This window comes from Rhamphochromis longiceps, linkage group LG22, assembly GCF_057381845.1.
Source record: "Rhamphochromis longiceps isolate RC_006_pf linkage group LG22, R_longiceps_female_GT1.1, whole genome shotgun sequence".
Taxonomy (NCBI): domain Eukaryota; kingdom Metazoa; phylum Chordata; class Actinopteri; order Cichliformes; family Cichlidae; genus Rhamphochromis; species Rhamphochromis longiceps.
In genome coordinates, this window is record NC_140577.1 from 35,196,456 (window position 1) to 35,459,719 (window position 263,264).

Genomic DNA, 263,264 nt, shown 5'->3' on the forward strand with positions numbered 1-263,264 from the left:
TGTTCAATCTGTGTCCAGAATAAAAGTAAGCCAGAGTGCCCATCTGGTCTGCTACAAACCTTGTCAACACTACATAGACTATGCTCACATATATCCCCAGACTTTGTTTTGCTGTTGGTAATGGGTAACATTCTTTCAGTAGTTGACAGGTTTTCCAAGTCCACTCACTTTATTCCCCGAGAGAAATTGTCCAATGCCGTGGAAAACGCTAAACTCTTAATCAATCATGTTTTCAAGCTGCCATTGCTACAGAAAGAGTGTCTGATTGGAGTCCCCAATTCATCTCTCAAGTATGGAAAACTTTCTGCACTTAGAGCCAAAGCATGTCTCAGCTCGAGTTTTCATTCACAAACCAATGGTCAAACAGAAAGGCTAGTGTGTATACAGCAACCGTGTGCGGAAGAAGAGTGTCAATAAAGTATGCTGAGAAGCATTCAAATGTGGACCGGTCTGCTGTGGATCTATTACAATCACGAACTGGAGATGGCTCTCCGTTGTGTCACCTCCCAGAACCCATCTTCCTGGTCTACACAGCTCTCCTGGATCAAACGCACACAAAACTCTCTCACCTTCTCCGCTAGTCTTGTCTTCCTTTGAGGCATCTATAGGGTACCTGCCTTCACGCTTCCCATCAAGACTAACCTCTCCGTGCCCTCCTACTCCAGAGCGTTCTCACTCCCGAGGCGTAACATGTCGACGTTTTGTCACGTCCCGCGGCGTTCCTGGGGAACGCGAAAGGAGACCTTCGGCGTTCTTATGGTACGCGGCGGGTTATGGCTGGAATCCAGTGAATGACACTCCCGCGGTAATAGACGTTCCAGCCCTGTATTCCAGCCCTAAACCTAACCTTATCCCTAGCCCTGACCATAACCTTATTCCTGACCTTAACCAGGTCTTTAATGATGTTAAATAGCGTGTTTCTAAGCGATTTGAAGAAAAAGAGCGAACATGTGTAGATTCAGTCCAGACGGTTCTCATATGTCCTCTTTTTTCCGCGGTCGTCATTTAGGAACGTGGTGGGTAGCCGAAAACGTAATATGGTGACGATTTGTCACCTAGCGTAAAATGTTACGCTTTGGGAGTGAGAACGGGTTGCCTACTCCCAACCGCCCGCCTGGCTCATCAACCTATGCATCTACCCTGCCCTTCTACATTGTTTCTTCTGGTGCATTGTTGAAGTGATACATTGTATGTGGCAAGGAAAAGCAGCAGTCCACTGGTTTTATCATGTTGCTGTTTGTAAAGTGAAATATGGGGCATGTTCTCATGGTCCTGGGTGTTTCCCAGTGTTTTCTTTTTAAGTTCAGCTCATTCTCCTGTGTTGCCAAGAACTGGCTGCTTTAAAGACAGTAACTCTCTCCAAGGATCTACTTCGCCTGAGTCACCGCCACTGCCTTCCACCCGGCCGGTCTCCAGATTTACTTCGCCTGTGTTGCCGCCACTGCCTTCGGCGTGGTCGGCCCCCTGAACTGTTTTCCCCTTGACTCCTGTGCTACCGACCTCCTGGTCGACCTGCAGAACCGTATAGACTTCTTTGCTGTCAGCCCCCAGGCTGACCCCCTGAACTGTGTTTGGACTGTATTTGTGAGCTCCAGTGTTTTCTGTAGACTTTGATTTTGTTTTCTGTGGACTTGTTCCTCCATGCTGTTCTCCCTGCTGCTCATTTTCCATGTTACCTCCGCTTTTCCTTCCCCTCAGTGCCTGCGTTTTGGGTCCTTATTAAACTCCACACGGCTTGCCCCGCTGGCTGTGACACATGTGCCTCTCCTTGTAAATACAGAGTCATCCACCCCACATCATCAGCACTCCATCAAAAGTGCCTTGAAGACTGTACAATTTGTACCACCAAAGGTTCCTGCAGATTTTAAAGATGCAGTGTTTGGCCAATTCGAAAAAAAATTCACATTGAAAACCAACAGATTCCTTCTGTTTCATGTGAACAGTTGCATTATTATACTGAAGAAATCTGACACTTGTAAAGATGGGGAAAAAATCCTAACATGATATCAAGTATAATACATACCTCAAGATCTCAGGCCACTGGTAGAGAAGCTGAGCTTGATTGATACAATACCTACCTATCCATCTATCTATCCATCTCTGTGTGTGAATCAGAAAAACAATACATTATTAATCTTGAAAGGAAATTATGTGGTTACAGTGAACAGCAACAGACTGAACTCAATTAAATAATATAGTATATTACGAACAGTGTTGGGAAGGTTACTTTTAAAATGTATTCCATTACAGAATACATGCCCCAAAATGTATTCTGTAACGTATTCTGTTACGTTACTCAATGACAGTAACGTATTCTGAATACTTTGGATTACTTAATATATTATCATGCTTTTTACAACAACGTGAATGTACTATTGCTGTGTGATTTATTACTGTTACTGAAGGTCCGCGACTCCGAACTGTAGTAAAGGCACCTCTGACTAATACGGCGGGGTCCCTGTCGGCTCGTAGCCGAAAAATAGCTCTACTTTGTTGTGTGGGTCAACTTTTCTTGCGAGAGACAGAGAGAGGCGTTGAAAGGCTGCTCTAACAGAACTTATTGTTTTCGGAGGAAAACACGAACACTGTGTACAGTCGAGTCTTAATAGCTTACTTACAACTGGGCTCGTCAGGCACTCTTCTTGGCTGCAGTGGTTATTATTATATTTACATGCTTCCAGCTCCCGTTTTTGCTCGATGACTGCTCATACCTTTCCACTCCCCTTTTCCTCCCTCCTCGCTCACAGACACATAACGTGTATGGCAGTCCATTCTCCCTGCAGCACGGACTACACTGCCCATGATGCTACATTCTTTAGAGCTATGCTTGTAGCATTCTGCCTGTTAGCTTAGCACAACAACAACAACAACAACGAAAAGGCGCTCTCTCACCCAGGAAACACGCAGTCGCAGAGAGAGAGAGCGTCGCCCTGTAACCATGGCAACCGTAACGCTGCCGCCTGGAACAACAGAACGTAGCTGTCAAACAAACCCAAACAGTCCTGACCCGCGACAATATGAAACAGGAAAGTACCGCAGTGTAATCTATTTATTTCAACAAAGTAACTGTATTCTGAATACCACCTTTTTAAACGGTAATACAGTTACTCATATTTTGTATTTTAAATACGTAACGGCGGTACATGTATTCCGTTACTCCCCAACACTGATTACGAAGCTACAAAATATAAGCAATAGCTCTAATATATGCAAATAACTCAATTATAAATATTCAGAATATTACAGAGATTAAATATATATGATTCAAATTTTAATGTAAACTGTAAAAACTTCAAACTTTGTTATTTGTTATTTTCACTATACCGGATGGACGAAAGAGTGTAACTGTTGCTTTCACACATGATTTTAAAAAAGAAGAATAATGCAATCTTATAATAAATCCACAAACAGATTTGAAAATTATGACCAGTGCATTCATTTAATATCAAAACCCTTCTATTGCCATCATTGATCATAAAACAATTATCTGGGTTACCTCTTATGCAAATTATAATTTAATCAGAATCATTAATTATTGTAGTGCTACCCACTACACTAATGTGGTTAATGTGGGTAGCACATTAATTAGTGGAAAGTCCACAAAGTCCAGCAAAGGTCACTTAGTCAGTTCTAGCTGGAGATACACATCACCTTTGGGGTTATGTCTGGAAGAGCATTGGAATAAAACTGCCAATCAAACATGCAGAGTTACCTGCTGTGGTGACAAGAGTGCAGCCAAAAGTAGCTACAGGCTAAACTACACCAAAGCCACTGATTCATGTCTTCTGTCTTTTCTGCTTTTGCTGAATCACAACACTGTCAAAAGTCAAAGAAGTAAAACCTTTATTTTGATTGATATAGCAAGAGAAGGAATGCACTATAGATGAACAGGTAATGTCAAAAACAATCTTGCCATTCCAAGTAATAGTTTTAAAAAGTAGCTAAGATTAAAAACAACACTGAAACAACCCGCCTTACTGCACTGACAGTATTGTTAGTTATTCTGATCTGGGTAGTTTGCAGGTCAGACCAACGCTCCAGTGCCATTCCACTGGGAAAAGCAAGGAAATTAAAACTACCAAAGTAAAGTGATCACTCTCCTTTCACCTCAGACAACACTGTCAAAAAGCTTCTGGCCTGTCAGTCAACATGTGCATCAATCCTTTACATTACTGCCATCTTGTGGCCGCAGTCAGATATTGTTGCTGAAAGCTGCACTTCTTTTAATCTCATAGAAAACTGCAGCTCTCTGCGTTTTGAGGACATGTCCGTCTCTTGTTTGGCTGGAGCTGGGCAACCTGAGATGCCTACTGCTTTCTCCTGGTGATCTGTGAAGAGGCTTTGCGTATAAACTAGCCTTTGACAATAAACTGATGAGAGAGTAGTGGGAGGCAACTCTTTTTATTAATTTAGCAATGAAAGCTGTAACCATGACGGGAGTGGACGGCAGCTCTGACGTCTAATAAAACAGACAGGCTCAGCAGCCCTTTCACATTAGTAATTAATACTAGTATTAGTATCAGCTTCATGTGGGTTGAGATGTGTTTTATTCCTTATTGTGTGCATATTATATGCAAGGAATAGTTTTCAACTAATAATAAATCATTTGTGTTAATACAGTAGATATTTACTTAACTATAGTTGTAATACTTTTTCACGACCTGCATGGACCCTGACAATGTGTTCCTCGAGACGCTCCTAGTTATTACTGAATAAATGGGTGCGTTGTCCTACTTGAGGAAGGTTGTATAGAAGAGGATTAGGGCCACAGTTAAAAAAGTGGGCAGGTCGTTTTTTTCTTCTTTTACAGAATCCTGAGGAAAAAGTCAGAATTCTGACTTTTTCCTCAGGATTAATTTCTCTCTGAATTCTGAGATTAAAGTCTGAATTCTGACTTTTGCCCACTTTTTTTTTCTTTCGGTGGCCCTAATCCTCTTCCGTTGCCATGGAGGATTACAACAGTGTTTAGTTGAGTGTTCATGTTAAGGCGATATCTACATGATGCTGAGACCTGAAGGTTTCCCAGGAAAAATGAGGAATGAGATTATCAGTGTTTTTCACTTTAACTGTTTAATGTTGTGGCTGATGTGTGTATTTACCGTTGTAGGTAGTTATGCACAAATGTACTGTACATGAAGATGTGACCAAAGTTATTTCCACTCAAAAAATGACATTTTTAAGCCATTGATATTGACAAAATCATCAGTAAAGGATGGTGAAATGATTTTCCTGATCTTGTCAGTGTGACATAGGCTAGTGCTGGATGCTTCAGAATTTTCAGAATATAGGTATGTGTAAAGTGCTTTGAGTAGTTGATAATACTAGATAAGTGCTATACAAAATCATTTTATTTAGCATGTATATTATTCCATGTTCTGCAAGTCCTAAAGGCATGCGGGCAGCGTCCCCTGACCAGCCTACCACTATAAACCTGCTACTACTGCCTACAAAGACCCGCTCTGCAGCGCAGTAGTTGGGATAGAAGTAATGACGTTTCCTATCATTGAACCATCCAATGCTGTCCGAGCTACATTTGTCCTCCCTTGGGTCTTTGTCATGCATGTAATGACAGAATACCCGTTAGGAAACGGGTGTAACAAGAAGTCACTAAAATTCTCCTCGGAAAATGTAGCTGTTGTTTTTGGTCGCTCAGACGTCGTTGGGTAAAAATTATTTGGAGCAGCATAAATGATCCGGTTTAGTTCAGTGAATACAACCAAACACTGTTTTTTTCGTCTCGTTTGAGGTAACATGGCTCTCCATATAGACACAGACAACAACACTACTACCATCCAATCAAGCCGCACTCTGTCTCCGCCGCGGAAATAAACGACCAATCAGCTGTCTGTCTGGGTCCTCTGTGGAAACGAACAGCCATTCATTGCGCTGTCTGGACTTCACGGAGAGAGCGTCTGACCAATTAGCTGGCTGTCTGGATGCACCGAAAGGGTGAGTGTCTATCGAGGCCCAATCAGCTTCTCAGTGCTGCCTGCCGGTGCCGGGGACTGGTGGTGAGGGGCTGCTGCAACGCGTCAGGACCGGACCGTGAACCCGGAGACGCTACACACTGAGGCGAAAGGAGATACAGGTGAGTCCGAGGATGTGTACGGGGCCTGGTTCTGGTCAGGGATGTTTTGAAACGGCAACTGTGGATTTGACGTCGCAGCCGGACGGTTATTGTGTCGTTTTCCTGTTAGCGGATACGCTGATACGCTGTCAGACAATGGAGCGCCTTTGCTTCGCTATTTATTGATGCATGCTGACATGTTGGCGACCAGCAATGCCGCCTGCAACTGTTACTTTACATTTAAAGGCCTCCAGTCGCAACACAAACACTATGGATCTTTTTTTGTCGTGTGTGGCTTTTTTGTTTTGATAAGCGCCGAGCTGCTAACGGACGTGTTGTAATTACATTCTGATGGAAACGTTGGTCGGAGTGCCTCCAATCCGTTTCATTGTTTCATCCAGAGTCTCTAGGGGTTAACTCAGACTCGATAAAGAAACACGGTCTTTCAGGTACTAGTACAAGCTTCTTGAGAGAACAGTGGAATGAGACGAGGTCGTGAGACGGTTTTATTGAAGCAAGGCTATATAAAGTGGCGGATTAAAAGGCGCTAGGAGGAGGCCGGGGGTGCTGATGGCTCTCAGCAATTAGGAAGAAAAATTCGAAATGCATCAGCCATTTACGTAGAGACTCAACTGACTCCATATGCACCTAAATGGCTGCCTGGCGCCTGTCAGCATAACCAACATTTTACTGTAAGGGCAAGGCTTTACTCGGGCCAGACGGCTGATTGTTTCCTGATCGGCGGATTAACGGAGGTGGATGTCGAGATGACGTTAGACACCAAACTGGAATCAATATTTAATGTGTGCTGCTATTATTCTTTGGTGCACACAAGCTCATTTCAGACAAATTGGTGCCTCTTCAGCCTCTCTGCTGCTGCTGCTGCTGCTGCTTGCTCGGGATTTCAGGCAGTCACATGCTGATATTTACATTGACTTCTTTCAGTCGCGCTACATAGGATAATACAGTACAGTTATCTTTGAGGTGAAATGGAGACGGATATCTGTGCCTTCCTCTCCTATAAGAGGTTTGTCAACAGGAGCTAGCCATTTTAACTTCATCTTCATACAGGATTGACTGTACAACTCAGATCTTTGCCACAGGAAGACTGTGGGAATAAAAGCTCTCATTGTTTTGTCACTTTTCTCTTCTTTATGGCAAATTTGTGACAGTGTGGCATTAAAGCAACGCCCGAGCCTTTGAATGTTAGGGTAAACGTTTCCAGACCTAAAACATTCAGCCTTCCACACACTTGGTGATTGTGGGGTTGTATGAATGAAAGGTCCCTGCTGTTGAGTAGTAGTGTAATCTCAGCTGTGGAGTTTTTTACTCGTCCTTTTTCTTGAATCTCCTGGCAGCCATAGCAGGATACACATCCTCGCTGCCACAGTGAAAGCTTTTTACATTTTTGTAGTAGTGTACCTCCTTGATTTTTAGAAAGGTGTGACAGTGTGGAAAAAGTAAACAAAAACAATGTCATGGTTTGTAAGTAATGTATTGTCTCGACTAAAAATGGAACAAAGAAAGCATTTGAAATGTCGAAACTAAGAAATGTTGCACATTTTAAATTTGATGCCAACCTTGCAGTAAAAGTCGAGGACGGTGGTTTAAAAAATAGTAGATGGAAAAGTGAGTGGTGCTTAAAAAAAACATGGTTATTGTGTCAGTAATGGTTAGTTATAAAGTGAGCATTTATCCAGCCTATAAAGGATTCTATATGAGACAGAAATCATTCAATTTCCATTTCATACCTCTTTAAGAAGTTATGATAAAAAAAAAACTTGAAACAATCCAATAAGATAGACTTGTTTTTTCCCAGGTAAGTAACTATTTTACAAATACCATCAGCGTTGGAGTCAGAAGGCTGCGCTGAAGACCAGCAGGTTTAAAGCTCCTTTGTTTCAGCTGAAAAGAAGGAAACATGAGCTCTGTAAGAATACATTAACATTGCTTAAATAACAGTTTGTCCAGACACTTAACTATACTTTGGTACTGATGAGTCTGGAAGTGGTACTAGTTTAATAAAAGGCTGTGGTACATGTCTCAGTAACAGTCCGTAGAGAGACATGGCTGTTCAGAATAATATCCTGACTTTGGACGCTTTTGTGTATTAGATACAGGTATGTTTCTGAACTTTCATATACATGCGGTTTTCCATGCTTCCCAGTGGCGTCTGTGGTGTGATGAGGTTAATAAATTTTTTGATCTGTTCTTGAAAACCTAAGACTGTAATATTAAAGAATGTCCAAGTATATTCTTGGAAATTTCTTATTATGATCTGTGACCAGGGGTGGAAATTAGCACCCGCCACTGGCCAAATGCGGGTAAGTTTATGAAGTCGTGGTAAATTTGAACAATGCAGAAGCCACCATGGCGGATTTAAGTTTGAACAGAAAAAACTATGTTTAATTTGCAGTCCTGACCTGTCGTGGGCGGATGTGTTGCTGCCAGTCTGCTCTAAATGCCGTTATGCGATCTGAGCAGGTACTAAAATGTGTCGTCGACAGATTGGCTGGTCAGTAGCGTCACTTGACGAGTCACGAGCACGTCTTGTTCACGAAAGTTAAAACTGCCATCTTTGAAACCAGGCAATGAGGGAAATGGCTCCAAACAAACAACGCTGTGGTTCACGAGTGATGAGAAGCCACAGACGGAGCAGCAAGTATATCGTCGCCTCGACGTCGCAGGATGCCCAAACACATTGCAATGGTGACAACCACGCGGGTTTGGTAGTACTGGTTTACAATGGAACACCAGTCGATCCGAGTCTTGGTGATCCGTGGCGAGTCGATCCGAGGAGGTACTAATGGAAAAGGGGCTTTTGAAAGAGGAGGGGAAAATTCGAGCAGTTTAGCAATGTGGTGTTACATTTGTGGAGCTAAGCAGGTGGCAGAAACAAAAACACTCCTCAAGAGGTGTTACGATGGGACGTTAAACGGCAGTTTTTTAACGAAAAATGGAAAAGAAGTGACAACGGCGAGTTACGCGACTGGCTCACTTTTGATGAGAGCAGCCAGTCAATGTTTTGTTCCAACTGTCGGCAGCACACGCCTTCCAGCAGCAAGACTGATAGCTTTATTGTTAGCACAAAATACTCGGAATTAGAGGCCACGAAGGACCTCGGATTGTCTAAAGGCCATAAGGAGGTGAAATGCATCATTCAAATGTTACACACAAAATAGAAAAATAATGGCTGGTGAAAAGTTTGAGTGGCCGATACAAAAAGTGAAGAAAATCTATAATTTCCACCCGTCTGTGACAACAGTCTGATATTTAAAAGATTTTTTTTTTTCATATTTTTCCATCTCTCTCTCTAATCAATTATGGATGTTGTATAAACACCTGTTCCCACACAGAAAGGATTTACCTTTTTATGGCCTGACTATGCACACGGCTGTCCATATAGTCAGTATACTCGATAGATGTGGAATATGCTCATGTGTTCTTCAGAGGGAATGGCTGATGGGGGGGAATCAGTCAGGCTCAAACTTAAAAACAAGAAGGTTTCCAAAGAACTTGTTGTGGCAAATCCACTTAGCCAAAAAAATGGATCGAAATCAGTTGTAGAAACAATAGTCTTTATATAAGGCTTCAAAAGGGGGAATGTACAACAAATAAACTGCTCGACATCAGAGCAACATATAATGGCTTCCCGAAAACTTTCTTCTTGCTAGCTAAAAAAAAAAACCCAGAGTAACTTTCGTCTACCACAAAGGATTCTGGGAAACGCAGTTTTCTAATGAAAATACCTGTTAAATGCTCCCCTTTAGCAGAAAATTAAATCTATAATTAACAGCTCTCACTAAACATGTGACTAACACTTAAATCACTTACAAAATAACCAAAATGCTGTTATCAAACAATAAACTGCAATAAAGTTACAACAGAACTGTTGCAGTGGTGGCCCTCTGTGCAGTCTGGGAATCCCTATGCTCCCACACTAATCTATCATTGACACGCCCATAGAGAAAGACCTGCTCGCAGATCTGTGCCTCCAGCTCATCTGCAGCGACTGCCCCGGGCTACACTGCAAAAAGTGAGAGCGGGATGTGACCAGATGAAACAAAACCTGAGCGGTTGTAAAGACACATTGGGAACGTATGGCTGTGCACAAGGAAGACAACAGCATAAACGTTTGGTTCGGTGATGTTTTTCATTCGTCATGTACATCACTGTACAAAGTTTGTGGATGCAGTCACTCGGGAATCTGTCATCGTATGATTTTTAATTTGGTACGAGATGTGCGTCTACTAGAAATTTCAGATGAGTTTCAGTGTCACAAGTCAAGTGTTCTGAGAATCTTGTGTGTGACTCTTATGAAGGAAATCACATTGGATATTCAAAGTCAGACCAAAGCGCATGTACTAAAAATCTTAGATCAATGGTCACAATCAAGCTTAGAGGTCAAGTTTTTCTAAAAATCTAAAAAAACAAAAACATGGCAACATAAGATTTTTTTTAAAAAAATCATACCATACGTTACACTACTAAAAATCTCAGACAAGTTTGAATCCCGATGACTTTGGCGTCAAGGTCAGAGGTCAATTTTCTGAAAATCACCTGGGATTTTCAGATTTATGCTATAGGTGCATCTACTTGGTGCCAGAGGGGTACTTGTATATAACCAAGCATGAAAGGTGCAACCATTTCCACTGTGTATGTCAGCATGGAAGAAACCAGCACTACCTCGGGTATCGTGTGTTTTAGGGCTGCATCGGTTATTCTAACAATCGAGTATTCTGTTGAATATTCCACTGATTAATCGAGTAATTTTAATTAAATTAAAAATTAAAGATAAAAAAATTCAAATGAAAAATCTAATAAATAAAGCTATGTATGTGATCTAAACTAAGGCATAAAAAAGTATCTTTGCTTTGTCTTCTTGGAGGCTTTCTGATGTTAATGGGGATAAAAAGAGTTCTGTTTTATTTCCTGAGGTAGATTCGGTGTGTGTTCATGTTTGGTTGGTTAATGCTTAACCCTAAACCAAGACATGATGGTGGAGATGGTAATTAACATTAATAATAATGTTAATATGAGTGATGGAAGAGATCCCTCGTCCTGCAGGCATTGTGTACTGTAACATGGTCCTGTTGAAAATCCCAGTCGTTACCAGTGAGTCATGAGGGATGCTCTCTGCAACATCTGGACGCCTCTGAACCTCAGCCGTCCCGCCTCAGCAGCGATGGCGTGCTGCTTATGCAGTTCAACAACCCGACCACATTCAAAAAGGAAAGTTTGTTTGCTTTTGCCATCAGAACGTCATGACAGTGTGACTACCTGACAGAAAATGAGAATGAATCCACATTTTTGCACAGATTTGGCCTTTCAATGTGGCTACAATGTAGCTGCCATCACCAGTGTGAATGGGTGGATGACAGGTTGTGTAAAGCGCTTTGGGGTCCTTAGGGACTAGAAAAGCGCTACACAAATACAGGCCATTTATTTTACCATTTCAAAGGCATGTGCTCCTAATGTTTAGATCAGCTGTAAGATAAGATAACTCTTTATTGTCATTGCACAGTCATACCTAGTACAATAATACAGCAACATTGGAAACTGTCCCGCATCAGCACTATGTACAACACAGCAGCTCAACGTAATAAAGAAAAAAGAAATAACTGAAACATCCTGTTTCAGTTTAAGTGCTGTCAGCCTTGAGCTGTCATTTAAACATCGTATCAGGCTAAGTTTAAAACAACCTCTGGATGCTTGCTGCAGATGTTTTGTTGTGTAAAGCAAACGGTGGTGGACGAGCACCTACAGTTTGTTGGTCAGGTGGTTTGATGAAGGACTCCCACTAGCCTTTTCCTGGCTCCATGTTCCAACTACGACAGCATCGTATTCGCTTTGTTATCATAGTTTATGTTTTAAAATGCTGGCGGCGTAGGCGTAACTTTGTCAAGTTACACACACATGCTGCTCCTCAATACGTTTCTATTCCAGGTCTGTTTTTAGTTATAAATGCAGGTGAAGCACTCGCGTGACAACCGTGCGCCACAGAGCCGTGGATTAAAAGAAATGTCGAAGCAAAGTTTGTGTCGAGGATTTTTTATAATCAGATTACTCGATGAATCAGCCTTATTATGTTTCAGTGTAATACATGGTGCGAAGTGCTGCACCTTTAAGCAATATTTAAAACTCGATTTGATTAACAAGGATAATAACTAACAGTCTCTTATAACTCTTAAAATACGTATAAAATTATAATATGCATTAAGAATTTGTCCATTTTCTCTATAGTCACAAAAACACGTACCAGGGTGGACAGAGGAGCAATAGGACAGGATGTACCACGGCTGAAAGCTCGCCCCACCCTGTAAATATATGAAACCCATCAGGATGCAGATTTAATATTATTTCACGGCTACACCTGTATTAACTTTTGGGTTTTGTGCCAAGAGCGAACTTTTAAATAAAATAGACATTTTTATGAGAAGTTAACGTTTTCCTGGTTTCACATTGGTTTTACCATTTCACTGATTTAATTTAATGTATCCTTTTTTCTTTTTGTTTTACTTAATAAAAGTCTCATGTCAACATCAATTTCTGTACAAAGTGCTTGCTCATTTTAATAAAGTCAACAGCTTGAGAACTCTTGGTATATAAAGCATACCATGATTTTTTTTTTTCTTTTCTTTTTTTAAATAAAACCATGGCAGTTTATTCTATTTCAAAATAATATCATTTAAATGTGATTTAAAAAAAAAAAAAAAAAAGCTTTTCTTTGCCACCTTCGTCATGGAAAGAGTCCCTGCATGGCATTTTTGGGACAAGTGTCCACAAAACCCTGACAGTAACAGGGATGATGTTTTCTCAGCCATTTCTACTCATGTGAAGCACAACCGGCTAACACATGCAGACGACAAAAATCTTTTTTAGTATTTTATTCAAGATTAAATATAAATAAATAAACGTAGCAGAGTGGACATGTTATGTTTTTCCACATTAATGAACCATGAAGAAAGAGGTTGATCAGTGTGTGATATTTACTGAACCTGGTCAATGATTTCACTCCTGAAAAAGTATAACTTACTGTAATTTATGTGACTAGAGGAGAAGTGAGAGGACTTGTTAGATTTCCTAAACAGTACTGGGGGTCGGGCAATTTGGGAACACAACTTATGTAAAAATGTAAATGTTTAAAAAAAGCTGTAGCACATCTGTGGGAACCCCAACACATGTACCATTAACACAGCGTTTCTTGGTCGCTGCAGATTTCTTTATTCACCACCAAATTTGCACTTTCCAATGATTTGCACTATGTTGTCCAGTCAGCTCGAGCTCACTGCTACACCTTCACAGGCTACACCTTCACAGCTGGCAGCACTAGACTCCTGCTGCACACACCTTGATCCCAGCGTGCTACTGTGTGAAATCAGAGAGACATAATTATATGTTTGCTGGCATATGTGCCAGCCAGTTTCCCCTGGCACTGCCCACCCCGTTCCCTGTAATTGAGCCATAAACCACAAACCACACCCTGCGACCACATACCTCCATTCTGTGGCCTAGCCTACTCCTCCCCCCATGAACAAGACAGGAAATTGGCCAAAGCCGTCTGCACCCCTGGCCTACAGATTCTTTTATTTAAATGGTCTTAAGGAGCGATACCAGTGATTGATCCAGGCATGGCCTCTTTTTTTTGTGATGGAAAGTGGGAAAGGATGAGCAGTCTGGTCGCACACTTTGATAGCTTTTGTCTCGAGTAACCCACTGGTGGGGTCGACCCCCTTTACCTGCAGGGACAAAACAGGCCTCATGCTTGAGGCATCAGTCTGCAGAACAAAAACAGTTCGGAGTGTGATGCAGGTGTTCCCCACAGAGAGCCTGTTTCAGTCAGACACTGCGAACACAGCTCTGAGCTAGTAAACCTGAGCTAGTAACCAACCACATGTAAAAGCCAGCTTACCTTTTGTTTGGTCTTGGAATGGTCTTAGTACCCTAGATACTGATAACGAGATAGCAGATACCTCCCTCCGTCCAAACACCCACTTCTCCGTGTTGGCCACGAGCTCTGCCGCCATCAGAGATTTCAGCCAGATGTCAGTGCAAATGCTGAAATCATGTAAAGGCATTGGAAAGTGATGGAGCTTTCAAGCTGACAGGAAGGGTGACTGTTACGGCCCTAGCAGGGCCTCTCTCTCTCCTGAGGGTGCCTGTGTGGGCGTGTCCCACTACCTCCTACCTGAGATGCCACCTTTCCCTCCGGCACAGCTGACTCCCATCAGCAATTAAGGGTATTTAAGCCCAGAGCAGGGTGAGCTCTGGGCCAGAGTGCCATTTGTGTGGGTACAGCTAGTGAGCTGAGTGTTTTTGCGGTGTTTCCAGCTGGTGAGCTGTGTTTTGTGGTTGTCAGCTAGTGAGCTGCGTTTTCCTTTTGACATTTTGCATTACTGACCAATGCCTGAGTTTTGTTTGTGTTACTTTTATGGTGATAGCGGCTTGTCCGTCTCTTTTAGTTGAATTACTTCAATAAAACTGTTTTATTTAACTGTTTCGCCTCCTTGACTCCTTTTTCTGACCCGGTCACTTTTGTTACTTCCCCCTCCCCGCCTAGACCCCCCAGGGGAACGTAACAGTGACGAATTGGTAAAACCATACAGAGTGGAAAGCACCATCTTTTCCTTCTGGAGACAACCATACTACCGGCAGATTCCCTTAAGTCCAGTGAAAAAGTGAGCTGTCAATGTGAGCAGCCAGTTACCTCTGAACCATTTGCCTTTTGTGTTCAGGTAACCTACAGAGCCGTGAACGCACCATCAGACATGGGCGAGTTTCAAAGTGGTGCAGTGTAAGTGTGGTGGGACTGGGCGGAGGGGAACACATCCTCAAAGTGATTTTGGAATGCAGCAAAATCAGATTTCTGGGCTTGTGTCAGATGTTTGGATTGTATACCAAAAGCTACTGACAGTCCAGTTCAAAACTTAATAGGAACATTTTTTCATACTGCCTTATCATCTCATCTAATCGACTGCGAGAAAGGAAAAAAACATATTTATCAATGTGTCAGAGCACTCCTTACATTGTGGTACATCTTATCACTCTACCATATCACAGCAGAGTGAGGTGGCAATGAATTTGGAATTTCAAGCCATAGCTAATGTCTTCTTCAGTCTTCTCACCAGAGAAATGGGTCCTGCCTCGCTGTGCTTTCAGCAGGTTGAGGTGGTGTATCTGTGTGGCTCCACCCCTGATCATTTCATAATCAGCATAGCTTACTCAGTAGCCCTCGCCACTAGGTGAGTAACTTTGAGCTGGATGAGTAACATCAGTGCTTTCTCTCTGTGTGTCTAGCACCTTATGGTCGTGGGCCTGTTCATCCCAGTCTGAGGTCCAGAGTGCTTTGAAGCAGGTTATCATCAAGGATGTCTCTACATTGCTGCATTCGTCTTTCTTTCAACTCTGAAATATGCCTGCAGCAGGATGCTGCCACAACCATGCTTCGCTGTAGGGATGGTACTGGCCAGGAGCCTGGTGTCAGCGCTACATTCAGACCAAAGAGTTAAACCTTTGTTTTAGCCGACTAGACAGGTTTGTTTCTCATGGTCTGAGAGCCTTTTAGGTGCCTTTTGGCAAACTCCCGGCAGGTGTTTACTGAGGAGTAGCTTCCGCCTGGCCTCTCTACCACACAGGCCTGATTGGTGAAGTGGTGCAGAAATGGTTGTCTTTCCTCTACAGAGCAATGCTGGAGCTCTGTCAGAGTGAACCTTGGGTTCTCCGTCACCTTCCTAATGCCGCCGTATTTGTTGTGCTTTGGTTGGTTGTGCACATCTTAAGTTTTAAAACCAGGTGCGTTGTCCCACAGCTAGGTTGAGGACACAAATGTATGATTGTGTTGGTTTTTACCACCATTTTGATGATATTCTAGTGCAGGCGATCAGAGATATACAGACACATGAAAACGTGAGACTTTGTGGAAGAAAAAACAAAAACCACTCAGCCAAGTCTTTGCTTCCAGTTTTGAGTTGTCTCTGTATCAGCGTGTATGCGGCTTTATTGTCCTTCAGGAGAATAATGTGATGATATGGTGGCGGCTATGGGGCCTTACATAAACAGGTATGTGTGTGCCTTTCCAAATCATGTCCAATCAACTGAATCTGTCACAGGATGACTTCAATCAAGTTGTTGAAACATGTGACAGAAGGTCAGTAGGATGCACCTGTACTTCAATTTTGAGTGTCATGGCAAAGCCGTATGTTATATTTTAGTTTATTATTTTGTAATATGTGGATTTCAAACACTATTTTCACTTTGCCACTGTGAGGCATTGTGTGTAGAATTTAAAGTGAAAAATGAATTTGATCCATTTTGGAATAAGGCTGTAGCATGACAAGTGGAGCAGTGTCCTGCTGTTAGGACGCACTGTGCTTTGAAGCAGTGTAGTGCATTTATTTTAGCCTGTGCAACAGAAAGATATGAGACCAACTATATGAGCGATTAACTGGTTTGGTGAAATTAACAAATCTGTTTGAGGCATAAAGAATCGTATATTCAGAAGAGAGTGAAGCAAATTGAAGAGAATTCTAAAGATGCTTGAAATCTATTGTGAAATCGACAATTTCACTACTATTAGAATATACTCTCATATCAACAATCAGAATTTTTCAAAAAATAATTATGGGAAAGTGAAGGTTACTACAAAATGCCAAATCATTCTAGAAATCTTTCTAATTATAAAATATTGATTCTTCCTGTTTCACTTATTTATGTTCTGGAATCGATTGTCATATTAATATATTAGTAATTTCTGTAGGTTATCATTAACAAGAACACTGTGTTACTGGGAGCGTGTAAATGATTGGTAGGATCTACTTGTTCTTCCGCCTGTCACAGTGATATGTGAAATACGGCTGCAGAAATGCATCACGGCTCGTGTCCTCGCTCTTTTTGTTGACAATAACAGCTGATCATAGACGGAGCCAGGACGCGGTTTGCGATGCATGTGGCAAGAACACAAACCTTGTCAAACACAAACAAAAGTAAATCATAACACTCAATATGATGATGAGGAGGAGAGGAACAGTTGCTGCTACGGCGACACAGTCCTTTGGTGCTGCAGGCACTGTCCAGGAACTGAGAGAAGATGTGGAGCTGTTTGCGACGTGTAGCACTGCTGCTTCGGAAAGCGACTAGGTTTACATTTTTGTGTCAATGTTTAAACAACTGGAATTCCCTGCATGCTTAAAACTGAAAATGAGTTTAACTTGGAGTAATATGTGTGTCAGTTCAGTTGGTAAGGCTGTTGAGTAGATCAGTTAAAGTGGATTATTTGAATGATTAGGCTTTAATGACACAGCGTCCTTGCAGTACACTGTGTAATATCTACGCATACATCACGAAGCTCGTTGAGAGAAGGTCAAGGTTTCACTGTCAGCAAAGCAAAGGGAGGATGTTTTGAAGAAATAAAAATATCAAACATGTTTTGAGTTTTTCACACAATTTTTTGTTTACCACGTAACTCCGTATGTGTTCGTTCATAGATTTGATGCCTTTAGTGAAAATGTACGATATAAATAGTCATGGAAATAAAGAAAAATGAGAAGATGGGTCCAAACTTTTAACAGGTAGTGCACGCTGCTTTAGATTTTCCAAGCGCATTAACTTTTTATACAAAGTATCAGATCAATGTCGTCAATAGTAGCCTGAATTTTTCTTTGTGTCAGGTCGGAATGGAAATCAGTGGTGTCGCACATCACTACTTTGTAACAACTTTAATTAGAACCTGTTACAAGATGTCTTTTTTTTTTTATATGTAGGAAGTTTTTTACAAAAAAAAAGTGAGTTAGCGCAGATCGCAGGGCTGCACGTGTCAATGCGTTAACGAGCTAACCGCGCTAACATGTTGACGCCGGGCAGCCCCGCGCACGGGGTGATCCGCAGTAACTCGCTAAGATTGGCTGAGATGTGCCACGTTAATGCGGTTATGGCGTTAACGTCATTTTAACGAGATTAACGCCGACAGCACAATTTCTTTCTTTTTTTCTTTTTATTATCTGTCATTTATCTTATTTCATGAAAAATAAAGGAACATACCGAACAGTGGATAATGGGATACAAGTGCAGATGTGAGTTGGTGTTTCTGTGCGACATAATGAAATCCCAAAAAGTTGATTCTGTTCGTCTGGACGTGGCGTTTTCAGAGAAATGTTTCGTCATCATCCAAGTGACTTCTTCAGAAACTTAGATTGTGATGCTTTATTAATACTTACCATAGCATGTAGTACAGAAGCCTCTTCTTTTGCCTTCTATATAACATTTGTTTTGTGGATAAAATAGCAAAATATTTTATAGGAAATATCGAAATTATCGAAATATAAAAATTTGAGAAAATGAAAATTCTGTCAAAGTAAAGCACGAGGTTACTAGGGCAGATTCAAATGAATGAAGTTTGAACTTTGGCCAAAAAAGTATTTTTGTGTGTTTTAGGAGCAGTCGTGTTTCCAAATAATTAATTTGGAAATTATTTTGCAGAGTTTAGCTAACCTGCACAGTCCTGTGGGGTGGTTAGAGTACTAGGTTTTCAAACCTGATGTCTGATACCTGATATGCTTAGAAAATGCTCAAAACTTTCAGTACCATGGGATGCAAAAAAACCCAGTACATAAGAATCTCTCAGGTGGTGCCAAAAAACGACGACACACTGTTCGGTTGTCTGAGGTGGGCTGTCTTGTGACTTGGTGTCATTGTTGATGAGGTACAGTTGCTTAAATACTGTTTCTGTCTAGTTGCAGGTGAACCTTTTGCAGCCTCATTGTAGGACTTTTTAAAAGAGTTTAAAGTTTTCAGAGCATGTGCAGAGCCTTCTTGTGCGAGTGCAGACATCACCAGGTTGGCTGGCTGGCTGCTACTAATAGACTTAACTTACTAACATCCATCAGCATGTCCGCAAGGCAACAAACCCTTTGTGTTACGCTCTCCTTCACTTTCATTTGGACTTTGCTTTTCCTCACTTTTAGTATGAACTAATCCACTCAGTGAGATAATGTGGGTAAACATAAAAATTTCCACAGCAGCTGCAAACAGAATTTCTAAACCAAAATAAGGTGATAAGGTTACCTGCTATCTCTTGATATCTCTTACTCAGAGACTCCTGTTGTTTTTGCTGGTCCCAGGCGCACGCTTCCTCTGCCGAAATAGTTTGATGAAAGTGCTCAACATAATTTGAAGGTAGACTATTCTAAACTCAGATACTGAATGCCACAAATTCATTTTTCAACATTAAACGGGGCAGACGTGTCTGTGTGCCAGTGCAGCCATGGACCTGATCTTCCTGTAACCGTTGTGTTGGCTTTAAACACTTTTTCAGCAAAGCCTGAATTTTCTAGTCTTGGAGGACATCCCAAAGCTCTTCTTTGGAAGTTTGCTCTTTTGTTCCTCCTAGCTGCCTTTTGAAGGTCACTCCATGACTGATAGGGAGACAATGTAACACTATGTCTTCTTTTACTGCATTGACAATATATTTGGTGTCATAGTTTTGCTGAAAAATGACACGGCTACCAGTCAGGTTCTTTCCACATGGTTTGCACGGTTGATCAAAATCTGATATTACTTTTCTGCATTAATATATCATTAATTTTGACAAGATCCCACCACAACTGGCTGAAATGACTCAAACCATGACCGCCTCCACTGATTTTTACAAATGGCTTTAGACGCCTTTTCTGTTGACCTCTTCTGTAATATTTGAACCAAAAATTAAAAATGTGGATTTGTCGCTTTAGAAAACCTGCTACCACTGATTTCTGGCTGAGTTTCTGTGTAATCTGGCATACCTCTGTCCTATTTGCTTTGCTTAAGAATGACTTCTTGAAAGCCACCCTTCACTGAAATGAAACTATTTTGGATTAAGTTTGGCGAACAGATGGATAAACTGAAGGGTCAGATACGTGTCTTTGGACCTGTGTCAAGTCTTTTCTTCCCTGTTTCTTGAGGACGTGACTTTCAGATACTGTTCATCTGTAGATAGGCCTGCCACTTCTTCTGACCTCCATGACAGATGGCCGCCCCTCCCTGGAGGTTCTGCTGGAGGTTTCTTCCTGTTTAGAGGGAGTTTTTCCTTCCCGCTGTCACCAAAGTGCTTGCTAATAGTGGGTCACTGAAATTATCCACTAATATGACATGTTATTTTATGCCTCTTAAAATTCCGCTGTCTTTGGATTGGCTCAAATGTTTTGCCAGGCACCACATATACTGTATTGCCAAAAGTATTCACTCATCTACCTTCACATGCACATCAACTTGAGTGACGTCCTATTCTTAATCCATAGGGTCTGATATTGTGTCGGCCCACCCTTTGCAGCTATAACAGCTTCGACTCTTCTGTGAATGTTTTCCACGAGGTTTAGGAGTGTGCTAGTCATTCTTCCAGAACTGAGGTCAAACGGTGATGTTGGATTAGAAGGCCTGCTCTAATTCATCGCAAAGCTGTGCTGTTGGGTTGAGCTCAGGTCATTGTGCAAAAAAGTTCTTCCACACCAGACTTGCTCATCATGTCTTTATGGACCTTGCTTTGTACACTGGTGCACAGCCATGCTGGAACAGGAAGTTGCATAAAATTGTCCAAACATTAAGAGTTTCTTTAAGTGGCGCTAAGGGGAGCAAAACTCCTGAAAAACAACCCCACAACATGATCCCTACTCCAGCAAACTTTACACCTGGCTCAATGGAGGCAGACGAGTACCGTCCTCCTGACAACCAGAACCAGAGTCCAGTGCTGGCGTGCTTTACACCACTGCATCTGATGCTTGCATTGCACTTGGAGTTGTAAGACTTGGATGTAGCTGCCCAGTCATGAAGCTCTCACTGTTCTTAAGCTAATTTGAAGACCACATGAAGCCTGCAGAAAGTTGGCGACCTCTGCACACTATGCACCTCAACATCTGCTGATCCCATTCTGTGATTTCTTTTTTGTAGCCTACCACTGTGTGTGCAAGTTGCTGTCGTTCCCAATCACTTCCACTTTGTGATACAGCTAACAGTTGACAGTGGGGTATTTAGTAGCAACTAGACGTGTTGCACAAGTGTGTGCTGCACCCTGAGCTGCAGAGAGTGACCCGCTCTTTCAGAAATGTGTTTGGAGAAGCAGACTTTGTGCCCACGTGCTGGATTTTATACACCTGTGTCCACGGATGGGATTGGAACACCTGAATTCAATGATTTTCATGGGTGAGCTGAATACACTCGGCAATATAGTGCACATAGTTAAAGTCCATGACTTCATGTAAATATGCTGACAATGAGCAGATTTTGAGCAAACAGGAATTTTCGTCTTTCTTTTTCTTTGTGAAAACAACTAAAGGCAACTATAGGCTGATAAGATATCGTTACATTTGAGATGCAGAAACCTTTTAGAGGGGAAAGCAGTGAAAGGATGCAGATTGCGTCATGGAAAGCAAGACTGCAGTAATTGCAATTCAAAAATCCTTGTTGCATTCAAATGTGTTTTAGCGTGTCAAACATAAGTTTCCTGGGCTGAGAAGTAATTTCATATAACATCTTTGTGACGTGGATGAATTTGAAAACGTTGACATCAGTGGTTACTAACTGTCACCTTTACAGTCTTCTTGGATATAATCGGTCTTCAGAATTAAAGATGCACCAAATGCAAATGCAAGTCTGACCTGCTGATTCTGATTCTAGTGTTTCTACTGAGACTATAATGGAAATCTGTAGATGTGCAGAAAGTTTCTAAAGCGTATATGAGTTTGGAGATGTGCACGCACATGTTGCTGGTGGTGTTTATGCTTTTCATTTAAATCTGGAATGATACATCTGCTGCAGATGTAATCAGTCACCAGCATCTAGCAATGGTTATGTCTGAAGCACACAAGTGTTACATGAAAGTGAAATGTGTGGAGGTTAGCATGTTGTGCAGATCTGCTGACTGTTCAGTGTGGGTGTGTTTGTGTTGATGCTCTGCTGGCTGCCACATTCAGCCTCATTTTAAGATGTCTGTACTTTGACTAAACGTCTCCTGTTCCTACAGTTTTCTTTCTGTTTCTTTGTTTTTTGTCCTCTGTGGAAGAGTGTATGCCCCACCCTTTGGTCTAAAGCAGTCAGTCTTTTCTTATCAAAGGGCCTCTCAAAGAGGAGCTTTTCTTCATTCAGCTCTCAAAATGCAGTGGCTGCCCTAACACTCCAACAACGCCCACACCCACCCGCCTGCTCCTCCTGCTCGCCTCCCACCGCGTTGTTTTTCTTTTTCTTTTTGGATGCATGCTCGCGTGTCATTCTGTCTGTAAATACAATAAGTCAAAAACTTGTGCTTGAATTCAGATAAAATGTCGTATGGGTGCAGAGCGGGTCATGGTAACCATGCAAGAGCATTTGCTATATCGAGGTCATCGAGGTCTTCAAAGCCAACGTAAAGAGTTATTGGTTGAAATGTACAAAAAGCCGTATATTTAGGAACCCTGATCCTTACAAGTGTGGTGTGTACTATCAACATACAGAGTACCTTATAAAGGTTTTAAATAAGCTATATTTAACTACCTTCACTGTCAGTAGATTAAGGTCAAAGGGATAATGTTATATAGAGCTATTTAAAACTGTTTGTTTGTTTGTTTTTAAATTGCCATTACTTGTCCTGACAACACATCAGTCTATACAGAATAGTATGTAGGGATTTTAAATAAGAAGTTCGCACTTCTGACCTCTCCTCCAAGGTCAAATAAGGTCAAACTTTCAGAAAAATGTTTTTATCTTTAAAACTATGATTAAAATTAGACTGCCTTTGTTTGTTTTGGCAACATTTAAGAAATAATAATGGTTGAAGGGGAATTCAAATGATTGTCTGGATCCAAATATCATGTCACCTTTGACCTCTGAGCTCACTATTACATATATATAATCATCATATCTGTCTTTCTTTGACTGCAAAAGTTGTGATATCCCATGCAAGATGGCGGCACGTAGGCACCCAGCAGCTAGGAGCTCACAGTTTCACAGAGCATGTTTCTGTGTGAATGATTGAGGGTAAACTTAGCTAAACTTTAGTGTCTCTGTGTGATTAGACTGGTGCATGAACGGTAGGATCACACTCGCACACTGGAAGCACTGACTGTGCTGTGCAGAGAGCTGACAGTAGTGATCATCGCTGCAGTGTACGTACCACCTGATGCTAATGTTAGCATGGCGGTCTCCCAGCTGTACACCGCAATAAACAAACAGTGCAGGTCTGTCCTGAGGGAATTTGTATTGTCGCTGGGGACGTCATCCAGGGTGGTGTTAAGTCTGTACAGGAGTATGTTGCCTCATCAGCGGAGGAGACGAGACTGTACAGCAAGGAGGTTAAAAAACTGGCAGCATGGTGGTGTGAACACAACCTGAACACAAGTCCAACAAAGACATCCTTAGGAAGAAACTGTTGGTGGCTTTTTACCACAGCACCATCGAGGGTGTCCTCAGCTACTGCATCATGGCTTGGTGGCAGACGGGAAAATGCTGCAGATCATCGGCTGTGCCCGACCATCTCTGAAGGACTAAACTGGCAAACAGTGTCTCAGAAAACTGCTGCCCACTTGTCTCACCTTGGACAGCACCTGTTCAGCCTCATGCCCCCTGACAGGAAGTACAGGTGTTTAATAAGTAGGACAGCCAGGCAGAGAAATGGCTGACCGCTAAGCCCAGTGAATCGACCTACTGAGCTCCCCACCTGCAGTCACAACGCTGCCAAATGTAATGTTACATGATGGTACAGAACACTACAATAACATGGTACAATGTTCAGTATGACTCACACTCTGTGGCTGCTGCTACCTACCAACAAGTGCATCATCCTTTTTAGTAAAGCAGTGTTTTTTGTCTATTTATACTTTTCTATTAGCTATTTTTGTTGTATTTGCTCATTTTTCTGTGAAATGAATCACGAGTGAACACATGTAAGGATGAATGTCCAGCTGGTCTGCTCACTGTACGAGGCCCAAGTACAGCGACATCTAAGCTGGTCTTTGTTTTTAAGATCAAGTTGTTCATGTCCAGGTATTTACAGAACAGCACTTATTATCCAGACCTGCTCCTTACTGTTCACAGACAAAATGCAAAGCTGTTCCCTTAAAAGTAAAAACGGCCCAGAGAGAGAACTTTGGGTTGTTTGTTGTTTGGGGTTTTTTGCCACCTTGCTGTGATATCGTTGCCACTAACTGCTACATAATAAAAGATCATTTTGAACCCTGAGCTTACAGCCCAGCTCAGCTGTGGTCGAACTCATTTCTCTTTCAGAGATTTTGACTTTTCAAAATAAATTTGGATTAATGGGCCTTTTTTCTTTCTTTTTTTTTTTTTTAAGATGCTAGTGTGTAAAATTGTATGCATATTTTCAAAAAGCACAGATAATGAGGGGTATTGTGTTGTAGGCTACTTCCATTGTAAACATGAATCATGAGGGTTAAGTACACAGTAAAGTCGAGCTGATGCCATCAAGTATGGTGCTGTCTCACTGAGCTGTGCTCATGTGCTCAGAGGTCTAGGCTGCTGAGTTTACTAAGTCAGAACTAACAAGTAATTACAGACTCGGCCTCAGAGGTTAGCGATACATGAACCCATCAAAGAATGACAGAAACAGTGCAGTGATGACCTGCTTTTCAAGATGTATTAAATCAATCATTTCAGTTTTAATTAAGTAATGGGCACGGTGGTTAGCACTGTTGCCGCACAGCAAGTGTGGAGTTTGCATGTTCTCCCCGTGTCTGCGTGGGTTCCCTCGGGTACTCCGGCTTCCTCCCACCGTCCAAAGACATGCAGCTTGTGGGGATAGGTTAACTGGATAATCCAAATTGCCACTAGGAGTGAATGTGCGAGTGAATGTGAGTGTGAATGGTTGTCTGTCTGTGTGTTGGCCCTGCGACAGACTGGCGACCTGTCCAGGGTGGACCCTGCCTCTCGCCCTATGACAGCTGGGATAGGCTCCAGCGCCCCCCGCGACCCTGAAAAGGAGAAGCGGAAGCAAATGGATGGATGGATTAATTAATGGCACATTAGTTAAAGTAAAAATCAATATAATCCAATATAAAAATGAGAAAAAGTACACAATAGCACAGCAGATTAGATGACAACATTTGGGTTAGCAAGACAGCAACCCTCTGGTTATTAAATCTTGTATAATTAATCTTTAATAATATGTTTGTCTGTCATTTTAAATATTTTCACAATATGTTTAGAATATGATATCTAACAAATTTGTCATTAAATTCAGTGTTGCTCTGGTAAATCTCCCAGTACATGGATCTTCCTTCATAGGGTTCTATAATATTGATTGTGCGGCTGGGATGATGTGTTGACATGATAAATGGACTTGTATGTAGTGGTCACTTTGTTCACAATACCACCAACAAACTGCTGTAACTAGGGCTGTTTGATATAACGATATAAGAACGTCTGTCGTTTCATTTTACGCTATCGTTTGTTTCATGGTGTCGCAAAATAAACAGTTTACGGCTGTTTTTCGTGGTTCTGATGGTCACTGTAGCAGCTATATTCATTTCTTAAAGTTCTCTCTCTTATATTTAAAATAACCACACCACGGACGGACAAGGGCCTGTTTTTACGAGTTGATGTTAGTAACAACGACAGTAAACCCAGCGTGTGGCTCCGCCGTCTGCTTGTTTGTTTTCCACATAAACCTTTCACAATAAAGCTGAAGTTCCTGTTGAAATTTTTCAAAATAAGCTAAAATGATGACAAACAGAAGGACCTGTCCAAACAAATCGAGGACCATGTTCCTAAACGCGGGGCTGCCTCTGTAGCATGGACATGGTTTGGTTATGAAAAGTCTGACACGGACCAGATAAAACTGTACTATGCAAATTATGGTGCAAACGGTCCGCGCCTCAGACTCAAACACAACAAACCTCTACAACCACCGACGCAAGAATCACGCCAAAGAGTGTGAAGAGAGTTTACGCATGAGAAGAAAAGAAGCTCCAAATAAACCTTAGACTCAGACGTTAGAACAGGCTTTTCCCCGCAGCACGCCGCGTAATAAATACTCACAAAGAAAATGGCGGCCATTACAACCTCTGTCTAAAAATATATCGTTTCACGTATCGGTCAAAACACTCGCCTCCAGGTACACAGCGCCCAGCTGAAAACACTTCATACAAGTCGAGCTGCCCGAGATTCACAGAATTTACAGAAAAGTAACATTTTTGTGATTGTATATGGTTGTCAGGACGATAAATGTCTTATATCAGGATATGAGATTTTGGTCATATCACACAGCCCCAGCTTTAACGTTTCATTATAGAGTGAAATGAAACGGGAACAAATTCTGTTTTTGCGACAGGCTGTGAGTAACAGTGTCTGAAGATGTCATTTAAGACTGAATCTTTGCAAAGTTTATCCCTGAATGATTCATAGGTTAGTGTTCAGTGGTTGGACAAACAAAACATTTCTCCGAAAACTGGTGAAAAAGCACCGGGGGTGTACGGGGGCACTTACACAGTAGATGCTTCTTCATTGTTAGCGAGCTGCACTGAAACAGGGGAATCCACCCGTAAGCTGTAGCATGTGGAGGAGATGGTGTTTGAGTCAAGTGCCAGAAGCTGAAGTCTGCCCTGTCCCCTCTGTCAGGTTTGTCCGGAGCTGGCAGAGGGTTTGTCCTCAAGTGACATGATATTCTGTACTAAGAGCGTATGAGTGGTGCTACATGCTCTAAGAACCTTTTTTAAATGTAGCCTCATGGCCAGTGTTAAATCTGTTAAGGTTTTTTGTACAGGGCTCCATGGTCTAAATGTCCTATTTAACCTCCTAGGACCTGGGTCCACAAATGTGGGCATCACATTTTGGGTTATTTAGACCAAAATACTAAATTTTGCTCTACAAGGGCCTGATATGCACTTACGAGGACGTTATGCTGCCACTGTTCTACTGAAATTTTAGACGAACATCCTCATATGTGGCTCTCAGAAACAAAGACCCGGTAAAAAACAATAAATCTGGTAATTCTTTGTTTTTACATTCATCGGGTCCCAATATGCACAAATATGAAAAATGAATGAATGAAGGGTTCGGGTCTTAGGACCTTTTATTTCAGTTATGAAAGGATCACTGCAGGTAATTACTGAGTTAATTACAGTGTAGTCATTTACTGTTTTGTGAGTAACGTGTATATTTGTGCAAATAACACAAAAAAAGGTCATAGATGCAGTTGTAATTTTTGAACGTGTGTCCCTGTTAGGAAAATGTATGAAATGTATTACCTATATTTAAGATGCTTTAACTTGTAAGTATTTGACATTTCATACTTGTTGACGTGATCGGGGCGTGGGCAGGATCTGCAGGTGATCTTGTGTGGGTACCTGGTTACTGGATGAGTGATTGCAGTAGTTTGACTTCCCCTGGACGGCGTCACGCGCTGGTATCAGATGGATCCTCAGTACTCATTCATTCTGCTCTGCTCTTTGTTTCCTACTGCACACTCCCCCCTGCTTAGTGTCTTGGTCGCTGTTGCCCCCCCCCACCAAAAAAAAAAAGAAACACCCCCGTAATACCACCCGCACACAAACAGGACATGGGGGTTGGGGTTTGCATGTTGTTGCATACCCCCACCCCTCAGGCAACAGTAGAACAGGAATTGATTAGTGGTATGTCTTAAAAATAGATGACTGGTTGTCATAGCAACCCCCACAATGAGCTGTTGTCTCATTTAATAAAGAGCAGTCTGTGCATAAGGTGTGTGAGTCGCCTTATGTGCTGTGCATCCACAGACAGCAGGTGAAGGTGTGTGTGATTGTTGTTGTATTTTACTTGTGATCGATTATTCAGGAACAAAGCATCAGCATTCTCCTCGCAAGTCCTGTTGGGTCTGAATCTTTATCCCACAACCATCAAGTCCTAAGCTGCTCCCCACTACCAATTGCAACTCTGTTGCTATGGGCGGTGTTCTGATCGGCCTCATTAGTATCAAAAACTAGCCACATGCAAATTTTGGTCATATTCCCAGCAACCCTGTCATCAGCATCTTCTACAGCCAACCAACCACTGTGTGTGCGTGTGTGTGTGTGTGTGTGCGTGTGCGTGTGTGTGTGTGCGTGTGCGTGTGTGTTAGTGTGTGTGTGTGTGTGTGTGCGTGTGCGTGTGCGTGTGTGTTAGTGTGTGTGTGTGTGCGTGTGCGTGTGTGTGTGTGCGTGTGCGTGTGTGTTAGTGTGTGTGTGTGTGTGTGTGTGTGCGTGTGTGTTAGTGTGTGTGTGTGTGCGTGTGTGTGTGCGTGTGTGTTAGTGTGTGTGCGTGTGCGTGTGTGTTAGTGTGTGTGTGTGCGTGTGTGTGTGTGCGTGTGTGTGTGCGTGTGCGTGTGTGTTAGTGTGCGTGTGTGTGTGTGTGTGTGTGCGTGTGTGTGTGCGCATTGCTGCTTTAGTGTGTCTGCTGGACCAATGAGCTAGGCTCCTTCTTCCTGAAATCACAAGGAAGGTTTTATTGTTTTCTGCACATCTCTGTCTTTTCTAGCACACGAGCTAAAGAAGCCAGATGGTAGCTGACTCTGGTACTTTCCTGAAGGATGGTTGATATGATTAGCAACAAGGCGTTTCCACCATACAGCAGGAATGACGTTACTGTGGATAGGACACAAGCCACTCGGGACATTTTGTTTTATTAAGGTCCAACAACATCAGTGGAAGAGAGGTGCTTGTGCTCCAGGTAGTTAGCATTGTCATGTTGTCAGTCAGCGTTCTATTTATGCACCAGTTTGTCAATGAGACGCAGTGACAAGAAGGAATAATATCTCATTTTTTAATGTTTTAGGAGAGAAACTTCAACAAGTTTTAATATTCTTGACAGTGTGTTTTGTCAAAATTGTCCTTATTCTGGTTGAGAATGATTAAGCTAAGCTCCTGTGGGACCAAAAATAAACAGACCAACTGGTGATGGCTAACCAAGCTGACAGACTAGTGGTGGGAAAGTATAGGAAGAAGGCTGCAGTGATACCAAGCTGTGTTTGCTATACCGAGTTACAGCACCACGAGGGAGGAACACGAGAAGCTAAGAGAGGAGATGGGTGTTGCCTTCACCTTCGATGCTTCTCTAGTCCAACCATGACAGGTTATTTGCTGCTTATTAATATTACATGGTCAACTATTAGTGCTATGATAACAACATGGAGGCAATTGGAAACAATTCAGCCACAAAGTAGCAGACTGTGAAATCACACGTAGTCACAGTAGTCAGGTTATTGATAGTCTTGTCTTTTAGTCAATAGGTGGAGCTGTAAGCAGTCTGGCTTTCATTGTGTGCGTTTGGATGGCAGCTGTCTGAAACACCTGTTTATTCTTCTGCTGATTTGTTGATAAAATGCATGACTAACAAACCAGCAGCAGAATATCGTGAGGGGAGTGGTTCCACTTTTTCTGCAGCTGAATTCAGTGCATATATCATCCCATCTGAGAAACAGATCAGAATAACAAAGGTCAAAATAAGAACAGGGGCCCGTTCTTCGTACGTCGCTTACTACATCCAAGATCAAATGACACATCCAAGATCAAATCATCGCGCTAACCGTGAGCTCGCTAATCCGGTTCCCCGAACACACCTGCTGTTGACGATTAGTACAGCTGGACGCAGTAATGTGACATCACTGGGTGTCGTAAAAGGGGCCACGCATCGATAGTAGAAACATTGATCGGCAACCCTCTGATTGGTCGGCGAAAATGTCAACGGAGCGCGCTCGGCTCGGTATTTTTCGGCAGCAGAGCAAGAACTCTTGAGTGAGGGATTTCAGGAGTTTCAGAGTTTAATCAGAACGCAAGGGAACACTGCAAAGGCTGCAAAAGCAAGGAGAGAGGGCTGGCAGGAAGTTGCTGACAAATTAAACTCGTAAGTAATTTAATAATAACAATAATAATGGAGTGGATTGATATAGCGCTTTTCAAGGCACCCAAAGCGCTTTACAATGCCACTATTCATTCACTCTCACATTCACACACTGGTGGAGGCAGCTACAGTTGTAGCCACAGCTGCCCTGGGGCAGACTGACAGAAGCCAGGCTGCCATATCGCGCCATCGGCCCCTCTGGCCAACACCAGTAGGCGGTAGGGTAGATTTATTATATTACACTATATTATCCAATATTATATTACATTATATTATAATATGTTATATTTTATCCTCTTTCACATTAGAGCCACGACAGGACCCACTAGAACATGGGAACAGGTAAAAGTGAAATATAAGAATATTCTACAGAATGGTAATATTTATCACTTATATTGCTTTTAGTCTCTTGGAAAGAGACCCTGGAATAATCTGTTTGTTTATAACAGCAACCAAGAAAAGGGCAGAGCAAAAAAAGACAGGTGGTGGTCCTGCACCCCCTCGTCAACAAGTTGGTTAAGTGAATAATACCCTCACGGGAAAATCGATATCTCTCTATGAGCACACTGTCGCGCTGAGCTAAAGGATCCTGTCTGTCCCGCAATATACGCTGAATTCTGAGGACTCTCCTTATCAATCTTGCACCTTCCGCAATGGGTGGCTCGCGTATACGGACAGGACATGGCTGCGACAGGCTTCCCAAATCCACCTTCGCTTTTATAGCCGTGGTCTCTCATCTTGATTACACGAAGTAATTTACAATTGCTACTCTGAAATATGAATTAAATCTGTAATAATCACATACATGTAATAGAATGTTAATAGTACATTTCCCTTTTTTAGGAAATGACCTGTGTGAAATCAATAAATGGATCAGGTGCTGCATTGTCTTTAGTTACATTGATGTTATTTATTTATGGTGAAACAGTGGTGGAATATCGCTGTTGCTTTCGTATGAATGACGCGGGCATACCTGCGTGGCCGCGATCTAATCCTGTTTACATAAAGTAAACCTGCTCCCCAGCAGGTTTACGCTTACGGCTCTGTTGCTATGACAGCAAGTCCCGGATGAGCTTCGGGGAACCGACTGATCCAGGATCACGCGAAATCGTCAACAATCTAATCCGGCTAACCTACTTAGCGAGGTACGAAGAACGGGCCCCAGGATGGTAGCTCCATCGTTAGCATTGAGTAACAGAAAGTGGAATAAGCCATAGCAGCAGAAGCACAATACACACAGCCAAAGTACATCATCACAAATGTTTACCTGACTTGTAAAGTCCAGAAAACTCCGAGTACATTCTGTGATTTTGTTGTACTGACATTATTATGTTTGTGTCATCAGCACATGTGCTGTGCATACTTAATGGTGTCCTGTAAGCTTCAGTGTCTGCAGATACGCTGTGGTCCGCTTGGCTCTAAGCAGCATAGATTTTGGGAGTGCGAGGCTCCGAGCAGACGTTTACATGCCTGAGTGTGACCACGTGAACCTGCCTGCAGACGGCATAAACTGCAGTGCACCTACTACGTATGAATACAGGCAGACTTTAACAGGCATGGCTGCTCGTCTGCAGCCACATCAGAGGTTGGATTTGGACTTGAGGTGCTAATAGTTTAGTATAACAACGTCCATATTTACAGTTGGATGAAAAGTACAAAATGGGCAAAAATCAAATCAGTAAGTGAAGCGATTGGATGTCGGGCCTGACGTATCAGACTCGCATCCACCGCCGAGTAGAACCATCAGTTTGAACATTAAACACTTTCCCACAGAAAAAGGACAGAGTGGACAAAAGACAGGAGGCGGTCAGGCAAATGGGTTTTCACGACTGTGCACTCGCTTTATTACCATTACACCCAGTTTGGCAAACACTGTTAATCTGGTGCCACATCGACAGGACAAGACATCAAGGTTATCTCTGCCATGGATTTCCAACAGCGCCGTCAGTGAGAGGAAGACTACGGATTTAATTGTGAGGAGAATGTTTTAGTAGCACCCTCCTGATTGACAGCTCTTTGAATAAACGTGTGTGTGTGTGTTTTGGGGGATGGGAGGTGGAATTACAAGTTGGCGTTATTTCAGGAGAGAGCTGCTGTCTCTGCCTCTTTTCTAGCCCTACACACACACACACACACACACACACACACACACACACACACACACACACACACACGCACACACACACACACGCTCACACACACGCTCACACACACACACACACAGACACACACACACACACACACACGCACACACACACACACACACACACACACACACGCACACACAGCAATAAAGAAAAACCCTCTCTGTGTCTCGGTGCTGCTACTCCGTTCCTGTCCCTGCAGCCTCAGAAACACTCACATGCACACACACTGTTGGCTGGTATAACGTGAACAAATGAAGCACTCGGCTTTGGCGGCATCGAAGGGGCCCCTGAAATTAAGCTTGTGTTTATTTTTGCAGTGAAAGAAGAGGGAGGAAAAGATGAGCGTTTGAGGAGTTGGGGGAGGGTAGAGGAGAAGGGAGGAGTGTTTCTTTGTGGTACTGTACTGCTGGAGTAGGAGGGAGGATTACAAAACTCTGCCCTCTATCGGAATGCTGAGCTGCATGTGTGTTGTCTGTGTGGACGCCGTCTATCTGCTGGTGCAAACTGGAAGCATTCCTTGGAGCGCCACAGTTTTTCAGTGTGACAGATGTTTAATGTTTTATCCTGCTGGGGTTAGGAGAGGTGTGATCGTAGGGCTGAGTCTGTGTTTCTCATCTATTCTTTTCTTCTCCATTATCGGCCTGGCAGTGTGTTGGAAGGGTGTGGTGGATGAAAAGCGAAGGGAGAAAGTGTGCGTTTGTTTATTTATTTATTTATTTATCTGGGGGGCACTGCTGACTGTAACAGTCATTATATTATGTAAAGCCTGGCAGCAGCGACAGTAACCAGGGGGAGGGGAAGTCTAAGTGAGAGAGCGTTGGGTGCCAGTTACTGACGTGCAGAGCAAGGCTAGCTGTGATTGGCTTCTCAGCGCAGATCTCTGGCTCATTAAACGTGGTGAGGTGGCTGGATCGGCGGAGGGGTTACACGAGCTGCTCGTGTTTGTACTCCCAGCAAATGGAGGCGACGACTCCACTGCTGCGTCACAAATTAATTAGAGGAAGAAGTGGCAGGGAGAGCCATGCTGTGGGACCATTAAGACTCCTCCCTGTGCTAAAGAGGCAGCTGTAGATGTGAGGTTAATAACTGACACGAGTGGAGGACAGGATGAACAGATTAGAGCGGTGAAAAGCCCGACACCATGAGGGGCACGCCAGAGTGACGCCAGCAGGTCGAATCTACCAATAGGAAGTGACAAAGTGAGGAGTAAAATGTGTTTGTCAAGCAGTGCTCGAGTGTGTGTGCGCACGTGTGCGTGCGTGTGTTGTAATCGGAGCAGTAACCTCCAGACTGGGCGAATGGCGTCCAGGAGAGCAAAGGCCAGCTCCCAGGCCCAGAGCTGGAAGGATTGTAGTTTTCATTCGTTTTGTATTCATGTAGACCAGATGACTCACTTCATACATGACACTTGCTCCAGAGTTCTCCACCACACTGGACGTTGCACACCCACTGGCTGCTGGGGAAAATGTGGTTCTTGGAGGTTGTCTAGTCTAAGGTCTCCGTCTGATTTTCTACGTACGTTTCTCTACAGTCACTATAGAGCTACTGTAAAAAGTGCAGCACAAACCAGACACGGAGCCCGATTACCTTCAAAGTCAAAGTTGTGCCTCAGCGCTGTCTGGCCTCCACTTTCCTCTCAGCTTTGCCAGAGGAGACGATCAATGAAATATATTGTTTAATCTGACTCGTCCATCTGAGTGAGTTTGCTGTCAGGTTCGCCCCCTGCTCTTCCTCATTACACACTGCTTTGTGTGTTTTGTCACGCTAACAGTGGAACTTAGCAGGGACAGGGTTTGCCTTTCCAACTGGTCTATGATCTGGTGGGGTTGTATCTTTGTTGCTCTTTGCTTTTTCTTATCGATCGATTTATTAATTTCTTTATTTTTTCCAGTCTACACAAAAATAGTATTCATCATCGAGCGCCATGCAAAGCTGTGTTCTCTGTATTTACATCTGCATTACATTATCTGGATTAGGAAAAGTGTAGAAATATACAAACGTAATCATGTTAATACCAGATTAAAAACTGATTCGAGCTCGGATCGCTGGGATAACTTGGAGTTGTTCCCCGTGGTTTCAGAGGAACGTGGGATTAACTTTGCTGACAAAGGGAGGAGAGAACATCTGGAATAAGGGTTGGGAAGGATTGGAGGTTCCAGAGTCGTTCAGCTATTGCACCCAATGTGGTGGATAACTGTACTCATGCTTTAAGTTACATAGAGGAGTGTGTTTGTTATCTGACCTGAACCTATTTGGGTTTAAGGTGGCTCTGCTGACCTGTCTGACCTCTCTTGTTTTTAGGATGGAGCAGATGTCTGAGGAGGCGCTGAGGCTGAACCTACTTAAGCGAGGCCTTGAGTCAACCAGTGAGCGAGAAGAGGCGTTGGCCAAGCGCCTCAAAATGGAAGGTCACGAGGCCATGGAGCGCCTGAAGATGCTGGCACTTCTTAAACGCAAGGACTTAGCTGACCTAGCAGCCCTAGATGTTGCAGGGAGCTTGGGAGATGGAAAAGGCCCTGGAGCCAGCAGCCTCCATCATCAGAGCCTAATGGGTGCTGCTTATGAGGAGAAGTTAAATGGGAGTCTGAGGCTGGGAAGCCACAGTAGCCCCGTTGGACCAAGTAAGAATGGAAAGGAGAACATCCTGGATGAGCCAGTCGACATGAGCGCTGGGAGGAGGTGGTGAGAATAAACATTTTAAACAGAAGGATTCTGTGTAAAGAGCAGGCATGTGCTTTATAGCATGTCTGTTTACCTGAATCCAGCCATCGTTTATCTGATTATTTGAAGGACAATACCAGTTCACCTTAGCAGCTAGTTTTACTCTGCAAAAGTAACTAGTGGGTGAAACCTTGGCTGTCAATGAAAATCTTCACTTTTGTCCTCGTTGGCACATTTTTGGCCACCGAACTGCAAGAAGTGTCCACGGCACACTGTCTCTGTGGCTTTTACATGACTACAGAGGGACCAACTTATTCCACAGGTTCAGTAAGAAATCTGTGGAATAGTCCACATACAGTATTTGGTGCCAGCTCGCCCCTACAGAGCAGGGCTTGTATGTACATTGTGTGCAAGGTGCATAGCAAAGGTTTAAACCACACGAAAAGTAACGAAAACCCTCAAGGGCCCAAATTACTAAACGGCACAAAGTAACACAGGTGTACCAAAGGTGTGGTTAGTTTTATGGCTGTTTTACAGTAATGAAAATGCACATGCAGCAGGGGCAGCTGTAAAAATCAGTCAGTTCTTCAGTAAATCGGCCCTCAAACTGTGGGGCTGATGAAATGTATAACATGGAACAATGACACAAGGGCACCACTAGCCTACATGTAATCTAGTGTTGCTATACAGTATGTTCAATCTTCTTTGATAAATGAAATGTGTGACAATGTACATTACTGTTTCTGTCCCCCAAACCTTTGTGTCTGGAGCTGGTGAAAGATTTGCTTTTAAGTTTAAGAATCAGCACATGGACGTTAGAAATGGGGCGCAGTTTCTTTGTTATTCTGCTTTTAACCAACGAGCATGACTAAAGATTCCCAACCTGTAAGCTGACTTCCATTGAACCTACCGGGAAAACCAGCAGAACAGATGTCAAGCGACCCCACGCAGTTTAGTAAAGCTGTCAGATCCTGTGATGATAAAGTACGACTTTAAATGCTGCAGAAACTGACTGCACTTTGTGTTTGATCTTTTTTTCTTACTAGTGATGCTGATCATGACAGACGAACTCCGTCACCGGATGTCATCATCCTGTCAGACAACGAGGCTTCCAGTCCCAGAACGACACCTCGGCCCGAGGAGCGTGTGCACAAGGCTAACCTGGACATGTTCAAGGTAAAAGGCATTCGCAGCACTCCTGCAAGGGGGCAGAAATAGACTGAATATGCTGTACAAGTCCTTTAACACTGGTGCATAAATCAAGTGTAGAGGTCGGTCGCTCAGATATTTCAGGATGCTACACTTAATGAGACCTGGCTTCACACCCTAAAAACCCTGCAGCTAGCTTAAGCCCTGCGGTCGGGGTGAGCGATGGTAGCAAAGCCACTGTTAGCTCACCCAGCAGATTGTCCTGAGCAGCAGGGAAAACAGGCCGGGTGGGTGACGGTCAGGAGGAAGCGTAGTCCTGAACTGAAGCTGCCGATGCACCACCAACCAAGAGTGATACCAGGAAGTCCTGATTGAAGCTTTTCCTTTTCACAGGAGCTATTAACACTGTTGTGTTTTTGTTTTCTTACTCCTGCACAGTTGGCGTGGAGCACCAATCATTTGTACATGTACAATGACAATAAAAGGCAATTCTGTTCTCTTAAGGAGGTGACTTGTGTGGGAGTAGAGCTTGGGTAGCTTCTCTGTACGGTGTTGTCACAAGGTTTTCAAGAAAGGAACAGTGGAGGAGTTGTGACCTTTTGAGTCACAGCACTTTCCAAAAGACATCTACTGTAATGAAATGAGTCTAATTTCATCCTGTATGTCAGAAGATCCAGAGTGTGATCAAAGTGGTGGATGGACTGTAATGTTTCCAGAGTCTGATTATAGATGCAGAGCAGAGGACGTCATTGTCAGCAGCTGTTTTAGCCGAGCAGAGTAATCAGGGAGAAGCTCTGAGTAAACGCAGGTGGACAATAAACAACAACAAATATAAGTAATAGTCAGTGTCACATGTGTGAAACCTGCATGTTTCCACAGGCTGTCATGGAAACAGGAATACAGATGTGTCTAAATACCAGCAATGACATTACTACAGATGCATGAAGAATCCTGTGAATGAATTGGTCAAAATCACTTTTTCTTGACGTAAACAGGTTTTAAATTGCTGCTTTTGACTTTGCACAAAAGAATATTTCAGCCAAACGTGTCCTGTTTACTTTCTGCAGTCACATCCTGTGTCGATGCAGAAACACGACGCGCTGTTCAAACTGCAGCTTCTGTGTAGGTTTAGTCTGGTTTATACAGACTGGCTGTTGAGTTCAACGAGCTCGAAGTTGCCTCTGGTCTTATGTCCGGATATAGTGTGCCTTTCTAATTTTGTGTGCTCGTTTGTACCAGGGGAAAACAGGAGAGGAGAGGCAGCAGATGATCAAAGCTCTAAGAGAAGAGCTTCGTCTGGAGGAGGCTCGTCTCGTGCTGCTGAAGAAGCTCAGGCAGAGTCAAATGCAGAAGGAGAATGTGGTCCAGAAGGTCAGTGCTGCTGATGCCACACATTCTCACAGTCACGGCCACTGTTGGAGCTCTGCAGCTCTTTGCATCTGTCCGTGGTGCCTCGCCGTGGTTATGTGGGTTCAGTTCAAGTCACTTTTATTTGGTGCCAAATCAGTGTTTGCTCAAGGAGGCTTCAGTGTCTTATGTCATCACGGCAGCAGTTTGTCATGTTAATATTTCAATAATTTAACTAGACAAATATATTGCATAGACTGATCCTAACATAATAATAATAATAGTCTAATAGTTTATATCTGGAGAGCATGACCTATATAGACAATGGATAGTGCAGGATATTGGAAATCAGTATTGAAACATGTGTGTACCCCTTAGCTGCAGACGGTACTGTAATATTGTTCTAAATCAGGGCTCCCAAAACCGTGGCTCGGGGACCACTCGCAGCCCCCGCTTGCTGCCATATATGGACCTGTAGAAATAAAATGCAGTTTGACTGTTGAAGTGACGATTTTGTTTGTTGTTGAGTGAAATGTTAAAATAAGTTCGTCAAATGATTGAATATGAAGGCGACGTGAGCAGAGACACAAACATGACGGGTGTGTTAGTTCACTGACAGACTCACAAACTAATGTGCACACCTATGTCTGCACTTCTGTTAAATACGAACAAAAATAGGAAAAAAAGATTTGTCTTGTTGTAGAAAATTTGAATTTTTTTTAAACAAAACTACATTTTAGGGGAGATTTGTGGGTGTTTTCTTGTTTGTTTTTGTTTGCCCTCGCATGAGACAACAGTGCCAGCAGTGTCTCGTTTAGTTTGAGAGCCCTGCTCTAAATCATATGCAGTAAACATTTATATATGAAGAAAGCACCAGAAAATCAATCTGAGATATTCCAGTCCTGGTTTATCGTTGCTCTCTTGCAGGTCCCAGTGGTCCAGAATGCTGCGTCATCTGTGCAGCCTCCTCCCATCCACAGCTCTCCTGTCCTGGGGAAGCTACCTGTGAGGCCAGGTCTACACAACCCTGAGCCCCAGAACCTCCGCACTGCACAGGTGTGTGAGTGAGTGTGAGGCGAAGGGTACATTTTCATTAGAGATCACACCAGTGAAGTTCCTGTTTTCCAGGAACTGTGTGATTGTTGGGGTTCTGTAGTGTTGTCTCGACCTTGCACCTTAAACCAGCCGTGCTGACTTTAAATGACGTCTTTGACTCACAAAGAAAGAACAAGAACTACAGAAGTCACTCAGTGTAACCAACAGCAAAGCTGCACCAGTGTCTATGATGTAAATGAACCTTAGACGTTTTGGCTGTAAGAAAGGGTCATGTGACCATGTAGGACAGTAATGGAATCTGAAATGTCTCCTTTTTATCTGTAGTCACATTTTAAACTTCACCAAATGTAGAGTACTTACAGAGACGGCTCCGCACGCTGAACTCCCGCCTTTTGTTGATGTCTTTAGCAAAATGTCAGTTTTCTTTGAGACTGGACCCACGTCTCTGCTGTGGGACAGCGTGGATATGCTATCAGTGACTCCAGGTTAGCCTATCTGATTTACTGAGATGATTCATCGCCTTGTTGGTGGTTGCACCACTCACTGTAGAGGAATGTTCTTACCAAGTACGGTCTTGTTTTCATCTTTTAGCCAATGATACGTGCCAGTTTTTAAAAACTGTGCAAGCTTTCAGTTTTGAGACTCAAAAGGGAAAAAAACTAAATCTTCTGGATTTTTAGCTCCAGATAAAATTTTGAGCTACGGTGGATAAAAAAGCACTTAAACATAGAAGAACGTGCTTGTGTGAATGAGCCATGGTGTGTATTATCCATTTACAGTAAACCAGGTGAGCAGGTGTCATTTGCAGACATCAGGGATTTTCTCTGATCTCTGCTGAACAATGAAACCCTTTGTTGCCCTTCTCCTTTCTGCAGGGTCACACAGTCATCCGGTCAGCAGCTAATGCAAACTTGCCCCCCATATTGATGTCTCAGCGAGTGATAGCACCCAACCCTGCCCAGCTGCAGGGCCAGAGGGTCGCGTCCAAACCTGGGATGTCTCGTTCCAGTTCCAACAGCATGGCTAATGCTGTCAGCTACCAGCAGGTATAGAGTCAAACCGACCTGGGGTAAAGCATTCTTTTGAGAAAGGTGTGAACTTGTATGGTGAATGGTAGGACTGCCTAGAGAGAGATCACTGATCAAATCCTTTACATATGTGGCTTTTCTCAGTAATAGAGGGTAGGGCTGGGCCATATTATACCGTTCACGGTAATACTGTTAGGCAACGATAGGAAAATGAAATATCGCGATAGAATATGGGTAAAACGCGCATGCGCAGTGCCTTTGTTTTCATACGCACATGGCCGCTTGTTGAGTGAAACAGATGAACCAGAATTGGTTTGTAAAAATGGTGCAACTTCAGTGATGTGGAACTGGTTTGGTGTTTGTCCGTCAGATACACAACAAAGCACATTTTTTTGCAGAACATGCAAGCGGCCGTTGTTATTGTCGTATTTGTCGGACTAAGATGCTCTTAAATCTGGGAGTAATCTGGGTCCTAAACTCTGTATTCTTCAGGTCAAACAACACTGCAGCATCACTTAGAGTTAAAAACTGTCTAAATTCTTTCATCTTTAATAAAACGATCAGCATTGCTGCTTTACCAGGTGTAACTATGAAGTTTAACTTCCAGGCATCCATGAAAACAAAAGTTATTACATTTAACGGAGTTAGAAGTTAGCAGGAAGCTAGCGGAAGTTAGCTCGCTAGTTTCGCTAGTTACCTAAGCATGATATAGCATGTTCTGACTGAGAGATTTCTGAAAAAAATCAAACGTACAGCTCTGCTATCACTTCCAACATAAATGAAGACAGGAAACTAAACAGCAGTGACGTTTGTAGGGTTACTGAAGTTGGGCTAGCTGGTATATAATGATGTGCTATGTGATCGCTAGCGACACAGCTATGTTAGCATAACATAAACAGTGAAGCTGGAGGACGAACACTAACACTTTTCCACTTATAAAAGTTAACGTGAAGGTTCCTGATGGTTAGAGACAAATGCAATCGCATGGCAGGATGCTGTAAACGGACCAAACTTCAGTCAGGAGAACAACTGAGAAAATCCATCCACAATACGAAGTTAGTCTTTAATATACTGCAACAACATGGGAATAGAGCAGCTGCCAGAGAATTCAACATTAATGAATCAATGGTACAGAAGTGGAGGAAGCAAGAAGAATGAGTTTAATAAAGTTTGATTTATCTGACTGCTTTGTTTCGCTTAATGTGCCTTATAATCCCGTGCACCTTATGGTCCGAAAAATGCGTACTGCACACTGCAGTTTAATGTTGCAAAGCACCTCTTTTTAACTTCAGTGGATATTATACATGGTTATGCTCAGGATATGTCAGCCCATTTCTACTGGAAATGCCTTTTGGTTAAACTTTCAGCAAGGAATTTGCATTTGCACTGTTACAGTTTTATAAAGCTTTAATGTACATAAAAACCAGCTTCTTGTTTAAGTGAAAATAAATAGAAGGTTGTCTTTTTGCACTAGTAATGTTGTGGAGTTGTATTTTGTCTCGCATCAATTATATCATCAGTTATATCGTTATCGCAAATTTTCAAATATATATCGTGATAAATATTTTTGGCCATATCGCCCTGCTCTAATAGAGGGTGTATATCTCTCTGCAGGCCAGTCAGGTGGCAGCTTCCCAGCGCTCAGGCTCCAGTGCCATGTACATGAACCTGGCCCACATGCAAGCAGCAGCAGCTGGGGCCGGCGGTCTGGGCGGAGCTTCGGCCGTCAGCCCGTCCACCATGTCTGGTTCAGCCAGCGGAGCGGTGAGCTCCATGGCAGACCAGGCGAGCAGTCAGGCAGCAGCCAAGCTGGCCCTAAGGAAGCAGCTGGAGAAAACCTTATTGGAGATCCCTCCACCCAAACCCCCAGCCCCTCTCCTGCACTTCCTGCCCTCTGCTGCCAACAGTGAGTTCATCTACATGGTGGGCCTCGAGGAGGTGGTGCAGAGTGTGCTCGACAGTCAGGGTAAGTAAATATCAGATATTGGGGGAGGAAACATCTGCAGCAAATCTTTGATTTATACCTAACCCGTCAAATTGAACTGACAGACAAACCATGAATACGGTATATTTAAATAAATACGTAAGCGTTTGTGTGTTTGCACCAAACTCCTTTGGTTGTGTGAGCATGACCCAGAGACCATTTTGATAATAATTATAAAAATTTGCCAAGACTTTGTGTGCTGACTAAATCTCCCCAGCAGGTGGTGCTATTGTTTCTTCTGTCCATAGTTTGTGCATCGCAATAACCAATCAAGGCTTAGCAGAGCCAGAAGCAGGAAGTTCTTCTCGTATGTGCGGTCATGGTTGAGAAATCATTGTCCCTGAATCCAGCTCCATCCTTGTAGCACTGCCTTTTTACCCTGTCAGCCTTTAAAGGTCTGAATACAGGAGGCTACACCTGGCACCTGTCTGCTCAGCTGTGCTTGAATCACTAAGAGCAGAACAAAGTGCCTTCAGTTTGTGTCAGGAGTGCTGTGATGACTTTAAGGTTTAAAGTAAATTCTGGGTGTGCGTCTGCTCGAGCACCGCCTGTCGCTGTAGCTCTGTCGTTGTTAACGGAGTCCTGTCTGTAGGTAAACTCAGAGGGACGCTGGCCCGTCTGGAGCCTTTCTTCTGCGCCCAGTGCAGAACTGACTTCACCCCCCACTGGAAGCAGGAGAAGAGTGGGAGAATCCTCTGCGAGCAGTGCATGACATCCAATCAGAAAAAGGCTTTGAAGGCAGAGCATACCAACAGGCTGAAGAATGCCTTTGTGAAGGCCTTACAACAGGAGCAGGTTAGCAGCTTATGTACCTGCATCATGCTGGCTGATTCTTACTCTCACTTAAGTTTGTTTATGTCACGAGATTGTGTGGCTATCACAATTTTACTGTCTAGCCACACAAAGTGTTGTCGTCTGGTGTTGGTAGCAAAGTGATAAATAAATAATAGGGACACAGTTGGGACTGCGTTTCATGTTTTTAAACATCCGAGTCACTAATGAGCACGTTGTCGTTCTGACTCAGCAGAGCCTCACCTGGCTTCACCCTAAAAAGCTGGTGTCAGCTAGCTAGGTTAACCCAGGGTTTTCACTGCATGGTCACATCACAGGGATGGCATTGGCAGCATCTGGATAAATAAGTCTGCTGTGAGCAGAGCAGCTGATTTTAAAAAGGAAGTTAAAAGTGCTCCAGAGCTTTTCAGTACTGAAAACCCTGAATTAGTGCTGAAGTTACTCAGATAAGATGTAATCCTGCTTTGCAGTCTCTTTGTTACCACACCTAAACTCCCAAACATAGCTGGGGTATTTGGTAGTGATTGTGGAGTCGTTGAATGTAAGTACATGGTGGCACCAATGCACAAGACTCCTGAATGTGGTTCTCTTGTTAGGAGATTGAACAGAGGCTGCAGCAGCAGGCTGCTCTCTCTCCCAGCTCAGTCCCTACCAACGCCTCCAAGTCTGACACCATGATCCGACATCATGCCCTCCGCCAGGTATGTTCCAGCAGAGAGTCCACTATTAATTTGGAAGGAATAAGGAGATGTATGGTGCTCGTGTGTATGTATTCCAAACCAAATGTGCTTCAAGCAATAACTAGCAAATCTCTGGTTCTTAGGCTCCCCAGCCTCAGGCCTCCCTGCAGCAAGGGCTGTCGAACTCGGCACGAGGGGTCCTGTCCAACTTTGCCCAGGCCTCCCAGCTCTCTGTGGCCAGCAGCCTCATGGGCATGACCAGTGCCAAGCATTGTGGCGGCAGCGGAGGCGGCAGCAACAGCAGCAGTAACAGACTGCAGCATGACAACCGTCGGCAGATCTACAACATCCCAGGTACCTACACCTTTGCCCTTTCTGCTTGATGGGTGAGGGTCCGTGTGTGTGTTTTGTTTCCTGCCGTGCATCTTAGTCAACATCAGCCATTCGTAGGTTTATTAGCTCCACCCAGGACGTTGTGTTTTGTCTTTCTGTCTGTAAACACGACAGCTCAGAAACTATGGAATGAATTCTGATAAAACTTTGCAGGGGTGTAGAGCGAAGGCGACAACCAGCCATTCAAATCAGCATCCACCAAGGTCTTTAACATTAGCTTAAGCAGAGACGTGGCTATCAGCAAGTCAGAAGGTCAGGACGAGTTACACTGTGGCTTTATAGAAAGCATATGATTGGGTGTTGGGGGGTGGAGGGGTGGGGTCGACTGATACTGCACGAAGACAGAGGAGTATGTGAGGGTGGTGCAGAATATGTGACAGTTGGATTATATAAGCCTGGGAACAACTCTGAGTGCAGTCTTGTTTACATGGATGTGAATGAGAGTGAGGCAGGTGTGACGGTAAATATGCCAGAGAAGGTTATCTGGGGTCAATCATTCAAACAAACGGGAGAAGGTGAGGACGCAGATGTTTCGCTGTGTCCACCTCTGTATCGATGTAGTTTTATTGCTGTTTCTTTACATTCAAAAAATTCTAGTAACCGTATAAAATAAGAAAATAAGGCTAGTTCATGTCAATAGCAACAAAACAAAAGGTCACTTACAAATGTTTGAGCCTTAAACTCTACAAAGTGCATCTTCTCTGAATGTTGTCCTTCTGCTTCCACAGGGTTAAACATTGCCTATCTGAACCCAGCGGCTGTCGGAGCCCATAAGAGCTCCAGCTTAGCAGACCGGCAGAGAGAGTACCTGTTGGACATGATCCCGCCTCGATCCATATCGCAGTCGATCACTGGACAGAAATGAGCCCTGTCCAGCTCTTGCCCCTTGAAGCCACCTTCATCTTCATACCTAAACCATACCGAAGCACTCCTAAATCAGTCGATACCCTCTCCTCTTCACCTCTCATCGCATGCAGTGCCTGTCCATGTGCCTACCTTAAACTGACCCATAAAAACCCCACCAAGTTGGACAAGGACTCTAAACGACCAGTGCATTTGACATGCTCTTAATATAGTAAAATCCTTCTTCTTCAGTCTATTTAAGAATTATAATTCCCCTTATTATAACTGGTGGTAGCATTATTATTCCCACAACTACCATATTTGCTTCTGTTACTATTACTCATTATGCTTTTTCCTTTTGATGGTTTGTTTTTCTGCTGTTTATCTTTGACTCTGGGTAGTGACGGCCTGTCGTTGTTGGTTTCTTTAGGCCAAGGTCATATAGGATTTTTTTTTTCTTTATAATTTGTCCTACAGCTTAGCTGCGATTGTTGCTAGTAACAGAAGATCAAGATGATGCGTTCTGGTTGCTATGCAACTTACAAGCTTTGTAAAATAGTCTCGACTTGGATGAAACAGTGGAAAATCCCGATGGGTACAAAAACAGACAGTTTGAGGCTCTGCATGCTCTTGAAAAGAGGATGAAGAACCCATTTTAAAAATGGAAAAGCTGGAGGGAGGGAAGGAGGGAGCAGCAGAGCACCCACACCTGTACAATCTCCCTAAAAGGGCCTGCTTCACAGCGACACACAGCCAAAATTCTGATATGCTAAAGTTAAGTTTCAGGACAGCGCCGGAGATTCTGCCACCAACAGAGTTAATGAACTGGAAGCGAGCGACAGACGAAAGCAAAAGAAAATCCTATGTGATCGGCGTTCGGATAATCTTTCCTTTGCTTCCACCGTCGTTCACGAAAAGCTTCTTATCAGGTTCTTCATTTCAGATTGAAACAGTAACACACTTTTTTATGCTGGATGATACTTAAGTTGTACTAATCACGATGGACAGTCACAGCAGTTTACCATCTGCCTCTTCAGGAGACCAGCAGTCAGTCGAAGCTCCAGCGAGACGGAAGCTGACAGGCCGAGTGTGTCGTCTGTGTACCTGCCAAGTATTGGGGCTGCTGATGCTCTTCATTCAGACAGAAACCTGTTGGTCCCATCCCATTTCACTATTTCCCAGTGACCTACTAAACCACCTCACCCATACTCCCCACCCCAAACCTTCGGCTGTTCAGTATGCACAGACTGAACCCTTTCACCCCGCTGTTCCTCGTGGCATCGCGTGTTCTTTGAGAGAGCGAAAAGACCTCAAAGCTAAAGGTGGAAGCATATTTTGTGCGTCCAAACCACAGACTCTGTAACTACAAATCTGGGTTCTTCTTCTTTTTATATTTTGGTTTTTAGATTATTTTCTAAATGTTGTGCAACACCCATTCCCAAACCCTAACTACTATTCCCATCCCTACCTCATCCCTTTTTGTTTGTTTGTTTAAACTTTATGCGGCGTCTCCTAATAAAATGGTTGCGTACCTGAGAGGTACAGCTGCCGGAGACGATAATAATCAACATAAAACAGAAACTATTAAAATGTCTGTATGGATTATGTATAGATACCTAGCTTCAGAGAAAAAGGACGTGGATTTTATCTTTTAAGGAGAGGCATGGCTCAATCATCGTGTGTCTGCTCTGCACACACGTTTCCTCTCCAGAGGAGCACTGTGCATATTTCAAATTAGATGTTTTTGTATGGAGAAGAGTTAAGAGTGGCTGCGGTCTGGATGCTGGCTGACGGCTAACCAGAGTCCGGTGAGACGCTCCGATTTCACCGAGGTGTGTTTTGTGTTTCTCGTTTTGCTTTATTTACAGGCTCATGTTCATAATCCCCAAAAGATGTTTACATGCTTTTAATGTTCAAAAACACTTTATGATCCTGCACTTCTACAAATGCTCCGTTTGAGTTTCTGTCGCTTTAAAGCCCTCCTTCCAAAATTCCAACTCCACTCTTATTGGTCAGCTGTGATGACACAAGCAAGGCAAAGTTGGTGACATAGCTGAACACTTTGTGGGCTTCTTAACAAAGGCCTTACCTGAAGCCACCACAGGATGACTACATGTTGCTTCTATCCCTGAGGGCGCTCACTGAAGTCACAGCAGAGCTGACGTTGGTCTTGATGGCGTTATTTGTCACTACTTGTTCTGTTGTTGACAACATGAACAGGAGGAAGTCGATGAAAACAGGTTTGTGTGGAACGTCTCTTTGTTGAAACAGCTCAGTTAGCATGTTAGCATGACCAGTGCTAAATGGACTGGTAGCGCTTTTCTGCTCTATCTGAGCGCTCAAAGCGCTTTACACAACTCGGTGATTCACCCAATCACACAAGCGCTGTCTGACTAACATTCACACACATTCACACTCCGATGGACGCATCGGAGAGCAACCTGGGGTTAGCATCTTGCCCAAGGATATTTGGCGAGCAGACGGGGATCGAACCACCAACCTTCCGATCAGTAGGCCACCTGCTCTGCTGCTGGTGTGTCACCTCCAGTCATGCTCCAGTTGTTACTCCTTTGAAACATGCACAAAGAAGTTATCGAACACACTGAATAAAGTTTGGAGAAAAGCTGAAAGAGACACTCAACTTGTTGATAAATGACTAAATCCTAATTTACTCTCTGCAAATGTTGGACCTCAGTCCCAGCTTTCATTTCACTGGTGCCCAGTTTGTACATGTATCTAGAAGATGGAGTTACTCCACTCATATTCTGACACATAACCCTTACAGAGCCCAGTGTCAGGCCTGCACCCCGCTCTCACTCATGTGACAGATCACTGCAGCAAGTGTGCCGTTGGTAATGGACCGGTTCTTACGCAGCCCTTTGCTACTGTACCTGAGCACTCTGTGCGCTTTATACAACGTAACCTCATCCACCCAAACACTTTTTCTCTTTTTGCTCAAGCGTTTTCTCTCTAACATTCGTACTGTGATGGATGCATCGGGCACAACTCGGGCTCAGTATCCTGCCCCAGGATGTTTGACCTGAGCAGCCAGGGATTGAACCACCGACTCTCTGGTTAGTAGTTGACCTCCTGCTCGAGCTCCCGAGCTACAGCTGCCCCTTTGTGTTTGTGTAAAATGATCCATTGTTGTTGTTCTTTGGTCGCACATCAGTTACAGAGTTCTTATTGCAAACTAAATTCCATCTCAGTCCCAGGATCGGTAATGTTTACCATTGGTTAAAGTGACAGCACTCGTCGTTCAGATGGAGAACTTTTGGCATGAGAGTGAAACTAGTGAGAAGAACCAATCGTTCAATGTTATTACGAACAGACTCTTCGCCTGTTCCAGGCCCATCTTCGCTGTGCTCTGGATAAGAAACGGTGAAAGTTGGTGACATAACTGTCACTGGGCTTTTACATGAGCAGCTCTCAACGCTGCAGCAGAGTAATGTGCAGTTTCCAAAGTGTCAGGAAATGTTATTCTTCCAACATAGTTGTGGAGTTGAGACGGGTTGAAAACTGCGGTGCTGTCAAATGAACAGAACTAAGCATCTGATGGTGTTAATCCACTTTTATCTATTTATCATGCAAGTGTGTGTTTTCACAAACCATTTGAAGTATTTTCATGACGACGTCGATGGTTTTGCTCCGGACTAAACCTCTAAACCTGCCCAAACCCAATCTGTCTTACACAGGTTGGACAGTTGCTTCATCACAGTTAGTTTGAGACCTAACAACAGCTGTCACAACCAGCAGTGTTAGATTGTGGTTGGCTGCCTACAGACAGCAGGCAGAAAGCTCGTTTTCCCATAAACGTAACTTTTTCTTCTTCTTTCTTTTTTGCTTATCTTGCCTTAGTGGACCATCACAGTGGATTTGAAATCAAGGTGTTATTGAAATGCAGACTTTGTTTTAATTCAAAGGGTTTAAACAAAAATATTGCATCACCTGTTGAATCTTTTTTACATCTTTCAGAGGCTCAAAAGTATTTGGACAGACTGCTGTAATTTTAAATGTACGGATTATTTTTAATACTTCACTGAAATCCTGTGCTGTCAAAGACTGCCCGAAGTCTCGAACCCACGGACATCACCAGCTGTTTCCTCCATCGTGATACTCTGCCAGGCCGTTATTCCATTCACTCCAGCTGCCTTCAGCTGCTTTTTGTGTGTGTTTGCCTTCAGATTTGCCTCAATACTCAATCAATGTCCCATTTCTTTGTCTCAGAAAAGCTCTAGGGTTGCTCATGCAGTATGTTTGGGACATTGTCCATGTGCACTGAGGTGTCATCCAGTCAGTTTTGGAGCATTTGGCTAAATCTGAGCAGAGAGATCCTGTACACTGCAGAATTCATCCTGATGCTTCTGTCACGTCACCAATAAGTTGTTTTCAGGCATACATACGTATGCCACAACACTGCCTCCACCTGCTCTTTTAGATATTCTTTGTAAATGTCTCATCTGTCCTGGTTGATGGAGCGTAACCACCTTCATGCTGAGAGTTCCCATGATCAGCTAAGTACAAGTTCAACATTCACCATTAATTCCACATCTGTTTTCTCCTTTGTCAGGGAACAATGAGGGAGTCTGACCACGAATCTGCTTGTCTGTCAGTTGTCCAGTTACTTTTGACCCTTGAAGAATCAGTCAGTCAACAGTCAATGCAACACTTCTGTCAATTAAACCAGAAAGTCTGGTTTTGTCACATGTTGATTTGGTTTCAAGTCCACTGTCGTTGTGTGAAAGGCAAAATTTCATGGTCCAAAAACCTCTGGAAATAACTGTATGATGGTGGTGTTGAAGGTTTGGGAGGGAACATGAGCAATCTTCATAACTGTAATGAGGCTGTGCAGACAGCAGGTTATATGACCAACACATCATTCAGACTGCAGTCGAACCCTCTCATAATCTACGCAAGGAGAACGTGTTCAGGTCAAGTCTTTGGTGTTGTTGGTGACAACACTCGGCTATTTCGAGCAGTGTTCAGTTAACGTGCAGTATTATTCACAGCACACTGGCCCTCCAGGAGTCTGACGCATGCAGATTACTGATGATGATCTGCGACAGCATCCCGGCAGATTCAGATTATTGATAGAGACCTTGGACTAACGTGTAGTGAAACATGGCTGACCTGTTGCAAAGGACTCCGCATGACCTGACACGACCTCTGGCCGCCATGTTGGATTTCTTCAGCTCTCGGGTACCAGCTGATGTTTCTCACAGAAACGTTTACCTCGGTTTGTGTACGGTGTTTGAATGTCACAGATTACAGTTGTTTCTCTGATCCTTTGGTTTATGACTGAGCAGCTGCACAACTACACTCAGTTCATTGAAAAGTGTTTGCTAATCCACATGAACTGCTCCTTTTTAAAAATGATTCACATATTGCAACTTGACATTGGCATTTAGCTTAAAGCACTGCTGTGTTCAAGTAAAAGGCACATGTGAATGTACGAGCCAGAGAAGTGATGGTAGCAGTTAAGACCAAAAATACAGTTTTAAGAAAATGGATAAAAGAGCTTCTCTCTAAAGTACGTCAGCACTTCATCAGCTAATCTTTGCAGGTCGGTCACAGTAGTCTTCTCCTGTTTAATGAGCCCACCAGCCAAGAAAATCACCTGTAAGCTGCACGCGGGACGATTTTTGATCCATAAAGAGAGCAGCACCAAATCATGACAGAGGAGTGTTGAACACAGTGGGAAGCAAAACTATCCAAAAACATGAGTTTTGCATCTGAAAGCACTTTGAATGGTCAGACGACAGTAGAGAAGGCAACACTGTCCTGAGCTTCTTCACAGCTCAGGACAGTGTTGGAGTTCACATGATGACCCATGGAAAGGTCAGTGTTTCCTCTTATGCCCAGTTTGAGAGCTGTTAGTTTCCCCTCTCCCTAATTCAGCTGTTTTCTCACATGTGCATCTTATAGCCTACTAACAATCAAAGTGTGTTATATTGTTATTGACACAGGGATAGAAGTTTCAGTGTTCAAATCCACAGATTGTGGCTGATACTCTCGTAAGTTTCTCAAATTTGCTTAAATATGAAGGTGGGTGCTGTAACAGTCTAAGGCCTGTCGCCCTGCAGTGAACGCGCTGCCTCATAAAGGCTGTACGATACAGTAATGTCAACTTTTATTACAGTGTTACTGAACGAATCCTAAGCAAGTATCGGTACTGAGTCGACTCTCATGAAGCTCCGTGTGAATCCATCTGTGGTTCAAAGCTCAGCTCCAATAAGCCCTGCATCGTCTACACGCGTATAGTGTTTGTGCGGTTTTTTTGTTTGTTTGTTTGTTTGTTTGTTTGTTTGTTTTGTTGTGCGTTCTGGTTGTGTCCAAGTAATCCAGACCTGCCTGTCACTACTACAGAATGATCCAGTGACAAACAGTCCACAGAGAGCGATCCAAGATCCCTGCTGTGAGCTGGCACTATGTGTATAAAGACTGAGCTGAATGGGAGACAACGTTTGAAATTGGATGTAGCGAAACGATACCTGAAATCTATTTTTGCTCCAACTCCTGGTCCGATCTGCTTTAGCTGCAAAGCTAAAGTTTAAATGACAAAATAAGCTCCCGTCTCTCTTTTTGCAGATGCATTTATACATCTTTGTATTTGAACTTTGTTCTTTTCAACATCACTTTTTAGATTTTCAAGTCATTCTTTATTCTAAGGATTTGTTTGTTTTCTTTCTGTCGCAGTTAAAAAAAATATTGACTATGAAATAAATGACACAATATTTGCTAGGTTTTAAGTGATAATGACTTATTGTACATATGCATTTTTTCCTCCGTTACTGAAAAAAGAAATTAAATGGTTGTACATTGTGTAGAAAAGCAAACAAAAAGCCATGAATATTGTGAAGCTTGTCATTTCGTTTTGTGATCACTGTGTATTATTGTGTAACAAATGTGCAAAATGTTTGGGATTCCTTTTCTTTCGCCCGTTCTGCTTCTTGAAGCAGCCTTGCTGGTTGCATTTGCTGTTATTTTGAACTAGTTAGCGTTTGCAGGGAAGTGCTCACTGGTTCAGATCAGAATGGTCTGAAACTCCCGTCTGAATACTTCGACGCATTAAACTTTAGATACCTTCAAATTACTTGTTGATGGAAACACTCTGATTGGTCGGACTCGGTGGGCCTAGCCCTCACTGTCAGAACGCCGTCACGTTGGCGAAACCACCTCTCGTAATTACGTTTCTGTGTTTTGATGGAAACGATTACTGCTCCCCGGTTTGTTACACGCAGGCAGACAGCGGATCGACACGAACCACTAAGACGCAGATTCTTACAACTGTTGAAACTTTTTGTTTGTTTAGCTTTTTCGTAAAGAAGCGCTCGCCCTGAATCAGTGACCACTTTTTCTGCCGACACCAGCATACAACACGTATGATACTGTACTGTTTGGCTTTATCTTCTATTAATTGTTGTTGCTAATGCAGGGAATGATTTAACTGCAAAATCATTGTTTCTTTTTGCATAGTGTTGACAATTTTAAATATCTGGGAAGTAGGAACGAATGATAAAACGGACCAGAGACTAATCAGACTAATTTTTGTTTTACTTGCATCAATCCTGACCTTTTGCACATACTTGATATTTAACGGTCTTCAAAAAAAACGTCAAGAAAATAATGCTGTTTGAATACTGCCAGTTGATTGACAATTATGCATTGATTGAAAAAAAATAAGCTAATTTTGGAGGAAATAACTTTGTAATATTTATCTCTTGCAAGCTATGTTTAATAAAGGTTGAAACAATTTGCTTCAAAGTGTCAACGTCATTCAGCTTTCTTCTTCTTCTTCAGCGACGCTCTGGGCAGCGTTTTCAGCCGATCTGTCCCGACCACTTTTCCTCTGGTCTTTTCATTAATTTTCAAGTTATCATTATCTCCTCAAAAACAGTCTCCATCTACCCCAACAACATACCCTGGATCACCAAGGAGCTCAAGGAAATCCTTAATTTAAAAAAAAGAGGATTTTCTTTTCCGGCTCTGCTCTGGATAAAAAGGAGGTCAACAGGGAGGTCAAGAGCCCCTTAAAAACTGCTAAACTGGAGTATAAAAACACTGTTGGAAAAAAATTCACCACAGGGGACCTCCACTCAGCCTGGCAGGGCCTCAAAACCATGGCCTCTGTGAATACTGTGGTCACCACCTCCAGAACCATCCAGGTTCTCATTCTTGGCCTGTTTATGCCATGCCCTTATCTTTAACGTCTGCTCCGTTGTACCTTAATTGGCCCTTGGGGATAAATAAATAAAGTCTCTCTGATTCTGATTCTTTAGCCGTTTAAATCAGCTGTGTTGGATCAAGCACACCGGCCCTCGAGGCCTGGAGATCCCCACCCCTGGATTAGCGTTTATATCATGTACACAACGCAGTACTCTCCACTAGGTGGCAGCCTGGAGCAACAAACCATTTCCCGGGTCAGCTGAAATTTGACCTGTGTCGAAACAGTTTCCATCTGGAGAGCTTGAAAGAGCCTCCAGGAAAAGTAGAATGAAGCAGACTGATCAGGACTCAATCTGAACCCAGCTCTCTCCATTTCAGCACCGACGAATGTGTTTTTACTGTAACTTGTTTCATGATGTCATTTCTTGATTTTTCAGTGTTGACTAAACAGCCATCCTCTGTGAGCTGCTTTGAATGAACCGGTACATGCAGGGATCAGGGCTGGTGGACACACACACACACACACACATTATTTGGAGCAGCTGTTACAGTATTGTTTCTGCGCTGTGTCATACCGTGACATGTTGACTGTCTGCCATACTGCATTTGAGATGCCATCTACTGGAACATGCAAAGTTACAAAGCAGAATAGAATAGAAATGGTTTTTGCCTGAATATTAAATATTATTGTAGCATTGATCCTAAAAAGCGCTCTGTGGGTTTTATGGCTCTTTAAGTCATAAGACCACTGCTAACAGAATCAGCTCCCAGCCCAGAGCAGATTTACTGAGCGCTCGCTAACAGCCTTATCTGACTCCTGCTCCTGCCTCCTTTGAGCGTATCAGAAGGTTCCTGTAACGGCGATGCATAGTTTGAATAGACTTTTCTAAAAATAAGGCTGTCAGACATGTATTTACTTAAGGATGTTTGCAGAAATGCCCGTGCTTACACGGAACCGTTGGACAGTTGGTAATAAACAAGTGTCACATATCTGTTTCTGCCATCATACTGAACTCGTACTGTTACCAGTTAAACGTGTTGATGAAGTCTTTCAGGCTTTGTGCACATGCAGGAAAACAACGAGCTGCATCTCACTCCCCTTTTGTCTAGAGCGCAAACAGTCATTACACAACACAACCACAATCATGTGACCTGTAAAAAAGGAGAACAGCTGCATTAATAGAGTACATGATGTGACGGTGGGCGGGGCCGGCTCTGTGTGGAACGTGTGGAACATGACGTTCTCTGAGTGTTTACATATAGATCTGCCTGAAGGACGGGAACACGGTAGGTGGACGACCTCGAGTGTGTAACTATAGTGCAGTGCGACCTTCCAAAGTGCTTCAAACCACACAGCCTCCCTTAAGTGAAACAGTAACATCGCTCATCTACATTTGCTCTGTGTTTGTCTGTTATCATCTATGTGCTGAATGGACTGAACTCTGTTGTCACACTTTAACAACCTTCAAACGTCAGAAAATCTCCCAGCGAGTCATTTCCTTATTGTCAGCCTCGTCGAGCCTGAGTGGCACACACACCTGGACGTTGATTTAATGTCTGCATGTGCACAAGTCAATACGCAGTTAGGCCTTCCTCCATCACTGTAATATACTCTAGAATAAAGAGTTAAGCCACATCTATCGTATGCAGCTGCTCACTACAATAATTCATTAGGATTCATGAATTAATCCTAATATTTGCCTCACTTTTTTAACGTAAACTGTCACGGACTCCTCACAAGGCAAACATCTCCATGTAAGATACACAGAGTGGACGAGACTGAACAAGCAGCAGGGCTGATAATGAACCACAGAGACCGTAGACAAACATTAACATTGATAATAACTCGGGGGGCATCCATCTGTTGCTGTCTGTTTCTCCTGTTCCAGCCAATGAAAGGGCTTACCTGCTCTACAGCTGTGTGCACGCTCTCAGTCACTCTGGAGCGAAACACATTCACCTTACTTTGGTCACTGCTAACGTCCTCTCTCCTGCCCGTCAGTAAATCTTTTCAAACTGCTCACAGTTGTTTGAATGTGCTTGAAGTCCAAACAAAGGTTCCCAGACCAAAGTCTGTTTATTCTGGAAAACATTGCTCAGCACAGAAATGATCAAATCTGTTCTTGCACACATAAAACGTGCTGATCGGTGCTGGTAAAGAGCGGAGCGTCTGCCGGGAACACAAGCCGGGAAGGTTAAGATCCTGCGGTCGGTTTGTTTCCACCGGCCTCAGAGTTTATGTCTTCCTCACTCTCCCCAAAAACACAAGTGTTCACGTCTGTGCGGTTTTATCTGTATTTTCAAAATATCTGCCGATTCATGTTCTGTCCTGCTTGTTGTTTTTCAGTGCGAGCATGCACGCAGGTGGCAGACGGCTGATTAAGGTGGATGTCAAGGTGACGAGTCTGTCTGTGCACATTGCTGTTCCCCACACAGTGAGTGAAATGCTGCAAACGCTATAGCTACTGATCAAAACGCTCAACAAGGAAAACTGTCATTGGTTCAGCTTCCAGGCTTTTATTCTTTCTCACTGTTTCTTTAGAATATGCATGAATAAAGTAACTGTTGTAATGGCGATGACCTTGTTCACTGTTATCACTGCTGACTTTGTTTTCTGAGTATCTCCTCCCAGGACAGACAGTGGGTGGGCCCTCTGTGTTGTCTTCCTTTGGGGACCCTGACTTCCTCCCACCACCCAAAAGCATGAATGCCAGTTTAACTGGTGACTCCAAACTGGTCACGGATATGAAGCAGAATACAGTACTGTAGGAATACATGGTTAACCATGTGACTTACAGTTACATACCTGTGCTTGCACCATATTAAAGACTCCGCTGACTAAACCCATGTGACTTTTTGACAGTCAGAGTTCCCTGAAAGGGAACAACCTGTAACATTTTCAACACTTATTCGCTTCCATTTAAAAGTAAGTTTGGCAAAAACCCACTAAAATATCAAAACTGAAAGCAGATCAAGCAGCAGGAAGCAGAAAGTCCCCCCCGTCCTGCCCAGGAGCCATGAGAAAAACAAAATTCCTCCCGAAGACGCCCACATGCCCTGTGTGCATGCCCCACGCATGAACAAGGACTCCAACCAATCACAGAACACTTAGCAACAGGCTTCAGCCAATCAGTCCTCAAGTTTTGGGGGAAACAGAGAGGACTTTTTTCTCCTGTGGTTGACACTGTGAAAAGAAAGAATGAAGGAAACTCGTCCAGTTCCTGAGGAGCAACTTTTGTGTCAGTTCAGCAGCAGCAAAGCAGCAAAGCAGCAAAGCAGCAAAGCACAACCACGGTCGCCTCCAGGCGGCTTTATACTGGAAGGCAGACGCTGCAATAATTGTTATGTGAAGAAATGTCTTTCAGCCACTTTTCTCCTTTAGTGGTCAGTTCTCTCTTTGTTTCTCTGCCTTTGCACAAGCACATTTCCCTTTCCTGAAACAGGCTTCACAAAGGCCGAGTTCTGTTCAGTTAAGAGCTTCTTCTGTTGTCACACTTCCAAATCGAAAACTGGGAAAAGATGAAGCTGCTTGAACATCATTCCTGTCTAAAACAATAAGAAGGCCTAATGACTTGTCCTGTTAACCTTTGTACTGTCGCCATCGTGCACCTGGTCACATTTTGAGAAATAATGTTTTTATGCCCCCTTAACTGGATTGAAGGCATCATAAATGGAGGCTTTAAAGAGGCCGGTTTTACAGTTCAATGCTTTTTTGGAAGAGCCTCAGCAATCAGTGTTTATTTGAGGCAACTGTATCATGATGTCCCACTCATGACTAGACTCGCTCAGTAAGCAAACTGAACTTCCTGTGGTGAATCACCGCCTCCGCTGAGAGAACAAATGGGCGGATGAGGAAATAGACAGCGATCTGCTGAAAACCGGCGGGTGTGTCTGTGTACTTGTGCTACTGGTATTTTGTGAGTGTCTTGGTGGGTGGGTGTGAACACGCAGCTCGTGAATGCTAGCCTTTATTCAGTCAGACAGGGGGCAAGTGCTCTGGCCTCTCAGCCAATCACAGCTGGCGTCTGGGGATGGCTCGAGGCGTGCGCCGAGTTATGACATGATGGTGTAGCTGCCCGCAAACACACATGCCTGGAACATGAGAACATTTCTCATCAGCCTTACTTCATCTCTCAGAGTGAAACTTAAGAATGAGCCACAATGCAAATGTCTGGAGATTTATCATCATTAGTTTTATTCATTTTTATGACTATGAAGGATCTCCTGAGGGTTCGGCGCTGCCAGCCCGAATCTTTGTTGTTGTTATTAAGTTGTTGCAAAGTCTCCGTCTGTGTCTCTCTGAGCTTCTGCACTGGAACGACAATGGAGGTGGAACAGGCCTGCAGGGTCGGCGTCTTCCTCTTCTTGCCTTAAAGACAAATGTTAGCCTCAGTGAGGCGAGATGGGAGGAGCCTGTTTTTGAAGAAGTCATTAGAAACCCCCCCCCAGCTCGCTGCCCTACTGCTCGGGAACGCCTTGATGGACCTCAGACGGTGAAAAGTGTGGATCCAAAGTCAGGCAGACCTTAATAGGAGGGAGTGAAGCCCCGATGAGTTTCCTGCTGTCCTCACCGTCTCTGCGTCTGAGGCACTGCAGGCTCCAGTTGGTTCAGATGAAATTTGTTTTTTAGCTGAACTGTTTAATCTGAATCTAACTCCAGAAGAGAATTCCTGTAGGGCTGGTCAGGGGTCAATAAATCAACTTCTTCCAATCTGCCACAGATTGGAAGAATGTTGGCTCATTTGAAATAATCTGTAACACTGAGGTGTTTATCCTACTAAACAAACTTCCAGTTAAAAACTCATCCAGGGACGAGTCCGGAATAAAGAGGTCAAATCTTTATATCATTTTATTATTAAGAGTTTGCAAAACAAGGCGTTATTAGAGCAAAAGGCCTTATCTGCACAACACCAAAGACCCACACAGTTCTTTTAATGGCACAGCCTGCCAGCAATGTAGCAATCACCTGATAACACCTCAGTGTCCCCAGCAGGAAACCTCCAACTCCAGATAAGTGTGATTCAGAGCTCATATCTCAGAATCAAGCTTAAAATAGTGCCTTCATCTAAAACCAACCAGGACAGAAGAAAGCACCTGCTGCCCTCACTTTGACCCCCTGGGTCCTAAAACCTTTCAGGGTTTCCCAAACTGCAGAATCAAAAGAGTTCCAAGTATGAAAAATCAGTCGGCCTGAGATGATACTCATGGGAAATCCAGTTAGTTTCCTGTGTTCATGGCCTTGATAAGTGGGGCCTTTTTTGTAACAACATAATGTCTGCCTTTAAAGACTGACCCACAGCCTGGACCCAGATAATTACTCATTTTCAGGGATTTAAAGGTGTCCCGTGTGGAAGCACTTAAGCATAGAAAAAAACAAGTGCTCGTACGAATGAATGTGAATGTTGAGGCATGTTGTATGTTTGAGTTCTCTGGGAAAGTAGAAAGGTGCTGTGTAAGAATCAGCCCATTTACCAGACTTTAGCCCCAGTGAGGTCACCTGAGGCAGGGGTGGAGATCTCAAGCCTGTAGGCGACTAAACGCTGGTGGTGTAAGTCCCCACCAGCTGGCAGCTATATGAGGCGAGTCGCCTACATTTGTGCTCGGGCTGCCCAATTAACTAATTAAAATAAAACATATTATATGTATATTTTGCTTAAAGGTAACAAATTGACAAAATAAAATGCATTTAAAAATTGGACTAAATTTCATTATAATTCTTTTTCAGTCTAAACCATATGAAGTTAAATATATCATGTGTTTCTCTAATAAAACATGTCTATTAACACCTGAATTAAAATACATTGGCAAAGACAGACTTAAATATACATATGAACGAGAATGTAACAGGAAGCATGTGTGGCCGGTGTAACGTGGAAAAAACTGTTGTAGCATAATAACTTTTTTTAAACCCTTCTTACTACGTTTAGATGAAACGGGATATTGGGAATGAGCCACCTGGCTGTGGAGACACGGATCACTGGTTAGACTGCATGTTTGGATTCGATGTTCCAAAACAGTCCTTTGTTTCGTGAAACTGCTCTGGGTTGTGTTTTGAGAAAAGGTGGAAAGTTTCAGCAAAGGCTCCAAAAGCTGGATACACGTCTAGTCCGAAAAAGGTTTTCCAATTTAAAAGAAAAAGAAATGTGTGTTTGATACGTTTCAGTGAAAAGTGTTTCCTGATGGTTTTCTTTCTGTTTTATTGTTTTTAATAATGATATTAGAATACTAATAAAGTCGTTCTTCTTGAGGCTTAAAAGCATTTTGCTGGTCACCCTTGTACACGAGGCTGGTTTGTTTCCCTGTTATGAAGTTTACATCCATAGTTTCATATTTCTAATATCAAACTGTGTTTATTAGTGTTTGCCAAATGTGTGAAGGTCACTTGGCTGAAAGTCAAGCTGTGAACTTTTAATAACAATTAGGCTCCAGTAGTCATTTCCCAGGGAGAGGAAAAGAGCAGAGGAAATGTCACTGCCTCTGAGAAGCTTAAACATGACTTTTCGTCGTTTGCCATTGGTTGGCTGTGAAGCAGCAGATGAGCTGAGCCTGTCAGAGGCACTGTTGGATAAACAAACTTTGCTTATCTGTTGCTCGCAATGGCTACTGACGCACGTAGTATAGAGTGGAGAACATCATTTAAAAGTGTAAGAAAAATATTTTCAATGCAATTCAGTTTTATTTATACAGCACCAAATCACAGCAACCGTCGCCCCAGACGCTTTATATTGTACGCTAGACCCTACAATAATACATACAGAAAACCCAACAATCATATGACCCCCTATGAGCAGCACTTTGGCAACAGTGGGAAGGAAAAACTCCCTTTTAACAGGAAGAAACCTCCGGCAGAACCAGGCTCAGGGAGGGGCGGGGCCATCTGCTGTGATTGGTTGGGGTGAGAGAAGGAAGACAGGATGAAGACATGCTGTGGAAGAGAAACCAAATAGATTCAGCCACACTGCTGCAAGTCACATAAACCACTGACTAATTTCCCCTGTCAGATTCCACAGTGTGTGGAATCTATTCCAGCATTTCTATGACAAAGGTCCATATTACATTTTAATACAAAGAAATATAAATTAGTACCATTCTTTGACCGAAACGCCTTTATTGTATTAATCTTTGTTTCTGTTGTCATCTACTCAGGGAAAACGCCCCGACTCACAGAAACGGGCAGATATAACGGCACACGCGATTAAAGACCTCTCCATCGGCTCGCTGCGCAAAGAGTTTGTGCAAGCGGAACAAAAACCTGCAGCGATTAAATTTTTTTAGCTGACAACCAGAAAAAAAAAAGAAAAAAGGAAGAGGTAGACAAGTGAGTGGATAGTTTTTAATAAAAAAAGAACCCATAGGGTTTCATACAAAAACATCTGCACGTATCAAGAGCGTATTACAAACATATTTTCTCACAAATGAGTCATTAACAGTGATTTCCCTGTGCCCTGAAAGAACAGAAGTTGTGAATTCACAGAAGTGGAACTCTTAAATGAAATGTTGTCTGGGACAACTGCAGATCAGATACAAGGACCCTCAGATAAAGTGCGTTCCATCGAGAGCGTGTGGTATGGACGGCACTCGCAGTAATTAGCACCAGTCACCAAGCTGTGGTGACTGGTGGAAGTTGGTGGAAGTTGCATATCTCCACATCAAAAACATTGTTCAGTTGAACAGTCTTCTGGGCAGTAGGAGAGTCAAAAGCGATCAAAAAGTGCAACAATATAGGAATAAAGGACTTTTTTCAAACACTGGTAACACTACTGACATTTAAGGAAGAAATTTACATGCTGTGATTCTGAAAAGCAACAGTGTTCCCAACAATTTCGTAACAGCGATGCAAACTGAGTGGACTGGTAAAAGGATGTTTCCTTTTGAGTAGTCCTGTAAAAATACAGGCTTGGAGTGCAATGAGAAAAAGCCACGGTGCCACAGCAGGCCAGTGCTCGGCCCAGTAACAAAGTCATAGTGGCTGTAAATGGAGAGTCTCTGGAAAGGGCAGCTTATTCAGAAATGCAGCATATCACTGTGCCATCGGGCCTCAACATCTCTGGTCTGAGGAGCACGAGCAGGAAGACTCATAAGCGATGAAGCAGGTTGAAGGCAGCTGACATAACAAACGACCAACATTTCAGTCCACCTCCACACTCGTGCCTTTACTTCTCCATCCAACCTCCTCTGGAGTTCAGACCTTCTGCCTGTTTTCAAGTTTGGTCCTTAACAGGTGGACCACAGTTCCACGGTTCCCACTGGTGGACTTCAGCAGACCGGCAGCATGCGAGCATTGCCGTTGAACTCCTCCTCCGCCTGAAAAAACACGTAATTCCTTTTAGTTATCTCAAGGAACGCAACTTCTTACTAACAGGACACTTTTAAGTTACCAGAGATGCTTACCTCACTGTAGGCTGGCGGCGCTGGGTACTGGAAGGCTGGTGCGTTCATAAAGATGGGACTGTCATCGCCGTCAAAGTCATCAAGGAGAGGTGTGAGAGGCTGGTCTAGGCGGCAGTCCCGGGTCACGTCGCAGTAGCTCGGAGGTTCAGAAGGCATCCTGAGAGACACCCAGCTCTGGGAGGCAGTGCTGGCTGAACTGTCCTGGCTGCTCACACTGTTGCTGCGGCTGCCCAGACCGGCAGTCCCAATGACCAAAGGCAACTCCAGGATCAGCTTGTCACTACCAGGAATGTGTACGTAAATCTATGATGTAGAAAAACACAGTTATTAACACCAATGTTTACGAGATAAACACCAAAACTTTCAGAAACTGAAGGCTCACCATCAGAGCGTACTCCACGCGGATGATGTTGCAGCCCAGCATGGATGGTTTGATCTTCGGTACCCTGATAGTTTTTCCCTGCCAGGCGTCGCACATCCCAGAGATGATGTGGTTACCACGCACCGAGGACAGCTTCTGGCGTAGGATCTTGGTGCGGCCGTTTGCCTGGTAGGTGTGTTTGGCTATGATGGCAGCCTTGGGCACAACAATGCGGGAGCAGGTGTTCTCAAACTTCGCATTGATGCAGATCTCTTCGCCTTCACAGAATCCACGCCGGTCAATTTTTGCATTCAATGACACCTGACCGTCAGGGATGAACATGCAGGTGACTTTCTTCTCCTTCATGCCACCTGCTGGAGACTGAAGAGCAGCAGAAAGGCTGTTCGGTTATGCAGTCCCAAGCTTCAATGACAAAAACACTGACTATGTTCTGGCATTAGTGAACTCACCAGCAGGTCTGGGGTGTTGACATCCAGTGGCTCCTCCACCTCGAAACATTTCTTGCACTCTAGCACGGGCTGCTGCGGCCTCTCCATCAGGGCTTTGACACAGTACTGGACGTAGCCGAACTTCCCCTTGTATGACGACACCAGTTGCCTGTAAGAACCGTTATTGCTCCATCACTTGTAAGTCGGTGGAGAGGTGCACACTGCATCTCTTTAGATAACGGAAAATCATGCGTCACATAGCGCATCCTCACCCTTGCTGAGGGAGCTCGAATCCAAACGTGTACTCGTACTTGTTGCCAGGTCTCAACACCACGGAGCCGTCAGAGTCTGGAAAAGAAAGTAAACCGTTTACAGCAATATTCATGCACAGCAGGTTTCACGGCTGCCCTGACAATTCTTACAACACCCACAAACATGTTTTAAGCCGGTAAATGTCGAACACACATTCCAGGATATCCAGCATAAAGGTAATTCCCGTACCTGTGGGCTGGTCTTGCAGCCGCAGGACCGTTTCATGTCTGAGGTACTCGGCCTCCTGTCGGCACCGCTGCTTGCCTTTAGCGTACTCCACCTTGGCGCAGCCCAGACCCAGAAGCTTCAGCGCGGACACCCGCATCATTTCGCTGACTTCCACTTCGACACGGCCGGACACCGTGTCTCCGCCGCAGTAAAAACTCTTACTGGGATCGGAAAAGATTATCTGAAAGATTTTAACTTTCTTCGTCATCGCCACCATGATTGACGACCTCGAAAATGGACAAAATGAGCTGAATCGTGAAACTTCACAAATAAATCCCTTGGAAACGACCGATAATCCAAACACGTCGAGCGACCGATTCACTTTGCTGTAAACAAAGGGAGGAGGCAGTTTTTATGAGCGGGGCACGAGGAGGCAGAATGAACAGCATGGCTCAGTGCGTGCACACCGCTCTGATTGGTGGAGAAAACTTTGTTTGTGTCAGCCCTGCCCAATCACCGCAACGAAACAACGCGTGTACACCGCGTGGCTGGGAGAATGTACAGCGTGCTCAGCAGATGCGCGCACAGGAAACTGGAAGTACACAGAGAGAACATTGCATTTATAGTAAACACGTTAAAACGTGTGAAATCTTGGCCTGACAATGAGTCAACCCAGTATCACATGTAGGGGAAACTTGAAAGCTCACAGTATCACAAACGACACCCTTTTAGCTCCTACCGCAAAGCACACTGTGCGCTGTCGATCTTACGTGCTGTTTAATATTTAGTATTTACTGTTATATTCACATAGATCATCGCGATGTTGTTTATTATGTTGCTCTTTTCTTTCTTCTGCCTGTTTTCTCTTTTTCTTTCTCAACAGGTGATTGATATTTGTATTTTTTTGTCTGCTTATTTTGTTGGTTTTTGTTTTTTGCCCTTTATCTCCGTCCCTCTTCCCCGCTGTTTTTCTTTCCCCTTTCTTTTCCCCAGTCAAGTCTGTCCCGTATTTAACAAGTAAAAATAAAATAAACAATAAAAGGTGAATCAATTATCAATCATTATGGCAAGGCTGGGATGGTCCATTTGGTAAAGTAAATCTGTTGGGCATCTTTCTTCGCCTTTAGACAAGAATTCTGATGGCGAAAGAGCCAAACGGGACAGGCAAAAAAAGAAAGCTCACAGTATCACCAAATACTTTGATAAAGTAGAATAAACGAAACAGATTATAATCACCCCCAAAAACAAAAATACATAAGGCACATGAAATTATAAACCTATTGAAATATTTAATTTTTGAACATCTTCAGTTTCACTGTAGCCTTTTTTGTCCAGTAGCTGTTTTAAAGAATGAATCGAACGCTCAAGGTTTCGAGGTCAACACTAAACAGAGGGCTAAAACTGGATGGATATCCTTTATATGAGCTTCAGGGAAATAAGGGAGTGTTTTGTACAATATAAGCATTTAAAAAGGGAAGTATAATACTGAGTCTTGGTCTAAAACAGGGATGTCAAGCTCATTTTATACTCTTACCTTACATGGATGAGTCAAACTAATTTCAGTCAGTGGCAAGAGTGCAACTATACGTGCAATCAATAAGATCTTTTAACATAAGACAAAGAGCAGCAGGTTCAACATTTCTCAGTTTTTCCTGTAGCAAAAGAAAGAAAGCGAATGACTCTGAGCTTAACCTGCAATTAGTCATGTGCAAAAATAATACATTGAAAATGTAGTTACCTTGGTGTACTGTTAGTGGACACATGGGAGGTTTTCATGAGAAAGAAAGTAAAACTAAAACCTGTGAAGACAAGTATAGACTAAAGAAAATGTATGGCCTCAGGAAAACCCCAACCTAGCAGGCTGGGTTGGGGTTTTCCTGGCCCCCAGGCCTCATGTTTGACAGCACTAGTCTAGAAGATGTTAAAATAGCCTGTCCCAACAGCTTCATGACAGCCCATGGAGAAATCTAGCCATTTCTAGGTTAAACCTAGTATTGGAGAACTCCCAGCAGCTTTCTTAGGAACGTCGATATGGTGTCTGGTTCCTGCACGAAGCCGTTCTGAGCTCTGTGAACGTCAACCTACTTTTTGTAGGTTGTACTTGTTAGGTTCAAGCTAATGGAGTACTGCTGCCTCCTAGTGGAGAAAGTAAGCTACTACAGTATACCAGCGCCCTCTGCATCAAGATCAAACACCCAGTATCAGTGAGTGCTAGTCTCAAGTTTAATAGGACAGTGCAGGAATTAAATCTATGACAAGGCAAGATTTTAAAAATAAAACCTTGATCTTTTCTTTAAAAATAGTCAGTGATAAAATAAAAATCCCCACGTCCCTCAGTAGGTTCTGGAACCATCAGACCTGAACACGTGTAAACATCAACCCTCAGACATCCATGTCCCAAAATCATCATGAAGTACGGAGCTTTAAAATGTATTACCACCAAGTATTCATTGACCTTGTTTCTGCAAGCCAAAGACTTAAACAAGGTCCAAACACAAGTGCCAAGTCAAGGTTTGCTGTAACACGACATCCTTTATTAAATCCTCATTTGCAAAGGTTACAACACGTTTCCTCCAAAGCCAGCGTCAACCTGGAGAACCGTCTCCTCTCAGGAATCACTGATCCACTCCTGAAAGGAAAAGAACAGATTTCAGACACAGAATGACTGCAGCACCGTCACTAAGTGAAGTCAGTGACATCAATTGTGTTGAATATGTCAGCTGCTTAGCTCGACTCTACAGTTTGTCACTACACTCAACTACTGCCCCAATGGGCTAGGCGTCGTTATAGCAACGACATCATGATCGTTTACCCTCACCCCAAACCAGTCACAGGAGACGACTGCCACCCCCTGAGCCTGGTTCTGCTGGAGCTTCTTTTACATTAAAAGCACCTTTACTGTGAACTGGCCTTATAGAAATACATTTTTATTGAATCAAAGTGACTGAGCGACACCTTCCTGAAAGTGAAGCCTCAACATGTCACTAATCCTGGAATTTTGCTTTTTCATATACCCCTCAGGAAATGTTCCCAACAGGTTCTTCTAAGCTGGTTGCTTGAGAAGCCCACTGGGATGGCTTGCTTTTTGGTCATGTCCACAGCTAAACAGGAACACAGAATCCTGACAGCCTTGGTTCATGACCACTTTGACACACAGACGCACAAACACTACTTACAGCGATCAGCTGCAGTCCTTTCCATGCAGGCAGGACAGCCTTCAGATTCTGAAACACATGGGTTTACAATACAATTTTATTTATATAGCACATTTAAAAACCCGAAGGCACACCAAAGTGCTTCACAGTAATATGGAGAGTTTATCAAATTATTGGAGCGTGTCCTGTCATGTTCTAATGAAGACCGTCTTTAGACCCAGGCCTGCTTGCTGCAGGCTTCAGTTAACTGTCAAGTCTAAAGTTAATTGTTCACCTGCACATTTCATTTTCACTGCTGTCACTTTGCATGCGAGCAGCTGGCTTTTCCTCATACTGGAGCTTGTTGAACAGGAAGTTTTAATGTTGATTACGGTAACAAGTGCTGCTGTTTTTGATGCTCGGAAAGAATTCCTCCATGCCACCTGAGCTCATCGTCGCGGTAACTGCTCTGCCTCTTTGCTCCAGATCTCTCCCTCTTTTTAAAATTTCCAAATGTTGCTGAAAACCTCATGTTGTGAGTTTTATAGAGTTCAGGGATTTTCAGAGATCATTCATTTAAAAAAATATTAAATTTAAAAAAAGAAACTCTGTTAAAGCCCTCTCGTGGTATGCACAGAACCTCACGGTACTCACACTATACCGATTACTCCTATCCATGTTTATCTGTGTGGTCCACCCTAACCAGTGATATGAAAACAGTCCACTGATAAGACTTGTAAACAATGACAGAATAGAAAATCTATGGAGCAGTTGGTAATATTTGACAGACACTTGTTCTGCATCAGTATCTCACAACGTTCATGGCAGTGAACATGTGGGTAAAGCGAAACAGATTTACTTTGTGAGGCATTTCCAACGACACGGCCCTACAGAGAAAGGTCTGTCGGGATAGACCTCAGCATACTACGGAGCATAAATGATATGCACGACTACATCAAGCACCAGTCAATTTCTTACTTGAACTTGATTTATTTCAGCGTCTTCAGTTGGACAGTCTGCTGCTTCCTCCTAACAATAGAGGGTTTGTCACTTGCACCTCGTGGGAAACATGTTGACACTTACAGGGGAATGAGGTGTGGCAGCAACATTTTGGCACAACCTGCTGATACAAAATTATTTTAGTTACACAAGATAAACAGCGTTAGAAACAAGAGAATCTGCATATGCACTTGTTCTTCCTCTGTGCAAAAACACATTTCCACAGACATTAGTAAGGAAGGACCAAGGCTCCAGCCCCTTTTGTCCTTTGGGCCAATCCTCACCTTCATTACTGCAGTTGAAACCTTGGATCAGGACATGATCAGTTGTGGCAGCAGAAACCTGGAAAAAGGTAAACAGTGAGCTCAGCAGTTGATGCAGGGTTACTGGGACAAACACCATGGCTGATTACAAAAGTAATTCATTTTCAGATCAGCAACAAAAATTAAGTTGCAGGAAAAAAACAAAAACAGCTTTATTTGATGAGTACGGATCCACGAGTAATGCAGTGTGTACCAACATGTTTACCAGGACTCCAAACACAAGCAGTCGGGAGACCAACGATGCCATTTGTTGAGTTCATCTTGCACTGACTTTTGAACAAACCAGCTAACGAAGCAGCTGGCTGCAGATACCACACAGTGCTGCCATTGTGGCTCCAATTCACTTCTCCTTGAGATTAACATTCATTCTAACAGATCTTGTTTTTCCTTTTGCACATCTTGATTCACTGATTTAATCATGTGTCAGTCTGGTTTTCACTGTGGTGGACATTTACATCGTGGGAGTGATTTGGATGCAGAAACGCGACGTACCGTTTACTGCTGCCTCAGTGCAGAAAGTCAGGTCAAGAGGAAAACCTGCCAGAAGGAGGTAGGATGGAGGTCAGCGGGACTTCAACAACACTCAGTTTGTGGTTACAGTGCAGCAGGTGTTCAGAGAGGCAGCTGTCACTCACACTTCAGAGCAGTTGAACATATTAAGCCAATCATCATTACTTGGTCTACAGCACATTAGTCCTCAAGCACGACTTACCGAGTTGGACTGAAGCGTCGTCTGCAACACCTGCAGGGAAACGGTACAGTTTCTCGTTTTAACAAGTTTTCAAACTGAAATTTCAGGTCAGTTTACAGAACACGCGAGGTCACCAACAGATGTTAGTCCTCATTAGTAACACTGCTGCGGAAAGTCTGCAGCAGTGGGTTGCAAGAGAATATATTGCTCTTTGCACTGCATAAGCTTTATGGCCCACTTGACAGAACCAGAGCTCATACTGTGCTAATCAACAGTCATGCGTGAAAGTAGTGTGTCATATTCATTTTGGTGCTTCACCACTGCTAAAGCAGGTTTTTGTTTTTTTAAAACACAGGAAGAAATGGATATTTAGCTGAGGCACCACAGCCAAGCAGATTATGGTTGGACTCTAAAGCCCATTTCTGTTGTTGAAGTGAAAACATCCACTGTTTATCTTCTGCTTTGTTGCTTGGATTAACAAATCTTTAATAGTGCTTTAGCTGAGGCTGACCCATGAGCGTTGCAACCAGACAAAAATCAGCCATTACAGTACAGTTTTGTTGAAACAAACATTAAATACAACTGACCACATGCACCATCGCAGCAGCAAGAACTGTAGAGCCACTGCTCCCCATCACATCCTGCAAAACGAGAAGTTTGTGTTAAATGGGAGGAGATGCAAACTTGTATGTCGAGTGTGTCAGGGCTCATTGTCACCACTAAGCAACCAATGATGCAGAGGTGAAAGCAAAACCTGATGTTCTATAGCCACTGTAGCCCAGGGATTAGTCCACAGTGCAGGAAAACCCCAGCAGGTGATTGCACTGTGGCATTGTGGGCAGATACCATATAAAAATATGCATACGATTCAGTTCATAACACCCAAGCTGCATTCTTTCAAACGGCAAGAGGTGCACTGCTCTTAATACTCTGGTTTCTTAATTAACAGCACCGTCTCCATGGTAATACAAGCTTAGATATATCAATAAGGCAGGCTTGCCTTGTTAACACTTGCTATGATAATAATGCATCGATGTACAATAGTTTTTGACTACTGGTTACCAGAAACAGTCTTGTCTCTACATTTATACGTTGCACTTCTGGAAACTTCTAAAGGACGGCTTTCACACTCATTTTACGTCGTGGGCCACATGCAGCCCACGTTGGTCTTCACAGGACTTTTAGAGGACTTAATACAGACATTCAATTATTTCCAAGACCCTGACTGCGCGTCGTTGGAAGCTGATGACGTTTGAGCCTGCCGAATTTTGATTGGTTGACAAGTGAGCCGGAACAGAGCACGGAGCGATAGCAGAGCTCAGAGTACGAAAGAACCACGAAAACACCCAGAGCGCAAAATATAAAGCAGGAAAAGCACAGACAGCGGCTGCAGCGACGCTTTTCATCATTTTAACTCTTTGTTTCACCTCAGCTTTTCTATTACAGCTTCGCTCTGTCGCGGCTGGCTCACAGACACGCTGTAACACATCCGGCACACTGCCTCCCTCCGACAACAGCGCGCACTGCAGGCTGACGGACAGGCCTCGGAGTGGAGCGGGCAGCAGAAGTGCCCTCTCTGCTCGGCCAGATATTCCTCGGGCACCCCACACTAACATACACGCCGGCCACGGCGCCTTCCACGTGCGTAGGTCGGGTCGTACTCCCCGCAGAAAGCTAACCAGGCCCTCCGGGAGTCCCGAAGTTAACACCCTGTGTTAACACCAGGTTCGAGCAAATCACAGAGTAAGGACTGTCCTGACTTTGTGATTCTGTGCGGTGAAACGCGATTCTAACCAGAGGAAAACCAGTCGACGGTTTATTTTTTTGTCGTTTTTAAAAATAAATTGGCGCATTGTTGGAAGCTTGTATACTAAAAAACGCGTACAGTTTTAGCGCCAAGCTAGATGTTCACAGAGGTTTAAGAGCATCGCATTTAAGTTTTAAATAATAAAACGTATGCAACCACATATCTATATACACACAGAGGACATAACTAACCAACACGCTCAGTTCGGCTTACCTCTCGTCCTCGCATGACGGACCGCAGAGAAAGGAACTCGAGACCCGGCGCAAAGCCCTTTATAGGAAGTGTTACGTCACTCGAAACCGGTTTTCGACACCTACTCACGCGACGCTGCAGATCCGATGCTAAGCAAATACAGTTCCAGCGTCGCTGATAGCAAGAGCCCATACTATTAATGTACAAAGCAGCTGTGTTTATCGCGAGTGTTCTTGTTTGTATAAATTGGTGTCACAATAGCAAATAGCCTTCCTGCAAAGTTTCTAGTGTTTGTGTCTCCACAGGATGCTCCTTTGTGTCTGCCATCACTCACTGCGTTCTACATACGTGACGCGTCTGCTCAGCCTCATTCATTTGAGGGCTTGGCAACAAAATATGCAAGACACGTGACAAGTGCTTTTAGCACAGAGACGTCCACTTTCGGATGAAACAGCAACAGTACTAAATGCAAATTTAAATACTGATCGCATTATGCAACCATCTGATACCAATGTGGTATCAGCATTATCAATCTTTGGATTGATCCGGTGTTCTGGTAATCCATCCTACCCGTTGTTTCTGCGCATGCGCACAACACGAAATTCAGTGGCAAATTGTCCTACCTTTATGAATATTAGCTAGAAAAATACTCTGACGGGTAAAATTAAGTGCCAAACCATGCTACCTTTGTGAATGTTACCTACAAGCATACTTTAACGGGTGAAATGACCATCTCTGTTTAACCTTTTGTGTTGACACACGAACGATTTCTAAACAAAACAGGAACTACATTAAAATTCATCGCAGAAAATTAACCAAACACAGCTGAACAATGAAGAAATAAGATTCTAAAATCCAATCAAGTCACAACAAACTATTCAGATCAAAGACTGCACCCAAGTACAAGCTGAGAGAAATGCTGAGCCTCCAAACTCCAGAAACTCACTGTAGTTTTCTTTTTACAAAAAAAAGTCAAAGAGGGCAAAGTGAAAGACTTGGGAATAATTCAGTTTCATTAAAAAAAAACAAAAAAACAAACAAGGTTTTTCCAAAAGTTGTTTATTTTTTGTGGCACTAAGTCCTCTGACTTCATTAGATACCCCACAGACTCATGAGAACTATTCTGTTGGTGCAACAAAGCCATCTTCGGCCCAAAATGAACATGGCATCCTCAAAGTTACTTTGTGAAAACAGCAGAAGTGAAAGCATCAACCCCCCCCTCCTACAAAAACACCATTCAAAGACAGCCAGCTCTTGGATGTGAATGCACATTTAAAACTCAGACATTTGACACAATTAAGGAAATAGTTTCCACTTTAATTCAAATTTCACCTAGAACATTTCACTGTAAGCAAACGGCAAACAAAGTGATGCTTAAAACTTCTGAATTCCCACGATTCGAGCAGGCAAATGTTTAAAAGAAAAGCACATTTAAAAACTGCTTTCAACAAATGTAAAATTTTGACAGTTTGTCCCTTTGGAGAAAAAAAAATAAATAAAAAAAATGACAACGGAAAAAACCCGTCTTGGACACAGAAGTCTAGAAACAGCAGGGTTTGTTAATGCATAAGAAGTCCCTCCAGGATTAAAAGGGCTCTGAACGAGCGGGTCGATGCACAACCGAGCAGTGACCCACACAATATTGTTTAGACCGCTACTGGGTGCCACCTAAAGTGTCATCACTTTCAGCTAAATTAACAATCATTTCTCAGCACATCAACACTACACTGTTCGTCCAACTTCAGCGCCTCTGTGTGCTCAGTCCACAGTCCTTTACTCCATAGAGTCGGGGTCTGCCTGGGCCATGTAGGCATCCAGTTCTGCGTCCAAATGTCCCTTAGTCTTTGACATGTAGGCATCCAGCTGGTTGTCCAGCTGCTCGCGAGTAACAGCCGGTCTACCGACACCTCGGCCACGTCCACGTCGCCCAGCAAAACCGCCACGTCCACGCAGCCCCCCGCGACCTGTCAAGCAACACAGAGCAGAAATCTTCAGGAGTTTGTTCAACTGAAGAGCAAATGTTTTGTTGGCTCTGAATTTAAAGTCCCCCTCACAAAGTCTTCAATAATCTTATCTTAGAGCCCTCAAAGAACCGCATCACCCCAACAGAGCACCTCGCTCCCAATCTGCTGCTTCACTTGTAGCTCATCAGATAATTGAAGTTTAAATGGGAGGCAGAGCCTTCAGCTTCTGTGGAAGAGCTCCCAGTCTGGATCCAGGAGACAGACACCCTCTGTCCTTTTTAAGATTAGGCTCAAACCTTTCCTTTTTAATAAAGCATATAGTTAAGGCTGGATCAGGTGACCCTGAATCCTTCCTTAGTTACTCTACAATAGGCCTAGGCTGCCAGGAGCTTCCCATGATGCACTTTATGCACCTTTATCCAGCTACAGCATTTACCCCACTCTACATTTAGTCATTAGTTATCACTTTTTGTTGTCCTGTGTCAGCGTCTCTACCGTAACATGAAGCACTTTGAGGCGAGCGCTGCTGTGACTTGCACTGTATGAATAAAACAGTTTTGAATAGATATTAAAAAATGACAGTTCACTGGTGCTACACAAATAAGCTGAATTAAATAACAATAAGCCCCTGACCTCTGGGCATTCCTCGAGCTGCTCCTCGGGACAGAGCTCCTCCTCTTCCAACACCTGCACCACGCTGGCGGCCTCCTCTACGCATTGCCATACGACCGGCAGAACCACGGCCTCGCATGGGCCCACCTGTAGAACCTCGCTTCCCTGTGTAATGCAAAGCCAACACTCAGTAGGAGCACGAAGCAAGACTTAAAAACGAAGCGACAGTCAAACCAACGTTTCTGAAAGCATTTCACTAGTCCCACATGGCATTAAGGTTGGCGGCCCGTCTCCTGCAGACATCCCAGGTACCAGTTGCCTAGGTAATTCTCTAATGCATTCAATGCTAGGCTACATGTCAATCAATGGCACCCTGCGCACTCATTGGTAGTCGCTTGCATGGACGTTGAGATGAGAGATAAGATCCTGGGTCCCACCTGCCAAATGTGTTTCACCATCTACAGTCTCCTGCAAATCACTTCCAGTATGTACACAGCTTAAAAGATGCCATTAGAATCCAGGCAGACACTGAAGTTTGTTGATACATACCTCTCAGGGACAGAGCTCCCCTCATTATGCCTCCTCTGCCTCGTCCCCGAAGACCTCTGTTCATCCCGCGCATTCCTCCTCTGCCTCCAGGAGGTCCTCCACGCATCAGAGCCCCAACAGGCCGACCCAGCCGGGCTTGGATGTTGCTCTTCCCCAGTCGCTGCTTTAGGCTCTGACACATGTTAATTACAAATGCTACATTACAAAAGCAATTACGACAAAATTAAAATCAGTAAGCTGAATCCTCAGGAAATATCATCTTGCACATGGCAGTAACAGGAGCCTCGTAATGACCTGCGGCTCAGACTCACAGCAAGTCTTTACTGAACGAGGCCAGCGTGACCTACAGGTGCTGGGCAGGCTGGATTTCACGTGCTGCCACAGAGCTGCGATGAAGGCTGCAATCATGCTGCTCTGTGTGCATGCACACGTTTCACCCAGGACTCTCACACTCTGCACAAACGCTGCAGTCGACTCCAATCACAAACGTTAACAAATAAGAAATCAAATCTAAAATGCTGTCGGTACCTTAGCTGGATTCTTCCTTTGATTTTAATTTTGAAAGAGCCAGGAACTTGTTATTATAGACTACATCATTTTAAAAGGTCTTATACTTGTACAGGAGTTGTTCCAAAATCAAAGGGCTTTGAACATTTCTGTCAAAAAGGACATTTTAACTTGGACTCTGCAGTCAGTTTAAGGTTGCCATGAAAACTGAAACAAGCCCAGGGGATGATCGTCTTCCGACCCATTTTTCAATCCCCGTTATTTGGAAAGAACATTTGGAAATCAGAGCAGCGTGTGGAGAATTAAGTCACCCGAAACGTAAAAGAAATGCCTAATTGTCAAACACTGATCAGAGCTGTGAGCAGCAGAAGCTTTTCACATTTCAAACTGGGCTGTGGCAGTCCAAGGTTTGGGGAATGGCTGGAATAATAAACCGTTTTGGCACGATCGCTTTTACGTCATTGTTAATATAAAAATGGAAAAATCCAGGTGTTTTCCTATCAAACCTGATACCATCCCTCAGCATCACTGCTGACACTGTGGTTTGATGTCTGCAGGCTCCAGGTAATCTTTTTTTTTTTAAATTTCACATCACACTTTGTCCACAGACTGACCAGGTCAGAGACCAGCTGGAGGACTGGATGGATCCAAAATATTCAAGATCACAGATTCTGACTGGACCATAGATGCAGTTCAGCTTCGGTTGTGCTCTTTATTTACCCACTGCTGTGGTGAACAGCAGCATCAGAGAACCACGGGTGACTGATTTCCTTCTCTACTCACACACTCAGGCCACGTCCACATGGACACAGGTGTTTTTGTAAACTGAGATTTTCCGTTTAAATAAAAAAATCCCGTCAACATTTATATGCAAAAAACAAATTGAATAGCTTTCAAAAACGACCCAAAGCAACAGGTGGCGATATAATCAGGGCTGCACAGAAGTGGTCCGCAGGTACGCATGCGCTGTCAAAATGAAAGACGCGCACCAGATAAGAAATGACAACGCGCGTTTGCGTCCATATAAAAGGCAGTGTTTTTGTCCACTAGAGTGGGAATTTCACGGCACATTCCGCACCACATCTCTGTGCGTTCATCATTTGTTTGAAGCCAGCTCACCTCCTGCAACCACTTACGAGAATACGTGTTTCTTCGTACTCCTTCTGCTATTTCTTTGGAGGTGGAGGAACATCACAGTAATTGCTTAAAGGAGCTTCTTCGACATCTTTAAGAGTTCTAAACAAATGTCTGTCCTCCTCCAGAAAATCTTATGTACGCAAACGCGCGTTGCAACTTCTTATCTGGTGCGCATCTTTTATTTTGACAGCGCATGCGCACCTGCAGACCACTTATGTGCAGCCCTGTCTATAATCCTAACTGTGTAGAAATGTTAGCCAATCAGAAGTCGAGCAGCCTGGGAGGGAAAGCGTAAACAAAGATGTCTTTCTAAACTGTATTTGTATATGAAAGCATGTAAAAGCTGCAGATTAACAGCAACAATATTTTGTCAATATTGTAGAAATTCATCGCATGGAAACAATAACGTGTGATGCAAAAAAAAAAGGTGCACACCCTTGGCGTTGAGTCCACGCATAAAGTTTTTAAAAATCTGTTTTCAGTGATGCAAAACGCCGTGCACGTGTGGATGAAAGGCCCAACGCACAGAAGAAGCTGCGTTCTCAAAAACACTCGTGTACGTGTGGACGTAGCCTTAATTCGGGTTAAACATATTCAGATGGAACCAACAGTGCCACGGACACCAATTTCACCTGAGCGTCGCGCTCACCTGCTTGTGATTCAGAGCGGCTTGCACCGAAGGCCGGTTCTCCATCTGCTGGGCCAGCCGACGATTGCGGGCGCTAGCCAAATGCTGCTGTTGCATGGTGGCTCGAATGCTTACCGCAGTGGGTTGCTTGTTCTTCAGCATGTTAGTGAAGCTTTAGAGGTGGGAGGGAAAAAGAAGGAGGAAGTAAAAGAAGGGGACAGGGGATATACAGAGGAGGAGGAAGCAGGGTTCCACATCATGTCATTTCTCATATGGACGATCGTGGCAGCTCTTTAGTCATGTTAGACTTTGTTCCACTTGTTGGCACTTATTTTCTCTCTCAATCATATGATATTCCAGAGTTACTTACACTTGACTTTAGCCTGTGTTGTAAAATTAACACAAGGAGAAAAAACAGTTGAAAGCAGACTTCAGGACAGAAGGAGAGAGAAAGTTTCAGAAGAAGAGCCACAATTGCCACTTACGAGCCTCCAGCTGACACTGCAGGGATGTCATCATGTCGCAGCAGCAGAGGCCAGGGCATGAGGTGTGCTTTGGCACCCAGCCACTTACAGGATGGACCGTGACTTTATTTAAACCACCAAGTGGTCAGGAACTAGGGAACTGGGGGGAAGGGGTAGTCCCTTGTCACGTCCAAGCTAGGACTGAGTACTCTGAGCAGGGAAAGGAGAAAGAAGAAGAAAGATGATAGAACACGAGGAGATAAAAAGCTTCACTTTTACTGGTCTGAGAGAGAAAAAGATGAGAGGCAGAAAAGACGAGATGCCCCATCTCACTGACTTAGCTTTAGCCCTCCTGTCCCATTTAATGGTGTATACATGACGTATACAGTGCTGTTTAAACAGGGAGCCAGCGTGCCGAGGCGTTTACAGGATGGTGGTCTGGTTCTGCGTATGCTTTACCAACCACGACCGCTACAGTCACCCCTCGTCTACATGTGCGTGCTGCTCACACAAAACATTTGGCCTGGGCAAGCCCCTCCTGCCCCACACTTCATTTACATGTAACACAAACAAGGACAGGGCCAAGAGAGTTGAATGAGCAGCGCACACACGGGAACAGCCAGAGCTGCATCCATATCAGGTTTGGTCCCAACAGTAGGTTCCGCAGAGAGTATCAGAACCTGCACAAGCCAAGGCTGGCAGCAGGTGACTAATTTCTGACAGGGTGCGTAGCCTCTCACCGCTCATTTAGGGACACTTTGGTGGTGCTTTTCAGGACAACTTTTTGGGAGGCAGCCGCACTCATTTTGAAAGACTTTGATTGTAGAGTCCTGGAAACAGAAAAGAGAATGTGTTTCACCTCCCTCTCTTTTACACATAATGTACGCACTACTACTAGAAGTTAAATTACCACTTTTAAGTCACTGTTGCAAGGAATTTGCTGTAATTAACATCAGCTGTTACACGCGTGTCTAACAGAGAGATTATTTTGAGGACTACACACAGTGTCACACAAATCCTCCCTGTAGGAGTAACCCACGACCCCCTCCCACCCAAGCTACACTTCAGACCACCGCCAGTTTGGTTGACTTAGCAAAGTTTTCAACTTCTTTAAACTCTTTTCTGTGTCACCAGCAACAAAAGGGATCGATTCTTTAAGAGAACGTTTTAATTTTAACCCAATTGTCGATCACGTCCGGTGGAAAAATTAAATGTTTAGCGAGCGTCCATCCGGTTATAACAAACTGCAGAGACAAGAACACGGAGTAACGATTCCGCCTCGTCTTCGCTAGCATGTCGTTTATCGACGAACAACAACTTCGTCTCATACTTACAGCGGATTCTGCGTTGGTAGAGAAATGCCTCAAAGCTAGCTAAGGTTAGCTTTAGCAGCACGGCGGCTTCGTATAGGTGTCCGTGTATCCTGTTTAAATACAACTGACCATATACTAGCTCCCCACGCACGCGCGGTTTGAAACAGCGCTTAGGTAAGCGACCCTATATCAAACTCTCCCAGGAATATTGTAATAACGCGGAAATCGAGACTCCTTCGCGATCCGAAAGCCTAAAATGGTGCTCCTGGCTACTGATGGGAAGAAAATGGAGAGGTTCTTGTGACGCTGACGTCACGAGGGCACGACTTCCTGTCCGCTCGCGCTGGTTCAGTAAAATGGCAGCTACAGCTTTAGTCGAAGGTTCTTCTGGTAACGATGCTGTTGCCGAGGGTTTGCTCGACCTCCTGAGACCAGCGATACAGCAGCTCGACCTGCATGTGAACTCGGTCAGGTAACTCGCGTCCTCGTTAGATTAGACCGCGCCAGCTTGTTGACAGTCAGCTGACTTTCCCCGTCAGACTGATTGTTTTGTTGTTCAGTTGTCTCTGGACTCACGTGACTCACGTTTCTTTACAGAAAAAGCCAAGTGGAATTAAGAGAACATATAGACGGTCTGGCCACAGGTAAGGTCCTGCTTCAAATATAGCATCAGCTATAAAAGATTCATAAATAACGTGCTGTGTGCGGTTTTTCAGAGTTATGCAGGATAAACGAACATCAGAAGGTGGCTCTGGACCTGGACCCATATGTAAAGAAGTTGCTGAATGCGAGGCGTAGAGTTGTGCTAGTAAACAACATCCTGCAGAACGCTCAGGTCAGTGACCAGTCTGTAGCTGATCTTCTTCTGTATCACGCTCTGCCCGTCAGCATGCCTACGATCAGCCTTCGTCACATCAGACATTAGGCAGGAAATTAGTATAATGTAATATTGGGCCCCTGTAAGGGAGGTATACTACAAATACTGTATGACGAGACTTGTAATTCCGATTTCCATGGCGACCACAGATATACTAACTATTCAAGTTACCTGAAAATGGTGTGAAAACGATATAGAAACATTACACAACCTGAGCTTTCTTTGTCCAGGAACGTCTGAGGCGGCTCAACCACAACGTGGCCAAAGAGACGGCGCGGAGGAAGACGATACTGGAGACATCGGGCGTCTTCGCTTCCCGCTCACCTAGTAAACCATGAACCTCACCTTGAACCTCCTGCTCCACACAGTAAATACTGTGAGCTATTTTGATCAGCAGGAACGGTTGATTGTGATTATAGGAAGCTAAAAACCAGGAGGGGCCGGTCTTCCTTTGACATTTGCTTGTCTTTTTGTTTAATACCTCGCTGATGTTCTGCTTTTGTCACAGTGAAAAAGCTGCTGTCTGCTTACCATTTGGCAACTTCAGAGTACGGGCTTGCACAGTGGAGATATTTATGTAATAATTCTAATGCACTCAATAAATAGATACACTATGTGGACAAAACTATAGGAGCCACAGCTCTTAATCTTTTGATGTTTTTATTGCCACAGGTGTGTGAAATCAATCACTGGCTTTGCAACCTGCCTCACAAACATTTGTGAAAGAATGGGTCATTCACTGTAAGGCAGTGTGGAAGTGTACAAGATGCCACTGTCAGTGAATCTTTACTCCACGATGATACACAATCAACTGGAAGTGGTATTCACTGGTGTCAAAAGTGGAAGTGTTGGAAACCCCAGTAACTCAGCAGCCCAGTGGCAGACCACAGAGTTAGGGCCTTATATATTTGGACACTGACACAAGTTGCTGTTGTTTTCTTTCTTTTTTTCTTTTACCCGTTTACTGAAACATATTCCAATTATACTTATATAATGGACACTGACATAATGTGCAGCTTTCATTTGAGACGATCTTCATCCAAATTGGATGAAGGGTTTAGGACACAGGTGTCGAACTCCAGGCCTCGAGGGCCGGTGTCCTGCAGGTTTTAGATGTGTCCTTGAACCAACACAGCTGATTGAAATGGCTAAATGACCTCCTCAACATGTCTTGAAGTTCTCCAGAGACTGGTAATGAAATAATCATTTGATTCAGGTGTGTTGACCCAGGGTGAGATCTAAAACTTGCAGGACACCGGCCCTCGAGGCCTGGAGTTCGACACCCCTGGTTTAGGAGTTTCAGCTCCTTAACATGTGCCACCTGCTTTTTAAACGAACCAAAAGTAATTGGACAAATGTGGGTGATTCCTTCGTTATGTCATTATCAATTAAGCAGATAAAAGGCCTGGAGTTGATTTGAGGTGTGGTGTTTGCATTTGGAAGACAACATGTGGTCAAAGGAGCTCTCCATGCAGGTGAAACAGGCCGTACTTAAACTGGAAACAGAAAAAACTCATCTGAGAAATTGCTGCAATATTAGGAGTGGCAAAATCTTCAGATTGTACATCCTGAGAAAGAAAGAAAGCACTGGTGAACTCAGCAACACAAAAAGACCTGGACGTCCACAGAAGACAGCAGTGGTGGATGATCACAGAATCATTTCCACGGTGAAGAGAAACCCCATCACAACCAGGTGAACAACACTCTCCAGGAGAGGTAGCTGTATCGATGTCCAAGTCTAAATGCAGAGGGTTCACTGCAAGGTGCAGGCCGACCATAAGCCTCAAGAATAGAAAGGTTAGACTGGACTTTGATTAAACAAAAAGAACTGAAAAAGCCAGCACAGTTGTGGAAAAACATCCTTTGGACAGATGAAACCAAGATCAACCAGAACGATGGCAAGAAAACAGTATGACGAAGGTGTGGAACGGCTCGTGATCAGAAACATATCACATCATCTGTAAAACACAGTGATGGCTCGGGTGTGCATGGCTGCCAGTGGCACTGGGACACTGGTGTCTATTAACGATGTGACACAGGACAGAGGCAGCAGTGTGAACTCTGAGGTGTTCAGAGACAGCCTGTCTGCTCACATCCAGCTAAATGCAGTCAAACTGAATGTTCCATAGTTCAGATGGACAATGACCCAAAACAACCCAGTTTATCAAAGAAAAACAGTGGGATATTCTTAAATGGCCAAGTCAGTCACCTGATCCTAGCCCAGCTGAGCATTTCACTTACTGAAGACTGAACCTGAGACAGAAAGGCCCACAAACAAACAGCAACTGAAAGCTGCTGCAGTGACGGCCTGGCAGCATTAAACAGAAGGAAACCATCATCTGGTGATGTCCACGAGTCCAGACTTCAGGCTGTCAGTGTCAGCAAAGAGCTTTCAACCAAGTATTACAAGTGAACATTTTACTTTCAGTTATTTAATTTGTCCTTTTGAGCCCCTGAAATGAAGGGATTGTGTTTTAAAAAAGATCCAGGTCGTTTCATTTTTCTGCAATCATTTTGTTCAACCCACTGAATTACAGCTGAAAGTCTGCACTTCAGCTGCATCCAAGTTAATTAAAATGCATTGTGGTGAATTACAGAACCAAAATCAGCAAGTGTAATATGTAGGTGGCTCAGAACGTTTCTCCATGTAATGTACAGTAAATACTTCTATCCATGACGGCAATGTTAGAAATGTTGCTCCTGTAACAACATGCAAGAGAGAAGATGTGATGGACAGTTTCTTGGGTTGCTGCTGGAGGCACATGGAGGTCATTGGCTTCAGGACCTTCTCCTATGCAACATGACTAATGTCCTTTAAAGGCTGTATTTTAATCCAAACATTTTCCTAAAATAAACCTGAACATGATGTAAATTATTAAGACTTTGTATCAGAAAAGCCCCAAATGTAAACTACTGGCTCTCTGTGCTGATGTGATCTGAGTTTGTTTCGCTGCCTCTTATTTGTCCTGCAGTTACACAAGCACAGTGTTTGTTCCCTTAATGTTGTGGCTGTTTGTCCTGGAGTAGTTTCAAAGCAGACGCGTATTGTTAAGTACTTGGAGGGACTGTTTTGTTTAAACCAGAGTAGAAACTTACTTGTGGAAGGTAAACTCTCTGTACACGTTGAATTGTATGTTCAGCTATAGACACATTAAATACTTAAAGACACTTAAATGCAAATGTACCTGTAGAGCGTAGTGTCTTTAGTTGTCTGTATTTTTACCAAATCGTCACCGTACTGGGAGAAATGCGTGGTGTTCACAGATCTGACATTTTGGAAACAAAATGTTCTGTTTGGACTGTGAATGTTTCACTGAGTCCATTCTTCTGCAACAATCTCAGCACTTCTGGCTTGTTATTGGGAGACAGGATCTAAAATTTTCATTAGAAGGGTCACAGCTGATTTAAAACGATCATGGCATAGCCCCCTCCCCCCACGGACGTTACCGCAGTCTTCGTGTAAGGATTCTCCGAGTGCCATTTTCCCTGTTTTTGCTGCTAGAAGGCCAAAGTTGTGCTGTTGCACATGTAAATGACGTGTCAGTGAACTAACATGCGTTGTTGATGTATTCAGTGTGAGCTGGAGTCGTGCTCAAATACCGAGCCGTGCCGTTCCAGTTGGTGGTGGTGACTCGGGGCTAATCCTCAGCGGCGCCACTTTAGAAAAACAGTCTCGCGGGCCAATCTAGGCGAACCAGACAGTTCGTGGCTAGCGGTCCTGCTGTGAGAACCGCGGCGCGATTGGCCGAGAGGTGCGTGCCCTGTGACACCTGACCGCCGATTGGCTGCGGCGTGTCGAGACACTGACGCGCACGTCGTCTCCCAGCTATTGTTATTGTGGCGTGCACGAGAGGAAGGGGCAAGATGCACGAGGAGACAGTGGGTCTGATAAAGGGATGAAACAACTGAGAAACATCAAGCTAGCGCAGTAGAGCCACTGAGAAACGCTGGCTTTCTCCACTACAGGAATTCACAGAGAAATCCCCCCGTGAACACAGCGAGACACTCAGATCTAACAAAAATCGCTATAAACACAAACGGCAGCTCTGGGCAGCAGACACAGCACGCAGAGCTGTCGGAGTGCAACACTTGAGGCAATTGTCGAATAGCTCAGCGATCGTTCTGTCCAAGTTCTTCTCTACTTTGGCTGATGTGTAAGTAGAAATAGTTTCTCTATCTTTGATTCTATTTTTCGTCATTGCTGTTACGAAAGCGTGAGGAAGAGTCAAGTTAGCTTGCTAAATTGTTGCTTTTAATCTGCAACAACTGCTCTTTCTACTGTCCCGTTTGGTACATACTGACCGGTGTTGTATCGTCCGTTTTCCGGTTCCAGCGTTCAAATATGTCCAATCTTATTGGTAAAGTTTAAGTGGAAAATGTAAATAACCTTCATATTTATATCTGTATTATATCAGCTGGGCATGTCGAGGCAGCAGGTTTCGGGATGTGCGGAATGTCACTGACTGGAATGAATGGCCTGGAAACAGTTCAGGTTTTGTTAAGCACATAGGACACGGTCAGTTTGGCGTGGCCGTGTCCATTCAACTGTGATTTTGCATTGCGAGTATTATATTGGTGCTCCTGTTTCATGAACAGCATGTTTAGGGAAGTGTGTGTGCGGTTAGGAAAGTATAGCAGTCACTAAAAGCAGCGGCTGCCTGTATTCTTTCCATGAGTTAGGCTATAGTAAAAGGCCGTATTGCATTACAATATCCTACCTTCTCCACACGCTTAGAAACTGTGCGCAGAACACACTGTGCATTTCATTTTAAAGCAAATAGCAGATATTTCAAAGTTCGCATATGTGTTTGCAAAAAAGGTGCAAAGAAACATTCACAAGACTGTGCTGTACAGTTTTAAAGTATGAACCTTGAGGTAATTCTATATGCGATCGTGGCTCAAGAGTTGGGAGTTCACCTTGTAATCGGAAGGTTGCCGGTTCGAGCCCCGGCTTGGACAGTCTTGGTCGTTGTGTCCTTGGGCAAGACACTTCACCCGTTGCCTACTGGTGGTGGTCAGAGGGCCCGGTGGCGCCAGTGTCCGGCAGCCTCGCCTCTGTCAGTGCGCCCCAGGGTGGCTACAATGTAGCTGCCATCACCAGTGTGTGAATGTGTGTGTGAATGGGTGGATGACTGGATATGTAAAGCGCTTTGGGGTCCTTAGGGACTAGAAAAGCGCTATATAAATACAGGCCATTTACCATTTACCATACTTTGCTTTGTTACAAAATGCTGCATGACATTTACTTCCCTATGTTGTTACACTTCAGTCTGTAAAGTTGTAGTTCTTTTTTACCTTTGGTATCTTGCTTGGTATCTCACTGTGGGAAGCGCCCTCTGGTGTGACCAGTCACGGTCTACCACGCCAGGCTAAGACAAACCAGTCGCTTCAAGGACAGGGGGTCCCCAACCCCCTTTTTTAGTGGCCACACCAGGCATTCCTTCTTCCCCATGAAGATCACTAGACCTCCTCAGTGGTCCCCGACCAAGTTTATCCAGTGCTTGTTGATGCAGGTCCATGAACGTGGGTTTTTCCGCTTTCACAAATGTTCCTACACTGGAATTATATTTTTTCGTCACAGTATATTGTTTTTAGTAAGCGGTTTTAAAGCTAGCACCTCAAGTGAGCTTGTGACTGTGTAGCTATTGTTAGCTGTCAAAGCTGAGCATTAGTGGGTATGGCTCACATTGGATCCTCTCAGGGGAACGCTGGTGGTGGGAAGGTTAAGGATGTCGCATCCTGCCCTCACCCAGCTGTTGTGGGTTGACTGTCTTGGGGAAACTACCCATCCCCTCTGCATCTGTATCGTGTCAGGCACACACTGGCATCACTCCCAGAATCCTGGTCCCGGAGGCTGAATTTCCTCCTCTCTTCAACCGGCTTCTTGACTGGAAAGAGGGATGCGGAGAAGACAAGGGGGATGATGTTGACATGGATATCCTTGGAGACAAAAATGATGCCCAGGTGTCTGTACGAAAGGAAAACATTGGCAGCTCATTAGACAACCACCGATGGAAGTTTTGGTGCATCCCACCCTCCACAGGGACTTAGGAACTGTGGTGCTGCGGCTCAGTGGGCAGCACTCACAGAGATCCAGGCCCTGAGCACTCTGGGGCCACGTTCTCTGTTCCCTCCTCCCCCCAAGAAGCAGAGAGAGGAAGATGTTTTGCTGAAGTCCACTCTAATCTGCAACAGAGCATTAGGAGCAGATCCCCCCCCCCCCCCCCCCCCCCCCCCCCAAAAAAAAAAAAAAAAAAAATCAAGATTAAACTCGAAATAGTATTTTGGAAAAAAGTGACATTACAGTTGAGTACCACATCAATAAATCGAGTCAAACCAAGTAGGCACCAGTGGAAAAGAGGCAAAGGAGTGCTGTCCTCTTTCCCCATGCCTGATTCACAATCACAATGCACACAGAGCCATGGTAAGTTTGTTCAGAGCTTTCTTTTAGTACATTAGCACTCTGATTAATGAGGACATCAGTGCAAACATCACAGTTCCTTCACTTCTAATTAGATGCAGCAGCAAAAAAAGCATGAATGAAGAAACAATGTTAGCTAGCTAGCTATATAGCATAAATGCACTGATCAGTATGCTGCTGTGACAGCTTGGATATGCCTCAGTTTGACCCAGCTTGGCAGTAAAAGAGGACCGTTACTTCACCTCTGAAACCAGAGTCTCCCTCAGTACCTCCATGTTTATTATGCTAAAAGGCGACTGTGCCAAGTTGGTGTCATGCAGCAGATTGATTTGATTTCTAATGAAATTTCATGCAGATGAAATCCATGAATCACATCAGGGAACTTTGCAATGATTTAAGTAAATGAATGTTGTTAAACGGCTTGTTAAAACTTTATTATTGTTGTTTAAAAGGAAAAAAGAATGAATGCCAAACCACATAAACATGAACAATCACATATGGTTTTGCATATTTCTGAGGTTCTATTGTAGTAATGATCACATACTTGATCATCATCTGTAGTAGATGGCTGATGAGGAAGCTGGGTGACACACAACAGACCCGTGGTTGGTACAGTAAAGATCAGACAGAACCAGTCAGACCACAAAGTTGGTTTCAAAATGTCTGTGGCTGTCATCCTGCTTTTTAACACAAAGTGTCTAAAATGATGTAAATATGTGAATTAATAATTAGTTGTTAATCACCTGAGCAGGTCCAATGATGGTGGAAGATGGTTTGCCTCCCAGTGCTGTCAGTGGGAGGCAAACCATCTTCCACCATCACAGAATCCTAAAAGGACGGAGACAGGAGCGTGGACACGTCTGTGCCTCCACCGTCTCTGCTGTTCTCTGTATGTTCTCCCTGATCACGGATTTCTGATGTCTGTGTGGATTTACTCAGTGCTAATGTGCTAACGTTTATTAAGATGAAGAAAATTTGAATTATTCAATTAAAGCCTCTGGCTTTGTGAAGATATCAGTCTGCACATTTGTGAATATTTTTCTGCAACTGCAAATTAAAAACACGCGTGTGAACAATGTCAAAATACAGTCCTCACATTTTATTTGACAAATGTTCACATTTTGCATCATATGTACCTTCATACCTCAGTGTGCCCTCACAGCTAGCTTTGCCTTTAGGAAGAGTAACCAGCTCTTTGTGGCCAGGCTGCCTCGTGGAGCCTTTTCAACCCTCGGGCAGAAAAAGCTGATTGGGTGTTATCGTCAGTCAAGTCTGTGACTCAAGCATGAGGTGACATAGGATTTCAACATTTCTACCATAGTTGCGTCCACTGAAAATCTCAGATCAGTTTGAATTTCAGTGACCTCGACCTCAAGATGAAGGTCAGAGGTCAAGTTTTCTGAAAATCTTGTGAATGGGATAATTTGAGGACGAGGCAGAGTAGCGGTGGCTTAGTGCTGAAGTGGTTAACAGTTCTTATTCACATTCATATCTGTAAACAATCACTATTCAGGACTGGGAGGAGACAAAAAGCCAGCCTGAGAAACACCTTCTTCATCTTTAGTGACTCTTGTGTACGTGGCCTCACTAGGATCCACTAAGTGTTGGTGTTCTTGCTCCACTAACAGGGAACGATTCAGAGCTGGGCCATCATGATGCCAGTGAACTTTCTGGTCACTCATTGGTGGACCAACTTAACACCAGGTAAGCAACACAGGAATGACGCCATGTTTTAGCTGCCATCAACTTTAGATGTCTCTGCTTTTTGTCACATGCCTAGTAAGTAGAACAAATGTCCATTTTTGGCCCTGTGACAGCACCATCATGTCAGTAAACCCACCAAGCAGCAACGATGCCTGCCTCAGCATCGTCCACAGCCTCATGTGCCACCGGCAGGGCGGGGAGAACGAGGGCTTTGCTAAGCGCGCCATCGAGAGTCTGGTGAAGAAGCTAAAGGAGAAGAAGGACGAGCTGGACTCTCTCATCACTGCCGTCACCACCAATGGTGTTCATCCCAGCAAGTGTGTCACCATCCAGAGGACTCTAGATGGACGGCTGCAGGTCAGTCCACCTGCAACATGAAGGGCGTCACTTTGATCACTGCTTTGATCTTTCTGTGCATGATTCGTATGTTTATCAATGATTTCACTTTTTTCATTTCATGTTTACGAATTTCCTCGGCGGGTTAGTGTTGCTGTGGTCAGTATTCAACTGAAGTGCGATTCTATACACAATTATTAGTGCTTTGAGGTTTATTGGTGCAGCAGTCGTTTTGTTTAGGGCTGACAGTGCGATTCAGGTTCACTGTTTATCACATACAGCATGTAGGCATAAAAAACGACAAAATGTTAGTGTTACAACGTCACAAACTTTCTGCCAAAATCCTGATGTCTTTGTGCAACAACACTCTTTGTATCCTATTGGCTTTGTCTTGCTCTGCTTTGGGGAATCGTCCCACATCACATTTCCTGCTTGGTTTGGTTTGTATTGACCTTGAAAGTTGTCAGTCTCTGGTTTGAATGAAGCATCCAGAGCAGGAGTCTCCAACTCAGAGGAGCTGGGGGCCGCTGCTGGCACTGTCGTCTCGTTGGACACTAAAGTGTTCAATTAGAACAAGAAAACAGCCACAATTATGTCCAAAAACAGTGTTTTTCTTTATTTTAACCTCCTAGGACCTGGGTCCACATATGTGGGTTATTTAGACCAAAATACTCAATTTTGCTCTACAAGGGCCTGATGTGCACTTACGAGGACATTATGCTGCCGCTGTTCTACTGAAATTTTAAACTAATATCCTCATATGTGGCTCTCATTCTTCTTGGAAACAAAAATCTGGTAATTCTTTGTTTTTACATTCATCGGGTCCCAGTCAGCCCAAATATCAAAGAGAAATTAAAATGCTGCTGTGGAAGAGCTCAGGTCCTAGGAGGTTAAATATTGTATAATAAGACAAAGCTTTTTTCAACTCACTCTTAACTAACCGAAGCCTTTCGTTGAACTGCCAAATAAACAAATTGGTCCTGTCTTTCTGCACAGACACGTGGCAGCACCTCTGCTATAACTTTGTTCGTATTTAACAAAGTGAAAATGCAGACATAGACCATCTTTGTTTTCTTTATGAATAACTCTCACTAACCTAACACAGTTTGTACTCTCTTGTTAGCTCAGCCTGGTCTGAACCGTAGTAAAGGGACCGCCGGCTAATACGTCGAGTTAAGGGGTCTCTTGACTAGCTTTACTGTCTGGGTCAACTTTGCTAGCAGAGACAGAGAGAGACGTTGAAAGGCTGCTCCAACGGAGCTTATTGTTTCAGAGGAAAACTCGAACACGCTGTACAGTCGAGTCTTAACAGCTTACTTACAGCTGGGCTCGTCAGGCTCTCTGTTTGGCTGCAGTGGTTTTATTATATTTACATGCTTCCATCTTTTTGATTCTGCTTCTCCTCCCTTCCTCGCGCTCACACACAATGGGAGAGGCGGTCCCGCAGGTTGTCCCTGCAGCACGGACCACACTGTGAATGAGGCTACGTTCTTAAAGGGCTCCGCCTGTAACACTCTGCCTGTTGCCTTCATATTAAATTCCGTATTAAATTGCGGGCCGCAAATAGGGGTGACGTGGGCTGCAAACGGGCCGCGGGCCGCGAGTTTGTCTCCGTCTACATGACTAATTACCTACCGATCTTTGCTGCAATTTAAAAGCTGACCTTTATGTGAAAACCTGAACTGTCAGAAAATTCTGTAGGTTTTTTTCATACAGTGTCATCAGCCACTTTATTAGGTACACCTATTCAGCTGTAAATCTACAGTGGGATGCAAACGTTTGGGCAGCCTTGTTAGTAGTCATTATTTGCCTGTATAAATCGTTGGTTGTTACAATAAAAAATGTCAGTTAAATACATCATATAGGAGACACACACAGTGATATTTGAGAAGTGAGATGAAGTTTATTGGATTTACAGAAAGTGTGCAAGGATTGTTTAATTTTCCCTGGAGAGCAGCAACACAGGGTCTCAAAACAACTGTCAAATGACCTGAAGACAAAGATTGTTCAGCATCATGGTTTAGGGGAAGGACACAGAAAGCTGTCTCAGAGAGTTAAGCCGTCTGTTTCCACAGTTAGGAACATATTGAGAAAAAGACCACAGGCTCAGTTCAAGTTAAGGCTCGAAGTGACAGACCGAGAAAAATCTCGGAGAGACAGAAGCAACGGTGAGAACAGTCAGAGTCGACCCACAGACCAGCACCAAAGACCTGCAACATCATCTTGCAGCAGATGGAGTCGCTGTGCATCGTTCAACCATTCGGCGCACTTTACACAAGGAGATGCTGCATGTGAGAGTGATGCAGAGGAAGCCTTTGCTCCGCCCACAGCACAAACAGAGCCGCTTGAGGTTTGCTGAAGCACATTTGGACAAACCAGCTTCATTCTGGAATAAGGTGCTGTGGACTGATGAAACTAACATTGAGTTATTTGGGCATAACAAGGGGTGTTATGCATGGAGGAAACAGAACACAGCAGTCCAAGAACAACACCTGCTGCCTCCAGGAAAATATGGTGGTGGATCCATCATGCTGTGGGGCTGTGTGGCCAGTGCAGGGACTGGGAATCCTGTCAAAGTTGAGGGACACATGGATTCCACTCAGTATCAGCAGATTCTGGAGAATCAGAGACAAAGCTGAAGCTGCGCCGGGGCTGGATCTTTCAACAAGACAACGACCGAAACACTGCTCAAAATCCACTAAAGCTTTCATGCAGAGGAACAAGAACAACGTTCTGGAACGTTCATCTCAGCCCAGACCTGAATATTATTGAACATCTGTGCTGTGAGTTAGAGAGAGCTGACCATGCTCGGAAGCCATCAAACCTGAATGAACGAGAGATGTTTTGTAGAGGAAATGGTCCAAAATACCTTCAGCCACAATCCAGACTCTCATCGGGACCTACAGGAAGCGTTTAGAGGCTGGAGTTTCTGCAGACGGCGGATCTACTAAATATTGATTTCATTTCTTTTTTTGTGGTGCCCAAATTTATGCACCTGCCTGATTTTGTTTAAACAATTCTTGCACACTTTCTGTAAATCCAATAAACTTCATCTCACTTCTCAAATATCACTGTGTGCATCTCCTATATGATGTATTTAACTGACATTTTTAATGTCACAACCAACGATTTTTACAGGCAAATAATGACTATTAACAAGGCTGCCCAAACGTTTGCATCCCACTGTATAATCAGCCAATCACATGACAGCAACTGCATTTAGGTATGTGGCTAAGATGACCTGCAAGTTCCAACCAAGCATCAGAACGAGGCTGAGCGGTGATTAAAGGGACGTAACGTAACATGGCCGATGGTGTCCGATAGTTGTAGTATTTTAAAAACTTCTGAGCTTCTGGACTTTTCCTGTACAAACTAAGGATTTGGCAGAAACAACATGAAAGCACAGGTCCATCCTGCCTTACATCGGTGGTGGTGCAGGTGTGGTCTTGTGGGGATATCTCACCCCTTAGTAACAATTGAGCCTTGTGTAAACGTTTGAAGAAGCATTTTTGCCGACCATGTCCGGCCCTCCACAACCACAGTGTACACATATCAATGCAAAGTGGCGGATGAGTGCGTATGCAGCACTGGCTTCCCATCATGGTAACCAAGGCAAGCAGGGCTTGTGTGGTGAAATCTAACTTCACCTTGAAGTCTGGTGGCCATTGTCGGTGTATTTTTATTTTGGGTGTTGTAGTGTTGAGGCCAAAATCTGAGACAATAGGACTAAGATGCGTGTTGAAGCTGCGCTCTGCTCTGCTAATCTGTACTGTTGTTGAACGCTGTCACTCAGACAGCAGTATACAGATCCACAAACAATTCTCTGCTGTACGCAGGAAGTCAACAAAGGTTTTCCTGTTACGCTTCACAGCTTCCCTGTCGTAGCTCTAAAACAGGCTTCCTGGTTTAGACTGTACTGGAACTGCTGTAATGTTGCTTTGCTGTCTCTTCAGGTGGCAGGCAGGAAAGGCTTCCCTCATGTGATTTACGCACGGCTGTGGCGCTGGCCTGACCTCCACAAGAATGAACTAAAGCATGTCAAATTCTGCCAGTATGCTTTTGACCTCAAGTATGACAGCGTGTGTGTCAACCCCTACCATTATGAGAGGGTGGTGTCACCAGGCATCGGTAGGTCAACGCTTTACCTCAGCAGCTCTTACGTGGACTCCACGGTCTCCTTAACTGCAATGACATTATGACATCATGAATGACAGATATTGTTGTGATGTCTTCAGTCAAAATGTTTCTCTTATTCTGTCCCTGTTCTCTAAAAGTTGGTCTCAGCCTTCAAAACACAGGTGAGTTCTGTTTCACAGAAACACAGCATGAACATTTCCAATCCACATGTAGTTGTGACAAAATACATTTAGTAAATGTTTATGTTGTAACTGGGGACCTCGAGATTTGTTTGTATTCATATGCAATGAGCAGTCTATAAGAAGTCTCTGTATTCCTCAGACGTGTGGTTGACACCACCTAACTAATGATACTGACAGAAAGCTGCGTGCGTGTTCTCATCATCCGAGTCACTCTGTGCTGTGCAGCCAACCACACACTTCGAACTCTCAAACATCTCTTTGTAACCAGGACAGAGAAGTCAAAAAACATTTACACAGCGACGACCGAAGCTGCCGAGAGGCTGGACTAAAATGACCCCGGGATCTGTGGGAAAGTCACACGTAGGGATGGAATCAGTAAGAACGTAGCAATTCAAATTCCACTTGATGATTCAATTCCTCATCGATTCTGATTGGCTCCCTCTGCCATCACTGCTTAATTCCTCCCAGGAGACAGTAATTTGTTCCAGCAGTCGTTACGTTACTTTGTTGCCTGAACGGTGTCGCGAGCATTAGTGGAACAGATACGCGGGATCGACAGGCAAGCGGACCAACAAGTCCAAGGAAATGAACTGCTGGGAGCTGCTGCTCCGTTCCAGTCATTTATGTTTTTACTTTAAGGTTTATGGTCGATTCTCATGACAGTGATCAGAAGTGTTACACATGAATGTGAAATCATGAATGTGGACGTTCTCCCTCAATCAGTTCTTATTACTAAACAAACATGTTTCATGACATAAATGCAAGTGTTAGTAAATGAAAGCAAAAAACAGCGTTAAAGATTTGTTCGTGTGCATTTGTCCCACATGAGCAGCGTCTCTGATAATTATGTCCCTTCGTGAAAAAAGAGCCTGGCAACACTCGACAGCATTGTTGTTTCTCTCATTTTATTCCTAATATCACAACTTTATTTTTAAATAATGAGGAAACGAGCAGAGGAATGTATGTGTGTGATTTACACGAACACTAAACAGCTAAATGAAAACACCAGTGGTCGGCTGTAGTGAACAGGCCCACGTCACACTGTGACTTCTGTTAGAATATTAAGTACATTCACATCATTGAAGGCCTTTGGCAGGTGACCCCTTACATGGTGTAGTCTGATATGAACTCTCCTTCGCACTCATACATCCATCAGCATTAAATACAAATCAGTGCTGTGCCTCTTTGTGTGACCTCACCTCCTCCTGCCTCTCACAGCTGCATCGAGCGGACTAATCAAAGAAGAATACATCCCTGATTGTATACAGATGGACCTTCCGCCTGGTATGCCTCTGTCCGACCACCAAGCAGCTCCAGACCACTATAGTCCCCTTCTGCCCCCTTCTGAACCCCACGGCCCCCCACCTGTTACCAGATACTCTAACCTGGCTGTGTCACCCAAAGGTCAGCAGATCATTATTCAGCGCAGTTTGATGAACCTGTCAATGTTCATATCTTGTCATGTGTACTTTTGTTTTACACTGGGACTGCTCAAACTTTATATTAAGGGACGACAAAGCTTCTTTCTATCTTTCCTCCGCAGATAGTTGATAACAGTCACAGCATGTAAACCAGGTCCGACGTGCTCCTCTGTTTGTCTTCCAGTGCCTGCCTCTGGCTCCATGCTGCCACTGCAGGGCAGTCATGGTGATGGCTGTCTCCAAACTCCATCTCCACAGGCTCAAGTCATTCAACAACGACCTCAAAGCCCACCCCAGGTTTCCTCTCAGCAGCAGGCTGCCCAGCATCCCTCGCAGCACACCCACTCACAGCAGCCCCCTCTACCTCCCTCTCATTTGAATAGACAGAATGGATACAGCAGCAATACGCAGTCTCAGACTCAGCCTTCATTCCACAGTGAGCTCACGTCCTTGTACTAACGCACTTCTTACAAATCAAAGCCTCTTGGTCCTGTTGCCAGTTCACCCAGTAATAAAAGAATCAAAAGCACTTGTTAGCATTCATATTTGTTTCCGTGGGTTAGTGCTGGACACGTTAGCTGGTTTGATTCATTCATTAACACCAATCTTTTCATGCATGTGCTCCTGAGCTCGACACTAAACAGTGTAAACATGATGCTGCTTAATTCAATTCAATTCAGTTTTATTTATATAGCACCAAATCACAACAAAAGTCGCCTCAAGGCGCCTCATAGATACAGAGAAAACCCAACAATCATATGACCCCCTATGAGCAAGCACTTTGGCGACAGTGGGAAAGAAAAACTCCCTTTTAACAGGAAGAAACCTCCGGCAGAACCAGGCTCAGGGAGGGGCGGGGCCATAGTCTTGACTTTTGTCAGCTTAGTCTGAAGTTTACAGCCACTACAGACTGGAGGATTGTTTAGTTTCAAACATGCACTTAAACAGTAAATGTTGGATAAATATCTGAGTTCTAATCATTTTTAATTGGAAATAATATTTGTTTTATTTACAAATGAATTCTTAGTGCTGATTATATGCAGGTTATAAATAAATATGCAGTGCAAAGAACAAACAAAGGTGCTTCTGATTTCTTCTGCACATTTAGCTAACGGATGTTTAGTAAGTTATTCACTGGTTAATTTGACTTTTGCATACATTCATTTCAGATTTGAGCGCGTTATTTCAAAAACACTGATCAGATTTTGCTTTCCTGTGACGCAGCTGTTTGGACAGGCAGTAGCACGGCCTCCTACACTCCCATTGGACCCCAGCAGGAAGGGCGCAGTCACCAACAGCCTCCTCTGCATCTTCCAAACCATCACTGTAAGAAATGCCTCACAATGTGTCCTGTTCTGATCACTGATACTCTGATATTTGAATGCACTGCTGCAGAACTTCCTCCCTTATGAAGCCTCACACAGAGCGTGTGCACGCTGTGATGCCTGACACTGTGCACAGTCACATGCACAGGTCAAAAACTCACATTTCAAATGTGCTGTGCTTGAATGTTTGGGGAGGGGAGGGGTTTGCTCACAATCAATAACTTACTTCATGTTACATCACATTATTTTTTGATTTAACTATTTTCTGCATGACTTTAGGAGTTTTTTTTTACTCTGTCCTTATATGTAAAATATTCAAATTGCAAGAAGGTGTCCTTCTTTTTACCATGATTGTATGTTCAGTTCACGTTCAGCACTTCTGTCATCATGTTTTTGTATGTTTGTTGTCATGCACACACCCCGGACAGCCACACGTCTCAGCGTAAGGTCGAGTGTGGAAACGTCACAGCCTGCCACAGCCTTACAAATGTTCTGCTTTTTTGCCACTCCAGACTAATGTACGCATCTTTTTGCTTTTTAGGGTCCCAGCATCACAGCTCAACCTCTTTCCCTCCTTCAGGGTCCAGTCATTCAGGTTAGACACCATTTGTCAATATGAACACGGCTGTTCACCAATAATATTCCCAGCGGTTACATACGGAGACTTCTTTGATGCTCGTCTTTTGTCAGTTTGACATCTTAGTTGTTGGTTTTTTGTCCACTGCAGTTTTTCAGTTTCTGTGGTTGTAATGGTCACTGTAAGATGGACACACACACACACACACACACACACACACACACACACACACACACACACACACACACACACACACACACACACACATACTGTTTGTGCTCCCAGTTCAACTTTCATATGCACAGCTCCACAGTCTCTGCTCAGAGCTGGTCTCTCGACTGTGATTAGTCCAAATGCACCGCCTGTGCCCCCCCCTGCGTCACTGAGCTGCCCCTCCCCTGCAGCTGAGCCAGTCGCACCCCCACAGTCACTTACTTTGTCCAAATGAAATTTTAACACAAAAATAAGGCTTTTTCCTAATTACTGAACTACATGGACGTCATAGAAATTCTAGATTCTGGTCCAGCCATCTGTCAGTGTGGACCAGTCCGCTCTACCTCATATTGTCACAATATAGTTTCAGAGCTCTCAGGGCTGTGGGCTTGTACGTTGAATATCTGTCTTTAGATTTTCTCACAGAGTAACAGAAGCTGATGATGTGTTTTACTTACATATGGCTGATTTTCACGCATATTAAATGTCTATTAACACATCTCTACTTCTTATTTGTCCAAATCATTTTTGAGTCGTGCACTTCACAAACAGATCGTCTGTTTTCTTGACTTTGTTGTAAACATGTTTCTCTCTTACTGCAGGACCAGAGTTTTGGTGCTCTGTCTCCTACTTTGAAATGGATGTTCAGGTGGGGGAGATGTTCAAGGTGCCTTCCAGCTGCCCGGTAGTGACTGTGGATGGTTATGTTGACCCGTCAGGAGGTGATCGCTTCTGCCTCGGCCAGCTGAGTAATGTCCATCGCACAGATGCAAGTGAGAGGGCCAGGTGTGTTGACGCAGACACACAAACTGTGCAATGACTTTTCGAATACTCAGCAAAGAACATCACCCTTCAGTTTTATTTATACAAATCACAGCAACAGTCGCCTCAAGGCGCTTTGTATTGTGCGGTCGACCCTACAATAATTCCTCTCCCAAAGTGAGACTGTACGATACAGCACTGATTAGTGAGGCTTTATGATAGCTCGTAAACATCACAGGTGAACTTTACATTCAATATCCACAATTAATCAGGATATGGATAATTCTTGGATATTTGGGACAGATACATTAAAAATGTCTGTATATTAAAATTCAAGCAGTCCCACATTTGAGTACACATTAAAAAAGAAGTTCAAATTCCAAAAGTGACCATTTCTGGATTACATGTGGTTGGATTTCACTGCAAAATAATCCGCTTACCCGTGTCAGGGTCGGGGGGGGGTGGAGCCTATCCCAGCTATCATAGGCCGAGAGGCAGGTTACATCCTGGACAGGTCGTCCGTGTGTCACAGGGCTTACACAGAGAGACAGACAACCATTTCCAACCTAACCCAGCTAACTGCATGTCTTTGGACTGTGGGACGAAGCCGGAGTACCCGGAGAGAACCCACACAAACACTGGGAGCAGACTCCACACAGAAGGACCCCGGCCGGGTGCTGGAATTGAACTCAGGACCTTGTTGCTGTGAGGCGACAGTGCTAACCGCTGTGCAAAATTTTAAAAATGTGAAATATTTTTTTATCATGAATTTATTTATCGCAGAAATGAAGAAAATCACAGCATCAGTTGCCTCGTGGCACTTTCTATTGTAAGACCTTACAGTAAAACAGAAAAACCAGAGAAAACGCCAACAATCGCATGACCCTACATGAACACGTGCTTTAGCAACAGCGGGAAGGAAAAACTCCCTTTTAAACCTCCAGAATCAGGCTCAGGGAGGGGCGGGGCCATCTGCTGCGACCACGTGATGGGAGAACGACAGGTAGATTAGAAAAGTGCTATAAGAACCAGTCCATTTACCAGTCCTTGGGACGGAGTTTTCCAGACTACTAAATTTAACCCAGTTTGTTACCAAGTGCACCGATTTAGAGGGGAGCTACAGGGATGTCTGTAAGATGCCGGGTTTTCTTAAATGAGGGAAGCAGAGGGATGTAGGAGCGGGCGAGTCCCCTCGGCCATTGGCTCCACCTGAACTCTGCACAGTACCCGTAGGATCAGAGATTCGGACTTTTAAACAGAAGCTGACCCTGACTTCCTGTTTTGGGGGGCTGCTTCCACAGATCCACACTTTTGAAAATTGGCCTCTGATGGGTAGTTAACCGCCCGTAGTGATGTGGCGTCGGCTTCAGCCAACACTGGTTGAATAAGCAGATAAAAATGTTTTCTCATGGTAGTATTTGGTGATAACAATGACACTAAGACATTTTTCAAAATAAGCACAAAAGGTTTTATTTTCATTGCATCATTTCCCTGCACACCGTCCCAAAGCAGAGCTACATGCTGGCTTCCTGACCTGTTTCCCTGTGTTCCAGGCTACACATAGGCAAAGGTGTGCAGCTGGAGTGTCGTGGTGAGGGGGATGTGTGGATGCGCTGTATGAGCGACCATGCTGTGTTTGTACAGAGCTACTACCTCGATCGGGAAGCGGGCCGGGCACCAGGTGATGCTGTGCACAAGATCTACCCTGGAGCCTACATCAAGGTATAAATCCAGCTCACTCGCATCATTCATATGTAGGCATGGGTACCGGTGTCCGGTGCCATGATGGCACCGGTTCTGACATAAACGGTAGTAACCAGACCGAAAAGCAGCGCACATTTCGGTGCTTTTTTTCCTGAGCTGTGATACACTTCTAGCCAATCATTTTACGTTTCCGAGGATAGTAGGCGGGGCCAGGTACGTACGTTCTTTTAGAGCAGAGCTACAGATTAAAAATGCCCAAGGCGAAGCGGTCAAAAGTCTGGCTGTACTTCACAGCAAAAGATGCAAACTCAGCAGCAACAAGTGCTTTAAGCTGATACTGTGATACTGTCAAAGGAGGTAACACCAAGAATCCGATGAAACACCTGGTGACGCATAGCGTTTTTTTTAAAAGTCGAAAAATGTGCCGTATTTGATAGCTTGCTGTGAGACCTCACACCGAGCACATCTACTGCGGGTGTGGTGCCTGTTATCGAGTTAGCAACATCCCCCAAAAACACGAAGAGGAGAGTCCTGGCCCCTAGCCCTGCCAGTGTAGCAGAAATGATGAGGATGATGATGCAGCAGCAGCCGTTCTTCTCTGCGTGAGTAGCTTCATGTTGTTCGTGTGTAATTTACGTTGAGTAGGCTAACCACGTTATTACATTAATGCATGTAAGGTGAACTAGCAAACATCATCATAGCTACATGCGGCTGTCCTCTTGTTTGATGGCAGATGCTCCCTTCACCCTGGCCAAAAAGGCTAAAATGACCAAAGAAAAAGTGGAAAACAGTTAAACATGAGAGGTTTTGGACAAAGTTTGTGGTTTTTCCATTGTTTAAGCACCGGTTTGAGCACCGGCACCGTTTCAAAAGTACCGATTTGGCACTGGTATCGGATAAAACCTAAACGATACCCATCCCTATTCATATGTTTTTAAAACTGTGAACACCTGTGAGCAGCACTGGGTTTATAGGTGGCACTGGGCACAAGAACACTGTACCAAACACTTAAAATGCTCAGTAATAAACTGCATATATTACATATATTTATTACCAAGGTGCTTTTTTAAGACCCTACAATAAAACAAGGAAAATGGCAACAATCAATGACACCCACTGAGCATGCACTTGGTGACAGTGGGAAAGAAAAACTCCCTTTTCACAGGAAGTAACCAGCCAGACTCAGGGAGGGGCGGGCATCTGCTGTGACTGGTTGGGGGCAATGGGCGGAAAGTAAAGCAGTATTCATGAGTTTCATGCCTCAGGTGGTTTGCTGTTACAGTGTACACCAGTTGTGTCTCGGTCAGGTATTCGACCTACGGCAGTGCCACAGACAGATGCAGCAGCAGGCAGCCACGGCTCAAGCTGCAGCTGCTGCACAGGCAGCCGCTGTCTCAGGAAACATTCCTGGTCCAGGCAGCGTCGGAGGGATTGCACCTGCAGTTAGTAAGTGCTGAGACACGCACAACACTCACAGTGGAGTTAAAGGTAGAAACTGTCATGATGGGGAAAAACAGCAACTTTTAAATATACTAAGAATCTACTAATTCCATTCACAGTGACTGAGTACAGCCAAACACCGACCAACAGCAGGTGGAAATGTCCTTATATGGTCTCTGATATTAACCCCTCCCCCTCCCTGTTCACTGGCAGGTCTCTCTGCAGCAGCAGGCATTGGCGTCGATGACCTGAGGCGACTCTGTATCTTGCGGCTCAGCTTCGTGAAAGGCTGGGGGCCGGACTACCCCCGTCAGAGCATCAAACACACTCCCTGCTGGGTGGAGGTCCACCTGCACCGTGCCCTGCAGCTTCTGGATGAGGTGTTGCACACTATGCCACTGACTGACCCAGGGCCTGCGAACTGAGAACCCTCAGCAGTCTGGAGTCTTTGAATGTGCACACACCAGACACACATGGTTGCTTCTTTGTTTCTTCTTCAAAAGGATTTCTCCAGCAAGTCAGTCAGAAACCATCAACAACCAATCATGCTTGTAGCAATCACTCATGCTTTTTGAAACGCACATACACACTGTAACCAAAAGGTCTGTCCAGACACATATATGCTGATGTCTTTGGGATTTTCCTAATGCTTTAGTCCTAAGAATCTAAAGTCAAGGCAGGCGACATTTGAACCCACCAGTAGAGAAATCCAGGGATTTGTTTCAGATATTCAATTCTCCGATATGCAAGTTGGATTTCTTCTTGCAGGAGTGTTCTGCACATTCACTCACGGAATATAAACAGATGTTTAAAAATCCAGTCTGGAGTCAAAAGCACCTCAGACAGGAAACTGCATACCTCTGGAAAATGCTGTCAGTGAATCTACGCTGAGCACATTACACTTCTCTTTATGTGTCATTGACGTCAGAGCTGATGTAGAGGTATGGATTAAGGAGACTGGTGTTATTCCATCTGCGTACTTGTACTCTGCTCTTCACTCTACGTTGGTTTATATTATTACTATATTATTTTTGTACCAAAAGACAAAAAAGCCCAAAACATTTAGCTTTAACGCCGTGTTGTTGTACTTTGTAATGAAACAGTGCTACTCTGTATGTAACCAAATGGTTGATATAACTCATGAAAGCCAGATTACCTCATAAGTACAGTGCAGAGTCACAGCGTCAGGCTGAAGTCAGTCTGTGACTCGGTACCAAAACTAACAGGTCGGCCGATCAGATCCTGACGCCAACATTTAGTTTCACAGCAGAGTGAACTCATAAGACAGCAACTAACTTCTCACACGCAGAGACAGAAACCCAGACAGTGTTTGCATGGTCAGACTCAGCATCTAGCACCAGTCTGTACCTTTGACACCAGTGCCTTTCTGTCCTCTGAGTGACCGCAGCAGTTTACTTGAACTCTGACTGGTTGTGTGCACGAGTTCTGGTTGGGAAGCTGATTTCAATCATCCTGCCCAGTCTGGGTCGTAGTCGAAGCCATGACTACAGGCTGCATTCGCCCATTTACACATATATTATTATCGCACTTTATCACACCAGTGGATCCGTCGGAGCAGTTTGGGGTTAAATGTCTCGCCGAGGACACTTTGGCTCGTAGATAAACCTGAAGCACTGACCCGACCCGTAGACAATCTGCTCGACCTCCTGAGCCATAAAGTGTAAAGATCTCATCAATCAGAAGATTGAATATTTAAATGAAATAATTGAGCTCAGTGCTTGTAGTTAACTATCAAAGAGATATAATAATAATAATATAATGGGCACATCTGGACATTGGCTGTCTCGTGTAAAACCCTGATGCATCATTTCTCTTGTAATCTTCAACATGACTGCATTTCATGCAGGTGTGATGGATTTTTCCCTGATTTCCCTTAAATGTATGGGAAACGTCACCTCGGTGAGGAGTGTCTGACTCGAGCACCCCAACAGTACAGCACACACCCAAATACACCCTGTGCCTTTGTTTTCTGTCCTCCAAAACACCTGTTACATAAAGAGTCTTGAAACCACACAGATGTGTCGTTTAAAGGCAAAGTCAGCTCCCCACGTGTACTGTCTGTACGAGTGTAGCTGGATCTGCCACAGAGTTCAAATACACTGCACACAACACGGCCTCACATACAAAGGCGCGTTTGTACCATGTAGAGATAAATCTGCTTTCTTGTGACTTGACAAAAAGAATTCTGGAGAAAACTGAACTATATTATACGGGAATGTTGTGTGTTGATCTAAATGTGAATACATGTACCAACCAGTCTGTGTAGAGATGCTTGGACACTGTGGAATCTGCCTGGTTCAGCTGCTTTACAGCCATTAACGTATGAATATTTGTGATGTGTGCCTTTTGTTGTAACAGTAGATGCACCGACACTGGATATAAGAAAACACTATAAAGATCGATGTTGCACATTGTGAGTTGGTTTTTCAGCTGTTCGAATCCTTCTGCGATATTCTGTGGCTCCCTCAGGTTTCAGCGATGTGGAGACGGTGTGCGAGAGAACAGAGGTCCTACTGACAGATGACTCTTTGTACCTGAGTAGTGTTATTTATTGCCTTAGTCTTTGGTGAGTTAAATATTTCAGAGTATGCTTAGCACTACTTCATTTTAGCAAGAACGATATAAGCATGTGATACACGCTGGTTTTCCTCTGTTCACACAGGGTTGTGCAAACCATCGCATTTTTATCATGTTATCCAGATCTTTCTACAACCAGTCACTTTCATGATGTGTCTACCAAAGCACCTGTAGATTGCTATTGTCTCTTTATTCATCACTATTAAACATGTACTTGTACTTTTCCATGTGAGCTGCAGGATTTACAGTTGGTATCGATTAAAAATAAAAAGATATTTCTAGGCTTTCTGGATTTTATTTCACCCATGGCGACCAGTCATCATTGTGGTTTATTAGAAACATGACTTTGCTCACATGTAGACAAAAGTCACTTAATGAACCAGCTCAGTGTTGCGTCCGTTTGCACACTGAGTGCTGAACTACACAGTTCTTTGCAGGAAACAATAATTAGTAGGAAACTGCAAACGTATGCGTTGCCCCTCAAATAATCCACGATGTTTTCTTCCAAAGTTCTAAAGCTTTGACGAACCTTGTGTTAAAGAAGGCCCGTCGTGGAGTATAACTCACCTACCACCATCTAGTGGTGATAGGTATTGGGATAGGATTACGCGATGGGTAAAATATACAGGGACGGGTGTCTGAGAACTTCCTTTCTGTCCGTGTGTTTGTAGAGTAACCGTAGCAACAGGCCTCGCTCATTACGACGAAAGGCTTCAACTGTAAACTGGATTCAATATGTAACGTTATTTGAGCTATTTTGGGGGGTTGGATACTATATCTCTGATAGTTCTGATTTCTGTGGGATTGTAAGAAGGATTTAAGGAGGACAAACTAGAGCTGTTGACTAAGCGAGAGTACATGTTGCAAGACAACGATCCTGCAGTCACTGAAGACCTGCCACTCCCTTAAGAAGAAGCCACAATGAGGACTGACTGCTTGTGCTTGTGCTGCATATTTCACTTTATTTGCACGATGACCCAAATCCGCACGCTGTCTTTCAGACTTCCTAGTCCAGCCAGCTGCGATGCCATCTCTCCAACGCCACTCTTCTTCCAGATCCCTGCGTGCTACTCAAATAAGGGAGGCATGATTAGACAACGAGCACCAGCCCTCTGAATCCACTGCCCCACCCTTCCCCTGTAGCCAAGCCTCAAACCACACACACCCCCAGAAATCTAACCAGGGAGCCATCCAGCCTAGCTTACCCCTCCCATCTGTGCTCCCGGCCTATGGACCAGCTTAGTGTTAAAAGGCTGGAGAGCCAGACTGCAGTAGGGCGTGACCTGAGCAGAGGGTGAATGGACATCCCAGAAGGTAATAGTGAAGGGAGTCGACCGCCCACTGGATTGTCCAGCATAGCAGCTAATTCCTAACCCTTAACAACTTATCTTTTATGTTTAAGCAATCTTTAGGTCACTTTTTGGAGGTCCTGAGGAGAGGTGCTGAGATGGAGCCTCCAACAGCAGCTGAGTGTAGCAGGCTAATTATTGTAAACTACTGACCTGGTGTTCTAGTCACTCACCCCACTGCCCCTGACTTCCTGCATTTCTTGGTGCTGTTGGTTTTGATCCCAACGAATATCCCCAGTTTGGTTTTGTCAGATTCAAATGCCACAATGTACAAAATGTTAATGACTGCAAATATGTGCATAGATAGAATCTGGTTCCCTTACTCCTAAAGAAGAGCAATTCATGTTCCTGGACAGTGCAACGACAACTGCTCATGCAGTGGCGTGACTTTGTGTGGGCACAGGAAGACTACTTTGTGCAAAGAACAAACACTGATACAGATGTGCGATCAGCACGATCAGAGGAAAAGTGTCTCAGATGCTTGGCTACATTCAGATAATCTGATTAAAATATTTGTTTCTATATTTCATCTGTAACGTTAAGATATTTCTTAAATACCAAAGCATGAACATGAAAAATACACTGGGTACATATTTATCAGAAGCTATATAATTGAACTGATGTGGACAGAGGTCGGAGCCAGATAACATAATCCCTGTTTATGCTTCCTTAAATCCTCGACCTCTTTGGACAGGTCTTCTTGAGATGATGCACACATGTCCAGTTCAGGGGGTGAGCTGTAGTTATGATCATTTATGCGACTCTGCTCTTCTTGCTCTGGTTCAGTGAGTCGCTTCATTCTCTCCAAAACACGATGATGAGTCATTTTGACCCGGAACACAAACTTGTTTAACCAGGAAATGAACACAACATGAGGATTAACAAGGGGTTTGTGGGTCTGCTACGAAAAAAATATGTTGCAGATACAGACTTTAATGAGCTGCAAGTAATAAAAGTGTATTTTTGTAAAAATGTTTCATTTGAGCAAAAAAAACAAACTATTTTATCTCTTTGTCTTTTTCTGGGTGTTGTTTGTTCAGGAAACTCCATTTGGAAATGTTGGTCAAAGTTGCTGATGATTGTTGGTTAGTTCACCTGTAAAGTCATTCTTGTTGTTCTGTGCAGCGTTTTGGGCCTCTGTTTGCCGCAGGTTGTGTCTCAGGTTCTTCCTCCAGTTGTTGTAGAGGAACCACAGCTATAAAAAATGCACTATATAAATATTTGGTAAAGAAAAAAAACTCAGTCTTTAATATATTAATAATTATTAAAAATAAAAACAATAAATCATTAATTAATTAAAATGTGTTCTTCTTACAAAATAATCCTTTCTTTCTTTAAGATAATCTAAATTTAAGAGCACATTAAACTTTGGTGCACTTTATTTATTGTAATCTGTTTTTTATGAGATTAACTACTTTAGATTTATCTAATAATAATGTAGAACATATTTCTGTTTTTTCACATATAAACACATTTGTTCTATGTAAGCTTTGTCTTTTATCTATTGCATATATGTAGCAACACAGTACAATAGTCTTTAAATTGTGCTACATTTGTATAGTATATGCTTCGTTGTTATTTTATCTACACAAATAATAACCCACTGCTCCGCCACTGTTGGAAGCCCCTAAGATAAGCACAGATAAGAACATGTAAAAAAAAAAGAAGATAATAATAATAATAATAATAATAATAATAATAATAATAATAAAATCAGCACGTGTTTCTGGAATGTGGGAAACATCCATGAAGATAAAACAAATGAAGTTTACCGAAAGGTCACTTATTTTTCGAAGAAAACAGGCTCTACAGCGCCGGTTTCAAACTCCGGTCCACAGGGGGCGCCAGCGGGTCAGCTGCTTTGCCGAGCAGCAGCTCAACCGAAGAAGAAGTAGTGATGGGATTTCCGGATCTTTTTAGAGAACCGGATCTTTCGGCTCGACTCACTAAAAAGAGCCGGGTCTTCAGGTTGTTTTGTTGCTTTAATTAATTTATTATTAATAATAATATAAAATTATGCACAAAAAGAATTACTATTTTTTTTAAAAAGTTGTTTTATTTATATATGTTTATATATAAATATATGCGGTGGCCCCTTGACACAAAGCACTCCAAAAAGCATGTACAAATTCCAAAGCACGTACAAACTTCATAACACATTTCTAGCATTAAGTGAACTTCCAAAACAGAGCTACCTAGATCACACCAAATCCGGTCGTTGGTACTTGCTGACTTGTGTAGCCACGAGGTAACAAAAGCTCAACACGCCTAGCGCCTAGCATTCTGGAGCACTGCCGTTGTGTTTTGTACATGTTTTGGAGTTTTTAGTGTTTTGGAGTTTGTACGTGCTTCGGGATTTGTACGTGCTTTGTCTCTAGGGTACCGTAAATATACTTTTATTTATTCACTGCACATAAAATGTAATAAATAAATCATATAATACAAAAACCAACTATTCACATTTCAACTTTTAAATATTTAAATGTTCAGCTTTTTCCTTTTAAACAAATTTAAAGTGAAACAACACAAAACTGCCGCACAGCAAGAAGATCCTGAGTTCAATTCCACCATCAGGCCGGGGTCTTTCTGTGTGGAGTTTGCATGTTCTCCCCGTGTTTGCGTGGGTTCTCTCCGGGTACTCCGGCTTCCTCCCACCGTCCAAAGACATACAGCTTGTGGGGATAGGTTAATTGGATAATTCAAATTGTCACTAGGTGTGAATGTGAGTGCGAATGGTTGTCTGTCCCTGTGTGTTAGCCCTGCGACAGACTGGCGACCTGTCCAGGTTGTACCCCACCTTTCGCCCTATGACAGCTGGGATAGGCTCCAGCGCCCCCCGCGACCCTGAAAAGGATAAGTGGAAGCAAATGGATGGATGGATGGACAACACAAAACACTGCAAACCACAACACAATTAAATATAAATTGAAACGTGAAAACAAAAAGAACATGCACATTCTCTGTCATATGGGCCTGCATGAATAAACTTTCTGAATCCTTTATCATCCGCAACTGAAAATAGTTGTGGATGATTACTATACCTTTCTAATGTGACGTTGTTGTCCCTGGCTCTCTTTCTTCCTCCCGCTCTGTTCCTGTGCTACTGTGAGTGTAACTACCGGCCCTCCCCCTCTGCTCAGCGCAAAGCAGAAAAAGTGCGAGAGAGAGAGAGGGTGAGAGAAAGAAAAGAAAAAACACGGCTCGCGATAATTAGTCGACTCGCGTCGTTCATGTCAAAGAATCGGCTCTAAGAGCCGTTTCGTTCGCCACCGACACATCACTAAGAAGAAGAATTAGAAGCGCTGGATTGACCCTCTTGTTTTCTACTCGGACAGTTAAGCGTAGAAAGCAGAGCTAAAAACGGAGGAGCTCTTCTGGCATTAAAACAAACAACCGCACTAAAGCATTTAAAGATAAGTTAGCAGTTTGACAGCTAGCCGAGCAGCGGATACGAGCCGCGAGCCAACATGGACTCTTGGGTTCGCTTTAATGCCCAGAGCCAAGCCAAGGAGAGAGTTTTCAGGTGACGTTACTGACGTTTGGCACGTTGCTGGTTGAGACGCGGGATTCGTCGAGCTTGTTCATTTCTGCTAATGTGATAAAACCGTCGGCTGGATGTTGCAGACTGAGTTCCGTGTTTGAAGCGGAACTTTTATCTGCTCAGTAGGAGCAGCTCTTCCTGCGCTGGTTTCAAATCAAGCGGCCTTAAGATGCCAGCTGCAGCTGCACAGAGTAGTTGAGTTTGTTAAGCGCACTGCTTTCCGTCCTGGAGACGTGTGTGTCTGTTGATAATGACTGTGCGTTGTGCGTTCACAGGGCTGCACAGTATGCTTGCGCGCTGCTCGGATCCACTCTGCAAAATGACGAAGCAGCTCAGATCCGCAGAACTGTCAGTCAGCTGGAGGCACACATGAGTCTGACAAGAAAGTGTGAGTAAAACAGCCAGAGCGAGTCTGAGTCGTTTCCACGTACCAAAGCTTAAGTGGGACTGGTGTTGGTTCTTCCACAGTGCTACGCCTGGGCAACTCCGTGGAGGCCCTGGAGGCCGCCAAAAGGGCCATACACCTTTCTGACAGCGTGCTGCGGCTGTGCCTGACCATCAGTCACCTTAACAGAGCCATGTACTTTGCCTGCGACAATGTGCTGTGGGCGGGAAAAACCGGTCTCATCTCCAAACTCGACCAGCACAAGTGGAGTCAGAGATCTTTCAGGTGTGTGAGGAAGAAATACATGCAGGACTGGTTGTGTAAACAGTGTCATGTTGCTCCACAGATCAAACTATATGTACATCTACTGATCGCATTGAGGGCCTAAAAATCCTCCATGTCGTTCATTAGCAACATTATGTTGTATTATTATAGGGTCTTTACACTATAAAGCACACTGGGGGAACTGTTGGTGTGATTTGGCGCTGTATAAATACAGCTGAACTGAGCTGCCTCCCCAGTGAGCCTCTGGTCCCTTACAGCTGTCCCTGTTCAGCTTTCTGGAAAACCTTTTTCAGAACTAATCAGAACTGTGTGGTGACGTGTGCAGTTATGGCAGCCTCACCGAGGTTACAGAGTAAGTCAAGCCATTGGACAGAGCGACTGCACAACCCTACAGCCGCAACATAGTGACCTGACAACCTGTCATGTAAGCAGACAACAGATACAAAGTAGCGCAGGATGAATCTGTTAATGAGAAGCAGTGGGCTTAATCCAGTTAATCGAGTGCTTCCAATTATGAAGGCTAAGTAACTTGTTGTTAGACTCAGGTTTCGGTTTGCAGCTCCTTCAGTCCACATGTCTAACATGGCACTCGAGTGTGTAAGAATACACCAGACATTCCTCTGTGAAAGTGTCACTGAGGCTTTTAATTTGAAAGTACTTTAAGCACTCATAATAAAAAGGTTCAAGTCTGTTTACTGATAGTGGTAACGAACCTGTTTCAGAGGACATGCGGAGCTTTAAACCAGAGCTGGTGTGATGCCTTTGTGTGGGAAATTAAGTCATGGTATTTAACTCACCTGTGTCCACTTCCAGCAGTTACCCACAGGGCTTTGAGTTTGCATCACATGCACTCAAAGCCTGATTTGAAGTGTGGTTGCAGTCATCTTCATATCAGGGTCACAAAGGAATCACAGTTATCTTCTAGTGATTGATTTCAGGTAACTGAAATTTAAAATTGAGTTAAACAAACTGTGTGGTTAAACCTGCAGGTACTACCTCTTTGCTTTGATCCTGAACCTGACCCGAGATGCCTACGAGCTCCATCTCCTCATGGAGCGCGAAGCACGTTCCACAACCAGCAAACAGCCATCCTCCCCCAGCATTCCTCTGCCACCTGACCACCTTCCCTCTTCCTCCTCACCTGCCACACAAGCCATGGGTTTTGGCTGGCTCTACAGTCAGCTTCATCTGGTGGGGACTGTGCTGTACAGCAACCCGCCACTGCTGTTGGACCTGGTGAAGAACAGTTGTGATGTCTTCATCCCACTGGACCGGTTGGGGATTTACCCTACAGGTCCAGGCTTTGTCGGGGCTTGTGGCCTGGCCTCGTCCGTCCTGTCCATCCTCACCATGGTTCACCCCTGGCTCAAGCTCAAGCCATAAATTGTAAGACTTGGAGGAGATATTCATTTGAGGACTAGTAAGGATTGAGAAAAATCTACTCGGGTTAACAAAATTTATTTCCCCCTGATTCTACACAAAGCAGTCCTGACTGCAGGAGCTGTAGTACTGCCACCATGCTGTGTGATCGAGTTCCTTCAAATCTCTTGCTACAGAAAAGCTGAGGAGTTTCTAAAATGCTAAACCAGTTTCACATATTACTTCAGACCTGCATGAACACGGTTGTTTGGCCTTAGATCACATTGCTGCTTTAAAGCCCTCGCTTCCCTCATGTGAAGTAAACCATGCTAGTTGCTGCCGTTCTGCACATAACCATCACATCTCCAGCTGTCTATGACCGTGTCTGTAACAGAGTGTAATCAAGGCAGTACTGTCTGTTGATATCACTCCAGAACGTGTGATTTCTGCCCTCTGTGTTTAAAGTTTTTACATCATGTGATTTTACCGCCTGCTCCCAGCAAGTTTGTGTTTTAGATATTCTGTTTTTGAACTACTAAGTGACTTAACTACTGGAGAAATAAATCCAAAGGAATTTGATTTGTCTGAATCACTACAGTAAAGTGTAACAACACTACATCCAGTTTCGTACAACATGGATCTGGATCTATTGCATCTGTAACCAGGGTTAAGATTCCACATGAACTATTAACAGTGTTTGTGCAAAGTCAGGCCAACATCAAGAATTAGTCTTCTCATGCTGATGAAAGTTGTGTCAGATGTGTGTTGAACACATCAGTTTTATAAGTAAATATATTTATAGGTGCTGTTGACACGACGTCACCAGTAACAACACATCCAATCCACACATGCAAAGAAATTAACTACAGATGTCCAGAAATGAAACGGGGTAAAAAGTATTGAACACATGAAGAAAGGGAGGTGCAAAAAGGCAGGACAGTCATGACTAGGGATGGGTACCGGTGTCCCATGGCACCGGTTCTGACATAAACGGTAGTAACCAAACCGAAAAGCAGCGCACATTTCGGTGCTTTATTTTCCTGAGCTGTGATACACTTCTAGCCAATCATTTTACGTTTCCGAGGATAGTAGGCGGGGCCAGGTACGTACGTTCTTTTAGAGCAGAGCTACAGATTAAAAATGTCCAAGGCGAAGCGGTCAAAAGTCTGGCTGTACTTCACAGCAAAAGATGCAAACTCAGCAGCAACAAGTGCTTTAAGCTGATACTGTGATACTGTCAAAGGAGGTAACACCTCGAATCCGATGAAACACCTGGAGACGTATAGCATATTGTTAAAGCCGAGAAATGCGCCGTATTTGATAGCTTGCTGCGAGACCTCACACTGTGCACATCTACTGCGGGTGGGTTGCCTGTTATGCAACATCCCCCAAAAACACGAAGAGGAGAGTCCTGGCCCCTAGCCCTGCCAGTGTAGCAGAAATGATGAGGATGATGATGCAGCAGCAGCCGTTCTTCTCTGCGTGAGTAGCTTAATGTTGTTCGTGTGTAATTTACGTTGAGTAGGCTAACCACGTTATTACATTAATGCATGTAAGGTGAACTAGCAAACATCATCATAGCTACATGCGGCTGTCTTCTTGTTTGATGGCAGATGCTCCCTTCACCCTGGCCAAAAAGGCTAAAATGACCAAAGAAAAAGTGGAAAACAGCTAAACATGAGAGGTTTTTGGACAAAGTTTGTGTTTTTTCCATTGTTTAAGCACTGCTTCCAGCCAAGAGTGATACCATATATGCCCCATAGCTGCAGAAAAGGCTAACATTGTTATCTTTTTACAAAAACAGCTGAACATGAGAGGTTTTTGGACCAATTTTGTGTTCTCCATTCTTTAAGCACCGGTTTGAGCACCGGCACCGTTTCAAAAGTACCGATTTGGCACCGGTATCGGATAAAACCTAAACGATACCCATCCCTACTCATGACACCTGCAGAAATGAGAGAGTCAGGCTGGTTGGCCTATAAATGTCTCATTACCAACGTGTCACACAAGAAACATCTGATGATGGGTGAAACGACTGAGCTCGCAACGACCGTCGCAACCTTATTGTTGCAAAACATTTCGACGGCATTGGTTACAGAAGAATTTCCAAACTACTGACAGTTCTTGTGAGCACTGTTGGGCCATAATCTGGAAGTGGAAATTCCACAATAAAGTGTGCCGCAAGCTTCCAGAGTGAGATGAATTATCAGAAAGGTAGTCGAGGAGCTAAGGAGAGCAACAGGAAGACCTGGAATCAGCAGAAAACAAGTAAAGCTCACTGTTTAAAGTTTGCTGAACAACATTTAGACACACCTGTGAAATACTGGGAGGATATAGTCTGATGAGACCAAAACTGAACTCTTTGGATGCCGTAATGCACACATGTTTGAAAGGCGCTGCATATCACCCCAAAAACACCGTAGCAGCAGTGAAGCCTGGAGGTGGGAGCATCAGGATGTGGGGCTGTTCAGCTCCCTGCACTGAAACGCCTGACAGAACTGAAGGAAGGATGGAAACATTTACAGAGACAACAAAAATTGCTGCCATCTATCAGGATGATGAAGATGAAACTGACGTCTCAAACCACGCAGCTGGTTTCACAGAAGGAAAATAAAGCATGGCCCAGCCAATCAGCTGACCCGAAAGAACCAAGTCATCACCAACAAAGGCTTTTGTATATGTATTAAATACATTTCAGTGACCATGTTCAATGTTTTCCCTGTGTCATTTATGGTTTGATTGGATGGGTTGTTCCTGACATCTGGTGTGAATTTTATGTCACATTGGTGATGTGTTCAGTACTTATTTTACCCACAGAGTGTGAGTGAGTGTGTGTTGCATAGATTTCACTTCCTACAAGTTTAATTGTAATGAGTGAGACGTGTGACCAGACCTGCGTGTTAATTCTTCCCAGTTCACCTTCATCTTTGCAAAGGACACAGAAGACTCGGCAAAACTAGAAATAAGTTTATGTCAACTGTTACAAAAAGGAAGTACAAACAAAACCAACATTACCATTTATATATAAAAAAGAAAAAGAAATCAGGGACACGAGGGGACCAGTGACTGTCGTACGAACTCTGCTGCTGGTCTTTCAGAGTGGTCAGGCTGAAGGGACGATAAATTACCCACGTTCACTGTGGAAGAAAACAGAGCGAGGTCGTGTTTGTCAGAACGAACACAGCGATGAACATTTTAGCCATATGATGAGAAGACTCAGCTCTTTAAGATACATGCAACTGAGCATTCATCCTGCAATGCGGTGGATGTTGGTGATGCTCGAACCTCTTCGTCACTCCTGTGTCTCCATGCTCTCGTCCTCTCCGTCCCCTCCTTCCTCCAAAGCTTCATCTTCCTCCTCCTTCCTCTCCGGAGGTTTCTCGTAGGCTTTCTCTGAGGGAGTCACGATCACGCCGTCCCATGTCGACATCTCTGTTGCTAGGTCTGCAGAAACACAATATTATTTTACAGCGGGTACAATTGATCAATCACAGCTCAGCATGAGATGCTGCTGTTCAGCCCGAGTAGAGCCTGAGTGATTTTCTGAAAACTTGACCTCTGACCCTGACCTTACGGTTGAGGTCACTGAAATTCAAACATAGCAAGAGTTTCAGCGGCTGTTCCTACGGTGGAAATTTTAAAGTCCTAGACTGCCTTGTCCTCGAGTCATCATATTGTTGTCCACAGCGCCCAGTCTTCCCTGAGCAGCCTTTCACAGTGTAGATGTGTAAGAAAAACAAACGTTACACTCTTTGAGTCCCGTGTCAGTGTGTACACAGTGACTGCACCCAGTCACGAGGGTAAAAATGCTCATTCTAAACTGGGATTGTCCCAGAACACTTCTCTTTGCCTGGCTCCTTCACCTTTCATGCTGAAATGCACACTTATTAAAATAAACCTGCGTTCGTTTTAAATTAGATTCAATAAACTACCAGGCACACCGGTCACTGTTTCATTGTGTGTTTCTGGGCTGGTCTGTGTTACATTCTGTCAGGCTCTGTAGCAAACACGCGTTTCATCACAGTGGCTTTGTAGGAAACATGCAGTTAGATTACATACATTTATGAGCAACTGCAAAGTCCAAGATCAATTCAAACAACTGTATAAGATGAGCTTATTCAGCCTCAGCGTCACCGCTTTGTCAAACTGTGCCTGACAGGAAATAATCCAGAAACCACCGAGGCTCAGATTTTGAGAACATTACAGTTTAGCATCTTTTTCAACTGAAAATATTTGGCTTAAAGTTCAACTTTGTCAATATCTGTTTAATCCAATAAGATATTCTAGTTTGTATGAAGTACACAGTCACTAAAACCTGTTACCACAGAGTCAGCTATCAGACTGGTTAAAAAGGGGCAAGCTGACAATTACATGCAGTCTTTTTCTGATAAGATGAATTAACTGTGATAAACCTTCATGATGTATCGTCTACATCACCAGAACCAACACATTTAAATCAGCCCTGCCAGTTATACCAACTGCAGACAGAATGATGCTCGCAGCTTGGTGACGGCTGCCATGTTGCAGCTTGCTGAGGGACGTTTAACCAAACATTAGTGGAGGCATGTGTACATCTGTGAGCCTGTGTGTATAATTCTGACCCTTTATGGGCTTTCCAAAATAATCCAAACAGAAAATCCCAAATAAATTGTTGTGTAACTAAAGATGGATGCTGTGCAGCACCGGTCCAGCCTAGAAAAAGAGTCTTTAAAAGCCCAAACTTACAGTGACGTCCATTATGAGTGCATTCTGTCCATAATATTACATAAACACGCAGTTATAAATATGGACACTGACGTTATTTAGAATGTTTATCAAATATGAATACGGTCTATTTACACAGGTGTTCACAGATGTTAGATGAAGGTGACTCCATGTCCTGACACACGATGTGTGCATTTGCAGTGTGTCCTAGAGACAGCTCAGCTGTAACGTGTGCAATTTAAACTGAGAAATCAGGTGTTTGTTCATTTAGCCCATAAACTATAGACTACATGTTAAGGTACAGAGAACAATGATGTTATCTTACAGCTGGCATCGCCCTCCAGACCGAGGATCTTCCTGTAGCCTCCGTGAGACAGCACCCTCACCAGAGTCTGAGCGGTGAAGCACACCATGTCCTGCACAAACACACCTGCAGTCACATCCTCGCTCAGAGCTGAATATTCTGTACTGTGTTGAGTGCGACATAAACATGTTTCCAGTTCCACAGACAGGATTAAGCTTGGCACAAATAAGAAACGTGACCTGCAGGAATAAAAAGCACTGAGCAGATCTACCTGCTGTTCTAGAGTCATGACCGTGTGCACTCTGAAGTTTCCACTTTCACAGGGGTCAGTGATGCCCACAGAGCCAGGCAGAAAGAGACCAGCAGCCAGCATCTGCAGGCAGCGCCTTCAAGAACAACAACAGAAACATTTCTTCCACAGCGACTACAAAACAGAGTGCAATCTGAGCAGAGTGACGACTGACCTGTAGGCCACGTTCAGAGACAGAGGCTGCCTGGAGGGGTTGTTCATCACTGCAGAGTGGCCCTAGAGAGGGAATACTCACTGCTTTATGGAACAAACCAACGTTTAACGTCCTTCCAATAAATAAGGACGTCAGCGTTGTGGACGTGGATTATTTATTCACTCAGGACATCATTTATGGAACTTACCAGCAGATCGAGGATCCAGGGCGTCAGGGGTTCGAATCCAGGGAAACGCAGCCTCAAGTCTTTCAGCAGGCGGATCAATACTTTGACTCTAAAGATCAGACGTGAAACAAACCAAGCTCCAGTGAGCTTATTTGTATTGTTACTGTGAAAGCAGACCAGGTAAAATACGACTTTTCCTCACGTTGACTGAGAGGCGTTCTCCTCAAACCAGCGAGCGTGACGGATGGCAGCGAGGGCACTCTGCAGCACCTTGATGTCCACTGAGGAGACAAGAAACAAAAGACATTCCTTTTTTTTAAACAACCACAGCGCTACACGTTTGTACCAAGACTGGCCCACTGTGCACATTTGTGTCTCCAGACCAGATCAAAAGTCTCACAGTGCAGCTCGGGGTCCAGTTTGCGCAGGTTAGGAGGGACCGTGGTGATGAGGATCTTCACTGTAGCATCAGCTGAACTGATCTCGAAGCCAGTCTCATTGGTCAACATGGACAGCACTGAGAGGAGGAGTCAAACACTGTGTCAGGCACGTTTTACAGCTGCAAGGCTGAGAAGCACTTGGTTATAAGCTCTGGTCAGTGTCACAGCCAACAAGTCAAATGACTAAACCAAATGTTTTTATCCTGAAAAAGAAACATTTACTAAATCGAATTTGAATGAAAACTCTGAACATTTAGGACATGACACGGTCAGAGCAGGACTCGCCCACAAACGCAGCTATTCAAACACCACACGTCTGTTTACCTTCAGTAGGGTCTTGTGTGCGAAGCGTCTCCACTACTTTGTTACCGAGGGCAGCCACAGCCTCCACTGTAAAGAACAATGACCCTCAGAGCGCGACACAAAGGGGGCAAGAACAACCCACACAACAGCAAACAGTGCCAACAGGGTTTATATGAAATAGCGACCGATACAAAGGTTTTAGAAGCCCCGCCTTTCAGGTTGTCTCTATGAGCAACATCACACTGATGGATGGCTCAGAAAGTAACACCTGCTCAAACTGAGGACGGTCACATACATCTGGTTACAGCCCAAACTACATGTGGCTCAAAACCAAGACTGAAACCTGGTGCATTTGTTTTTATGGATTTAAAATAAACAGATGAGACTTTATCACCATAGATTCTTTAATAACGGCAAACAAGTTGCCAAATTATCCAAGTGACAAGAAGCAGCACAACGTAGAGCATTAAAAAGGCTTAGAAGTGATGTCTGTGAAGGTTCTCAGTCATCCAGCTCATCGCAGTTTAAGGAGCTTGGAAAGAAAAGCGTCTGGACTTCTTCAGGTTCTGAAGCTTCTTCAGTTCTAAGAGAAATTGGTGGAGAGTCCCAGGTTTGAAACCCTACTGGGGGATCTGGGACTTTCCACCAATTTCTCTTAGAACTGAAGAAGCTTCTCAGATGAAACGTCTTCAAGAAACCTAAAGAAGTCCAGATGCTTTTCTTTCCGAGCTCCCAGGCTGGTGTGTGCCTGAGCAGCAACTTCTCTTTGGACAGTAACTGTGCCATAAATTACTCACATGTAGGGAGAATCTTGAGGATTACAACCAGGTCAGCAACATTATGTCCGGTCGTCATGGTGCCCTTCTTGTAGGAACCCACCTGACGCACCTCTTCAATTTGCTGCAAGTCGACACGTACAAGATTACTGACACGAAAGCCATTATTATTATTATTATTATTATTAATTAGCTTATAATATAAATATGAAATCTGTCTAGAGCTGGGCGATATGAGATTTTTTCATATCACGATATGTTTTTTTCATTTCAGGCGATAACGATATCTATCACGATATCAGCCAAATAACTATATTTGTAAGATTTAAATGTGCCGTTGCTCACAAGTAAAGTGTGAAATAATCAGCAGCTTGTTTTTATTTAAATATTTATTTCCCATAATAAGTTCAACAGGGTAGATGTACTTAAGGAACATGAGACTTTTTCAGATAAATAAAGGCAAATATTGCAAACTACACAAAAGGCAGCCGCTAAAGCGTTTAAGTTTCAAAATAGAACAAATGAAACAGACTAAATTGTCAATTCCACTTAGAAACAAAATATTAATTCTAAAAATAAATCTTAGTTTGTTTTACAGAAGAACAGACAAAACTGACTAACTTTTGTCAATATCAAATAAACTGAGAACTAAAAGGAAATTCTCAATCTCTCCTTGTTGTATAGCTGAGCTTTTCAAACAGTTTTAACAGTTACTTTAGTCTGACAAAAGCCGAATGACGAATTAGCGCTTCCAGTCAGAGACTGAGGCTCCGTCCACACGTACACGGGTATTTTTGAAAACGGAGATTTTCCGTTTCCGTTTTAAAAAATAATCCCGTCCACACATAAAGGCAGAAATGAAGGAAAACGCTGCTATGAACATGCCAAAGCAGCAGGTGGCGCTAGATTCCTAACCGTGCAGAAATGTTGGCCAATCAGAAGTCTAGAAGCCTCGGTGGGAAAAAGTAAACAAAGCTGGGGCATAGAAGCAGAACCGAGTCGTATGTGTGGACGGACAGTAACTGTGTGTATATGTAAGCATTTAAACACTGCAGAGAGTAGAATTAACAGTATTGTAGAAATTCATTTCACCGAAACAATAACGTGGTGCACAGTGTGACGTCAAAAAATGCGCACACCTTTGACGCTGCGTTTTCTCCGTTTTTCTCGTCCACACATAAATGCAAAAACTGCGTTTTCAAAAATATCCACCCTGGTCGGAGTTTTTAAAAATCTCCATTTTCAGTGACCAAAAACGCCGTTTACGTGTGGACGAAAGGTGCAAACGCATAGAAAAATCTGCGTTTTCAAAAATACCCGGGTACGTGTGGACGTAGCGCATGCACCAGTTTATTGTATTTCCAGACTTGCTTTCGGCACATTTACAGTGCACGCTACTCTGTTTTTAGTCAGACTTGAAATAGCCGAAATACCTTCACCCTACGGAACTTCTATGGCTCTTCCGTTCGACAATCTCTCCGGCGTTGGAACCATCATCTGTTTTCTCTTCGGTCACGCTCGGTTGATTTTTCTAGTCGGCACACTCATTTCCTCCATTACCCGCTGGCTGCTTCCCAAACAAATACACATGTGCGGATTGGCACTTGTGCTGTACGTAACAAGTCACGTGACGTGACGCTGCGGCTGTGATTGGTTCGGCTCTGCGCTACTTAATTTGGATTGGCTGTTCTTTTTTTTTTTTTATTAAGAGGACAAGAGCGGCGAGGTCTATCGCAATAGTTAAATTTTTCTATCGAGAAAAAGTTATATCGCGATACATATCGTTATCGTTCTATCGCCCAGCTCTAAATCTGTCCAATGGAAATGAAGCTGTATAGTGCACAGAGCACTGTTACTGCATTCAAGTGATTCAGTGTTGTTTCTAAACAGTCTTGATGTTTCAGCTCTGAGAGAACAGCTGACACACACCAGCCACACAAGCAGCGCGTGGACTTCACTGAAGCCATTACGACTCAATCGCTCATGTTCGACTCACCACTTCAAAGTTGCCAGGTGCAACAATCAGGTTGTCGATCACATTGTTGATCTTTGTGACCAGGGACAGGATGGAAGACTGACGGACAACGAACAAGGTTTGTGTAAGTGAACTTAAACAGCAGGTCAGGTGCACAGCTACTGGGTGAGTGCAGGCTCACGGACTGACCTGCTCCGCAGGGGTGGGGCTCAGGTCCTGGTTCCTTTTCAGCAGACACTCACTGAAAGCCGTCTCATCAGGTGCAGGCTTCACTCTGGGGAAGGCCATCTCACACTTGTGACAAACAACAGTCTGCTTGAGTACTTGCCTTTAGAACCACTCTATACTATTATTATACACTGACTGCTGGCTGACGTCTTGCTGCTTTGTAATTTGCTGAAGTGTCTAATTCCCACCACCACACATACTTACCACATAAAAGTCGAATGGGATGTGTGGGACAAATGGCCGGTACCTAAACAAAAATAACGTTTAGTTAACGTTTGGTTCAACAGCATTGCAGCTGCAGGGTCTGTATCTCTGGCTACACAGCAGTGTTAGCGGTTTTCATTCCAGTTCCCGGGGTTGGCAGTTAAAGCACAACATTCAAGATTTCATAGTTCTGTTGTCTGAGAACAGGAACAGAAAAATGAAGCGTAGAGATTTCAGCATTTACATTCTGACACATTGGTCTGTGTAGTGCAATAAGCAGAGGGACAGGAGCATCGTACAGCGTGTGTGATGATGGTGCTGTTGGAGCAGCAGCATGCGGGACTGCAGAGAACTCACCCCTGGACCAGTCCCCCGCGGGCCCCGAAGCGGCCGCCTCGGCCTCTGCCGCGGTCTCCTCTGGACACAAACACAACACAGCTGACGTTAGCGCGTGCACGAGCCACGTTTGGCGACTGAGCCAACATGTAACGATGCTGTGATGTAATGACTTAATGTAGAGAGACTTAATGCACCACATCAGCGCTGCTTCACTGAGCGTCCCAGCAGGGTAGCTATTAGCCACAGATGCTAACATATGTGCACTACTGTAGCCTTCCCTACACCGAGAGAGCTCCTGCAACACTCCTCGGACTTTTGAATTCATTGAAAGAAAAAAGGAAACAGCGAGCTTTCAGACAATACACGCCACTGGCTTTAAATGACGAAGCCACTAACTGGCTGTGTCAGGCACTCAGAGCTAGCTTGTAGCACAGGTACAAGGTAAGAACTCAAAGACTTGATAGTACTCGACTTAAAACACATTGGCCAACGCGCTACACTCGGATACCTCATTGCGTACGACGTTTTGATTATTGTACGTGGAAAATCTCAGAGAATTGTTGAACGTCCCTCTGTGGACCGGCTCCTCGCTGCTGCCTGTTAGTCGTCGGCTTCTTCTGTTAAATGGGCGGCACACTAATCTCAACACTGCCCTCCACAGGACATCTTTAGAATCACACTGCGGCTGGGATTCTAACAATGTAGACCACAGGTGTCGAACTCCAGGCCTCGAGGGCCGGTGTCCTGCAGGCTTTAGATGTTTAGAGGTTTGACTCCTTATGAAGGAGCGTCCAATATGCTTACAGCCTCTACACCCTGAGGTTTGCTTTGCTTGCTTTGTGATCTGTTGTCTTGCTGTTCTGTGTAATGTCATGTACTGTTTTGCTGTTCATATGACTCTGTTTAATAAACTGTTTCCAGAATAATCTTTTCTAGAGGATCTTTTTTGATTTTAATGGGATCTAAAACGCAGGATCTGTACATCATTGGCTGGATAAGGTTTTCATGTTGGCTTCAAAATTTGCAACCCAACAAGTGCACCATCACCTACACCACTGCCGGGGAATCTTATGCTTTCCTCCAGCGCACAGCAGAATAAAACCACCAGTTCATTGACTGGATGAGGTCCCTAGCCCAACAGTATGTGGAAGGCAAGAAAGTCTGGGTCCTCCAAGGACAGTCCTCTCAAATGCATGTCAAAGAAACTGGACCCACATTACTCGGGACCGCTTTTCATTGAAGAAATCATTAACTCTGTGGCTGTGTGCCCCAAATTGCCGACCTCCATGAGAATACATTCCATGTATATCAGTTGAAGCCAGTATCTTCCAGCCAGTTGTGACTCCAGTCTACATGTCAAATATCTTTGGGCAAAACACTAACCCCACGTTCTCTGACACATCCACTGGAGTATGAATGTGTGTGAATGTTATATAAACAGCACTTATGTATCCATATAGAAAAATGTACACGTATGAGTTGGTGTGAATGAGGCAAATTAAAAGCACTTTGATAGCTCAGAGTTGAAAGTGCTAAATAATAACCAGTCCATTTACCATCTGATGTTCCTTAGTGAGCTGTGCAGTTGTCATGGAACTGAAGATGTTCAAATATTTGTTCCTTTTAGCCTTTGAAAATCTGTTGTGACTTAGTCATATGATTTTTTTTATTAATAATTTATGTCTTTCTGTAATTTATGCAGAAATTGCTCATGCTTGCAGCTTTCTAAAGTGACATATCAAATATTACTTTCATATGTAAAGTTATTACATGAAAAGGTGAGATGGAGTATGAATTACAAACTCTGTGTAAGCAGTAATCTAATCAAAATGAAGCTAACACCTGTGAGACTTCATCAGAGGTGCAAATATTACAGTTGATGCTATCGTGCCAAAATAACTCAACACAGAAAAATGCCTAAATGTGTTTTGTATTTTATAGCATCTCACACCTTTGAACCTGTGCAAAGACTGATGCTGCTCAAGTGAAACGTCTCTGCTCTGAGGCATTGTGGGAAATGGAGTTATTCAGTTAGTGCGATTTAATTGCGTTTAATTAAGTTTTGGAAGCGAGACAGCAAAGGTAAGACAGAATTCATGCTAATGTTTGAAGAGTGGCGGAGCCAGGAAGGTGTCAGTGAGGGGCCAGGACGGAGCTGTAATCATTTCAGGTTGGCTGACATGTTTCAAATAAAATACACGGCTATCTCAGCACCGAAACCACAGACCTGTACAATGTTTGAATGCAGGTAGTGGTGGAGAAGATAAAATAATATTTGGTATAGCAAACTTTTTTTTTCCATATTTGTGCGGATAAAGTAACAAAGAAGCTTATGCTGTACTAATGTGGCCCCGTTCACAGATTATTCTGTGTAATACTGCTAAATTATTACTGAATTATTACTTGAATCTTTACTGAAGTGCTGAGTTAAATGTCACTTTTTAGTTAATTTTTTAATTATATTCCACATATTAATGCAATAAATTTAATGTTGGCCATATTGTTGTTACATTATGTCACAAGAGTATGATGGACACTAGTCTCATAAACTACATGTCTAGCTTGTTTTTCACCATAAGCAACATTCAGCTCTCCACACAAACATGAATTTAATTACACATAATCACACAAAGATAAAACAAAGCTTGACTTTATTTAGCAGAATCGTGGCCTTATGTGTGCATGCTGAGGAAGATTTACAATGATCTCAAAATTACATAGAAAAAAAGACAAAGCTGTGGTTAATATTGCATTAATATACAACCTGCAGACTCGACAGAACAACCCCGCGAAACAAAAATATTAGTAACAATTCAACATTTCAAGCTAATCTTTAGTGACTGGTGAGAGCGATTTATCTGTGCAGCAGTAATTTTATTTTCAGTGAGATTAAAACTTTCATACATTCATTTACAGTTAATTCTATATTATAGTGTTTTGAACAGAGGACTAAGAAGCCACACATGAAAGCAGTGTCAGGTAGATTTGATCTGCTAAGCTAACTGTGGAGATACACGTATCTGTTCTGTGCATTTAACGAGTTCAACTGCTCGGGTTTTATGAAAACCTCATCTTATTCCCTAATTTGCCAAAAACAATGAACAATTATGAGACTGTTATATTTTTGGAGATATTTCTCTCTTTGAGTTCTCATTGGAGAACATTTCAGTGCACAAGTAAGTCAGAGGCTTACACGCCAGCAGCTGATGAGAGAAACCCTGAGTTACAAGCAGGAGTGCTGGGGCAGGCGAACAGTGTGACAGAGGGGGCTAAAGCCGCTGCTTTTATAATGTTGACCAATTCTGTTCTTTATATTTCACAACTTCATTAATTTACTAAGTCATGTAAAGTTTTGATATTGACAGAAGTATAAATGGCATACTACGGCGCAGTAATGCTGTGTAAATGATGAATGAACCACTTGTTAATACCTTAATAAGGCTTAATAGTGTGACATTATTATAAAGTGCTACCATGTCAACGTTCGTAATAAAACTGTTCCATCATAGTTTACTGTAGGGACAGCAGCACTAACACTGATGCTGTGATCACAACATGCCAGAAACTTGTTAAACATTCACATTTATTTTCCAACATAACATACAGAATATGCTTCCCTGCTGACACTCAGCCGTCTCTTGTGACTGACATGACACCACTGTGAGCTCTGTGCGCTGAGCTCAGGGTTCTGCGGTTTCTATTGGCTCCACCTGGGGCTCAGTGGGTGGGGTGGAGATGTCCTCTACCTGCTCTGAGTCAGGTTCTGTCACAACTACAGCCACCTGCTGACACGAAGAGAGCAGTCCGGTGTCAGTGTATGTATCAGCATACTGTAGGTAATAGTAGAGGGTTAAAGGGCACGAGGTGAAAACCCTCGGGGTTCAAATCTGATGTGACGATCATAAATCAGATTCTTATTCCAGATCAGTAAAGGCACCGACAGCAGGCTGTAAACAAATCACACTTTTCTACTCTGAGCACTCAAAGTGTGTTTCATGCATGTGCATATATAAGTATATATATATATGCACATGCAAGTTCATACAGCACCTTTAACCTATGCACAGATTACATTCATGCATACACTCACACACCGATTATGCATCGAAATCTGGAAGTCATTCTTAATGCTCTCACCAGAAGCAGGATCATTCAGTCACAGGTGCCACCTTGTATTACACGCAGGTGTTGTGTTACCTGAGTTGGCTCAGCAGCAGCTCGAGCAGACTGAACGGCCTGAACAGTCTCCACAGCTGGGACAGGTGGGGGGCGAGTTTGCGGATAGACGGGTCCCTCACTGGGAGTCTGTGCGACACATTCACACATTTACGTAGATTTGACATGTTGCTCTTTGAACAGGCCAACTTTAAACAGCTCCGTGGAATCTGATGTTTCATCCTGTTTCTAAAGTCAACCAGATGTTACCACAAAGATTTCTCTGCGGTTTCACCTGCTGCAGCACACGCATACATCTCTGTTGTGATGCTGTGGCATGCACGAGTCTTCATTTCATCAGAGTCAAACCACAACAATGACATGATGCTAAATTTATTCACAGATTTAAGGAGAAAACCAGGTGAGTTATCGAACTAAAGGCAAATGCTCTAACATGAATGCATATTTATCAGCTCTGTAACTTTTTAGTGGGTGCATTCTTGTTCAGTTAGGTTTTAATGCAGGGGTGGGGACCTCCGGGCCTCGGGGGCCGGTGTCCTGCAGGTTTAGATCTCACCCTGGGTCAAAACACCTGAATCAAAGGATTAGTTCATTAGCAGGCCTCTGGAGAACTTCAGGACATGTTGAGGAGGTGATTTAGTCGTTTAAACCAGCTGTGATGGATCGAGGACACATCTAAAGCCTTGAAGCCTGGAGGTCCCCACTCCTGCTTTAAGGTATCAAGGCTTACCTGGCTGCCACCAGCAGCTAGGACGCTGAGTCCAAACAGCATGGCAGTGATGCAGATTAGCAGCTCAAGCACCAGGAATATAACCAGTGTTCCCAGAATCCCATCAATCAATAGCTAGAGAAACATGAGAGAGACGTGTGTGAACATATATGATCAGAAAACCATGTTTGTTTCAGTGACAGTGATTGTTCTCACAAAAACAACAAATCTTTTGTCTGACCCAAATATATGTCTATCTTCTACATGCACACTTCAAAGACACGACTTCCAAAACATTAGTTATAACAACAGTCTGTCACTTACTTTACACTTTTGCTCGATCAGCCCGGTGCATTTCCTGAAACAATGTTGCTGCAGTGGACAGTAAAGACAAAGAAACATAGTCTCCTTTTTAAAAATGTGCAGGGTCAACTATGAAGTTATGTGATTCTATTAAAGGAAAACTACATTTATACCCTGCTGACAGCTCTGTGCATGCTGCATTACATGCATCATCCGTGTACGTGGCCATGTGACAGTTTTATGTGGTCAAAAATCGACCGTGTAAAAAAGTTGCACTCCCTGTTTTCTACAACACATTCAAAACATTGGAACCACATTCACAGACTGTATCTTTTAACTTGGCGACCCTCTTTGCCGTTCACAACTCAGCAACGTCGTGGTGCAGCTGATTTTGTGACGTGACTCTGCAACATGTAAATGTGTGATGTTTCTGTACTGTCTGTTTCTCAGAAAGAGAGAAATGTTGTTTACAAGACGTGAGTCCAGTTCTTGTTAATCAACAACTTAACATACGCTGCATTTCCCTGTTGTATTGTGTTTCTGATACCACCAGCACCACCCCAACATCCTCTCTGGCATCAAAGAGCCACTGTTGATATTTAACAAAGAGGTGCAGTATCAGCTTTAAGATGCACAGCACAGAAACAGGCAGGGCTTAAAGGGAAGATCAGATGTAGAGGCTGCGATCACCTGATAGTCACTACTTTTTGTGCAACTGAATTCAACAAGATATAAGCAGATGTTTCATGAGCTGTGTGGCTGATTTTCCGGACACTATAAAGTTAGTAGAAAAGGTCGAATTCAGTGAGTGAATCTAATCAGCATCAACCTTAAATATAAATTGATGTCGGCTACTGTCGTGTACATTGGTGTGAACGTCACCACAATCCTGCAAACTGAGCAGTTTATCCTGCAGCAAACTTGCAGTGGTGCGACCATGTTTCCATGCAAAGTTTGCATAGCACAAAATTAGCACATTTCATTTTGTTTTGCACAATCATAACCCCAGCAGCACATCATGATCTGATGCAAGAACTTTCAAATGAATTAGGACAGTAAGTGTCAAATGTCACTTTCTGATCGGTCCTTAAGTTTCCTGTTAATCTCTCCTGACGTCTTTCACCTTCTGTCAACATTAACAACGTTTTCTTTCTATGCCCAGGAAATAAACAACTGTACATTTGGTTAGCAGACATACTGCAACAACCTAACTACACTGTGTGTTGATGATGACCTCCCACTTAAACAACAAACAGCATTGTTTACGCCTGCTGCTGGATAAATCTAACACTAGAAAGTGCAGATCACGACTTTATATCTGCGCTGTGGCTGGGAGCAGATATAAAGTGGTGGCTGTAGCTCAGGAGGAAGCGCCGGTCATCTACTGATCGCAAGGTCGTGGTTCAGTCCCTGGCTCCTCCTAGTCTGAATGCCAATCTTGGGCAAGATATCAGCCCCACGTTGCTCTCCGATGCATCATCAGAGTATGAATAGTAGATAGCAAAGACACAAAGCATAGAAACAGTGATTATTGCATTGTACGCTTTGAATAAAGCGCAGTTCATTTACTGTGAACACGTGACAGGGAGGTGAAGAACAAGAGGATGTGTTGATGGTGGAAGCCAGCGAATGTCTTTATGTTATTATTACTGAGCTGCCACCAAATACTAAGTCCTCTGACAGTGATATATATTAATGTGCCTTTCAGATTTAATTGGTCATCAAGTGAATGTCCCAGAACAACATTCTGGATCATTCCGGCACACCTTAACCCCTAAACTTAGATTTGTTTTGGCAGCTGGCCTTATTTCACATGCATTTATTGAGGTGTTGCACTAACCGGGCGACCGTGGCTCAGGGGGTTGGGAATCGCATCTGTAACCGGAAGGTCGCCGGTTCGATCCCTGGGCTCTCTGTCCTGGTCGTTGTGTCGTTGGGCAAGACACTTTACCCTACTTGCCTACTGGTGTTGGCCAGAGGGGCCGATGGCGCGATATGGCAGCCTCACTTCTGTCAGTCTGCCCCAGGGCAGCTGTGGCTACAACTGTAGCTGCCTCCACCATGTGAGAGTGAATGAAAAGTGGTATTGTAAAGCGCTTTGGGTGCCTTGAAAAGCGCTGTATAAATCCAATCCATTATTATTATTATTATTAACTCACGTGCCATTTTGGATGACAATTATGGTGACGATGCAGGATCAAATGTGGCAAGTCGATGCTAGAGATCGATGGCAGTCGCTGGGGAAATGGTTGCTAATAGTATGATGAAAGATTTCTAAGGTCGAAGGTCTCTAACACATGTACTGAAAGGGTACATGTAGCACTTTAAACACAAAATACAACGGGCAGAAGATTCATGCACAGGAATGTGTGATGAGCTGCTGCTGTAGTTTAATATAGGACATATTAAACTTAACAACATAAGAAAATCAGTCACTGTCATGAATCCCTTTTTTGAACATTAACATCCACCTGCACCCACCTCCTGCTTCATTATTTTTACAGGAATGCACATTGAATTTGGCGACTGTGCATTCAAAATTGTTTTAACCCTTTCACCGTGGTCACTACAGTTACAGCTGTTCAAAGGCTGTTTCCCTGTGTTTGTGTCAGTGTTGATGGTGTACTTGCACATTAACCACTACATTGGACACTGGTGTGTCACTCCACACCCTGCCACCCGCTGCTCGTTTAATGTGACTATAGATGTGCGACGCGTTTCATTGTAATTGTTGTTATTTAACCCTGTCATGCATGAATTATGACAACCTCGGTCAAGATTTTTCTGAAGTATTCTTATTCATCTTTTCATGCCTAGAGATGAATAAGAATACTTAAGAAAAGGGATTAAAGTTAATCAAGTTACCATCAGCCAATCAAGCTCTGTCACTAGCTTAAATCTACTGTAGCCTACTTGACAGCCGAATCTAGTTCAAGTGAAGTTTGAATTTTTGACCATTTCTACTGAAGCAGGTTTGTGAGGTCTGGCCTGGCTTGCAGTCTCCGCTCTTGCACCACTGCATCGCATGCTTTGCGTTGCTCTTTGGGTTGTAAGGGGGGATGCGGCTGCTTGGCCGTGGAAACCTGTTCCATGAAGCTCTCTACGCACTCTTCGCGAGCTAATCTGAAACTACATGAAGTTTGGAGGTCTGCAGCAGCTGAGTCTCCAAAAAGTCGCTTCCCAATCGCTTCCACTTTGTTATAATACAATAAATAGTTGACAATGAGGAAATTTCATGAGTGGACGTCTTACACAGGTGGCATCCTATCACAATGTCTGTAGAAGCAGTCTGCATGCATAGCTGTTTAACTGTCTACAGCTGTGGAACATCTGGATTCAGTTCATTACGTTTGGCATTACAGTGCATGTCTGTGCAGCTTTTCAGGTCAGGGTTGTCTTAACAGCTTGGAAAAAGAAGGCTCAGTGTTGTGTTTTGTTCTACCACCAGCAGGAGTATCTTGAAATTTTGGGAGCCCCCCCACAGCACTATGAAGCCCCAGTCATCCAGGCCCACAGACTGGTCAGTGACCCTCTGGCAACCACCGGATATCCCAACAAAAGCAGTTGCTCTAGCAGGCTGTTCTCAATCAATGCTCAAGACGTCACATGAAAAACACTTAAAATGACAAAAAGAGGAACTGCCAGGATAACGGCTGCTGACATGACTGTAAACGTACTTACTGTATCTTTTTTCTAGCTGGACTTTCTTTGATAAATATCTTTACAGCATGTCCTGCAAACATTGTTTCAGTCTTGCACCAGGCAAGACAAATTTATCCCAAAAACGTCAAATCCCAGCATCTTAGCCCCAAACCTTTGCTGGTGATGTTTTTTAGGCAGTTTCTATTTGACAAACTGCAAGTACATCTGAATGATATTATGTTAGATGTCCTGCAGATGCTGCTCCTAACCAAAGTGTAACACTGTGTGCTGCAGAGCCAGAGAGTGTCACACATTGTCATCAAAGACAGTTAATATTCGGCCTTAAAATATGAACACTCAATAAATCAATGTTTATGTGTTACTAGCTTCTCTCTGTTGTTATTTAAAGACAATACCACAGCATGTAGCTCCAGTTTACGGCAGTGTTCACAGTGGTAAGAGTCCTGGCGGTAGGGGAGGTGCTTGGACATTAGACCCAGGGCAGCGGTGGCAAACGCAGCACTGATGAGATGAAGCACCAGGACACATTTCACCTGCAAGCAGCAATCGTATTATTCAGACACAAACCACGCACAACCTGTAAGGCTAATGTGTTACTATGCTACGTCAAGTTGAATCACTTCTGAATGTGACTGTCCAAATGGGACGTACACTCCACCTTTAAAGTGTCCTCCTTAACAACACTGATAACATGTTCATGCACGTTTTCATGAGCCCTGACTTCAGTTTGACGTGAGGAGTTTTATCCAGATGCCGGTCGCTTATTCTCCTTCGTTCGTCTTTTAGATGAAAACACTTATCTTACAATCCTTCGTATCTTGAAGATGCAGTTAAAACGTGCCTACATAGCAGGTGAACACTTTGTTCTCTTCTCATCCACAAAGTTAAAGCAGAGAAGAGTCAACTTTCAGTCAACAGTTCAATTGTTTCTGACAGTGTAAAGATCAGGGACACAGGTCTGCAAAAACCTGTTTTTTCTGCTGGGATATTTTTGGCAAAGCTGATGTTTTTCAGGGAGCTGAATCCAAAAATGACCTTCACTTCCCTCCACCATGTACAGCTTTTTTGGCAAAGCGTGAGGAGTTTACATGAAAAAAGCACAACGGTGATGAAAAAAATCAATATTTTATTACAACTATGAATAATTTTTCTTACAATTGAACAAAGAAAAAAAACTTTTCCTTCATGATATATTTATCGCTACATATTTACTCTTTTTGTCTGAGAAACTTCACACTTTTGCTTTCCATCCTCTGGTTCCCTCCTCGCATTTTCCATTTGCATTTCTCGTGAGTCTCGCTCTTAGAAATATGAAATTATTAGAAGAAATCATTTTTGGATGTGTTTTTTTAATCAGTTTAAAAAGGGAAATTGTTTATTAAACTAAAAACACGAGTTTTGCAAGAAAACCTGATGAGATGGAATTTTGAAATTATTTTTCCTGGTTTCAATCTACATGAAACAGTCAGAAAGTCCTACGCAGCTCTTTGGTTGTAGACCTGTGCTATTGTAATTCTTAAACACCCGACATAAAACCTGGATTAAAGCTGAAAGTCTACACTGCTGGTAACTGGTTGAAATGATTTTTCTCATTATGGATGCATCTTGTCCTCATCCATACAAACAGAACCACTGCCTTTTGTTCTGCTGGTTCACAAACAAACCCAAGAGAAGTGGTTTGTTTGTAAAGTACTACATATCTACAGATTCTTCAGCTTGATATCATAAGTTCCCCCAAAACTAACTAAGAGATCCTAAATCAGCACATAAATAAATGGCAAAAATACACCGATTAGAAATAGATTTAAGGATAATAAATCAATTAGAAATTTAAAAAGCAGATCAGAAAAGAATTTATGCAATGCAAATATAGTTACATACAAGGAACCCTGAACAGCTGCTTTTGCTGACTTTGAATGCAGAAATGCATTTTCATGCATGGCACAGACTCACCCAGAAAAGAGTAGGTCTCCTCCCACTGTGGACCAGCACTGACCCAGACACAGTCACCTGGTGCATTACAGTGAAGTCAGACGCAGCTGATGAGTATAACATGATGACGTGACCTGACCAAATCTAAAAGTAGCTGCTGGAGCTTTCGCCACACTGACCTGTACGACAACGATGAGGAAAAGAGCCACATCTCCGGTAAAGTGGACTTCGTGAACCTGGAGCACAGACGCGCTCAGACAAAGGATCAAAATCCCGATAACAATCTGGATGGCCTGAGAAGAGTCGCCAGAAAAAGTCATCAGCACATCATGCAATACATTTGAAACTTCTTAATGAGGAAAAATGCACTGAATATGTCCCAAATATTGCTTTGAAAATACCCAAGTGTTATGTATAAACAGACATCTGTTCCTATGTACACGTCACAGACTTTGAATGGTTTTCTTTACCCCTAGAGTCTTGGGCTCCATCTTAAAGAGGGACTGTCGCTGTCCCTCAGAGAGCGTCCCTGCTGGAGGCAGCGGATTCTTTTCTTCATGAGCCATCCTGCTGCTGACGGGGAAACAACAGCTTTCAATATACAGCCCAGAACAGCAGGTAGAACAGACTGAGTCAAAGTAAAGAGACGCAAAAGAAAAATTGATCATATTTAAACAGCAGGACTGTGTCCATTCAGCACGTGGTGCTACTTTTTAAACTGCTGCTACAGCTGCAGGTGCATGCTGTCCCGTGTTAGGATCCAGCTGCAGGTGCATGCTGTCCCGTGTTAGGATCCAGCTGCAGGTGCATGCTGTCCCGTGTTAGGATCCAGCTGCAGGTGCATGCTGTCCCGTGTTAGGATCCAGCTGCAGGTGCATGCTGTCCCGTGTTGGGATCCAGCTGCAGGTGCATGCTGTCCCGTGTTGGGATCAGTGCACTTGGACGGGCTGCTGCACTGAGATGTTCTCGCCTCTGTCACTGTGGACTCCATGTTCTTTTTGTTTGCCTTGTATCCTGACCTCATGTCTGCTAGTTGGAGGTGTTGTGCATCCACCTACAGGCTGCTCACGGACACATGCAGGTCCTGCAAAGTACTGCAAAACTGAAACTCTCTGATTACTGTATTAGTAAATTTAGGGTACATCAAGAAATCATCAAGTCTTTACTGTTTCCACTATAAGATCAGTGAACCTGTCCCCTGTATAAAACTAAAATGTCTCCAGACTGTCTCTGTCAAGGTCACAGGCTCGACTTTTAGCAGTAATAACACTGATGGATCAGCAAAGGAGCGATGCAGCTACTGGCAGACTGCAAATCTGCGATTATCATAATGATTCATGTGCTGACTCATTTTCCAGATCGAGCCTTTAAATTATTGTATGAATGAGCTAGAATGTATGAATGCATGTGTAGCCTACAGAGACGCTGATGATGATGTTTCTGCAGTTAAAAATAAACCAGAGCTGCGCAGGACCGCAGTCAGATCTGGCACCGCTGCACCACAACATGAGAATAACATCACACTGCCTAGTTTTTGGACATTCCCACACATCACAGTGTTTAACTCACACTGATGTACATATATCTATATATTTATGAAGACGAAGAAAAAAGAAAAGGGAAGAACAAACAAACAAAATGAGAAAAATAAAAAACCCGCAGTGTCCATAACCAAACACCGATGACTGCAGTGAACGATCTTACCTGAGCTGTGTCGCGTTTTTCCAGAAGATACTGAGCAGCTTTAGGAAAGCACCAAGCCTGCCGTGAGTGCGGATGCTCTGCAGACTGCAGCGGGGTGTGTTCGGGTGTATCCTGCCCCTGCAGGAGACTGATGCTGTGTCATGCGTTTCACATGCACGAATGCAGGCAGAGGAACCGTTAGCAGGCTGTCCCGTTACTGCACCTTTAATATGAACACCAGCGAACCTTCAAGAACCGTCTTTCCGTTCTTGACGTCTGCGCTCGGTCGTAAAAACAAATTTGAAGTTGTGCTGAAGTGTTAAAGACTTAATGTCGCCATCTACGAGATTTTGCCAGAGTAACGTCAGTGGCAGATGTAAGATATTAAAGTTAGCAATAAAAGTAACAGTAGATATAACCGGTTATTATTTTGTTTCGGATGTTATTACTGAAGCAAGAACCGGAAAGAACACACAGCTCATCTGAGATTTACCAAAAAACATCCAAACAATTCTGAGAAAAATATTTTGTGATGCAGTGATGGGATTTCCGGCTCTTTTTAGAGAACATACTCTTTCGGCTCGACTCACTAAAAAGAGCCGGCTCTTTCGGCTCCCAAGCGGCACTTCAGGTTGTTTTGTTGCTTTAATTAATTTATTATCAACAACAATATAAAATAAGATTTAGTGCATGAATAAACTTCCTGAAAACTTTATCATCCACAACTGAAAATGGTTGGAAATTAAGTGCAGTCATTTTTGCCAACTCTTCATGACTTGAGTTCTGTCTTGCTGGGTCACAGACTTCTGCAAAAACCGTCTCATAGAGCTCTGGGTTGTTTAGGCGCTTGTGGTGGTGTACTGCATGATGCTGTAGGTGAAGCAGCAGCAGTTGCAGTAGACACACTGGCACCTTCATTAATAACCCACTCAACTGTGTTTTATCTTCCCATTGCACTGATGGGTGGACAGTTCTCAGGCTGCTGTGCAGGCTGTATGTGGAGCTGGCTCTGTATGATATCCTTTTCTTGCAGACTCTACACTCTGCCTTTGTATTGTTAATATAATTGAAATGGTTAAAGATTTTACTTCTTTTCTTGGTGTCACTTATTTTCTTTACTGTACCTTTCTAAAGTGTCGATGCTGTCTCTTGCTGGTGCTCCTGGCTGTCTCCTCCCTCCTGCTCTGTTCCTGTGCTGCTGTGACTGCCAACAGTGGCTCAACCAGTTATTAAGTTCAGGGGTCAATCACTTTTTTATACCAAGGCACGTGCAGCTTTTCCCGTTAATAAATGAAATAAATGAAATTTTAAAACTGCCTTTTGTACTTACCTGGGTTAAGATAAGATAAGATAACCTTTATTAGTCCCACACTTGGGAAATTTGTTTTGTCTGATAGTAAAATTTGTTTGCTGATTTAAAACTTCAAACAAAAAAAATCTACTTAGTGATTTCTTTGTTTCTTGTGTTTTTTTTTCCAGGGTGGAAAGATTGTACAGCATACATTATTAATGACATTAAAAAACAGGAAATGTGTGCACAAGTTTGAATTGATTTTAGACTTTCTTTAATTCGAACAGGGTCCAAATTATGCATACAAACTCAAACATGTATATATACACTCACTTTTTTTAAAGGGTCGTGCTGAAGGGTCTACAGTGCCTTTTAACTTTACAAGGCCATTAACTTCTCGTTAATGATCGGAATTGCTTATAAGTGGTACTTTCTCTTTGCCAACATAAGAATTACTCGTGTGACAGCACTCTGACTGTCCAGTACTCAGAACAATGGGGACGTTCAAGGAACTGGAGAAGTGGAGGTCAGCCAATCAGAAGGCAGAAGACCAAGAGGTCATGCTGGACTGACAACCACAGGGAGCCATGGTAAGTTTCCTTCAAAGAGTCTTCCTCAGTACTTTCATACTTTTTTCTGTAACTGTAAATTAAAAACGACACATTCTCAAGTTTTATTCTACAAGTTCTCACATTCTACAACAAAGTCCAGCAACTGGGCTCTTCAGTTTCCAGATGTTTATAAGCTGCTGAAGAAGAGAAGATGACACACGTTACAATACAACTTTACTTATATAGCACATTTAAAACCGAAGGTACACCAAAGTGCTTACGTTGGTAAACATGGCTCTGTCTGGCATATTCCTGCCATTAAATTCAAAATAACTTTTCCACTCCTTAAGACATTTTAATCAAATCTCAGGATGTACCGAAATCCCCTGATCACATTATCTCAGTGGACAAACACATCAAGTTCACCATGGAGGATAGCCTGTGAAATTCCCGTCAGCAATGGGGGACATTTAAAGTCGACGTGTACCGTAAACCAGTGCATACGGATCAGGTTGCCATCCATTGGAGCACAAACTGGGTGTCATCAGGACGCTACAACACAGAGCGAACATCATCCCCACAGACACAGCAGCCAGGGAGGCAGAAGAACATCAAGAAGGCCCTGAGTAAATGTGGTTATCCCAGCTGGACTGAAAGCTCCAGCCGATCCAGGAGAGAAGGACAACCGCTGCCTAAGAGAAAACCCGTAGTGATGCCTTATATATGTCAGGAGAATCAGAACAGCTGAGACGCATCTGTGGCTTTCAAACAACCAAACTGGTCCACCCCAAGCACGGGGTCCCCAGCACACTCAGAGAAATATAATATACACTGTTTAGTGCCAGGACTATTACCATGATCTATGCAACAAGGGGAACACAAGAGGAAGATTAACAGCCTTAGTGACCTCGTCCCTACAGATGAGCAAGTTGTTCTCCTCATCCTCAGACTGTTTCTCCTCTACAGAAGACGTGTTAGTGGTGAAGAGGTCCTCAAAATACTTCTTCCACTGCCCAACAATGTCCCCAGTTGATGTCAGCAGTACCCCACTCCCACTATACCCCATGTGAGTAAAACGCCACTTTTTCCTTCGGGAATTGCTAACTTATTTAGGTAGAAGGGTTTATGTGCCCCGTGATCTCAGAGGCTATGTTGACGAGGGTCTCCCAAGACAAATAGGTCCTGGGTGATGGGGCAGACAATGAGTGATTCAATGGACTCCCCCGAGTAACAAAACTTCATGAGCTTTTCTGTCTTCAGGTCGGTGTATGTAAATACACTTTACTTACTTACCTGTGTCCCTGCTTGGGAAAGGGTTACCGGGGTCCTACCTGGAGCCAGGCCTGGGGAGGGAGTGCAATGGAGAGTGCCTGGCCCTCTGGCTTTAGCCCATGGGGCCTGGCCAGGTGCAGCCTGCAGAAGCTGCATGGTCACTGTAGGCCCACCACCAGCAGGAGGTGGTGTTAGGGTTGGGTGCATCGTGTGTCTGATTGCGGTTAAAGGAAGAGCACTGATGGACCAATCCCTGCTATTGAGACATACAACATCACCTCTTTGGTAAGGAAGGGGGGACACGGCAGGGGAGGATGCAGGACAGGCTTAGCACACCTAAACATGGGGTGTGCTGGGAACCCCCTGGCAGAGGGGTAGCCTCTCAGAAGCAGCTGACACGTATCAGCAGGCCAAGCGAAATGCAGCCCAGGTGGTGGTTGAAACAAGAATTCCAGCATGTGAGTTTGGAGAGGCCGTCGAAAAAGACTTCCCATCTGCTTCAGAGCAATTCTGACAAACCATTGGGCATCGAGAGAAAAACGGTGCTACAATAATCTTAAATTGGTAATAAAGTGTTAATAAAAATAAACCAATTCCTTCTGCTGTGAGGTTCAATAGCAGCTTTATGAACGTGGAAATGAAACATGTCAGTCAGTTGGCTCAGACACAGCAGGATGGAAACAGTCGGGAGAGAAACTCAAAGTTTGTTGAAGAAAACGTGACCAAACCAAGAATATGCCAGCACAGCTTAGGTTTGAAAAGTTGGATCTAAACAAACCAGTTTACTTCCTGTTTGTCCAAAGAACTAAGTGGAGATGTTTATCATTAATGTACAGCATCACGTGTGGTGAGAGCCAAACAGCATTTCAGCACAAACATCTCTCACCAAGTGTCACACATGATGGTGGAGGGCTGCCAAAGGACCTGGGCACCTTCTCTATATACTAAAGCATTCTAAACCAAATGTGAGTCCATCTTTCTGAGAAGCTAAAGCTTTGCCTAAATTGGATCACGCAGCAGGACAATGATCCCAAGCACAACAGTAAATATACAAGCAAACCAATCTGAATGACATGCTGTGGCAGGACCTTAAAGACACTATGGATGAATGAACCGAAGGAACCCTGTAAAGCAGTGGGACAAAATTCCTCCACAGCAACGTGAAAGACTTCAAGTTCAAGTTAATGCTGCGAAAGGTGGTTTTATTAGTGAATTGTGTAGTTTACTTAGGTTTTAACAGAAGTTCATTGAGTGCTGTACAAAAGCGTCCTGAGAGGACTTGAACGATGGCAGAGCAGACGGATTTCCAAGTCGTTAAAAAATTGAGAAGACATAAAACAAAATGTGATGGTTTTTTATATATTTTATAACATTTCAGAAACCTGTTTATTGAAGTGAATATAAATATGTTGAGTCTTTATTACAGTTGTGGATGATTTTTTTATTGACATGTCCAAATGGTGAGAAGTACAAACAGCTCCACAGGATCGTCACATAACATGTAGCAAAGGCACATTCACTTTGTTTTGTCACACAAGAAAAGAAACTTGGCTGACTCACCCTGACCATGTGCTACAAAGTTATGTGAACACACACACACACACACACACACACACACACACACACACACACACACACACACACACACACACACACACACACACACACACACACACACACACACACACGTCTTTGGATACATTTTCTGATCCTTACACATTTTGATCAAAATGTAATATATGGAAACAAATGATTTCTTGTTCTAAAAGGTGCATACAACTGTACAACTGGCCGACTGTGGCAGTTACTGGTGTTGCATTTGACTAATCTATAAAAATATTTAAAGAAGCAGCTGCATTGGACAGAACTGTACCTTTTACCAAATGAAGCTATCAAGAGAGAACAGAATAGTCAGAACATAACCAGCTATAATATGACGACCAACCAGAACATTCAGAACCAACACGTCACAGCTAATCAACAGTTATGCTTTTCATTGGATCAGTGCTCCTATTCAGAGAGATTTTAACCAGGTTTTTGTCACCACTACTTACAAATACCTAAATGTTACAGTTTAGGAGAACACAATTACTGACCACCAAAGCTACGGCTGCCAGAAACAGCTGCTAAATTCGTCTTTTTAGAATCGTGTGCAAACTTTATTCCAGTTATTTCCACACAAAAGCGTGTCAGCTTCAGGCAATCAGCAGTGAAAGTGTTACAGACAAGTCAGTTATCAGAACTGGGACCTCAGCGGGTCCAGTACCAAGTGTGACAAATGTTTGATCTCCATCAATACACCAGTTCGAGCTGTGAAAAAGACTGGGCAGTTACAACACACACGGTTATACAGCAATTGCGCCTGTTCCAAATGTAGCTGTGCAGAACAGGCGCAATTGTGTAATTTTACAGTCTTGTTGTGTGTTGTTGTGTGTTGTTGTCCGGCTATTTGAGATCACAGCAATGACACTGTGGAAGACATTTTTCACAACCCTTCAAAGGCCTGTTTGAGGGTTCGAGGAAGGGTCTGGCACTTAGGTGTAACGGTTGAAGCTTTATATTTGTGAGACATTCATTTCCCCACGCCTCTTATTCCACCACAACAATACTCACAAATGCTGCCAGTAAATGGCTGTTGAGAAAAGTGATCCCACGCACAGTTCTTTGATTTATTATTACGATCACAGATCTTACCGATTGGGATGGCCCCCCTCAGCAGCCACTTTCAGTTGCATATGGGACCTTATTTGTGACCTAAACTGAGCTGTAATTTCAATGTACACCAGGACATTAAAACTGCATGTATAGAATAATAAGTCAAATCCCATGAAAACCACTTTAAAATGGTTTGTGTTACTTCCTCGCCCTTCAAATAAAGTTTTAAATCCTTTTCCTCCTGTTGCCAAAGACTTCCCATAGATCAGGAGTCTTTGAGTGCCACGTGACTTTTTTCATCTGTAACACTGTACCTCTGTTTAGATGGGGGTGTTAGGCAAATGTCCATTAGAACCTGAAAGCGCAGCGTTACAAACCAACTCGCTGCCATGTCCACTTTGCTGTCCTTGTTCATTCCTTTTGCTCAGAAACACATTCGCCCTTCGGGCCTCCTGCTCTACAGGGGTCCTTCTGTCAGAGTCTATGGTTGCTGCTTGTGGGGCTGTTCTGTGGTTGCAGCGCTGTGTGATGACAAACAGAAATATGGTGATTAACAAACTGAGGGACAGCACTAGCAAAAGTGACACAATTACCAGCTCCTTTAAATAGCATGGGGCTTGGGCGGCCAGCAGCGCTTCCCCATCCCGGAGCTCTAATTCTCTCTGTCGAGGCTGCTTTGTCCATGAGGTCAGGTTTTTGCCCAGCTGTCTGGTGGTGACTTGAGTGTTCCTGTTGGATGGCGTTGTCTTAGACTCTCCTTGGTGCGTTTCTGTTCCTACAGATATGTGGAGTCCAGATCCCGGCTTGGCCATAGATTGTGTTGTGGGTATGGCATTTGTCCGAGGCTGGGTGTAGCTGGTTGGAGTTTGAGACAGAGGGCTGGTCTTCTGCTTGACATGATAGATGGCCATAGTCTGTTGGTAGCCATTTTCAGTGGACAGGCAGAGGTAGTGGCCCAGTGTGGCAGGGGTGGCCACAAAGCTCAGACTCCCATCCTCCAAGTTCAGATACAAGTCTGAGGACAGCCGACTGTTGGGACGCTCCCAGAGCTGCTGAGACAGTCGTGATGCAGCAGGACACTGCAGCCGCACGACTTCGTTCAGAGACACAGACACCAGCTCGCCTGGAGGACACGAGGCTGACATACAGAGTATAGTTTGCATCAGAAACAGGTGTTTGGATATCACAGAAACTAAGAACAATGACCGTGCTTCTAAACAAGAATCTATTGGAAAAATCTGAACTTCACACAATCATGTCTAAATTAGAAAAGTAAAAGTTAAATAAAGCAAATTCATGTTTTATATGTTTGACTCACAGCCCACACAAAACCTCAGACGTGTGACTTTTCATGATTTATTTCATTCCTTTTAGACTTTTCTCCTCCATTTAATCTTCAGACTAAAATAGATATTAAAAAGATGTTATACTCACCCGCAGGCAGTTTGTTTGGACCAAATCTGCTCTTGTGATTTAATGAAACACTGCTGCATGCCTCTTCAGCGTTTCCTCTTTCTATGTCCTGGGCTCTGAGGAGGGAAACCATTAACAGAGAAGGTGGGCACTAGGTTTCACAGATTCCCCACTGATGACCAATCCTCAAACCAGAAGTAAAAACATGAAATTCACAAAGCAGTCATCTATTAATTGGAAGGTTGGTGGTTTGATCCCTGGCTGCTTCAATCTGCCAAATATCCTTGGGCAAGGTACAAACCCAAGTATGATGTGTGTGAATGTTACAACACACTTTCACAGAGGAAAAAGTTGCACGGAGCGCTTTGAGTGCTCAGGAAGAATAGAAAGGTGCCAAGTAGATAAGAACAAGACCATTAAACATTGACCGAGAGGGAGGAAATTCCTACATGGATGTTGTATAATCCCACCTGGAGTATCCAGATGTGTGGTCGCGCCTGTAAATGATTCATTTAAACAAAGCTGTGCTACCGGCTCAAAAGCTACAAGGTCAAGAATAAAAGTTGACTAGCTTTGCACAGTTTGGTATTACCGACTCCTTCCTCAGCTGATGTAGTTTCATTGTGCAACCTTGTGTTTCATAATAAAATATGTGAGCAGATCGTGTGTGCTGAACGTATTAATCATAATAAAAATGTAGTGTTACTCACAGGTTAGTGTTTGTTGTAGAGACCATCACACAGACCCTACTGGCAGGATCCCAACCACAGAAGGGATCTCGGGCCAGAACACACTGAGCACAGGTCCAGTAAAAAGAACAGTTAGCTGTCGGGACCTTCACGACGCCCTCCGACGTGCCGATATAAATCACTCCCTGCAGTGGGACAGAATAAGCCTTCAGACATGTCTGTATAGTACTCTGTCGCAATGACATCATCCTGCTTCACTGTGATGGAGAAACTTTATCTAGTTTGCAAAACTGAGTTCAAACGGTTTACCTGCAGAACATCTGGAACAACACAGAGATCAAGTCTACTTTTTACCCAGACTTGCAAATTGATCAGTTAAGGACTCCAGCATGTTCATAAAAATAATAGATAACTGAACCGAGTGCACGGTAAACCTCTGGGACATTATGTCACGTCCCATTCGATGCAGCCAGTTTGCACCTCCGACTGTCCCTGAGCTCAGAGAGGTGATTCCCCACGACGCTATCTGCTGTCTCACTGGGAGATTCCCCTGATGCTGTCAGGCATAGAAGGCACGTGGGGAACATACAAAGGACTGAGCACTACTTTGAGTTGCTGCAATGGAATCTGGGCAAAATGGACCAGTCTGCCATATCATTAGTTTCATTTTGATCTTTCAGTGTGTCTTTGAATTCATTTGCATCCAACAATGTGACATCCTTTTGTCCCTGACGTGTCCGTCGGTCCATATCAGTATGAACGTCCAGCATGACCTTGAGATGGGTTTCCTACGTGTTCCTTTATTTTATTTAGCAGTGTAGCTTGGAGCTAAATAATAATACATAAATAATTAACCCTCAAAGCAGCACACAGGAACTCTCTATGGTCATTGCCACGTCTTTGTCTCCATTGCCTCCAATAGTCTAAAAACCTAAATGGAACTGAACCACCAAACGTCAGCAGCAGCGTGCACCTTGGGTATGGAGAGCTTCAGGCTCCTGACAGGCTGAGGCTGCTCAAAGACCTGAATCTCCTCGATGATATGGGCCCCTCTGAGTAGCAGCACTGCTTTATGCAAGTAACCAGACTCTGAAACATCAGAAAAGAAATCATTAATAACATAAAACTATTCAAGAAGAAGTGCTGAGAGGATATAACCTGTACTGTGAGGTGTCAGCCTGGTAGTCGTGGAAGAGTTCAGCCTTTGAAATGTGTTAGTTGTGTATTTTACTGCTCTGCCTGCAGTCCTACCTGTAAGCAGAAACAGGACAGTGTAGTGTTTGCCGTTGGCTGCCTGGACCCTCTGGACAGTCAGGTGGCTGTAGGTGTTTTCAGCAGACACCATGGTCAGGTTCCTTCCAACTGCTCGCACACTGTCATCTGCCAGGAAGTTCTCTTTGACAAAGCGCAGGGCATTGTCTGAGGCGTTGTGCAGGCCACACTAACACAAAAGTTGACACAAACTAATTATTTTTGTATTCATTTCCATTTGTGCGGCACTTTTTTAATCGCACATTATGAGCAGCAGAGAGCGTGCCATCAGCGAAACTGCTCCCTGCTCACTCACTCAACGCTCTAACGTATTTAGGTTACACCTCAGCCTGTGGGTCTCGTCCACTTCACCCTGCCGACTGTTATGTTGCCCATAGTTACATGTTTCAAATCTGAACAGCGCTTTGAAATGTGAAGTAGAGCATTTAAAGAATTTTTAAGAAAACATTTATAATAAGGACTACAGTGTCGATGTTAATAAGTTTACAATATTCTGAACACATTAGTGGGTGTGTTGAAATATGAAAGTATGGAAAAGGAAATATGTTAAAATCTGGGTGAGATGAGATGAGAGATGATGATGAGAGATGATGATGAGATAGCCTTTATTTGTCAGCTGCAGGTCTTTTGCCCACAACCGAGATGACAGACCTTGCCGACCATACATACAATACAAACATCACATTGGGGAGACAGGTCAGGCCAGGTAGCGAGGAAAAAAAACATTGAAATGTGCAACACAAAAGGATAATACAGGAATGCACAGATATCAACACACCACAGCACAATAAACACAGACAGCAACATGGGAAAGAGTTCCAGTGTGTACATCTGATCTGGGACCGCTGCAATCTTTCGACTGCGCCTCCAACTTTTTTCTGCCTGTCCCGTTTGGCTCTTTTGCATCAGAATTATTGTCTAAAGGCAAAGAAAGATGCCCAACGGATTTACTTTACCAAACTGACCATCCCAGCCTTGCCGTAATGGTCCATTTGATTCACCTTTTATTGTTTATTTTATTTTCACTTACTGAATACGGGACAGACTTGACTGGGGGAAAGAAGGGGAGAAAGAAAGAGGGAAAGAGAAACAGCTGAGAAGAGGGACGGGGGAGAAGGGCAAAAGACAAAAACCAACAGAACGGGCAGAGAAAAAAAATGCATCTATCGATCACCTGGATCACCTGCTGAGAAAGAAAAAAGAAAACAAGCAGAAGAGAACAAGAGTAATAGAATAAACAGCATCACAATGATATATGGGAATATGACAGTAAATACTAAATATTAAACATTATTGTGCAGCACATAAGATCAACAGAACACAGTGTGCTTTGAGGTAGGAGCCAAAAAGGGTGTAGTTTGTGGGTGTGATCACCCGTGTGTACACCTGTGAGCATGGACGCGCTTGTTTTTTTTTAAAAGGTTCCTTCATGTAATGATCTGCTAGAGGGTGTGGGGGGGCCACAGCCCCGTCCTCCAGGGCATGAAGCAGGTGTGGAGGAGATCAAAACTCCAGACATCCAGAGGCCCCCAGAACACAAGAGACCAAGGAAGACCAACAGAGGGGCAGCCGCGCCACTGTCCCAGAAAGAGCTGAGGAGAGTCCCAGATGAGGGCTCACTCAGCAGCCGCGGAGCAGAAGCCAGGGGGAGTTGCAGTGACGTGCCCGTGAGCTCCGCCGGCAGCCAGCCGTGCCTGAGTGACCGAGCCCCAGGCCGAGAGGCCGGGGGCACCCCACCTCCGAAGTGGCCCGAGCGAGCCCCAGGCTCCAGGCCCCGATAAGCGGCCGCCAAGGAGTGAGCCGGTGTGTACCCGGACGCCCATCCCCGGACACAAAGAACCACCAACGCACCGATGTCTGAGGGAGTCCGCCACTGGCAGGGGAAGTGGTGGTGGGGGGAGATAGGCCTCCAAACCTTGGAGGGCCTGAGATGTCCCCAGAGAGGTGGCGCCTGACACCCAACCTGACATATAGACACAGACATACAGGCACACACAGACACAAACATCCATTCCCACCCTCATGCTCTCATGTGCACTTACTCCACACTCAACCAACGTGGAGACAGACATAAAGAGACGCTGTACACACGATCACACTCCCCAAGCGTACTCTACAAACCGGGTCTAGGTGCCCCCGCCCCTGGAGGGGGGAATTGCACCCAGACCCAGGTGGTGTTACCCTTTTCCCTGCGGTGGGGAGAAGCAGACCGCCCCGACTCCGCAGCAGCAGGGAGGCCCCACACCCCAGACCGCAGTCGGACGGCCAACTCCTCCTCCTAGCCCCCCCGCTCCAGCAGGTCGCAGAGAATGGGGGTGAGAGAAGACTCCAAACCTCCCTCCACCCGCTCATTGTAGTGTTGATGCATGTGTGTTCTAAGGTGCATTTAAAACCCAGGAGGGCATGGAGCTACCTGCCAGAGAGCAGCAGGTAAGCGCATGGTCCCTCCTGCTAGCCCTCAATGTCTACGTGTATTTAACATTGAGAGGTGGGCAACGATGCCAGGGGTGGGGTGTACACCCTGATGGTACTTTGGACTCCGTGATTGTGCCCACCCCCAAGATCCTACATGTATGTGTAATGAGAGTGTGAGTAATGTGAATGTCTAAGTTGTGGGATAAAATTGAGGCAGAGGCAGCCAGAAGGGGACAGAGGGGGGTAGCCTCCTCTGCACCCTGGTGACATACCCCTACTCCAAGGTCCTGCATGTGTGGGTGGTTGTGGTGGAGCGGGAAGAGGGAGGCAGCTGGAGATGGGGAGGGAGGGAAGGGAGGGAGGGGCAAGTGACCCCTCCCTGGGGCCAGCTCCCCCGCTGACCCCAGTAGGCACCCCCATACTCTGCGACCCGCCAGGGAAAGGGGGCCCAGGCCCATCCAGACCGGGCCCAGTGCAGCAGCGCCTCCCGGCCCCACAGAGCCCGGGACAGTCCACCCAACCCCACCACAGAGAAAACTGCACCCACCCCACCATCCACTCATCTTCCAGACTACATAAGACAATAAACACCCAGGCTGAGATCTTCCTCCACCTCTCCTGTATCTCCCCCTCCTGCAGGAGGGGGAGATACAGGACTGCGCCTCCAACTGACCCGATGTCCAGATCAGAGGGGAGGTAAGCGTTGGAGGTGGCGTTGGATCCGGGGTAGGGAGGGTGATGCGTCGGTGAGTGCTTATCAGTATCAGTATATGTATGTGTGTGCGTGTCCATAGTTCAGCTGAGACAGTGTCCTTCGCCCTGCCAGGCTAAGTAAACAGTCTTCCAGCCAACCCAGGTGGCCTTGCAGGGAATGGGAAGGAACAGACTCAACACAGTCGTTATCAGATGCATTTAGAAAAAATATCATTTACTTTGGTAAACTGAATTTCCCCGGTGTTACTAAACAGAGAAAGGAATTTTTGACACAACTTTCCAAATAACTTCATCCAAACTTTTTTTTTCTTTCCAAAAAACCAATAAATACTGAGGTTAACATTATTAGCTCCCCGATGCTATTCTTCACTTTTTGCTGTATATCAGGCTGCAGTCGTTTGTTGTAGCTCCTCCAGGTTTGATGGCATGGACTCTTCTCTTCAGTTCACCCACAGATTTTCAGCGAGATCCGAGTCGGAGCTTTGTGCAGGTCAGTCGATAACGTTCACCAGGAGAGACGTACGTTTTAGTTGTTGTCATGTTGGAAGACAAACGATGACCCAGTTTCTGCTGCAGAGTGCTTGAGGTTTAAAATGGTCACATATCCTTCTTCTTCATAAATCCAAAAATAAGAAGCATCTCAAAGAGCTGTAGTTTAATGTCATCTGACCAAAGCACGCACTTCCCCTAATCCTGCTCCAGGCTGAGTCTGGTTTGAGGTCGTAAGTTCCTGTGCAGGAGTCAAGTGATCATCTTCTTTGAGACTCCGATTCCCAACTCGGCCAAGTCATTCACTCGTGTTGTGGCAGCGTTTTCTTAAAAGCTTTCACTTCTGCAACAGTTGTTCTGTCCTGTTCGGCTCTCATTACATTTCTCGATGATACATCTCAGTAGAACAACTCGGAAACGCTGCGATAACTTTGAGTATCCATCTCCTGCTTTGTGAGCATCAAAAATCATTTTTCTCATGTAAACAGATTTGATTTGGTTTTCGGCTGCTGCTTTCTCTGTGACACACGAGACACTGGAACCTCAGTTTTAACTTAATTTTATAAGCTTTCAGCTTTAAAGAGTTAAAGCACATCATTGCACAACCTGGTTTGTTATTCAGGGATAATTTATACTGACCCTGGAAAAAACACTTTCTCAGATAATTCTATTGTTGTGAGTAAATATATATCATTTATGCTTTCTAAAGAAAACTAGCATGCTTAGAAATGCTATGTTGGAAATCCTTTGTTCTGTTTTGTCAAAATTTTGACAAAAACTTGAAATTTCATGCTAATAATTTTATCCACATCTGTATAAAGAATGCTAAGCTAACTGTGAAAGTGTGAACTTGGTACCAAGAGCAGAAGTAGGAAGTAGTGAGAAAGCAGGAAGGACCAGACGGCAGTAATGACGTGGAAGAAGACGACAAATAATCGTGAAACTTTTACATCTGAGAATTAAAGTTTCTCACAGCTGTGAATATGTAATTAGTTTTTGCACATGAAGGCAGCGTGTGTGCACGTACACCCGCTGGTTCATGGAGACTTTACTCTAAATAAGTTTTCATAAGTAACCATTTACCTCGCCTGGATTTGCGACCTTCTCTTGAACCCGTGCACTCCACTGTAATGTGTCCCGGTTCAGGACTTTGTAGTTACCAGAAAAGACCGATTTGATGTCAGTGAGGCGGAAGGAACACACTGCTGATCGCCCAGAGTTGACAGACCTGGTTAATCAAAAACAAACATTAAGAATACAGTCACGAAGAATCAGAAACATGGAACTACGGCAAGCAACTTGTTTCATTCTTAAATGTGCGTCCTTTAAATTGTATTTCTTCTCTGTTGTATTCTATGTCCACGGGTGCACATAAGTGTCAAAATAAAAGACGAGCACCAGATAAGAAGTTGCAGCGCGCGTTTGCGTACATATCAAAGGCAGTGTTTTTGTCCACTAGAGTGGGATTTTCACGGCACATTCTGCACCACATCTCTGTGCGTTCATCATTTGTTTGAAGCCAGCTCACCTCCTGCAACCACTTTTCCGAGGATACGCGCTTCTTTTGTGGTTCGGACTCCTTCTGCTATTCTTTGGAGGTGGAGGAACACCAAAGTAACTGCTTAAAGGAGCTTCTTGACATCTTTAAGAGTTCTAAACAAATGTCTGTCCTCCTCCAGAAAATCTTACGTGCGTTGCAACTTCTTATCTGGTGCGCGTCTTTTATTTTGACACCTGCGGACCACTTATGTGCAGCCCTGGTTATATCAACCCTCAATTCGCCCCTGAAGGCCACAGAAAGACTGCCTGGAGGACTCGTGAGCATGACGAGAGCCTTCCTTGACTGGTACAGAAGAGCACATCCCTCAGATTTGAATGCTTCCCCGGTCAGATGGCATGGATACATCACTGCAGTTTTCTAAATGCCCCAAAGATCAAATCTACGCATGCTTCACCTACACAGTAGGTCAAAGATCTGAAAACTGTGCTTCTCAATCTCAACAGCAAGTTTGTATTAATGGAAACATGGTGATTTTTTTCAGGAGACATCATCACTCACCACTGAGAGGTGAATATGCCATAAAAGAGTATGTCATCCACAGGAGCGCCCTCTGCAGGCAGGAGGGTGTCTATGTCCTGGAGCACATTATAGGGCAGCTCATGGTCAGCTTGGCAAAGCAGTTGAGCTTTTGCGAACGTGGTCCAGCGTCGCTGCAGGGTCCGCTGACCTCCAACATCACTCTGACAAATGAGAGAACACTGTGATGTTATCATGTACATAATATTACAGAAAGGTCAGAGTTACAGCCCTTTGACAGAATTATGAATAACAATCCTGACAGGTAGAAATCTTGGAGATGTCATCCAGTCATGTGGGTGGAGTCACAAATTCAGCTTCACCTTGCTGACTAAGTTCCCCTGCACCGTCAGACGCACTAAGAAGTTACCTTACAGGGGGATTTCTTAAATACTGACATCACTCCAGTTCATGTTGAGAAGATCAAAAGAGACAAAGTTGTTATTACAGCCTGTGATGGTGACATTCAGCCTTACTGACCACTAAAAGGGCTTTGCAGGCACATTCACCCATTGTATTTCATAAACACATAACATTCAGTGCATTTTAAGGTTTGTTATGCTATAACTGCATCTGTAGCCTTGGACACACATGTGACTGGCTGTCTGTTTCCTGTGTCTGAATGAGGACTATTAGTGTTTGCGTGACGGGTTTGGTCTGCTCGTGAAGTTTGTTTGTTCCTGGGAGAAAATTCCAAATATCAGAGCACTGCTAAATCTTTGCAGAATCTCTTTGGACGGTTCGTAGACACCGTCGTTCCCACTTACCACACAGATCTGAGAGACGCGGGAGACGATGAACTTGTCGATGAAGTCATACTCTCTGCCCACTTCAGTGAAGAAGAAATAAATTTTCTCTTCATCTGGAATAAATGTGGAACTGATGAAAGTTGGATCTATGGCAAACAGAAGGTAACATAAGCAGAAATGTAAGTTACTGGAAACAATGTGTGAAAGACATGGTAAAGCTGGAAATCCAAGTACATTTTCAAGAATTAAACAGAAATAAGAAACACTTATTACAATGTTTGTGATTCCCACCACATAACAGGTAACAGACAAGATGTGCCAGCAAACAAATGGATTGATACTGATCTAAGACGCCATAAACGTATCTAATATTAAAGAAATTCAAATATCTGAGGTTGGGGAAGAACTCGCTGCACTCACCCTCCAACCATCCTAATGTGTCATCCAGCTTCAGGTCGACACGCTTGCCCTCGCTGAGGTGCCTTGAGATGACTGGCCGGTTCCCCCTGTAGTCTGCCACAGTGCCAGTATAAAGCTCTCCATCTGAGACACATGACAACATCTAACATCATACTGACGAGCAACAGCGACACAATGAAAATATATTCGACCATCTTTGTGGCTGCTGGCAGCATGTTTGTGTGCATACACACTGCTGGCAGCATGTTTGTGTGCATACACACTGCTGGCAGCATGGTTGTGTGCATACACACTGCTGGCAGCATGGTTGTGTGCATACACACTGCTGGCAGCATGGTTGTGTGCATACACACTGCTGGCAGCATGTTTGTGTGCATACACACTGTCTGTAAACACGATGAAAGTTCTCAGTGGACGTGATTCCACTTTACACAGTAGAATCATGTCAATAATCCACCGTCTTACGTTCACCAAGCTGATTTATTGGTCGCGCTATAACTTGCATGTGTGGCGTGCGCAATCAACATGCAGAAAGTATTTGATAAAGATTTAAAATGTCATGTCACATTTGACCTCTGACCTCCTCAAGGTCAACAGACTGATCTGCAGGTCAAAGTGATAATGATGATATATGAAGCCATTTAAAGCAGTGTTTCTTACTGCCATTGTACTGAGACATGCACATTCTAAATATCACCTTACTTTGGACCTCCGACCTTCTTCAAGGTAAAAGATAAAATAAGGCCTTTTATCTTTAAAACAATGATCAAAAATCTACTAATGGAAAGATTCTGATTGGTAATGGCTTCATGTTCAGCAACACAAAGATCCCAAACCGGCTGATAATGCAGTAAAAGCACACCCATCATCGTGGATTAGCCTTCGCTAATCGAAAAAAAGGCATTTATAGGTTGGGGTAACATTCAAATAAGAGGTTTGAAATGTCCTCCAAGAACATGGACAACTATTCCTGAGAGCGATTAAAGAAATAACAAGAAACATAACAAAGTTCATACTGTGTTGAACCGAGTTCAGGCTCTGATGAAGGATAAAGGTGGTCACAGCAAACACTGCACAGCTGCAGCCTGAAGGTAATAAGCTCTGCAAGAACCATTACTACCCAGGTTAACTTCAAAACTGCTCGTGTTTGAAGTCATCAAAAGTGCTTCATGCTGTGAATTCCCCAATAAATCCTGCAGCTGTGCAATCCTGCATTTTCCACCAGCCAGAGACAGGACAGGGATAACTGGGACAGGGATAACTGGGACAGGGATAACTGGGACAGGGACAGGACAGGGATGATTGGGACAGAGATGATTGGGACAGGGATGATTGGGACAGGGACGACTGGGACAGGGATGACTGGGACAGGGATAACTGGGACAGGGATGATTGGGACAGGGACGACTGGGACAGGGACAGGACAGGGACGACTGGGACAGGGACGATTGGGACAGGGATAACTGGGACAGGGACAGGACAGGGATGATTGGGACAGGGATGATTGGGACAGGGATGATTGGGACAGGGATGACAGGGACAGGGACAGGACAGGGATAACAGGGACAGGGACAGGACAGGGATGATTGGGACAGGGATGATTGGGACAGGGACAGGACAGGGACGACTGGGACAGGGACGACTGGGACAGGGACGACTGGGACAGGGATGATTGGGACAGGGACGACTGGGACAGGGACAGGACAGGGACGACTGGGACAGGGACGACTGGGACAGGGACGATTGGGACAGGGATAACTGGGACAGGGATAACTGGGACAGGGACAGGACAGGGATGATTGGGACAGGGATGATTGGGACAGGGATGACAGGGACAGGGACAGGACAGGGATAACAGGGACAGGGACAGGACAGGGATGATTGGGACAGGGATGATTGGGACAGGGATGATTGGGACAGGGATGATTGGGACAGGACAGGGACGACTGGGACAGGGACGACTGGGACAGGGACAGGACAGGGACGACTGGGACAGGGACGACTGGGACAGGGACGACTGGGACAGGGACGATTGGGACAGGGACGATTGGGACAGGGACAGGACAGGGATCACTGGGAGACACCAAAATAGAGTTGTAATAATCCAGTCATGCTGTGGCATCATTTCCTCACCTACAACGAGAGCCGTATTGCGTTGATAAGGGTCATAGGGGCATCGACCTCTCCCTTCATCAGGCTTGAGGCTCATTGTTAATGTGTCAGTGTTCTGGGAAGACAAGGAGAAAAAGTCAAGCTGCTACTGAAGTGAATGCTAAATGGACCATTTCTACAAACACACAAAAAGGGAAATTCAAGCTTTTTTGTATCAAGTTTATGCTACAATCACTAAACAGTGAGTAACACTGTAACACTGTCACAGTGTTAAACAAACTAACAACTTAAATGCCTTACGATGTAGGTGCAGCGTGGACTGAAGGCGAACGTTCCACAGGCATAGATGTGGCTGGTGTTCAGGAACTGCAGCACACGTATGAAATTGGGACAGTCAGCCTGGAAACACAAAGTTTAACATTTCAACAAAACCAGCTCATGTAAAACTGTTAACGGTTTGTCTAAACCAGGACCTGTTGGTTCAACTTCAAACATTCTCATGTTACATCAAAAGGGACTGTAACTGCCAGCTCCCATATGGAAAAGAAATAGTAAAAACATATGATTTACTCATGAAAGTGGCCACTTTCTCAGTACTTTCATTTTTTTTTTTTAGTAAGTATACAAAACATACAAGTTTCATTATATAATTTTTCAAGGGATCTTATATCTGTTTTCACTCTTGTATGCTTTTCATACAAGTTTCATACAAGACAGATAAAAACTTTATAAGATTTATATATATCTTATATATATCTATATCTATCTTTTCCATATGGGCTGGAACATTATTGGCACCTTTGTCTCGTTTGGTTTGTATATTTGTAATTTAACAGGTTCAAAGCATTTGTTCATACATTCAAACAGAACACTTACCATTTTCTTTCCCTTCATGGAGCACTGCTCAAGGTCTTCATGTGAAGGAGTCCAGTCCAGCTGAGAGAAGAGGAGAGTTCATCAAGTTCTTCACATTAACCACAGCCGCAGGTTCGTGTAAAGATCGTGATGTGAAAGATCACAGCACGGGCCAGAACACATTTCTTTTCGAGACTGCATTTTTTTAAAAATACACCAAAAGCAGGCACTACAAGTTTTACAGTCACAAAGGATTTAACCCAGTTTGTGTTTGTCCGAATGTTTAGAAGGACCTTTAGAAATTCATTTAGCGATTTTAAAAAGCTGCCTGCTTCTACATAAAATACTGGTTTCTGCATCGTGGTCTCCTGACTTAAATAGCACATCAAACAGGAACAGTTAAAAATGCTTTCACTTTTTTACTGTGTGATTATTGCAAACTGTGACACTGAATGTGTGAGGTACATACGAGTACACAAACGTCAAACTAGTCATACTGGACGTACTCTCTAGTCCACAGACTGGATTATCGGATTGTGCCAAGATGTGGCAAGCTTAGCTAACATAGGAGTACACGAGAAAGGAGACGTGGAAAAGGTCCTGATCTAATTCTCAAACTACTGTCTGAACGTCAAGTGTGAAAAAAAATGAATGAAAATAGAAGCAGGCTGTGGTGTGCAGGCTACAAGGATGAAGCGCCAGGTTCCTCGTCTATCTTTGAGCCAGTATTTCATGCTTTAAACACAATAAATATTTCAATATATTTTAACTTGGCAACAGAGACTCTGCCTGCAATGTTTTGCAAAAATACTTTAGAATAGTTTAATAAAAATGTGCTGTTTTTCTTTTGAGTTCTTTAAATTTAAAAAAGTACAGGTGATGGTGAAGCAGTGATTGTACTGTGTCGCAGACACAGGAAGCTGAAGACTTGACAGCCAAGTAGTCCTTCTTGTTAGGCTTCTTTGAAGTCCACCAGCAGGGCACAGACATGGTTGTTTCACTGTCTCTGCAGTCGGGCCGTCATAAACAATTGGTAGTCACATGGACGTCTGTTTAGAGCCTCACAGTCTAATTCCTAACAGAGACCATCTGATCTGCATTTGCATAATCTCAAGTGACTTTATGTCAATATGCATAAGTGTGCATCTGTCAACAGTCAGCCCCTACCTTGTTCCTCAGTATGATGCTGTCCTTGTGGCTAACATTCAGTGCTAACACAGAGTCCCGGGCTCCAACATATAATATGTCCCCATCCTCACTGAGCAGCAGCGTGGTGGTGTTGCTGACATCGTGGCTGTTGAAGCGGATGAGACGTCTCCCAGGACTATCTGTTATCAAACAGCAGTTTGTATCAGGACAAAGCATGTTAGGATTAAATATCCACAGATAACTAAAAGGATCCAGATATAACCGGCTACAGAGTGTTAACTGCTTAGATGTCGAAGAACTCGGTGTCTGCGAAACGTCTCTTCCACGTTTATTATGCCACAGAAAATATTGTGACCACGCTATCTAGTCACTTATTCAACACTAAACACACAATTCACAGTGCACACAGAAAGAATCCACATTTCATTATAACCTGATTCATTTTACCTCAAAGCTTAAACACAATAGTCCATAATGACAAAGTGAAACAAGGTTGAAATGTAAAAAAATATAACGTACATACGTGTTCACAGCCGACACTCAAACTTGAGGTCAGCTCAATTCTGTTTCCACTGATAATCTGTGAAGTGTCACGTGACTGGTGATAAATCCAGCTGATTGGATGCCACACCTGTCTAAGGCCCCATAATTGACAGTGCATGTCAGAGCACAAACCAAGCCGTGAAGTCCAACCAACTGTGTGCCGACCTCGGAGACAGGATTAAACCAAGACACAGATCTGGGGAGAGGAAACATTTCTGCAGCATTGAAGGTCCCAATAAGCACAGAGGCCTCAGGAAGAAGTTTGGAACCAGCGCTTGGAGTCAAAGGGCCGTTGTAAGGCAGATGATCAAGAAGTTCAAAGTCACTCTGACAGAACTCCACTGTTGGTTTGTGGAGAAAAGAGAAACTTCCAGAATGACCATCTCTGCACCACTCCACCAATCAGGCCTGTACGGCCAGGTGGAAAAGTCACCTGAGGGACTTTCAGACCATGAAAAACTAAATTCTCTGATCTGATGAGACAAAGATCTAACTCTGTGGTCTAGATACCAAGCACCATATGTGGAGGATACTCTGGAGGCACTGCTTAGCACCTGGCCCCTACCATCCCTACAGTGAAGCACGGTGGGGGCTGCATCATGCACCATCAGGAACTAGGGGACTAGTCAGGGTCAGAGACATCCTTGATGATAACCTGCTCCAGAGGTACTGAAACACAGCCAAGATAACAAAGGAGCGGCTTCACTGTGTCGATGTTCTTGGGTAGCCCAACCAGAACCTGACCGAACATCTCTGAAGAGATCTGAAAGTGGTTGTGCACGGATACTATTGCTGTTATTTTTTATGCATCTTCCAGAATTTCAACCTCTTTTTTTACTTACATGTGAAACAAGCACTGAAACAGTGCCCTGTACTTGCATTATAATCAGACACTGAAGTGTACAATCTCACAGTACTCCATCTAACATGATAACTGTCAACCACATTTGTGTCCCAGTTAATTTGATTAACATGATTTTGCCCTTTTTTTAAATTCATGAGGTTTCAGCACAATATCTGTGCACAAGAATCGATTTCGTATATGAAAGACGTGAGAGAACAAACACATCGCTGTGCTTTGTTCTATCCCTAATACATTTAAATGACCCAACATGATAAAGGGGGTAAAAATGCACGTGATGTTTCAAAGGCTTCACTCACCCATGGGGAAGGAGACTCTGGGAGTCAGTGTTGTCACACATGGGCACAGAAACCCCAGCAAGGCCAGGGCGAGTGGCAGCAGGATGGGGATCTCCATCACAGCAGGAATAATGGAGTCTGGCCTCGTTTACACTGAAGTTCACATACTCTGCTGTCCATCACTCCATCTGAGACACATGCACACACGTTACCGTACAGTCCTCTAATCAAATGCATTGATTTGTGTTGTTTCAACGGTGAGTTTGTGTAACTCCGTTAATGTTTATATGCCTAAGCATCAAAGCTACAGGTTTAGAAATCAGAGATATCACCTATGAGGAGAACATGAGGAGGAACATGAGGAGAACATGGGTCCGTCGCTGCGTTTTGTTTGTTCAGCTGTGTCTTTGTTTCTTGCTGTGATGAAGAGTCACAGCTCAGGCAGCGCCTCGACGTTTCCACAGTGTGGAGATGTCGCTGATTTAAAAAACACGAACCTGAAGATGAGCTCGACCCTGTAACGCGACACATGCACGCGGACGGCTCCGCCAGCACAGCCCGCAGAGTTTACAGATTACTGCTGGGGCGTTTTACGTGGAGTAACGATGCAATGACGACAGTTTCTTGTGTGCTAAATAACTCTATCTTAGAAAAACTTACAGAGCGACAACACAAAGACAGAAAAGTCAGCTTACGTTTCCTTTCCTCCCCGTTTTCCTTCCATCGCTCCCAAACCACCAATATTCTGTCCAACACTCGCGGATCAGTAACGCGAGGAGAAAACGCTGACCGTGGTTCAGCCTTTACTATAACAACAATGCCTCCTCCCATTCGCAGATCTAGGAAGCCCGGCCTCCACCTGCAGGGCGGCCGTACTCATTACAACGTCCGAGCAACAGGCCCTCCTCAGGCCCCAGGTTCAAGCTGCGTGTACCAGGGGTCTCAAACCAAATGCGCTGTGGGCCACGTTAGTGTTCAAGTAGTACAAACAAACAAACCAACAAACAAAGAAACATTTCTGAAAATGTAGTTGTTTTTTAAATATCAAATATTGCATAATAAGATAAAACTGCATTTTCCTCCCTCTTAACTAACTGAAGCCTTTCATTGAACTACCAAATAAACTCATTGGTCCTCTCTGCCTGTGCACACGTGGCAGCACTTCTGCTGTCATTGTGTTCATATTTAACAAAACCGAAGTGCAGACATAAGTGTGCGCATTAGTTTGTGAGTCTGTCAGTGAACTAACACACCCTCTCATGTTTGTGCCTCTGCTCATGTTGCCTTCATATTCAATCATTTGAAGAACTTATTTTAACATTTCACTCAACAACAAACAAAAAAGTCACTTTAAGGCTGCATTATATCTCCTCACATCAGTGTGAGTAGGCCGCAGGTGGGCCCTGGGCTGTGACTTTAAGACCCCTGGTGTATACAGCATGGCCTCCTCTTTAACAAGGCCTTTAGAAATAATATGTGGACACCTTGGTGTGGGTTTGACTACTTGACTAATGACCAACAGGTTTCCATCTCATATCGTTTAGATGAGTGATATTTTTTTATCTTTCCAGGAAGAAATAAGTAAACACACAAAACAAACAAAAAAGCAAAATCCTGACAGGAAACTGGTTTGTAGGACAGCTGTGATGTTTAGTCCAGCTGCAGGATGGTCAGATTCAACTTTTTTACACAAGTAAAAGTGAAAAAGTACATGCTCTGAAAAGTACTCAAAGTAAGAAGGCTAAAATATTATTCTAGTAACAAAATAATGTCAGTACACGGGGAATACCAACAAGTCTAATAAGTGGACTTAGCTTGTAGAACATGAGCAGAGAAAAAGAAGGAAATAGATAAATAAATAATGGCTATGTCCTGTTGTAGAGAACAACTTTGTCTCTAAACAGGGAAATGAGTCAGATGAGCACAATCATTTCTATTGAGATGTCTTTAGTGTGCAGGCTGTGATCAGCTGATGTGTGCTGCTCTGAGTGCATTTATACCACTGCATTCAGCAGCCTTTGTCCTGGCTGATTTCTATGCTCTACAGTAGAAAGTTCAATGACTGACTGAAGCATCACCAGCTTAACTTTAAACACTAGATGTAACTCTGACCATGAGCACCAGTCACATGCTGTTCAGTACTTTAACTTCACAGTACAGTAAACTAATAGTTAACCTGCACTAATCTGATGACTGTTTTTAAATAACACAAAGTTACCTTTGTTCAAGACACTGTCACATGTACAGACACAGCATCTGGTTTAAAAACACTTACATGTAAACTTTATATTTCCAGTTTATCAAACAGCATCCTTACCTTTGAATATAACTGCGCTTCCTCCTCTCCTGGTCTGTTGTGCTTATCTTTCTCCATCTCTGAGTGAAGTTCACATGCAGGATGTCTCAGGCTATGGTACACGGAGAAGTGAAGAGAAAGCAGTTCCTGCCCTTGCTTTGTACATGTCAGTAGTATATACATGACATCCAACAAGACAAGCCTTCATTGTGAGTTCGATTAAGTCTTCAACCAACCGATGTTCCTTTTTTGTTACTTGTTGCAGTATGTTAGCTGAACAACACGTCTCTAGTTATGAATTTTTACATTAGCACACAACATGTAAAGTGTTTTTATAAACACATATGAGGTCAACATGTGTCACGTGTGGACATACCTTTTGTTAGGAATCTTGCTGTTTTTCTTGATTTCTATCCTGATGCTTTGCTGGGGAATCTTGATCTGACTCAAAAATCTCCCTTCGGGTTGTTTCACCTGCAGACCCCGTTATACACAAACCAGGTGTAGCTGCAGAATCAGTCAAACCACACTGATGTGACCATCAAAACGCAGTTTGCTCTTGGAGACGATGCATTTATTAGCTTCATTTCAAAGTTCTTTGCTGATCTAAACATCCATTTAGCTGTCATGTCCCAGTATTACATACAGTGGAAGCATATATTACTATTTACCAGTATTCCCAGCACTAACATAAGGTCCAAGCCACAGCATGTGAAATTAGTGTTCTTCAGAATAAGTCACAGGCTTCACTGTGAGCGCAGCAGCAGGTAAGATGGCTAATGAGGAGAAAAGAAGATTGGGGAGGATTATCAGTGACCTGGAAACAGCCATGTGGTAACAGACTGAATGCCTCTCAGTATCAAACATGAAGGTGTTAAGACAAGTATAGCAAAAGTTTGTGAATCCTTTGAGATTTTCCATATTTTCACAGAAAAATAACATAAAAAATAATGAATTTATAAGTCAGAAGGAGAACCTAATCAATGAATGATATGTGCTAAAAAAGGAAGATTTCTGAAGAATTCAGTGAAAAGATTTCTTGTTGCTTTGCACACTGGAAAAGGTTACAAAGCCACCTCTGAAGAGTTCAGATACAAAGTCCACGTTCAAAATTGTCAAGAGCAACAGTTACTCTTCTAGGAGTGATCGACCACTAAAGGTCATTACAAGAGCAAAACATTTAATATTCACAAAAGAATCCATGTTAACCTTTAAACAGCGTCAGGTTCTCTCTCTGCCAAGCATGCTGGTAACACTCTGGCAGCTGGAGCGCCAGAAACAAATGCATAAAATAAGAGAAATTTACCATCAAGTTTTTCACAATTAAAATAAAGAAAATGTCCATATTTTTACAAGATAATAAAAAAGTCGTTTTATGTGAAAAATCTGGTACTTTTATTCCATAATTAATACCATCATTTACCAGCTATTTAAAAAAAAGTGCAATTACAGTAATTACAGTATACTGTTAATTACAGTTCTTACCAACTACACACTGATGGATGTGAATACTGAAAGACCTGAGCTTAATAAACACTGGCTTTACTTCATGTAATAACATGATAATACTGCCATAAAAACATTAGTACTGTTCACTTTGCTATATTTGTTGTTAAAAACATTTTAAAGTAATAAAAATCTTCTGCTGCTGTATGTCTTTATGTAAATTTTCACTTAAAACTACAAAAAAAGAACAAAGGATTGATGAGATTTTGTTTTACAATGAAAACTCACTTCCTGTGCCTGAACATTTAATTCTGCTAACAAACAGACCAAAACAGAAAACTACAACAATTTGTTTTGAAAAACAAATAACTGTGTTCAAATGGCTTTTATTGAGCTATAAAAAACAAGCAGAATTAAAATGAAAAACATCTGGCAACTAAACCAAGAATCACGCTGAACGTTTCGCTGGTGCTGCAGAAACTCTGTGCAGACGGCAGAGTTATGTTTCAGTTTAGGTGCAGCTGACGTTCGCTGTGAAAGACTGTGGTAGAGATACCAGGGGAAGCAGGACAGGACTGTAGAAAGGTAAGCACTGTGCCTCAGGACCGCTGTCTTTGTGCAATGAGGAACAGAACAAACGCTGCCAGTCCTTTAGTAGCGGGACGCGCTCACATTCCAGCACCAGCCAAATCGTCTGACGTTCCCCAAAGAATACTGGAACTGGCTGGTCTGCCATGGCATCCCATTCTCTTCACAAATGAGAGCACATAATTTCAGGGAAGAGGACGGTCAGCCACCTGCTCAGTTTTCTTCTTCCCTTTATCACCTTTTGCTAAGATATCTGGGAAAGGCATCTGTTGAGTTAAATTGAAAAGAAGGGCAAACAATTAGTAATCAGTGACACTTCACATTGGGCTGATACTAAGGATTTTCTTCACTGGGAAGCTACACACAAACTGAACACACAGTGTGAGGGAAGGTAAGATGATGATGACAGAGAAACAGACGATATATACAAAAGAGGGAATCAGGCAGAGAGGGGACGCAAAACTGAAGACACACACGAGATGAGGGTCTGTCACAATAAAACAGCAAGTATCACATACGCACACAGATAAAGACACGTGAGCTTGACATAGAGACAGAACACAAAGATATTGGACAGACACACAACACAACTGGGAAGAGCACAACAGGAAACTAACAACCAAGGTAGAGAACGAGAACCATAGTTACCAAACTCAGACGTGACGGGGTAGATACTTCAGAAAGAAAACTATAAAAACCACTGAACCACAATGCTGCCCAGTGCTTCAGACAGTTTCAGGTTTGAACAGGCTCCAGTGTTTGCTTTTCAACTGTCTCTGTTCATTGGAGCAAAAACCAGGGCTGGACTGGTAATCTGGCATACCTTTGAACAGTACCAGCAACAACTAGTTACAACTAGTAACAGCTTGTAACAGCTACAAGCAGCTAGTAACCAGACCTGCTGCTCACATCAGCTGTGGAGAAATAAGGAAGAGATGGAGGAAGGTGAAATTAAATGGTAAGAAAACAGATGAAGGGACGTAATCAGGAAGGGAGAGATTCAAGGATTAAAATGAACGGTTGCTTTGATCACGAGTCACTGCTAATAGCTCAAGTGTGACTTTTAATTATTGTCACATGTTGCAGGCAACTAAGAACTAACCCAACAACAACTGTACCTGATTAAAACCTTTTTCAATAATAATAATCATACAAAATGAAATATATACACATATACATTTTTGTCCCAGTCCAGCCCTGCAAAAACTGTCAATAACTGAAAACGTGCAGCAGTGCACATCCAGTACTAATCCAGTTAGGGGTAAACTGCTGAAAACAGCTCCCCAGATTGTCTCAGACTGAACAGGATATTCTACGGTTCCATTCATCCATTTGTTTAAGCAGCTAAAGTCATATTTTAAGCAAGAGTGGGCAAGTTTGTTGTTGGGGCAGTCACCAGCAGTCAACAAGGAGTTTGGCAGGTGGATTTTCTTATGTCTTTATCCTGTCTTCCTTCTCTCACCACAACCAATCACAGCAGATGGCCCCGCCCCTCCCTGAGCCTGGTTCTGCCGGAGGTTTCTTCCTGTTAAAAGGGAGTTTTCCTTCCCACTGTCGCCAAAGTGCTGCTCATAGGGGGTCATATGATTGTTGGTTTTTTCTCTGTAGGCTCTACCTTACAATATAAAGCACCTTGAGGCGACTGTTGTTGTGAACACCTCGAGCTTATTTTCTTAGCATCGGCTGTTGTTCAGTGCACTTAGGATATGATTATTACTAATGTCACAGTTTTCATTCCACTTTTATGTGTGATATTTTTTTACAAAACAGTCAAACTCTTACAATAGATTCTCTCTTGAAATATAAAGACTCTAATATTTAATCTTGACTCATTTTAATGAGGTGGGAGTCTTTTTTTCATCTCTCACATGATGTTCTTAACAGCAGTGCACCTTGTAAATAATCTACTTGCCGTTTTAAAAGTGAAGTTGTCTGCTGGGACATCTCAGTGGGATCTACACTTACAACATTTGCATGTGTCAATTAGGAAATTGAGTCAGTTATGAATGGTAGTAATTCACAGTCAGAGCAGAAAGAATATGTTGGTGCACACACTTTAAACAGTGAAGTAACTGTTTAACTGCATGGGCATAGATGCAGGTTTGTCATTTACATTACTATCTAACCAAATGTGGGCAGAGATATAACCTGAAGCTCGTCTATCTGCTGAATCCACAGTGAACTTCATTTCAGCTGCACTTCACAGAGCGTCACAGCTATGTTGAAACTCAGTGGATTTTGGCTTATTGTTCAGCTGTCTTTGGCAGCAGGAATGAACTCTGGTAAGATCATTATGTTTTTTTTTAATGTAAACATATCAGGATGTCTTTTTTTGAAATAGCACTTCTTTCATCGTAGAATTGTTAAAGACGGAATATATATCAGTAACATGATATCTTAAAGTCTACAGCACCATTGTTAGTGGTCTTTACAGTGATAATGTATTTCTGTACATATGTAAAACAAAGCTACTTAATTTTGATCTGCAATAATAAATAAAAATGCATCGGTGGAAAAAAAATGTCCGAAATAACTTTAATTCAGCCACCAAATGAATCCTCAGTAAGAGGATAGTTTGAGCACGTTGGGAGAAGCATGTGTCAAACTCGGGCCAGGCTAGCTTGTTCCTGTTTTTTGGTCCTTTGTTTATTTAGTGGGTGACTGATGTTAGGACTCAGTATGCAGATGATCCAAGCCCGTCATCGGCATACTCTAAACTTCCCTTTGCAGTGGGGATAGTGGGTGCTGACCAGTGAGTGTAGAAAACACTACAGTCAATTGGTGCTCACGTAGATCATACTCCAGAATGTTGTTGTGGCAGCCCCGGATCTGGTGGGGTGTGGGGAACTGGGGAGCTGGCCCTCTCCTTCCATGGGTAGTCCTTATTATACGTTTCTTAGGCTGGAGTGGGGAGGGAAATTTGTGCGGGTTTGTTGACTGTGCCTTGTGGCCTTGTGGCCATCTGCCCCCCACACTGTCATTATGGCTTATGACATATCACTGTGCACATAGGACCTTCCCTGATAGTACATTCAGACAGATTTATTGTTTGATTCTCTGTCATTGCAGACTGGAATGTTCAAAGGAATCAATCCACCTTCATTCCAGGACACTGGTAAGCCACCGCATGATGTAACAGACCGATACTTTTAACACTAGATTAAGCCTGGCAGGGAACAAGCACTGCATATCTGTAGGTTCAATGTTACATAGAAAAACAATGTCCCTTGACATTGACAGGGAATGCTCCTAATGAGACAACAGATCGTGTCCTGGGGCATCTCCTTCCAGATCTGGACCAGGGTATCACTGAGCTCCTGGACAGTCTGAACCTGGCAGTGATGGATGGACTTTCATATACAGTAATGTCCTGGAGGTGTTTTGTTGGATTTACGTCTGTGTAAGGGCAAGTCAGTCATATCAATTTCTTGATCCTTCAATGCTCTGATCAGAGGATGAAGGAATACTCGGGCACTGTTGTGCACCAGGAGGAACCAAGACCGTCTGCACTAGTGTCTGATGATGGGTCCATGGATTTCATCCCAATACCTAATGGTAGTCATGGTGTCTGCTTCCCCAGACCATCACTGACCCACCACCAAACCAGTCGTGCTGAATGATAATATAAGCACCAAAACATTCTTCGTGGCTTCACCAGGTGAACCTGCTGTCTGTGCTGTGCTGTGGAAACCAGTGGTTTCCAGTTGTAGACCTACCAATTCTGGTATTTTATGGCATATGCCAGTGAGGCTCCACAGTGTGGAGCACAGGGCCCAGTGTTGATGTCAATTCTTCAGGCCACCCAGACCACACAATCCGTTTCTGATTGTTTGGTCAGAGACATTCACACCAGTGGCCTGGTGGAGGTAGTTTGGTTGGGCTCTGGCAGTGCTTATCCCGTTTCTCCTTTAACAAATGAGCAGATACCCGTTCTGTTGATGTTTAAGGACTTCTCTGGCCCTGTTTAGCTCTCCTAGAGGAACCGCCTCTGTCCTGGAACCTCCTCCATGATTATGAGACTATGCTGGAAGACACAGCAAATCTTCTGGCTATCTGTGCAACCTCTCTAGGGCCAAGGTATTGCCTCATTCAACCGTTAGGAAAATGACCCTAGTAATATGCAAAACTATTGAAAAATTGGTCAGAAATGGTCTAGCTGTTTTGGGGGTTGTGTTGCCTCACTAGTGCACCTGGTGATAGTTTCACTAACACCAAAGCAAATGAAAGTGATCAACAACCCCCCTCTCCCAATTAACTGGCCAGATCAATATTCCAGACGTTTAACTGAGTTGATGATATACTCTGATTAAAAAGAGTTCCTTTAATATTTGAGCGGTGTATTTGAGCTTAAAATCATGAAGATAAATTTGTATTTCTAAGACCTAGAGAAGGATTCAGAGTATCACTAACATGGCTGTAGACTGACGTAAGCAATACTTAAAAGAGGTAATGTTAATAATTCAAATGCTTTTTAGGCGGGGGCAAAGGGCGTAGGTCCTGGCAGACTATTCCCCGCCTATTGAGATGACTGGGAAACAAAATGTGACCTCTCTGGTGGTGAATGAGCCTGAGCTAGTGCGTGAGGTTGGAGACATCGGCTAGATGACTCAAAATAAAAGAAAGTGTGGAAAGATGTGACAATGTGGTCGGGTCACCATGCATCTTCTACAAGGGGTCTCACACTCCCCAGCCTCCCGAGCAAGGTCTATGTCAGCATACTGGAAAGGAACTCAGATCTCATCTCTGCTTTTTGGGGATAATGAGGCCATGGTTGTCAGCCGGAAAAGGGTGGAGTTCCCACTTCGGATCAGAGACATAGTGATAGAGTGCGAAATTTAGTCATTCAGAGAGACTGAGTAGAACCGCTACGCCTCTATATCGAAAGGACCCAGTTGAGGTGGTTCTGGCATCTGACTAGGATGCCCCCTGGAAACCCACTGGATGATGTGTACTGGGTATGTCCTACTGAGAGGAGGCACCAGGGTAGACCCAGGACACGCCAAAGAAATTATATTTCTTGGCTGGCCTGGGAACCCATCTGTGTTTTGTTGGATGAGTTGGAAGAGGTGGCTGACTGCTGGCCCTGCGATATGGCACCAGATCATGGACGGATGCATTTCCAATAACTCTAATAGTAAAAACAGTAATAATGCAGACAAATTGGAAAGCCCAAAATGGGACTTCAAATCAAAATTGGCATGTTGATTGTGATTTTCAGACATTTCACAATACCAACACAATGTCAGAGAATAACTAATTGCCAAAATCATGCAGTGTTTTCTTTAACTGGGTGTTGCCTACTTGTTTTTTCTTATGTGATAGATGAAATCATTCCAGTTTATTTAAATTAGTCAGAAAGTTATACATTCACATACAATAACAATTTGAGGCATAATTAATGTCTAACAAAACTCATGTAATCCTCAGGGAAAATGACACAAAATACAGCCATCAAACGATAGTAATCATGGAAGAGGAACCTGCAGTGATTGAGTCAGCCACTTACCTGTTCCAGAAGCATCCCAGTTCATCAAATCTGCTAATGTACCATAAGAGGGCACTGTACGTTCTGCAAGGAAGCAATTTGTTTTCGACTAGAAATCATGACATTGTACTGGTTGGCCATGGTAGTCAAAGCCCTACTGGAGCAGCCCAGTTAGCTGGTTATGACCCAAAGGAACTTGCCAGATTTGTTTTCATCTTAAAAACTAAAACAAACATTGGTCATCTTGGTACCATCAGGCTCATAAGCTGCAATATTGGAAATGACCAACACTTCATGTTGCAGTTCCTACAAAGTCTCCGGTCTTTTAGTGTGGAAACAAAGCTCAGCCTATACAACACACTCCTGTCAGTTAATTCTGATGGTGATATACTGACGACAACTAACGGTGTCTGGAGGTCCCATGAGCACTACAGCACAGTCAAAGCTGAACTAAACCAAAGAGGTGATCTGGTGATAAAAAAGGAACTTGGCTGTCCAGGACCAGTATTTCACAATTATAAAGGAAATATTTTGTATCTGCAGATACTGGACTGGCCAAGCCACCCGCAAATGTTTGTCCCAATGGAACTGCGCAAAAAGTATCACTTTATCGACTGCCTGGAGGGGCTGACTTGGAGCTTGTTTTTTGAGGAAAACGAAAGAAGGCGTGCTCCTGATTATACCACAGATGATTCAAGACACCTTAAAGCAATTTGGCTAGAAAAGCCAGCAGCAGGAGAAGACAACATTATCCTGAAGCATATCATAAGCATTCAACATCTGCTAGTGGAGATACGGTACAATGCCAGAGAAGAAATTCCATTGGACCTTTACTACGTTCTCAATGAATGCATTTACAAAGTAAACGGGAAAACTCTGAATGCAACTCTGGTGGGAAAATTCATGGATCCTGACAATCAAGTGGAAATTCAAAATTTTCTTCAGAGCTTTAAGGACCAGCAGGACGAGTCCTCCCTGGAGAAGCTGAGAGAGGGTCTCAAACCATCAAAATTCAATGACTTCTGTCGCCAAACCTTCCAGTTTCAGCAGTGTAATTACAACTGTGAGCGATGGGGCCATTATTTTATGGCAGCTGTGTTTTCAGCATCGGTGCGTAACTTCAGAACCTTCTCACTTTTCCTCATGACTGTCATTGGTTGTGAAGTAGGCCACTCACGAGGAAGTGACAGTCCCTTGTGCACAGCATTTGTGAGGGATGACCACCCCATGATAACCGATCAACCCTGGCCTGAACATTTGAAACGAGGATTCTATGGCTGTGCTGTTGACAACTTTGAAATGGCACCACAGAACATGCAGATTTGGTTAGATCAAGTTGTTGCAAAGGAAAATGCACTGTACATTAAATCAAAGCAGATTATGAGTGCTATTAACCATGATGAGCAAACAGAGCTAGATATCTTTGGGAGGGTTAAAGTCATGAATAAGTACGCATTTTCATCTTATCTTGAATTCTTCCGAGGTACGCCCGAGGGGAAAAAACTCAAAAGAGGATGTGCACCTTCTTTGCATGGGAATATGAATCCATAATGCTGATGTAACAGTTCATATTGTCCACTTCATTGTTTTCATTGTATAGTTACAATATTTTTCTGTGCTAAAAATACTGTACTCTGGATGAATTACAACATAAAACTAAAAAATGCTTCACAGTCATCTACCGCTTCACTTTTGTAGCTAGAAGAATAAAAGAAAAATCTTGATGCATTAAAATGAAAGATTTAAAACAGAACTCCAGAGGTTTTTGTGATGTCTTCTTATGTCAAAATATAAAATATCTGGAAAAGTCAACACTATTCTAAAATTAAACATTTAACTGCATCATATAAACCAGTTAAATTATGTTTCTTTAAAATCAACAAAGGAACGCTGTAACAACAGGTGATATTGGGAAACTCGTTACATGTTTATTTAAATGTTCATTAAATCACTTTTCTTTTGGCGTCAAAGGTCAGACTACAGAGAATTATAAAATATAAATACACAGAAATCGGAATCAGAGGCAAAGCATTCTAGAATGAGGGAATATTACAAAGGCACAATTTGAGATTTCAAATATAATTCTATTATTAGAAATAATACAAAACAACGTGTTTTGTTACTGAGAAACAATTTACTCGCGAGTCAACTTTCTACAAGCCAGGAAATAAATTCTACACTTCAGAGGTCTGAAAGTGATGAATATTTCCAATGACTTGATGTTAAATCTCTCTTAAAGTTGACCACATAATTGGAACGTCACCTGGCGTGACTATTATTAGGCAAGGGAAGGCGGAGCTTGTTTTTTGTTCCCTTTTCTAAAATAGTAAATCATGTTTTATCTTTTTTTTTGTATTTCATTGACCTAACCATTTAAAATGTTGACCTCTGACCTATTAAGAAATACATATCAAGTTGAAAATACCACACCAGCAGACCATTAATATAGTGATATGGACCAGTTTTAAAGCACCCAACACTTTTGCAAATCAAAAACATGACAAACTGGAGCGACATGAACGGGACAGAAGTTATTCACGCTGGTTTTGACGATAGCTAACAGCTTTCTTTTTCAAACAACCAACTTAGTTCCATGTATGTTTTTATTCAAAGCAGAGGTGTTTGTAAGATTTATAGTTTTAAAATTTGTAGAACACTTTTTGGACCAAACACCCAAAGAACTAAATATGATGAGCATCTTGAAGCAAAGAGAGAAGAACATTCAGACACCAGTGACACTGTGGAGTCTAATCACATAAGGTTTAGGCTATTGTAACATGTGCAGCATGATAAATGGAAAAAAAAAAAAATACAAAGGAGGACAAATTGAGTATTTTATTCAAAATCAGTTTACATTTTACTTTGAACTTAAACAAAGTAATCTGAATTCAAAGGTAAACTAGTTAAAACTGTAATGTTTAGTCATCAATGCTTAGAATGGATTTTGAACCCTTGTATTATGTTTGGCAATTCTTTATGAGCGTGATGTGTATGTGTTACTCTGCTGAGTTAAATTTCCAAATACGTGTTGGGCTGAGAAGCTGCTCTTTACAGGAGAATACAGCTGCATGACGAGCCCTTCTGACCGCTAAGGTGGCCAAACTGCGAGGTGGCTAGTGACTGGATTAAATTCCAGAAGTGCTTGAAAGAGATCCCCTCGCCATCACCTACACCCATCTTCCGCAGGATATCACCAAATCCCTGGTCGGTGCCGACGCCCTGTCAGAACACGACAAAACAACTCACGTTAAAGTGAAAATGTTAACACCTAAACCAGACTTACAAGAAAATATCATTCCAGTTAATTACAAACCGTTAGGTTACTGATCACAGTTTGGAATATCACCTAAGACAAATCTGATCAGACAAAAACAAACGCAAACAGGGAGCACTGAAATGACAGAATTTTACCCAGAATAAAACTAGTACAACTGAAGACACTCTGACAAGACTTGCTCAAGATACTGAGCACCAAAATGGTCCCAACGCATCCACCGGTGTATTTGTGCACTCAAGAGTGCATGCATTGTAAGAATGTGGCTATGTGAATGTGCCTTATAGTGTGAAGAGCTCTGAGTGGTAGATACGCCAGTTCATTTACCATGGGTTAATGTTTTTAATGTATTTAACTTTGTAAAGCTGGTGCTTTGAGGACATCCGACAGATGGTTGTGGATCGGCTGGGCCTCATGCCTGAAGACCACCATTGATGCTTCCTGAGGATCTGCCTTTTGTCTATGCCAGACGGCACTTGAACCCGGTACCGTTAATGGAGGTCCCATTTGAGCCATCTGACCATTTCACAGGAGTGCACTGGGATATTGTTTTGAGTTCTTGTGGATTATAAAACACGATAGTGCCACAGTAAAATGACTTGCTAAGTGACGAGGGCCCTTTAGAGTCACCTAGTGAGTGGGGGATGTTGATTTTGAAGTAATGCGGTCGGACCAGGAAGGAGCCACACAGGTATATCACCTCAAAGCATGGAGAGTGGCTGAAACCACTTCTCTGGTGATTCCCGCCTCCCTCCAGTGTGACGACCAACTCACACAGACCCAAACAATGAATGTTGCTGCACTGCAGCAGTAGTTTTCAGATGTGTTCTCCCTTGTCCGGTCACACCACGCTCATGGAGCACCACTTTGACGTGCCCTGATGTGATGGTGCATCACGGCTCTACAGGCTACCAGAACACAAAAGGCAAATAGTTCAGGCAGAACTGGCTGTGATGCTGAAGATGAGGGTGAAAGTCCCACAGTGCCTGGTGTAGCCCCATGATTCTTGCAGTGATGAAAGATGGGTCTATACGGCTCTGTTTGGACTACCGCAAGGTGAATGAGGTGTCACAGTTTGATGTTTCGAATGCTCCGGAGTGCTGACCCAGCAGGAAGGAGCTGAAACCCTACACTACTGTTGCTCGTACATAAAAACACTGTAAATAAACCCTAATCACAATGGAACGCTGCGTGAATCGGGTTGCATCTTCATATGTTTTTAGACAGACTCACTCTGTATGTTTAATTAAATGGATTCATCTTTTACTATATGCAATATTTGCCCACTTTATTAGGTACACATTGGTCACACAGGGTTGGATCCACCTTGTCCTCTCAGAGCTGCCGTAGTACTTTGTCTTGAGATGCGGTGACTGTGGAGTCCATTCAGTAGATGGATATAAAGGGGTTTACATGGTCAGCGATAATCTTCAAATAGGCGGTGGTATATAAACTATGGTCAACTGATGCTAAGGGACCACAAAGGGCCCTAAACCATTACATGCATTGAAAGCAGGATGGAGCAGCAGAACTCAAGACTCAAAAGGTCAGACAACATCTTCAAATGTTGTCCAATTTGTTGGGGTGGCTGCAGCTCAGGAGGCAGAGCAGATCATCTGCTGATCGGAAGCTTGGTGGTTTGATCTGCATGCCAAAGTATTCTTGGGCAAGATGTGCGTGACTGTTAAATAGAAAAGGACTTGGGCCTAGAAAAAGTGCTTGTGTGAATGAGGTAAGTTGTGCTTTGAGTAGGAAAGTGCTATATAAGAATCAGTCTATTTACCAATTTTGATGAGGCTGTGCAAATTGTGGCCTCATTTCCTGTTCTTAGCTGACAGGACTGGCATCTGGTGTGGTTTCGCATTTATAGATGCTCCACTGCATTCTTTTTTTAATCAAAGTTCCTGTTACCTTCTTATCAGATCGAAGCAATCTGGCCTGTAATTTAAGTCCTTTCTTCCTCATTCTAATACTTGGTTTGAACTTCAGCAGACACTCTTGACAACAGCCTAAATGCATTGTTACCACCACGTGTGATGGCTGGTTAGATTGCCTTAATGAGCAGATGAAAAGGTGTACCTAACAAAGTGGCTGGGGAGAATATATAGTGCTTTTCAAGTCTTACTGACACTCAGAGCTCTTTAGTTTAGTATTAATGATTAAATACTAGAAGTGTGCATGTTGGCATTTTGTCTGATAGCACAGCTGAACCGTAAGTTTGTACAAAATAACAAAACAAAACTGCCAAAAACTCTCACAGACTTATACAGAATTGTTACCATGAATAGAAATGATTTATATTATTGAGGAGATTAATGAAAAAACATTGAAAAACATGTTTCAGTCACAGTAAATTACAGCAATCTTCAAATGAATCTGTAGAGAGTTGATGATGCAGGAGAGACTGGTGTGCAGTTTTAATCTTAATGCCTGTCCGTTAACCTGACCATGTCAGAATTTACTTGTAAATCTAATCTAAGGTCTAACCAAGTAAGACTGCCTTAGAAACTTTTACAGATCAGCAGTTATGTTTGTATTCAGAGGTTAGGCTGAGACGCTGTTAGATTAATGGAAAGGAGTGCATGTCTTCAGAGGATTAACATTTTTTAGTGTGTGTTTGCCTGTGTGTGGATTAGGCTTGTATAACTCTGTTGTAAGCATGTTCCCCTTAGTCTTTGTGCAAGCTGAATATGGTTAGGTGTGCTGCCACACCCATTTGCTACAGATAACTGCGATCCCGGTCAGAGAGAAGCACAAGGAGGCTTACGGTGGACTTACCTTCATCAGATTGGGCATCTGGGAGGACAAAAGATTTTTGAATTCATCACTTTTCAGCGTCGGAGACTTGTCTGCTGAAGCGGAGTGGAACTGGCTGACCAGTGTATCAATGGCACTCTCCAGGTCAGAATACTGGGAAAAATTAAAGGCGAAAAGAAAAAAACAACAAAAGAGAAAGCCAGGTAATTTTAAAAGAAACCTGTTTTTCTTAAAAAGTTTATTATGTCATTTACCCTAAAACAGAACAAACAAAAAACACTTTCAGATCTTGCTTTATGCACCACATTTAAGTCCAATTTTACCTGTACATTAATTTAGCACTCTGTACCCTTCAACCGTTTTATCTCCCTCAGTCATGGCCAATTTAGAGTCACCAGTGAACCTAACTGGGAAGGACGCTGGAGGACCCAGAGGAAAGTTCCCACTCAGGGTTCAGACCAGGTGCCTTCTCGCTGTGAGGAAACCGCATTACCCACCGGCGCTGTCCAACATGCATTTTAGATCTTGTTGCGGCTGCATTTTGAGCAAACACCAACCTAGAAACGCGACACATCATTGCCCTATGAAGTCATTACAATGAGCCTGTTGAGAAACTCATCCAATTATTATTCGTTGGCCATCAGAACAGGTCCCAGTGCTCCTGCTGTTTCTCAATGCATGTGTGGCAGCAGCTTTGTCAGAACCACACCCTTTCTGACTAACGTACCACAAGCTGCAGCAAGCCTTCTTCACCGTTGTGAAAAAGTATTTCAAAGAAAGTAGCAATGGTCAGGAGATCTATTTATTTCACTGAATTTGTTGTTTTTATATTTCTTTGAAGTCTATTAGTGATTTATCTTAAATAGTTAACGTGGGTGCTCATTAACATATCGAATCCAGCTTGTTGTAAAGCTTGATGTAAACTCCACACAGTGGAGATTCAAAAATGAGGTGCGACAAAGTCTGGGTCAGTTTGTGGCTCTGTAATGCCCGTGTGTTCCTTGATCATGGGTTACAGAGCACTGGCTTTCCTTCAGGAAATTCCTTGCCTTGACTGTTTTGTCTCATTTACTAAACGGTTCAAGATGTAACCATGGAATAATGCGAGATACTCGCTGTTCCTGTGAGCAACAGGGATATGAGAAGGAGCATAGAGAAACAGGAAAATGAGGAAACGCTGCAGAGTCGTGGAGCACACGGACACACAGAGGTGGATCGCTGTCTGAGCTCGTGCAGATAAAACTGCTGTTTCAATAAGTCGAGAGCTACAAACGTGTGTGCAGACTGGTGCCAAATGAAAGGAGTGAGTAAGCCCTTCAGCCATCATGTGGAACAGAATTCTTCCTGGCAGCATTCACCATTTGGTGTCTGAGAGTGGCGAAGAGTCAAAACTCTTCAGCAAATATGAAACTGGTTTGATTTCTGTCACGTGCTGTGGCTGTACAGGCATTAAGCCCTTCCACTATACCCGAGGCTCACTGACATCCTGCAAGAGACAACACCCATCACGATAAATAACATTTCATCAGAGGATAAAGGTGATTACTCAACTTTGCACTCATTCACAGACACTCGTGTAAGTGGACCCGAACCGCGCTACAAAATGCGACCCACAGTATAACAGACACACGCTTTTACGGGTCAAGGTACTTTACCCGCAAGTTAACTGTTTGTTACAAATTAGCACAAAACTGTGATGAATTACACGCGTGTACTGTTACCACTTTGAATTCGTCGTGGAGGAGCGGCAGGACCCTGCGCTTAGCACTTCTTTTCGGGGAGGGGCCGCATACCTCTGGAAGTTTCTCCCCGAAAAAAAAGTTCGAGAATAATCCATTGCTGATGTTTCAGTCACTTCTGAATGATAAGTATTTACACCTGCGTATCCAAACACAGTCCCCCCGCTGATAATCTGACGCCTTGTGTGACACGTCGCTTCTCCGTGAAGCGCACAGAGGCCATTTTTTAAAAAAAAATTCCACATATTGATTTCGCACCAAACCACCTTTTCCCGGTTAAAGAGCCGACGGTGTAAACGTCTGCTGCCAAGAGGTCCAATTTTACATGTCGGCACTAAAAGAAGTTGTCTTTACCTACCTGAGGCATGTTGACTGCGGTAACTCGTCTTCCTGTGTTTCTCGCTGCTGGAGAGGTTCAGTGAAGCCCTGCATCTGTCACCAGCTGGCAGCATTCCGAGATCCTCCCTCCGCCACAAAGAAGAGCCAGGAAGGAGCTGTGCTCTTAGATAACGCCGACGCAATGCCATGAATTTACCACAGTTATACAAGACAGTCACACATGTACATCTCAGGCTGTGTTTTTCGTGAGTGTGTCATTACACAGCACAAAGGATGTGCCACACTTCGGACAGCAGTCAACAGCTTGTTCCACATCTGGAAACTTTTAGCAAAGCTGGAAACTGCTGTTCTCTGCAACAACTGCTTTACTCGGACTGTACACGGTACAGCTTATAGGAAAAGTCCCTAAAAGGATGTTCTCTGATTAAAAAGAAACAAAACTAAAAGAGTAAGGACAGAGACAGCAGGTATGAGCACATTCCTGTTATCCGGTTTGTGTGGTGGCGCAGAGGGGGTGGGGGATATTGGAATTTAAAAAACATTTTTTAAAGAACTGCATCCAAGCTGGGAAAGATAAGAGCAGGCTGCATTTGCCCCTCACCAATAAAGACCCGCTCCCCCTCCTTCTCATGTATGCGCCGGTGTTCGTACGGTTAAGGGTTAATGCCACACCCAATCCCAGAAGCTGCAACGCAGTTTCAGCAGGATGCCGTCAATCATTCTCAGGATTGTAGCTCCTCCCACAGGTTCTACAGTAACAGCCACACGGCCTCCGCTCTTCAGAGCACTTTAAACTTTAATTCTTTGAAATACAAACATTCAGTGAAATTTACCAGCAAAAACGGGCACCAAGCTTTAGCTCTCGGGGCCTTGACAACTGTGCTAAGCTTCAGATGGGTTTTTATTAGTTACCCGGGCAAAAGACTTGTTTCTGAGTTAGTCTTTGATTAAGTATATTAGCATATTACTGGAGAACCGGCTACATCTCTGAAAGCCAGAGACAACCATCCATGTGTTCATTAACTTTCCCCCCACATCGTGACTGTGTGCAGGTGTAAAACCTTGGGCCATATTCAGTTTGGTGTCCTTACCACAGTGTGTAGGAATACATTTCCCAGCATGCCCCTCCACTATCAAAACCTTTCAGTAATGGTCCCTGTTTTAGGCAATGGAGTGAAAAAAATGAGTAAATATTTGTAGATCTAAAATTCAATTCACAGGTAAAATGCACACTGTTTAAAAAGGTTTACACGATCTCTATGATGTAAACATGAGCAGCTCTTGTTTTTTGTACGTTACCTCAATGTTGGGAATATTAGCATCCAGAATAATGTAGAGAAAGGATACTTTGAGTGGTCTCCTCCTACTTTCAGGACCCCGGGGGATATGTTACCTGATGTTGGCAGCTGGCAGGCTCCCTTGCACTGAAACATGTATATCTCTCACCCTGTGCAGTACTGGAGTACTTTGTGAAGCTTTTTCCAAAGTTCATGTTATTAGTTATATTATTATTATTCCACAGCCGTCCACGCTGTGCTGAGTCACCTAGAGCAGCAGCAGAGCTACGTCCGAATGCTCTTCGTGGACTTCAGCTCCACCTTTAATACAATCACCCCAGACATCCTCATCACCAAACTGGTCACTCTTGGCCTCCCTCCTCTCACATGTGCCTGGATAAAGGACTTTCTCACAAACCGGCCCCAGACTGTAAGACTCGGCCCTCATCTCTCCTCCACTCGCACACTGAGCACCGGCTCCCCACAGAGCTGTGTGCTGAGCCCCCTCCTGTATTCTCTCTACACCCACGACTGCAGCTCAACCCACAACAACACTCACCATCAAGTTTGCTGATGACACCACAGTAGTTGGACTCATCTCAAAGGGAGACGAGGCAGAGTACAGAGAGGAAGTCCTGAAGCTGGCAGCCTGGTGTTCAGAAAACAACCTGGCACTGAACACTAAGAAAACCAAAGAGCTCATTGTCGACTTCAGGAGGCACTGACTTGGCCCCCCTTTACATCAACAGGGAGTGTGTGGAGAGGGTCCACAGCTTCCGGTTCCTTGGTGTCCTCATCTCTGCTGACATCTCCTGGACAGACAACATCTCAGTGGTTGTCAAGAAGGCCCAACAGCGGCTGCACTTCCTGAGGGTCCTCAGGAAGTAGAAGCTGAACTCCAACCTGCTGCTGACCTTCTACTGCTCGTCCATTGAGAGCCTGCTGACATACTGCATCACGGTATGGTACAGCAGCTGCACTAAGGCGGATAGAGCGAGGCTTCAGAGTGTGGTCAAGACAGCACAAAAGATCATCGGCTGCCCTCCCCCCTCCCTGATGGACATTTATTCCTCCTGCTGCCTCACCAGAGCAGCAAACATCATCAAGGACAGCTCAGAAAACCCACAGACTCAAAAACAGTTTCTTCCCTAAAGCCATAACCACCCTGAACTCACACATGCACCGATAACACAGAAGGAAAAACTCCCTTGTAAGAGGAAGAAACCTCGGGCAGAACCAGGCTGTGGTGTGACTCATCGGGCACAAAGGGAGAGAGAAGAGATAGAGGGACATGAGACCAAACGCACAGTGGAAGAGAGCCAGCATTTAATACAGGTGTAATGTCAGGCGGGGCAGCCCTGAAGGAAGGAGATTCCCTTCTCTACCATACACTGGATGCTTGTATTCTTAAAAGAGCTCCGCTGTATGTTTAAGTCTTTTAAAGAAACGCCAGCAGTATGAACTATGAACTTTTAGCTCTAAATGTACAGTCACACCGATTAAAGTAGTTACCATCTCTGAAAAGTTTTAATGGTGAGTGGGAGCTGGGAAATGTACTGCTTGCACTTCCTGACCTTGTTTCCTGTCATTTGTGCAAAATATTTGCAAACCTTTGGACCTCAGCTAAGCAAAGCAAAAGAGTAGAGCTTAGAAGAGGAAGTAGAGACGAGAGCAGGGTGAGCATAATGCCAGGAACTTGGATTTAAGCTGTGTTTTCAATGCTTTGGCTGATAGCACAGATGGGTGAGCATTTTTAACCTGCTGCCAGATTGAAATGTGCAGTCACATTAAAATTATACAGATATATATTAGGGCTGCTCAATTAATCGAATTTTAATCACGATTACGATCTGGGCTTTCAACGATCATTAAAAATGACTGAGCCGATTATTAGCCCCTCCCTCATTTATCCGCGACACCTTAAAGGCCGGTCCGTGAAAATATTGTCGGGCATAAACCGTCCGTGGCGCAAAAAAGGTTGGAGACCGCTGATTAAGAGGACCCGAGGGAAGCTCGGAAAGCTAAGCAGAAGTTATTTGGAGAGGAGAGTGACTGCTGTTGGTTGAAAAGAGAGTTTAAAAAAAACTTCAGTGGTGTTGCACACTATGTTATATTATTTTTTAAAGTCATTGTTAACCCTTTAAAGCCGGTCAGAGCAGCACGCTCCGTTTTGTGTAACTATTTTTAAATCCCTGTAGAACCTGAACCGTGTAAGCTAGCGCAATAATTTGTTTTGCATATGAAACCAGAGGAGTTGTACTTACATCTGATGCCATCAGCTTGTCCTCGGTCACGGTTTCCTTCCACATATAGCTTTGCAAAAATTGCATAAAAAGCGCTTGCAGGAACAAAAACATAATATTCCAGAAACAGGCTTTGCCGTTCCTATCAGCTGTTCGTAACACTTCCCACAGTAAAATGATGCACCTGCTGTTTTCTTTGCAAATTTGCATCATAGGATTGTTTTTTGTTTTTCCTGCAGTATATAAAAATTGCTGTATCTCCAAAATAAAACTATGAAGACACTCAAAATAAATTTCCTGTGGTGGGAAACTATTTTTTGCAACTTTATTGTATTTAAAGTTTTGAGGGATAAACCTCTTAAATTTCTCCAAGTAGAAATATATGTAAACAAAACAAAAGCAATTTTCAATTTTTTTTGTAGTTTATTGCACTTTTTTGCAATTTATGTAATTACTATGGACTTAATGCATACATATTATTAAAATATGGGCTATAACAGTTGTATTGATGTATAGCAACTTGAAATGCTCCCACAAATGGCACTACAGCATGTAAAAAAATTATATAAGCTCTGGTGGACTTGGTTCTATAGTAGGTCTTAAAGGGTTAAATAAATATCGTCAAATAATCGTGATCTCAATTTCAGTGAAAATAATCGTGATTATCATTTTTGCCATAATCGAGCAGCCCTAATATATATAATCCTTGTCAGTTTGTAAACTCGGTGCTCAGTTGAAGGTGGAAACCCTCCAGGTGCTCTTTAAGTTTCATCCTGACATCGTCCCGTATTTCCACTAACGCACCATTTGAATTCTGCTCGCTGTGTTGATCCGGTGACGACTCAACTCTGGACATGCCTCCGCTGCTCTCTGTTAAGTATTCCACACCTTTTAGATCCAGTTCTGACAAAAGAGTGTTTTTTTCTTCGCCGGCCACGTTCTCCATCGTGACAAAACGTTGCGGCTCGTCGTCAGTCGGGACAGTCAACAAGATCACCCGCCCGTCTGCGCTGTCCTGTAACCATAGCAGCTGGTGCTGCAGGTCGCGGTGGTGATCCTGACTCGTCACGTCAGACTCTCCGTGGCGTTTGTCAGAGAGCAGCAGCTTCTGCTGAGAGCCTAGATAATGCAAACTCTGCTCGTCAGTTTTAAGAAAGCACACTCCAGCTGAGACTATATGCTGAACACCTGGATTTTGCAACAAAACTTGGGAACTTGTTACACTGGTATCACTGGTTTCTACGTCTTTCCAGGTTGTTTCTTGCTGCCTATCTATCTGAACGTGATCCACATTTTCAGCTGTGTCACAGGAGCTTGTTGCAACATTTCTCTGGGTGTTCGGTGAGTCCTCGTGCTCCAAATGCCCACCACTCTGCCCCTGCCCTTTTCCACAGTACAAACAGTTTCCCTTGTCCGTCTCAGACCAGCTACTGGACTCTGGTAGAAAATTACATCCTGTCTCCATTTGATCAGCACATTTGTCCTCAATCAACTTCATATCTTTGGATTTAGCCTCATTCTCCTCTAGGTCAGGATCTCCTTTGTGCTGTCTTTCTTCTCCCCCCTCTATGCAGCTTCCCCTGTTTTTGCAACCATTCTGTGACAGAAGCAGAATGTGCTTTAGTCGCTTATCACGGAGCCCCAGCACGGTGCTCCGCAGACGGCTTTCCCTCCGCCTGGCTGCATGCAGTTGTCGTAGGGCTTTTTCCAAGCAGTCTACAACTTGGTCATAACGTCTCCTCCACAACAGGGGACAGAGCTGAGCGTAGCTGTGCTCCTTTGACAAGTAGAAGCCTGGAGGGGGGGGCAGACGTCTCATGTAACGTGACGGGGAAACGGGTCGAGACTCTGGAGGTGGAGGACCGAGTTCTTGCTGCGACAGCTGCTCCAACCCTGATGTTTCTTGAGAAAATCCAGGCATGTCTTGAGTAGTCTCCTCAGTGGAGCTCACTGACTTTTCAACTGTGGGTTCTTCTGCAGTGTGACGCTGGTTGATCTCCTGATGTGTGCCATCCTGTGCTCCTGAGTGGGAACTCTTCCTGCAGAAGAAACTGTGACAAATTAGTTTTTCCTGGACAATCAAATAGCCACTAACACTACAGCCGTCTAGCAGATTATGGATGACTGTATTCTTTTTTATTTCTATTCAAACTGCAAATGCAGTAAAAGCATAAACTGAACACTGTGGACCTCAACATAACCGATACAGTGTGGAACCATCTTGACAGAGAATGAAACAAAAGTTATCTTTAAACACTAATGTTAATGTGTGTTTGCACATCTTTAAATGTTTGCAGCCTTTCCTGTTTTTCTAGAAACACATGAAGAAATGAGTGACGGCTCAAAACCTTCACAGCACTGCAGGCTGTGAAGGTTTAACATCTCACATCTGTCACCACTGAGTGCTTCAGATTCATTCACTATTTCACATCTATCTTTTCTTAAACATTTATTTTTTCCTATTTTCTATTCACTATATCATTTCTATTTTTATGATAAATTTTTCTCTGTTCATTTTAATCATCGTGGCAAACCTTTATGCAGCATCACAGTTGTCACAGGATGCTAACATGGTTGATTTCTTCCCTGTTTTTACCCTGACTGCTATGCTGACAGATGTCATGCTAACTGTAGGCCACACCCAGCTGGGCAGCTGGGTGTGGCCTCCTTCCACTGGGGTTCAAAACTTTAGGCACTCATTCATCAACACCTGCTCATTATGGTTTTTCAGTATGGATATATTTACCCTATTCAGGGATCACTTATAGTCATCTCAGATGATTACTTCAACCTTAATTAAAGTAAATCCCTCATCTCATCACCTCAAAGAGCTGGTCCTAGATCAGCCAGCTGGTCTCAGATCTTTTGCATGTAGAGCTGACCCCAGCACGTACTCGGTGCTCGAACCAAGAATCAGAGAGCTGCTGGAATTCTCATGTTTTCCTGATACTTGGTAACTAAAGTAACAATTTCTTAGTTTATTGTAACTTATCACGTACTAATTATTATGCTAAATTACACCAAAAATCATTGCACTTTGACTTGCAGGCATACCTGATGCTCCCGTAACAGAATCAGAAGAATACAAGCGAACGTTAGAGTTGGCCTGTTCTTTCACAGAGCATCCTCACAGAGTGGGAACTGAAGCAAAGACTATGTTTAAATAACTATAAAATAATGAATCACTTCAGGAGCTCAGAATCTGCTCACAGATGATGACAAACTATCAGCCTGTGTGAGGTTTGATTACCTGACAGGGATGTTGTCTTCTTTCTGCTGCCTTCCTGCTCTTTTGTGTTTGGCTGCTGGAGGGAAATCAAATAAAGTAGGAACTGCATCTTCCTTTAGTCGTCTGATTCCACTGTGTGAAAGGGTCAAAAACAATACTTAGGCTGCTATCGCAACACTGCCATAACTGAAAACTACACCAGCAGTTAATAACAGAAAATTCTGGTTTTAGCTGAAGTGGTATCTGTAACCTGTGAAAGTCCAGCTGGTCGATACACACCTGCTTCCACTCAGCTCAAAACTCTCGGGTGGGAAGTGCTTTGAACAAAAATAGACAAAGTCCGTCTGAGGATCCCAGGAGTCTGCGCGGTGACAGTTACTGATCCAAAGGTTTCTCCGAGCCGCTCCTTTGGGTAACCTAGTCAGCCACAACATCAGTCTGTGTTACATTAAGCTTCCATTTCAGGTCAAGTTCAATAAAGATATATTATAATATTTCAAAGAACATAACGTCACAACATCATCAGTACATCTCCATTTGAATGTGAATAACACAAATTCACTGCGACCACGTGCCATGAACTTCCTGTTGAAAGCGTTGCTTTGACGATGGCGACCAGGTGTGTGACCACTCACAGAGAGATACTGGTGCATCAAAACTCAACAGCAACGTGATGGAGCCTGTCTGCTGAAGGTCTGAATGGGGTCAAAGTGGCAGTCACAGCAGGTACAACAAGTACTGAAATACTGTGTGATTTTAAAAGTGTGTATATAATGTTTATTCTGTGTATTTATTATCTCACTCTTACTGCCTGTTGATGCCCTGTCCTTCTCTTCAAAGTCATGCTGCTCTGTTGGACGGTAACTGCCCCTTGGGGACTGTCCATGCTATTCGCACCTCTCTTTCTTCTTCATGCGTTACTTTTTCCTGAGTCATTTCTCATTATTACACATGACCTAATTTATGGACATCTATGGTTTGATTTCTTTGCATGTGTGGATTGGATGGGTTGTTACCAACATCTGGTGTGAATTTCACGTCAATAGCACCTTTACAAATAAATTTGGTTATGTTTTCCACACTTATTGTACCTGCTGTACATGCAATCTGTTTGTGATAACATGGGAATTAACTTTGTTGCTGCCTGTTGTGTTTGTTTTGTCTGTATACACACAGGTTCACATTAACTACTTAGATTTATATTTCAGTCAGAACCTCATAGATTAGACACATTCAGACAGGTTCCCTCCCACCAGGCAACCCGCGTACTCGCCTCGCGATTCAGCGTTTGAGGGTGTTGTACATGTGGCTCAACTACTTGCAACCTCTTTCCAAATGTGAAAAATTAAATCAACCGTTGATTTTTCTAGTTATAAGGAGGTTGGGTATTATTATGATTAACTTCTCTAACTTTCCACATATTGCTCAAATAAATTATTCTAATCGTGTTATAAAACCCACAAAGTACTACAGCTAAACTCATGTCTTCTGGTTCCAGTTTTACAGAGCTTAATATTAACTGTATTTTGACCTGAACGTCAGCCTTGTGTATTACTGAGTGAATATGAGAACAGGAGAAATATAGATGTGCAGATGATTTGTGAGCTTTTGAGTTCCTCTGTTTCATTCATGTGTCTAAATGTGTGAGAGAATGTGAATAAAAACAATAGCTGGTTACTACACTCTGACCCAAACATAATGTGTAAAGTGCTCACTTGTGAAAGGTGACGCCAGCATTTCGAGTCTCATGGTTGTCCCTGGATTTGCAACCCCCTGCTGAACAATGTCTTGGCATCTGAAAGTAAAACAAAGAGTAGAAAAAGTAGAAAAATGGAGAGTTTATCATGGAAGGGGGTGTGGTTTAGCAGAAAACACATTTTACTGCTTCGAGATGGAGATTTTATTTTGCTTTTTTAGTCTTATTGACCGTCAGTGTCAATTCCTTTCTCTGCCTACCAGCTTTAAAATGGTAGAAAACATTTACTCTGTATCGTATCAACTGACAGCAAGTGAAAAAAAAGAAAAAAGAAATTAAAGACGGATGTTTGAATTTTTGTGTTTTTATTTTTTCCTCCCCAGCTCCTTAGTGTCCAACAACATTAAGCATTCGTCTGACTAAAGTCCTGTTTTCCATTGAAAAGCTGCTTCAGGCTAACAAATAGATTAATACTCATTCTCCTGAATCGAAAGCTTGCAGTTTTTCATTTAAACGTTTCTCTAAATTTGAGTCAAATTTTTAAAAAGGGGGGGGGGGGGGGGGGCATCATCATATGGACACGCTACACCTAACACAGGCGGGGGGGTCATGCCTGTGTTGGCGTGTTGCCAACATTAGCATTAAGAATACGATCGATATCGAAAAGGATAGAAATGTTTTTGTTTCCATCCACCCCACAGTTGTTCCAAACTTCATGCACCGCCCCCTCCTCATTCGTCCAATCACGGAGTTGCTGATCGCGGTGTGTAGTATCGATACGTTTGCCGCTTATCTGTGACCATCTCGGATGTCTGAATCATACCTGATTAACCCAAGTCCCCATGTAGCTTCAAACAATCGAGTAAACGGGACTAGCTGGTCCTCGATCACCTGACGGTGCAGGTTCAGGTACACATGACCGAGCCGCCTGGAGGCGCGTCACACAGTACGTTACACTGGACATTTAACTTAACAGGGTTTTCTGCTGTTTCTGTAACGAGCAGGCGAAGGGCCTAAAACGCGAAGCCGCCATTACGGAAGGTCTTACTTTCGGTTGTAACGCATTTCAGTTCATGGAAGTGTATATTATTTAAATAATAACATTAATAATAACAAAAATATCAACCCCGGCTGTTGACCTCAGAATGATGGCTGAATTTTTTTCTTCTTTCTTCATCTTCCGCTTCCTTCTTCTTCCTCCTGCCCTGCTCTGCCACTTTTACCGCCGTATACCTGATAGTGGTCGCATTACTGCCACCTACTGGACTGGAGTGTAAGCAGGAACGCGTCCTTTCTGTGGTTCTGCCCCCCCAGAGTAAAATTTGAACTGCTGTCCTCATATAAAGCCACCTCTCTCTCTCATACTTATCAGAGATGAGGGAGACATAAACTCTGATACATAAATTCTTCATATAGTCACTCTGAATTATAATTTCCTTAATTTTTACACTGGGTGCTTTCCTATTACTCTTAGTGTTCATTTTAAATTTAAACAATATATTTATATTGTGTTGCAAATAATGAAATATCTTGTCATTCTTTACAATATAAAGAGCCATGAGGCGACTGCTATCATGATTTGGCGCTATATGAATAGAAAAGAATAGAACAGAATAATTATTACTACTATAAGTGCTACTGTAACGTCAGCTGTGATACGTATTTCAGTGAAGGTGGATGGTTGACAGCCTGCCAGCTGCCTCGCTGTCCACAGAGTCATCGCGTCACAGATTATTTCCTAACAAAAATAACTTCAGTTTCAAACAAACAAACAAAAAACAAGTTGTCTGAGTGCCAAAGGTTCAGCAGACCTGCACTGTGCTACTATGGTCAGTGGTCATAGTAACATAGTAAAATAAGTCCACTGAAGGAATAGGGAAAAGCATACTAACAGTGCAGTCAATACTTGGATAAATAACTGTTGTTATTTATTTTTTTCCATTATTACATGTTGCGCCATATGTTAATATGGGATGTGCTCACATACATATATGTCCATGTTTGAAGTGTGAAACCTACCAGCCAGCACACGGTACCATCACTGCATACCCGATGGACTAAAATGCACCTTGTGTAAATGCATACACTGCCGAGCACCATATGGACACGCTGCACCTAACTCAGGCGTGGGTAGCGATGTGAATATGTTGGAGATGTAAATGCAGTGCGTTTTATAACTGTCCTACAGGAAACACCTACATCCTTGTCTGGGCATTTAATTGTGCGAACAAAAAAATCCTTTTTTGTTAAAAAACAAACAAAAAACTCCCAAACATGTCATGATGCGTGTACAACACCAGTAATCCATCTTTGTTACCCTCAGTATCAGAGACTGTGTGATCATCTGTAAGGGCCACAGGTGAGTGGATCACACAGTCACTGGTCGTTGTTCAAACAAGCAGGTTCATGTGTGAACCTGCTTGTTTGACTCCCATAATGTTTTTATTTACAGGCCAAACACATTTATAAATTTAATAGTTAATAGTTTTACATATTTTCATCGTCTTGGTAGCTATTGTAAAATTTCAAGTTTTTAAAATGGTTTCATTTTGCTGCTCAGCAAACAGCAAATGTAGTCTATACTAAAATTTCACAGACGGACGAACACTGTGTACGTGTGTGTGTGGATGCGTATGTGTGTGAGTGTGAGGGGGCGGTGATGATTCAGAAGTCAGATTTCTCACAGGAACAGTCACTTCACTAAAAGCAGAAACACACTGCAGTTGGCTAGTGAGGACAGACTATTCCTTTTTCTCTTTGATGGAGAATTGAATGATTTACAGAAAACTATACAAACTTTCAAACTGAATATTTTATTTCGACTTGCTCACTGCTTTTTCAGTCGGTCTTGAGAAAGTGCGTTATGTCCAGAGTTACCAATCTGTCAAAACTGCGTCAGGAGAGGATGCGGGAGATCAACCTGCGGGTAAGTTGGCATGTTCTCGAGTTCTGCATTAATAATAAAGACTACAGCATCGGTGGCAAGTGTTGGACATATTTTGACGACAGGCAAGAAAGCACATTTACAAAATCTTGTGATTGTTAGAATGTGTGTTCATTAATACAGTATTGTAGGTCATAGACCGTAGCAGTTCATGGTTTTGTCTCCACCCCCACTCACTTCCTCACTCCTTCACCCGCTTTTGCACTCTGAACCATAAATTTGGTCATTTCCGTGTTGTGACAGAGAGCCAGCTCTTGAAAGACATGAGCACAGGGCTGGCAGATCACTGGGCCTTATGTAGCTGCATGGGCTGCAGCTAAGTCTACATGCAGCATGTAGGTGGTTGTGAGTATGTTTGCTTGTACACTGTGTGCGAGCTCCTAGGACTATATTCGACTATAGCAACTGTTGCCATAGAAATGGCTGTGACTGTGTGCTGTTACCAGTTTCTGTTGAGCTTTCTTGGCGCAACAAAGACATTTTCTTTGTTGGGCACAATGTCTTGTCTCCAACCTCCATGCTTGCGATGAGGCAGACTGGGGTGGTGGTTCCCATTTTCGAGATGAGGAGCTGAAGGAATTGTTCCAATTACAGGTTGTTTCACACTGCTCAGTCTTTCTGTGATGTTTCTTCGAAACTATGATTCATTAAGTGTGCTGTGTATTTTCAGCATTCCCAAAAAGTGCTATAGGGAAGTCTAATATGATTTTACTGGACCTCTGAAATCGTCATCAGGGTCAAGAAGGTCAAACTTTCAATCGATCAGACTTTCATAAAAAGTGTTTTATCTTTAAAACTGTGCTTAAAATACCCCTGCCTTGGTTTTTATTGCCAACATTAACATTAGCATGACCTTAAAATGGCCTCTAATGATTGAAAGCTTTCCAGTGCAGCTGAATTAAAGCAATTCAGTTCAGTTTTATTTATACAGTGTCAAATCACAACAACTGCCTCAAAGTGCATTATATTGTAAGGTAAAGACTAGAGGTGGGAATCACCATATATCCCACGATACGATATTATCACGATACTTAACGCACGATACGACATTATTGCAATTTTTAAAAAATATTTTGCGATATTCAGATTCTGTACATAAAGGTAAACTTTATCAATATTCATTTTATCTAATATCAAAGTCTCGCACTCAGTCTTTCTCTCATTTCAGTCAGTTTTATTGTTGACAAACTGAACGGTTTGTATTACAGTCTAGTCCAACTTAACTGAATGCAACCATCTGGTACAATTACAGCTATTCTGAACTATGCAATATGATAACTATGCAGCCCATTCAGCAACTGAAGAATTTGAAAGTAAATTAAAACAAAATATAATTTTACATTAAATAAAAAAGTTTTAAACTTAATTAAAATAAAACATAAATTAAAATAAGTAAACTGTCATGTTTATTGCTGCCAAAAAACAAGTTAAACACATTTGGACAGTGAAGGAATGTCAGGATTCTTGCTCAGAAAAAGGATCAACATGCTCTGAAGTCAGAGCACAAAAACCTTTTTTGTAACAAAATATCGATTTCTGCTGTCCCTGTATCGATACATTATTAGCAAACAAAATATCACGATACTACACAGTATCGATTTTTTCCCCCACCCCTAGTAAAGCCTCTACAGTAATGCAAAGAATACAGAGAAAACCCCAATAGTTATATGACCCCCCCCCCGTGTGCTTTGGTGACAGGATCCAGGGTCACCTGGTCCAGCCCTAACTATATGCTTTAGATAGTGTCTGTCTCCTGAATCCAAACTGGAAGCTGGTTCCACAGAAGAGGGGCCTGAAAACTGAAGGCTCTGCCTCCAACTCTACTTTTACCTTAGAAACCCCAAGTAAGCGCAGTCTCACACTGAAATAAAGAACGTGTTAAATCAATAGTGGACATTGGTTGCACACATTTGCTTTGGCATAAACTTAAACAACTTAGTTAAATCAACACAACTTATTCACATTCAATAAACCTGTGCATTTTGTGTTGATGAAACGTGATTGAAACATGTTTAAATGAAGTAAGTTGAGCTCTTGGAATATTTTAATCCTTCACAATTTTGTCACTTTATTCCAACAGTATTCAATAACTTTTACCTCAATACTACTTGGTCACTTGAATACTACATGTTGTCTTCATATTACATAATGTTCAACAAAGTCTAGAGTCTGGCTAACATAAATGGTTTTGTCTCCACTTTACAACAACTTCCACTGCCATCCTACTAGCTTTATCCGGGTTGCAGGGGGGCTGGGGCATAACCCAGAAGTGATAGGGTAAGAGGCAGGGTCCACCCTGGACAGGTCACCAGTCTATCACATAGAGACAAACAACAGGTTTAGAATCACCAATTAACCTAACTCGAATAACTACATGACTTTTAACTGTGGGAGGAAACCAGATTACCCAGTGAGAACCAACTGCAAACTAACCAGATTGTTTAACCAACATTAAACAATGTTTGAACAATAACTGCTTCCAGCTAAACCCAGCCAAAGCAGAAACTTTGATTACTGCACCAGGCAGTGCAATACCTGATATTAAACAGCATCTGGGTGATTTAGGTTCCTCACAGAAGCATAAGCTTAGAAACCTGGGTGTTGGTTTTGATGAAGCTTTTTCTTTGGAGGGACATTTAAATCAGATAGTAAGAACCTGCTTTTTTCACTTGAGGAACATTTCAAAACTTAGATCCATCGTGTCAACAAGTGAACTCGAGATGATGATACATGCTTCTGTCTCTACAAGACTGGACTACTGTAACAGCCTGTTTACTTGTCTAAACATGAAAGGGCTAGCTCGTCTACAGGTTGTTCAACTATGCAGTGAGGCTGCTGACCGGCTTGAACAAGGGAGCTTGTATGACCCCTGTGTTAAAGTCGCTGCAGTGGCTACCAATCAGATTTAGGTCCCATTTTAAAACTTTTACACCATTACAGGGACCACCCCCCCCCCATTGCTGATGTGATTCGTACACATACCTCTTCTCGTAACCTGAGGTCATCAAACCAAAACCTTTTAGTGGTCCCCCACACTCGCTGTAAAACTCGAGGGGACCGATCTTTCCAGGCTGTTGCATCCAGACTGTGGAATGCACTTCCTTTATTTCTACGGGCTTTGGACTCAGTGGAGACCTTCAAAAAGCAGCTAAAGACATTTTTAGTTCAAAAAGCTTTTAATGCTTTTAAAACAACTAGCTTTTAACGCACTTTGTGACACGTCTGTGAAAGGTGCTGTATAAATAAACTTTACTTACTTATTACAAGGCTTGATGCAGAATTTTCTTTATGTTTTTGTCTTTGACAGGTTAAACCACAATAAATAGCGATAGCATACACATGGTGTGGGCAGTTGTCTGCTTCTTATAACCCGTGATCTTGTGAATTTCATGAGTCCAGCAACTAACCACTCTTACTAGATTGTATCATGTCATCTCAACAAGAACAAAATAAGTTGAATTTCATACAGATCCTACATGATTTAATCATGTTTACCATAGAAACATGAAATTATTTTCTTCAAATTACAAGTTATACTTTTGTAAATGTAACAACCACCCAATTTTCTTTTTTTGAGTGCAGAGTGAAGTGCTCTAATGGGATAACATAGTACTATAAGGTCATTAAGATAAGACGGGGCAAAATGAAGCAAGACCTTGTACGTGATAAGAATGATTTTGAATTTGATTTTGGATTTAACAGGGAGCCAATGAAGCAAAGCCAATATGGGAGAAATATTCTCTCTTTCTAGTGCCTGTCAGGACTATAAAGGAGGAGGACTCTTCACTGACATGAACAAATTGTAAATACAAATACAACTACTCTTTCAAGGATGTTTGATATAAAGGAAGGTTGGAGATTGGCCTATAATTAGCTAAGACTGCTGGGTCTAGAGATGCTTTTTGAGTAAAGGTTTAACTACAGCCAGCTTGAAGGCCTGTGGTACATAGCTGATTATTAGAGATAGGTTGATCATATTTAAGATCAAAGCATTAATTAATGGCAGGACTTCTTTGAGCAGTTTTGTAGGAATGGGGTCTAAAAGACACGTTGATGGTTTGGAGGAAGTAATTATTGAAGTTAACTCAGAAAGATCAATTGGAGAAAAAGAGTCTAACTTAACATCAATGGTACTAAGAGTAGCTGCAGATAATATTTAAGAGTTACATAGAATAGAAGAATAATCCTTTAATTTTCCCACAAGTGAATAATTTGGGTGTGACAGCAGCAAGAGAGACACATATACAAACAAACAGTACACAAGACACAGAACAGAGACATACACAATTTTTACATAATTACAACAAGGACAATAGTTACCGAAAGCAGAGTACTGTACAGTTATTGAAATTAAATAAAATGAAATACAGATAAGAGGCAAACTCAGGTTGTAGTGCGAATCTGTTGATAAAATAGTGTCAAATTACAGCGCAGATGTAAACATCTGTGTTTGTTGGGAGCAGGTCTGATTGTGCAGTCTGACAGCTGCAGGGAGGAAGGACCTGCAGAAACGCTCCTTCATGCATCGAGGATGCAGCAGTCTGTCACTGAAGCAGCTCTGCAGCAACATACATGCATGGGCTGGGAGACTCTGTCCATCAGAGATGTTATTTTGGCCACAGTCCTTCTGTCTCCCACCACCTGCACTGGGTCCAGGGTGCATCCCAGAACAGAGCTGGCCTTCCTGATGAGTTTATCCAACCTCTTCCTCTCAGCTGCTGATAAACTGCTGCTCCAACATACAACACTGTAAAAAATGACAGAGTCATAGAAGGTCTTTAAAAGCGCTCCCTGGACTCCAAATGACCTCAGCCGCCTCAGCAGGTAGAGTCTGCTCTGACCCTTCCTGTAAAGAGCATCAGTGTTGTGGCTCCAGTCCAGTTTATTATTCAGGTGAACACCCAGGTACCTATACGAGTCCACTATCTCAATGTCCACTCCCTGGATGTTCACCGGTGTCAGTGTGGTGGGTCTGCATCTCCAGAAGTCCACCACTAACTCCTTGGTTTTCCCGGCGTTGATCAGCAGGTGGTTCTGCTGACACCAGTCCACAAAGTCCAGAGTCCACTGTCTGTACTCTGAGTCGTCCTCACCTGTGATGAGGCCGACTATGGCAGAGTCGTCAGAGAACTTCTGTAGGTGGCAGCGTGGGCAGTTGATGGAGAAGTCTGCAGTGTAGAGGTTGTTCCCTCACATACTGTGGGCGGCCTGTGAGGTAGTCCAGTATCCACTGTGACATGTGGTGGTCCACTCCTGATAGCTTCCAGCTTGTCCCTCAGAAGTCGTGGCTGGATGGTGTTGAAAGCACTGGAGAAATCAAAGAACATGATCCTCACAGTGCTTCCAGGCTTCTCCAGTTGAGTCAGAGCTCGGTGCAGGAGGTAGATGATGGCGTCCTCCACTCCGATGCCAGGCTGGTAAGCAAACTGCAGCAGATCCAATGAAGACCTCACCAGGGGGCGCAGATGGTTCAGAACCAACCTCTCGAGGGTCTTCATCAGATGTGATGTCAGGGCTACCGGCCTGTAGCGGCTGAGGTCCTTGGGATGGGAGGTCTTTGGTACCGGTACCACACAGGAGGTCTTCCACAGCCGTGGAACTTTCCCCAGTGACAGGCTCAGGTTGAACTGATAACCTGGGATGCCACACAGTTCATCTGCGCAGCATCTCAGGAACCTGGAGCTGACGCCATCTGGACCTGCAGCCTTCTGCACCTTGATCATGCGAAGCTCGTTCCTCGCTTGAAGTGCAGAGATAGAAAGAGAGGATTTCGTGGGGGGGGGGGGGGGGGGGGTATGTTGGAGTCCACAGAAGCCGGGGTGTGTGTGATGACTGGGAGCTGGGAGGTGTGAAGTCCTGAGATGAAGGACAGGCAGGCCCTAAAGATGAGGGAGATTGCAGCAGGGGGGACGATGCTGGGGGAGGGGTGGGTGGTTGATCAAACCTATTCAAATATTTATTTAGGTCATTCACCCACCCCAAGTCTCCTGCAGCCTGGGGGGTTGGTTTTTGTCCTGAGATTGTCTCCAGGCTGTTCCAAACCCCTCTGATGTTGTCCTGTTGCAGCTGCTCTTCCACCTTCCTCCTGTAGTTTTCCTTCCCTTGCCTTATCTTCCATTTCAGCTTCTTCTGGACAGCTCTCAGCTCCTGTTTGTCTCCAGATCTAAAGACTCTCTTCTTCTCCCTGAGGAGAGGCTTTATTTCAGGATTTATCCATGGCTTGTTAGAAAAACACCGTACCTTCATGATGGGTACGGTGTTGTCCACACAGAAGTTCATGTAATCTGTAATGCAGTCTGTGATGCTGTTGAGGTCATCCTCCAGGGGGCTGCAGAGGTTGTCCCACACAGTAGAACGGAAACAGTCCCTCAGGGCCTCTTCAGTCTCTGCCGACCATTTTTTAACTGTGCGTTTCACAACTGGTTCTCTGTAGTAGAGGTTTATACACAGGGCTGCACATAAGTGGTCCGCAGGTGCGCATTCGCTGTCAAAATAAAAGATGCGACGCAAAGAAGTTGCAACGCGCGTTTGCGTATATAAGATTTTCTGGAGGAGGACAGACATTTGTTTAGAACTCTTAAAGATGTCAAGAAGCTCCTTTAAGCAGTTACTTTGGTGTTCCTCCACCTCCAAAGAATAGCAGAAGGAGTCCGAACTACAAAAGAAGCGCGTATTCTCGGAAAAGTGGTTGCAGGAGGTGAGCTGGCTTCAAACAAATGATGATCGCACAGAGATGTGGTGCAGAATGTGCCGTGAAAATCCCACTCTAGTGGACAAAAACACTGCCTTTTATATGGACGCAAACACAGGTTGCAACTTCTTATCTGGTGCTCGTCTTTTATTTTGACAGCGAATGTGCACCTGCGGACCACTTATGTGTACCCCTGATTATACACAGGCTGGAGATGAACCAGGGGAGGGAGAGGTGATGAGCTGTATGCCTGGTGCTGTGTTTGGAGTCTGCTGGTTACAGTGTGCAGGACCTCACAGGCTGCTGCAGCGTTAGCAGAGGGCGGGGCATGCACAGCTATCATAATGACGTGTGGAAACTCTCGCTGTAGATAGTACGGTTTCATGCTAACCGTCCTGGCTTCATAACTATGTGCTACAAGCACACTCTGATGGGCAAAGTTAAGTGGCAAACCGTCATGCCTACTTAAATTTGTGCTGGAATTACTCTGTGACAGCAGAAATGTGCATAATCTAGTTATGGTAGGACATTTTGCCAAAGTAGGATGGTTTGTCAGAACACTGGAAGTATATCACATACATGGTGATGGTTGTGATCATTACTAGTTAACGTTAAAGGGATGGTTGGCTCAACAGAACTCTGACTGTTTGTCAGCCTGGCTACAGAGCTGCAGAGAAATCTCGGGCTGTTCTTATTTACATCAATCAGTGATGAATAGTCAGATGTTCTGGCTTTATGGAAGATATTACAACATTGCATTTGTTTATGGCCAAGTTAACTGAACATGTAGTTTAGTAATAATTCTGCTTAAATTGCTCCTCTTTCATCCCAATCTGTCTTTAGACTCATGCTATGATGTAAATAAGCAGAACTAATTTCACAGATGTTAAGCAGCAGATTCAGTGCATAAGCTCTACTGTCTCTCAGTAAATGTATGTGAATAAGTATTTCATACTACACGTTTTTTACATTCTGTTTCATTTTCAGAATAAAGAGCGAGAGCGCATGAGGGAGCGAGAGAAAGCTGCAAGGGAGAGTGTGGTGCTCAAGCCCAATGGTCACCTTTTTACATCTCTGACAGTGTCAGGAACCACACTCTGCTCAGCATGCAACAAGAGCATCACTGCAAAGGAGGCTCTCTGCTGCCCTAGTAAGTAACACTCTAGTTATTCCACCACTGTCTCATCATTATGCTTTATATAGTGTAGTATGACGATGTGTAGTATGACGATAGTATGACGATAAAGCCAGAGACACAAACCTCAGAACAAAGTTCTCTCTATGTCTAAAAACACAGGATGTGCACTGAGTTATGCGTCACCTCTCTCTTGGTTTTTTAGTATTTGGTCCCTTTTTATTAACTGAATTAGACTTTAAAAGGAGGGAGACAGGAGGGGTATTTTAAGGCCATTACATTAATATTTAATTCTTAAATTAAACTAAAAAAAAAACTATTTATGGTCAAAGATGAAGAGACCTGGTTCCACTCTTATTTTCAGTCAGTCTTCACTTTAGTCACAGGAAACAGAGAAGCAACAGAGAAAACCCGACAATCACATGTCCTTTTATGAGCAAGCACTTTGAAAACAGCGGGGAGGAAAACTCCCTTTAAAACAGGAAGAAACGCCCAGCACACCCAAGCTCGGGGGGGGCGGCCGACCGCATCCTGACTACATCAGCAGTCACAGTAATGCTGATGGGAGAATCTTTATTATGATTTGATGACTGAAGAAATAAAGAGCAGTCAGTGAACAGCTTCAATCACCAAATTAAATAACCTGTCAAAATACAACAATAGGAGTTTTTGCTATTTGTTTTTATCACAGTGTGACGATGACAGCTCAGTCCACTCTCAAGTATCAGTGTTTGGATCAGAGCTACTGGCTGGCTGCAGGCTGTGTGCCCTCATGCACAGTATATGCCATAATAAACTATCGCTCACAGCTTATCATGTGTGAAAAATACTGTTGTTAAGTGAAGTATGTTTTAATCTAAACTGTGAGCCAAACAAGTTGTCATCAGTGCATACGACTTTCTGTCAGCTGTTTCTTACTTTCATTCCCGTCCATACCCGTACATTTACACAGCGTCACTGTTTTGCCCACTGAGGACTGATGTGTTTTACATCACAATTGTTGGTTTAACCAGTGGGTTCCTTTGCCCTCTTGCTGTTTTAAAAATGTAGGTAAAATAAGCACTGAATAGGTTCTGGATAAATGAAGAAGAGGAGCCTCCCAGGTTACGTTTGAAAACTGCTGGCTTGCAGGTTTTTGGCAGTGAAAATCGTGACTAAAGAGATTATTTTGGTTGTTGATGTGATTATAGTGAAAGATCTGTGTCTATGAATGTGTTGATTTAACTGCATGTTTTATGTTCCTCACTGTTTACTTTGCCTCTTGTGTCTTCATTTACTCCAGCATGCAGTGCCACTATCCACAACCGATGTCGAGATACTTTGCCAAACTGTGCCAAAATGAAACAGAGGGTAAGACACAGACATCACTACTAATCACAGTTTCTGCAAAGAGTCTCTGTGTATCAGTTTGAACACGTGGTCTTCATCCGTCTGGTCTGGGTGAGGCTGAGCTTGTTCAGATGCATGGTCATCTCAGTTTCTTCTTGTTTCCTAAGCACTGGCAGTGTCCAGAGTGTCCTGTTGTATCCATCACTGAGTGGCTGTGTGTGTGAATGGGTCAGTGTGGCTGAGAGCTCTTGTGCAAAAGAGCTTCAAGCATTGACTAAGATTAGCTAAATGCTGTTTAATTGACTGATCTCACAGACATGTCACAGATTTAGAGCTACAGTTACCAAGTAAAACAGTGATGTTATAGTCAAACCAACAGACGCTGCACTAGTGAATCCAAGCAATGGAAGAGTTTTGTACTCCTTTTGTATTTGAAGGTATCAGATCACTTTTTAGAACGATGGTCTTTGGTTAATCAGAAATTATGAATCACAGCCTGTAACAGTTCATCAAGACTACGAATCGTTTTTGTCAAACTGTGGACGTAGTGCTGCTGACGTTTACATGTAACACTGAAAGTCTGCACTTCAGTGTCTGTGCTGTCCAGATACTTACTGATCTAAACGTATTTCTATTCTGAATAGTTCCCAATAGTTCCAGCTGTGTCTCCTGCTGTTTCCTGTTTGTGTCATAGTCTTTCTGTTCTTGTACTGTTAGTGTTTCTGTGGTTCCTGTAGTTCCAAGCGCAGAGTCATTTCCTAGCGTTACAGCGTTCCCTCATGAACAGCCTATTGGATTACAATGTCACCAGGGTTTTAATAGTTTTGCAGTTTTCATTAGTTTTTATTTTTATTTAGTTTTGACTTCAGATTTTCAATTTTGTATCAGGTTTTATTAGTTTTTACCTTTTGTTTGCTAGTTTAGTTTTTATTTTTTTTAAACCCTTAGTTTCAGTTATAGTTTTCGTCGTGTTTGCAACAATGAAGTGCAACAAAATCCCAGTTTCATCATATCAGTCATGCTCTTCTGCTTATCCTTGGGTATGTTGCTCTTCCAGCTACCATACCCTGCACCCTGGACAGGTCGCCAGTCTGTCGCAGAGACAGACAACTCACATCCCCACCTATGGGAATAAATAAATAAATGAGGGCAGATGAACAACCATTGATAGCAGGCAACTATAAGATATATATCTTGGCCCCAATGAGACTATTACCTCTTGCAGCTCCGGGTGAATTGCTAAACTTTTTGAAGGCAAAAAGTTGTGTAGATATCCCAGTCTCAATAAACATATTCACCAACGCTTCCTCTCGCTTGTGATGTTCCTGCGAACGGACCAACCAGCAGCCATCGGCTCGCTGTTGGAAGCACTGCATTAATGGTTTTTGTGGAGTTGTCTCGGGATGCTTCACGCTGCCCGGGGTTAGCTTCTGTTTCTGGGGATGAGGCTTGGGCGTGCTCCCTTACCTTCTCAAGCTAAGCTAGGTTAGCCTTCTTGTGTGAGCTTTTCAAAGGTTCCCTTTAGAAATGTTCCGCATAATTTGTCTCTTTCCACTACAAGACACTTGCTTTATCTAAAACGCAATCATATTCAGAGTAATATGAAATTGGACTCTGGCGATTTCTCCCGACTTTTGCTGACGTGATTCTGCGTGGGACGGAGCAGCGACACAGACGACTCGACTAACGTACTGCCCCCTGCTGGCACAATGAGACACAGCAAGAAAAAACCTGGAAACTACACTTCACTTTCACCCGACGCTATTGAAAACTAAACACATTTTCGCTATAAATCCAGTTAATTTTAGTTAGTTTTGTGAACGCTCATTACAGTTTTAGTTAGTTTTCCGTTTTTTGCAAAGTCTTGTTTTTATTTTTATTTCCGTTAAAAGAGGTGAAAAGAGTGAAAAATGTTTTTTCACTTCTAGTTTTTGTTATTTCGTTAGTTTTCGTTAACAATAATAACCTTGAATGTCACTGTCAATAAAAGGTTGTTTTAGTTCCTTTTATTTATTCCTAACAGTTTGCTTTTGAGTTCTCAATCAACATTAAATATAATGAATGGTGAATTTATTCTGGTAGCTAAACTGACCTAAAAACTCTCTTTGTTTCATTTTTGTGCTCCTGTAATTGTAGTTTTTGTCCTTTCAGCAACAGAAGACGGCCCTGATGAAGAACAATGTTCCACTGCGTGCAAAAAGTAAGAACAATGGAACAAATCTAAGAAATGAACTGCATGTTCTGCCTCACTCTCGTCCTGTCTTCTTTCCTTCCTCCCTCCTATCTATCTCTTTATCAGTATGTTCCTCCGTCATCATTAAAATCCTCTTTAGCTTGCTAACATGTTGGAATATTTTTCCCTTTCTTCAGCCAATTCTCTTTATAATACAACTATTTTCTCCTCTCAGCTCAAGGAATGCGAGAACGTCCAACTTCAGCTATTTACCCCTCTGAAAGCTTCCGACAATCTCTGCTCAGATCACGCCGTGGCCGCTCTCACCTATCCCTGTCCAAGAGTGTCTCCACCAACAACATCGTAGGGTGGGTCATAAACACAGAGCGAATATTAGTGTTGCTCTGTTGTTTGGTTAAAGCTACCTGAGGTCATCAGTGCACGCTGGTTTGCTGGATTAAGGACAGAAACCAGTCACATCCACTAGTTTGGATTTGCTTTGTCGAATGTTCAGCGAACACCAAGAATGCATAAAAAGCAGGACAGGAAATGATCTTTTAAAAACACAGTATGTGACCTTAACCGTGGTCACTCACTGTCACATGGTGGGACAGGAAAGGTCATGAAGCTAATTCAAGATGATTTTGAGCTGCAACCATGAGTATTCATGCTTGCTTTCCCCCAACATGTCAATGTTTTTGATGAGTGAGGCACAGAACAGACTGTGGCTGACAGACAGATGATGATGAAGATTATCCATCTTCATGCTACAGTCACTGGCAATGATAAAGATGTATACAGGTTTTGTAAATGCTCACAGGGACGGTGTGATAATATCTCAGATTGCAAAATTTACTCTGCTCCACCTGATTTGAATTCAGCTCAATTCAGTTTATTTATATGATACAAAATCACAACAGCAGCCGCCTCAAGGCACTTTATGTTGCAAGACCCCACAATACTGAGAAAACCCCAACAAGCACTTAGCGACAGTAGGAAGGAAAAACTGTGAAGGCCCGAGACCCAGACTAAGACATGCAAACTGGACACAGAGACCGGTGGGGGTTACAGGAGGCACACATGGCCCCCGTGAAGTCGTGCGAACAGTGCAGCCTTGTTGCTCTTTTTCTGTGACACATACACCCAAAAAGAGCAGAAAACCTTCAAAAAAGATAATCTATTACAAACCCTCCACTCCATGTTTGTTCGAAACCAAAGAGCTCATCCACTGTGTCTGGGATTGACACTGATTTGTTGAGTTTGTGCTGGCAATTTATACGGCTCCACGCTAATATATATACACGAGGAAATTTTCAGTTAACCCACAAACTTAGTTGGAAACTGTCAGTTTCAGTATGTCTGTCAATCAAAACACCAACATTCCCAACTCCAAAATGTATGAGTTGGTGTGCAGCCAGTGAAATCTCTATGCATTAAACACCACTGTTCAAGGTGCCTCTTATTATTTTAACATTTGGCTCTGTTTGGTTCTCCAGTTTGTTTGCCGCTACATTTATCTCATGCACAATAGTTAGGCACCAATAATACCTGCATGCATGTGTGTGCTGCAGGTCGCTGAATGATGATGCTCCCCTGGGACTACGCAGAATTCTCTCCCAGTCGACAGACTCCCTCAGCTTCAGAAACAGAACGATGTCGATGGAGTCGCTCAATGATGACGGTATCGCAAACATCCAAGCAGCACAAAATCTTAGACAGCTCCATGTGTTCACAGTCAGTTAATTATACATGTATGTTATATACTCACAAGTCTGCAGGCCAAAGACTGGTCATTCTTCCAGCAACATCATAATGCACTGGACTGTAGTAGAAAACAAACCAGAACAGTTCATGAAGTCCATTTCCACCCAGAGAACTGATGCTGCTGATTAGATATGTGCATAAATGAGCAGTTGAACAGGTGTACCTGGAGAATGTAGGTATTTAAAAAAGAAATTCCTTGTGACTATTTTCCACATAGAAAGTAAGGGCTGAATGGGAGACTGCAAAGAGTACAAGTTCCAATAATCTGTCTGATAGTTTATGGATTAATAAGGTGGACAGAACGTTCTGTCCACGCCTGCACACCTTCTTATTGTAACATTGTGACAAATGAATGCATGTTTCCAGAATTTAAGCAAGCTTGTCAACATGAATGCATGTTTGGTGCTTAACTTTAATAGATAATTGCTTAACTACTAGTAGTTGGGGGTGGCTGCAGCTCAGGAGGTGGAGCAGGTGTCCACAGGTGGTTTAATGGGCCGAATATCCTTGGGCAGGATACTGACCCCAAGTTGCATCCATCAGAGTATGAATGTGCGTGAATGCTAGACAGGAAGCACTGTCATATAAAAAAAGAAGTGCTTGTATAAATGGCTGAATGACCCTGGTTGTATAAAGTGCTTTGAGTGCTCGGGTAGAGTAGAAAAGTGCCACATGAGAACCAGTCCATTAACCGTTTGGTGCATGCTCTGATTGGTAATAAGATCCTCATAAACATTCTTCCTGAATGTAGTGGAATACAACTGTACAGCAGTAGAAGTGAAACGTGACACATTTCATGACGAGGTCGTTGAATCTTCAAACCTTCAGGAGAAAGCTCAAGTCGTCTGTTCAAACTTTTGTCTTCAGTCTACAATAATCTCTCATATAATAATAGTAAAATAAACAATAATCTGTGAGTCTGCAGTCTTTCATACTGATCTTCTTTTCCTCTTTAGGAGAACTGTACTACGCCTCAGTCCTGGAGGAGATCGAGCTTGAGGGCCAGGACTTTAAGGCTGACTCGTGGAGCATGGCTGTGGATAGCAGTTACTTACAGACACATCGCAAAAATGTTATCAAGAGGCAGGATGTCATCTATGGTGACAAAAACATGATCTATTTTTCATCATTTCTGCCTCATATGCAGACGTTCAGTCTATTGCTAAACGTTATACATGTGTTTGCATATGGACACACATAGAAAACAAATCAGTATGTCACCGTTTAGAAATATGCAATGGTTGTCATTTAAAAATGTCGTATGCATCTCATCTCACCTTTGTTATACGTGTGTGTGTCTCTTAGAGCTGATCCATACAGAGCTGCACCACATGCAGACACTGCAGATCATGGAGAGGGTGTTTCGACAGGGCATGCTGGAGGAGCTTCAGTTAGAGCCCAGCACCGTGCATGCTATGTTTCCCTGCCTGGACCAGCTCATCAAGATACATTCCCAGTTTCTGGCACAACTTCTCCTGCGGCGCAAGAACAGCCTGCAACCTGGATCCAACCACAATTACACCATTCATCAGCTGGGGGATATTCTAGTAGAGCAGGTTTGTGATTCTGCTGACTTCCCCTTACTGACTCATATCCACAGTAACGTGACTTGTTTGTGTTCTTCTGCCAGTTCTCAGGCCAGTCTGCAGATGACATGCAGAAGACTTATGCTGAGTTCTGTAGCCGACACTTAAAGGCTGTCAAATTATACAAGGAGCTGCTCGCTAAAGACAAGAAGTTCCAGTTCTTCATACGGGTAGGAGACACATGCATGGACATATGTATATGTTAACGACCGTACCGACCTACCAAGACTTGTTCCAATTATACTTCCTAATTATTATTTCACCTTCCTCCCTCTCTTCCTCATATTGTTGTTGGGACTGCTGGCCTTCCTGCTGCACTCCTCCACAGCTGTTTCCAGCATCAGCAGCCTCGTGTGACCGCGAGGGCTTGTTACCAGTTGTTGTTGGTGCTGCTGTTGACGACGCAGCAGCATAATAAATATGAACAATAAAGCAACAATAAGCATAAGTAAATAACTGGCTTACTTGGCACCTACAATGTTTCATACTAAAGGCATTTTAATTTTACTAAGCATAGACTAAAGATGTTGATCATGTCGGAGGAGAGCTAAAGGGTTTGAATGAGCATGTCTGAAAGACATAAGGAACCAGATGTCGCTGCTATAATTGGTTAAAAAAGGGCAAAAATGCTGTTTCAGAACAAGAGGACACGTTCAAGAAAAAGAAAACGCAGCTTCAATTGAAGAGTGGAGGAAATGCTTCATCGGTGCCTAAGATAAATTCACTGCCCCCTAAAATTAAAAGAACACTTGGAAAACACATCAGATCTTAATGGGGAAAACATTCATGCTGGATACTGATACTGGTACAGATGGTAATGAGTTAGGAATGAAAGGATGCCTCATTGTTTGATGGAATGAAATGAAATTATGAACCTACAGACGGCTGAATTTAAAGAATGGCGCAGCAGGCTCTCCCATTTTACTAACGGTACTCAGGAGTTTGTATGACTGACAATGTTGGGACATGCTCCTAATGAGACGGCAGATGGTGACCTGGGGGATCTACTTTTACATCTGCCTGCACATTTGCGCCAGATAAAGTGCACCAGGAGCAGCCCAGTTAACCACTGCACCAGTGCAGGGTACAGTGGGGCAGAGGAATTCCCACTGATACTTAACGACGGTCAGGATGGCGTTGCTCAGCCTGTAGAGACCCGTGTGCGAATTCTTTCCCCCCCATTGATATCTGATGTTTTTTCCAAGTGTTCTGTTCATTTTATCAGGCAGTGCATTTATCTTAGGTACTGATGAAGCACAGACAGGCCACCCCGACCATCACTGGCCCACCACTAAACTTGTCCGGGCAGCAGAGTGTTCCCCACGACTTCTCCGGGTCCTCTTACGTATGTCACGTGTGTTCAGTGTGAACCTGCACTTATGTGTGGACAGCACAGGATACCAGGGTGGACCTGCCAATTCTGCTATTCTGTGACAAATGCCAATCATGCACTCACACATACAGTGTCGATACAGTGTCGATACAGTGTCGATACAGTGTTGATACAGTGTCGATACAGTGTTGATACAGTGTCGATACAGTGTCGATACAGTGCTGATACAGTGTCGATACAGTGTCGATACAGTGCTGATACAGTGTCGACACAGTGCTGATACAGTGTTGATACAGTGCTGATACAGTGTTGATACAGTGTCGATACAGTGTCGATACAGTGCTGATACAGTGTTGATACAGTGCTGATACAGTGCTGATACAGTGTTGATACAGTGTCGATACAGTGTCGATACAGTGCTGATACAGTGTCGATACAGTGTCGATACAGTGTCGATACAGTGCTGATACAGTGCTGATACAGTGTTGATACAGTGTCGATACAGTGTCGATACAGTGCTGATACAGTGTCGATACAGTGTCGATACAGTGTCGATACAGTGCTGATATAGTGTTGATACAGTGCTGATACAGTGCTGATACAGTGTCGATACAGTGCTGATACAGTGTTGATACAGTGCTGATACAGTGCTGATACAGTGTTGATACAGTGTCGATACAGTGTCGATACAGTGCTGATACAGTGTCGATACAGTGTCGATACAGTGTCGATACAGTGCTGATATAGTGTCGATACAGTGTCGATACAGTGTCGATACAGTGTCGATACAGTGCTGATACAGTGTCGATACAGTGCTGATACAGTGTTGATACAGTGCTGATACAGTGTTGATACAGTGTCGATACAGTGCTGATACAGTGTCGATACAGTGCTGATACAGTGTTGATACAGTGCTGATACAGTGCTGATACAGTGTTGATACAGTGTTGATACAGTGTCGATACAGTGCTGATACAGTGTCGATACAGTGCTGATACAGTGTTGATACAGTGCTGATACAGTGCTGATACAGTGTCGATACAGTGTTGATACAGTTAGCACAGGGCTAGCTAGACATTGTCGCGCCCTCAGGCCACCCTCGTGGAAGCTGGTTGAAACCATGACTTCGTGGAGAAAAGTCATACCTTTGACTTCAGCTCTGCTGAGTGTATGATTCAAACTGATCGCTTTTAAATAATGATGAAAAATTAAAGCTTCCTTTCTGTCTCTTAGCAGCAGGTGAGTCGAGGACCCTTGCTACGTTGCCATGGTGTTCAAGAGTGCATCTTATTGGTGACTCAGCGGATGTTCAAGTATCCTGCACTTATTCAGCGCATTCTGGACAACACAACAGGTGACTCATCCCAGTCATCTGCCTCCTTCTTTTCTCAGATCTACAATGTCACTAGAAAATTAAAAAATGCTGGTTTTCACATTTAACTAACATTCATGGTTCCACACAACGAAGCAAAACCAGGCTTCAATGGGAACTTTTTCCTCTTCTCCATTTTTCTGTTATTTACTGTAAACCTAACCCTTTAACACCCAGGGTAATATATTTGGTACATGAAGCTTTTGTGAGCTGGATTTAGTAAATTAAAACTCATATATGCAAATTCATATTTCTTTCTTTCTTTTGAAAAAATTGTCAGAAGATGAAATTCAAACTTCACAGTTTTACTGAAATTAGAGATGAATCAGATGATTGTTTCTATTTTATCCAGATGATGAAGAAGAAGCTTCCTCTGTGGCCCAGGCTCTGCTGATGATCAGAGAACTGCTTAGTTCAATAGACCAACAGGTACTGAAGTGTTTGCTCCCTGTGCAATAATCTGTGCGTCATTCATTCTCTTCATATTCAAATATCAGCAAACTCACAAAGAATTTATGTTCTTTTCTAAATCTTACACATTCAGACATCAAGTACAAGTCAGTGCAAACACTCATTCTTCCTAAATGACGCTTAGATTAGGTCTTTAGATCTCTAGTTTTTAGCTTGTGCTAACAACCCAGCATTCATTTGTTCTCCTACCTCAGCTGTAAAGTGGACGACTTGTTTCACTAACCAGAGAGAGGATTTGTAGCATTTACAGGACAAACAATTGCCTGCCCTGTTCGACAGGCTCTAAACTTCCACACAAGTGCTTTTAGCTCATACTCGAGATCTTTGTTTATTTCTAAGACTGATTTACTTCTGTTTTTTATCTACTGAAAAATCTCATCGTATTTTCTGTCTTATAATGTATTATACTGTAATACAGTCATAATATGTAGTATTTATTAGTTTCAATAGAATAACATTTAGTAATAAGACCTTACTATTCCTCTACTTTTACTAAAACTCAGTAAAACTCAGCTTCATTTTTAAACACTTAGACTTTGTATGTTCATCTTTCCGCCTGACTCCCTCCAATTCACACACATTTATTTTGTCTAAGTGATGTTCATTCCTCTTCTCTTCAGAGCACACCTCCACCTCCATCACCGTTTCGAAACGGATCTTACAAATCTCCTTGTAACATCCATTTTAGCCGACTCAGATTAGCTCGCTGGTTCATTCAGATGATTTAATCAAACTGAAAATGTAAGATTGAATTTCCTGTCGGCAGATGGACGATCTGGAGAAAACGCAGCGGCTTCAGGAAATCCATGCCAAGCTTGACCCAAGGGCTGAGGCCATAGTACGGGATGGAGGAATATTTAAAGCTGGAGAGTTACTCCGAAGGAGACTTATCCGTGAAGGGACCCTTTTCTGGAAAACTCCAGGATCACGACTCAAAGGTACACAACAATTGGGTGATTAATATTTAATAAAATAAACATAATACAACAGGTAGACACTGACTATTGTCCTATTACTAGCTGTCTTAATTCTTTATGGCATAGATTCAACGAGGTGGTGAAAAGACTCCTCAGAGATTTTGGTTCATATTGACAAAATACCATCAAGTCAAAACTGAACATTTAAATCAGCCTCAGTTGACCTTTACAGCAGGGGTGACCAACTCCAGGCCTCGAGGGAGGTTTAGATCTCACCCTGGGTCAACACGCCTGAATCACACGATTAGTTCATTACCAGGCCTCTGGAGAACTTCAGGACATTTTGAGGAGGTCATTTAAATTGTGTTGGATCAAGAACACATCTAAACCTGCAGGACACCGGCCCTCCAGGCCTGGAGTTGGACACCCCTGATGTACAGACTGTATATATAAAACACACGTTATATGTTGGCTTATGTAATTATTCTGTCATTAACACTAAACAACATTAAAATGCACCTTAAAAACCGTGAATCTCAATTATGAAACAAATTCTCAATTTAAAAAATGACAAATATAATGAAATAAAAACAATAATAAAAGTAAGTACGGCTGTGCACAATGAAAAGTTGGGACACTCTGCACAACTAGAATTAAATGGTAAATGGCCTGTATTTGTATAGCGCTTTACACTACATCCACACACACATTCACACACATATGATGGCAGCTACATTGTAGCCACAGCCACCCTGGGGCGCACTGACAGAGGCGAGGCTGCCGGACACTGGCGCCACCGGGCCCTCTGACCACCACCAGTAGGCAACAGATGAAGTGTCTTGCCCGAGGACACAACGACTGAGACTGTCCGAGCCGGGGCTCGAACCGGCAACCTTCCGATTACAAGGCGACCTCCCAACTCTTGAGCCACGATCGCCAAGCAAGAAAGGCAAGCAAGAATAAATGCAGACAGACCGACAAGAGACAGAGGACAGCACAGAGCATAAATACACACAAGGTAACGAGGGAAATGCACAACAGGAGGGAGACACAGCTGAACCTAATTAAACATGAGGACAGGGAGGAAAACAGAATACACTGACATAGGACATGGAGTTTCAAAGTAAAACAGGAAACGCAAGAGACATACACAACAATGCTGTCTTAACACTGAGACATAGAGACATGACTGACTGAGGACACAGAGGGAACACGGAGCACAGGAACAGAAGCCAAGATACTAGAAATGAACTCAAAGACTGACCCAGGACTGTGACATTAACAAGGTAGTTATGTTAATGTTAGTTCCCCGAGGCATGGATTATGGATCCGGTAAAAAAAGAAACATCAAAGCCGATATGAAAAATGAACAACACACCAAAAGACGAAGAAGAATGTCGGTGGAGGACAAGGTCCACCTGATGTGTTTGCCCAGAATAAGAGACTTATGTTGTTACCTTGTATCTTACTGATTAATTTTCATTTCACTCCTCACATTTAACTGATTTTTTGTTGTTGTTTATGCTCATAAAATATGAGCATTTATCTTTTTTGTTTTTCTTTAACAAACAATGTCAGACACGGTCATATTCAATTGCTGGCTGTCCGAGTGGTGTGGGTGATTTTAACACCCATGGAGAAAATGACGGCCTTAACACGACAAATAAGAAATAACATATTACTCCCATACTGGCTTCTCATGATTGGCTCCCTGTTAAATCCAAATGTAAAATCCTTTCAATCACAAACAAGCAAACAAACATCTTAATAGCTTTATAATAACATATCACCCCATTAGAGCATAGCCCAAACTTTCCTTTTTGCTAAAGCATAGTTAGGGCTGGATCAGGTGACCCTGAATCCTCCCTTAGTTAAAGGAGGATCCATTCTTCGTTTTATTATGAATATTCTACTATTATTAATTATAATTAAAAAATATTATTATATTGATTGATAACTTGTCCCGTCTCTGTCCCCTGACCCCAACTGGTTGGAGCAGATGGCCCCGCCCCTCCCTGAGCCTGGTTCTGCTGGAGGTTTCTTCCTGCTAAAAGCACCAAAGGGCTCAAAGGAGATCCAATGATTTCGTTTTTCTCTGTTTTCTCTGTTTTCTCTGTATTATTGTAGGTCCCTACTTTGCAATATTAATCTCTCAGTGCCTTAAGGCAACTGCTGTTGTGATTTGGAGCTGTATAAGTACAACTAAATTGAAATTCAAGTTTTAGAAAGGGGCTGTGTTGTTGTTGCCAAGGTTTGAAAGCCTGGGATTGAACCTGCTGGGTGGTGGCGTCTTTCTCTATGGTTGCCTGCATTGGTTTCCTACAGGTCCTCTGTCTATCTTCCACACTTCCGCATTTAAACCCAGAACCATCCTGCACTGCATTAAGTAAAGATTTTATACAATGACACTAAAGGGTGATTCTAGTCTAAAAAAATGTTTATGTGTGTGTTTGTGTAGATATACAGGTCTTACTGATGTCTGACATCCTGGTGTTTCTGCAGGAGAAGGACCAGAGGTGCATCTTTCCATCTATGGTAAGAAAATATTTGCACACATGTTAAAAACACACAAAAAACTAACCAAAACCCCCCCCAAAGCATGCTAAAACTAATTACACAAATGCATCATTTTTGGAAAGACATTTTTTAAACATTGTAACCCTTTTGTTTTGAAAAGGATATTTCAAAACACTAAATAAATATGGATAAATAAGTAAATACTGCTTACACACAGACAGCGATGAAGCAGGTGACAGAGAGCGAATGCAGCAAGAAAGAGAAAGTACAATGACGCGCATTACTGGTAACCAAATAGCTGCGGCATGCTAACAGAAATGCACAGAATCTGTATCTTTAGGTGTGTCCTGGCTGTTTTACCTATTCGAGGTGTGTGTGTGTGTGCGTGTGTGTGTGTGTGCGTGTGTGTGTGTGTGCGTGTGTGTGCGTGTGTGTGTGTGTGAGAGTGTGTGTGCGTGTGTGTGTGCGTGTGTGTGTGTGTGTGCGTGTGTGTGCGTGTGCGTGCGTGCGTGCGTGCGTGTGTGTGTGCGTGCGTGCGTGCGTGCGTGCGTGCGTGTGTGTGTGTGTGCGTGTGCGCGTGTGTGTTTGTGTGTTTGTGTGTGTGTGTGTGTGTGTGTGTGTGTGCGTGTGCGCGTGTGTGTTTGTGTGTTTGTGTGTGTGTGTGTGTGTGTGTGTGTGTAAGCCTTCATGTAACTGAACTAAGTCGTTTATTTAAAATGGAAACTAAAAGATAAACGAGGGTGAAAAAAACACATAGTTACAACAAGTTTTTCTCTTTATTTCACTAAAACTATCCATGTTGTACGTTTTAGGACAAGCCTCCAGTACTGTCCCTTCAGAACCTAATAGTAAGGGACATAGCCAATCAGGAACGAGGCATGTATCTGATTAGTGATTCCACCCCTCCTGAGATGTACGAGTTTTATGCTGCCTCCAAGGATGACAAGAACATCTGGATACGCCATGTACAGCACGCTGTCAGCAAGTGGGTAAATGCACACACAACACATGCTAAAGCTTTCCATCGGTTTGTAGTCTACAAACTGAAGTTTATTACATCTTGGGTCTTATTTCTGCATTTTGGAAAATATAAAGAAAAATGTAATTACCCAGAGACAATTATGGACTGTAAATCCCACAGAAAACACAAACATTTATTTGCATTTGCAGAGCAGAATAAATGTAGCATGTTTTTCATAGAGCCTGTACTTTCCTCCTATAGGTTATGAGGTCGGCACACTGGTTCCTATATAATAATAATAATAATAATACTAATAATAACTCCCAGATGGCTGAGCTCCTCACCCCAGAGGCCAGACACTCTTCAGGGGAAGCTCATTTCTGTCTGTACCCGTTTTTTGGTCACTACCCAGAGCTTGTAACCATAGGTGAGGGCAGGGTAATAAAGTCGAGTTACAAAAATGAGACCCAAGTTGTGATAAACTGTTTAATTATTGAGGTATAAATGTCTACTAATTAGTTTATGAACAAAAAAACGACAAATCTAAAACGTTCGTGTCTGTTATGTGACTGATAAGACGGCATGTGTGGTCTGGATTTTGTGTGTTCAGGTGTCCATCAAGAGAGGAGTTTCCCCTGATAGAGTCGGAACACAAGGCTCACCTGAGGAGGCTCAAAGGTCAGGAGAATATACAGACTAACTGAATTACATTCACATTTCAAATACCTGGGAACCAGAAAAAGACGACATGGTAGCTTAGTCTTACTGGTGGCTACGTGTTCTCTACCACAAACTTTAACCAAAAAGATGAATACTCAGGTTTTCTTTCACCCTTTTGGTCCTAAATAGTTATTTAAAGGTTTCCATACTTTTACCAAATACAGAGGTTCCACTGGACCGAACATCACTGTGATCTCCAAACCAAATCCAAAGGCCCTGTCAGAGTATCAAACATACCAAACCTGATCTAAAAATGTAAACTGCTGTAGTATCCACAGGCAGAACATCTGTGCTAGTGTCAGGAATCGTTTAGATCTTCTGACATGCCAGTATTATCTTGGATTGCGTTTTTGCCCACAGTAAATGCTTTTGCACAAGAAGGCAGCATTTCACAAGTTTGGAACAACAGTAAACAGTAAAATCATAAAGAGCAAAGCAGCTTTGGTAACGGTAAAACCATCAAATGCCTCACAGAATTTCTCTCATCAAGCTGCTTTTTTTCTGATGTATTGATTGCAAACAATTTTGGAGCAGTGACATCTAACCAGAAGCAGAGGAAGTGAAGCACGTGACTAAACGAGGAAACAGACATGAACTTATCGGGGAATTGGCACAAGAGTGGAACTAAACTCTCAACAACCAAGAACTGAGAACAGGACAAACTAAAACTAGGAAGTTAAATGAAGATATGAACAAATAACAAGTCGACCAAAGAATCAGCAGGAAAAACCGTTTCTGCTCCACAGTCATAGCTGCACTGGTCTCCTCCTGTTTAGACCATGTCTGAGCTTGTTTCATACAAATAAAATTAAACTGAAAATTGAACTGAATAGTTATTTACATGAACTGTATTTCAAACTAAAGCGTCCTGCATCAGCATTTTCATTTTGTCCAGTGAAGGCTGGGGTCTGCCCGACCTTTCTGTCAGATCAACATGAACCAGGGAGACCTGTGAAGAGGCAGGCTTTGTTTTTCTGCACGTCTGTTTTAGACTGATGACTGATTGATTGTCATCCAATCAGCTGACCTGCAGCACAAGGACCAGGAGATGCTGGAGCTCCTGCAGGAAAGAGTGACTTTATTCTGTGAACTGGCAGAGGTGACAAGTGGCCAGGAGAGCCTGCAGCCTCCCATCACTCGCTACTTGTTTAGGGCTGACACACCACAAGCTCCTCGTGCTGAAAAACTATTACTGGATGCCACATCTGAGGGTAACTATCCACGTTTCATATTAGCATGCTTCACATGTGAAGGTGAATATCTGATCCAACTCAACAAAAAAATAAATAACTGTTTTTGTACATAACTTCACATAATTTTAATTAGAAGTATGAGTAAAAACAAACATTTTGTAGCAAACAAGAATGAAAATATTTACTACCCAAACTCCTACATCCACTTTTTCTCCCTGAATTTTTTCTGAAGTGACCGTGAGCTGTCACATAGTTGAGGCTGAGGCTAAAGCTTCAAGACTGAAGCCGACTTTAGTGGACATGTAGACCGAGGGAACAGAGGTGATGAGGTAGTGCTGGGTAGGTAGGGCTGATGGCTGTGGATTTTTCAAAAACCAAGGTGCCTCTGGAAATCAAGATAAGGAAGTAAGTGAAGGTAAAATCCAGGACTGAATGGCAGAAGCTGGATGAAGCGGTGAGGAAAACTGTACTACAGTATTTTATGTATCGTCTGGAAACAGACTGAATGAGCAAGAACTAAATGTACATCAAATAAGAGATAGAGAGGCAAAGGCTTACAGTGTGCTGTCTGCTGTGAGTAAAGAAAGTGTGTTGAGATGGAAGGAGTTTGATGAGCTGATCAATAAAGAAAATGAGAGCGAAAGCAGGACAGATACGGCAAGTACAGAGGATCATTGTAAGTAAGTGTCACGGTACTGGGCCATGTGGCCCAGGGTTTAAGTTCTAACGCTTGTTTTTGTATCCACATGTGTAGTTTAACACATCTAGTTGTTTTCTAGTTTGCAGTTTAGTCCTTGGTTTCTTAGTCCCTTTTGTCATCTCTCCCTGGTCCGTGTGTCTACCTGTCATGTTTCATGTCTCTGGTTAGGTTAAGTTCATGTTCTATCTCCATGTCTATGTCTCTGTGTTTCCTGTTTTATTTTGAAAGAGTATGGTGTTCTTTGTTTATTGTAGTTAGGGTTACTCTCCCCTGTATTGTCATTATGTTTCCTTCTAGTCAGCTGTGTTCTCATGTGTCTCCACTTCCCCAGATCACCTCATGTGTGCATTTAAGTCCTCAGTCTTCCTTTGTTCGTCGCTGCGTCGTCTGTTCTACTTCCCCCATGTTACGCCAAGATGAAGAGTGGAAGGCAAATGGTCTACATGATATACGTGTGGAGGAACTGAGAGGATGTCTGAGGAATAGTGAACTGGTAGCAATTTTCAAAACAAGGGTGATGAGCAGAGCTGTGGTAACTACAGGGGATAAAGTTGATGAGAAAGGAAGAAACTTTAGCAAAGAGTTGTTGAAGTTAGGTTAAGAAGAGACGTGACGACCCTTTGGAAGTTAACAGCTGTTTTGGCCATATCGAGCTCACTTACCATTGACTGACGCACTATATATACATCTGACGTGCTGCAGTTTTGACACAGAGAGGAGATCAAACACAAGACATGCAGGAGGAATCAACATGGGAACAGAAAAATAGAAAAAGATGTAAAGTTAATAGAAATATGTGTGTGTTTGTGTTTGTGTGTGCGTGTGTGTGTGTGTGTCCTCACAGTGGACAGGCTGAGTGAACTCCTTCTGGGCTTCAGCATGGACACCCGCCTTTTGTGCCATCACAGCCACATGGAGGTGGTAGACTGTAGTAAGTCAGCGTTTCAGTCTCTCATTCATGATCATCTTAAGTTTGACTGAATTAATTATGGATTTATACATTAAGAAAAATAGTAACAACCTATGATGTGGCACTATCAGGCATTAGTTAGGTATTAGTAAGTGCTTTGGTCATCATTTGGAACACAACACTCCTATTTAGTATGTAATGTATGAATACAGATATAAATGTTCATTCTTGATTAATAAGCTCATAATGTGTTCATGGTAACATTTCTAAATACATAAATAACAAAGTATTTGGACGCCCATTCCTCTATATAATGATTAAGATGATTAAGATATGAGCTCATTGTTTGTGAGGTTAATAGAGGTTTTATAAATGCTGGTTTCATAGTGTAATTCATGGTTAATTAAGACAATTACTATTTGTTAATTGTGAAGTGAAGGTTATTTACGTCTCAGCTATTTTCCCAACAGAGACATGACGCAGACAACACAGAAAGAAGTACAGAACATACAGATGCAAACATAACACACCTGAGGTTTGCACAATAATGCAGGTTTGTAGGCGGGGTTTAAGAGGAAGATGCACCAAGGAGGTGGAGCCACAGGACAGCTCAACTTGAACATACAAAGATTTCTTCATTTAACATAAAACATGAACATTGTTTTTACAAAACAATAATAAATCTTTCACAGAGCTTCACAAATACGTGTATACAATATAAAGAAAGGGTCCATCATATTAAACTGGTAATGCAGGAAAATGTCTCTGGAATGTTTGAGACTTTGGAACTTCTTTAGATCGTTCCCGAGGTTCAGCTTTCGTCTGGTTTGTGGTCTGTTAGCTTTAGTGCAGCTGAATTAGACTAAATAGCGGTTTCACACAGGTGAACAGCTTAAATGAAAGAAGTAAGGACTCCACCTCCTCCTCATTCAGTGAGAACTCAGAGCAGCTCCGTGGGGCGAGGAGGAGATCAGGTTACGAGGTGGTTCTCCACCATGAAGGAGAATCCCAAATCAATGAGCGTTATCATGGAGCCTTGATTTCCCTAGCATGTTACTGCACTCAGTCAGTAAATACTGCTATTTAATGGCCACATAAATCTGAATTCTCAAAAAGGTGCATGAATTCATGGAAAGTAGGGGAGGGGCTGGTTGCAGTAAGGGATGTGATTGGGTGATTTGGTGTCAGTAATGAAAATGAACTGCTGTCAGTGCGATGTGCAGCGGGTCTTCATGCTGCTTACTGGACAGTATAATTACAACGACAAAGGAAAGAAAATATGTGGACACATCAGCCCACATGTGCACTGGGCCACCATCCAAATACTCGGTATGCCAGATTACCAGTCCAGGCCTGCTGGTAACTGCCTGAATTAACCATGAATTATAATCTGAAGTATTAAGAAAACCTTTAAAACACTCAGTCACTGATTTACACTAAATATACCATGGGCGCCTTATGAGTGAGCTTTTTAGTCTAGAATAAACAATTATATCCACATTTATAAATTACATACTAATGAAGAGTAATACTTTATAAATGATGAATTAAGCATACTTACCTTACTAATGCTTAATAGTGTGACATCATTATAAAGTGATACCAGAAAACTATGTTACAACAACAACTTAGAATTACATAAAAAAGCTTCTGTTTTTTTTAAAATAAAGGTTAAATTGCACATATCGCTCCAAGACAAGTACTGAGTGTGTTTTGTCTCTTCTCAGGTGACCAAGAGCTGTTGGTCAATGGAGCCCAGCATTTTATTGCAGCAAAGGTGAGGACAAAGAGTTGATGATGGGAAAGGGTTTGGAGGTGCAGTTATGGAACTGAACATGGTCTCAGATTTGGTTTGTGTTGCATATAGTAAAGTTAACGGGACCGATGAGTCATTTTGTCCAGAGACTTTTATTTTATCAGCAAAACTAGAGTTTAATTTTCATCTTTGACATCAATAATGTCAGTAAGAATTTAGCTTTCAATGTCAAATTCAAACTTTACTTGTGTTTAGTAATTTCATTAACTGCAAGTATATCTCTAATAATCATATTTTAATATCAGCACAGCAGGTCATGTATTGTATGACCTTCATTCTTTTATTTTCGAGCCACTATAGATATTTCGGTATAGTTTTTGATGAATACAAAAAGCTCTCCTGTATAATAAAGACAGGACAGAGTGACTCCAGTTCACACTGAAGTCACTGGACTCTTGTTTTAGGGGCGTCTGTGTGTCTGTCCTGATTTGTGGTGGTGGGGGACGTGAGTGGATGTTGCCTTGCAGTGTTGAATGGTGCCTGGGATACTTGTGTTGGTAGGTGCTCCTGGGTTGGGTGTGGGGTCTGGGGCATTGGTGCCTCGGGTCCCCTGGTTCCTTGTTAGTTCTGTCCCTGTGTGGGCGTGTCATGAGTGTAACCATCCAGGTCGAGCTGGATCTGTGCGGAAAATCTGAAATGTTTCTCTGAGTTGGTGAACTGTAATAACTTTGCTTCAACTGTTTTCACTCTCTGCTGTCTGTGGGAAACGTTTTTGCCTAATAAAGGAATGCACGAAGCGACAAGACAAGTCACCGCTAATGGTAAGTAACTTTTAAAGTATGTCTGTTTATTTAAAGTGCATTTAAAACAGAAGTCAGTAATAAGTATGCTGCTCGTGTCTGACAGGAGATCTGCCAAAGGCTGGTGAATCTCAGCGTTTATCTTCATGCACTCCAGGTAAGTCGGACTTAACCTGCCACAGCACTCCATACACCACACCACATGTTACAGACACTGTGTACGAGGTCACCTTCACCTTAGTTTTGTTAAGTTGATAAACTTTAAAGCTTGTCTGAATGCCAATGTTCTGACTACATGTACTTTTTGACTACGATAAAACTAACATGATTAATAACTACATTTTATAAAAGCATGTCTCTGAGGGGAATTAGTTGACATAACTTAACTCAGTATTTCCTGTTCACTTTTGTAATCCTCTTTAACTAAAATTCCTGAAAATTATGTTACAAACCTTTTAAAATGAAGGCAGGCAACTGCCACAACTGCACTGAGTGCTGCTAAATTTAGCAGCTTCAAGAAATATTGAAAATAATTCAAACAAACAAATGAAACAAACTAAAAACAAGGAGCCAGAGTCCAAAGCAAAGCCATGAAATGTTCAAGAACACAGTAAACAGTTCTGAAAGGTTCAGGGGGCCCAGAGGTCGACAGCACAACAGCCCTAAACAGTTCAGTTCACGAGGCCGACTGTGCGAAAGGCAATGGCGGCAGCGGCGCAGGTGAAGGAGGTCTGGAGGCCGGCTGTGCGGCAGGACCAGACAGGCGACGGCAGGACCAGACAACGGCATGGAAGCCGCAGATGGTGGCGCGGCAAGCGATGAAGGCTGGATGGGCCCCTCGGACCCTCCAGCGGGAACAAGACTTACATTCTCTGAATCAACCGATTCAGACAGAATAAATCCTCTGAGTGAAAAACAGTCTTGCTCACAGTGAAAGAAATTGCAGAAGGTTGGGTTGGAATGCTCGAGTGGAGAGGGCAATAAACATTCACTTTCTCCCATGAATGGGGTGTGCTCAGTCGTTCTGGAGTGGCGGCGTTGTGAACGCTGTTTACTCCGGGAAGGGGGTGGGTCGGGCCACGAACCCTCCAGCTGACCGGGCTGCAAATCCTCTGGCTCGTCATACAGGAGCGGTTCTCCAGAACCTCCAGCAGAAACAGTCTGCGGGGTCCATGTTCTGGTCGCGATCTTCTGTCATGTGAAGGCTGTGTGCAGGCAGTAGTGATGGCAAGGTGGACCCAAAAGCGCAGACTCAAAATAAAGATTTATTTCTACATGACACAACTGGCTACACTGGCTACACTGGAAACACTGGAAACACTGGAAACTAAACTGGCAGGCAGAAGGCCGGACCACACAGCATGGAGGGATGATAGATCACGACACTGACCCAGAAACACAGGGCTTGAATACACAGAGGGAGCAGTCAGGGAATGAGAGACAGGAGGGAAACACAGCTGGGACAAATCAGGGCTGACGAGACAGGGGAAGCAAAACCAGATACATTAACATCAGACATGGACCTTCAAAGTAAAACAGGAAACATAACACAGAGACATGGACTTCTCAAGGGGACGCAGCAGACAGGGGAGACAGAGCAAGAAACACAGACAGAAACCAGAACATTAAGAAAGAAACCAAAAGACTAGAAACAATAAACAATAAGAATCAAAGTACAATAGTAAAAAAAACCTTCAAAACTCTGCGTCAACGACCCAGGTCTCCTAACACAGTACCTGCTTGGTAACATTCACATCAGGGTGTGTGGAGATTAGTTTGCACTTGTGTTTAGAAGTGCTTGTATGAGTGGGTGTGTTGTCTACAGCGCTTTGAGCACTCCGGGAGAGCGCTCTATAAGAATCAGTCCATTTACTGAAAACATTACTCTCAGGAGTGTCTCATCCAGTTATTGCTATAAAAAAGTGAAAAGAACAAAGGACAGTGTGACAGGATCCAGCCTCAGAAGTTTCTTCCTTGGGCAGTTTACCAGCTTGCAGACTGTCTTCAGAACGAATGCAGTGTCGTTCAGTCCCAGCAGACAGTTGTAGCAGTGCAGGTGTTGTCACGGTCAGTGGGAGCTGACGGTGTGTAGAGTGACCCAATCTCAGACAGAGAAGAAAACGGGACTAAGGTTTAAACAAACAGCGAGATGTTTATTATGGCTGGTAAGCATGAATACAAAAACATAGCCACAACTAACTGAAACCTAAACTGGGAAAACTAAATAACTATGGAAACTGTGGCGAGAGACATGAAACTGAACAGGTTCATGGGACCATGGAACTGTGAAATAAACCCAACATGAACCTGAGCAGTTAGATCTCTGTGACATGACGTGAAACCAAACAGACAACCTGACACAGACTGAACGCACACAGGAGGTGATCACGGGAACACACGAGGAAACAGCTGAACATAAGGACACCACAGGGGAAGTAAAACAAAACACACTGAACATGGAGACTCCTGACTCTACAAAATAAAACAGGAAACACTGAGAGACGTAGCCATGACAACACGAGCCTGACATCATAAGACATGCAGACATGAGACGCATGAGCTCACACTTAATAATCACACTTCACACTGCAATCTTGTGCTGCTCAAACTTGTACTGCTGCTCACTCCTGCCACTTTTTTATGTGCAATTAATCACTTTTCTATTTCTCTCTCTTATGTCTTTCTGTACATTTAGTGCTTAATATTTCTTTATTTATACATGTTTTGATTTTTTTCACAGTAAAAGCTAAACTAAAGCTGATCCGCAGCAGTCTTTTGGTGCTTATTTGGTCGACTGGTTTGAAATATTTGTAAATAAAAGTCAAATCTACCAGAAACAAAGAAGCGAATCCATCTTTACAAAATAACACAACTGTGGAATCTTTCTAAAACATCACAACACAACAGACACACTTCATATTTGACTCTGTCACAAACCAAAAATATCTGACACTGGATTCTCCTTGTAATATGACAGGGTGCTGTTATTAAGCAAGACTCAATCTTGGAGCTGTTACTGCAGCAGCAGGGCACCATGTCTCCAAGTGAAGTATGGCGCCCTCTGTTGCGAGATGGAGGCCATCGGGAAGCCACTGTATTGTCAACCATAGGAGAACTGGCGCTTCTGCAGAGACAACACAGCCTGCTGCAGGAAGAGCTGCTGAGACTGAGGGATGCAGAAAATCGGTTCAAAGACAGCGAGAGGGCCCGGGCTGAGCTAGAGAGGCAGGTCCGACAAATGAAAGCCACCAGTGGGGTTGCACCTGCTTCACAGCGGTATGGAGAACAGGCCTCTCAGGTAAGTTCAATTACTTATACTGATATAGTATAATAGGGGCAACAAGGGGCGCCAAGACACAGATTTTAAACAAATTTTAACTCCATGGAGGTCAGATCCTTCTGTCATGAACAGAATCATGAACCCACACACAGAGGACACAGGGAAAAGGTCACACAGGTTTATTTACAGAAAGTTGGAACAACGCTACCAGGAGATGCAGGCCATCCATGGGAGTACAGACCATCACATATGCTCGATCAGAACAGACAACGAGGATAGCTGTGAAAAACAAACTGACTGGTAACATGAACAGAACAGACACACTACCTCTGGCTGCTGATCTGGTGATGGCTGAGCTAGGTTGATAACCGAACGCGGAGCAGATAGTTTGATCTTTGGAAGTTATGCATTTGACAAAGAGGCAGAAAAGCCCGAAGAAACAACCTCTGAGAGGAGTAAAATAAACCTGGTGGTTGTTATAAATCAGCTGTGTTTTCTGTACCCATTACTCATGTTTCTTTGCTCTTTCCTAGATGTCTAAGCCTTTGTCAATGCAGTCAGAAACAGAGATGTCTGGAGTTTATAACATGCAAGCCAACCAAGATTCTGTTCACCAGTCAAGCCTGCAGCAAGTCATTGACCTAGAGGTATATGTGACGTCAGATGATGATGACGATGGGACTGCATCTGAAAGCTCCAAAGGTTAGGTAACAGACAGACACGACGTGACCGACTGCTGTCTATGTATCTATATCTTTCTTGTCCATTTACCATTTCTTTTGTTTTTGGCACAGCGGTTTCTCAAGTGACAGCCCAAATCATATTGAGTGTTAATTGAAAAATAACAAGTTGTTTTTTCTGAAAATAATTTAGTTATTGTGTAAAAAATAGTAATAACTTTTCCTTACTAAAGAAAACTAGAATGTTTGATTCTGTTCATCAGGACGTTTTCAGTGGGAGAAACGTTTCATCATCATCAGGTGACGTCTTCAGTCTCAGCTGACTGCAGGTTTCCAACCTTTAAACAGGACATTTGCACAATGACTGAAACCAGCAGCACTGAAGGAACAATGGGCTGGGAGGTCAGTTCCTTGATCATTAATATCCAAATTGTCATGATCATTGATCAACAACCATGAGTCCCATTCACAGAGAGTTGGGGAATGGCTGCAATCACAGCATTGTAAGATGGTGACAGATGCACCCTTAGGCCCCTCCTCCATTCAGAGATGGTCTTTCCCTTTTCACATAAATGGCCTCCTTGACTCCGCCCTCAAACCAGCGTTCCTCCCTGTCCAGGATGTTACATCCTCATCATTGAAAGAGTCCACTGGCCTGTAGGTGTAAATAGACTGCAGAGTCCTGGCCTGACGAGGTGGCTCTGCTGTGATTGCAGCCATTCCCCAGCTCTCTGTGAATGGGACTCATGGCCACTGATCGGTGGTTGTTGATCACTGGTCATGACAATTTGCATACTAATGGTCAAGTTACTGACCTGCAGTCAGCTGAGACTGAAGAAGTCACCTGGATGAGTGACGAAACGTTTCTCCCACTGAAAACGTCCTGATGAACAGAGTCAAGCTTTTGGGATTTACCTGTATAACTGAGCATCAGGACAGAAATGTTACAAAACACTTTCTGACAAAATAACTTTATCGTCATTTGTAGATGTAACTAAATGTAACTAAATGTAACTAAAAAAATGTACCAAACTGCTGATGTGGTTTGGTACTCCTAATGTTCCCGTTTGATTTCTTCCATTTTAGTCTAAGCCCTTCTCCTCAGCAACCAAATGCAAATACCACACTTAAGACCTTTTACTGTACTTGGTTGTCTGATTAGGATATAAAGACATAGCTACACCGTTTCCCAAACCATTTACTTTTTGATTTCCCAGAAAAAAGATGGGTTACATGTTTACACTTAGCTTTTTATACAACAACCCGCAGCCAACTTGCCAGTCCAGAGGTACTCCCCACAATTTCCATGCAACGTTGCAAAGCTGTATAAATCCGAACAGCTCCACAACATTCAGAGCTTTAAAGAACTTGGGTGACTCCAGAAGTCCAGCCACCAACGAGTTTATTGACTGCCTTTGTATCCTCATCCCTCATTCCTCAAACAAAACACATGAGCTTTAATTTGATTTGTTCCTCCCCCCGTTATGTTTGGATACTTGACACTAAAATACTGCACTGTTAAACTGATGTTAGAGGTCTGAATTTATATTTGTTCTCTTTTTTTCAGATCTTCACGATATTCCAGAGGAGATCTGATCCTGGCATGTTTTCATTCTGCTAATGACTGTATGAATATATTTGCTCATCTGAAGTCTTGATATTTTTGATCTGCTTTGTTTTTGAGTAGTTTGTGTTGACGTGGCAGTGAGTTTTACATTTAATCACACGTTGCATGATAAACTTACAAGTATTACAACTACTAATGTCTTAATGAAATTTATCAACACTTTACCCAAAGCTCTTGGACTTGGAAAAAACACAAAATATAAAATAAAATTAAAAAAACAACTATAACTTAAACATTTTACAAAATCAATACTAACCATCAAACGGTCTGACAGCGACTGGATCATTTCACCTGCTTTTTCCATCAGTAAGCTGTTGATATATTAAAGTTTTGAAGTTCATGCATTAGGTGCTGGCAAATGATGGGCTTCGATTGTAGATACACTGCACTGTGTGTTCGAATGTTGTGTTGAAATTCTTGACGTGATACTTCGGCCTACAGTTTGATCCCTACTGTGACCAACAGCAAGAGGAGGATGCAGCACATACATGTTCTGGTTTTTCATGTTCTGTGTGTCAGTCTATCTTCTGTTGCTCTGTATTATCTGCAGTATTGTTCTTTCATTAATTACTAACCCATGTGCCTAATTGTTGTAGTACTTTGATGACGACACAGTTGTATGCAAAAAGTACTTGTCTCACATATTAACTACTAAGTAACTATATCAGTGTTGAACTTTTTCTAGCAGGTATCACAACTCTAAATCAGCGCTCCCCAACCCCCGGGCCACGGACCGGTCCGTGAGTCGTTCGGTACCGGGCTGCGAGGGTTGAGGCTCGGGAGCGAAATTTATGGTTTTCAGCGTTTTTATCGTTATTTTTTTAAATCGTTTTTATCGTTAACTCGGTTTCCCTGGATCTTTTCCTGTGTTATGAATAAATCTTCTTTTTTTGGTACCGATACTGGTTTTATTTTGTTGTACTTATCTGCAACACCTTAAAGGCCGTGAAAATATTGTCGGACATAAACCGGCCCGTGGCACAAAAAAGGTTGGAGACCGCTGACCTAAATGTTTTCTGAGTGTTTTCATTTTGGATTTAGGAATTTTCAGCCACTGTTCACGTTCTGAGATGTTTTCGATGATCTTTGCATGCAGAGCATGTTTACAATCTCTCCAAAGATGATGTTCAGGTCATGAGATTATGAGGACAACTTTACGTCCCTCAGCTTCTGTTTCTTGAAGACATTTATGATAATTAAGGGCTTTGGGTAGTTCCCCCTATGTTGAAGTCAGGCTTTCATAAATGTTACTGCAGTGACTGATTACATGACATTTGCACTTTGTTTTTGTGGAATCTATTCTTCCCCTCACGGGGGTGCAGACTATATCCTGGTAGGTAAAAGTGTTCAGTTCTCACATCTTCTGTGTCCAACAGGTGTTCCAAAAAAAGCCAGCTTATTCAAATCATGCTTTGCAGACTTAAGACAGGATCAGTGCCATCATCAACACCACCATCTGACTAACTGTGGTAGCCAAGACAGTGGAAGCCTTTTCATGATCACACTATATGATATGGAGTTAAAGGAACAGCTTTTTTCTCAGCATGTGTGCATCTGAACAGATTTTTTCTTCTTTTCTTTTCACCTACAGATGTCAGTAACAGTTTTTGACCACCTTTACAAGTCCTTATTTGGTCCAGATGCATAATTAAAGTTTAGACATTGTAGAAACAATAGTGACTTTTTAAATGGTAATTTATGTGACTGCTGCATGAGATATACTACTGTCATGTCTTTGCCAGAAAAATCAACCGTATTTGATCTGACTTGCATAAAACTGCAAATATGCAGTGAATCTGGATGTAAACTGATTTGAATTAGTTATAACTAATTCACTGGGTCAGCTGAGATATAATTTAGCACATCTAAAGACAGGATTTGCAACATTTTGACTGTAAACAATGGTCAAAAGCAACTGAGAACAATGATACTGTATGTATGAGAATGTATGAGATAGTAGCATCAAAGTGTGGATTCATTGCAGTGTTTGCCTGTTACAATATAGGGTTGAATGCAATGTAAGCCAAAAACAAGGACTGTAATTACTTTTGCACACCCTTTTCCAATTGTGCTATTTGTATTACTACATAAAATATATAACCTGAAATATATTCTGGTGTCAATTATTTTCTTTATTATATGATTTCTCTTTTCTGAGATTGGTTTCCATGAACTGCAGAAATAGCAGCCACAAAGTAGCGCAGGTGTCCAGATCTGTAGCCACAACCAGGAAACCATTTGTTAATACAACCCCAGGAAAGTAAAAATAATGTCAGCTCGGCATGTTCAATGTTCTCAGTGCATAAGGATTCCCTCTCAAGATGTTTGTATGTGTGACCTCTGTGCATACATCTGGTGTGGGAAAGCCACAGGGCCAAGCAGGTTAGACAGACCCAGTTAAACAATCAGAGCAACACCTCATATACATACTGTATGCTCATATTTACACTGAAAGGTAAGCGGGGACAAGTTCCCCTATAATTTGCTATAGGTTCCACCATGTGCTCCTCCTACTTTCAGGGCCCTGGCCATCAGAGGATACACCTTTGTTTTTTTGTTTCAGATCAATTTTCCCAAATGAGCAACTCTGGTAAGCTCTCTGTAGAGGAGTTGCCTCCAATCAAATTTGATCAGACTCCCAATCTGACCACTGATTACATAGCTACATGTCATCCTTCAACCGCTAGCTGTCTATGTGGTGCCCAAAAACCAATGTGGGCATTAAAGATAACTGATCTGGTCTTATTAGGAGAGTTTTTGTCATTCCACTTTAGATGGTGCAGCTGTTATTTATAGAAATAAGGATTAATTTATTAAATCAACACTAAGTAAAGACCAGGAATTAAAAGTTGTAGTCTTACTTGGCTCTCTGCAGCTCCCTCCTCCCCCCATAGCCCCAAAACACCACATAGAGCTTTTGTCTGCTCTTAGACCACCTGAGATAAAGCAGCACCAAAGAGCAAAACTATTAAATATGAATTATTAAACATCAGGAGACTCTCTTTATGATCATCTGTTTTGAAAAGACTTTAGAATTGATCAACATATTGATTTATTCTGTCTCAAAACATGTGGTTAAGTTAGAGAGGCGAGGTTAAGATGGTTTGGACATAAGGAGGAAGGACTGTGGGTACATTGGGCAAAAGACCCTGAATGTGGTAGGAGGTTAAAAAAAACACAAAGAGGATTTGTGGATGTAGTGAAGAACAATCTGTAAAAGATTTGTGTGACAGAGGAGGATACTGGAGATGGGGTGAGATGGAAGGCGATGATCTGCTGTGGTGACCCCTGATGGAGGAGGAGGAGTGTTATTAGAATAAAACAAATGTGGCTGCAGCAGGACCCTTAAGACGTCCAGCTGTCATTTTCATGCTCTCAAGACCATGACCTGGGTGACTGTTCCAGCTTATGTAACTCAGCTTCATACAAAATCCCAGCATTTCAATCAGATTCAGGTCAGGATTTTGACCTCCCTCTCCCCAGCCACCTCCTCCAGCTTATCCGGGGGAGCACCAAGGCGTTCCCAGGCCAGCCGAAAGATATAATCTCTCCAGCGTGTCTTGGGTCTGCCCCGGGGCCTCCTCCCGGTGGGACATGCCCGGAACACCTCACCCAAGAGGCGCCCAGGAGGCATCCTTGCCAGATGCCTGAACCACCTCAACTGGCTCCTTTCGATGTGGAGGAGCAGCGGCTCTACTCTGAGCCCCTCCCGGGTGGCTGAACTTCCAAGAGTCCAGGAGTTCTACGTGGCCTGGTTCTGAGGGTCTTATTTTCTGTTACTGGCTTCCTCTTTTGTATCGTAGAAAGCTCCATCTCTTCAGCCATCAACGGTCACGATGGGACATGTCTCCTTTCCTGATGTTGAGAGCTTTGCTTTTACACTCAGCTCTCTCTTCGCCACAACAGACCGGTACAGCGTCCGCATCACTGCACCAGTCCGTCTATTGATCTCCCGCTCCCTTCTCCCGTCACTTGCGAACAAGATCCCGAGATACTTAAACTCTTCTACTTGGGGCAGGAACTCGTCCCTGACTCGGAGTGGGCACTCCACCCTTTTCAGGCTGAGGACCATGGCCTCGGATTTGGAGGTGCCGATTCTCATTCCCACCATTTCACATTCAGCCGTGAACGTTCCAGTGCAAGCTGAAGTCCGAGTCCTGCAGCCAACAGATGTTCTCCAAGGCTGACTGAAATATCGCTTCAGGGTCTTTGGCCATTTTTGTGGTTGTCAGAATGTCAGATGTTTCTGGAAGCCTTGGTTTGTTTGCCTGTTTTTTCATTAGGCTTATGTTTTTGGCTAGCTTGATATTGATTTCTCTTTCTAGTTTTATGTTCCTCCCCTCACCCCGTAGACTTCTTTGGGATGTAACACACTGCATGGTTTTGGATCATTGTCCGTCATGAACGGATGGCCAGACAGTCTCGTTCATGCTTCCATTTACCACAGTGAGTCTTCCAGGTCCTCAGTCAGTACAACAACCCCGGGCCACCACCATATTTTGGTATGATGTTCCTATTCTGAAATGTTGTGTTACTTTTACTGCAGATGAATGGGACACACACCTTCCAAAAGGTTCAGCTTCTGTCTCATCAGTCCATAGAGTATTTTCCCAAAAGTCGTGGGGATCATCAAGATGTTTTCTGGCAACACTGAGACGAGCCTTAATGTTCCTTTTGTTCAACAGTGGTTTTTGTCTTGGAACTTTGCCATGCAGGTCATTTTTGTCCAGTCTCTTGTTTTTATGTTGGAGTCATGAACGCTGTCCATAACTGAGAGAAGTGAGGCAAGCAGTTCTTCGGATATTGTGCTGTTTTTTTGTGACCTCTGGATGAGTCGCAGGATTGTGACATGATATGATTCTGAGAGCCTTTTGGTCTACTCTGCTTTGTCAGGCAGGTCCTATTTAAGTCACCAGGCCTGTGTGAGGCTAGAGAAACTGAACTCAAGTTTCCAAAGATGTCATTCACCACTGTTAATTTATGTTATAAAATCACTGTTTCACACAGGACCATATGGGTTTGAATATTTTAGCCTTGATATTAAACACCTTCATTTATAAACTGCATTTTGTGTTTACTTGTGCTATTTTTGTCTAATATTTAAATTTATTTGATGAAACATTAAAAACAGGAAATCAGGAAGATGACAAACTCTTTTCCACACCACTGTATGTTGTTTAAATGGGCTTCCTGTTGAGACTTTTATTGATTTATTATCATTTCTTTTATTTTATTGTGTCTTATTGTATCTCTATCATGTTTCTGGGTCAGTGTGCCCAGCAGTTTCAGTTTTTTAGACTTTCAAGCCTGTTGATTGTCGGTGTGTGTAATGTTTGCAGTTGCTTCATGTATTTTTAGTGGCTTTGGTCTTATTCTTAGTTCCAAGTTGCTTTAGTCTTGACCTGCTGCTCGTATGTCCTGATGCCCAGCCCATCCGCAGACTGTTTCTCTGTTGGTGTCTCCTGATGTCTCGTCTTCTGTGCAGGGGCAGCAAATTTTGGGGGGTGGCCAGTGCCCCCTGGACCTGCTTGGTGGTGCCCCTGCTTCTGTGAGTAAAGAGGAATTGATGGCAGAGACTGGCTTCTGTGGACTGTGGTCTGGTTACTTGATTGTTTCTCCATTTCTTGAACGTTCATATAATCTTAGTGAAATGAACATTTCTGTTTCTGATCAGATTGATGAAGGGAATGAGTTTTCTGTGGGAGAAAATATAAGTGCATGTTGTGATATTTTGATATCATGGTAGCATTTACAGGATATTGTTTTATAGTGATATTATACAGGAAAACTGTTACTCAATAAGGCCCATTTACTAGTTGTTTTTCTCTTTCTCTGTGACCCAAGAATTAATGTGTAAGAATCACAGGATGGTACCAAGGTCGAAAATACCACAGAGATCACTTCCTTACTCCCATCCTCCCTTCTTTATCTCTTAGAAAAAGGCTTGTTAAAGGCCAGGTGGTTTGTTTCAGAATTCACTAATGAAAGAACTCTGTACTCTATGTCTAGGAGTGTATTTCGCTGGGATGATCATAAATTGTAGCTGAACTATACAAAGGATACTTCTTTGCTCAGAGGGCAGGAAGACGCTTCCTTATTTGGTCTGTACCGGTTTGAACTGAGAATCTGCTGACACACGAACCTTTTTCCTCTATATAAACTGTTGTACTTGTGAATAAAGTTGAGTCAGTTTGGAATGACAACCTAGGACAGTCTCCGCGTCTTCTTGTTCTTCCAAACTGCTCCCGGTACTCCGGCCGGTACCGTGATTAACCGTTGATCATGCATGAGAATATTTTAATTTTGTTATATGTTAAAGGATGAACTCTGCTTATTGGTGCCCACGCCTTAGGAGGAAACTCGATCTACGGATGACGGAGATTTCCTTCAGTGCATATTCTGTTTTTGAGTCCACTGATAACAGGACTAAGTTTAATGAGTCTGTGTGTTCAGTATTTGGGAGACAGACTGTGGTTTCTGTTGCTGTGTCAGAGAATGAACTGTGATTAATAAAGTTACGTGTTGTGGTTTAGAACCTATGCAGGTCTGGAACCTGTGCATAACAAGACTGCGTGTCTTTTTGTGCTGGTGAATAACAACAGTATGTCTGTTGGGCCTGACAGTATTACCTCTGAGACAATGGGTTGTGATGATCAGCCAGCTCATTCAGAGACTGCCTAGACTGTTGAATGTAGTCCTCTCTCAGAGACCACTCACTGTGTTACCTTGTTAGAAACTACATATGGTACTCCAGAGACTGCTTACATTTCACAGCCTGCATCCTCAGAGGCTAATGCTCCACCATCCTTACTCCAGGCTCAGCCTGATTCTCACCTTACCCCTTTCCTAGGGTGATGGTGGCCAGGCTCCAGCCACAGCTCCAGCTTCCAAGAAGGTCTGCGAATAATGCGAAGCAGCCTGAGTCGCCAGAGGAGTGGCTGTGAACCCTGCACAGTTCCAGGCAGGACAACACAATCTGCTAGACCCTGCTGAGCATCCTTCTGAGAGGACAATGCACCCTACTCAACAGCCTGACTGGGAGTCCTGCTCAGATCAAGCTTCCAGGGAGTCCTGAGCCTCAAGAGTCCCCAGAGAATCTAGGGAATCTCAAGCCTCTAGTATCTTCAAAAAATTCGGAACATCCAGCGTCTCGAGCCAGTGGGCCCTGCTCCACCTGAGTGTGAGCCAAAGTCCAGGAGTTCATGTCCTGGTTCTGAGGGTCTCAGTCTCTGCTGCTGGCTTCCTCTTTTGTATCGTGGAGAGCCCCATCTCTTCAGCCACTGACGGTCATGATGGGACATGTCTCCTTCCGTGATGTTGATCTTCAGAATTGCTCCGTGTCCACTACTGGCCTTCTGGTTGGGCTCCTGGCTGGTACCCAGAGTCTCTTTGTGTCTGCTGTGGGCCTCCTAGCCACCCTGCAGAATTCCTTCATCTCTGTTATTTAGCCATCCGTCATCCCCCAGAGTGGTTTCACATCTGCTGCTGGACACTCTGTCAAGGTCTTGCCCGGTGGCCAGGAAGGCACCAGAACTGCCTTTGTCACGGTTGAGGCTGGCCAACTGTGGGGAAGTGAGGAAGGAGGACCCAGGCGCGGAGCTCTGAATGCAAACAATGCGTTTAATTACAGTGAAATGGAAAATAACAATAAATCCCCAGTGCGTTCCCGACTCCCGTGACATGTCCTCTTCCCAGTGTCAGTGTTCCTTGTCCCCGCTCCTCAGTGTCTGAGCACCCCGTGCTCGCTGCCCTCTCGTCTCCACGCTTCTCCTGGGGAGATAACAAACAGGCAGCCGTAAGATACGCACAATGTGGCAGACTCACCGTACTGACTGGCCGAGAGACTAACGTGAAGTCACGCAATGATCCAGCGTCGGAGAGAGCACCACACACTCTTAAGTATCTCCTCCGACGAGGCCTGATCAGCTGCGTGATGGTCTTCAGGTGTGGCCAACCACCTGGCAGGGCCACACCCACCTGGCCCGAAGGTGCCTGTAAACAGGTGCTCTCAGAAACACCGGCACAGTTTGACCAGTTTGAAAGCTCCACGATGAGTGTTCCTGGTTTGTTCCTGGTTTGTGCCCGTCACACAAAAATGAACTGCAGTGGACAAAGAAGCAGCCTTAACTGCACATGGAAGTTCAAGATGTGAACGCTGTTTGTAAACTCCATACCTGTCTGATTGAGATCAGCAGATTAAATGACCCAATTCCAATATTTCGTTAGGGGCAAACAGGATAAGTCTCCAGAACATCCACCACAGGTTTTGCTGAAACATGGGCTGCAAGCAACTTTTCCAAATGCGTTCGGGAACTGGCAGCTGGTCTTCACAGTTCCTAGACATTATTGGCCTCTGTCATGGGGAGATGTGGTGCTCTGCAGTGATAAATATGCCCCTGCCCTGACGTTTTATCTCCATTTTACAAAGTGTCTCAATTTTTTCCGATTTGGGATTGTATTATTTTGCATATTAGTTACTCTTTACTTGTTCTGTATTATATCTAGAATTGAATTTCAAATTCTTCTTCTCATATACAGTACAAATATTAAAGTTCCAACAGAGAACTTTCCTCTCAGACTGCAGGCTTATCCATTACAAAGTAGACTGGGAGGCAGACAACTCTTCTGAGGAACCAGTTTCCAGTTTGGATTCAGGAGACAGACACTCTCTCTACAATACAAAGAGGGGACTATTGTTGTGATCTGGCATGATACAAAATTTTTAACTGAACCGATGTTCGCAGAGTTTATAGATATGACATAATGTGGGAATCGTCTGCCTTGCTGCCGACTCGGTCTCTTACTCTAATCCTTCAGACAATGTCAGCCAAAAGATGTTTATTAATAACTAACTGGGGCTTAGGGGGGAATAAGTGACACATTCAACTCCCTGGCTATCTACCCTACTCATCCCAGGGGAGATCCATTTATAGGCAGCAAAGGCAGGTCATGAAATACTGTCGCAGGGCAGGCAGTCCTTCAACAGTGTCAGTTTGGATTGCATTTGTTCTAGCAAACAACCAACCATCTGATCACAGGGACATTTCATTAAAAAAATAAATTTAATTGATACTGTGTTTAGTTATGAAATTACAAATGTAAGTAAAATTTATTCATGTAGTGTTTTTAATAGAAATCATCAATTGTTTCTCAATAAAACAATAAAAATATAATAACAACATTAAAAAATACAAAATGACAGTAAAAGAAATAAAGTTTCAGTAATTTTATGTGGGATTGATCATTAATTAACAGATATTAGATTAGATTAGATAAACTTTATTAATCCCTCGGGTGGGTTCCTCTGGGAAATTCGGTTTCCAGTAGCACAGCACCGACAGAAGTTACAGAACGTGAGCAGAAATATACCATATATACACATTTATAAATACAGAGAATACAAAAGGGATAAATAGAATAAATAGGAATAAGAATACAAGGGAACGGCACATTTCAAGTATTGAAGTCTATTACACAGTTGGATATTAACAAAAGTATTGCACAGTGAGGTGAAGAGGCACTACAGCTTAGTTGTCCCCCCTCCTTTGTCCCCCTGTCTCCCCTCCCTCTCCCCTCCAGAGAGGAGTTAAACAGTCTGATGGCGTGTGGGACAAAGGAGTTTTTAAGTCTGCTGGTCCTTGTCTTTGGGAGAAGCAACCTGTCACTGAACAGACTCCTCTGGCCGTGTGCAGAGGATGCCCAGCATTGTTCATAATGTCCAGCAGCTTTTTTAGTGTCCTTTTCTCTGCCACTGTCACCAGAGTGTCCAGCTTCATGCCGACCACAGAGCTAGCCCTCCTGATCAGTCTCTCCAGCCTGGATGAGTCCCTCTTTGCTGTGCTGCTCCCCCAGCACACCACAGCATAGAAAAGTACTCCAGCAACCACCGACTGGTAAAACATCCTCAGGAGCTTCCTGCAGATGTTAAAAGACCTCAGCCTCCTGAGGAAGTACAGTCGGCTTTGGGCTTTTTTATACAGGTGCTCTGTGTTGCATGACCAGTCCAGTTTATTGTCCACCAATAAAATATATTCTTTAATTATGGAAGTTTTGACCACAGAAATGGGTAAAAACAGTATATATGATTTTTATGAGTTCATCTTCAGGTATTAAACTTTTAAAAGCTATGATTATGGTCATTTCCCAGATGCTGTATTTACCATATCCATAACTGGTAAAATAGCAAAAATGACAAAAATAGAATGCACAATGTATCCACAAATTTATTTAATGTGAACAATAAATATTACTTCACATATAACTACTTCAGAGAAAGAAAAGAAAAGTTTGTTAGACTAAACATGAAAAATATTTTTGTAATTAGTTTTGTAAAATAAAAATACCAAATATTATTCTGCAACCAACCAGATTTAACGTTTAAGTTTTGAAGAGAAACAAAGGTGTAGGTCTGTGGTGCAGCAGGAGCAGTTAACTTTCAAATGAGCACTATACAGGCCATTGCAGATTATCTGTCTTTTAACAAAGGTACAGTGTTGAACGCATTAAACCAACTCTTTCCTCTTATGATGTTGAGGATGGGCTTGCTGAAAAGCTTAGCAGTTTTAGCTCTTCAGATAGCTGCAGCATTCAGCGCTCATACTTCTTTGGATTTAGACAGATTTATCTATTCAAGTGTTCCACATTCTCACACAGATGTTTGCTGTTTCTCTAAGCAGATTCATGATATGAATTCTTGGTGTCAAGAAATATTTAAAGCAGGGGCGGAGCGGGGGGGTGGCTTACGGGGCTTAAGCCCGGGTTGTTTTGTCAGAAGCCCGGGGTATTTTGGAGTGTAATTTTTTCATAGTTAGATGCCTGGCTGACAACTGTATAAAACAAAAAGTACACACAATATTCGAAGCACATAGTGCACACTGTGGGAATTTACGACTGTGCGTGAATCCCCCCCTGATATTGGTATGATCCGAGCTCAGGCACTAAGCGACTGAGCGAGGGGGCGGGGCAGCTGCTGCCCGTGAGTGCGCTGTTGGAGAGACGGAGCCAGCCATACTAAGGAGAGCTTAAGTTTGACCAGGTACCAAAGCAAATCATTCGTACCGTACAAATAATGTAAATATGACGGTGCATCACGAAAGATTGATATGAAACTGATCACTTGACCAATATTACGTTACTTGCTCTTCAAGTGAATCAACAAATGGCGAAATGAAAAGCCGAACAAATGCTATTTTTTTTTAGAGAGTCTTAGCTTACGTGTGTTTATTTCATATTTTCAGTTCTTACCCTCCCCGACTAAATCGGTTTCAGTTATGTACTGAAATATAAGAATGGACATTAGAGGCTTCTTTCAAAGAAAAAACTCAGGTAAATGTTATTTTATATATTATGCTTTGTATGTTGTTCAGTATATTTCTATGCAAAACAAGAGGGATTTCAGTACACAGCAGGATATTCACATTTGTAACCAGATATTTACATACACTTTAGGGAGAAAACATAAAACATTTTTACTGTACAACATCAATTTAGAGTAAACTTTTGTTTTAGATAAATATTGAAATATATTTTGAATTAGTTAAATTTCAGAATAAAGAGAGACAGAGCTATTTTTATCACTTTCATCAAATTTAGGAGTACATGTACACTAAATTTATTGTTAATTAATAAGAAAACTCCAGACGATTCCATTCTGAGCTGAAGAAGCTTCTGATAGGTTAGTAGAGTCCATGTGAGTAAATTGGTGGCACAGCTGTGGATGCATATAAGGCAAAACACAGAGCCTGTTTCTTTGACATGGGAAAATCAAGAGATATCAACCAAAACACCAGGAAAAGAATTGTGGAGCTCCATAAGTGTGGCTCAAGTTTGAATACAATTTGGTGCCATTTGCAATTAAGAAATACAGATAGTTTCTCTCTTTACTCTTAAAGTTAACAAATATGTTTTTATATTTATCTAAAAAAATAAACATTTAGTCTGATTTGATGTTACAATTAAAAAAGTGTTTTTATCTGAAGAGTAAATATCTGGTTTCAACTGTATATTTGATGATTGTCAGCACAAAGAGGGAGAGAGAGGAACAGAGAGGGAGAGAGAGGAACAGAGAGGGAGATGGAGAACGAGGACAGAACAGATGAACAAGAGCAGGTGAGACACACATGTTAGTCAAATGGTTGTTTACCAAAAGTATCACCGTATCATAGGTACTCATGTATCTCGTACCTAGTGTTTCTTTTTAGGTTTGTTATTTTTCAAATTCTGTATTTATTAAGTTCTGCAGGCTTGTTTGCACAACAAGGCTAAATAATTATATAAACTTTTCTCAATCTAAATAGTGGACTTTGGTAGAATTAAAAAATAAGTGTAGTGCAGGTCTATGATGATTTTTAGTGCTACTATCATCTAGTTCTGATTCTGGTTCTGTCTTGGTTAAGTCCTCAGTAGTCCTGATTTTGAACTGTTGTAGTCCTGTTTTAATTCTGGATCAGTTCTGGGTCTGGTTGAATTGGGGTTTAGTCCTCGTGTCTTGATGCAGCCCTGACCTTGTTCTGCCTCGCTGCTTAATTAAAAAACTAGTTTAAGGTGTCCTGCACATGTGATATATATTTTTCCCTATATGAAGTCATTCTTTTTTGAACAGAGCCTATTAATCTTTCAGTCATTTCTACACCCCCCCCCCCCCCCCCCCCCCCCCCCAAAAAAAAAAAAAAAAAAAAAAATCCCACATGCATACTACTCTTTGGGCTAAGCCCCGGGTGTTTCAAATGTCTGGCTCCGCCTCTGATTTAAAGTGAAAAGGTGAATTTGCACAGTTTACATTTTGTATAGAAGGTTCCAAGTCTCACTGCAGAAATCAGAGATCTTTTGAATGTGTTGCTGACTGTCACCATCAGCTTTCATCTTCTGTGTCACAATGTAAATGAAAAGTACTGTAGTCGGTATATTCCTGATAGATTCTTCCCTCGGTGTTCGTGTGCTCGCTCAGTCTTAGTTATTATGCCAAATTCTTGTCTCTGTGTCTTACGTTTAGTTTCGCTTCCTTTGTCTTTCAGTGTGAATATTAGATTAATATGTAGGACTGCATTTGTTCAATATCTCTAAAATCAGAAACGTGCTGTCTCAGAGAGAGGCTGAAAAACTAGTTCATGCATTTATTACTTCCAGGCTGGACGACTGTAATTCAGTTCAGTTATCAAAATGTCCTAAGATCTGCCTGAAAAGCCTTCAGTTGATCCAAAATGTGGTTCCTTCCTAAATCCAGAATCAAATTTAAAGTCCTTGTCCTCACATGCAAAGTCTGGAAGAATCAGTCTTATAGTACCATAGTACAATACCAGAGTACTTTATAATGGGAGGCACTCTGTATTTGTTTATACACCACTCTGCACTTAGTCGTTAGTTATTATTTATCTCTGGATCTCTGGTGTTACTTCTTGTGAAAAAGGAGTTTTTTCTTTCCACTGTCAGTGTTTTTTCATAGGGGGTCGTCTGATCGTTTGAGTTTTCTTCGTATTGTTGCACAGTCGTTCATAAATGTGACTGTTGGTGTGATTTAGTGGTGTGTGAAAAAGGTCCAGGACCCAGTTGCAGAGGTTGCAGTTATCAGCAACAACAGTTTGCTAATAGTATTAAAGGTAGAGTTAAAGTCTAGGAGGAGCAGCCTGACACAGGAGCTGGCCATCTTTGTGAGAGCAGATCGTTAACACTGACCACTCTGCATCCAGTGCACAGTGACAATTTTTATGGCACATGAGTCCATGTTAGTGTATGTAGTGGGTCATAACTAGCCCCTTAATGCATTTCATGACATTGCTGCTGCACTCTTGATGCGCTCTCACTCTCTTCAGACACACTGGCACCGTCTGAAAGAGTGAGATGTTAAAAATATCTGTGCAGACTTGTGTGAGTTCATAAGCTCTGAACCCTCTTTGGAATACTGTTTGGGCCTTTTGCTTTTGCTTTCTGGGGGTTGATGCACGGCAGTGTGCTCGTCACATCTGCGCCAGACATACTGATTGGTCAGCTCAGCTGGTGAGACAGCGATTCTGGAGCTGGAGGAGGAGATTCATAGAAGGAGCCTGTAGGCTCTGTGAAGGGTAACTGAGGGACACTCAGCATCACTTACTATAGTCAGTGATGCACTGAAGAATGGCAATAGCGTGGTTGTTGACTTTGCATATAAGGACTTCATATATTCAACATGACTAATTAAAATTTCTCATCTAAATATAATTTCGACTTGCAGTTTTTACATATCCCTTAAGGATATTCAGTCTATTAGCACGACTCACATCGAAATGAAAGCAAGTCTTGATTTTTCCTCCCGGAGCTCCACCTGGAAAGGTTTTTGGTAGGAAAAAGTTAGTTTTGTTTTTCATTTTCTCTTTTGGAAACTTTAATGTTTCAACACTTTGAAGGAAAAAATACAAAAAGAAATGAATAAGCTCCAAACTAGCTCCATGTTAGCCATGAACAGGCCAGCTCGGGGCTATAACAAGACACCATAGTAATATCCTGGCCATCCTTTTATTTTGGTGAACAGTAAACAGCATGCACTGGGATGATGGAGGATGTAAAGTGGTGAGCTGTGGGAGTGAGATATGGAAAGGAGTGGTCATGTTGTTCTTAGTGTCATTGTGTCTTCTGACCTGAAGGATCCCACGTCTTCAGCTGTTTCAGGTCTTACACTACTTCAGCCTGTATACAGCAGCTGTTTCCTGTGTCTGCTGCTTTGCAAAACAACCTCAACCCCAGTTCTACCATTTCAAGCTGTTCGTGTCATTTCATGAACATTTCTGTTGTCAGTGATGCTTTGCTGTGTTTCATGACGGTGTCTTGGTACTACTCTTTCTCCCTCTATGCTTTCCATGTACAGAGATGGGCAGTAACGCGTTACATGTAACGCGTTACTGTAATCCGATTACTTTTTTCAAGTAACGAGTAAAGTAAGGGATTACTATTGCAAAAACGGTAATTAGATTGCCGTTACTTTCCCGTAGGAACGCTGCGTTACTGCGTTACTAAAACAGTGATTTTTTTTGCGAGAATGTCTCACGACAGTGACGTAAGCGAGTGCGCCGTTAGTGACAACAGCTGTGTGCAGATCAACAATGGATAATATATCGAGTGCAGAGAGAGTATGAGCGTGCAGCGTTTAAAGCGTGGAAGTACTGACCTTACTTTGAGTTTGATTCCATAAAAAGTGACAAAAACATTAGTGTCCGCTGTGCGTGGGAAGAAAACTTCTTTTTACAGCAAAAAAACCCCTAAACTTCCAAGCAAGCACCGAGTAGCTACGACGTAATGGGAAACTCACAGAGAAACTCACGGATTCTTCCACTGACCGCGGCACACCTGCACCAGGGTAACCCTCCGCCTACCCCACTCCTGCTTTACAGGTGAAAATAGAGCAACAGGACCGCTGAGTCTTTGACTTTATTTATTTTCTGCTGTGTTTTACTTGCATCTATTTGAAAGACTGAGTGTAAACACACAAAATATTTTATTTTATGTGCTGGAATGTGCAGAAAATAGGTTTAAATGTTAAACTAATTTATTCCAGTCAGAGAATGTTGCATACAGTTAAATTTTTGCTTGATGCATAAAGTTAAAAGATTAAAACTAATAAAACAAGTTTTAAAAAGAGACTTTTTCATTTGATTACATTTTGTATGATGGATTATGCAGAAAAAGTAGAATTGGGCTGAAAGATCTATCACTTTATCACCTATTCAGGTTGTAAATCGTGTTTTTAAAAGTAACTAAGTAACTAAGTAATTAATTACTTTTGAAAATAAGTAATCAGTAAAGTAACGGGATTTCTTTTTTGGGGAAGTAATCAGTAATTAGTTACTGATTACTTTTTTCAAGTGACTTAACCAACACTGTCCATGTATGTGCATGGAAGGACAGACAAAAGTGGTCCTGAAAACACATTTCATTTCTGTTTTTTCCTCCTTCTTCACAGCTACATGATAAGAGCAGATCAAAGATATTCTGAGGTGCTTGTGTGGAGGTTCATCTTCCAGCTAATCTGCAGGGTACAGTTGTGTGTGATTTTGGGGGAGTGTCTCCTTGTCTGTCATATAAATAGTCTGCTGCTTTGTTAGAGTTGGTGTCTCTTCCAGTTTGCCAGTCTCAGGTTCTGCACCAATTAGTATTGATCTTTTACAGGAAAACGCTATTACACATCAACAAAAATGGAGGCCATCAAGAAGAAAATGCTTATGCTGAAGTTGGACAAGGAAAATGCGCTGGATCAGGCGGAACAGGCTGAAACGGACAGAAAAGCAGCTGAAGATAGAAGCAAGCAGGTAGGTCACACAGGTGCAAATCACATGAAGCGGACTCATCAGTCTGGTGTTTTATATGAGCTTAGTATGTGGTGTAGTTTAGCATCTTGTACCAATGAATGAATGAAAATAGGAAAGATGACTTTTTGAGACTTCCAGAGACCCAGTTATGTTTTATCTGTGGTTTTGGTGGATGGTAGTCAAACAAGGACCTGAGTCTGCTGCTGAGGAAAGTCTGTCCAAAAATGTACATTAAAATCTAACCCTGTGTTTCTTGTCCCACGCTATCAGCATGAAGACGAGCTTATACAAATGCAAAAGAAGCTGAAAGCAACAGAAGATGAGCTTGATAAATACTCCGAGGCCTTAAAGGATGCTCAGGAGAAGCTTGAAGTTGCTGATAAGAAAGCTGCTGATGTGAGTAAAACTAATTCACAGTGGTGTGTTTGGTGCATTTCATAATACCACATTATTGATTACTGACCAACCTTTACATTCTGAAAATACAAAAGAAAATATGTCTCTTCCACAAAGCAAACAGATTAGCAGGGTGCTGACGTGGATGTGACTCTTTGGGAGATTTTTTTCCCTATTTTATGACTGGGAAGGCCAAGAAACTGTAATACATGATACAGTGCTCTCTCAGTGGTGGCATTGTGTCTCACACAGCATGAACTGATGGCCAGTGTAAACCAAGCCAGTTTGAGTTCCTGTTTCAGCCTTGCATTCCATTCTCATCATGCTTACGTCTCACAGCTGTTGGGGGATTCAGAGCCCTTTTTAACTCTGATGTCAACCACCCAACCTTGGCAGTGAGATTAACAATTGTTCAAGTCCATTTTAGGTACCCATGCCTCCCAGATCACAGTAACTGACGGCCTTTATTTAATGGATGTAGCCTAATTTAGGCTCATTCACTGTGGCTCTCACAGCACAATAAGAACTAGACTATCATAAACCAGTGGGCTATTGCACTCACCTTTCTCCACCTGTTTTACTTTCACCCTTCAGCTCGTGCTACAATGTTTAGTTCTCAAAGGTGTCCATCCAAATGGTTCTCTTTCACACACTGACTTTGAGAATTTAAACTAGCGTCAGATTCACAGGACGGGCTCTCTGTCAGACATCGCTGAAGTGAAATACAAATGCAGGCCATAAGAGGCTGAAAGGAGATGGGGAACAAATGGAAAACAAACAGATGATATGACAAAAGTACTTTTTATACACACACTGAGGGGTGGTTAGAAATGAGACACCACTGAGGAAAGTCAGACACGGATTAAACTACAGAAAAGAGGGTGGGGCAGATAATCATACACAAGGAAAGACAAGACAGGAGTAGAAGGTCAGACACGAGGAAAGTAATGTTCAAAGGGAGGAAGAGGAATTAACCAAAAACCCATAAATAACACAGAAACTGACTAAATCTAAACAGAGACAGAAGAGGAAACGGGGAGATTTCGTCTGAGAGAAGCGATAGTTATTTCTATTTCTCCATATTTTTGTATGTTTATTTGTTTTATGTTATCCATACAAATAAGTGTTCAAAACCTCTTTTGGACAGATGTCCAATGTTATGATCAGAAAGTCATTGGTGCCCACAGGTGCACACAAGTGGTGAGGCGGTGGAGTCCTTTTGTTTAATGGCTGACCCCATTAAATCCAGTCGAACCAGTCGAACCAGTCGAACCAGCCGAACCAGTCGAACCAGTCGAGCCATTACTTACAGAAACTCAGTCCACTAATTTAGCTCTTAGCTACAGTCCGTATGTTTTTGGACAGTGGCACACTTTTTGTAATTTTGCCTCTATACAGCACCACACTGGATTTTAAATCAAACAATCAAAACCATTTTCAAAAACCCTTTCTTCAAAAGATATGGCAGTTACATCGGATGAGAATCGTGCAAAAACATAGATATATTTATACAAATATTTAAAATATTCCAGGAAAAAGGGAATTTATCTGTCTTTAAAGACAATATCACTATTAATCATTCTTTAGCTCTCATTTTCCAGAGTGTTGATTATGGACACGATTTACCAAAATAAATCTCTTTTGCTATCCATCAGTAGTCCTTCAAATAAACCATAGCTTAAAGATTTTAGTTTGCTGTCAATGACAAAACCTGCTGTTCTGTAGCAGGCTAACAATAAATGTTCAAAGGTTCCACCTTCACCGTGGTTCAGCAGAGGACCTTTTCTTATGGTAATTTAATCTTTCTATATTCTCTTGATTCATAATTATCACCATGACCTCATCAGCACAAGCCATGGCTGCCATTCTGTATGAATCACAGATATTATTACAGACCACTGGACACGCTCAGCCTGAGGATCTATCTCGTTTTGCTGCGCGGCACTGACCAGCGACTCGATCTTCCAGGTGATCCAACGACGAGGGAGGCTGGGAGGATTGGTTCACTCCCTTTGGGGGGAGAGAGCATCTGCGTTGGTGCTCCACGAGTCTGGGAGGTAGAAGTTTGTATAGTTAAACTGGGCAACCAGAAAAAGACCACCTGGCTTGCAGTGAGTTTGATCATTTCTTGTGGTCATCCAAACAACAAAGGGATTTTCAGCTTCCTCTGCAAGTGCCTCCATTCTTCCAGCGCCAGCTTCACCACCAGCACTTCTCACCTCCCCATGTTGTAATTGTGCTTTGTGGGTGACAGCTGATGAGCAAAGAAAGCCAAGGGGTGCATTTTATCAGCAGCCCTCTGGGACAACACTGCATCTAGAATCCAAAGTGTCAACCTCCTCAATGAACTAGAGTGTGTTGAGCAAGAATAAGCGCAGAGGCGAGCAGATGCTCCAGATGGTCGAAGGTTTCCCAGGCTGAGACATTCCACTAGAAAGGCGTCTTAAGAAAAGTCAGACTTTGCTATTGTTCCCGATAAACCAGCGATAGAAGTTGGAAAAACCTAAAAAGTAGACACTGTAGATGTTTCCTGGATATGGGAACTACCACTGCCTGCACTTTCACCATGAATTTGCTGCATTCAACTATCTTTTGGAGCAAAATGTCCTGATTTGAAGTGAGGCCACAAAGAACTCATTCACGTTCTCCCCACTTTTGTCATTGGATGGTGATTGCATCCTGGTGCAAATCAGTGTCTGTTGAGCCCATTGTGGTCAGATTGTTGTGTCATAAAACCAGCAGAAAGATGGGCCCACTCACAGATCACTGAGAAAACATCATGACTCAGTGTTTCTGTGTTTCTCAGTTCTGGTATTGTTTAGCTTCCTTGTTCTTCCCACTTTAATCATTTTGTATTTCCAGTTCTGAATTGTTTGTTCCCTTTCGTGTCCTGGTTGTCTTGGTCTCGTCTGTGTTCTCCCCAGCCTGTCATGTCAGTCGCCCTCTCCATCTTCTCAGTCTGTCTCCCCTGTCCCAGTGTTTGTATATCTTAGTCTGCGTCTTAGTATGTTTCCTGTTTTATTTTGGCAGTCTCTCATCCTGTGCTCAGTGTGTTCAGTTTTGCTTCCTCCCTTCCTGTTAGTCTGATTATTTCCTGCTGTGTTCCCTCCTGTTTCCCATCCGCTCATTATCCTGTGTGTATTTAAGGCCTCAGTCTCCCTCTCCTCACTGGTGTGTTGTCCACTGGCTGTGTTTCTCAATGCTCAATGTTCTCCTCACTACTCGTTCCACAGAGATAAAGCTGCTTCTTCCAGTTTACCCTCTTCGTGTTTGAGTCCTGTAACTGGGTCCCACTCTTGACAGACATAGCTAAGCATTTTGCAATCTGGCGCCATCTGTTACAGCTGAAATTTCTTAGGTATCAAAAAGCAGAAATGAGGTTTTCTTGGCAGTCGTCATTTTTGCAAAACCAAAAGAACTCAAAAGTACACAATACTGTACACAACAGTACTCCAGTGCATAATGTATCTGTGCGTGAACAAGTCAGTTAGGCAGAAAATAGCAATTCATGATGGAAACTGCCTTCAAGCCCTTGAGCTCTGCAGGAAATGTGGTTTTATCGAGATGGATTTTTTGGTAGCAAGACAGAAAAGACAGAATTGCTGTTAATGTTGTTCAAATGTGAATCGTAATTCTGGTCTTCGTGTGCTGCTGGTTCAGTAAATTTTGTCATTGCACGATGAAACTGGCAGCTGTGGAATCTGTGAGAGCTGTGCTTTCAGCAGAGACACTGTTTGTGTACTTGTACTTGAATCTGTATTTTGTGTTTACATCTTTTCACTTATACCTGCTCTTTAATTGGTTAAAGAGTTATTCTAGCTGTTTTATTTTGCCCTTTCAATGCTTGTAAACCTTGGTATATTTTAGAAATGGGTCTAATTCCTGAAATAGATTTTTATGCCATTAGGAAAACATTCAGAACACCCGACACAGATCTTTCTGTTAAATATACTTTCAATCTTATGTTTATTTGTAAAAATCTACAGAAGTCTTTATTTGTCAGTCCTTTTTCTTTCAAATCTTCAAAACCTTTTTAATTGGTCCCATTAAGTAAATCAAAATATTTAACCAAACCCATATCTTTCCCTTTCTTAAATCAAGTATCCGTTATATTTGGGATAAATCCAGGGTTGTGTGAGTCTATAGGGCTTCTGGTCTGGTTCTGTCTGACCACATTAAATGAAGTCCTAGGACATGCTTGTATGCAGGGACTGGATTCATTAAGGTGTGTGGAGAGGCTTCTATCACCTATTATTACCTGCAGACCAGGTTACATATGTCCACTAGATTGCCAGTTGTGCATAAGATGTATTTCACCTGTGTGCACCTTCCTCCACCTTAACATGCCACCCTGTGTTCCTTCCTCTTCTTGAAACATGCATTGACCAGTCATTTCCATCCTTTGCTGAAATCACTTCCTCATCACCGGTGTTCCCATGTCTGTTAAAGTTGACACCAGTTACCACTCATTACCACTATATTCAACTTTTCTGACTGTGCAGCACACGCATTAACATTCACCTATTTCATGTACAGCTTTGAACTAATGCTCCGGTCTGACAGACGCTTCACCTGAACAGAACTATTCGTATACACTTCCTTCAAAATGACCCATAATCGAGTTCTCTCTCTAGAACAGTTTGAATCCACCTCCAATGCTACTGGCCTCATCACTTCGACCTGGTCTCTTGTACACACAATATGTCTGTTTTCCTTCTCTTCATAATATCTCCCTTCATGAGCCGTAGTCCATACGGACTCCTTACTCTTTTCCACGATCCTGCATTTCTGTCTTTCTCGATGCCTCCTAACTCACCTTCCCTGCTGAGTCTTCCTTTGTCTTCGGCCAACAGTGGCACCCTGTTTTCGCCCTAACACCCCAACCATTTCTGCAGCATTCCAGCAATCAGGTATGTATCATAGAGAGGCCAGACCAGAGCCACTCCTCAGTAAAAGTAAGTTGGAGTTTTCCAAAAGGCACCTGAAGCACTCTCGCACGATGAGAAACAAAATTCCCTGCTCTGATGAAACAAACACTTAGCTCTTTGGCCTGAATGCCAAGCATGATGTCTGGAGGAAATCAGGCACCGCTCATCACCTGGCCAATGCCATCTCTACAGTGAAGCATGATGGTGGCAACCGGCTCCAAACTGCTCTGGGCCTCGAAGGTCCTAAGCACACAGTCCAGATAACAAAGGAGTCACTTTATGATTACTCTGTCCTTATGTGACCTATAGAGCCAAGACTTGATTTAAGACCTGTTAAATCTAATATTTGTAAATATGTTTAAAAAGAAAATTTCAAGCAAATGGAATAATGGTGTAATAAGACAAAGAGAGAATACATGCACTGTATCACGATAAGCTTCTGGCTGAGTACATCATCCTAACTCACTGAAAACCAAAAAGGTTATTTGAAGAGATTCTTTGGAAAAGCTTTGTCCACATCCACATTATATTATCCACTTCTTTGCAATAACATGCAATACGCTTCTATCAGGAAATGCTGCTTTTACTGTGTTAGACATGTGCAGCGTATGTAACAGACTGTTTTTCTAATTAATCTGCTCCTTGTATTCTCAGGCAGAGGCAGAAGTGGCTTCCCTCAACAGACGTATCCAGCTCGTAGAGGAGGAGCTGGACCGCGCTCAGGAGAGGCTGGCAACAGCTCTGCAGAAACTGGAAGAAGCTGAGAAGGCTGCAGATGAGAGCGAGAGGTGACTCTGCTGTGACCTCTATTGTTCTTCTGCGATGAGTATCACAAGTCAAGCGTTATAGGAACAGCTTGAATGTCAGTGACCACACTTTTCCCGTTGGATGGTTCATGAACATACTGTGCTAGAACCACACAAAAAAGACCTGGGACTGAAAATGTATCTTAATATATCAGTAAAAAACTCCATAGATGTTGAATAGCTACTGAGTATTTGAGCTTAGTGCAGCAATGGAAGCAGATGGAAATTTAAACTGCAAGCGAGATCTTTGTACTGGCTGATCAGACTTTATACAAAACAGGCGCCAGGAACTAAACAGGAACCCTAAACTGGGGGTACACTAGAAACCAGGAACACTTGGAGGTCATCAGACCCATGACTGGAACATAAGAGACACTGACAGAGTGTATACATAAGAGAAGTGGAGATGCATAGAAACACAGCTGGAGCAAACTAGACAAACGTTAGAGGGGAAACAAAACTGAACACAATGCACATGAGACAAGGAGCGAGAGAGCGAGGGACATGACGGGCTGGGGGGAACACAGACGAGACCACGACAACGAGGACACGAAATGGAACAAGTAACTAGAAATGCAAATGATTCAACTAGCTACATACACGTGGCTACAATGAAACTACTTAACAAACTTAGAAATAGCGACCAAACTAACAACCTTGACGAGTCCAACAGAAAACAGGCGTCCTTACAATTGGACAATCTGTGTAACCTCTGTAAGGCCAAGGTATCGCCTCATGCTACTGGTACTCACACCAACACCAGCCAAATGCAAAACTAAAAAGTACCAAAAAAAACATTCAGAAAAGATGAGGAGGGGAAAGAGTCAGTGGCCTCCACCTGTTAAACCTGCTTCTCTGGTGCACTTGTTAGTTTTATTAAGACCAAAGCAGCTCAAACAATCCCCTTTTGCTACTTAACAGATCAGGTCAATATCTGAAAGTTTCATTGAGTTGGTGCTATACTCATTTTTTTAATTGTGTATTATTGCACAGTCTATTATTAGCTTCCTCCCAGTCATATGTAAGGCAGCAGCATCTAAACAGAGGTTATTAACACCACGTTCTTATATTTAGCTGACAGATTTTCAAAATGTACTGTTCTATGCATCAAATCCTATCTGCCCCACAGAAAACACTGTGTAGCTATGGTGACAGGTCACTGTGTGGCAGCACCATGACCTAAGTGAGGCTCTTGATTACATATTTGATCACCACACTGGTGAGGAGGAGAGAGGCCAGGAAACTGACAGTGAGGATGGATCAGAAGCTGAAGATGGCACGGAATATAATCCAGATAAAGAGGAATGATGATGACGATGATGGCCATCGAATCATGCTTTGAACTGTTCCTGATTAATTAAACATGATTTACATGTTGTCATGGGCGATTCGCTTTGACAGCCACAATACTATTCAGGGTCATCATCAGCAAGACAAACTGGCAGTGATTAGAGGTTTGTGACGAGTGTGTGGAATAGCAGCCACTCATCACTCATGTCCAAGTCCAAACATCACAGTGTCTGGTCACCGGTAGGGGACGCTGCCCTTTCAAAAAGTAAATGCCAATCAAGCAGTCTAAACATGGCATAAAGATATGTCAGAAGTGCAGTTTTGGGATAATTTCCTAGCCACACAAATAAAACATTCCCGTCCACTTTTGGCCAGGACCACAACAGGTGTTGCTTTATGTGACTATAAAAGATTTGAAATGGTTTAAAAACAAATGTTCTTAACGTTGTAACTTATCCAAAGTAGCCTGTGATAAACAGTAGACTGTGTTTCATCTGATCATTTCTTACAGTCAAACTAATCCAGATGTTTTTTCAGATTAATGAGACTTAGAAAGGCTGTCATGCTCACAAGAACGTGAGCTGATTACAAAAATCTAACACAACATACAGTGATAATACATCTATTATTATAGTTTCTATATCTGATCGAGAACACAAAATTGTTTTACATGAAATGAACGAAGCACGAGGGTTAAAAATGTTTAGCAGTGTATTTGTATTGTCAGAAAGTAAGGATGGTTTGTCTGCACAGAGGCATGAAGGTGATTGAGAACAGAGCTCTGAAAGATGAAGAGAAGATGGAGCTCCAGGAGATTCAGCTGAAGGAAGCTAAACACATCGCTGAGGAGGCTGACCGCAAATACGAGGAGGCGAGTGTTTTTGTTCTTGTCTGTTGCAGTCCGCTGCAGTGATGCACTTTCTTTAGGAACCAAAGACATTTGAAAGGAGCTGGTAACTGTATCTACCTCTGTGTTGTTATTACAATAATACTGAAAAATAGCAAATCCACGGTGCAGGACCTTAAACTCTCACACTTTCTCCTCAGGTTGCTCGTAAACTGGTGATTGTAGAAGGAGAGTTAGAGCGTACAGAGGAGAGGGCAGAGCTGGCTGAGGCGTGAGTACATATACCGTGTTACCTGCCTCATGTTTGGGGTTTTTTGAAGGACAGAAGCAATTATTTCCTAGGAGCACTGCTTCAAGTGTTTACAGGGTTTTTTTTTACATGTCATGGCAAACATTTAAACTGTGAGTTTTCTGCACCAACCTGTTTTTGTCTTCTAAAAACTCTAAAAGTAAATGTGCTGAGCTGGAGGATGAACTGAAGAATGTCACCAATAACCTAAAGTCCCTGGAGGCCAGGGCTGAGAAGGTAAGGAAAGGCCAGAGACACTGAGAGTAAACATATATTTTCAAAACGTGACTTTTTACATATAACAATAAAGAAGCTGACACAGTACACTCGGGAGGTTTAGAGTCAAACCAAGTATCTCCTTGCCCTGCTGTGACACTTCACCATCCTGCAGACCTCAGCCTCTGAATAATCTTCTCCTTCCACACAGTACTCGCAAAAGGAGGACAAGTATGAGGAAGAAATTAAGATCCTAACTGACAAACTGAAAGAGGTGAGCAAGAAAGAAAAATGACCTGTAGATATTCTAAATGCTGGATTTATTGATCATTTTATTTATCTATTTAAAATATTTTCTACATTTAAATGAGCGCTGGGCTCTAAATGTTTTGATGCTTTGAGAGGTCAACATATTGCTGCATTTCTGTTACTTCTTCAACTTCGTTGTCTGATCAAAAGTTGTTGCTTTAACAGGCCGAGACGCGAGCTGAGTTTGCTGAGAGATCTGTGGCCAAGCTGGAGAAGACAATTGATGATCTGGAAGGTAAAACACTCATTTCTCAACAAAGTTCACCCTTTAATTACCGTATTTTTCAGACCATAAGGTGCACCAGATTATAAGACGCACTAAGCGAAACAAAACAGTCAAATAAGTCACACTTTACTCAACTCATTCTTCTTGCTTCCTCCACTTCTGTACCATTGATTCATTAATGTTGAATTCTCTGGCAGCGGCTCTATTCCCATGTTGTTGCAGTATATTAATGACTAACCTCGTATTGTGGATGGATTATCTCAGTTGTTCTCCTGACTGAAGTTTGGTCCGTTTACAGCATCCTGCCATGCGATTGCATTTGTCTCTAACTATCAGGAACCTTAACATTATCCAGTGGAAAAAAGTTAGCGTTCATCCTCCAGCTTCACTGTGTTTGTTATGCTAACATAGCTGTGTCGCTAGCGACACGTAGCACATCATTATATACAGTAGCAGCTAGCCCAACTTCAGTAACCCTACAAACGTCACTGCTGTTTAGTTTCCTGTCTTAATATATGTTGGAAGTGATAGCAGAGCTGTACGTTTGAATGTTTCAGAAATCTCTCAGTCGGAACATGCTATGGTCATGTCCAAATTCATGGGCTGCATCCTCCTGAGGACCCGGCCTTCGTGGTCTACGTGGGCCGGGTCCTCAGAAGGTCGGGTAGGCTGGAAGTAAACGGCTGTGGAATTGGACGGTCCAGCCTTCTGATCAGCGTCACCACTGTCTCGGTGGAGTTTAATAAACTCGGCCGTCTGCTTCTTGCTATCTAAAATATAACAGGACACTGGCGTAAATTCTCGACTGTCTCATACTTCTGTTTAATCAGTTTTCTGTTTGACGTTTAGTCAGCTGTGTGAAAACCAAGGAGGAACCCACCCGGGGGATTAATAGTTTTATTTTATCTAATCTAATCTAATAACTTTAATCTCAGCCAAACCGATTTACTCACGAACAAATAAAACACTGAAAAAAGCCCAACAATAACATTTTTAGGTTGTCTAAGTGACTTATATATTACGTTTAACCCGAGTAGCAAAAGTCTGCGGTGATCTGAAAATGATGTGCCGGGAGTTGTGCCATTCTCGGCGGCTTCAGTGACCCTCGAGCTCTTGGCTAGCTATCGAGCTGGTGGGTAACAGACGCCTCCGAAAATGTCGGCACACTTTTGCAAATATGCGATATCTTGATAAACCGAGCAGATATTTGAAGTTTACACAGCTACTTTCTCACCTGAAAATATGTTAAAAGTTTATTTTGTGACCCAGAAAGAATAATAAGAGTAATTTTAAAACTTAGTAGCGGACGCCATTGCTGGAAACTGGAGCTTGGCTGGGCCGCGCTATGAATTCTGGGATATGGTGAACCACGAAGGACACACCCGACCCATCCTTCAAATTCGGGGAAAAGGAGGACGCATTTGTCGGCTGCATTCGGAGGAGTCTACGACTTTGGACAGCCTTCGTTCGCTGTATATATACACACACACACACACACACACACACACACATATATATATATATATATATATATATATATATATATATATATATGTGTGTGTGTGTGTGTGTGTGTGTGTGTGTGTGTGTGTATATATACACATATATATACACACACACACACATATATATATATATATATATGTGTGTGTGTGTGTGTATATATATGTGTATATATATGTGTATATATATACACATATATATACACACACACACATATATATATTAGGGGTGCAACGATACACAAAATTCACGGTTCGGTTCGGTTCGATACTTTGGTGTCACGGTTCGATATTTTTTCGATACAAAAAAAATGTTCATGCCTTTTTAATTTGTCATTTATTAAAATTATAAATATATATTTTAACTCAAAAGTACAGTTTTTAAATTTAACCCTAACCCTTGTGCGTGTTTTTTATTTTGACAGCGAATGCACACCTGCGGACCACTTATGTGCAGCCCTGGTTATTTAGCTCGTCATATTGCAGCCACAGAAATTCTTTTGTCCATGAAACCATAAAGCTGCACTTTCTTTTTGCCTTATAGTCTGATTTGTCATAACTTCTCCGTTTTGTGGTAAGCTTTTCTTTGGCTGTCACTTCTTCACCCCGACCTGTCTTATTTGGCTCAGCAGAACTAAAATATATATACTGCTACTTTTACACACGACTCACATAAGCTCAGCGATTCTCTGCGCGATCAACCTCTCACATGTGTAAGCTGCGGGAGATTTCACTTGTCATGTTTGCATAGTAAGCTAACGATTAATAAGACGATGTCAGAGGAATTGGTGCACAAATTATCATCACTCACAGATCAGTGCTGTCGCTCTCTATACACAGTTCACACGATTGCAAAGTGAAAGCAAAAAAACAAGCGCAAATTCAAACGCGATTTCAATATGTCACATATTGACAGTGGCTCACCGATGCCAATGACATAATTACCCAGCTACATTTCTGAAAGAATGCAAAAGCATTGACATATATTTTTCCTACAATAGCCCGACGGGCAGGGAAGAGATAGAATTTTGGTAGCCCGACTGGAAAGATCGCTAGCTCCGGGACGTCGGGCTAACGATTTTGCAAGCCCTGTATCTGATTGAGGAATCACTCATCTTTGGAAAAGAGAGTTTATTACAGAGAAATGTCTCTTTCCAAAATAAAAGCTATACTATCCGCTTCTTCTGGGCTATATTCTCAGCAGCATAAGGAGAATCATGTGCTAACAGCTGTCTAAATGACTCGGCTAAAGTTAGTAGCATGCTTGTTGTTTTTGTCTTTGCACTAGGATGATGTCGGTGTAAATGTGCAGTCATATTCGTTGTGTTCCCACTAGTGCTTTCAGGTTAATCTCGTTGAAATGACCTTAACGCCACAACACGGCAAATCTCCGTTAACGAGCTACCGCCGATCGCCCCGTGCATGGGGCTAGACGGCCAACACGTTAACGAGCTAACTGCGCTAACACACTAGTTCACACCCATGTAATTGAGCATTGCGTGGCACATCCAACATACTGTTTTACTTTAGTCCATGACTCGCTTACCTTCAGGGTCATACGTCACATGAAAACCAAAATAGTTCCAAACGCCAGATCTGAATGAGGGTGGGGGAGGTCCATGTTGCAAGGAGAGCTTAACTTCTGTCTCGCTAGCTTGCCCTGCGCTCTTCCTTCTGACTATGCTGTCTGTGTTGAGCGCTCAGTGGATCTGCGCTCGACAGTGCAGCCTAGGCGGAGTAGTCAAACGCAGATTCACTGAGCGCTCAACACAGACAGCATCGTCAGAAGGAAAGTTGATAAAATAAATTACAAATGTTGTATTGTTCGATACATATGCGTCCCGAACCGAAAGCACTGTATCGAACGGTTCAATATCGATACGAATATCGTTGCACCCCTAGTATATATATATATATGTATATATATATATATATATATACATATATATATATATATATATGAGCAGCTGGATAGCGTAGTGGTTAGACTACACGCCTTTGGAACAGAGGATCGCAAGTTCGATTCCTGCCTGGGGCGTCTGTATCCAGTAAGGGTCCTAAGGCTAGACCCCCTATGCTAAGCAAGCCTACCGCAGACATGAGCGAGACAGATAAATATGAAGGCATGCCGGCTCGGACGTCGCCCGGATCAACAAGGTCCGCGTCAGGTGTTGAGGAACCAGGGCACCCTGACGAAAAGTGGGCTACTGGAACAAGAAGGCATCGGTGGGCAAGGGACGAAAACAGGGCGTTGTTGGAATGCTACTACGCAAGTAACCCCGGCGGAAGGGGCTACATGAATAGGATGAGGGACCTATGGATTCTTCGATACCCAACATCCACAATGACGGCGAAACAACTAGTAGCTCAGTGTTCCAACATTCGAAAGAAGGGACTGCTCTCACAGCTAGAGATTGACGAGGTACAACACAAATGCTACGGCAAGGAGGAGTCAGGACGCCAGGTCAGGGGGGAGATATCATCACCCCCACTCGAGATTGGGTACATAGCCCCAAGTGCGATAGGAGAAGGATCGTTGAGTGCGAGAGGAACTGACCTGAAAAATAGGATCATGGCCAAGCTTGAAACCTGGATCCCCCGTAGCCGGTTACCAAGATTACGTGAAGTACCCTCAGAAGGTCTGCTCGATGATGTTAATGCAGCACTACGGGCAATACCTACAACCACGATTACCGACACTAACAAGCTGATCTACAATACGGCAGCAGTGATCAGTGAGATGCTTGGCTACAAGTTGAACAGCCACAAGGGGCAGTACCCTCCATGGAGAAGGAGGCTAGAGGGCAAGATCAAAGTAGCACGGAGGGAGGTTAGCCAACTAACGGAGTTGCAGAAAGGTGCGACAAATAAGGTGCCTAAGAAATACAGCAAGCTGTCCATACCTGAGGCCTTGGAAACTGCCAAGCAAAGACTCACAGCCTTGGCCACCCGCTTGAGGAGGTACACCAGAGAGATAGAAGGCAGGAGAATAAACCAGCTGTTCTCCACAGAACCAGCAAAGGTGTACTCTCAGTGGCAAGGGAACAATAAGAGAACAGCACCACCAAGGCTGGAGACGGAGCAATACTGGAAGAGCATATGGGAGAAGGATGCAACCCATAACGGCAATGCTCAGTGGCTAGTGGATCTGAGGGCAGACCACAGCGACCTCCCTGAACAGGGTCCAGTAACCATCACAGTGGCAGATATCCAAGAAAGGGTCTCCAGTATGAAGAGTTGGACAGCACCAGGGCCCGACATGGTTCACGCCTACTGGCTGAAGAAGCTGACTGCACTCCACGAGCGTCTGGCAGCACAAATGAACCAGCTGCTAGTTAACGAGAGACACCCGGAATGGCTAACTGAAGGCCGGACGGTCCTGATCCCCAAGGACCCCAAGAAGGGACCGGTCCCCTCCAACTACCGACCAATAACCTGCCTCAGTACTACATGGAAGCTCCTGTCAGGCATCATATCGGCTAAGATGAACAGGCACATGGGTCAATACATGAGCGGGACACAGAAAGGAATTGGCAAGAATACCAGAGGCGCAAAACACCAGCTACTGGTAGACAGAACAATCAGCCGAGACTGCAAGACCAGACTGACCAACCTGTGCACTGCCTGGATTGATTACAAGAAGGCCTATGACTCAATGCCCCACAGCTGGATACTGGAATGCCTAGAATTGTACAAGATCAATGGGACCCTAAGAGCCTTCATCAGGAACTCAATGGGGATGTGGCGTACAACACTAGAGGCCAACTCCAAGCCCATAGCACAAGTTACCATCAAGTGCGGGATCTACCAAGGAGATGCTCTGTCCCCACTGCTGTTCTGCATAGGCCTGAACCCCCTCAGTGAGATCATTAACAAGACTGGCTACGGATACCGACTACGGAACGGAGCAGTTGTCAGCCACCTCCTGTACATGGATGACATCAAGCTGTATGCCAAGAGTGAACGAGACATCGATTCACTGATCCACACTACCAGGCTATACAGCAATGACATCGGAATGTCGTTCGGACTGGAGAAGTGTAGTCGGATGGTAACAAAGAGAGGGAAGGTAGTCAGAACTGAGGGGATTGAACTACCAGAAGGCAACATTGCAGACATAGAGGACAGTTACAAGTACCTGGGGATCCCGCAGGCAAATGGGAACCATGAAGAGGCCGCTAGAAAGGCTGCAACCACCAAGTACCTGCAGAGGGTCAGGCAAGTCCTGAGGAGTCAGCTGAATGGTAAGAACAAGATCCGGGCCATCAACACGTACGCCCTGCCCGTGATCAGGTACCCTGCTGGGGTAATAGGCTGGCCAAAGGAGGAGATAGAAGCCACTGACATAAAGACAAGAAAGCTCCTGACCATGCATGGAGGGTTTCACCCCAAGTCCAGCACCCTGAGGCTGTACGCTAAGCGGAAGGAAGGGGGCCGGGGACTGGTGAGTGTCAGCACCACAGTCCAGGATGAGACAAGGAACATCCAAGAATACATTGGGAAGATGGCCCCAACTGACCGAGTGCTCAGTGAATACCTCAGGCAGCAGAAACCCAAGAAAGAGGAGGGAGACGAGGAACCATCATGGAAGGACAGGCCCCTGCACGGTATGTACCACCGGCAGATAGAGGAGGTGGCTGATATCCAGAAATCCTACCAGTGGCTGGACAAAGCTGGACTGAAAGACAGCACAGAGGCACTAATCATGGCAGCACAAGAACAAGCTCTGAGCACAAGATCCATAGAGGCTGGGGTCTATCACACCAGGCAAGACCCCAGGTGCAGGCTGTGTAAAGATGCCCCAGAGACAATCCAGCACATAACAGCAGGGTGCAAGATGCTAGCAGGCAAGGCATACATGGAACGCCATAACCAAGTGGCCGGCATAGTGTACAGGAACATCTGTGCCGAGTATAACCTGGAAGTCCCGAGGTCAAAATGGGAGATGCCCCCAAGGGTGGTGGAGAATGACCGAGCTAAGATCCTGTGGGACTTCCAGATACAGACGGACAAAATGGTGGTGGCTAACCAACCGGACATAGTGGTGGTAGACAAACAGAAGAAGACGGCCGTAGTGATCGATGTAGCGGTTCCGAATGACAGCAATATCAGGAAGAAGGAACACGAGAAGCTGGAGAAATACCAAGGGCTCAGAGAAGAGCTGGAGAGGATGTGGAGGGTGAAGGTAACGGTGGTCCCCGTGGTAATCGGAGCACTAGGTGCGGTGACTCCCAAGCTAGGCGAGTGGCTCCAGCAGATCCCGGGAATAACATCGGAGATCTCTGTCCAGAAGAGCGCAGTCCTGGGAACAGCTAAGATACTGCGCAGGACCCTCAAGCTCCCAGGCCTCTGGTAGAGGACCCGAGCTTGAAGGATAAACCGCCCGCAGGGGCGTGCTGGGTGTTTTTTTATATATATATATACCCAATACCCAATTATTAGCACAGACGCATTGTGATTAAATGCTTCCTGGCTCCATTTAAAGCTCATAATGGCAGAGTCATCACAGTACGGATACCGACTACGGAACGGAGCAGTTGTCAGCCACCTCCTGTACATGGATGACATCAAGCTGTATGCCAAGAGTGAACGAGACATCGATTCACTGATCCACACTACCAGGCTATACAGCAATGACATTGGAATGTCGTTCGGACTGGAGAAGTGTAGTCGGATGGTAACAAAGAGAGGGAAGGTAGTCAGAACTGAGGGGATTGAACTACCAGAAGGCAACATTGCAGACATAGAGGACAGTTACAAGTACCTAGGGATCCCGCAGGCGAATGGGAACCATGAAGAGGCCGCTAGAAAAGCTGCAACCACCAAGTACCTGCAGAGGGTCAGGCAAGTCCTGAGGAGTCAGCTGAATGGTAAGAACAAGATCCGGGCCATCAACACGTACGCCCTGCCCGTGATCAGGTACCCTGCTGGGGTAATAGGCTGGCCAAAGGAGGAGATAGAAGCCACTGACATAAAGACAAGAAAGCTCCTTACCATGCATGGAGGGTTTCACCCCAAGTCCAGCACCCTGAGGCTGTACGCTAAGCGGAAGGAAGGGGGCCGGGGACTGGTGAGTGTCAGCACCACAGTCCAGGATGAGACAACGAACATCCAAGAATACATTGGGAAGGTGGCCCCAACTGACCGAGTGCTCAGTGAATACCTCAGGCAGCAGAAACCCAAGAAAGAGGAGGGAGACGAGGAACCATCATGGAAGGACAGGCCCCTGCACGGTATGTACCACCGGCAGATAGAGGAGGTGGCTGATATCCAGAAATCCTACCAGTGGCTGGACAAAGCTGGACTGAAAGACAGCACAGAGGCACTAATCATGGCAGCACAAGAACAAGCTCTGAGCACAAGATCCATAGAGGCTGGGGTCTATCACACCAGGCAAGACCCCAGGTGCAGGCTGTGTAAAGATGCCCCAGAGACAATCCAGCACATAACAGCAGGGTGCAAGATGCTAGCAGGCATACATGCATGTATGGGAGGATGTCTCCAGTACGTTCAGTTGTGATGAAGAGTCCAAGACAGTGAGCAGCACTAACACAGAAAACAAGGCTACTCTTATTAACTGGACTCTTCTATTTAAGAAAGAACTGCTTAGTTCATTTTTTTATAACTTAGTATTTCACTGTGAATGTTTCTGCAGATCAGTTTCAGCCTCTTTGTTCAAACTGTCTGTTTTCTTTCTTCACTTTTGTCTCTTGTCTGTGTTTATACCCACAGATGAACTTTATGCACAAAAGCTCAAGTACAAAGCCATCAGTGAGGAACTGGACCATGCCCTTAATGACATGACCTCTATGTAAGTTGTGACAGCACATGGATGACCAAGAGTCTTGCACATTTAAATCAACCACTTTGTGATTTAATAATGAATTGTGCCATAAAATATGCATTATTAGTAAATTGATTTCAGAGCATCAGGCTGTCCATTTTACTGCATTAATTTAAAAAATGCTTTAGAAAATTACAAAAATCTTAATTATTGTTAAATTAAGTTTTTAATTGAGTGTTTAATCTTTTTTTTCTAAATAAACAACTAAACATTAAAGAGTTTGATAGTGTTTTACCACCCAGAATAAGTGCACTGTAAACTTTAAGGTACTGATGTTCTGTGTGGCCTCTTCTTACTGTTGATAGACAAACAGCGGGTACAGAATTGAGACACTATTGAAGGCTGATATGCTTGTTTTGGGACCTCAAAGATGATGCTGAAAACACACTAAAGGTTTAAACCAGGGGTCAGCAACCGTTAACACCCAAAGAGCCATTTGGAGCCGGTTTCCACGTAAAAGAAAACACTGGGAGCCGCAAATACTTTCTGACATCTAAAATGAAGATAACACTGTATATAGTGTTTTTTACTTTTATGCTTTGTGTGAACAACTAAGGTGTGCTGCTTATGAAATCCATGAAGTGCTACAGAGAAAATTACATTTTATTTATGTAATGAACACATTTTGAACTGAAAGAAATATAACAAAAGGAAAGCTGAACTAAAATGATCCAGCAAACAACAACTGTTGTGAGCCGCCACCCTTATATCTCCTTTGGGCTTTTGGAGCCTTGACCTGACTTTTAAAAAATAATTGAAGAAAAAAACATTCAGCCTAAATACGTATTTTACCTGGTTAATGTGTGTGGCGGGCGTGGTCTGTGCGGAGTCAAATATCTTGTCAGCAAATTGAGCACCTCTGTTAAAGCTGACGGATTCATCAATGGGTTCTTTTGTCGTGGCCACCATGTTATCTGTAAATCTAGACCTGCTTGTAAACATATTGAATGGCCTATCAATGTTGCACTTGTGTTGCCTAAGATGTTATTTCAGATATAATTGCACTTACTGTCTTTTGCTTCTGTTGTTTTCAGCTAAATGTTCAGAATCTCCACCATCCTTCCAGGTTGTGACCTTTTCTTCTGCTGACCATTACTCTCAGCTCTGCGTCTGTGATCGCCTACCTGTATTTACAGTATTCCCTCTAAATCCTCGAAGTTTGCTCCCGTGCAGTTAGCCTCTTATGATTCAGTTGTCCATGGATAATTGTTTGCTCTCTTAAATGTTGTTTTGTTTTGCTCTTCGTTGTGCTTCTGTATCAATTCTGTGCTGTATCCCTGTTTAAGGAAACATCTCTGGGTTACGTCATCTGTATTCATGGTTTATTTTCTTAGTTTGAAGTTATTAATATTTGTCTTGCAATTTCGACGGGCGTTCTGCAGTGTTCAGTCCCTAATGAATGCTTTCAGGATTTTCTTGTCTCAGGAATTCATGGAAAATTTGGTGATGAAAACCACATCTGGATAGAAATATCACCAACCTATATATATAAATATACTTAAAGATTTTCCTGAATTGTGAATTACAAAGTATTATGATTGTAAAGCCCTGGTGAAAGTATGTCTCATGTTCATTTGTCTGTCAGCAAAGTAATTTGAACAGTTTTGGAATTTGGTGGAGACGTGGAGCACAGGCAAAAAAATAAAACCATTTACATTTTGTTGCAAATCTGGATCTCTTTGTTGAAAATTACACGAAAGCAGAGATTTGCTGGACTGGTGCTTTAAACTTTTTGAAAATACGCCGATGCTGTGTTCTGCCCTGGTGGTTAACATGGAAAATTGACATTCATTTTACTCTCGGTTTGTGCACACTGCACATCGATGATACCCTGCAAAGCATTGTGAGATGTAAGAGCTTCAGGCTTTTCTAAAGAAATGTACCTGTTACCAATTTTTGGAGCTAAATGTGAAAAGCAGCACTGCCTCATTGTGCCTGTTGACACTTTTACTGGAAACATGGACTTACCTGGGATCCCCCTGCCTGCCCACTCTCCTCCTCCAAGAGACACCATGATGTTCAACAACTGTAATCAACCCTTAGCGATTGCTGCCTTTAACCACCTCTCTCCCTACCTGCAGATCCCAAAGCCCCCAGGCCTGATACAGTGATCTGTCACACTGGGCCAATGCATTTGTGGGCTGACGGGTCAATATTATTATGTTTTTCTTCGTCAATATAATTCGACAGGCTGAAAGCGAGCTTAAAGGGCTGCTGCACACCGTCCCTACCAGCACTGAGAGCAGCATATTCATCCATTTTCATTACCGACTATTTGAGCGCCTTGAGACAACTGCTGTTAGGATTTGGTGCTATATAAATAAAATTGAATTTAATGTAATTGAACTGACACTGGATTGCACAATCAAATTTACTCATGCAACAGGCCCCTTCCCTTAGCTTTCCTTTGAACTCACACACCTTACAGAAGAGTTTTATGTGGATGGAGTGGATAAAACTGAACAAACAAAAGTAAAAAGATAGAAAAGCTAAGAGAGATATATTAAGAAATAGTTCTTTTTATGTATGTGTCGAATTAACTGGCATGTTAAGAGCTGCACTGTCAACTGGTAACGAGCTCTCACAGTCACAAGAGGCTGCTGTTTCTGACATTAGCTGTGCAGAATTGCAGGAGGAAGGACAGCAGTAACAACAACAGAGTGAGGAATAGAGAGCAGAGACTGTGATTCCAAAATCAGATGTAGGGGTAGAAGTACGAAGGTAGATTCAAATAACAGGAATAGCTACTTTGACCATGAACCACTCTAAAGTGAACCCCTCACGCTAAAGTGGAGCCTTTAATTGGCACTCGTGCTGTCTGATGATCTGCCTGAGGTATTGCCCTCCCTCTTTCCAGTTCATAGAGCCTCGGGATGAGTGTAGGTGAAGACCTGTGTGCATCGTAAGGAGAAACAGGAAGACATGATGGACACAGTGAGGAAAGACTGTGACCCTTCAAACAAATGAAACAGGTTTTTAACTATGCTGAGCAAGGGTAAGAATCCGACTTTTAAATTAAATTAAATGAAAACTTTGTCTGGGTTTATGGTTGATGAACAAGCTGGAGTGGAAGATTGCTGCTAATCCTCCACAGAATGTGCGTCAAAAACAAAATTAAACTTAAGTCAGTTTTATTTTATTTAGTGACTGTAAAATGATCATGTAGTGGTTTGTATAAGAAAGAAGAAAACAAATGGATCAAGATCAGCATCGGAATCTTCTTTATTTGGCCACTTTGTGCACACAAACAAGGAATTTCACTCCTGATGGAATGAGATGAAGATTAAGATGAAATAAATAGGTCTGGGGAAATACAAAAGAAAAATAATAAAATAAATAAATAAATACAAACAAGTATTTAGGATTTAACAGTTAGTAAGGTGATAAATGTAAAAAGATAATGCCCACCAGCAAAGGACAGCTTAAAGACATTTAATAATGGCCCTATAATAACGACTCAGTAAACACAAATTCTTTTTTTTCCTCTTTTTTTGCCTGTCCCGTTTGGCTCTTTTGCATCAGAATTGTTGTCTAAAGGCAAAGAAAGATGCCCAACGGATTTACTTTACCAAATTGACCATCCCAGCCTTGCCGTAATGGTCCATTTGATTCACCTTTTATTGTTTATTTTATTTTCACTTACTGAATACGGGACAGACTTGACTGGAGGAAAGAAGGGGAGAAAGAAAGAGGGAAAGAGAAACAGCTGAGAAGAGGGACGGGGGAGAAGGGCAAAAGACAAAAACCAACAGAACGGGCAGAGAAAAAAATGCATATATCAATCACCTGGATCACCTGCTGAGAAAGAAAAAAGAAAACAAGCAGAAGAGAACAAGAGTAATAGAATAAACAACATCACAATGATATATGGGAATATGACAGTAAATACTAAATGTTAAACATTATTGTGCAGCACATAAGATCAACAGAACACAGTGTGCTTTGAGGTAGGAGCCAAAAAGGGTGTAGTTTGTGGGTGTGATCACCCGTGTGTACACCTGTGAGCATCAACGCGCTTGTTTTTAAAAGGTTCCTTCATGTAATGATCTGATAGAGGGTGTGGGGGGGCCACAGCCCCGTCCTCCAGGGCATGAAGCAGGTATGGAGGAGATCAAAACTCCAGACATCCAGAGGCCCCCAGAACACAAGAGACCAAGGAAGACCAACAGAGGGGCAGCTGCGCCACTGTCCCAGAAAGAGCTGAGGAGAGTCCCAGATGAGGGCTCACTCAGCAGCCGCGGAGCAGAAGCCAGGGGGAGTTGCAGTGACGCGCCCGTGAGCTCCGCCGGCAGCCAGCTGCGCCTGAGTGACCGAGCCCCAGGCCGAGAGGCCGGGGGCACCCCACCTCCGAAGTGGCCCGAGCGAGCCCCAGGCTCCAGGCCCCGATAAGCGGCCGCCAAGGAGTGAGCCGGTGTGTACCCGGACGCCCATCCCCGGACACAAAGAACCACCAACGCACCGATGTCTGAGGGCGTCCGCCACTGGCAGGGGAAGTGGTGGTAGGGGGAGATAGGCCTCCAAACCTTGGAGGGCCTGAGATGTCCCCAGAGAGGTGGCGCCTGACACCCAACCTGACATATAGACACAGACATACAGGCACACACAGACACAAACATCCATTCCCACCCTCATGCTCTCATATGCACTTACTCCACACTCAACCAACCTGGAGACAGACATAAAGAGACGCTGTACACACGATCACACTCCCCAAGCGTACTCTACAAACCGGGTCTAGGTGCCCCCGCCCCTGGAGGGGGAACTGCACCCAGACCCAGGTGGTGTTACCCTTTTCCCTGCGGTGGGGGCAGGCAGACCGCCCCGACTCCGCAGCAGCAGGGAGGCCCCACACTCCAGACCGCAGTCGGACGGCCAACTCCTCCTCCTAGCCCCCCCGCTCCAGCAGGTCGCAGAGAATGGGGGTGAGAGAAGACTCCAAACCTCCCTCCACCCGCTCATTGTAGTGTTGATGCATGTGTGTTCTAAGGTGCATTTAAAACCCAGGAGGGCATGGAGCTACCTAAACACAAATTCAATAACCAGTCTAAATGTTCCCTGCTGGCAACAGAAGTGATCAAATGTTTCTTTTAAACATTGTGGCACGATTGTGGCCAGAGGTGGGAAGTAACAAAATACAAATACTCCATTACAGCTGAATTTTCAGGTATTTGTACTTTATTTTCAAATTGTACATTTAAACGTTAGTTCAATGATATCATTGTATGTTGTGGCCGGTGTTTTCCTCCATGCTGTTGAGTAGGTTTGAGAGTCAGAGATGACAACAGGCTTAATAAACTGATCCGTAAGGCCAGTAATGTTGTGGGGATGGAGCTGCACCCTCTTAAGGTGGTGTGGGAGAGGCGGATGTTGTCCAAGATGAGGACGATGTTGGACAATACCTCCCACCCACTCCATGACATGCTCACCAGTCACAGTTTAGTTTAGTTACTTGCTAAACTTACTGTCTTGGAGCAGCTACTATATTTCCAGCTAGGGAAAAGAGTGAAAGACAACCTCTTTCAGATTTGGCCAAGTGCATCTTGGTCTATGTTTGTGTCACTTTTGTTTTACATTGGCTTTGCGTTTGGTTTGCTGTGTGCCATTAAATCACTGCAAGAACTCCTGTTATCTGGTCTTTAAGTCTGACGTCATTAGCTGTGACTGGGCCCAAAGTCAAACGAACACTGCAGCATCACTGAGAGTTAAAAACTGTCTAAAGTCTTTCATCTTTAATAAAATGATCAGTGTTGCTCCTTTACCAGGTGTAACAATTAAGTTTAACATCCAGGCATCCATGAAAACAGGATTTATTACATTTAACAGAGTTAGAAGTTAGCAGGAAGCTAGCTCACTAGTTTCCATCTAAACATAGATGTTCTGACTGAGAGATTTCTGAAAAATCTAAATGTTCAGCTCTGCTATCACTTTTTCCCATTTGATAAATGTTAACGTGAGGGTTCCCAATGATTTCCATTTAAAAAAAACTGAGCTTTAAAATGAACAGTGGCCAACAGTGATCACTGACTGTTTTTAGGGGCTTGTTGAGATTAAATAGAACAAGATACAAAACATTAAAACATGTTAAAAACACAACAGCCTTATTAAGCGCAGAGTAGTCTGGACCAAGAAGCAGGATTCATACATCATCACCTAACAACCGGATATCCCACCTGCTGTGAATTAGTACAGTACAGCGGAAGTGATGACATCCTTGCATGACATACCTTAGGTTCATTTTCTGCAGGCAGGTTTCTGACAGAGAACAGGCACATTTGCACTATAACCTGCAGCGTTCTATAGATGGATGCATAAAAAAAAGAAAAATTACATGTATGTGCTAACTTTCTAAACACTTTGTTACATTTGTGATAAATGTATTTGAACGTAGATACAACACATTTGTGTCGGCCTTGGCTCATTAGTTCTGGTCTTTAAATGAACTTTGTGTGGGTTTCAGGTCCTGCACTCTCAAAGACTGAATGAACCAGCATTGCAGCCATAGGTCACTGTGAGCATCACAGGGAAGTTTGAAGCTGCCCACTGCACCTGTATGGCCGGAGTCGTGGAGACCTGCAGCCATGTCCCTGCTCTTCGGTTTAAAGTAGAAGCAACGGTGTTGATCTGTGGCAGGTAAAAAAAGCCGTCCTCAAAACAGAAAAATACCTCCTGCTACTCTGGAGTTGTCAGCGTGTCACCGTTACTGGATAAACTGCTGGTACACAGTAAAGCTGTGGGTTGTGGGAATGAACCATCATTTTTTTTATCTAGGGGTCTAGATTTATGCCTGTAGTGCACTGCCATGTAAATAATGTGCATTTACTGAGTATGTACTGACTGAGTACCACTGTTCAAAAGTTGAATAAAGAAACAAACTAATTTTTGCCTTTTTTTCTTTTAATTAAAACCACTTTAAAGAAAATCACATCAGTTACAGTGTAGAATCCATGTCATATATAGTTTACAAATGACAAAATGTTTACACAAACTCATGACAGCGTTTCCATAAAATCACCCACTACTAACATTACTTTATTTACTGTGTCTTTTGACAAATTACCGCTACATATACAGCACAAGACTTTTAAGAGTATTTAACATATAATCCTTTTTTTTTTTTTTTTTTTTTTTTGATTTTATTGATTAGCATTCAAATTCAAATCTCAGTGAAAACAGTGAAAAACAAACAAACAGTGAAAACAGAACAAAAATCTACCATAAAGAAAGAAAGCATGAGACAAGGCTAATCAAAAGGTATTGGCTGAAGCATTTGCTTATTACGCCAACCCTTTTCACAAAATCTTTTTGTATGCAGCTCCTGTACACAGGGCTTGAAGAAAATAATAAAACAAAGCAAAAACCAAACAAACAAACAAACAAACAAAAAACAAAGAAAAAAAAACTTTCCACCTTAGATAAGTAACTACATCAAAGCAAAAGAATCAAGAGGTTGTTTTTTTTTTCTCCTTTTTGCTCTTTTCATTCTTGATTTATATATTTTTTCTAATACTCTATTTTTAAACATGTTTTTAAACAAGGAAAATGAACTCCACCTTTTTAAATCACTGTCAGAACTATTCCACAGGTTAACTCCTCTAACAGAAACACATCTCTGCTTTATATTTGTCCTCATCTTGTTTTCCTTAAAGAAATCTGTTCCCCTTAAGTCATATTGACTCTCTCTGACTTTGAACAGCTTCTGAGTACTGGGGCAAAGCAAGTTATTTTGTGCTTTATAATTATCTGTGCCATTTTATATTCAACTAAATCATAAAATTTCAGGGTATTCAGATTAATAAATAAAATGTTAGTTGGTTCTATATAGTTTGATTGGTTTATAATTCTTATAGCTTTTTTTTGTAACTTGAAAATATGAAGTGTTCGTTTTATATGCATTACCCCATATCTCCAGACAGTAAGTCATATATGGAAGCAACAGAGTACAATAAAGTGTGTATAATGATTTTTTGTTCAGGACATGCTTTGTTTTATAGAGAATATCGATGGTTTTTGACATTTTTGTTTTCACATGGTTTATATGAGACTTCCAACTCAGCTTATCATCAATTATCACTCCAAGAAATTTATTTTCGTACACTCTTTCAATTTCAATTCCATTAACCCTTATTTTAGATACATTTTTCACTTGTCTAGTGCCAAAAATAGTCAATTTTGTTTTCTTTATATTTAATAACTTATTTACATCAAACCAGTTTTTTAATATATTTAACTCCTTTTCCGCTGTAGTCAGAAGCTGTTCTAGGTTTTTACCTGAGCAGTACAGAGTGGTATCATCAGCAAACAATACACATTTTAACAGTTTGGAAACACTACACATGTCATTTATATATAATATAAATAATTTAGGGCCCAGCACAGAGCCCTGAGGAACACCACAAGTTACCTTCAACTGCTTAGATTTTACATTATTGAATTCGACATATTGATATCTTTCATCCAGGTAACTTTTCATCCACTTGTATGCTATCCCTCTTATGCCATATCTCTCTAGTTTATTCATTAATATAGAATGATCAATTGTATCAAACGCCTTTTTTAAGTCTATAAAAACACCAACAGTATATTCCTTATTATCTATTGCATTAGATATCCCTTCTACAAGTTCCATCACTGCCATCGAAGTGGACCTTTTCACTCTAAAGCCATATTGGTTATCACTTAGGAGATTATGCTTCTCAATATATTTATCAAGTCTATTAACAAATAACTTTTCTAAAATTTTTGAGAACTGTGGGAGTAGTGATATTGGCCTATAATTGGTAAACTGACATCTCTCTCCGTTTTTATGGATTGGAATAACTTTTGCTATTTTCATTTGTGAGGGAAACACACCAGTTTGAAAGGACAGATTACAAATGTGTGCGAAAGGTTGCACTATATATTCTATAATACTTTTAACTAATATCATGTCAATACCAAAACAGTCAGTGGACTTTTTATTTTTAAATGTCTTCACAATGTTAATTATTTCTCTATGAGTTGCAGCACCAATAAACATGTTTATTTAGGTCGGTATTATTTCTTGACTCTGGAATTTCTTTTGCTAAATTAAAGCCAACATTTACAAACAAATCATTAAATTCATTTGCAATGTCTTTAGTTTTATCAAGCACAATATCTTTATCTTTTTTAAAATAATCTGGATAATTCTTATTTTTTGAGCCCTTTTTGATTATACTGTTTAATATCCTCCATGTTTCTTGTGTGTTACTTCTACTTTGCTCCAATAATTTGTGGTAATATTCTTTCTTACTTGTTCTTATAATATTTACTAATCTATTTTTATATAACTTGTACTTTATTTCAGCATCTTTTGTCCTCTGTTTTATGAATCTCTTATATAGATTATTTTTCTTTTTACATGCATCTTCTATCCCCTTTGTGATCCATGGCTTTTTCCCTGGTTTTACTACCACACTGGGGCACATGTTCACCAAAACGCAGCAAACCTTCACCATCTTATCCAGGAGGGTCCCCTCTTCACCCCCACATGGAAGAAGTAATCTGATTGGCATGGTGGTTTGTTTGAAGCAGGGATTTTGAAGTGCCCCTTGTGTAGCGCTGGAACTCAGTCACGATGTTTCATCCATTTCATAGGCTGGTTTGCTGCAATAATGCCAAATAATTAGCAACTCTATAAATAGAAGGTAGTTCTGCAAAATCACTCATTAGAATGTTTGTTCTAATTTGCTATGAGCTCAGAGTGCATCGAAAATAAAACTAATAGGCTATAAAGAGTGATATGAACATATTTAGAACTTACCGGAATGAAAATGTCTGGAGCACCGACAGATATTTGAAGATGGAAGAGAACTGCACGTCAGCTCGTCTCACAGCTGCTATCCAGGCTAGACCCAGATAGCAAGGAAACATTGAAACAATGTAGAGTCAATATCAGGCTGTGTCATTGAATCAACGTTGAAGTGTGACGTTGACCTAACGTCACTCTTGCACCCTTTTTTAATATTGAAACAACGTCAGCTTTTGATATTGAATCAATGTTGAAACCTGACATTGATTCAACGTTATATTTTCTAATACTGTTGACATTGAAACAATGTCAGATTCTGATATTGAAACACTGTTGAGCTATGGTGTTGATTTTCCACCTCTTTCGCAGTTGCTTTTTATTAAAACAACAGTTAAATCATGACTGGAAATCTACCTTTCTTTATAGGTATTTTAACCAATACTAAACTACTGCATGTTTATCATCCTTAAACCACCTAAACACATAATTGTACTTATTCCTCAAATTGGACACCCTTTATAAAAAAAACCCAAATGTCTCACAATGTATCATGTCAGTATTAATATCCTAAAATAAGAAAGAATTGCATGTGATGCAACAGAGAAAAAAAACTAAACAAAAAAAGGTCAATAGATGTCATGGTCCTGGGTCGGTGACCCAGCGCTTTTAGTTTGTTATCATTTTCTAGTTTATGATGATTGTTTAAGTTCTGTGTTATATTCGGTCTGCCTCTGAGTCTGCGTTTGTATCTGTCTGTCTATGGTGTCCCCCCATCTGTTTGTGAATCTGTCTGTTTAGTTCAATGTCTTGTCTGGTTCCATGTGTCTGAGTTTCCTGTTTTATTGTGAAGGTCCGTGTCGTATGCGAGTGTGATCAGTTTACGTTTCCCCTGTCCCGTCAGCTCAGATTCCTCCCAGCTGTGTTGCCCTCCTGTCTCTCATCCCCTGATTACTGCTGTGTGTATTTAAGCCCTGTGTGTTCTCCTGCCTGTTGCCGGTTCGTCTGTGTTACTCGGTGTCCTGCTCGTCTCTCTGCCTCTCATCCCTTTTTGTATCTTCTCAGGTTTGTCATTTAGCTTTCCCAGTTCAGGTCTTTAGTTTTGTCTTCCCTCTTGCCTGTTTTGCCTTCTCACCACTGTGTAAATAAATCATCACCAGCGTTATCATCTACTGCCTGCGTTTTGGGTCCTTTCTCCCTTCAATACCACACGGCTCGTCTCAGCAGCCGTGACAATAGACATGTTTTGTTTGCTAAATTCTTTATTAAAAGACAGTTTCCTATTTACATTTCTATGTTTCATAAGTTTGTAATTTTTACTCCGGGATGGGGATGGATGATGTGCGTCCTGTGCCACCCATATGATCCAATCAAGGCAAAGCGTCTCACCTATAGACACATTTTAAGAGATGGAATTAGCGTGTCTCATGTCTTAAGTGTAAGTGCTTGTGTGTATAATCAACATGCCGTCGTTAAGTATTTAAATCACATCTGACAGCTATTACACTTTATAGTTGCAAAGTGTACATAATCTTTATATACTTACCATTGCCTTATTTGCCTCTTGTGATTGAGGAGCTGCCTCTGCATTGTTTAGCTCCTCAATGTTGTGCAAGGGCAAATCCAGAGGCAATACCCCAGCATCTACCGATTCATTGCAGCATGCTCCGACCTCCTCACGGAGTTCGTTAACTGCTCTGGTCAGGTCTGACAGCATAGTTAACACGAGATGGCGCGGCCATGTCCAGACGCCTTCCTGACCGCTCCGCTCCGACTATCTACTTTTCTTGTTTGTTACCTATTTTTTGCTCTGGTTTTCATCCCAAAATCCTCTAGTCTTATAGTTTACGACAGCGGATCACTTGTAAACATCGGTGCCAAGGTTGCACATCTAATCTTGGACACTTTTAAACCTGACCCTTCCTGGCCGTCAGAGATTCTACGCGGCGCGGAGAACAACAAAGGACGGGCCGCTCATCCGAGGCGCAGAACAAAGAAGCGCCGGGGGAAACGCGCTGGTATTAGGAACAGACTGAGACAGCAGGCGCATCGCGCACCACTGCCCAGTATCCTACTGGCCAATGTACAATCCATGGAGAACAAGCTCGATGACCTAGGAGCAAGGGTCACCTTCCAACGTGACATGAGGGACTGCAACATTCTGTGCTTCACGGAGACATAGCTGACCCCCACCGTGCCGGACCAGGCCGTAACTCCGTCGGATTCATTCTTTGTGCTCCGCGCGGACAGAACGGCAGAGTCGAACAAAACCAAAGGTGGGGGAGTGTGTTTCATGGTAAACAGAAAGTGGTGTGATGCCAGGAGCATTTCTACTCTCTCCAGCGGCTGCTCGCCACATCTGGAGTTCCTGAGCATTAAGTGCCGCCCTTTCTATCTGCCCCGTGAGTTCACCTCGGTCATCGCCACGGCGGTCTACATCCCACCCCAAGCGGACACAGGTATGGCTTTGTCCGAATTACATGATGTGCTGAGCTCGCTTCAAAACAAGGACCCGGGCGCAGCCCTCATTGTAGCAGGAGACTTTAACAAAGCGAACCTCAGACAAGTCATGCCAAACTTTTACCAGCATGTCTCGTGTCCAACGAGAGGGGATCGGATTTTGGATCACTGCTACACGCCATACAAGCAGGGCTACAAAGCTGTCTCACACCCGGCTTTTGGGAAGTCTGACCACAACGCCATCTTCCTCATCCCCCAGTATAAACAAAGCATACGGAGGGAAGAAGTAACCATGAGGGAGGTAAAACGGTGGACTGCCCAATCAGAAGCTACGCTACAGGACGCACTCAACGACGTCGACTGGGACATGCTCAGAGCATGCGCAGTCCACATCAACGAGTTTACGGAAGTAGCAGTATGCTTCGTCAATATGCTAGCGGAGGAGATTATCCCCACTGCGAGAGTCACCACATTCCCAAACCAGAAACCATGGATGGACAGATCGATCTGCACTGCAGTAAACGCCAGGACCGCCTCCTACAACGCGGGTCTCGCCACTGGCGATATGAGCGCCTACAAAGCGGCCTCATACGGCATGCGGCGCGCGGTGAGAGATGCCAAACGCCGGTACCGGGAACGTGTGGAGTCCTGCTTCCACCGGGGCGACACACCGAGTATGTGGCACGGACTACGCACCATTACGGACTACAAAGCCAGGGACACTGCGCTGATCAACGCCGACTCTGCATTCACCAACGAGCTGAATCAGTTCTATGCCCGTTTCGAGGTTAGCCAGGCGGCTAATGCTATCTACCGCCTGACTACCGAGGACAGTGACGTCATCAGCGAGAGCCCGGTGACCAGCATCGCGGAGCATGACGTCCGAGCGGCACTGAGGAGAGTGAACACAAGGAAAGCGGCGGGGCCAGACGGCATCACCGGCCGTCTGCTGCGCTGCTGTGCTGACCAGCTAGCAGGTGTGTTCACTTACATCTTCAACGAGTCCCTGGTGAAGTCTGTGGTCCCCACATGCTTCAAAAGATCCACCATCATCCCTGTGCCCAAGAACAGCAAACCCTCATCCCTGAACGATTACCGGCCAGTTGCACTGACCTCGGTAGTAATGAAGGTGTTTGAGAGGCTGCTGAAGAACATCATCTCCTCCTCCATCCCAGACACCACAGATCCGCTGCAGTTCGCCTACAGATCCAACAGATCCACAGAGGATGCCATCGCCCACGTCTTACACACCACTCTCAGCCACGTGGACAAGAAACAGGGTAACTATGTGCGAATACTGTTTGTTGATTACAGTTCAGCGTTTAACACAATAGTGCCCTGCAGACTGTTCACAAAGCTGAGGGATCTGGGACTTAACAGCCGTCTGTGTGCATGGGTGTTGGACTTCCTCACTGGCAGAACTCAGGTGGTGAGGGTGGGCAGGTGCTTCTCCAACAGCATCACCATCAACACAGGAGCACCTCAGGGATGTGTCCTCTCGCCACTGCTCTACTCCCTCTACACTTCAGACTGTGTGGCCACCCACGGCTCCAACACCATTGTGAAGTTTGCTGACGACACAGTGGTGTTGGGTGCCATCTCCAACAACAATGAGGTGGGCTACATAGACGAAGTGAAGAATCTGGCATCGTGGTGCCAGGACAATCACCTCCAGCTGAACGTCGGCAAGACCAAGGAGCTGGTGGTGGACTTCAGAAGGAGTCAGCACAGAGACTACAAGCCCATTATCATCAATGGAGCTCCAGTGGAGAGGGTGCAGTCCTTCAAGTATCTTGGTGTCCACATATCCTCAGACCTGACATGGGCTGCCCACATTCAGGTCCAGACCAAAAAGGCTAGGCAGCGCCTGTATCACCTACGACAACTGAGGAAGTTCAGGGTCTCTCCAAAGATCCTCAGGATTTTCTATACAGGCGCTGTGGAGAGCATCCTCACACAGAACATGACATCGTGGTTCGGGAACAGCTGTGTGAAGGACCAAAAAGCTCTCCAGAGAGTGATCCGTACAGCAGAACGCTGCTGCAGGATTGCTCTCCCCCCGCTTCAGGACACCTACACCAGGAGATGCCGGACTAGAGCAGCGCAGATACTGAAGGACCCGTCCCATCCTGGCAACAAACTGTTCCAACTTCTGCAATCTGGTAGAAGGTTCCGCATCTTCCGGGCAAGGACAGAGAGACTCAAGAGGAGCTTCTATCCCCAAGCCATCCGTGCCCTAAACACACACACCCGCCCTCTCACATCATCTATAATTGACTGAGACAGGACTCTTCCAGACACTAAACCAAGGCACAATGTACATTTCAATTCCTTTAATTTTAAATATGTTTATATTGTCTATCCTGTAAAATAGTCAGATGTCTATTCATATTAATGTACAGAATTCACCTGGTTGCTGCTACTACTGCACATTCATCCAATGTATATATATATATATATATATAGAAGGAACACGAGAAGCTGGAGAAATACCAAGGGCTCAGAGAAGAGCTCGAGAGGATGTGGAGGGTGAAGGTAACGGTGGTCCCCGTGGTAATCGGAGCACTAGGTGCGGTGACTCCCAAGATAGGCGAGTGGCTCCAGCAGATCCCGGGAACAACATCGGAGATCTCTGTCCAGAAGAGCGCAGTCCTGGGAACAGCTAAGATACTGCGCAGGACCCTCAAGCTCCCAGGCCTCTGGTAGAGGATCCGAGCTTGAAGGATAAACCGCCCGCAGGGGCGTGCTGGGTGTTTTATATATATATATATATATATATATATATATATATATATATATATGTTCTTCCTCTACACCCCCCCCCCCATTTTTTTGCACATGTCGAGGAGCGTGTCAGACTACATTTCACTGTGTGTTATACTTGTATAACTATGCATGTGACAAATAAAGAACCTTGAACCTTGAACATCTTTTGTGAGGTCGCATCTGTTTCAAAGAACAATTCTAGAAAGA

General features: G+C 43.1%; 14 protein-coding genes, 1 long non-coding RNA gene and 2 other non-coding genes across 29 annotated transcripts; 7 read left to right on the forward strand and 10 right to left on the reverse strand.

Moving 5' to 3' along the window:
* The first annotated feature begins 5,912 nt into the window (after nt 1-5,912).
* gatad2b (GATA zinc finger domain containing 2B) lies at nt 5,913-49,299 on the forward strand. Of its 5 annotated transcripts, XR_014909368.1 has the most exons (12): nt 5,936-6,088; nt 34,321-34,701; nt 35,727-35,856; nt 37,069-37,200; nt 38,104-38,232; nt 39,108-39,278; nt 40,854-41,226; nt 41,837-42,039; nt 42,633-42,737; nt 42,860-43,070; nt 43,838-44,881; nt 44,990-49,299. XR_014909368.1 is itself a non-coding variant. In XM_085396722.1 (11 exons), the coding sequence occupies exons 2-11, from the start codon at nt 34,322-34,324 to the stop codon at nt 43,972-43,974; spliced, it is 1,968 nt and encodes a 655-aa protein (XP_085252848.1). In that variant the 5' UTR covers nt 5,913-6,088; nt 34,321; the 3' UTR covers nt 43,975-49,299. The 5 variants fall into 5 exon arrangements, 4 of the variants coding, with proteins under 4 accessions (XP_085252848.1, XP_085252846.1, XP_085252849.1 ...); XM_085396722.1 differs by having other exon boundaries at nt 5,913-6,088; nt 34,321-34,698; nt 43,838-49,299; XM_085396720.1 differs by having other exon boundaries at nt 43,838-49,299.
* Nucleotides 49,300-59,437: 10,138 nt separating this feature from the next.
* Nucleotides 59,438-63,070, reverse strand: LOC146644411 (thioredoxin-interacting protein-like). The gene is made up of 6 exons (XM_085395510.1): nt 61,821-63,070; nt 61,592-61,667; nt 61,341-61,488; nt 60,892-61,251; nt 60,510-60,812; nt 59,438-60,422 (listed from the first exon to the last, which is right to left on the reverse strand). Exons 1-6 carry the CDS (start codon nt 62,074-62,076, stop codon nt 60,375-60,377), a joined length of 1,191 nt encoding a protein of 396 aa, XP_085251636.1. The 5' UTR covers nt 62,077-63,070; the 3' UTR covers nt 59,438-60,374.
* A 2,653-nt stretch (nt 63,071-65,723) lies between these two features.
* Nucleotides 65,724-65,854, reverse strand: LOC146644412 (small nucleolar RNA SNORA18). Its single transcript, XR_014909465.1, has one exon. It is a non-coding gene; the product is annotated as a small nucleolar RNA SNORA18 (small nucleolar RNA).
* A 586-nt stretch (nt 65,855-66,440) lies between these two features.
* Nucleotides 66,441-66,578, reverse strand: LOC146644413 (small nucleolar RNA SNORA8). Its single transcript, XR_014909466.1, has one exon. It is a non-coding gene; the product is annotated as a small nucleolar RNA SNORA8 (small nucleolar RNA).
* Nucleotides 66,579-70,428: 3,850 nt separating this feature from the next.
* On the reverse strand, nt 70,429-76,280 carry chtopa (chromatin target of PRMT1a). Its single transcript, XM_085395479.1, has 6 exons — nt 76,141-76,280; nt 75,547-75,636; nt 74,364-74,514; nt 72,071-72,242; nt 71,543-71,686; nt 70,429-70,909 (listed from the first exon to the last, which is right to left on the reverse strand). Exons 2-6 carry the CDS (start codon nt 75,609-75,611, stop codon nt 70,719-70,721), a joined length of 723 nt encoding a protein of 240 aa, XP_085251605.1. The 5' UTR covers nt 75,612-75,636; nt 76,141-76,280; the 3' UTR covers nt 70,429-70,718.
* Nucleotides 76,281-76,394: 114 nt separating this feature from the next.
* On the forward strand, nt 76,395-77,624 carry snapin (SNAP associated protein). Its single transcript, XM_085395480.1, has 4 exons — nt 76,395-76,591; nt 76,717-76,763; nt 76,836-76,954; nt 77,227-77,624. The coding sequence occupies exons 1-4, from the start codon at nt 76,395-76,397 to the stop codon at nt 77,332-77,334; spliced, it is 471 nt and encodes a 156-aa protein (XP_085251606.1). The 3' UTR covers nt 77,335-77,624.
* A 3,200-nt stretch (nt 77,625-80,824) lies between these two features.
* smad10a (SMAD family member 10a) lies at nt 80,825-100,091 on the forward strand. Of its 4 annotated transcripts, none has more exons than XM_085395472.1 (13): nt 80,826-81,150; nt 85,046-85,121; nt 85,235-85,478; nt 89,411-89,585; nt 89,732-89,755; nt 90,995-91,180; nt 91,382-91,633; nt 92,422-92,523; nt 93,064-93,117; nt 93,915-94,098; nt 95,628-95,796; nt 97,071-97,224; nt 97,432-100,091. In XM_085395472.1, exons 1-13 carry the CDS (start codon nt 81,147-81,149, stop codon nt 97,641-97,643), a joined length of 1,836 nt encoding a protein of 611 aa, XP_085251598.1. In that variant the 5' UTR covers nt 80,826-81,146; the 3' UTR covers nt 97,644-100,091. The 4 variants fall into 4 exon arrangements, with proteins under 4 accessions (XP_085251600.1, XP_085251598.1, XP_085251601.1 ...); XM_085395473.1 differs by having other exon boundaries at nt 80,828-81,150; nt 97,086-97,224; XM_085395474.1 differs by lacking the exon at nt 89,732-89,755 and having other exon boundaries at nt 80,825-81,150.
* A 3,893-nt stretch (nt 100,092-103,984) lies between these two features.
* Nucleotides 103,985-107,314, forward strand: pex11b (peroxisomal biogenesis factor 11 beta). Its single transcript, XM_085395478.1, has 4 exons — nt 103,985-104,688; nt 104,982-105,094; nt 105,175-105,376; nt 106,366-107,314. The coding sequence occupies exons 1-4, from the start codon at nt 104,633-104,635 to the stop codon at nt 106,757-106,759; spliced, it is 765 nt and encodes a 254-aa protein (XP_085251604.1). The 5' UTR covers nt 103,985-104,632; the 3' UTR covers nt 106,760-107,314.
* Nucleotides 107,315-109,687: 2,373 nt separating this feature from the next.
* ilf2 (interleukin enhancer binding factor 2) lies at nt 109,688-117,303 on the reverse strand. The gene is made up of 15 exons (XM_085395476.1): nt 117,147-117,303; nt 116,657-116,716; nt 116,300-116,342; nt 116,057-116,161; nt 115,889-115,966; nt 113,914-114,016; nt 113,138-113,203; nt 112,774-112,890; nt 112,576-112,654; nt 112,395-112,482; nt 112,208-112,269; nt 112,015-112,129; nt 111,765-111,855; nt 110,021-110,179; nt 109,688-109,872 (listed from the first exon to the last, which is right to left on the reverse strand). The coding sequence occupies exons 1-14, from the start codon at nt 117,149-117,151 to the stop codon at nt 110,028-110,030; spliced, it is 1,164 nt and encodes a 387-aa protein (XP_085251602.1). The 5' UTR covers nt 117,152-117,303; the 3' UTR covers nt 109,688-109,872; nt 110,021-110,027.
* A 2,008-nt stretch (nt 117,304-119,311) lies between these two features.
* LOC146644419 (uncharacterized) lies at nt 119,312-129,331 on the reverse strand. 2 transcript variants are annotated; one of them, XM_085396379.1, is made up of 9 exons: nt 129,126-129,331; nt 127,892-127,994; nt 127,601-127,714; nt 127,443-127,499; nt 125,885-126,022; nt 121,848-121,895; nt 121,545-121,658; nt 120,836-120,943; nt 119,312-120,420 (listed from the first exon to the last, which is right to left on the reverse strand). In XM_085396379.1, the coding sequence occupies exons 2-9, from the start codon at nt 127,985-127,987 to the stop codon at nt 120,319-120,321; spliced, it is 777 nt and encodes a 258-aa protein (XP_085252505.1). In that variant the 5' UTR covers nt 127,988-127,994; nt 129,126-129,331; the 3' UTR covers nt 119,312-120,318. The 2 variants fall into 2 exon arrangements, with proteins under 2 accessions (XP_085252505.1, XP_085252504.1); XM_085396378.1 differs by lacking the exon at nt 121,848-121,895.
* A 4,474-nt stretch (nt 129,332-133,805) lies between these two features.
* On the reverse strand, nt 133,806-151,777 carry sema4ab (sema domain, immunoglobulin domain (Ig), transmembrane domain (TM) and short cytoplasmic domain, (semaphorin) 4Ab). The gene is made up of 15 exons (XM_085396220.1): nt 151,606-151,777; nt 150,932-151,098; nt 149,246-149,406; nt 148,100-148,159; nt 147,524-147,622; nt 147,245-147,338; nt 145,112-145,234; nt 144,710-144,837; nt 143,925-144,106; nt 142,949-143,093; nt 138,227-138,416; nt 137,949-138,064; nt 136,997-137,160; nt 136,308-136,402; nt 133,806-136,011 (listed from the first exon to the last, which is right to left on the reverse strand). The coding sequence occupies exons 2-15, from the start codon at nt 151,026-151,028 to the stop codon at nt 135,194-135,196; spliced, it is 2,472 nt and encodes an 823-aa protein (XP_085252346.1). The 5' UTR covers nt 151,029-151,098; nt 151,606-151,777; the 3' UTR covers nt 133,806-135,193.
* A 5,681-nt stretch (nt 151,778-157,458) lies between these two features.
* On the forward strand, nt 157,459-162,276 carry LOC146644421 (uncharacterized). The gene is made up of 3 exons (XM_085395431.1): nt 157,459-157,522; nt 159,209-159,317; nt 160,668-162,276. Exons 1-3 carry the CDS (start codon nt 157,459-157,461, stop codon nt 162,274-162,276), a joined length of 1,782 nt encoding a protein of 593 aa, XP_085251557.1.
* A 1,269-nt stretch (nt 162,277-163,545) lies between these two features.
* s100v2 (S100 calcium binding protein V2) lies at nt 163,546-169,013 on the reverse strand. The gene is made up of 3 exons (XM_085395471.1): nt 168,854-169,013; nt 166,778-166,909; nt 163,546-163,944 (listed from the first exon to the last, which is right to left on the reverse strand). Exons 1-3 carry the CDS (start codon nt 168,860-168,862, stop codon nt 163,774-163,776), a joined length of 312 nt encoding a protein of 103 aa, XP_085251597.1. The 5' UTR covers nt 168,863-169,013; the 3' UTR covers nt 163,546-163,773.
* A 3,553-nt stretch (nt 169,014-172,566) lies between these two features.
* thap7 (THAP domain containing 7) lies at nt 172,567-178,490 on the reverse strand. Of its 3 annotated transcripts, none has more exons than XM_085395468.1 (5): nt 178,406-178,490; nt 177,299-177,378; nt 175,863-176,000; nt 175,605-175,715; nt 172,567-174,393 (listed from the first exon to the last, which is right to left on the reverse strand). In XM_085395468.1, the coding sequence occupies exons 1-5, from the start codon at nt 178,454-178,456 to the stop codon at nt 173,064-173,066; spliced, it is 1,710 nt and encodes a 569-aa protein (XP_085251594.1). In that variant the 5' UTR covers nt 178,457-178,490; the 3' UTR covers nt 172,567-173,063. The 3 variants fall into 3 exon arrangements, with proteins under 3 accessions (XP_085251594.1, XP_085251596.1, XP_085251595.1); XM_085395470.1 differs by having other exon boundaries at nt 172,569-174,393; nt 178,419-178,490; XM_085395469.1 differs by having other exon boundaries at nt 172,569-174,393; nt 178,103-178,464.
* Nucleotides 178,491-179,978: 1,488 nt separating this feature from the next.
* LOC146644424 (rho guanine nucleotide exchange factor 2-like) lies at nt 179,979-216,236 on the forward strand. Of its 2 annotated transcripts, none has more exons than XM_085396023.1 (23): nt 179,979-180,205; nt 187,902-188,064; nt 189,332-189,399; nt 191,530-191,578; nt 191,787-191,919; nt 193,123-193,232; nt 194,272-194,415; nt 194,621-194,871; nt 194,946-195,071; nt 197,468-197,588; nt 197,959-198,035; nt 198,844-199,015; nt 201,453-201,529; nt 202,324-202,496; nt 203,083-203,150; nt 204,215-204,403; nt 205,930-206,016; nt 207,723-207,772; nt 208,537-208,572; nt 208,658-208,708; nt 211,529-211,849; nt 212,365-212,533; nt 214,079-216,236. In XM_085396023.1, exons 1-23 carry the CDS (start codon nt 180,143-180,145, stop codon nt 214,105-214,107), a joined length of 2,727 nt encoding a protein of 908 aa, XP_085252149.1. In that variant the 5' UTR covers nt 179,979-180,142; the 3' UTR covers nt 214,108-216,236. The 2 variants fall into 2 exon arrangements, with proteins under 2 accessions (XP_085252149.1, XP_085252150.1); XM_085396024.1 differs by having other exon boundaries at nt 197,471-197,588.
* Nucleotides 190,154-190,985, reverse strand: LOC146644425 (uncharacterized). The gene is made up of 3 exons (XR_014909280.1): nt 190,846-190,985; nt 190,595-190,736; nt 190,154-190,501 (listed from the first exon to the last, which is right to left on the reverse strand). It is a non-coding gene; the product is annotated as an uncharacterized LOC146644425 (long non-coding RNA).
* Nucleotides 216,237-230,221: 13,985 nt separating the features above from the next.
* Nucleotides 230,222-250,325, forward strand: LOC146644426 (tropomyosin alpha-1 chain-like). 2 transcript variants are annotated; one of them, XM_085396072.1, is made up of 10 exons: nt 230,222-230,412; nt 230,683-230,808; nt 236,391-236,524; nt 238,586-238,703; nt 238,880-238,950; nt 239,130-239,205; nt 239,396-239,458; nt 239,659-239,728; nt 247,954-248,032; nt 249,100-250,325. In XM_085396072.1, exons 1-10 carry the CDS (start codon nt 230,299-230,301, stop codon nt 249,101-249,103), a joined length of 855 nt encoding a protein of 284 aa, XP_085252198.1. In that variant the 5' UTR covers nt 230,222-230,298; the 3' UTR covers nt 249,104-250,325. The 2 variants fall into 2 exon arrangements, with proteins under 2 accessions (XP_085252198.1, XP_085252199.1); XM_085396073.1 differs by lacking the exon at nt 249,100-250,325 and having other exon boundaries at nt 247,954-248,036.
* The last annotated feature ends 12,939 nt before the right edge of the window (nt 250,326-263,264 follow it).

Bases quoted from the DNA above. Each gene is read 5' to 3' on its own strand.
- gatad2b (XM_085396720.1), top strand. From the start codon at position 34,322: ATGGAGCAGATGTCTGAGGAGGCGCTGAGGCTGAACCTACTTAAGCGA. The intron at 39,279-40,853 runs GTATAGAGTCAA...CTGCTCTAATAG, and splicing joins ATGCTGTCAGCTACCAGCAG to AGGGTGTATATCTCTCTGCA. The intron at 41,227-41,836 runs GTAAGTAAATAT...TCCTGTCTGTAG, and splicing joins GAGTGTGCTCGACAGTCAGG to GTAAACTCAGAGGGACGCTG.
- LOC146644411 (XM_085395510.1), bottom strand. From the start codon at position 62,076: ATGGTGGCGATGACGAAGAAAGTTAAAATCTTTCAGATAATCTTTTCC. The intron at 61,489-61,591 runs GTGAGGATGCGC...CGGTTCTTACAG, and splicing joins TTCGAGCTCCCTCAGCAAGG to GCAACTGGTGTCGTCATACA. The intron at 60,423-60,509 runs GTAAGCATCTCT...GTGTTTTTTCAG, and splicing joins CGCCGCCAGCCTACAGTGAG to GCGGAGGAGGAGTTCAACGG.
- chtopa (XM_085395479.1), bottom strand. From the start codon at position 75,611: ATGAGTGCGGCTGCCTCCCAAAAAGTTGTCCTGAAAAGCACCACCAAA. The intron at 74,515-75,546 runs GTGAGAGGCTAC...CCACCTCTAAAG, and splicing joins AAAGTGTCCCTAAATGAGCG to CTTCACTAACATGCTGAAGA. The intron at 70,910-71,542 runs GTCAGGGGCTTA...GTTGCTTGACAG, and splicing joins AGCTCGAGGAATGCCCAGAG to GTCGCGGGGGGCTGCGTGGA.
- snapin (XM_085395480.1), top strand. From the start codon at position 76,395: ATGGGAAGAAAATGGAGAGGTTCTTGTGACGCTGACGTCACGAGGGCA. The intron at 76,592-76,716 runs GTAACTCGCGTC...GTTTCTTTACAG, and splicing joins CTGCATGTGAACTCGGTCAG to AAAAAGCCAAGTGGAATTAA. The intron at 76,764-76,835 runs GTAAGGTCCTGC...GCGGTTTTTCAG, and splicing joins TATAGACGGTCTGGCCACAG to AGTTATGCAGGATAAACGAA.
- smad10a (XM_085395472.1), top strand. The intron at 92,524-93,063 runs GTAAGAAATGCC...TTTGCTTTTTAG, and splicing joins GCATCTTCCAAACCATCACT to GGTCCCAGCATCACAGCTCA. The intron at 97,225-97,431 runs GTAAGTGCTGAG...GTTCACTGGCAG, and splicing joins AGGGATTGCACCTGCAGTTA to GTCTCTCTGCAGCAGCAGGC.
- pex11b (XM_085395478.1), top strand. From the start codon at position 104,633: ATGGACTCTTGGGTTCGCTTTAATGCCCAGAGCCAAGCCAAGGAGAGA. The intron at 105,095-105,174 runs GTGAGTAAAACA...GTTCTTCCACAG, and splicing joins CATGAGTCTGACAAGAAAGT to TGCTACGCCTGGGCAACTCC. The intron at 105,377-106,365 runs GTGTGTGAGGAA...TTAAACCTGCAG, and splicing joins TGGAGTCAGAGATCTTTCAG to GTACTACCTCTTTGCTTTGA.
- ilf2 (XM_085395476.1), bottom strand. The intron at 112,270-112,394 runs GTAAGTTCCATA...TTCCCTCTCTAG, and splicing joins CCTGGATCCTCGATCTGCTG to GGCCACTCTGCAGTGATGAA. The intron at 112,130-112,207 runs GTCAGTCGTCAC...TTGTTCTTGAAG, and splicing joins TCTCTGAACGTGGCCTACAG to GCGCTGCCTGCAGATGCTGG.
- LOC146644419 (XM_085396379.1), bottom strand. From the start codon at position 127,987: ATGGCTCATGAAGAAAAGAATCCGCTGCCTCCAGCAGGGACGCTCTCT. The intron at 127,500-127,600 runs GTCAGTGTGGCG...GTAATGCACCAG, and splicing joins TCCTCATCGTTGTCGTACAG to GTGACTGTGTCTGGGTCAGT. The intron at 121,896-125,884 runs GTATTGTCTTTA...TGTCCACTGCAG, and splicing joins AACTGGAGCTACATGCTGTG to CAACATTGTTTCAGGAAATG.
- sema4ab (XM_085396220.1), bottom strand. From the start codon at position 151,028: ATGGAGATCCCCATCCTGCTGCCACTCGCCCTGGCCTTGCTGGGGTTT. The intron at 147,623-148,099 runs GTAAGTGTTCTG...TTGTGTTTCCAG, and splicing joins CCATGAAGGGAAAGAAAATG to GCTGACTGTCCCAATTTCAT. The intron at 145,235-147,244 runs GTGAGGAAATGA...CATGTGTCTCAG, and splicing joins CAATACGGCTCTCGTTGTAG to ATGGAGAGCTTTATACTGGC.
- LOC146644421 (XM_085395431.1), top strand. From the start codon at position 157,459: ATGTTGAAACTCAGTGGATTTTGGCTTATTGTTCAGCTGTCTTTGGCA. The intron at 157,523-159,208 runs GTAAGATCATTA...GGCCCTGTTTAG, and splicing joins GGCAGCAGGAATGAACTCTG to CTCTCCTAGAGGAACCGCCT. The intron at 159,318-160,667 runs GTATTGCCTCAT...TGTAATCCTCAG, and splicing joins GCAACCTCTCTAGGGCCAAG to GGAAAATGACACAAAATACA.
- s100v2 (XM_085395471.1), bottom strand. The intron at 163,945-166,777 runs GTAAGTCCACCG...GTGTTCTGACAG, and splicing joins AGATGCCCAATCTGATGAAG to GGCGTCGGCACCGACCAGGG.
- thap7 (XM_085395468.1), bottom strand. From the start codon at position 178,456: ATGAAGAAAGAAGAAAAAAATTCAGCCATCATTCTGAGGTCAACAGCC. The intron at 177,379-178,405 runs GTTGATATTTTT...TTTTACTTTCAG, and splicing joins TTCTGAGGTCAACAGCCGGG to ATGCCAAGACATTGTTCAGC. The intron at 174,394-175,604 runs GTAATCAAACCT...TTTCTTCTGCAG, and splicing joins GAAGACAACATCCCTGTCAG to GAAGAGTTCCCACTCAGGAG.
- LOC146644424 (XM_085396023.1), top strand. From the start codon at position 180,143: ATGTCCAGAGTTACCAATCTGTCAAAACTGCGTCAGGAGAGGATGCGG. The intron at 206,017-207,722 runs GTAAGTCAGCGT...GTCTCTTCTCAG, and splicing joins CATGGAGGTGGTAGACTGTA to GTGACCAAGAGCTGTTGGTC. The intron at 207,773-208,536 runs GTGAGGACAAAG...TGCCTAATAAAG, and splicing joins AGCATTTTATTGCAGCAAAG to GAATGCACGAAGCGACAAGA.
- LOC146644426 (XM_085396072.1), top strand. From the start codon at position 230,299: ATGGAGGCCATCAAGAAGAAAATGCTTATGCTGAAGTTGGACAAGGAA. The intron at 236,525-238,585 runs GTGACTCTGCTG...TTGTCTGCACAG, and splicing joins GCTGCAGATGAGAGCGAGAG to AGGCATGAAGGTGATTGAGA. The intron at 238,951-239,129 runs GTGAGTACATAT...AAACTCTAAAAG, and splicing joins AGGGCAGAGCTGGCTGAGGC to TAAATGTGCTGAGCTGGAGG.